Source organism: Cygnus olor, chromosome 18 (assembly GCF_009769625.2).
Source record: "Cygnus olor isolate bCygOlo1 chromosome 18, bCygOlo1.pri.v2, whole genome shotgun sequence".
NCBI classification, from domain to species: domain Eukaryota; kingdom Metazoa; phylum Chordata; class Aves; order Anseriformes; family Anatidae; genus Cygnus; species Cygnus olor.
This window is the reverse complement of record NC_049186.1, coordinates 11,884,441-12,153,858: the sequence shown is the minus strand read 5'-3', so window position 1 is coordinate 12,153,858 and position 269,418 is coordinate 11,884,441. Positions and strand designations below refer to the sequence as shown.

The following is a 269,418-nucleotide window of genomic DNA, read 5'->3' as shown; positions in this document are numbered from 1 at the left end:
ACGAACCACCAGCTGGCAGAGAAATAGCTCTATGATGGGTCTTTTTATTGGCCTTCTTTACCTTTCATTTTCATCTTCAAGACTCCTTCCTGCACCACCTGCAGCTCTTCACAGCCAGCTTATCCCACAGTAGTAAGAGGAAAGTATGCTTTAAAGGTGGTTTTAAGCCCTCTGGATTATAAACTTCTGTGAGGATCAAAACGTAGCTGCGGGTAAGCCACAATGGCCTTTGCCGTGGCTGTTCTGCACTTTGTACACCACATCGGCCGTGCCACTGTGTGATGCTCAGCTCCAGTCCAGGCTTTCACAGCACGTGGCAGGGGACCCACCAGGAGCCCAGCCTTCCTGGCTGCGTGCCTTCCGTGCAGCTGGTACGTCCCCGAGGGAAAGTGCGATCCTTCCCATAAGGTTTCTTTACGTGGCAGTCTGGGAAGGGTATCTGCAATCACGGTGGGATTCTTGAAGATTTAGCACATTGTGTGTCCTCCTGTGAGCAAAAAGCTTGGTAAGAAGTCTGTGTAAGTGAGAGGCCTGTTTAATTTCCAGTGGGAAGACTGTAATTATCGAGCTTTTGCAATATGTTTACTTGTGAAAGCAAATGGCCCCATCAGACAAGAACATGACATATCATGAAGCATAAAATAGCACAGGCCGTAACGAGTAGAAGCTAGTGCTAGATTAACTCTGAGTCTCACCGGACCAAATGAGTCTGAAAATATCTGGTGACATCCAGGATTAAAATGAGCAATAGTCAAATACACAGGGATCCCCAATTTACTAGAAATGTGTGAAATTGTTTTGTACCAGATTTCTCATCTGTGTCATTAAATGTGCTACATCGTCACAAAATGTTCAGTTCTGCCCCTGTGCAGTGCTGCTTCTGCAAAGCTGAGGAGTTTATGAGGGTTTGCTCTTCTCTCTGGCTCTGCAGGCCCTGTCTGTTGGCATCTTCCCATACGTGCTGAAGCTACTTCAAAGTTCAGCTCGTGAGCTGAGACCACTTCTAGTCTTCATCTGGGCCAAAATTCTCGCAGTGGACAGTGTGAGTACTTCCGAATACGGCTGATCTCCGTGTTTTACAGCAGTGTGCCTTTTTCCTGTTTGCTTAATCCAGTTGCTTTACAATTTAGGTTTTCTCTTGAGGCACTCCAAAAGGTTGCTGTATTATCTGAAGACCAGTGTATTTCTCGTTAGATTATCCCACTTGTATGCAAGCTAGCTTCTGAAATCTTGTGAATGTGAAATCTCCATTAAGATACTGACAGGCTGGATGCTTGCCTGCCCACCCCTTCATACCTGCATGAGGTGCAAGCATGCTTGCTCCATATGTGTAAGTGCTGCAACGTCACTTTAACATGTTCCAGCTCCTGCTTCCTTCCTTGGTTCTAGGGTGCTCTAGGTGAAAGCCGTTAGATCTCACTGACTGCATCTTTGCTGGGGAAGATAGCGCTTCTCTTGCTGAAGGAGCTTAAAACGCCCCTTCACTCCTGTTGGTTTTTAACACTCATATGTTCTGTCACGTCTTCGCAGGTGAGAGAACATGCACACTCTCTCTCATCCCCTCACCATCCAGATTTGTTCATTTTAAATTGTTATCAAACTTGTTTTGTTCAAGACCATTCCTGTCAGCTGTCAAAACAGGCTCTGGCTAGTTTTCAGACCCAGATTTTTTCTAAAAATAAAGCAAAACTGATTTTTTTGGTGACTTTAACTTAGGAGTCCTCTTCCAACTCTAATGTGATACTATCTTTGTGCACTGCTGTATTGAACATGGTTGGGGTAGAAGTATTTATCCCCCACAGAAGACAGTTTATTCCTATCACAGGTCCATGGTTCTGGTCTTCTCTACAATATTTTGTCACCTTCAGGTTAAGGTTTAAAAATGAACCCTGTTTTTTTTAAAGGTGGTCTTAACCGGAGCTCTAGCTTTTTGTTGTTGTTAGTGGTGGTTTTTTTTAAATAAATAATTGAGCAGATAAGTAATTATAGATAAAGTTGTATAGTCATATATATGACTAGGATTTGTGGTTGCAGTTAGTTGAGCACTTGAAAATTATTAGGAGTGCTACACACAGTTAATTGTAGGCACAATTATAAGCTGATCTACAAGCAGTTTAGACAGCTTTATAAGTTGGATCTTGCCTATTTTGCTTTTTATTTGTATTATATCTCTTCCATTTCAGTTTGGAGAATAATACTGAATTTGTTGGAATTTTTCCCTACTGCTCATATAGCATTGTCAGGTTTAGTTTTATAAATATATTTTCATTAACATCCTAAGAGGATTTTGGAAAGCAAAGAAAATGAAAACTATTCATCTTAAAGCTACTCTTGAAAAATCTTATTTTGATGCATGCCTCTCCATGGCTCACACTTCAGCCCCAGGTATGTTACAGAGTAGGCTCATGTATAATTTACGTGGGTGTCACACCATCCTTCACTGTCTCTGGTGGCAGAGCCAACCTGAGAGCGCTCTCTTCCCCCCTACCCTCTCCTGCCAGCATCAGTATTGCTCCCTTGCGCTGTTTCATTGCCCTGTTCATTTGGTAGGCCACGCTTTAAAAAACAAAACAGCAAAAATGCTTTTAAGTTCTGTGTTGGGGTTTCCTCCCATTGTTTCAATGCCCTATCTCCCCAGATGAGTGTTATAAGTGAGATGGGAGGAGAGGGCAGCGGCGGCAGGAAAGGGGAACGGACGTCACCGAGGCAGGGGACAGGCAGCTGCTTGAATTGCTGCACCGTAAAGGGAGCAAATACATCCTAGTATCAGAGGCTAAAGGACTGCTGTATTGCTAGTTGGCAAATGAGAAGAAAGCAGTGTCCTTCCCTCCCCTGCTGACACGAGGTTTGGCCACGTACATTTGAAACAAACAGTTGCGAAGATTAACAAAAAATGGTATAATTGTGGGCCTGTTTTGTGTTGTGGCCAAGTTCTCTGACATTGCACAGTCTGCTGCATTTCCCCCAGCCCCCTCTTTTCCAGAAGGTAAACATACCTGCACAGAGCGGTACCTGCACAGAGCGGTACCTGCACGCTGCAGAGCGAGAGGCAGGCTCCCAGGGGCAGCCACCTTGTAAGCCTCACGAGGGGGATGAAAACTCCAGGGGCATGCTCTGGGAGTGTGAAGGAAGGCAGTCGGGAGCTGTTGCTTTCCCTCATCCTGCCGGCAGTATTGAGCTGTTAGGCAGCACGCACGCAGGGGTGAGCAGGAGGCTGCGGGGCCGTGGTTCTCACCCTGCCCCGGGCCGCACTGCCTGGGTCAGCACAGGGTGAGCGGGTGCCACCTCCGTCACCCGGGCAGAAGCCATCGCCCAGCATCAGGGGACGTGTGCGTGTCCAGGCGGTCTGCCAGGTAATCTTCATCCCTGCCATACCTGAGCAGCTCTGTCTCCTTCATCCACCATCCCCCGTCCGTGCACTGTGTTTGGTTTCAGGAGACCGGAGCTGATGAAATTACTTTCATTAGGACTGGAGCTGAGCTGATTGCTCATGCCTCTTTGCCTGGGGTATGAGTGAGAACAAGTTATGTAAGACTCATGAGTGCCCTGGAGAGCAGAACATCCTGCCGAGATAATGCTTCTGTTCTGGATCCTCCCTCTCAGACAGGGAGGCAGAAGGAAGGTGCTCTGGCGTGAGACAGCAGCGCAGCGTGCCCCACGTCCCTTCAGACAGCACCTTTCCTACTCGTGATATGCTGTGAGGAGTTGTACCTCAGCATTAAAAAATTACAGGACAAATTAGCGATGTTATAGCAACATCGCATCTCAGAATGGTTTATGTGGTATGTAGGTGTCCTTTATAAACACGGGGGTATTTAGATTAATCTGCTTTAATTCCATGTATAATCAGATGATTTTTCATAGGATATTCATTGAGGACTTTAGTCATCTCTGCCTGAAGCCTGCTGGAGTATTTCTAGACAGTCCACCTGCAGAGCTGCATAACAAGTGATGGTTCAAAGTTGCCTCCTGTAGGTATCTGGCAGGTATAGGTTGGTGTAGGAGTAGTATTATGTGCTGCCACGTGTAGGTGGCTATAAAACTTGCAAATGCAGTTGAGGTCAAGATTTTGCCACGTGCTACATTGATAACGTTTGGTAAACAACACCATCGAAATTTGAAATACTTGAATTTAAACAGAAAAAATCCTCCCTCTTGTAATTAAGGATTATAATCAGAAATTTAAGCAAGACAAAAAAAAATGCAAACCTATACATAAAACAATGCTGAAACGAAGTAAATATTACTAATATGGGATAGCAAAGAAAAACTTCGTAACACCTGAAATAATTGTCCGAAGACAATAGAAAACAAACATTTGTCCTACTTTTTGAAGGAATAGAGTGACACAGATTTTGTAGATGTGACCTTTGGTAGCAGGATTGTGACTACTAAATCATCTCTTATGATTAACACAAATATTCAAGTTAAGTGTTCCATGAAGATGATTTGCTGCCCACGTAGGGCAGTGATCGGGATCCCCACAGCTGTGGCAGTGCTGCTGAATTCCAGGAACTTGTGGGATTTCTAGAGACAAGTTACATAGCACACACGTTGTTTTAGGGAGGAAGAAGAAATCTGTGCTCTGTGGCTTGTTTTGGTCATGTTGTGTTGTTATTCACAAGAATAGCTGCTTATTCTTTGAAGAGGTGTTACTGATGTTGGCTTTCCATATTGTTCAATAGGATCTAAACAGGGAGGATTTGAGTAAGTGCGTTGGCTTTATTAAAGCTGCTTCTCTCCCTCGAGCCTCAGGTGATGGAGCAACAGTGGCAGCACAATAATGTAGTGTAAAGACGGGCATCTTCTCTTTGCTGGTGTCTGTTTGCCTACATTGCAGCTAAGAGATTTTTTTTTCTGAGGAGTTAAAAGCATGCTGAGAATGGAGGGTGGAGGGGGGGAAGCCTATTTTTTGTGTAGCATTACACACAAGTCAGGGAAGCCTCTCGTAGCTGCAGCATGGCATCAATTCATTCCCTCTGCTTATTTGGTCTGCCAAAAACAGCGTCTTTACTCCCTTCAGCAATAAAATATTCTCTTGCATCTCTGTCTTGCCATCCCCTCTCCTTTCAACAGTTAGTTCCCTCCTTCACCTCCTATGCCTGATAAAAAATACATGATTCTGTCTCTGGCATAAAGCATACAATAGAACCACTGTCACAAGGGAAATTGAATGCCAAGTCAGTTTTTACTCCCTTAAATTTTCACTTTAGTAGTATGCATTCTCTCGGTTTGACCCTGATATGTCATACATGAAGCCTGAGCTGGTATGTTAGCACGAAGAGGCACAGGAAGAAGTTCTTGGTGTACGCTGAGCTGTTGAATCAGGGCCATGTGCTTCACTGCTGATGCTGCCCTAGAAAACCTGCATTCTCCTCCCTGCAGGGCTTACCAGGCAGCGGAGTTACTCTGCAGGCTTCGACTGCGTGTAGCAGGAGATCGTGTTATTACGTGCTGCTGTTATACCAATGCAGTACACGCCAGCACTTGACCAAATAATGCAGAGATTAGTCGTGTGTGTGCGATGAGTTGAAATCTTCTTGCCAAAATATAGCCTCACCCAGGTGGGGATTGCACAATATAGGGGATGAATAATTCCTTCGCCATCCCCTTGTAGGTTTACTGGTAATAGCTCAGTGACGTGGGTCACTGTAAAAGAAACACGTGCTAGGTTTATTCAGTGCTGCTGTCTCCGAGAGGTGTCCTGCTTGTAAAGACGGTACTTTAACGTTCACGTAGACACCTCACATCCTGGCTGCAGGGCTGAACTGGAAGGCTGCACCTTCCATAACTGGGCAGGGGGTGAGGTACACGAGAAGGGTGACATGCCGAACTCACCTTGAAGCTTCCCCGGCTCCACAGCCCTGTAGATCAGACTGGGGCCACCCTGGGGGAAGAGGCACCAGGGGGCTTTGGCAGCGTCTGAGTGCTGGGCAGCCAGATGTGCCCACCAAGGCAAGCTGCTTGCTGGGACGGTGCTAGCTGGCCTGAAGCCATAATGTCCTCTGAGAGGCAAGGTCAGGGCCTTTACCCCCGTACCCGGGGACCATTACAGATTTGACCAGGATTTTACACCCCTTATGCAGATATTCAACTGAACAGCTAGAAGAAAGTGAGCAGCAATTAGCAGCAAATCTGATCTGTGGTAAGCTAATTGCCATGGCATGGGAATGGAAGTCAGGTGGAGTAGATCAGAAGCTTTTGGAAGACCTTGTCCTACAGAATTCTTATTTTGCTATATGTAAAAAAACAAACAAACAAACGAACAAACAACCCCTACTTTTAATCAGATTCCTCCTTGGTTTTGTCTTTGATGTCTCTCAGACACTGGTAGAGGTATAATGTGGGGCAGAGATGTCAAATTTAACTGTTCCTCAGTAGGAGGTCATACTTTTGGTTACTGTTTCTGTCACTTAGGTGGCTGGCACAAGGTTCCTTGCTGTAGTTACCGCTCTTCCCTGCTGTCCCTTCTGAGGGGCGGTTTAGCTCGTGGCCCTGATGGAGGGGGTGCTCTTTCCTTTGCTTCTCACATGAAAACTAGACTTGAGAAAAATGGTTAAGACATGAAATATGCATACATCATTGGAAGAAAAAATACTTTTATGTCAGTGTACTCATTGTTTTTTTTTTTCCCTTGTCTCTGTCTCATTTTTCAGTCATGCCAAGCTGACCTTGTGAAGGACAACGGTCACAAGTATTTCCTTTCAGTTTTGGCAGATCCTTATATGCCAGTAAGGACAAGTCATCTTTATTCAGACTCTTCTAGCATTTGCTTAGCTTGTCGGGGCTTATATGTTGCTGTTCTGATGCAGCTGGTGCTCAGGTAGGGCTGCCTCCCACCTCCAGCTACGGTGAGACCTGCTGCTCTACTGCAGTCGGAGCTGAGCTGTGGAGTCAGTGACCGGGGAATTAAAAATGCTAGTGCCAAGTTGCATGATGGAGACAGCCAAACCAAACGAGGATTTGCAAACTTGTGTAAAGTTATTTAAGCCCAGATTACTCAGGGGTGAAGATGGGAGCTGTGGGCTTCTGGGGGCTGGGTGCAGAGGCAGTCCAATTTCACTGTAACTTTCATAATTCACTCTGCAGAAGTTTTTTTGTGTGGTTTCCTGTAATGAATATTTGTATGCCTCCTCCAGAACAATACACGGAGGTTGGTTGGGAGGATCATATTAGCAGCCTGAGGATACAAGTTTATCAAGTGTCTGAGGTGTATGACAGGGCTGGATGACAAGAAAATTCCAGTTCTCTCTCCTCTTTAATGAGATCGTTCTGAGTGCAGTTTCTATCGCATGTTTCAGAAAGCATTGAATATAGTTGTTCTCTGACCTGTTTTCTAGATAACAATTAGTTGTATATTGTTTTAAGGCTGAACACAGGACAATGACTGCTTTTATTCTGGCTGTAATTGTTAACAACTACAACACAGGACAGGTGAGTCCCAACATCCTTTTTCCTTTCATTGTCTCTCCTATTTGTTCTCTGCATTGTGCCTTTCCTTTGATAAAAATGTCCCGGCTTGCATTAATGCACAACCTTGAACAGGAGAACTGAAATAGAAGATTGCTTTACATTATTTTTTGGTGGAATAAAAGAAAAATTAACCTGGAGGTGTGACAAACACATTATGGACGCGGCACCTGGAAGCAGAGGTTAAGGACACAAGTCACTGAGCAACCACCCCTCCAGGCAGTACACTGACATGCTGTTAAAGAAATAGTGCCTGGTTCCTGTCGAGTGGAAACTTGATGGCTGTGATAAAGTTCTTGGGAAGAGTGTATGGAATGAGCCATAAACCTTAGGGCTCTGACAGCTGCAAGGAGTATTTCCAAAGAGGAAAAAACAAGCTTTAAATAATACAGAAAGTGTTTCTAATGCTGAACTATTTAGCTAGCTATAACAGCGTGTAGTTGACCTTCCCTTCATGCTCCTTCCAAATGGTATTTTGGAACAAAATCAGTATATGACCAAAGAATAATTATTTTCTCTTGCTTTCCTGTCTATTTCAGAAATAATCTTCTTTGTTGATGATGCGATGGGAAGATGTCAACCAAAATAAATTGCATTGATTTGTGTTTTAGGAAGCCTGCCTTCAAGGAAACCTGATTGCTATTTGCCTGGAACAGTTAAATGATCCACATCCTCTTCTGCGTCAATGGGTAGCCATTTGTTTAGGACGTATTTGGCAGAACTTTGACTCAGCCAGGTGGTGTGGTGTGAGAGACAGCGCTCATGAAAAGCTCTACAGTCTCCTCTCTGATCCAATCCCAGAGGTAAAAATCCAACTTTTTAAATAAACACCAGCCAAAGTGTCAGGATTCTGAAAGCAGGCTGCAGAAGTACTCATAAAACCAGGGCCTTCAAGAGCTTCATGATTTTGTCTGGTTCAAAGAAAGATCTTATCTCACTGTTTCTTCAAGATGGTTCAAATCAGACAAGCCCTGTCAGAGAAGCAGCTAAAGAAATGCAGGGGCTGTTCCTACATCCCAAAAGTCTCGAAATCTTGGAGCTGGCGATAGGAGACACCACCTTTTTTCGCTTCTTGGCATATCAGAGGCGTTTTAAAAATGTGGTCCCAAAGTTCACTGTGTGTTTCAAAAAACCCTCTAATCTTTTTTATCTGAGTATGAAAACTGTTCTCCTCCCGGTTTGTGTGAAAGTACATCTTTAATTTAATGTGTTTTACCCTTGTGGCCAACTCTCCAAGAGAGAAGAGATTCTTGTGCAGAGCATGACTGTGATTGACAGAGCCTGTCAGACCCCAGTGAAATTACATTGCGTGTGGGAGAAGTAAGCCTGGAGATAAACGCCATTGCTGACTTGCAGTGATTAAAGATTGGATTCCCTTTTACATTCAGTCTTTCTGTCCTGTATCCTCTATCTCCTTTCTCTTGCCTAATCTTTCCCCCATTTTATAAATCATATTTATTCGGTGATCAGGTTTACCTGTCTTTACAACACATCTGCAGCTCTGTTTGGGGAGCTAGAGTGATCATTTCTGCTTTGTGAAGCACATTCTGCACTCACTGATTATGCTGTATCCCCACTGTTTTCAGTCTGCCAAGGCAAGCTGTAAGTTTACCAAGCCATCTGATCCCTCTGTTCTTTGTGTGCTCTGGCAAAATTTGCCCAGATTTGAGCTGCTATCTTTTCTCTTTTCCCTTTTCCCATTTTCTGCTACCTTTTTGTATGCCCTTATCTGAAGACTGTAGTTCAGCATTGTTATTAAAGAGATCCACATGCCAACAGTAACTCCCAGTGTACTTTATTCCTATTAATTAATATTCTGTGCAGTGTCACCTGGAAAAATCACCCAGGGGAAGGTCACCGAGTATTCTGGGAAATTAAATGTACTCCTTCATCTGTGAATACTTAAAACTCAGTGCTTTGATGAACCTGTTTTGGTTCCTAGTCTCTGTGGGCGTCCGTTTAACCCTCACTATTTACCTGACACAGTAGCCTCGGTTTCCAGAGATGCCATTCATGAGGATAAAACATCCCAATGGTAAGCTCCAGGCTGGAACCAAGAGAAAAATAATAATGAATGTTTGCGTCTCGCAGGTTCGCTGTGCTGCAGTCTTTGCACTGGGAACGTTTGTGGGCAACTCAGCTGAGCGGACCGACCACTCCACCACCATCGATCACAACGTGGCTATGATGTTGGCCCAGCTCATCAACGACGGGAGCCCCATGGTTAGAAAGGTAGGGAAGGGGCTGGCGGTGCAGGAGTTTGGTGGATTTGTGCTGATGAGCTCTGCACCATGCTGAATCAGAGTGCATTATTGAATAGACTTTTTAATGAATCAGACTCATTTGGAAGCATCTGGTTCGTTGTGAAGGCTTTTAACTTTGGTTCCTGCTGAGAAGCAACACGCACGCTGACCACACTGGTCGGGCAGCCTGCTCCGCGCAGGATGGCCGTGTGCAGGAGCACGCTGGGATGCTGGTTCATCTGCTTGCCCTTTTTCAGTGCATCATGTACTATGATGTTTCATTTACTATGCAATGTAAGGAGTCCACTGAAAGGAACAATATAACCAGTGCGTATTAAGTCATAGTGTCCAGTAGTTGACAAGATCATCATTCAGATCAAGGTTCTGCTTTTTAACAGTGGACCTCTGATTTAGATCATTTATTCCATTAAGCAAATGTCTAACACAGCAGTAACAATCTCAGTTTTGTGGGCATTTTTATTTCCTGGGTGTGCATTTTTGTGTGGTGGTGTTTGTTTGTTCTTTGAATTTAAAGGGAATGCAATAATGGAGATAGGAAGGAGAGGAGTTACACGGAAGTCATTTTCAGGTGAACAAAACCCTGAGAATTCTGGCTAAGCAACTATTCCGTTAATGCTCTTCTGCTGGTTACTGTTTTGGTTGCAAAATCTTACATTACAGGATCTCAGGTTTTAAGTGAAATTGTAAGCTGTTGCTAGAAACATGGAGTATGTGACAGTCCTGGGGGGCAAGAGAAGGGGGAAGTAAGAGTGCTGTGGAGAGAACGTGAGAGCTTGTAAAAAAGATCTGCTTGCTTTTAGAAACCATAAGGAAGGATGACAGAATGGTTCCAAGTAATACTTCAGGTCCTGGAGAATTATTTTCTGACGCCATTGTAAAACAGTGGTACATTTGATGTTTTAGGTTGTTTTTGATGGGATGTGGTTTGGTGTCCTAATGCTTGCGTTTGCTTAACTGGAACATGAATACCCCGACAAGCTGTCACCAGCATTATGAGGATTCATTTTTGTTGTCTTTTCCAGCATTTATCAGTTTAATTAAAGAGAGAACCGCATGTCACACTATGTGCTCTTTGAGATTCATAAATCTCTATTTTGGAGATTAGTCCCCTGAACAGAGAACAGCAATCAATGCCAGTTCTTCACCTCTCCTGTTTGCTCTTTCCAAACGCATAGCAAATGCTATCCATTGGAGGGCCTGAACTTCACCATCTCTACCCTCCCTACCCCAGTAATTCAAGGTTTCTAAGTTGCACTGATGAGAATGAATTGGCTTGATCCTTTGTGGGTATGCAGCATCGTCCTCACGTTAGCTGCTGATACGGCAGGTCATTGCAAGGCTGGCTGTGGGATTCAGCTTAGGGACAAACAGCAAATAGCAATTGCTATTGGTTGTTTCTACGTTTTCTTATTATTAGTCTGGATGTCCATCCAATAATATCAGTAATAATGACCATATTGTTCTGCCTTTTCCTTTTGTTTGTTATTTCTGATCTATATAACAATGAAACACCTGTTTTCTTCTGCTCTTTCCATAGGAGCTGGTGGTGGCTTTGAGTCACCTGGTGGTTCAGTATGAGAGCAATTTCTGCACCGTTGCCTTGCAGTTCATGGAAGAAGAGAAGAATTACCCTCTCCCTTCTCCAGCTGCCACAGGTTTGTGGTTTTTGTCTTTATGGGCAGGAAACTTGCAGCCTGTTAGTGCTTGAGAATGTTACTTGAGTACTTTGCCCAACACAGTGAAATTATTGCTGGTGGTGATTGGTCAAACAACACCGTTGCTACAAATTTGAATGACATGGTGGGTAGCACTGTAATATATTTATCTTGGAGAAATGTGTCCTCAGCTAAAAGATACCTATAGCTCACTAGAAAGTTGTGGAGACTGAACACCTTGCCAAATTCAAAGAGATTCCCTTCAGATCAAAACTGAAGTATGGTTGGTACACAGGCTTACCAGACTTCTCTCAAATTGTGTGTGAAATTTCAGCTTCATGTTGACCTAATGGGGCTAATAAGAAGCCTTACCACAGAACAACAAACCAGACGTATTCCTTGCTACTTTAAAGCACCAGATGAGAAGCAGTCAAGAGCTTCATGTTTTGTGTCTATGGTCCCAAACTTTTGTTGTGTGTATGGCTTTATATAGGAAATGAAAAGCCCAAGTGAAGTTAATGCTGACTTCATATTTTCCTTATATTAACCTTGGAAATCATCAAAGATAATGGGACTGTTGCAACAGAAGCTTGGAGACGAGCATGTGTTGTCTCTGCAAGGAGTAGTTTAATCTCCACATTGTCTGAATAAATTAAACGTATTAGAAAATGAGCTTCTTCACATTAATCTTTTTTTGCTGCAGGAAATAATCATTATTTATAGTTTATATAGTGCTTTTTCTTATCCAGAAGGATCCCAAAGTACTTTATAAGTAGGATGCACTGGAAGCGTTGCCTCAGTACCATAATGCAGCCACCTCCGCATTGAAATGAAATAGCTGTTCTGAAGTCATGATACTGTCTGTGTATTCAGGAATGAAAATGAAAAAGTTTGGGAAATTTTAATTATCCAGGTCATGGATGAAATACAAGTTGAAACCAGGTCTGAAATTTGGTCGGGAAAACAGGATTTTCATAACCCTTTATAATGAAAACATTTTCCAGAGTTTTAATGAGCAGAAGCAAGCAAATGCCGTCTTCTAAATGGTGCCTGCTGTAGCAGCCTGTCCTAGCACAGTATCTGGGCAGTGGCCCAGCACCGACCTGGAGAGAAGAGTCATCATATCTCTCTGGGTAGTCTTAGGCACTGGCAAGGCTCGGCTCACCTGATTTTATTGGATGTAACAAAGTCACACCCTAAACAATAGAGAAACATGGTCCTTACTGATTATGTTCAGGGAGGAGCCTGTCATACCTCGTTCTGTTTTAATGGGCGATGGCTAAATTCTGTTCGTACTGGTAATACTTGAGTGATTTATTTGCTTGGAATCTGCCAACAGGCTATGATCTCTCTGATTGCGTTTGTAATTGCTAAATTTTGCATCCGCAGAGGGTGGGAGTCTGACACCAGTGCGAGATGGTCCATGTACACCGAGGCTGCGGTCTGTCAGCTCTTACGGAAACATCCGAGCAGTTACCACAGCCAGGAACCTGAACAAGTCCTTGCAGAACCTCAGCCTGAATGAAGAATGTAAGAGAGATTTGAAAATTCTGTCATTTTCCTATACCACTTCTTTTTTCACCCCCATGTGCTACCGTGCAAGCTACCATGTGCAAACCAATATGAACTGAAACTAACATTTTGGCCCAAATTATCTAGCTGACAGCTCCAAGGGCTTAGATGAGGAGCACTCTCCTATTTCTTTTTTTTTTGACTTTTTTTGAAGTGTCTGGTGACTAAAAAGGTGTCTTCTGACTTCCTGACATACGTGGATTTTAACTGAATCATTTATGACCCCTTGGTGCTTACTCTGTATTTAAACATTCAGTTTTTAAAAGGGGACTTCGTGGATTTGCCTACACTTTCACAGAGGGTTGTAGAATTTGCAAATGCTGTTATGCCTGGGTAAAAATTGTTCTCTCCCCAGTTCCTGTTTAAGCATCTGTCCTCTTTTCTTTTGGCAGCGGGAAGTTCTGTTGCATTTTCTCCTGGGAATCTCAGCACCAGCAGCAGTGCTAGCAGCACCTTGGGCAGCCCTGAAAATGAAGAGTATATCCTGTCGTTTGAGACTATTGACAAGATGAGACGAGTCAGCTCTTACTCTTCTCTCAATTCACTGATAGGTGAGTAAAGACTCTCTCATCCTTCGTTCAGCGTCACCTTTCTCTACATGTTTGCACTAGCTTTTGCAGAAGGTTTGGATCTTAACTCCTCCTAGACCTCCAGCAAGACTTCTCGTATCAGTAGAAATGCTATTCTTGTGTCTGGGTAAGCTATATGCAGAGAAGAGTCCCTCCTGCTCAGATGGCACTGGAAGTGAGAGCTGTTGGCTTCAGCTGTGTGCCTCACCGTGACAGGCAGCAATGCTCTTAGGAATTTGAGCACAAAAATGTAGCACATACAGGAATTTTACATCCACTGCAATTTAGTTGGATAATCAAAACAAGCACTCCCCATCCCATGGATGTAGCAGCTGGGCTCTCTGGCAATAACCCCTTCCCCTGGTTATTTTTCATGTAGGTTGTATTTCTGTACAGCACAGCCATTTTATTGTGTTACTCATACAAGGAAACCTTACCTAGCTAATTACCATACACGTTTATGTGTAAATTGTTAAAACAGGACTTAATAAAGAAGAAACCTCAGACTGAATCTCAAAGCCAGAAACTAGTTATTTCACAGAAATTTGCTTTTGTGCAAAGAGTTCCATGGCTGATCCCACTGCCTCCAGGCCCTGTCCATTATTCCCTCCTGGATAGGTAGCTCTAACATCAGTAATTGCACTGAACTTTATAACACTACTCAACAGTCCTTTTTCTCTGGGACATCTGACTCGTTGGGTAATGTACAGACCTCTGCAGAGTGAAGTGCTGTAGCACAGAAGGAAGGGAGATTTTAGTTGCATTTATGCAGTGCACAGCTGATTTGCATGTAATGCTTGATTTGCACTTCTATAGAACAGAGCTGGTATGTTTATATTGAAGTAGTTCATTTTTTTTGTTTGCTTGTTTGTTTTTAGTAACTTTCCCAATCCTGTCTGTTTGCTACAATAGCATTGCTTTAAACTAGCTGTAGGCTGCCATTTTCCAAACAGTCTAAACCGTTTTGGGATGGTAACAGACAATGTACAGAAGAGGGTTAGCTTTTGGAAGAGGCTCCTTCCAGGGAGCAGAGGAGGTGGCATGTAGCAGAGAAACAAATGTTGAGGGAAATCTGTATCTTTTTAGTCTATCAATGTGCCTTGATCGATTCATTTCCTTTTGATTATAGGTAATGAAGTTGGGTCTTCTAAAGCATGACTGGAATGTTAGGAAATTTCTCTTTGTCTTAAGCGAGAGCTTGAGTTTTTCTCATTTCCACTGGTGCAAACTGGTATCTGCTTGATGGCTTGTGCAAGACTCACAAGAGCTTTCAGCACATTTGAAAAAGAATCTAAAGATGAGCTAGAGGTGAGCGAGGGAAACTTAGGAAAACAAAAAGCAGTTCTCCAAAGCCTCCCTCATTCCTATTCAATCGGAAGAGCTCATATCCAGCTGGAAACAGCAGAGCTTACAGAAGTGTTTAAAATTCATAACTCACAGAGAATCCCATTACTTTCAGCATTTGCTTGCTGAAAGCTGGGCTTTTTTCATTTCTACCGAAGAATCACCATCCTTCAGCCTGTTCTCCCCTGGTCCCCAAGGAAAGAGTTTGCAAAATACCATCAGCTCCAGCCACCCTCAGTAGTGCTGTGGCTGCTGTGCAGCTAGCCTGGGCTCACATTAACCCTGTTGTGGGTATTTTTTACTTGTAAGTAGCAGCTGCAGCTGGCCTGTAGCCTTCCAAAAGTGCCCTTCTACCTTGCGGATGAAGTCCTTTCTTCAAGTTTTAGCATGCAATAAATACTGCTATACTACTAGCAAGAATGGGGTAACCGAGAGAGGAGTTGCCTGGGTGATAGACCTGCCTTGACTGTAGAAATGTTTTGCTCTACTCTTTGTCTTCTGGGAGAATTAATGGCGATTTGGCTCTGAGGTAATGACCGTGCCAAGTATTTGAGGCAGGAAGAGCAGTAAAAGGGGTGCATTGGGCACGAGTCGAATCAAACCAAAGCAGAAATCTAGTCTGTAATAATGAAAGGAGAAATTATAAACTACAGTTTAATTCTGTGTTCTGTACACAACATTCTCTAAGTTGATTCACCGATGCTCAGGGCTTTCTTCCCCTCCTGTGATTTTAGGAAGATGGTTCTTTGAAGGGTTATTCCGGATCAGTCTCTCCAGCTTATTGATATTGTGGCGATGTACTTCTTCCCGTAAACCTGAGGAAAACCTCTGGACTCTCTTTTCTGCCACTTTATAAACAACTTCCTAGCTAAGCAGCAAAATGCCGCCTTGTAGTGCCCCCAGAAAATGCAGCATGTACTTCTAGTCTAGGTGTGCTGTTTTCTGGCAGACCGTTCCTTGGCCAAGCAATCCTGAGTAACCAGAAGACATTCATCTCTGGCCCACGTGTCTCTAAGCTGGCAACGGCCAGTTTTCGGGTAGTCAACAAAAACATTAGTTTGGATTGGAAAATAAGCCTTGCTTCTTTTTCCATAAAACAAGTCATTAATCTTTGCCTCCTGAAATTTAAGTTTCGTTTAGTTTTAGCATAGGAAAAGAAAAGGAATTAAGATGAGGGTTTTGCGTACCTTGAGGCTGATTATTCGTATCTAAATTGCATGATTAAAGTCTTTGTCCTATGGAGACCATCACTGGAAAGATTATATTAAGGAATGATCAAAGGGGGAGGAAAAAAGGATCTTGGAGCAATGAAACGCTGGGGAGTAGTTCTCTTTTCCAGCAGGAGAAGCTGGGGATAGAAAATGTTTGCCATGTCACAGGATCTGTTCTGGAGAGCTACCTTAGAGTAACATTTACAGCTGGAGGTTGCTGTAGTGAGGATGAGGAAGGCGAGAGATGTAGGTGGACAGCGAGCCACAGGGAATAAGAGCTCTGGGACAGGTAGAACGTCCTTCTCTATCACTGGGCACCATATTTAAATTCACAGTCATAAAGAGAAGTGATCGGTTAACCAGTGATATTTATAAACAGTAACTCGCATGCTGGCAAAACCCAGGGATCCAAGTGGTTTTGGGAACGGAAGCTCGACGTGGAGGTTTTCCATCAGTTTACACTATTTGCCCTGCATTATGGAACCAGGGTGGTGGAACCTGGTGCAGCGGCCGGGCCAATGCTGCGTAGCTCAGAAAGGCAGAAAGCAGTTTGCCGTGGTATTGCTGAGGCACTGGGGAAACCAGGACGGGGAGAGAAATGTCAGGGTGTGGCAGCAGGCATCAGAGTAGCAGGGTTGGCTTTTTGTCCTTGGTTTTCTTTCTACCCTGATGTGCCACTGTTTGCCCTGGCCTCACTGACATTCTTTGCGGAAAAGGTATGGAGATGTGGCGTGGACTTTCCTGTTTGCTGGGACAGCCCTGGTCCCGGAGAAGTTCCTGCCCTGAGGGAACGTACCTCTTCTTGATGAGCTGCTCCTGGTTTCTGTTAAATCATTAAAAAGCTCACAGTTTGCCATTTGAGTTACCACCAGGGATGGCAAGGTGAGGCATTTAAAGTGTTTTTTGCCAGCACTGTGGATGCCCGGCTCATGTCAGCTAGGGGCTTGGCAAACAAAGGCAATACGTCCCTCCCGCTCCGTGTCACTCCTGCTCTCTCTGAGCCTTCCTCAGGGCCCTGACTTCGCAGGAGATGCTTATTATTCACTGGGAGCAGCTCGCTGAAAACCAAACTCCATTGTAGCAAGGAGTAGCGAGGGAATGGCCAGTCTCAGACTGGCTGCAGTGCTCGGGAACGCTTTTGCATTGCCCCGTGCAAAGAGACCAGCCTGCAGACTGTCAAGTCTGTGCAAGAAATATTAATTTGCCATTCCTCCAGGGAATGAGCTGCTCTTCACATAGTCGAAGTAGAGTTCAGAAAGCCATCAGAATTTCAGATGTTTTTTTCATCTGAGTAGCTCTCGCAGGACCTCCTGTGTCACTCATGGGAAGAGGAGCGGCTTGTGGGATACAGATTTACAAATCGGGTGGGATTAGCACTGATGGGAAGCAGATAGCCGAGTCCTCAGGTACTGTTCAGTGTGAAATACTTCAGCTCTATGTTTTCATTGCATGCCAGTCCCAAACTTGCTTTTCCCTGCAGGCAGAACGTACAGAAAGCAGAGCTGTCTCCGGTCCAAGGCGCGCAGCAGCGCCGGTTCAGCTATTGGTCAGTTTTTGCTGCTGTGCTGGGTGGGGAGCGGACTGCATCTTCTCCGGGAGATCAAGGCTTAAAATCACTGCAGTGATTTTTAAAGGGGATTAGAAAGAGGTCCTGTCAAAACAGAAAGAGTAAATAAAAACATTAGCATTCATTTTTGCATCCCGCGTGGTTCTGGTCTTCATGTACTCGGTGACCAGGCTGCACGACCTCAGCCGGGTCCCTTCCTTGGGGCCATGGCGTGATGCTGGCTCTTAAATTGGACTAGGCGTTATGCATATGCAACCAAAATCAAAGTCATCAGCGAAGAAATGCAATTTATTTTTGACATTCTTTGCTGAGAGAAATCATTCTGTAAATCTATACTGCAAGGTCCATTTAACTGGCTTTGAATCAGTCTGACTAATTACGGAGCTGTCTGCTTAAATTAACACCCCGTCCCCCTTGCTCGGCTCTTTGTTTGCATCTCCTGGCTATTTTTTTCACTTCAGTCCATTATATGAAATCAAGCTGCTGTTCCTCCTGCCGCCTCTGCTGCCTTCCATTATCCCACTGACTCCGGTGCTCAAGTTTTTACAAGGGGCTGTGTCAGATGTGTCACCCGATTGAATCAGTGTAATGAACAGCCCTAACGTAGGGGGGGGTGCAGCAGAAGAAAGGAGCAGTCCTCCGAGCTCCAGCTCTGAGCCTTTGTAGAAATTCCCTCTGTTCTTTTCAAAGGCTGCTGAGCGAATGAGGAATTGCAATGGCGCAGTTCTGTTTTAAATTTGTTTTTCATGATGCTTAGATGTATTAAAAATGTCACTGTTTTTTTTTCTTCGTGACTGCGTCATGAGTGAGCTGGTTATCAGAAGAACTGGAAAAACTGATGGGTACCTTCTTGCTCCCCCTTTCTCCCCCTCTCCTTTTACTGTCTTTGAAGGGCTTTAGAAGAAATCACACCACTCAGATTCCCATTGGTCCTTATGAAACTGCTAGCACTGGACCAAAAGTAGGAGGCAGAGCACCGAACAGACCTCAGATGGCATTACCTGGCTACCGCTTCAGTGGCTGGGACTGTTTTTTTCCTGCCGTAGCTCATAGCACTGCATGTCTCCTGCTGTCTCTCCTTCCCCCACCCCCTTTTCTTTTCCTCGTGGTAGTAGCTTCCAGGAGGAATGTGGCAATTGCAGAAGTGAAACCCAAATGGTCAGAAGCCCAGAAAGGACAGACAAGTGTTGTATCACCATCCCTTAAGTTTGGGAGGCCTGACCCTCTTCTGAGCAGAGACTTACTTTATTGTGTGTTGACATTTTCAAACATGGATAAAGAAATTCTGAAAAAGATGATGACTTTTGCCAGTTGTGACCAAGAGCAAAGCCTGAGGTTGGATCAGCACTGTTCTGAGTCAGTTCTGTTAACCCCCACACACACTGTATTCACGTGTTCCTCAATGCAATACACTGTGAGCTCTGTCCCCTGCTAGCGTAAGCCACGTATGACAGATCAGTGCCCTTTGACTCTGCTGCATCTGGACAGTTGTTATTGCTTTCTGGGATCATCAACTTCATCATTTTTCCTGGGCAGATTTAACATTGTCAAGCCCCGTGTCTTACCTGCACATGAAAGGTTAGGATTAGCTGAAGGAGTCTGTTGTATAGGTAACCCCCAGCAAACGGGCAGCACTGGGGGGTACTGCCATAAATACTTGTCTGTGAGATTTTTGCATGAAACTCTGTAAGTAGATGCCCCTCGGAAAATTCTTTGGATGTCAGCTGAGTAGGAGAACCTTTGCTTTGCAGGCCAAATGAAGGGATGGAGCTAGATTACGTCCTTTGCATTTTGCAGGATGCTTTGTCACCTGTTGGGGAATTTTTCTGACAGAAGAAAGATTCAATTGTCTAATGCAGATAGCCGCATGGAAGTGCAGCATGCAAGCTGCTGAAGTTTGTAACTGCACGCCACTTGCATTCTTCAGCCAAAGATCAAAACTGAATTATGTCTATTTTCTGTCGGTTTCAGTATCAGGTTTAGCAGCTATGCAAGGTGCTTGTTGAACAAGGGCCCTTTCTTTGTAACTTAACATTTTATATTTAGATGCCTACAGAAACATGAAAGGAAATGCAGTAACAGCTTGATCTGTCATTTACCATTGATTGTGACTCATCTGAAATCCCTATTTTAGTTCCCTTTTTGTTAGTGCAACCACTTTAATATTGTCCAAATGGCTCAACTCCCAAAAGAGAGTGTTGCAACTATTAAATGTTATAAGGGTTAGAAGAAAGAATGACAAATTAAAGATTCACCTAAAAGCAGCAAAATGCAATGTTCACAGAATTCTGTCGGTTGTTACAAAAGCTTATTAATTTGATTTGTACTTTGAATCTGTCAGGCCCTTCTGCTGAAATACCAAACTGCAGACATTCTTATTAAATAACAAATTGGCGATTGAGGAATTGATACAAATGTCGATAGAAGAGGCTGAGTTAGACTTGCTGCTTCTCAAAGGTGCAGTTCTTAAAGCTTCATTTTAACATTTAGTAAACTTGTAGGATACACAGAATCCTGAACAGTCAAGCTGAGTATCAATCCTTAAAACAGCAATAAAACTAAGCGTCCGAATATAAGCCAGTAACTGTTTGGGTTTTTTTTTAGCATTTAGTATTTTAGCTCAGGAACTCCATAGACACTATCTGGTCTTCCTTTTGGCCTTTTCAGATTATTTGCCTCAAGGGCATAGAAAACCAGCAGTTCAAGGCCTATTTAGGTAGTCTTTATTTTGCTTTCTCCCACCCTCATTCTACAAACCCTTGCAGAGTTCACAAAGAAAGACAAAATGCCCACGTAGAGTATTTCTGAGATCTTACCTTGATGTTTTCTTAGATGTTATTGTGATGTTCAGAGTTCTAATGAGTTTTCTCACATAAGATGAAAGAGTTTGAGTTGATGGATTGTCATGTGCTCTGGGGCTTTGTTTTTTGTTGTTGTTGTTGTTTTACTATTTTAGGTGTGAGTTTCAACAGTGTTTATACCCAAATTTGGAGAGTACTCCTTCACCTAGCTGCGGACCCCTACCCTGATGTCTCCGACTTGGCTATGAAAGTTCTCAATAGTATTGCCTACAAGGTATGCTCTTCTGCGTGCGTGTCTGTGAGGCTTTTCTCTGTCAGCTCTTTTTATGGCTAGGCAAAGCATAGGTAGACTGAACTAAATAGGTCCATTGGAGGGCTCTGGTAAGTGATCCTAGTTCAGTCTGAATCTATTTCAGAAGGAACTTTTAATGTTTCAAATGGGGGAGGGCCTGGGGTTGTTTTAGGACATAAATTAGGTATGGGCCTTAGACAGTAGGTCTTGTTTAGAAGCCTACTTGTCTAGATCAGTCCCTGGGAGAAACCTTAAATATACTTCATTAAATTATCCGTTTGCAAACTGATTTAGATTATGCAAGTGGGACTGGCCTGCAGACTGAAGCCACAACGGCTCTCCAATCCAGGTGAACTAGTACATGTGAGTCAGCATGCAGACACCCCTGCCACTACTCACCTCTTCAACCCAGGCCTAATCCGCCTAAACCACCATCCTCATCACATTTCATCCTCCAAGGATGACAAGATGTCCCTGGAGGCTGCCATCACTGCTGATTCAGAATTGCCAGCTTGGGGAGCTGTAGCAGCACCCTCACCTTCCACCTGAAACAAGGCACCAGGCCACCCCAGAACATCTTCTCACCAACTGCCTTCCCCTTGTCCGCCCCAGTCGATGGTGTCAGAAAGCTATCTGAACGCAGTCCTCCCCACATGCTTGGATTCCACCTTTCTAGTTGCTCTAGCATCAATACCATGAGCCATTCCAATGCAAGATGACGTCTCTTACTGATGATTTCTAATGAATAATCCTAAATCTTCAGACTTAGGCTTCTAAGCTAAAGTTGCAGTAAGAGATGCCAGCATTGTGCACTGCCATTTTAACGCGTTAGAGACTTCTTGCTTTGAAATCTGATTTTTCTCTGGAGAAAATAGTTACTTATTTAAACTCTTCCATTTGTTTTAATAATACATGTCAGTGAGTTGGTAAAGTCTGTGTTTTGGGATAGAGAATAATTTTGAGAGTGGGGACAATGAGGTCTGGCCTTCCCTGGTGATACAGATGTACAGCAAATTACTGTCAGGCTGGAGATTCCAAACTAAGGTGAATAAGAAAAGGAAAAGTTAAAAGATTTCCATCTCTCTGTTCTAGGTGCATGAAGCTGTTTCAGCATTGTGTTTTGGAAGGCTCTTTGCAAAATAAAGTTAGTCCAACTATGGGATTAAAAGGGTTACAAAGAGGAAATGGATGTGCTTTTCCTGCCTTAAACTGTTTTTTCAGAACTTACTCCCTTGCTCTAATGGAAAGAGGTGTATAAATATTAATAAAGATGCAGTTGTACCCTGCAGGTGTCTTCACTAGCACCACTGTAGTTCTGCTTAGCCATCAGGAATTTTGATCATTGTGTCGTGATGTCCATAGGAATGTTATGACTGGTTTGATAAATTCTGTGTTGATCCTGACATGTCTGGACCTAAATATGTTGGTACAGAAAGGTGTCCAAAAGCTCTGGTGGACGGATATCACACATCTCATGCTGTGCTCCGCAGACAGCTGCTCTCTAAGGCAATGACTTCTCAAATGGTTTTGCAAAATAATAAAAGCATTCCTGTTTATGAAGACTTTTATCTGGAGATGCTTCAGTGAACAAAATTAACTTGTTCTTATTAGCCATATTTGTTCTGTGTTAGCCATAAGGTGCATCAGGAAAGCATCGAAACGTGCAATTTGTCCAGCACTTGGGGCAGATGCATACATGGGGGCTTAACTGCTGCGCACTTGGTGGTGGTGTGCGTTTGCTGTTGCAAGTATTACCTGGCTTAGGTAGCTTCTAAAATGGTTTCTTTTTGTGAAATGTTATTAACAGCCCACCAAAATGGAAGTTAAGGCTTCAGACCGTGGGTTACGATCTGGCCTCTGCTCATTTCGTCATGGACAAAGCTCCCGCTGTGAGCAGTGCTGCCAGGATTCACAGCCTGAAATCTGCCTGTCTCTGCTGCTGTGAGCTCAGATAGATTGTAGGAGTTGTCTGTCATGTAATGCAAATTATTAGCAATTAAATTTGTGTTACTTGTACACTGAAATCTTTGCTTGGTGTTAATGGAGTGTTGGTTAGACATGAATGGAGCAGCCTGAATGCTTGGCCACAGGCCCACTGCCCCTTCTGAGTAAAGCACATGCAAACAATGTGTTTCTATTTTGTTGTTTGCTTTAGTTTTGAATAGAAACTAAAGTTGATTTTCTTAAAATATACATATATATGTTTATATAGAGAGACATACACAGTTTCAGCCTAGGTAAAGAACTTGGATATTTGGGGTTTCATCCTCTTGTTCTAGCTGATAGAAAATTCAGGGAGAGGCTTCAATTCAGAACTTGGGACATCTGAGAGTTTCTTGTATTAACAAAACACTTGCAATTTGTATGGCATTGCCTGTTACTGTTGTTTTTTTTAAGCTGAAAGACCTGAACAAATTAGCCATGGGCTCATACTTCTGAATGGTATCAGAAGTACTCCATCTTCGTGTTTGGTTAACTAAGTATTTAGCCTCAAAATGTTACCAAGCTCTGTGCTTTAAAGCCTTATAACTTTTAAACATATTTTGAACCAGGTAGGTGTCAGTCATGCAACTCAGTTGCCCTGACGGGTGTTCAGACAACACATGGAGAGTGGCGTGTTATGAGAGTGTCAGAAATAAGCATTGCTACACGCTAAGACAGGACCACTACTGTGAGTTTGGTGATTGCAAAAGCTCAGGTTAAGAGTCTGAAGTTGTAAAATAGGTATTTGCAAGGCACTGTGTGAACTAAAACCAGAATTTCTGTTTTCAAATGAGGCAAGTTCTATTCAGTTGAACAGAGCCATGAATATAGATCTTTATGTACAGGAGAACTCCAGTGGTCTTTAAATAGGGCGATGTCTTTCTGAGCAGCTGGTGAGTAGGTTGCACAGACGTGCACGCTTCCTGGATTTGAAATGTGCAGTTTTATTTCATGGGCTCATTAGACATTGCTGGTTCTCATACAGATTGCTGCTGTGTTGTGATTTATATTTATGGTGCAGATTGGAAGGGTACAGCTCTCCTTCCCAGCCTGATCTTTTAAAAAATCAAAACGTGTTTTTTGTCTGTACCAAAGCAAACAAACACAAAGGACCCAGTAAGCAATGTTGGCCTTTTAAGACTTTTTGAAATCAAAATTAATTAAGTAAAGTTTGCTTCCTCCCAGGTTGCTTCATTCAGCTGTTTTTAATGGAAGGCTTGAGGCCGAACTATCCCAGAAGTTACTCCTCCAACATCACGCTTTGGTACAGCCTTTGCTGAGTATGAGCAAGCAATTCTGACGGTGTGCTCTCTCTCCCCCTGCCCCCATCCCCCTTTTTTTCTCTTTTCTTTACCTGGAGTCAATTTGAAAAATTATGGATTATCATTTCCCTTCCTGAAAAGAGATGATTTGACTGGCAGAGGAGCAAATCCCTGGGAAATGGGGAGCTGCAGCCTCAAGCAAAATATGCTGTCATGTCACTGAACTGCAGCCCTCACACGCTGCTCACTGCTTGCAGAAAAGAATATTTTTTCTGTTTTTTTTTTTTCCCAGGAAAAAGGAAGGCTGTCTGCCACATTCATCTCTGTCTACCCCTTCAACAAACTGTCATTAGCTGACCTTGTCCCTCTGCTGTGAAACAAGGTGACCTGACCCATTTTGGGTGACAGAGACTGCAAGAATCTTAAAACCGAGCCTCCTATGACTAATTAAAACTAGTTATGAATAATAATCCGTGACTAGTTGCTAAATTGCTTCTGCTTTCCTCCCGTTCTCATTGTGTGATCTCCAGTGCCAGCCCCGTGGGGTACCAGCTGCTCACTGGAGACCCCGCGGCAGGCCTGACACACCGAGCTGAGTGGCCTTAGGGCCCTCCTCACCCCCATATGGAGAGGAGGAAAATAACACAAAATCAGTCTGTCTTTAGGAGGAGGCTGGCTCAGGGACCAGCCTGGCTAGCCAGAGGTCGTGGCATTTGCCTTATCAGCCACAGCCAGCCAGTGTTTGCCGTGGTGTGGGTGTGCGGTGCTGTGCCAGGCACCCACTGCTGTCCCTGGAGCCAAACAAACCATGGCCAGGAGGGCTCGAATCCTCTTGAAGCCAGGGAGGGGAAAAACTCCTTGGGTCATTGGAGGAAAGAGGTGTAGGGTGTCTCAGAAGGCCTTTTGGCCCCAAAAGGGGCAGGCAGGCTGTGGTCCAGGCACACACGCCTCCCATTTCGCTCTGCAGCACTACGGTGGGTGTGAAGCGCGGAGGAAATGCTGCTGTTCACGCTGGGTGTTGTCCTGCCTTGTAAAGGCATTGACGTGTAGAAGGCCTGTTAGCTGCGTGGCTTCCAGGAGACCTCACATGCAGTTTTTTTCTTTTTGTATGCTCGGTGTTTCAGCAGCTGCTAGTCTTACCTGGCCTGGATTAGCTTCAGCTGGAAGCAAGCCCCGGTGTCGGCACCTCAGAGCCTTGCTCAGCTCTTGTGCTGTGAGACGCGGATTTTCTCTAATGCTTGAAGAGATGATAAAAGTCAGCTTGCCTGTGGGATAGCTGTAATTGTCCCTCCAGGTTTTTTATGCCAGTTTGGGGCTTCCCTTAAGTTATCTCAATATGTAAAAAACATCATGGAAGGCAGGGTGATGTGGAAGAGAAGGAGGGGAATCCACAGCAATGGAAGGTTTCTCCCTTGTCAGAGGGGAGGCTTGTTTGTGCAGCACAAGCAGCGTGCTCGGCCTGGAGAAATGAAAGATGGTGATGGAGCTGTCTGTTCACTCCTTTCTGCCTTTCCCTGACTTGCATTTGAGGCCTTTCCTAGGAGAAAGGACAATAAATTTGTAAGGCTTTTGCAGAAACAGGTCTCTTGTAGCTGGTGGGAGCGTGCCATTTTGCAGGAGCCTGGCTGTATTCTGTAGAGCTCGGAGCAACCCAACCTTGCAAACCCCTTGCCTTCCTTATGAGAGCAGATGGGAGCTGGTGTTCCTGGAAAGGGCATCTTCTGATGACCTCCAGAAAAGCTTGGCTCTTGTTAGGAGAGGTCAGAACGGGTGCTGGGGCTGGCGAATTACTGTTGCGGTAAGAAATGCAGCCCTCCATTGCGAGGGAGGAGAGGAAGCCTTGTTGCTGAAGGAGAGCCCCTGGGCGCAGTGTTTGAAAGTTCTGGTCCAGATCTTGGGCTGTGGCTGATGCGAGGAAGAGGCTGATGTGTTAGTCAGTTATTTCCCCGTAAGCAACAGAAGGATACTTTCTGGTAAGTGTTGTCAGACTAAAAGAGTAGGAAAATCATCTTACGAGTTGGGAACTGTGCAGTGGCTTTTCATATGCATTTTTAAACACCCACAGACACTGACAGAGAGCTTAACTTCATTTAACCCCAGGTGTGCAATTGTATTGCATAATAAATAACTGCAGTTGGTATTTTGTAGTCCTGGCTGTTGACAACTCTGTTGTGTTTTTTCCTCTAGGCAACGGTAAATGCTCGCCCCCAGCGCATCCTCGACACCTCCTCGCTGACGCAGTCTGCCCCTGCCAGCCCCACCAACAAGGGCATGCACATCCACCAAGTGGGGTAAGCTCAAGCAACGCTTTCAAGGGCTTTCGCCACAGTGGGGTTAGGTGCTCCCTGTCCCCGCTTGAGCAGCCATCCCCATTAGCTGCACCAGAGAGAATAAATTCGCAAAGGTCTCGGTAGCTTCTTGTTTTAGTGCTGGTAAGATGTTCAGAAACAAAGGCTCCTCTGGGGAAAGGTGGGGTGTTTCTTCCAGTTATTCTTCTTAGGACAAAGAGTAACAAGCCACACTAATTAGCTGAAGATGAATTGAAAGGGAAATTTAAATGTTGCTGATTTTACTGACACCCTCTGGCCTGACCTGCGAGGTATCCAAATTTCCCATTGAAGTCTGATCTGTTTCTGCATGTTCAGCTGATAAAAGCCAGGGTTATCTGATGATCAACGAGTGATGCCTAAGCTCCAGTGAGATAATGGTACGAGCAATGCTAGGGTTTGAAAATCTGATTGCTTCCCAAAGCATGCTGTCCGAGAGAAAATGCCTGGCTTAAGATCTAGCAGCTTCACAATCAGCGTGTACCAGGAAGATTCATGGTTGTAAAGGAGAGCCCAGAACTGCACGGTGATGTTTTTAATGTCTTGTGATAGTATTATGCAACCGTGCAATAACAGAAATCTTATTTTACATGTAAATTAAAATACTTTCCCTTGGGCTGATGGGACTCCCAATCAGCACATTGAAATAAAATTGCTCATCAGTGTGCCTTGGGTCACACACCGTTACCCATGGCTGCGTGACTGTTGGATCTACAGGTTCCCAGAATTTTGACTTTCTTAGCCTGAATCTGGAGTTGGCTCAGTCAAGATTCACTCTTGGGGGCTATATGTGTTTTGGAGGCGGAGGGGAAGGATTGTGTTTGGTTGGTTTGTGTGCTTTAGTAGAGGAAACACAGCAGGGAAGTATAAATCTTGTAATAAAGAAACAAAGCAAAAAAGTAACCTAATTCACATGCAAGAGTAAAGGCAGTGGAACAGGTAGTGGTAATATAGCTGGTGTTATCCTCTGCCCTCCATGTTCGGTGGGTCAGCATTGTTTCTCCTGTGAGAGACCATTGATTTGCCTTCTGCTTGTAGAAAAGCAGGTTGATTCTCAAAGGTGGGAAACATGTCAGGATTGCAGTTCGCTGAGACGTGCCAGGTTTCAGGAGGATACCTATCAGAGAGGTTCTGAAAATGAGGGCAAGTCTCATGTCCACTGCTATCTAAATCCTTTTACTCTTTTTCCATTTGTAGAGGGTCACCTCCAACCACTAGTACAAGCAGCTCCAGCTTGACAAATGATGTGACAAAACAACCGGTCAGTCGGGACATCACATCCGTAAGACCTGCCAATGTAGGCAACATGGGGGTTCAGTATACTCCCCACTCCCACCAATTCCCCAGAACAAGAAAAATGTTTGACAAAGGACCAGAACAGGTAAAGAGACTTTCCTTTCAGTTCTATTTCCTTGCTCCACTGGGTTTTGTTACACATTCTGTTCTTTGTGTTTTATTTCTGCATATCTTTTCTTCTAGCTTCTAGCTCCTTCTTACACCAGGTTAGCTTCCTCTACCCAGGAAAATAAAAATTGATTATTTTTTTCTTCAGAGTAAATTTTGTTTTATGGCTTTGATAGGGCATTACTCACTTCTGCTGCCACCGAGTAGTGTTTAATCTGAGTTGATTGTTTATTCTTTCATAAACATTTGTCTGCCTGAGTGATAATGCACAGCCAGATCTGTGACCGTCAGATGCTTTTTCTCCAACCTCAGCAAAGCAGGAATAGAGGATGATAAAGGGGAGATTCCTCTTCCTTTACCATACAGATCAGCGTTCCTCTTGAGATACTGGTAGATGCCCTTGCGCCAGAATATTCCCCTTCATTACAGCAGTCCTGACCCCACTCTGTGCTTGGCAGCCCCTCTTCCCTGTGCACAAGGGCAGGTGTAAGCTCAGACTAGCACTAGGAAGACCGAAGCTTATTACAGGTCACTCTGCTGGAAGACAGCTGATCAGCCGAGAGCTGCAGGAACCTCTGGGAGGAACTGCAGTGGCTCCTTTTTCAGCATGCGGGCCAACAGGGGGGTTGCATCCATTTTAGCATTCCAAAGACAGTCATCGGGTACTGGGCATTTTTCCACTTACAGAAGCATGAAGGACTGATGTGCTGCCAAGTAGAGCAGTCCTGTAGCATGCACAAAGGAGTCTGAATGTCACCTTCAGATGACTTCAGATGACTCATCTCAGATGAGTATGGTTGAGTCCAAGCACACTCGTGTGCTTGTGGCCACCACTCAAAGGCAGAGACTGTACTTACCAATGGGCAGTGTTCAGGATTCAGCCATCTGACAGTAGTTGTGTGTTTACCTCTCTCTCAGAGCATTTCCAGGATTTTTCTGGTGCTTGCTCTATGGGAGGAAACTGGAGAAGGCAGCAGGTGTGCTCTGCTGTGTCCTAATGCACAAAGCCTGGTGGAGGGGGGACACTGAGCCTCCGTTTCCCCTTCCTGGAACTGTAGAAGGGAAAGATGCTCCCATCTGAAGTGGTAAGGGGTGTGTATTGCAATCCACAGGCCAAGTGGGCAGCACAGATTTCAAATGATCTGACTACTGAGAAGTAACAGTTCTTTCCTTAAACTGGCATTTCTGCCTTTCTTTAACGAGCAATCTCACAGAAGCTTCTAGAGGCGCAGAGTCAATACTTCTGTGATTACAAGAAAAAACTTGTTGAAGCCTTGGTAGGAACACCCTCAGTTCTAAGGGGTTTGGCAGCAGTAGTCGGGATCATAGCTCTGAAGGAACCTGTGTGAAGGGAGTGATACTTCCATTTTCTTTTTGGATGTCTTATGCTTTATAACAGACATTTAATGCATATACGCCCTTGATCTGAAGCTGGGTCCTGTGGTGCTTCATCCTGAATCATCTTCACCACGCCACGGTTTCTCATGCCATATTCTTGGGAGATCATGAGAAAACTTGTCCCGGGACTTCATTTTTTGCTACGCTAATGCTTCAGCCCTGATTTATGTGGTAGCCTGATTATGTTGTGTGCTGTGCAGATGAGGTAGTTTGTGCATTCTGAACAGTTAATGTAATGACAGTGATCTTAAAGCTACATAGAAAATTTCATATCTTTGGCAATGTGTTTGAGCTTTTTTTTTCTGCCCAGGGATCTGTCAAAGGCAATTGGGATATTATTGTGTATACATTTTGCCCATGTGAGTGGGATGAACATGAGATAACATCCTGTTCTCTTTCTGAACAGACTACTGATGATGCTGATGATACCGTTGGACACAAAAGTTTCATTTCAGCCACAGTGCAGACGGGGTTTTGTGACTGGAGTGCGAAGTATTTTGCTCAGCCAGTCATGAAGGTAATCCTTTCTGGGCATGCTTTCTGAATCGTGGCCCTGCAGATCTGGAAAGCTTGGGGTGCTGGTGTCCTTACTGTAGGCTGCTGGCTTGATCTATTTGCGTTCCTTTTCTCTTCAGTCTGGGGAGGGAAAGGAATGGACTTTGGTGAGCTGCATGGCCAGTCCCTATCAGAGGTAGCAAGAAGAGGTAGTGACAGACAGGACAGCAATATACTACTAGGGAAAGAGCACAGGGCTAAAACCCTACACCTGTGGAATACTTTCAAGAACAAATGTAAAAATGAGGAGAAGTTTTGTTGCAGGTTGCATTACAGAGTTGCTTCATTTTAGACGTTACGCTCATCTTTCTATTGAAAATGGTATTAAGTTAAAAAAAAAAAATTCTCTGATTTTTTGGGTGGTATAAATATTGACTCCTTTACCTTAGAAGGGAGAATATGATAGTCATTGACTGTCTGAGGAAAAACTTTAGAAGCATCATTATTCTTTTTAAAGTTTAAAAAAAATACTATTACAGCCAAGAATGAGGGTGGTAATGACAAATCTCCATTGAGATCTCTTTCGAAGTGAGTGTGTTCTGATAACTCTAAGATGGTTTTATGTGAAGTGAGAGATACACTAAAGCCTTGTTCTAGGAAAAAAAACAAAACAATAAAACAAAACAGAGCTCTTCAGAGATGAGCAAAGATCGTCAATGACTGGAAACAGAAACTTAAATTCCCAGAATCTTTTAGCCAAAGATCAGGTTTCAATCTTAAATATGAAATCAAAACAAGCAGTAAATCTTGCCTTATTATAAGTAAATACAGTGGAACAGACCTGCAGGTACCTTGGGATTCAAGCAGCACAAACTGTAACCAAACTTTCAGCTTAATTTTTTGGAGGTGTTGCAATTTATGTGAAAAATGATGCACAGTCTGTATTAATGCCACTACCCGAGCAACTCAGCAGTGGATGTTTATATGCAGCCACTGATATTTAAATCTTCAGAATATACAAAGAAATTGTACGTTTTATGTGCTGTCTCATCTAAGAATTGCCACTGAGCCATCTGTTACTGCTCCTTCCAGCCTTTGGGTATGTAAATAGTTTGGTGATGAGGTGCGGTAATTGCCCCCAAGTTTGAGGATAGCCGAAAACGATGACATGGCAGCCAGGTTTCTGTGTAGCTTCGATTGCTTTAGAGAAACACCAGAAGGAAAGACTAGATAGTAAAGCCTGATACTTCCTCAGCTGCTACTGAAATTCACTTTCTTCTGATATCATTAGCAGAATAATTCATTAGAAAACACATCTGGCCTGTGGGGCTCGGTCAAGCTTTCCACTAGGGTTTTCTCTCATCAAGATGAGTTTTGGTGTCTTTATTCAAGTCCAGAAAAGAGTACAAGAAAAGGAGGAGGATGTTGTTCCATCTCTTAGTTCTTATTAAAAACATTTGTCTACTTTCTAAGGAAAAAGAGGGGTGTCTTTATTAATACGGTAAATCACGGTTGACAGCCAGTCAAAATGCAGTCTCAATGCGTAGATGGGGAGCTGTGTGTGTAGATTTAGTACTTTGTGTGCATAAAATTGAGAAAATTACTTTGGGGGAGGAAAGAAAACATATGGAGCGTTCCCATACTAGTGCATACAAGCCAGGGAGGGGGAATCACGGCGATGGAAACTGCGGGCTTCCCTGCTCCACAGTGAGCCCCGACCAGCTCCGTGCGTCACCGTGAGAATTCAGATGCCTCAGACTACATCTGCATGCCTGCCACGTGTGCAGCGATCTGTCTCTTCAGCTTTTACTACAGCAGCAGGAGTAGTAGCATATGTGACATGAAAGGGTCTCTTAGTTTGCGTAAGTGTTTTCGGTTGGTAACATTCATTGCCTTGGGTTGTGCGTTCTCAGCACAGGCTGTCCTCAACAACAACGTTTTAGGTAAAGTTTGAGCAAAAGTAAAGCTGTGTTTTCTGATGAAGCAAGGAAGGGAATTGATTTCCCCATTACTTTTGTAAAGCAGCTTTAAGAGGCCAAGTAGAGGTCTTCCTGCTGAAAAACTTGCATGTTACGCTGACTGATAGCGAAATGTGTGCAACTTGGTAATTAGAGTGGGTGGTGTGCGTGCAGGGGACAGGGAAAAGTCCCTCTGCTAGAGCTTCCTTTGTCATTTCTTGATTGCTGCTTATGTAATCAGGCAGGACTGGCCATCCAGTAACTTGTATATTGGCTGAATTTCCATAGAGTGCTCCTTTCCTAGAATCTGTTCCCGCAGCAATAAGGAGCAAATAGCCCTGGCTTGTGGCTGCTGTCTTTGGGGAACTTTAGCCTCATGAAAAAGGCAAAGAGTAAAGTCTACCGAGTACTGATGGAAAAAGATGACATTGATGTTCAATTTCAATGCTTCATTTGGAGATGCTGCCTCCCATCGTAAACAGGGAAAGACAAGATAACTATTCCTGTAATGAATAAACATAAAATGACTGTGAGTGCATCTTAGTCATATTTAATTTATGAATTTAGTTTTGCTTCATAGACCTTGCTCTGAGAATGCTTTCACTGGAAAGATTGAGGGATTAATTTCCAGTGTAAATCACTGGCTGAGTTTCAAGCCATGATACCAATTTTGATTTATTGATTATCTAATCAAATAAATGGAGAAAGAAAATACTGCATTGTAAATTCTCAGTGTGCCAGGAAAAACAAATACCTCCCGCAGCTCCGATTGCTACAGAAGTCGTTCCTCTTCCTAAAAGCCCTTGTGGCAAAAGGCTGTTCTGCTAACCACAGGCGGCCCTGGACCGAGCGGCACAGGAAAGCCTTGTTGCCAGCTGTCAGGAAGCCCTGAGTCAAGGGGAGCGGGAGCCAGCATCTGTTATTTCCAGGACTGGCAGAACATGCAGGCAGGAGCTGGTAAGGAGCCTGGAAGGTGAGAATTACATAAGAAGTCCTTCCTGAAAAATCCCAGCCTTCGCTTCAGCGCTCTTACTGCTCTATGTCTTGGCCATCGTTCAAAGTCCTGCTAGAGAGGCGAGCCTTCCTTGCAATTGCTGCAGTCACGTTAAGCAGGGAAAAGCTGCGTTTACTCCTGAAGCGATCGGCTGAATTTTCCCTGCTCCCCTCCCAACGCTGACTTCCATATTGAGAGGGAGAGACAAAGCGTTAAAAACAAACAAACAAAAACTTTGTTAGCCGTCAGATGACACTGCTTGGTGGGAGGTTTCAGAGTCGTAGTGGGTTTGTGTCTGGGTGGAAGCTCAGAGATGTTGGGAGTCGGTGGCGTGGCGCGATCCTCATGGCAGCGCTGTTTGTGCCTCCCACGTACCTCGGGGAGCTCTGCTTAGAGGAGAGCTGAGCAACAGCCAGAACCAGGCTGTTGTTTGCTAAAATGACTTTCTAATGCTTAAATACAAGGTGGAGGGGAGGGGAGACGAAGACATGAGTAATGAGCCTAAACAGCTAGCTCTTTTGAATAATTTCTGCTTTTCCAGCCAGCAGCAGCTGGGCTGGAGGTCACTGCTCTCCGTTACGCACGCGGCCTGTGCTGCTTTGCCACAACCAGTTCCCCTGTGGCTGTTCTGTGGGGTTCATATTCTCATAGACTGTGGCACAGTCCTGACAAGGTCATGTATGGGAACGGGAGGAAAGAGCTTGCATTTACCTGCATGCTCCAACTCTTCCTGCTCGCTGCAGTGCTGGTCTAAGGGCATGCTAAGGGCCGTCTGCTCTGCTGCTTGCAGGTGTTATGCAGGACACGGCAGGCAAGTCTTTCTGGAACGGAAAGCCCAGTGCTGCCACCAAAACCCCTTCACCAGTTTCCAGCAGCTGCTGTGGCAGACGCTGCCCTAGCGAGGGGTGCGTCTGGGGCCGGGCAGTGCAGCGCTTGCTGCTCTCGGAGCGTGGCCTGGCAGCCCCGGCCTGCACCTCTGCCTTTCTGCGCTGCTGCTCCTGTTACTGGGAGCCCGCAGGCTGTCTCCGTCCCATCAGAGTATTTCACAGCGTGGACATTTGCACTGGGTGTACTTCTGTTTGTGTCTGAGGCTGGTCTTGCCATGTGCAGCCCACTGATGCTGTGGTGCGCAGGCTTAGTGATCCGGGAGCCATGTGCTGGGAGATCCCGTTATTGGAGGAATCGTTATTACTGAAATCAGATGATAAAGACAGCTTTCAGCTCAGTCTCGTCAGAAAAGTTCTTTTTCTCCACCCAGCAGTTTATTTTAGCTGATATTCTTTATCTGCTAGAAAATGGAAGAGTTCCTTGCTCAGCTGCACAGCTGTGTGTTTCTTAGTCCTAAGCTGGGAAAGCTGCTGGGTGCCTCTGGGAAGATTTGCCATTCTGTTCATGCCCTCCTCTTCCTCTGGCCTTTTAGGTCTGCCTTTAATTTATTCCTAGAGAAGCCAGATTTTCATTAAGGTGTAGGTGTAATCTCGCTACTCTCAAATCTCCTTTGATGTATTTTATCTTAGGTTTGTTTATTGCTTTACATTATTGGTCATTTGTCATCGCCTTTCTAATAAATCTCGTATTCTTGAAAAACTGAAATAGCAGTACTTTTTTTTTTTCAGCAGGTACGGTAGGTTTCTTATCTTAAAGAGGCAGCAATTCAGCTCAGTAATAGTTGTTTTCTAAAGCATAGTACATTTTGAAGATAGTACATATAATAGTGGCAGATGATTTAAGTGCTTTCTTGTTCAGGAAAAAAGTGCATGTTTGTGGGGAGGAGGGAAGGAGCAAAAGACTTGGTCTTTTATGTCTCCTTTCTCCAAGATTTACTCCTTTTGGAACAGACATCATCAAAGGAAGCTAGCTCATCTTCTTAATTGATCCAAGGATGTTTCTAGAGCAGTGACATTACTAGTCCTAGATATTTTTTTTAAGCATTAAAAAAAAGACCTGTTATATCTCCTGCAATGGTTTTGGGGATGAAATCATGTGAGTTTATTCCTTTTGATCCTGTACTTTGGCTAAGGACACAAATACCCATGTTCTCAGTGCAGCATCTTGACTTACCTTGCCTGCCAGGGCCCTGGCAGGAGCTGCCGGGGGTGCCGCTGCCTGCAGAATCCAGCCCCAGCTCTTCTGGCTCGAGGACAGATTTTGCAGGAAAGCCGTGTTAGCAGGCAGAAGCCTGGAGCTATGGAGTGTGAATAAATATAATAAAATAGGTCAGAATGGTTGTATACTGCTCAGGGCCTCTATCCAATTTCAGGTGGAAGAGTGTGTGTAATCAAGCCCAGATCACACAGAGGAATCATTTTCTTGCAAACAATTCTGGTATGGGAAACTAAAACAGTTGTCGTTACTAGTAAATGTGATGTTGGTAACTTGAGCATCTCAGGGATTCAACAGTAAAGCAATGCATTTTTTGGCCTGCAGCAGTCTATTAGTAGTGAAAGATTTTAAGATGTGTTCTTAGCTTTCTGTCTGCATCAAAGCTGTGTTCCCTCTTTCATCTCAGGATTGCTATGTGATGCTTTCAGCTGAAAAGTTTTATGCAGAGTAATCTGTATTGCACTGAAATTAGACTTACAACTCCTTCCCTCCCCAAGCAGTGTAATGACTGTGCAGCAGGAGGGGGTTCCTCGCCAACCCACCCTGTGTGCTACGGCAGCAGATGAATGATTTGAATGCGCGTAGCTCTTCAGAAACTCCCTGTCATTCACTGCGGAGAAATGCCTGTGGCTTAAAAACAAAACAAAATATAGGGCAGCAAAAGGAAAGGGGAAGATTTTACAGATGATGGGAAGGTTTAGATCAGAAAGATGCTTAAGTATTTAAAAGCGTAAGATCCCACGAGCTCCTCCACTTACTGCCTGGAGATGCTAAAAATATTTTTTTGGTCTGACATGCATGCATACGAACCTTTATTAAAAGTAATACATGGAGCTTTGATTTACTGTTGTTTTGTTTTGTGAACGTATTGATATACTGAAAGATCCCAGAAGAACATGACTTGGAGAGCCAGATTCGCAAAGAGAGAGAGTGGCGGTTTCTGCGCAACGCTCGGGTCAGGAAGCAAGCCCAGAAGATCATCCAGAAGGGTGAGCTTCCCTCTTTCCCATGCTGCAGGTAGCTTCCTGGGGCTCCTAGCATAATTCCCATTAATAATGCCTTTACAAGGCAGTGGTTGGGCCAGAATTCTTTTAACGTGGGAATTTATTCCGAGTCACCCCGTGAAGTGCCCTCAGGAGCCTGCGGACCTAAACGATTCCTGCCTGGTGCCTCGAGGGGCGCGGGCTGGGCAGCGGCAGCAGCGCGAGCTCCCCGCATCCTCCCTGGAGGGTTCCCAGAGGGCAGAGCCGTTCGGGTGGCTGGTGGTCCTCCCCTGGGACGCCAGCTGAGGCACACGTAGTTGGAAAAGCAATTTTGCTGAATGAAGTGCTGCTCGAGGCTCAGCCTGCTGGGGGAACCTCGTTCTCCGGAGGTTTGCTGGGCTCAGGTCAGCACAATGGACAGCGTAATGTCATGAAACTGCAGCATATCATAAACCAGAATAATAAGGAAATGAAACTGGAGCCCAGCAAATGGCTTGGGGGTTCTTTCTGAGTACAAAAAAGAGGATTGTTTGTGCTTGCCTGAAGAAGTTAAATTTTTTTTCTAGACAGCGTTCACATTTGGTTGCTTGACCTGAGCAACTGCAATGCCAGTATTCATTTTAAAAAATGAAATTCTGAAATAGTAAAAAGAATTAAGGTAGACTTAGAATCCTTTAATGAAAATTAGATTAAATGGATGCATTTTGAAACTAACTAGAACTGAGTAAATGTCTCTTGAGCTTGCAGTTTTGTGTGATGAATTCATGGTGTGCCAAAAATGCAGTTTCAGGGATCCCAAAACTGTTTGTGAATCACAAACTGTTTTGAAGAGAGGAGGGTAAGGTATTTAGCTATCATTTTAATGTCTCGGTGGAAAATATATTTTTCATTTGGAAATTAACCTAGCATCTAAAAGAACTGAAGCAAAAGATTAAATAAATAATTTGCAAGCTAAATCAAAATACTTTAAGTTGAATAAAGTAAGTTTGTTTTGTTTCATTTTTTGAAAAAAAAATTGGGGGGGGGGGCGGGGGTCCAACACAAGCTGGTATTTCTTCGGACTTGGTTGGGCTTGCTCTGTTTGTTCTCTTCAGCGACCAAAATAAAGGATCCCGTGATCTGTCCCCACTGCTTTTAGTTCATACTTTAAGCTAGGTCACAAAACAACGTGGAGGAGGCAGCGCTGTTGGGTACTGGGAGGCCGAGAAGGCTCCTGCAGGAGGAGGGTGGTGGTGGGCCCTGGTGAGGAGCCCCTGGGAGGAGGAGGGGGCTGGTGCGTGGTGCTGGGAGCTGGGGGCTGAGCCTCATCCGTCCCTGGGGAGCTCCCAGGCGCTGAGCCCTGGCTGCCTCCTGTCCCCTCAGGTATTTCCCGGCTGGACGATCAGATCTTCCTCAACAGGAACCCCGGCGTCCCCTCCGTGGTGAAGTTCCACCCCTTCACGCCCTGCATCGCGGTAGCCGACAAAGACAGCATCTGGTGAGAGCTTCTGGAGAGTTCTGCCAGGCCATGGCAGAACGTGTGCGGCCTGTGGTTACGTGGCACGTCCAGTGTGCGTGGGTTATCTCGGGGAGAGTTGTGGTCTGTTGTTCTTTTCCCCGCTCCCTTCCAGGGCCAGCCTTCCCTTTTGGAGGGCAGGGAGACGGGGCCAAAGTCCTGGGGGTCAGTGGTGCAGTCATCAGCGTTGCACCGGGTCCTTTTCTACAGGAGGTGCTGGGCAGGAGGGCTGCACGTGAGTCCTGACAGAGTTATAGCCCTTACCTACAACTGGGCTTTTATTCTATTTCTTTTGCAGAAGGTGGACCTACGTTACTAATAAAATGATGCTGAATACTGAAGGAGGAAAACAAATAGAATTGCTATGCAACGTGTACACTTTTTAGTTTAGCTGCTATGAGTAGATCTCTTCTATAGCTTGCACAGAGAAGCAAGAACTGACCTGGTATTTTTTCTTCCCACAGTTTTTGGGACTGGGAGAAAGGAGAAAAGCTGGACTATTTCCACAACGGGAACCCTCGGTACACCAGAATCACAGCGATGGAGTACCTGAATGGACAGGACTGCTCCTTGCTGCTCACTGCCACAGGTAGGTGATGCATGTTCCCGTGTATCGTGGCAGAATTCAAGTCTGTGTGAGCTGTTCTGGACCTCTTGTTCTCCCCGCTTTGAATGTGGCCCAACTGAGCCCTTCCCCTCCACTGTGGCTTGCCTGTGTGGTCTCAACTGAGGAGGCACTTCCAGGATCAAACATGAAAATTGCTTCTGGCAATACTGAAATATCTGAGCCACTTAAGTAAGTGCCGCAAATGCTCTCAATTAACTGAAAAATCAAACGCTTGCTGAAACCATTTCCCATCACAGCTCTATTTGTTATGACATTTTGAGTCTCTACCTATCACTGCAAAGTCATGGTAAGCTCCTACACAACAGCTCGGGCAATGTGCTTTTAGTTGGTTAAAAGCTGCTGCCCAGGGCTGAAACAGAAATTATGCTGCAATCAACGTATAAGAAATCAGATTTTGTTATTTGTGCTGTTTTAAGTCTAGAGCAGACAGGGCTTATTTTAAGCACTTCTCAAACAGTTCTGAGCTTCTGGGTGAGTCTCTCTAGTCCTTATATCTCACCCAGGGGACAAAGTTCTCTAGAATGCCCCGTTGCATCATGTAAGGTAGCATGAAGAGCTCTTTCCCATTCATTGGTCTGTAAAGCTGTGAGTAAGATACGCTTCTCTCCCAAGGAACCATTCTAAACCTGTCAGTCTAAGTGTTTTCAATAGCTTTTCAGACATCATGCTGAAACGTACAGGTTGGGTATAATTAAGAGAGATGGAAGAGGATTTGAGAGGGCCTTTAGGACATTTTTCTTTCCATGTATTGATTCTTAGCACAAAAGTTTCACAGGTGGGGAACAAATTGAAAAAAAATACATCATGTTCTCGAAAGATTTGCTGCTGATGGGCTGGGCTTTGATTCAGCTTCTTCTGTGGGGTTGTATTTTGTATTTAGGAGGGTATTTTTGTGGAACTTAGTACCAGTAGCAAGGAGGACAGAGAAAAGTCCTAGTTAAAATGTATTGGTCAAAGACATAGAGCAACATCTAATGTCAGGTGTTGTTTGTGGGAAGGAGAAAAGCTCTTCCAGAACAGTTCCCCGTGGAACAATCCTTTAGACTTTACGGATGTAAGATTAAAGAAAAAACAACTCTAATAAAAAGTATTAAATTCAAGTGACACTCTCAATTTTGGAGTTTGTATGACTCCAATTCTGCTTCTCTTCTTCTCTGTATTGTGCACGAGTAATTATGAGGGTGGCATCAGCGATGGCATTGCATTGTGTTCTCTTTTCTGTGCTTCCCAAGATGATGGTGCCATCAGAGTATGGAAGAACTTTGCAGACCTGGAAAAGAACCCAGAGATGGTAACTGCTTGGCAGGGGCTGTCAGACATGCTGCCAACTACACGAGGTAGGTCCCCACTAACATTTCTTGTGGGAGGTGGGGCGGAGGGGGTAAAAACGATTTGTGATGTTAGGGCTTTTTCTAGGGATGGGTAGAGTAAAATGGGTTTCTCAACCTCAGCCACCAGTAACATCCTTGTTTAACAGTCTCTGCCTTTCTGGAATGGCCTTAGGCCAAGTCTTGGTGAGGAATTACTTTTCCAGTTCTCACAAAACGAACCAACAAAACTAAAAGCCCAACACAACAACCTCACATACGTGCTGAAAAACAACCAGAGCAGCCTCTTGCTGGGGAGCAAAAGGGCACAAAGTTCTTGTCCTTCACAAGCTTCACAGCAGCTGTTTTGGCCAAGCGTTCCTCTAGACTGTTCCTAAGGAGAGAGCTGTCTAACAACGGTGGAACTGGGCACTGTCCTGCTCTGCGCTCATGGTGGTAGGAGGTTACTCCTTCCCTGTCGGTGGGATAGTGGCTCACATACTGCCTCTTTCTTTCTGATGGGCTGCTCAGCCTTTGCACAGCTTTGCATGTCGCACCTCTGACTTCATTTAGCTCAATTTTAGCACTTAATCTCCACTGCTCATTGTGGGTCAGGAGGTGGCAAGAGAACATGCAATCTAGATCTGACGCATACGGGACAGCACGGTTAAACATTGACCAGCTTTGGATGTTAGGAAACTTAGAAAAAGGTGTAAAAAGGGGCACTGGTGTCCAGCCATACACAGGATGAAACCAAAAGACTAGTTTAGGTAACCCTGAAGTCTGTTTTCAAAGACGTTAAAGGAGGTGGACGTTTTGTCCTCCTGAGACCTGATAATGTACTGATGCTCTAATGGTGATTCTCTGTCACTTGAATATTTTTAATCAAGGCTACAAGTTTTACTAGGTGCACTGTAGTTCAATCAGTGCTTGTGGGATTGATGCAGGAATTGCTGGGTGAGGTTCTCTGGCTTGTGCTGTGCAGGAGGTCAGATGAGATGACCATCATCATTCATTCTGACCTTAAAATCTGACAGTTCTCATTTTGGAGCCTGCGGGGCTCATCACAGGAGTCTGACACAGCTCTTTTAGCTATTCATTGGATTTTACCAGTGCTGCCTTGTTGAGCTCCTATCTGTTGTGTTTTCCTTAATACCTCATGGTCCATCTCTGGTGTTTTAGCAAAGAGAAACTGTATTTGAGGTAATGTTAGGCTCTGTGCCTCGCTGAAATATGTGCACGAAACTGATTAGAAGCTGCTGGAAGTTAGCAGCATACTGTGAAAATTGCCGTGGTCAAAACCTGCTCTTTGCAGCAATGTCAATAAAAGTAGGACGAAAGCAGTGGTAACGCACAGTGCATTCCTCCTTAGGCAGAGAGGAAAGCAATCAGTAGTCATCTCAGGTTGCCCTTTGTAGCGTTCCGTTGGTGTGTGTTGCTTTCTTGTCAACGTCGGTTTTTGTGAAGGACGTTGGTTAACGTTTGCCATGCCTGGGTTCAGGATCTTGCTTCCTTGGTGCTGGTAATGGACTCACCCAAACAGCCGATGTCCGGGAATTCCCCCCGGCTGCTCTTAGCATATCACCGGCTTCTTGCTGCATCATCACTTGTGGTCAGGGAAGATGCTGACAGCTGTAGACCAAACCTTCAGGCTAATTCCTTTTCCTGCCTTACTTTCTACGTGCACCTTACAAAGGCATAGCATTTGCTGATCTTACCTTACTTTCTACAGGGCTTTAATGTAGAAGAAAGGATTGTACCAGAGCATCAGTGTTTGATGTTGCAAAATAGGTTACCAGCTGAGGCAAGAACTGATTTAGCTGTAAGAGTTGAATGGTTACACTTGCCAAAACAAGTGTGTTGAAACTTTTAAACCTGTTCTCTTTCAAATGTTTTTTGCCCTTTTCTTTCTGGTAAGGTCTTAGGAAGTCTGGGCCCTGTTTTCTTTGCCTTTCACCTTCAGAGCAATAGAATTAGGTTCAGAAGAAGAAAAGGGCAGGGTTTTTTTGTGGAGAGAGAAATAACTGTGCTCACTTCAAAAGAGCTATGTAGATCAAGTCCCCTTGGAAATGAGACGCTCCATTGAACAGTCATCTTTTGCTGCCAAGCCCACAGTTGTGGTCCAGCACTGGCTCATAAAACTGAGGATGCATCTTTGAAGCTGCAGAGCTCAAGAGTTTTACTGGGGTTTGTTTGCTCTCACTATTGATTTCCTTCTCTCTTCTCCCATCCTTTTCTCCCCTGTTACGCTCATTTCTGAATTTAATAATCTTCTCGCAACCTGAATACTGACTTTTCTAGGCGGTTGTCCCTCTTATAAAAGGAGGGAGGGGTATACAAAACCTAAACACATCCTCTGGAAGCTTGAAAAGCGTCACTTGGTTGTCAAAGTAATGGGAAGTGGACAATAACAGACACTAAGGGGCTGCTGGGTATAGGGGAGTGATCCAAAGTGAGGTACAAAACCTAAACTTGCTCTCTTTGGGCCTTGCTTGTGTCACGCAGCTCAAGGTAAGAGAAATGAGCTAATGCAGCGAAGTGAGTGTTAACCCCCGTCTGCACTGCGGGGCTCACCCAGAAGCAGCTTGGCCCCAGTTCATTGCACTTTAGTTGACCTGAGACTCAGGCTCAGGGTGGGGGAGCCTTTAATTAAACATTGTCAAACTGCTGTGCGGGCACACTTTTTATTTCTCTTCTTTTTCCAATATGAGATCTGTTGATTTTGATCTTAGATCTGCACTGACGGTGCACCAAGAAAGTCCCTTAAAATCAGGATGTTTATGGTATCAACTGCTCTAGCAAAAAGCAGCGTTACTTTTTGTCTCACCTGACAAATATGAGAGAGGGGAGGGGAGAGAAAAAGGCAAAACACTTGTTGTTAATCGCCGTAGTGTTTCAAGCCATGATAGATTTTGCAGAGAAGATGTAGGAAAAGGTAAGCATTTTCTAGTGAGCGGTGTAGGAAGAATGTAAATCTGACGTGCTCCAAAGCTGTGATTTCACAGCAGGAAGCTTTTGGAGTTCAGGCAATTCCTATAGAAAGGATGTTGGAAAGCTGCTGTTCTGTGATGGCGGGAGCTTGCAGAGCAGCACGGTAACCCATCGCCCGGCGTCTGCGTGAGAGCTCGGTTCGGGGTTGCTCTGACTTTGTTCTCTCCAGCTGTCTGCTACGACAAGTGGTCACACAAGTGCTTCTGCAGTTTTTTTGTATTGCTTCTTTGTGACAAAGGGAAACGAGGTATGGTCCCCCAGTCAGGATGGCTTTGCCCTTTGAAGCACTGCAGCTCTGGAGTTCGGACAAACAGAGAAGTGTAACCGGCTGCTTCCCAGCTGCCACGGCCTGCCTCTCAGCTGGGCCCTCCCCAGTTCCCTGCGTGCTGCTTGCTGAGCCGGCGTTGTTTTCCCTTGTGTGGTTCAGCAAGGCGAGCCAGAGCCTCACTCCGTGGGTGCCCAGGAGGGCCGGACACCTCCTCGGGGTCTCTTCCCGAACGCCCGGGCTCCTGTGCTCGGGCTTTCCAGGGCCACCCCAAGCCACCTCCCATTCCCTGCGGGCTGCAGTGTTCTCTTACTGCCTGGGAGCTGACAGTGGATAGGAACTAACCTGTGTCCGTGGCTCGCTTCCCACATAAGGGCCGTTTAAATGGAGCTCTTGTAATGTGTGTGTGCCCTGGGTGCTGAAGGAGGTGAAGGAGAGGGTGAAGGAGCCGCAGTACAGCCGCACGAGCCGCCTGCGGCCAGGCCCTTCGTGGCAGCCACTTGGTGTGTGGTGTGTGGTTCGATTTGTGCAGATGCCATGAGCTATTTGGATTTCTGTCTGTCACTTCCTGATACATTTCACTTCAGAACAGGGACCAGATCATACAAAGGAGTCTCCTTGTTCGAGAAGAAATGTCAAATCTGTGCTGTTGTCAGGCAGCCAGAGCACTCACTGCACACACGACAAGCGCCGCTGTTGATGGCTCCCAGGAAATGCTGTGACTGAACTAATGCCTGCTCTCTGGATGGAGGCATGTGCTGCTCTTGGTGCTTCTGCTTCTCTTTTATGTCCTTTCCTTTGATTTGAGTTGCTTTTTCTAATCCTTTTTTAAGATTTATTTTTGCTCTGGCTGACCAACTTACCCTTAGCGTCAACCCCTTAATCCCTGTCTTCTCACAGGTCTGGCCCGAAGGGTTTCAATCTATCTTGACAGAAGTAAACAGGGAGGTGAGTGCTTTCTTTCCTGTTACCTATGACCAGTTGGGGTGGGAAGGAGCTCCTCGTCTGACGTCTGGTTGGTTGACTGTTGTTTTTTTTGGCATTGTTTTTGAATGATTGCTGGGTCCTTGTGGTTCCTGGAAAGCTTTGCTGCTTCTCCCTCTCCCACTCCTTGCCTTGTGTATGTGTCTGTAACAGCCGCGAGCAGTGCAGGGAGGGTGCCGGTGCTCTCTAGGGAAGCTTAGCCAGCCACCGACGAAAAGGACAAAGATTCGTGTCATTCTTGGAGCTTTCTGCAGTGAGAGGAAGTATGGGTGGATTTCTGGGATGCAGAGATCTCTATTTCTAGGAAGATCTCAAAGCATCCCTGGAAAAAGGAGTTTGACAGGTTCCACATGTGAGCGGCCGTTAAGCTAATGTGGTGCCGGGGTTTATTTGTAATGCACTTTTGCTATAAATATCGTCTGAAAAAGAGAAGCTTTTCAAGAATCTTTTACGAATCTTACCCAGGAGGCTTAGAAGAGTGGTCTTAGTCTTTTGGCAAGAATATGCCCAATAAATTGTACAAGTTCTGTTCTTTCATGTGGAAGAAAGGTAAATGAACTCCCCAGCCTCTGGCTTGTAGAAGCCAGGGCTGCACAGAGCCTGCATCGTTGTGGAGCCTGCCCCCTCCTCTGCTGCCGAGGTCTTTGGGGGAAACAGATGGCTGATGTGTCAGGGCATCTTTGTGTGCCTGCACCTCCAGGGATGTGAATGTTGACGTAGCCTTCCCGGGCTGTTCATCAGTCATTAATATTTGCTGACTGATAAGAGCTGAGTGTGTCTGTAGTGATGAATAGAGCAAAGGTGACTGCGGTGCTGTGCAGTTCGAAGGTCTTCAGCTTGAGGTCTTTGCAGATCTCTTACTGTTTGGAGCCTAGGATAGAAATTAGCAAAGCTAATGCGTTGCTTTCAGCATTCTGGCTCTGTATTTCACTCAAAAATCCACTGGCCAATGGAAAGGCTAAAATTACCTCGAGTTGGCTGCGGGGAATTCCCCACTCGGTAAAGCAGGCGTCTGAGCAGCTTAAGGAAACACCAGCCACTCCTTCGTGAGATCAATGCTGCTAATGCCAAGCAAGTGCACTCTGTCCCAAGCACACAAATAACTGTGAATCAATATAAAACGGTCATTAGCATTTTCTGACCAGGCGTTTTCCTAGTGAATATTCAGCAAAAGGATTCCTTCTCCCTCACCAAGGAAATCTTAAAAACATAGGAGATTAGCCATTTGCTTGGCAGCAGAATAAATCAGCTGTATTCAGTTAAAATGTACTCATTTTGTCACTAAAGTACCAAAAATCAGCTCTCACTGCCTAGCCTTCTGTGGGTATTTTGCTGAATGAAAGATAAGGATCTGCCTCTCCGTTCATGCATCGCTGGATGCCAGGTGAGGCAGGAGTCACCGGGCGCTGCTGTACCGCAGCTCAGCGGTGCGCTGCAGGAAGACCAAGGGCTTAATAATGGTCCAGGTCATACCGGGCCACTCCGTGCAAGTCAGCACAGAAATCCCTAAAGTTCACGTGAGCACAGAGCGAAGCCCGCAGCTGGCAAGTACAGCGTCCCGAAGCAGCTGAGCCGGCAGGAGTCTTGGGGTGTCTTAGTGTGACCCTCTGCCCGGGCTGCTTCACCTCCTGTTCCAGCGGAGCTCCCTCGGGGTGTCTCAGCACGCCGCTAACCAAATGTGCAGTACGAAGGAGGAGGTGGTGTTAACAAGAGGGTGTACATCTGACCTGTGCGCACTTCTATCCGTCGCTGCCTCGTGGGGGTTTTTAGTTCTGATGTGTAAACAGCCGTAATCTGTCCTACCTCAAGAAAATTTCTACTTATGCCAAGCAGGGAAGGATAAGCACATAGTTGCCAGTTCCCTGCTTCCTTCCTGCTCCCCTGGGGTTTCTGATACAAAACGAAAGACGTCAAATACCTGCTTCGCAGAAAAACAGGACCTTACCCTCTGGAGGCTCTGCTCTGCTTTGAATAATGCTGACTCTTCTGGCAGTCTGTGAGCAATCCAGATGGGAGAGGCTGGAAAGGCAGCCCGAGCATTCTTAGAAATAAAAGTTAGCCTCCTGGCGGGAGGTGCCACGGGGAGCTGCAGGGCTCCTGAGCCACGTGGGGCAGCCTGTGCCAGAGGAGCCTCAGCAGAGGGAAGGCTCTAACCTGCAAGAGGAGCAGATCAAAATCAAACGGAACTTACGCTGGAGAACAGGAGGGGGAGAGAGAAAGGTAAAGTGAGTCTTCCCACACCTGGGTAGCATGGCTGCTACCATGTCCTTTAGGAATAAGAAGTTCGGGAGAACCTCTTCAGTTCTGGTCAGATATTTTTCCAGAAATAAAATAATTGGAGAAGTTTCAGCTCCAGGGGTTTGTGTTCTTTCAATTGGCTTCCCAGCATCACAGGTACTCTTTCCCCTTGCTGTGCATAGTCCTTGGCAGGAGAAGAGTGACACTTATTGAAAGGATGTTGTAGAAATTAATGAAGAGTGAGGTCACACCACCCTCCCACTGCTTCCTGGAAATTAAAACAGTGATGCGCCTCATTGCTCAACCAGGAGGGCCCGTGATTAAAAAATCATCAGTCAGAATCGGAGATGCTTTTATTCTGTGGTCTGTGTAGGTATTTCTGATCTCGTTGAAATGCCCAGTGCAAGTTGGCCACGTTCCAGTCATGATAAAAATAAGTGCAGACACCCAGAATGCAGCTGCTTTCAGCACCACTGTTATTTGTTGAAATTTATACAAGGAACTATCCCATCGAGACAAATATCTGATGCTCAGGGGGAATTCTGAGGGAACAGCAATAGAAAGTTACAGCTTCAAGAACGGTTATTGATGTGTTGCTATGTATATCATCTCGCATCATGCAGAACTGCAAGTATTTGTGTTAAAAGACTCAACAACAAAAAAATACTGTTTGTTTTTTTTCCTGAATTGTGGAAGATTTGTTGCTTGCTATCTGAGAATGTAACATTCCTTACAGGAAAGTGTTAACCTTAATTAATGATGCATTAAAGGAACTATGTTGTTAGGGTCTTGTCCCTGCAATTCCTCGGCCTCTGGGAGTGCCACAGTCCCACTCCCAGCCTTTATCAGGCAGGTGCGGTGGTGTCACAGCGCTGCCTCTCTTTGCTCCGCTTCTGTAAGTAGGTGGGTGCTTGGAAATAGGGCAGCAGGTAGTACACGAACCTCTGAGGTGGCTCACACAAGGAGCTGAGATTGTGTTTGCGGAATACATTATTACCCTTTTGCCACAGTAAGGCTGGGAGGCATCTTACATGACACCTGCGAGCCAGAACACAGCAGGTGAGCTGCGGTCTCGGTTGGAACATCCTGGGGAAGGACCTCTGTTAATTAAAAAGGAAATGGTAATTAGTAGTAAGTCCCCATTTGCTTCTCATCCCAAAATACTAGGAATTTCACATGTGAACATGAGCCAATGCTGTGTCATTTCCACCACGAAAACATTTGCCCTTACCTAGAAATAGTTCAGCTATTTCTGTTTCGTTTCATACTGCGTGTGTCAGCTTCGAATTTAACATTTCGCGGTCAGGAGAAGCCTTCCCCGTTACACGCTTCCGAACAGCTTAAGGGAGTATACAAAGGCTTTTGTTCTTTCCAGACGTTTAATTCCAGTTTAGCATTTCAGCCGGCTACGTGACGGAGCAGCCTCGGAGGCTCGTGCATCCCCGGGCTGCAGCCGTGGCCCCCGCAGCCGCTGCTCCAGCACGCGCGCGACCTCTGCAGACGGAGCCCAGCAGGTCGGGGGCTGCAGGAGAGCTGCTCCCTTCCCACCCTGAGGAAGCCAGGGGTTCTCCGTGCCTGTGCCTTCATGCAAATATCCTGGTATTTCTGTTGCTTGGGGCAATGTGAGCACCCTGTAAGCTGAGGAGAAGCAAGGATGGTATTTTCTTGAGAGAATAAGGCTGGCAAGAGAAAGAGAAGATTGCTTGTTACAGGATGAGCGAAGTGCTCAGAGAGCACTCGCCTCTCCCAGAGCAGAGGTTAGTGTTACACAGGCTCGGTACGTTTTATAAGGGAGGCAGGAGCTGCGTTGTCTCCATGTCAGACCCCGAGCCGCACCACGCACCGATGTGAAGTTTTGGAGCCAGCACAGTGAGAGCTGCCCTGTGTGAATCGCCCCCCTCCTTTCCTTCCGTCAGTTCCTGTTTCAGGGGTAAACCCTTGTCCTTTCTACCCAGTAATCTCTCATGGGAGCTCTCTGTACTGCTTTTACATAAACTGGCACCACTCTGGGGCTTCCTCCCTCAGTGAAATATTTTCAGTGATTACATTCCCCGCAGATGCACCAAGGGAAGCTTAGACAGCGGCAGCACAAAAGCTGCCACCCCTCGCTCTGAACTCACCGTCTCTGTCCCCCACCACAGGAGGTGCTGGGACCTCAGCAGGTCGGGGGCTGCTGGCACCCATCAGACTGAAGGAAATCGTTGTCTTCAGACCGGGGAATGTAACTAGAAAATTGGGAACTTTAAAACTGCCTAAGAGCACATTGCTTACTTAACTCCATCAGCGATGGTAATGGCGATATCTATCTCAGCCTGCCAGGTTTATCTTGTCGCATGGACCATAAACAAGATGACAAATGAAAACACTTCAGTGATGTTTATCATCTAAATCACTGCCTGCTTGTTTGCCTCAGCTCTCGAGCAGCCCTCTCTGCTGCCAGGCAATCTGAAGTAACAATCAATTTGACTCGCAAGATAAAGATACAAGCGCTCAGCTTAGCTGGGAGTCCTGAATTTCCTTCAGTAAGATGAAAGACTGTCAATAAATGTCAGTAATCTTCTCAATGGTATGCAGCGAGATCAGGAAACGGTTTGAATGTGATGCTAAGGAAGGGGATGGGCAAAACGTTTTATTTGGGTCTGTACAAAACAAGGTCATTTCATCATCTTTGGAAAAAAAGCTCAGTGTTCATGACTTGCTTCTGTTGTTTCCACTTGAAAAGGTGCTTGGTGTGGTAAAAAGTGTACTTATGGTCCTTAACTGGCAAAAAACATGTCGTAGTATGTTTTAGTGTCCTGCTAGGGCTAATTCCTAGGAGTAAATTGTGGCATGATCGTGCTTATCCCTTTTGGACAAGCCAGGTGTGCACTTGTCCTTGGAGTATGTGCAGGGGGGGAATAGAGGAATCCCGCCGAAGGCAACCACGAGAGGCTCAGAGCAGGAGCCCCCAGTCCTACCGCGTTGCAGAGGGCTCTGGCTTGTGTTGTGTGTGGCTGTCGAGCTCTTCCCTCGGCAGCAGAGTCCCAGCTGGGCACGCACAGGACAGCGAGCTGCTGCTTGAGAGGAAACAAGATGCTCCTTCTGCCGAAGGGAGAGCCCTGCCCGAGCAAAGGCAAACAGGCAAAAACTGGAGTTCTCGTCAGGTTCACTCATGTAGTGCTTCTGTTTTTTTTTTTTGTTTCTTTCTTTTTGTTTTTTACGTATGAATAAAAGTCTCCCTGGAAAACTCGTAGATTTGGGGTTGGTCAGCCTTTGCAGTATGAACAGCAACAGATAGCTGGTGTGCAGCTCTCTGCTTCAAGCAAAACGTTTACGTGCTGGGGAGGCAGCACACAGGTGGTACAAAAGTTCTTCTAATTAAATATACAAAAATTGTACCTTGGAGGTTTCCCCCATCAAATCAGGGGTTTCACTGCCAGTTACTTCCCAGGCCCAAATCTCTCTTCTGTTCTGATGGTTGTGTGCTCCGTGCTTAGATGAGGGAGCTCACGCCGTAGCTTTTGGACATTTTATTCCCCCAGCTGGGAAAGGAGGTGAAATACACTTTTCTCTGGAAATTGCCATGCCAGTGAAGTTCATCAGCTCATGCAGTCTACCAGCCTGTCTGCAAGCAGATGCCAATGTCAGGTGTTTGGGGGATAGAAAATCCATCCATGCTGCAAGAGAATTACAAGGGGACTTTTTGGTAAACTTCAACGAGCAATCAGTTTATGCCCTTAAAGATGAGGATCAAAAGCTCTAATAAATGTATTTCAGTCAGTATAATTGCAGAATGTTCCCTCCTTATTTGTCAGTGTAGCAAATTAGTTTTTACTCCTACCAAGCTGTTTAATTGAGTATCTTGCAGCAAGGATGTTGCTATTCCTTGTTTAGAAACATCTCAGCCAGATTTCTATTAGAATGAGGAATCATGGCAATCCAAAGACTCTCACCTCTCACTATGTGCAATGTCACCAGTTCAGTCCTCATTTAGTCTGGTATCCTGTAAGGTGGTGGATAACTTACTCGGACTCCCTTAGAAGACCCCAGCAGCTTCGCAAAGTCCCTGGAGCGCTGTATCCCCCTGCCTGTGGAGGCCATCTGCTCCTAGGCTTGAGCTAGCAAAGAGGTAAAAGACATATTTTGGACTCAAATCCATGACCAGCTGATTTAATCCTATTTGGAGGATGTATGGATGTGTGTGTATGCAATTGTAAATTTTCTCTAATTATGATAGGATCACGGCCTTGTGCTACAGAAACTGGTGTTGTAATTAGCACCTGTGCTGATGCTGAGAGTGATTCGCACACCCTGCCTGTGTTTTCTCCTAGGAGCAGGAATGGTGGTTGACTGGGAACAAGAAACCGGGCTCCTCATGACCTCGGGAGATGTGAGGATAATCCGGATCTGGGACACAGATCGGGAAATGAAAGTGCAGGTAACATTTGCATGCTTGTCCCAGTAACCTTTTCTCTCCCAGAGCATCCCACACACTGAGCTAGCTACCCATGCACTGCCAAAGCGTCTGAGACTTGTCTGTGAAGAGCTGACAGGCCCATGGTTCCGGATCCGCTGCTTTCCTGCTTCAGAGTCATGTTACAAGACAAATAAAAAAGAGCACATGCTTAGTGTCAGGTCTAGAAGCTGCTGCTGTTGCTCTGGATGGTGTGCAGTAATGTCTGGGAAAGGTGAGGCCTCTGAAATCCAGAGACAGTCACCAGGATGCAGACAGGATTTCCTATTAGCATACAGTTGAAATAGCATAAAAATCCTTCAGGAGACGTAGTGGTGAGCTGGCCGGGTGGCAGAGCACTCGGACCATCCCCACGTCTCTGGAAGCACGCAGCACTGACCAAAGCACAGTGCAGCTCTTGCATCTGTGGGCCGAGGGCCTGCTTCCAGGGAGGCCGTGTTCACTCGGCGCTTACGTACCTTCAGGGTCTGCCCCGAGTGCTCAGCAGGCCAGAAACACCAGCACCCCCTGACCACACGCTGCTCAGATGAAGTCAGGGGGATTGTTGCCAGCTTCAGCCAGGCTGACTCAGGCCAGAAATGTGCTCGGTGCTGCATCGCCCAGGTACCGAAGCATGTCCGTGTCTCCGAGCCTGCGGGGGGCTGCAGACCCACGTGCTGGGGTGCTCAGGGGCTTTCGGAACGGGGCACGGCACCTCTGAAATGAGGCAGCACAAACGTGTTGTGTCAGTCAGGCATAAATTTCCATACCATGTAATGGGGAAAACGCAGTGCGAGCGCTCGTGTCAATTGTAACTAAGTAAAAGGTTCTGAGGAATTACAAGGAGAAGCAGCTGGTCCGTGAGAATGAAGTCACCATGCTGGAGCCAAAAAAAGAAGACCAGTTTTCAAAGCTGCTAAAAATTAATTACCCATGCATGAACATTAATTATGACACTTTGACCCTGCAATGCCGGATAATTAAGCCTATGTTGATCTTAATTACATTCACATACTGTTTTTTCTATGTAAATTAGGGAACATCAAAATTCAGGAGGTGAAAATCTTTTAAATGACGAGGATTAATGATTGTATTGAAAGTATCTAAAAACACGTTGTTTCTTTTTTAATTACAAAGATTGGTTGTGTTGAAATTCAAGTGATTGAAACTTCCTGACTCAGTAACACTGGGAAACTGAAATTCAGCACAAAGAGCAGCAGAGCTGTGTAATCCAAGCTAATAAAGGTGCCTTCCCACTCTTTGAACTGCAAAAAAGTGAACCTCTGGAAGCACTTTGGATGTAGCTGAAGAAGCAAGTACTTCATTTTCACTTCTGCTGCTTGTTTCTGCTTCAAAGACATGATCTGCTTTTAGGCAGTTAGAATAGCTGTCTGAAAACAGCCCCTGAAGTTTGGTGCCTCCAGCCAACAGCTTCTTCACTCAGCCAAGACTGTGAATAGCAACTAGGAAAGGTGAATATGCACAGAAGCAAAAATAGGATTGAAGTGTGAAATTAGCTAATGCAGTTCTAACGTGCCTCCTGATTGTCCTCCTACTTTTGCAATATTACTTAGTTTTTACCTATTTCAATTGATTTTTTCTTTATACCCATCATAGACATAATTCCAAATAATTCTTTTGTTTATGGCAAGTAGAAAGGGGGAAAGCAGCAAGCATCAGAATAAGAGTGTGCAACACGTTCCCAGCACAGCTGTCCATGCAAGCTCCAGTCTTCCTTTTCCATGTTTGTTTGTTTGTTTTTAATGCACACAGTGTCTGGCATTTAATGAGATAACCTGAATCTTCCTCTCACGTGGTCCTAATGCAAGGATTGATAAGTGGCACAGCACCGGCTGGCTTTATCTTGCGTAAAAGGTTTTGCGGCACCACGTTGTAGTTGGGCAGCTCGTTGTGTTGTAAGGCTCTGACGTTGTTCAGGAGCACCAGAGCTGTTGCAGCAGCACTCGCTGCCTTGCTGGGAGGGCAGGGAGGTCACACTCAGCCAGTCCTGCTGTCTCCTGCTCAACTTGGCCCATTGCAGCAAACACCGGGGTGCTGCAGAGGTGCAGTGATGATCCTAATGGTGAAAGGAGGAAGAGAGCTAAGTGCTAAAAAAAATAAAAATTAAAACCTTATTAGACCTGGGTTTATTGCATACGAAATATTTCTCTTAAATCAATCATTTGGTCTGTTTTGCATTCTGCTGTTCAGGGTTTTTCTGTAGATTCTTCTACAAGAGACATTTGAATTATTTCCTGAAAGTTGTTTGGGCATTGATTTGATGCACAAAAAGGACTGACATTTCATAGCCTTGTTCCTTCAGCAGATTTTTCGTAGATAGTATTGCCTTATACCATACTGTGCGTCTGGGTTTATATGTGTTTTTATATGGCATTATGAGTTTTTCCTTTCTACAGGTATATTCATCTTACTTGACTTTTCTCCTCCAAATATTTAGCATCCTGCCTGCCATTCCAGTGGCATTCAAAACTTATATCCAAAAAAGATGGTTTATGGAGTAATAACTCCTCTGGCCATTTACTTTAACTAATTAGATATTTTTAGTAGAGAATAATATGAACTTTTCCTTCACAAAACAGACCTTGCCTTGGTTTTGGTTTATAAACCAGAACCAATAGCTGGTTCTGCTGGAATTCTTTCTCTGGGCTCTTTGGGACAAGCTGTGGGCTGCGTGGCTCTAATACAGGACAGCAGCAGCGACCGTCATCCTCAGGGCCACCACTCCTTCGCTTCTGGTCATGTCCAGAGAGCCTGGAGAAAAGCTTTGCACCAGCGCAGATCAGGGTTTAACACTGGTTTAGTTTTGGACTGATGTACAGAATGGTGCATGGAAGAGGAGGAGGGCACAGGGAGTGTCTGGCTCCTTGACTCTAGCACGTTTTCTTTGGGGTTGCAGACTTGAAGACACACCATGGTCTCAACTGGGCTTTTGTGTGCTTTCTCCTTAGGACATCCCCACCGGAGCGGACAGCTGTGTGACCAGCCTTTCGTGTGATTCTCATCGTTCGCTAATCGTGGCAGGGCTGGGTGATGGCTCCATCCGCGTGTTTGACAGGAGGATGGCTCTGAGTGAATGGTAACTTCCCGGGTTCGGTGGGATCCTCGCATTTCCTCCACCTTCCCTTCACAACGTTTCTCCTCTCTGCTTGTTCCCCAGCCGTGTCATGACCTACCGAGAGCACACAGCCTGGGTGGTGAAGGCATACCTGCAGAAACATCCTGAAGGCAACATAATGAGTGTCAGGTAAAAGAGCTTTTACTCTTTGAGCTGTGTTCTCTTAAACACAGCTTGCTTTTCTGTTTGAAATCCACCTCTGGTATTTCAGAAGGTAAGAGCGTAAAGCTTTTTAGGTTGACATTTGCTTCAGTAATTAACTCCTGCTCAAACGTGGTAGAGGGAAGGCAAAAAAAATGTGAAGCTTTCCTTGGAAGCCTGTTGGTTAGGTTTGAGAGTAAACAAGAAGGTATCTGTGCTGAAATCACTATCACGAGGCATGTGAGGGAGGAATCAAGTGAACCAGAAACCTAAGCTAGATATAGCATATCTTATGGTTGTTCTTCTTGATTGCCAGCATCTTTGTGGGGTCATTTGAGATAGAACACGAGAGGGAAGGAGGTTTATGTTGCATCTGTTGGGCATATTGCTGTGCAGGATTACTTTGTTGTTTAGCAATTTTCTACACATAAATCCATTTCTGCTGCCTGGTAAATACTGCATAGAGAGCAGCATATACTTATTTGGCCATTAATTAACAGCAGAATATAATTTCTTGTCACAAAACCTCTGTTTGCACACAGAGAGGCCCTTTTTCTTGATTACAAAACGAAAACAAAACAGTTTTCTAGGGTGCAGAACATTCCTGGCGTGGGGGATGGGCCGGCAAAAAATTATTAAGATTTTCAGAAAGGGGCTTAAGTGATGCCGCTGACAGATTTGTCAAGCTCACATATTAGAGTTTTTAATCTTCCTTTCTGTAATCTCTTTCAACAATCCCAGGGGTCAGGCTTGTATACTTGGCCAGCCTGTATCTGAAGGCTCATTTTTTCCCTCTCCTCAGTGCCCTCATGAACAAATGATGCTTTGTCTCAAGATTGAAAAAGTATGAGAAAATGTTATACCTCAAAAGGCAGGTCTGGTCCCATCCCAAAGGAACTCTGTTTAAGACAAACCACACCACTCTCAGTTTATCCCGGTTCACTGGCCTTCAGTTGACAGCAAGGTTCAAAAAAAACCCAACAAATGTTACGATGTAAGAGGGCCTGGCATAACTATTTCCTAAAAAAGAACTTCAAGGCATTGTATTGCTTGTGGAGTAATTCTCTGAATCGTAGAGAAACTTTTCATCCAGACCAGGGATGGGAGTTTGCAAGACAGGCTGGGTGACTCAGACCCGGGTTCTGCGTCTCTCTGTCGTTCAGCAGTGGTTCACCACGCGATGTTTCGCTCAGCCTCTCTGATCTATGTGCTTGTGCCGCCACAGCATTTTCCTACTCTCCAGCAGTTCACTAGTGACTTCCCCCAAAACACTCGTGGAATAATGGGAGAATCTGGACCTGGCAAATGTATGGTAGGCTTGTTTCCTAGTTACTGGCAAGCTCTACAACGACAGCACACAGTTACGTAGGACATTAGGGCAATGTCTTTCCCCATGTCTCGTTTGGAAGCTACATCTAATTAATCAGCAGTCCTGCTTCTGTCAGGCTGACAGCATTGTCTGAAAAGGTCCTTAAACACCTGAATATCCTGGTTTAGTAGTTAGCTGTTGTTGACTTGTTCATGACTGTTATTGTTCACTTGGGTTGTGCTTTCTTAAAACCACGTTCTCATAAGTAGTCCCCTCATCACAGAATTTTGTTTCCATTTTAAAGCTCTTACATGGTCTTCCGATATATTCTGAACCATTTTCAATCGTATTGAGGTTCAAAGCTTTAAATGAATTTACTGTATATTTGATCTCTCTCAAATAATATTTCTATCCAGTCTTTAGGAATGAAATAAACCCGAAGTTTAATTTGTCTGGGATTTAATTATGTGACAGCTGGAGTTGCAGCTTCTTATAATGATATAAGTAACCCTGTATAACAGCCTTTTGATCACTATTAGATATTCCAGAGGTGAAGAAACTGAAGGCAATGTGCTTCTTAATGCTTTCAGATGTTCTTAACTCTGTAGTGTGACAACTCTGTAGTTGTATATGGTCATCTTGTCATACTACTTGGAGGGAAGAAACGCTTTAAAAGTTGTGGTGCCAAAAGCCTTATTTCTGCTGCCAGTAGAATAAGGTCAGATGAGTTGACGCTGACTTGAGTTTCCATAAGATTTCTGTGGGTCTTTCCCTACACCAGTCTCTTCTAAGAAGCACGGAAGAGCGGATGTATCATAGCAAAATCTTCAGCCCTCTGTTCCAGGGCTATAGGGGAAGATGCATCCTCTTCACTTCCAACAGATGTGATTCTACTGATGTATTTCAGAGAGATCTCTTAACAACAACGAATCATTTGTGTTTGAAAAGTGCTTTATCTACTAAGTGCACTATCTTGTCACTGCCGTTATTGCTTTCCCCCCTGTCTTTTCCCTGATAAAGTCATTAATAGGATTGACATATCGCCCGAGTGTTAAGCAACATTTGTTATGCCTGGTCCACAGAGTACTTTGGACAGCAAGAACATGCGTCTGTGTCCAGGCATTTGGCATAATAGATCGTACCAGCAGATCCCATCTGGTTACAGTTCTCTAACACAATTTTCTACTGTGAAAAGGAGAAGGAATTTGGTTCTGACATGTAGCTTAGTGTATTGGGTATGACATAACAGTAAAGGCACTTGCACTCAGTGATGGGCTGTAAGTGATAAAAGTACTAATGGATCGCTCCTGAGGGCAGAGGCAGGCTGTTTGCACAGCTCTTAATGCTTTGTGGATGGTACCAAATAAAAGCGACATCAGTGGAAATTCAGCTGCGCTGATAGAGAAGGCAAGGGTGCGTGTCTTCTCTATCCTAATTTTCTGATGCAGGTGGTCAGCTCGCAGACAGGCATATGGCTCAGTTCCCTGGGCTTTAGGATCTGGTCCGGGTACAGCCTGACATTGTGAAACTCCTGTGTTGGCAGTGTAAACGGAGATGTGCGGTTCTTCGACCCCCGGATGCCAGAGTCCATGAAGGTCCTTCAGATAGTCAAAGGGCTGACGGCTCTTGACATTCACCCACAAGCCAACCTCTTTGCGTGGTAAGTTCCAGTTTCACCTCCTGCATCTCTGGAGTGGAAAGAGAGGACAAATTGTCTCTGCAGACATCATTCGTGTTTTTTTGTTGTCGTTTTAACCTCACCATAAAAAATGCAGTTTCGTTCCCATGTTTGCAGTTCAGGTATTTTATCCCCGCCATGCCTTAGTGCATCCCACTGCCAGCAGAGTGATGGCATGCTGTCCCTCACTCCCATGTCAGATCCCTGTATAAATTCAGCACGTGTGTGTTTGGGCACGGAGCAGGGGACCAGCACCCGGTCCGCAGCCATGTGTCCTGGAGGTTGCAGGGGGATCTGCTTCCAGTGAGCGCGTACATCAGCTTTTCATGTTTTCTCTCTCGGTCACACAGTGTAACAGGGGGCTGTGGTTCAAGCCTTTCTGCAAATCTCTCTGTACTGAGGTTGCCATGGTTCAGCTGAAGTCGATCTCACTGCTTATAAGAGTTCCTTGCACACTAGCCTGATGAGCTCAGGTCTCCCCAGCTGAAAAAGGGGCTGTGGGCAATAACACCGGTGTTACCACAACACTGTCAATGACATCATGTTCTCTTAATTCCTTTCCAGTGGCTCAATGAATCAGTTCACTGCAATCTACAATGGAAATGGCGAGCTGATCAACAATATCAAATACTACGATGGTTTTATGGGACAAAGAGTTGGAGCTATCAGCTGCCTGGCTTTCCATCCTCACTGGGTCTGTATTCTCTTTTTGGCCTTTGGAATTTGCATTTCTTAGTTAAAGCTGGTGTTGGATGAGGGAAGGGCACAGAGACTCCCCCAGCACAGAGAGGTGCTGTCCCAGCTTAGTTTTCTGAAGGCCCTTTGAGCCTCCCTTCCAGCCTGGGTCCTTCATTGCTCGTCCTCCAGCCTGTTCCAGGTGCCTACGCTGCAGGTGCCACCAGTGCTGCTCATTTCTGATGTGCAGCTAAGACCAGAACACGACTCCCAGCTGCTGAGCCCTTTTTACCTGTGGGTCAGCTTGGTATACTGTTCCCATCACTCTGGGTCTGCCGCCTCGTGTAGCTCTGTCTCTTGCCACAGAAATCCTCCAAGGTGAATTTGCCTGGAGCTGAGTGGAGAGGTGCAGTCTCTCACTTCCAGCGTGCCAAATGTTGTGTGCTTATTTATTCCGTGCCTCTGTTCTTGTAGACAGTAGGCTCACCCTTGTGTCTCTGGGGCTGCTTTTACACTGTAGCTTATGTAAGGCTGTAGGAAGACCTAATGCTGTGCAGTAGAAAAACTGTCAAAAAAAAAAAAAAAGAGATCTGCAAAACTTAAAGGCATAAGCTGATAAAGTCTAGAATAAAACAGAGTAAAAGGGAAATTTCTGAATATAGCTGAGGTGGCTCTGCAGTCAGTTGTTAGAGAAGCTGTTTGCTACTTAATTAGGAGGCAGGTGCCCATCTGCATTACGGACTGCTGCTCACACAGAGAAGAGAATAAGAGAAAGGAGATTGAAAGACCGATTGAAAACCAATGTGAATGGGTAGGAAAAACAGGAGGAGAAGGCATTTAGGGAGAGAGTTGTATTAGAAACCTGCCAATCAGAACACAAATACTTCATATGTGATGGGAAACAGCAGTGGGAATGATAAAGGGCCTGGAGGAGAGGAGGGAAGAGCTATGCCACCTTCTGATGTGGTATTAGCGGGGCAGGCAGAAGGAAAGCTGTTTTTCTGCAAAGGTCACATATGTTTTACATCCTGAGGGTAATGGGGTTTAAAGGAGAACTTATCTCCTCTTTGGTGTTGAAAAGTCACTTTGCAGAAAGCTCAGCGGTGATTTTGCTGTCCTCCAGTTTGGGGGACGAAGGTGGAAGTGGCTGATGATTTGAAATGTTTTGTTCTTTAAATAAGTGAGCACACAAAGCCCTATCCAGCCCGGGTCTCCATGGCCGGAATCGTGCCTGGGCCTCTCAGGAGAGGGAACGTTAATTTTCAGTCCAGGCAACTGTTCCTAACTAGCAGATTTGCAGTCGTTTGGAAAAATTATGCTAGGTGTTGGCAACTAACAGTCACCATCATTTTTTCTGCTGGCTGAAATGGGCACAGAGCTCGCTGCGACAGTGTAGGTCCTGGCAAAATGTCATCAGAGCTGCGTTGGCAGATGCACTTAAGAGTTTTCCGGCATCTGGGTGTTACTGCTGAAAATGTCACCCGTTACCATTTTCCCTGCGATGTGCCTCTCATTACTGCGTAACACCTGTATGTTTATCCCTGATTTGCTCTTTCCACAGCCTCATCTGGCAGTCGGAAGCAATGACTACTACATCTCGGTGTACTCAGTGGAGAAGCGGATCAGATAACGGCTCATGGCAGCGTCACCAGAGAAGGGAGTCCCAGCGGGCAGGGCCGTGTCTCACCTATAATGTACATAGTGAAATTATCGACTTGAATGTTTAGTGTTGGCTGCTGCTGCAACCCGTAACTTGAACTTTTTTTTTCCTGACTTAGCTACTGATGATTTTGACAAGGGGAAGAGAGACAATCTCCTATTTTTTTTTCAGCTGTATCCTCTAAAAGCTACAGAAAAGGAACATTTTATTTTTGTTTCCAGTGGTTGGCTTCTCTGTTAGGTACACGGCTCCTGAGCTCTGGACTGGATGAGGCAGTACCCTTGAAAAGGGCTTTTTGTTTTAGTCTTTGTTTCCATGTTTTGCTGGAGCGTAGGTTGCTTAGAGGTCTGAAGTCAGGACTCGCCTACAGCTCTGTGCGTCCGAGCTGACCACGGGACCCCTCCAGCTGCTGCCTACCCCGTGCCAAACAGCAACTCCTCTGGCAGGGCAGCGAGACCCAAGCTGCCCACCTGCAGAACCGTGCGCCTGCTCCTGCGCTGCCTGAACATGGGCAGGGGAGGCAGGGACGTGTCTCCTCCGCGTGAACCTTATCCTCTCTGCAGTTTCCCCTCCAGTGGAAGTAGAGACAGAGGACGACTTGGTGGCAAGGGAAGGCAGGGATCCTGAGGAAAGTGGCTTGAGGAGGTGACGGGAGCAGAGCGGGATGCCACCATACCATAAGGGTGCACATAGAGGGAAGAGGGAAGAAAGAGCGCGAGCATCTCTGTCATCCCAGCAAGTCGCTGAAGTAACCACTTTCCACCCAAGCACATGGTGCTGGTGCAGGCGGGGGTGTCTCTGTCACTGTTACTTCTGCAGTCGCTGTCCTGCCCACAGTGAACTCTGCAAACGTGTTTGATAACCTGGAAACTGCCCAGCCGGCAGGGGAGGCTGCGGGTTCAAGCCACAGGCTTTCATCTCGCTCCAACGTGCTAATATTCAGCAAGGTGATGGACATGAGTATTTGTGCACTTTGTGGCTGTGTGTCTGCAGCTACACACACTGTGTACGTGGCTGTGGCTTGTCTGTGTGTCCCTGCAAGGACTGGGTGTGTAACCAGCCACACGTGATCTGAGCACAAGAGAATCACTAAAGAGAGGGAAGACAGCAGGTCGTCCTGCTTAGAGCAAAACACCTTTATCCCAGCTACCCAGGGGAAAGGCAGTTCCATTGTCTGCACCTTCCGAGTCTGTATAATGAATGTTTCTGTCCCTTGAAGTCCATGATGTGTCTGGAGGTCACTGTGGGGAAGAGGTAGGCAAAGCCAAAGGGCAGGTTTCTTTCAAGTGCTGCTGTGGTGCAATTTAAGCTGCCCAAGAACAGAACTTGCGCTTGTGCAAAAATCACTGCATTGACAAAGGTAGGCTTCCTAAATCCAAAAGTCCCCGTTTTTTCTTCTGGCCAATGTACTGGGTCTGCAGGCTCCCAGCAAACTGTGCCAGCAACGAGGCTAACGGTGGTGGACATACTAATGAGGGAAGGGCTGAGAAATGTTCTCATACTGTGCGGATGGTGGCTTTACCTTTGCCACGGCACCTGCAGAGTGGATCTGACCCACCACCGCTCCTTATGTACCAGATAATCCAGTTCCCTGCACGTTGAGGCAGCTGGGCCATGCAGGGTTAGAGGAATTGGCCCAGTTGCTATTCCAGCGTTGCTGCAGGGAAGCTGAATATGAAATGCTGTATGCACATCTGGATATTCATTTGGTGAGGTTCCATGAACGGTGGAGGCAGAGAGAAGCCAAAAGCTGGGCACTGCGTCCTTACCCTTCAGCACCGCTGCTGTTCCCCTGTAGCAGGGAGGCAGAGGGCCACCAGGATGATGGATCAAAGGCTTTAAACTTAAGGAAATACTACCTAGAAGTCCACTTTTGAGTTATCAAAAGTTAATTATGGTCTAACAGAGCTGTTGCCTCTTCCTGACCCACTGAGCTGCTCCTGTGCTGCTCCAGCCTGTCCCAGCGGTACGCGCCCCCAGCCTCCGACCACCCTGCGCGCCCCGCACCGCCGGGGCCAGCAGTGGGCTTCTGGCAGGCGTGGGGGCAGTTTGGGATCTACACATAACCGATTAACATACACAGCTTAAAAAACAAACGATAGATTTTTAACTTGTATCAGTGTATTTGTCAAAGGAACAAGAAATACCTGGCAAGATGGGGAGGTGCACAGTGGGAAGCTGCTGCTCCTCACCAGCGTTCCCGGGTGCCCCACCAGCCTGTGCAGCCAGGAGATGGGTTTTTAACTAACTGGGCCTGTTTAGCTTTCATCTAAGCGCGTGTGTGTGGGCTGAATTTTCACAGGTCTGATGCAGAGATTCAATCATGAAGTTTAACCAAGGATCTGGAGAGCATCCTACCTAAAAGTTCACTTATCTCTATTTATTTTACAAAAACAAAAAAATATTAAAAAAAAAAAAAACAAAACACAATTGTAATGTGAGAGTAAAGCAATTACAAACAAATAAATGGTTAATAAAAAATAAATGCAGAAATACTTCACAGTCTGAGGATCACTTTCTGGGGCGGAGGTGGGGAGGGGGCAGTGCTGCAGGGTAAGAGGCAGGGAGAGCTGCGTCCAGCAGCCACGTTATGTTTTTAGGTGGCACACTGTGTGATTTGGGGCTGTTTGCACACAAAGAGACCGCTTACACATCAAGATCCTGGGCAAAAGAGATTTGCACAAGCCCGGGTCACTGCTTATGAGCCGCTAGGGATTTGCCGGTGTAAATCCCTCTCCCTGCAGCTGGGGCTGGTGCTGATGGGGGAGCAGGCGGGCAGCATTAGGAGACTTCGGGGGGGGCTTTGCTCCTTGCGTTTGAGGGATGCTCACGTTGTTGCCTCTGGCTGCTGCTCTGGGTTCACAGCAGCATGGAAGTGAGAGCCAGTTCCTACAGGCCTCCAGAGGTGAAAATTTACTTGGGAATGACGGGTGGTGCAGAAGAAGCCAATGGATGATTTGGGGGGAAAACGCAGCGGTGAAAAAGGGGCGTTTTCTGCTGTGTTGTCTCACAAATCCCAGTGGTCTAAGTGAGCTCTGATCACTTCAGGGAGCGCCGTATCGCAGGCGCCACGCGACCAAAACCCGCTGCGGCTGGCGCGGCAGAGGCAGCGCGACACGAGGGGGCTGCACAGCACCAGGCCCCGAGCTGTGCACGCCCTGGGGGCTCCGACATGCAGGGGCCTTGGGATCAGACGTGGTGCCTCAGGGTCGCACCAGTGGATCTGCGAGGCTCCGGCACGTGGGGAGGGCGCTGCCTGCTCTGGGACGGAGATGGCCACGGCCGCCGCCTGCGGGACCACCAGCACTTTTCCTGCCCGGCTGCTGGAAGTGAAACACGAAGGAAAACCAGCCCCGTGTCCTGCCCACACCCAGCACCCAGGGCCAGAGCCCTTCCCGTGCAGACACATCCCAGGTGTGGGGACATGGGAGCGTGGGGACACGGCAGCACCTCCCTGTGTGGGAGAACAGGGAAGGGGCCCCCTTTGTCCCCACCCCAGGACCCCCCCACTCTCCCCACAGCTACCCCTGCCCCAGCACGTCTCCCATCACGCCCCCAATGACTTTATTGCCCCATCCTCTGCCCTATACCCCCCATTCCTTTAGTCCCCATCCCGTACACCCCCGTTCCCCACCGCTCCCACACCCCCTACAGCCACCATCCCCTATACACCACATCCTCCATAGCCCCCTTTCCCTACAGACCCCCCAGTGCTGTCCCAACCCCTACAGCCTCCCCCATCCCTCACCCTCCCCTTTACCCCCACCATCCCCTGAATGCTTTGTCCCATAAACCCCCCATAAACGGGGTAACCCTTCTCCTATAACCCCCTATCCCCTATAGCCACTAACCCTATACCTCCACCCCTATAGCCACTAACCCCTACACCCCCACCCCCTATGGCCGCCAACCCCTATACCCCACCCTCTATAACCCCCTTCCTCTTCTATAACCCCCCCTTCTACTCTCCATCCCCTATACCCCGCCACCCCCTACCCCCCCCTCCCCAACACCCCCTATTTCCTACAAGCCCCGTACCCCGGTGCCCTGTAACCCCCCACCCCCCCCCCCCATCCCCTACAGCCCCCCCTCACACCCCCAGCCCCTTCCACACCCCAAAAAACCCTCTCCCGGCTCCCTTCCGCGCCCCGCTACCGCCCCCCCGCGGCCTCCTCGCCCCGCTCTCGCCTTCCGCGGGGCCGGGCCCTGCGCGGCCGCCGTCGGGGGGCGGAGGCCGGGGGGAGGCCGGGCCGGGCCGCCCGGGGCCGGGCCGGGCCGGGGCCGAACGGCGGCGGCGGCGGCGGGGCCATGGGGAACCTGTTCGGGAGGAAGCGGCGCAGCCGCGTCACGGAGCAGGACAAGGCCGTGCTGGTAACGGGGGGGGGGCGGTGAGGGGCGGTGGGGCCCGGTGGGGCCCGGTGAGGCGGCGCTGGCTGCCCCGGTTGCCCCGGTTGCCCCGGGCCCGGCCGTGACGGCGGTCCCGCTGTGTCCCTGCAGCAGCTGAAGCAGCAGCGCGACAAGCTGAGGCAGTACCAGAAGCGGATCAGCCTCAACCTGGAGCGGGAGCGAGCGCTGGCCCGGCAGCTGCTGAAGGAGGGCAAGAAAGAGTGAGTGGGGCGGCCCCGAGCCCCCGCGGGCCCCGGCCCCTGCTGGCGGGGGGGTCCCCTGAGGCTTCTTTTCCATCCGTCCTCTGCCCTTTGTGGCCGGGCTCGGGTCTGGGTGGCTGCACGATAAACCCCCTAGCACGATAAACCCCCTGTCCCCACCAAATACACCTGCATTTCCAGGTGCTAGGTAGCCAATTTATGCTTGATTAATTGGCTCACCCTTATTGTTCGCAGGAGCAGCTCAGAGTTCACGTTTAATTTACAATTTTGTTTCTCCTATTTTGGAAAAAACACAAAACGAGAACTGTTTAAACGAGTACCGTCGCCTAAAGCGACCTCTCTAGGCTCATCTGCTTTCTTCTGTGCTGAGTTGTCCTGCTCTTCTTTTCCCCCAGAAAAGCCCTGCTCTTGCTGAAGAAGAAGCGCTACCAAGAGCAGCTTCTGGACAGAACGGATAACCAGATCAGCAACTTGGAGCGGATGGTAAGCGCGAGGTGGGCCTGTCCCTGCGGGCAGCCCGCTGCGTGCGGGGTGAGCGCCGTCCTGGGGCGGGGGTAACTGCCTTGTAGCTGCCACGTCCTGCTGGGGGCAGAGTCCTCTGCCCAAAGCGCAGCTCTCTGAGATCAGCCTCGTGCCACGGCTCTTCTCTAAAGAATCAATGTGAGCTTGGTTTGAGTCTGTATTGCAGGCTCCGTGTTAAATACAAGTTTGGTAAGTTAGTAAAACTTTAGTCGCAGTGCGGGCAGCTGTAGTAGAAACTTCCTCTGGTTTGTCTTGGTGCCTTGGTTTTAGGAACAGATGAATTTGTTCTGGCGTGGTCAGTGAAATTACTGCCTCAGCTTAGATGGTCAGCTGGAGAACCAGAAAAAGGCCTGCTGGATATACTTTTGCGCCTGCCTGTGTTAAAAGTTTTTCTGTGCATGTTTCGTGCTGCTGGTGTAATTTAGGCTTCTGTTGGGACTCTTGACCTTCTTCACCTTGCGTTTCTCTGGGAATCTTGGGAGTTTGTACCTGGGCTGTGACAGCCAGTGATGCTTCCCCCTCTCCTTCCTGTTTTAGGTCCAGGATATCGAGTTCACCCAGATCGAAATGAAGGTCATCGAGGGTCTGAAAATAGGCAACGAATGTCTGAACAAGATGCACCAGGTATGTGTGAGCGGCTCAGCTGAGCGTCCTCTTGCCTCGGACTAGGCAGGGCCCTGGGTGTTTGCAGCTGTCTCCCTGCAGGCCTCACTTACGCACGAATTTTGTCTCTTCAGGTTATGTCAATAGAAGAAGTGGAAAGAATAATAGGTGAAACCCAAGATGCTGTGGAGTACCAGAGGGTATGTACTGTGTGCCCGAACAGTTGTGAGCAGAGGCAGCCTGCCACGCAGAATTCCTCTGGCGTGCAGTATGTTCCCAGCCTTATTTAACAGGCAATCAGGCTGGGAATTGAATCTTAGTCGCCTGCAGAAAAATTACGTTTGTTAGTTTTCTGAGTACCCCTTCAGCCTGTGTTTATGTTGATTTCCCACATCCATGTATCCTGCTGTAAGCCACAGAGTTGCTTCTGTGCATTGTTGTTGACTACAATATGTCTCTTCCTCACTTTTATAGCAAATAGATGAGCTACTGGCTGGCAGCCTGACTGAGGAAGATGAAGATGCCATTCTAGAAGAATTAAACACTATTACTCAGGTAGGATTAATCTGATATTCTTATAATTATTTGCAGCGTGTGTTTCCAGGAAGCTGTTTGCAATAGGGGAACGTGTCTTTTTACCACTCGTGACAGCTTTTCTTCTGCTACAGATCAGTTATACCTGTTTGTGCCTAATTCCTGTGTCAGCAAAGATTAAGCTAATTGCTCCATACACGGGGGTCATTTAAAATGGGATGACTTTAAGGGTTGTACTTTTATTTGCGAACTGTTACAGTCAGCTGATCTCTGTTCTTACTGGAGAGCTATTCCACTTCAGTAGATGAAGATCTTGAAAGTCCTGGGTCATGCCCAGATAAACAGAAAGCAGTGTACGTTATCACTCCCACCCATCTCTGTGCTGCCTGTGGCTCCAAACCTGGCTTGGTTTGGCTTCACTTACTGGGCAGTGCTGAAACCCATAACCCTTCCCGCAGTTCTGGGGGCAGATGTCCGTTTGTCTGTGAAGTCTCTTTTATTACTGTTCTGTTCCCAAACAGTCTTGGCACAAAACTGTGGTGCAGGGGTCTGGGACTGCTGCCTGGCACGTGGGGTGTGTGTCATGTGTTGTCTTTAATGTCTTGCAGGAACAGCTGGAGCTTCCAGAAGTTCCTTCTGAGCCACTCCCGGAAGAGATCGCAGGTATGCTTTCTTTTCGGTTCTGTGCAATACTTGGAGACCCTCTCCTTACTGTAAGTGCCTCTGACAAACCCCTTTTTGCTGAACCTTTACCTTAAGAGGCCTCAAGGCCCTAGTCCCTTTCTGTTAGTCAGCGTCTAGTCATTCCTCTGGAAGAGTTCCCCCTTGTGTGACTTGCACCTGCCGTTCCCAAGTCACGCTCTGGACCTGCTGGTAGGCTGCCAGCTGCGGTGTGTCACGTTGCGAAGCTCTGTGAGGGATTCTTTCCCTGGCCCTCTGCTTGATCCAAAACTCGACTGGTCCCCAGCATGTCAACGCAGCGTGTTGGCATGCAAGGACAATGTTTGGTGACCACAGATAGGAGCATTCACACTGGGCGGGGCGGGGAAAGAAGGAGTAAAAAAGGTTTCAGTGAGACTTGTGATGGTTTGAAGCTCTGTTGACCTTTCTTCAGCTGACCACAGTGGTTTTGAGCTGGCTGGATGAGGGTCGCTGGAGCCCCAGAACTCCAGGCCTGCTGGAGCGTGAGCTCCGCAGAACTGGTGTGATGCCGTGTTCCCTCCTGAGCGACCCAAAGCCTCAGCAGCAGGGGCTGTGCAGCTGGATGTGAAGGAGGGGGAGAGGGCTCCTAAAGCAGAGTGTTACCGGGCGGCTGTCCCTGCTGAAAAGCTGAAGGCAGGGCCTGCACTTGGGGCAGCGAGGTGGGTGAGCAGAAGCTGGTTTTCATCCCGGCCTGTGGAACCCAGGGGCTGTTGTTAAGCTGCTTCCTCTGCATGGAATCTGTCCAGGAGAAATCTGGGGTATGGGAGATGTTTAGTCGTAGTGCTTGTTTAGTAAACACGGATCAGTTTGTCATCTCTGCGTGGTGACCGCAGGACGGCCAAATAAAATACGAGCTGCCCTTGCAGCATGCAGCTGGCTGAGCCTGCTTTAGGTTGGCGTTGGCGGGACAAAGGGGAGACAAAGCTTGCCCGCCCCCTGCCCTCCGAGGAATCGCTGTTCTAGATCTGTTTCTCTGGGCTGGGAGCTAGCTGAAGTTGTGTCAGGTACGTTCTGAAACTGTTTTAATTCTTGAAGTGCTGTGGAAAAGAGGGGCAAACGGGATATGTAGAATTATTTATAATGAACGCTTACAACTCAGTAACTTTCCAGGCACTGTGCAAGCATTTGTTGCTCTTTTGAGAAGTGGAATGAGAGTCTTGGTTCTTCCTCGGGAGATGATTCTGGAGATTACTTGTGTTCTCTGTTTCTGTAACAAGTTTCTTTTTCCTCCACAGAACCAACACCAATCAAGAACAGGCCAAAACCAGAGCTTGTGGCAGCATCCTAACTCCCACTTCTGGGGATTCCCCCATAACTTTCACCCAGGACAGTTTGCCATCCCAGCCCGTGCTGGGAACAAGCAATGCCTTGGCAGCATCCCAGCTGTGCTGGGCGGATTGTGGAGCAGGATTCCCTGCGCAGGGTGGGGAACCTCAGCTGGTTGACTATTGCTCTTGTATCAAGATTATTTTCTAGCGCTTTCTTTTTTTGTAACTTAAATTCTGAACTCACTCAGCTGCGCTGTCTCGGGATTAAATAACAACTCTCAAACTTCCAAAGCCAAATGCTTTCTTAGGTTTGGTTGGTTTGATTTCAGTTGTAAATCTGCCTTTGCTCTGACAGAATCCCCATCAAGCCCTCCCTTGGAGTGCTTGTGGCTGTCTTAGAGCCACCATGCTCGTGAGCCCTCCTGACCTTTCTGGTGTCCGCACACCTCTGTCCCTCTGCTTCTCCTCTTCTGGTTCTGTTTGTGGAAGAGCTGCTGATGTTTCTTGTCCTCACCTAGATCAGGCTGCCTGGGACGAGCAGGGACCCGTAGGGGCCCCGTAGGCAGGGGCTGGGTGCAGGCAGCCCGGGGGAGGCAGCAAAGCCTCCGTGCTGCGGCTGGAAACGGTTCTGGCAGCTCGTGCAAAACCAGCATACGTGAGGGTGCTTCACTGGGGCAAAGCTAGGAGTGATTGCTTGACATTGCCTGCAGCAGCACTCGTTGAGAGGGACACCAACCTCTGTGTGAGGTGAGGAGCTGCTCTCTGGGCATGAGTCAGAGGCAGCTGGTAAGGATTCCCATTCAGATCCCGCTCTGCCTCTGGCAATCCATGGCACCGAATGCAGAAGTGGAGTTAAGAAATCTGCTGAGCCTCTTAAAATTTATAGCAAGGAGCATTCTGCCGACGTTACGAGGCAGAAGTCACCCCGTGTTGGCTCAGCACCTTCATCAGAGTCCGAGTTCACCTTTGCAGTGTTCAGGCGGACTGAGCTCGATTCTGCTGCCCGTTGTCAGCTCCTGGTTGATATTTCCTCGTAGGGCAGGAGACAGGAAAGGTCAGGCTGGGTAGGCGAGAGGCTTGTTCTGCACCAGACGTGAAGTTTGAAGTTCTTTAACTCGACGCTCCGAAGGCTCTGCTCAGTAAGGAGCTAGAGGGGAGGCCGTTTTCTCCTGAGACCTGGTTGTGGAGGACGGTCCGGTGCTCGGCGCGGTGTAGCGGGGCGCTGGGGCTGGCGTGGCTGATGAGCTGCTTGGAGAGCTGCCTGGCCAGCCAGGTGGTGGGCAGATTTAGCCGTTCTTGGAAGCAAGCGTACTTGCCAGCTTGCAGATGCTCTTCAGGACACTGCAGATCTTTATTTATTACGGTCTTGAAGCCACAACCCTCAATCCCTGTTTCTGTGACAGAGCAGAAGGACCCAGAGGGCCCTCTGAGACTTTCGGTGGCTGCCTTTGGGGCTCTGTGACCTGGTGCTAGACAACGCTAACTAATCCCAGAGACTGCTGCCCCCCAGCCTGCAGTGAGGAGTCAGCAGTGGCTGGGGGGTGTTGGATTTTTGTTTGTTGCTGTTCTGTTGCGTTTAAGTCATGCTTTCTGTTTCGTCTCCATTTGTGCTGTTCCAAGGACTGGTGAGGTATCCGCGTCCCCCTGCCAGGGGCAGGATGTGGGGCACAAACCCTCGAGCAGCGTGCACTTTGCAGTTGCCCTATTTTCAATCTCACTGCGCTGCCTCTCTCTTAATTAATGTTGCATAACAAAGCCGCTGCCCCACAAGCTGCAGAGGTGTTTACAAAGCAGTGCAACAGAAAACAAGCAACTTTCTCTGAAACTGGCAGAGGGGGTTTAAAATGATCCCTGTGCTTATGCTGAATGCGCCGGTCACCCCAGCCCGTGTTTGGAACAGCCACGTTACAGCCACCTGCCATTCAGCTTTCACAGCTGAAGCTAAAATAGGGCAGGGCTGTGTCTGTTTTACACTCCTGTGGTGGTTTTTCTGCAGGCAAGGCTCTTGCTGCTCTGTTACCACCCCGGGTGGCTTGCAGTGCCCGCTTTTTCCACCAGAGAGAGCCTTGTCCTCACCAGCGCGGTGGCGCCTGCAGCACTGGTGGGACGTTTTTCTTCCAGCCTCCTTTGGTCCTTTGCTAGCCTGGTGTCTCCTTGTTTAATTTTCCCCTGTTTAATTTGTGACTCATAGGAATGAATGCTGGACTCTTCCAAGAAGAAGGTCTCGAAGGGACCTCTCCCGGGGCACAGCTCTTGCTGCTAGCGCTCTGAGTAAGCCCTGTTACACAGGGTTGGCACACATCGTCGTGGTCTGCGTGCTCCTTTTCTTTCCCACGAACTTCCTGGCGACAAGGGAGGCACGAGCAAACCATCCCCTGGGGAATTATGCCCTGCGCTGATGCTGTGCCGTCAGCCTGTGACTGCAGCCGGGGTGCTGAGCCTCTCTGTGCCCCCTGCCCCGTGGGAGCTGTGTTCGGGCAGTGCTGGAGGGGTTAAGGCTGCTCCCTGCCTCGGTGGGTGCCATAAAGGGGCCGCACGCTGACCTCCCGACAGGGAAGTTGGGAGCAGATCGCCAGCAGCTTCCTCTTCTAATCCCTGTAGCAAACAGATTGCGCTGTGCCTCCTTGGGAGGAAGAGCCAGGAGCGGTGTGTGACCTCCGTGGTGTGCTGTAACAATAAACGATTTCTAATGGTTTCACCGATTCCTCTTCCAGTCTCGTATTTTCAAAGTAAATGTTTTCAGTGAGTAAGAGTTGCCTTCCTCCCTGCTCAACTCCCTGCTCCTGGGAGAGACTTGGGCAGGAAGTTTCCGAACAGGCTCTGTGTGTAAGAGAAAAACAATCCTGTCTGCCTGCCTGTCCCGGGAGCGCGCTTCTCTTGGGTAATGACAGCAGCGGTGCCCTGGCAGACGTGGCACAGGCAAAATAAGGTGAGGTGGAGCTGCATTTCAGAGAAACCGTGCATCGTATTATTGCTGCGGTGGTGAAGCTGCTGCTGTGGTGCTGTGCCTGTCCCCTGCTTGGCGCGGCGGCTCCCCAGGGTCGGTGCACGAGGCCCAAGGCCGTGCACAGCGCTCACAGTGCTCGGCTCCCTGGAGAAGGCAAGAGCACCAGGAAGGGCTCACGGGAGGCAGCAGCACCGGGGTGGATGTTTGAAAGTCAGCCCTCCTGCCCGTGGAAGCTGGGCTGAGTTTTGCTGGGTTCATTCTGGATTCTTTAAGGAACTGCTCAACGGGCCCAAGCTGGGGCTGTCGGAGCTGCCTGGCCCTTTGCTGGCTCCCTGTTATTCCGGGTGCAGGTCTCTTTTGGGGGCTGAGGCCGTGGGATGTCTCTGGGTCTCTCCTGCCCCAACCACCTGGACCCTGTGCTGCTGCTCGGCCCCTCCACCTCCTGCCGGCACAAGGAGGTGCCTGGAGTTGCTGCATCCCTGGGAGTGCAGCTCCGCGGTGTTTAATTATCGCTCCCTATGCCCGCTCAGCTGCGGCAGTGGGGTGGGAGCCGGCACCCGGCCATGCGGGCTGAGCCCAGGGCTGCTCCAGCAGTGCTTTAGCTGCCCAGATGTGCAGCTCCATGAAGGTGTCTTCCCTCGAAGCGCGTCGCTGCGGCAGCCTTGCTGCTGCTAATTAAACCCCACAGGATGCAGGCGGCCCTGCACCGCTGCCTCTGCCAGCCCCACGCAGCGCCTGCTGCCCGGGGGGGCTCAGGCCACCGGGCTGGAGTCACACCAAGCATCCCACCACAGACCCAGCACACGTGAGGGTGAATTTCAATCCCTTTGTATTTATGGGAGGAGGTGATTTGTCTCTTCTCCCGGAGCCGCTGCCGGAGTCCCAGTGGTGTTTCCGCGGCACCAAGGGGTGCCTGATCCCATCCCCGTGGCGTTTAACGGAGCAGGTGGCCATGCGGGACCCCAGCCCCGCACACGAGCCAGCGACATCCCTGGCTCCTCGCGGCCTGGCAGCCTCTCGCCGGCTCGCAGCCGCCCTTCCTCTCCACGCAGCCAGCAGCGACGCCTGCGGAGCCGCGGCAGTTTCTATGCCAACACGGCTGGAGCGCTGCCGGCCGGGGCTGCGCCGGGGGCTGGCGGCTGCGGACCCCACTAACTCAAATGTTTCCTGAAGCACCCGTGGAAACCACGGTGAGGTGAAAACCCGAGCGGCCGCTGCTCCGCGGGCCTTGCTCCTGCCTTCGCTCTGGCTGCTCGTTGACATCGGTGAGCACAGGGAGGCGGCTGGGGATCTGCGCGCACCCTGCACAGCCCCAGGTCTGCGTCCCTGGGGCAGGGGGTGACCCGCAGCAGTGCCCGGGGTCCCCTGGCCATGGCTCTGTGCTCCCACCCTGCTGCTAACACATCTCCTTCATCCTCCACCCTCCTTGGCAGACACCAAGTCGGGAACAGGCGGTTTTGGGGAGAGTTGCGGGGTATTTCTATTTTCCTGCTCCCCTTCGTCATGCCTCACCCCACGAAGTCTCCCTGCAGCCCGATGCTCCCTGTGCCCAGCTCACACAAGGATGGCATGGGGGGGGGGAGGCACGGTGCTCGGAGGCAGCGCTGGCAGCGGCCGGGTCTGCAGGGGCAGCGTGGCAGCCTCAGCCCCTCGGCGTGGTGAGGACCATGGGCACAGCCGCTGGCTCCTTCCTTCTCGCCGGTCACCTTTTTTAAGTGGCCGGGTGTCACGCTGAGTCACCAGCTGGAAGATGGAAAAGCCTTTGGCAGTGAACAAGCCTGGGTTTTGAAAGTTCGACTGTGGGAAAAAAATCAGTGCAATTTCCTAATTGGAGCAGTGGTGGGGACAAAGCAGATTTGTTAGAGAGCTGTGCACCCGAGTGCAGGAATGTGACCTCTGTGAGCTCTGAGCGCTACCCAGGACCTCTCAGTGCACGGCGGTGCTTGGCAGCGGCCAAAATGCTGCCGCAGTGACTGCTCTGATGGAAGGGAGTCGGGATTTCACCCTCTGGGGTCACCAGGCCCACTTCCAGGCTGGTTTCTGGTTTGGGAGGAGCACTGGGAGGTGACGGCTGGCCCCGGGTCACCCTCCTGCTACTTCCCTGCTCTGCGGAGGAATGCGGTTCCTCAGGTCCTCAGGTCGCGGGTGAAGCTGCGGGCACACACCGTACCTTTGTATGGCCATCATGGCAAAGTCACTTATTGTCCCCAGCTGTCAGTTGCCACCCGGCCACCTCCACCCGCGGCATCGGCTGCCAGTGAGCGACCGGTGGGGCTGCGCGGTGGGGCTGGTGCGGGCTGCACCCAGGGCTGCGCTGAGTCACGGCCCGCACGGGCACGGTTAGCAGGGGAAGGAACAAGTGGAGACCAGTCCCAGGGACGTGCCTGTGCCGCCAGGTTGGGAAGCGAGAAGGCTCCTGGCACCGACGGGTCCTTGGGCTGGGAGAGCAGCCCCGGCCCCAGAGGGCTCCGCAGCACGCGGTGACCGGTGACTCCGGCCAAGGCTCCAGGGGAGGCACTGCCCGGTGCAGCAACGTGATGCGAAATCCCATCGTGCCAATTATGCAAATCGCATAAACTATGCCTGCTATTCAGAAGTATCCCCAGAGATCTCCTTAGCGAGCTGTAATTCAGCATTACTCACTCCCGAAACCAGGCGCTGGGGCAAGCCAGGAGCACACGGGGCTGTGCCCGGCTCAGCAGCCTGGCGGTGCCCAGGAGCCGGTGCCCCCAGCCCCCTGCATCCCCTCCTGCCGCCCCCCAGCCCCTCCTAGCAGTCTTTGGGGCTGCTGTGGGACTTTGGTCCATCCACCTCTGGGCCTCGGCAGGCAGCCTGCTGGGATCTGCTGCTGGCCCCGCACCGCTGCCAGCCCGGGTCCCCCCATGCCCTGTCCTGCCTCCCCCGGCCCACCCGGCGCCTCCATCCCCGCCGTCCTCCCAGGCCCCAGCACAGCGCTCTCCTTCTCCGCAGAGCTTTGTTCTCCCACCCACTCCCTGCTTTCTTCCGTCACTCCGGCTCCTCCCTGCGCTTGCTCTCCCCCGGCTCCCGGGCCCCACGGGAGCGGCTCCTCCACGCAGGCTCCCCCGGCTCCTGCTGCCAGCCCGGCACATGTGGCACCGTGCCGGCACCGCACCACGGCACCGGTGCCACGAGAGCCCTCCGCCAGCATGTCCCCTGCCAACCCATGCCTGCATCCCGGGCCACTTCTTTAATTTGCCATCGGTGACCCTGGGGACAGGCACTGATCCTGGCAGCGGTGCCCAGCCAAGCCCCGCCGGCCCAGCACCGTGCCCCACCTCTGCCTGCCCCTGCCCTTCAGGCTAACGTGGGGCGAGTTGTGCCGCTCGCTGCACCTCGCTCCCCTCCCCTGTGAAGTACCAGCGACCTACTTGGTGGCACGGATGGAGTCCTGCTTAGCAAAGTGCTAGACAAGGGCTCGAAAGTGCTGTCACCAGTGTTTTAGCCTCTGTGCTGGATTTCAGTGCCACAGCTTCCACCTAATAAAATAAGAGCCTGAATTGTTCATCCTTTGCTAATCCTCCATAAATGGCTTTACTTGATTTGTGCTTTGGGGGGTTTAACTGGCTGACAGTTGCTGACACACGCAGGGAATCTCCAATTTCATGGCAACTTTTCAGCCCCGACTCTCCAAAACAAAACCCCAAAAAAATCTCGTGTGTGCAGTGCTCCGGCAGCAGCACAGGGGAGGGACGAGGCTGGGAAGGACACGGGGGTGTCTGCTGCCGTGGTGGGACCAGGGGGCACCCAGCTGGGCACCGAGGACAACCATGGGGTACCACAACCACCCCGCCAGCATCCCGACACCATCAGTGCTGCCGTACACTTGTGCAAGACTCCAGGGATGTTTCCATCTGCCGGAGGGCAGTGACTGGCTCCAGGTGGTGGGGAGAGCCCCACGGAGCCCCCACGCTGCTGCTGGAGGGGGACGGGAAAGGCAGCAGGCAGGGAGCGCAGCAGTCTGGAGCTCGACGGCACAGGTCAGGGCTCGGGATGCAGCCGCATGCGGACGGGAACCACGCATCGATCAGAAATACCCAGCCAAAGAGGCTGAGCGGGACGAGACGGCCAAGGGAACAGCACATCCTGCACCGGGGGCTCGGGTGGTTTTGCTCAGACCCATTAGGCCGATTCCCCAAAGTGCCACGTCAGACGCCAGGAAAATCATATTAAAATTGCTTTAGAAACAAATAACTGCTGGCAGAGCGTGGAGAGGATCCACACCAGAATAATGCGCAGCGGCGCATCGGGGCTCTGATGGGGAAGCCATCCGCGTGAGACAAAAAGTCCGGAAATTTCCTGTTAATCTCATTAACAAGCTGACACTTGCAGGTACGCTCCTGCCTTGTGCCACACTGCTCAGAGGGGCTGGAGAAGGAGATTTTCCTTCTGGCTCCTTTCATTTCTGCATGCCGCAAGCGGGGCACTGCTGCTGTCAGACCGACGTGTGGGGAGCAGGGCAGCCCCTCACACCCACGGTCCCAGCCAGGCAAGTCAGCGACAGAGAAGGCTTCCACCACCTCGCCCAGCCAAGGGAGCCCTGCTCCACGCTGCCAGCAACTCCCTCCCTCCGTGCCCCCTCTCCTGCCCCTGCCCACCCGGGGCAGAGACACCGCCAGGGCTGCGGAGCCGGGCAGCGAGAGCCGGGTGTCCTCTTGGTAGCGGCTGGGGACACGTCGTGGCCAGAGGTGCGAGGGATCATCACCTGCCTTCAGGTTTTTTTTCTCCCTCCCATGTGACAGGACACTTTCCTGAGGCCACGAGGACGCGGGAGCTCCACCAGCACCTCGCAGCGTCACCGTCCCCTCCCCGAGCAGCGATGCGGCCCCGCAGCCACCTCCCCTGGAGGGACTCCGGGTTGCACGGACAGGCGTGCGCCTCTCCACCTCACCACGAACCCGGGGGGTGCCGGCTGTAACAGAGCCCGAGGCACCAAGTTTCCATGGGCTAAGTGTGTGGTGCATGAGAGGAACCCCCCCAGGCCCCACTGAGCACCGTCCAACCCCAGTTGTGCCACCGAGCCCCTGCCCTTGGCCACCGCCACCCCAGCGCGGTGCTCGCCCCAGGTGCCGGGGCGCGTGACCCGGCTGGGCGCGCTGGCATGACGCCACGCTGATAATTAGGAAGGAACCTAATGAAACTTCTAAAATAGCACAATTTCCTCCACACACCTGCAGTCGAACTGGGTGGATTACATAAGTTGGTGTTGCCACAGCAACTTCGCTCCACCCAGGGCTGGAGGTGGACGGTGCCGCGTGCGTGGATGCGCCGTCACCCTGGGGAGAGACCGGGAGCAAAGGGGGTTTGGCAACGGGGAGAGCTGGCTCGGCGGCCGGGGCTTGGGTCCGACCTCTGGGGCACGGGAACCCCACTGGTGTCAGAGGTCTCGCGTGGAGGCGAGGTCCCTGCCTCGGGTCCTGCTCCTCCAGCCTGGCCCCCGCTCGGTCCCCGCCTGGCGAAGCAGGAGGCGAGGAGCAGCTGAAGGTGCTGCCTGGATGTAAGCAAACCGAGGGACTCCAACACCATGGTTACCCTGGGCACGCTCCAGCTGCCGCTGCTCCCTGGGGAGTGAATCACGGTAACAAAAAGACAGCTAACAGAAAAAAGGAGAAACCAAAGCAAATGCTAGGGCACGAGGCGCAGGCAGGTTTTTCCTGCCACGAATTCCCAGGGCGCTGGAGGCAGGCGGTCCCGTGGTGGGATCGGCAGAAACACGGCCAGAGGCACCGACGGGGTGCCCGGCAGTGGGTTTGGACACGGGAAAAGCCAGGGGTAAACGGAGTTTGGTAAATCCTTTCCTTAATGTATGAATAAGAAACCAGCAGATGCTTACAGATGAGGATTTGCTTTGGGAGCGAGGGGGGGTGCGAGGCAGAAAGGCTTTCAGTACTCAGATTTCCTGGGGATAGAGATAAAGAGAAGCAGAAGACAGGAAGAAAGCAGAGCAGTTTGGAGGCTGGGAGCAGGCCTAGATGCGCGAGATTCTCTGAGGGTCGTCCCAAAAGGCCTCTTTTATTACGAGAAATTACAAATCCTTTTATCTTCTTCACCAGAAGAACAGCTTGTTTGAATTGCTAGGCTGTCACACTGGAATTAGATGCAAGAACCCCCCACATTCGTGACGTAGCGAAGAACTTACATAACGCAACTAAAAATAAGGTGATGGAGACGCATATGGAGGCACTCTCCTCCTGGCCGCTTGCTCTGAAATCCATCTCCAGCAGCAGAAAGCCAGCAGCGCCTCGGCCACGGGAGCAGCCCCAAAACTCAGGCAGGAGCAGCCTGGAGCACAAAGCAGTCCATGGCAGCCCAGGGCCTGCCACCCGTGGCGATGTCCCACCTGTGGCGATGTCCCACCCGTGGGGATGTCCCACCCATGGCAATGTCCCACCTCCCCTTCTGTCCCCCAGCCCTAGCAACAAAGGGTTAACCGGCCACGCCAGAAAACGAGAAAAGCCTGCACACAGGTCGTAAATTCTTCCCTGTCCCCTGGTGTGGGAAACCTCTGAGAGGCCAAACTGGGAGCCAGACGTGCCCGGGCTGAGCAGCGCCCCTGGGTGCCCCCCGGCTCCTCGCCTGCAGGAGGTGGAGGGGAGGCAGCGCAGGGGCAGGAGCGGAGCTTTGGGGCCGAGGTATTGACTGGCTGGGGCTGCTCCTGCGGCTGCTGCTCGGAATCGATGGAGGAGATGACCGAAAAAGGCACACGAGGCTGTTTAACTACTTCACTGCTCCCCGTGGCTGAGGGGCAGGAGGGGCAGGAGGGAAATGCTTGCTCCGAGGGCCAGGAGAGGCTGCCCATGGCGGTTTGCACCCTGGCACCTTCAGCCCCTGGGTGCTCCTTGCTGGTGTGGCTAGGCATGCAGGGACAGGGACAGGGACAGGGACAGGGACAGGGACAGGGACAAGCCCCTTGATGCTCTGGTTCAAGCACGGACGGGGGACGGCTGCGTGGTGGGGACAGCCGTGAGGATGAGGACGGTGCGGTACTGGCCCGGATGCACAACCACGCTGCTCGCATCCCTCGGGACCCACACAAAATGCACTGCCATCAATCCGAGGGATGGGAGTGGGACAGCTCTACAGCTGGGAGGACTGAGGGGATGCCTGGAGCACCCCAGTGCTGGTGGGGTGAGGAGGGGAGAGCCCGGGGGGCAGCAGGCAGGGGCTGCCTCCCCTGCCCAGGCCAAGCCCTGCTCCAGGTTGTGCACGGACACCGTGGGCCCCGTGCCCGTGACTGCCCGTGGCACTCTCCCGTCCTTTCTGGACGGCATCTGACGTCTTTCCCCATCTAACAGCAACACCGTGCGGCCACCGGCTGCTCCTCACCCGCCCAGCACCGCGCGGGCAGGAGGACGGGGTCAGTGTGGGGGGCAGCGAGGGTGTGTGGCACAGCGGGGACTGCAGGGCATGGCGTGGAGTATTGCAGGGGCACAAGATATAGGATGGAGCATCAGGGGCTGTAGGATGGGGAAGAGCAGGGGCTATAGGACAGGTTATGGGGTGCAGTGGGGGGTATGGATGGGGAATGGGACTAGGGAATGGGGTGGGAAAGGGGTGCGGGGTGGGAATTGGGTATGGGATGGGAGTGGGTTATGGGATGGGAATAGGGAATGGGATGGGAATGGGGTGCAGAATGGGAATGGGGTACGGGACGGGAATGGGGTGCGGGATGGGAATGGGGAATGGGGTTACGGGATGGGAAGAGGGAATGGAATGGGAATGGGGTTACTGGATGGGAATAGGGAATGGGATGGGAATGGGGAATGGGGAATGGGATGGAAATAGGGAATGGGGTACGGGATGGGAATAGGGAATGGGATGGGAATGGGGTACAGAATGAGAATGGGGCATGGAATGGGAACGGGGTGTAGGATAGGAGTGCAGTGGGGCACCATGGCACACGCAGGGGGCAGGCATCAGACGGGGCACAGCACGGTGCTGCCCCCAGCCCCGGCCGCCCCCAGCCCCACGCTCAGCACCCTGCACCCTGCCCGGCCCGGCTCGGCTCAGCCCGGCTCAGCTCCTCCCTGCGGGCGGGCCGGGGCGGGCCGGGGCGGGCGGCGGCGGCCGGGAGCTGATAAAAGCGGCGGCCCCGCTCCGCTGCGTTGCTCCCCGCTCCGCTCCGCACTGCCCGGCCCCGCTCCGCACCGCCCGGCCCCGCTCCGCACCGCCCGGCCCCGCTCCGCTCCGCACCGCCCGCCCATGGTGCTGCCCGGCCCGCCCGGCATGTCCCGCTCCGAGGAGGTGCACCGCCTCACCGAGAATGTCTACAAGGTGAGCCCGGCAACAGGTTTTTTCCCCTCCTTCCCCCCCCCCCCCCTTTCTTTTTCACTTTCCCGTTTTCCTCCCCTCCTCCGCCGGGCGCGGGGGCAGAGCGGGGGCTGCTGCGGGGGCGGCTGGAGGAGGAGGAGAGGAGGAGGAGGAGGAAGAGGAGGATGTGCCGCCGCCGCCGGGGGGGCCGAACCGCCCCCGCTCCCCCCCGCAGCCTGCACGGAGCGCTCCGAGCTCCGCCGGGGGGGGCGCCGCTGCCCGAGCCGCCCCCGGTCCTTCCGCGGCCCCGGGGTGCGTCGAGGTGGGAGCGGGGCCGTGGGGGGGGGCGAGGGGCGGCCCGGGGAGGCAGGGAGCGGCCCCCGGCCCGGGGGGGGCTCGTCCTAACCCCCCTGTCCTAGGTCACCTCGGGCCGGCACGGGCGAGCCCCGCCGGGGCGGTCCCTGGCTTTCCTCGAGCACCTGAAAGCAGTTCGTGTCCTGGAGTTGCTGAGTCTCCCCATCGCCCGATTTGCCCCTTTTTCCCTCTTCCCCCCCCCCCGTCAGTGGCATGAGAAAAATGAAATGTTTTGCGTGCCTTGGTCTCCCCTCGTGAAGGGAGAGCTTTCTGCTCTGCTGGGTGCTGTGGCCGAGCCCAGGTGAACCTTTCTGTCCTGGCGTGCGTGTGGGATGTCATTCATTAAACCGGGAGGCTTGCGTGGTTTTCTCCGTCTTGAGTGGTCAGATCGAGTTCCTTGTGAGCATTAAGTGGGAAAAAAAAACACTGACAGAAAAATTTAGCGTGAAAACCATCGAGGTAGTAAAGTTCTAAAGTCTCCTGTTGGCACCTCGGGCACAGCAGCTGTTCAAGCAGTGCTCATGGCACCCGAACCTGGCGTGGAGCAGGGCTGCGGCTGGAGCTTTCTGCCCAGGCATCGAGCAGCACATGGGATTTGGGTGTCTGTGGGACTCCATTTCACCCTTTAAATGCTGCTGGTCCCCCAGTCCCTGTGCTGTTGTCACACATGGGCAGAGCCCATCACCCTGGGGTGCTGATTTAATGGCCCTGTGCACCCAAAAGCTGCCCCCTCCTGCGCTCTTATCAGCTGGGCTGGGCGGGAGCCGCTGGAGCAGGGCGAGCACCGCGCTGTGCTTTGCACACCCATGGTGTGCTCGGGCTCCAGGGGCAACTGCTCGGAAGGGTTTCAGCTGGTGACTCAGGTGTTGTTTGAGGGGTGTTGTCCTTGGTGATCTGCGGTGATGGCAGCTTTGTGCGGCAGGTAACAATTTCTCCAGGAGTCTGTGCGCGGTGAGCGTGCAGGGTGGCTCTCGGGCGGCTTCAAACCCACCTTGGTGTTCGCCTTGGTTGGAGGGGAGTGCTGAGAAGTTCTGCTCCAAGAACAGCTGCACTTAGCAGCGCTGGTCCCCTGAGAACCCACGGGTGGACATTGGTCGTGCTCTTTGCTTGCCTTCCACCCTCGGCTCCATCGCTCCTGCGCTGTGTGAGCTGCGGGGCTGGGAACTTGGTGAGGAGCTCGCAGCGAGCGGCTGTGCCGCCTGTGTCTGAGCCTGACCTGGCCGAAGGTGGTGTGGGGATGCCCTGGCCCGCTGGGCCCCGAGAGCAGGCAAAGGAACTGTGAAGGTGACAGGCTGCAGTCAGGTCACACCTGCATCTGTTTGAGGGAGCAGCCGGGGTGCGGAGGGTGAGAGCTTGGAGCTGGAGGCTAATCTTGTGGCTTTACCCAACAACATCCAGCTTCTCAGCCCTGGTGACTGAAGGAAGACAGCGATGACTCTATTTGCGTTTTCCTCATCAATGAGGTGCCTTTTCTCTGAAGACGACGGTGCTTTTTGTGGCTTCTGGAGGTGTTGCATGGGGTACGTGCAGGAAGCAGGCGTTTGCCTATTTCTTGGAGGACTTGTGCAGCCTCGTGGAGCGCAGCGCCAGGGCTGGTGGCTCGGGGCAGCGCTGGCTGCGAGCTCCTGGAGCTCTGGAAGCTTGGGAGTCTCCCAGTCCAAAACCAGCCCCCAGTGCTTCATGTCCCCATTGTCGAAGTGGTTTTTGTCCCGTGCTTTTCTGGCCTTTGCTGGAGCCTGAGCACTGCTTGGGGCAAAAGCGGGGCCAGGAGGAGCCAAGCCAGAGGAAGGGGCCAAGGTGGAGGCTGAGTGCTGCCTCCCCTGAACCAGGGCACAGAGTGTGGGTGCAGGTGGGGGCGGCAGCTCTGTGCCTCCCTTCCAGCCTCTGCCATCCTCTCACCAGCTTCCAGCCCCACTGGGGCCGTGCCGCTTCCCCTGCGGTGCCTGGAGCAGCTCTCGCAGTCGCTCCACATGCCCGGCACCCTCTCCCCCAGCACAGGCTTTCCTGAGGCGTTCTGCTTGGGAAGCCCATTGTAATTATTTTCCAGAACCAGTGTTCACCCTCGGAGTGACTGTGCTAATGAGATGGTGGAGGAACTGTCAGCCGCCCCCTTGCCGATGCTGCCACTACAGGCAGCTGCCTACACATGTGTAGTAATTACAGAGGGAGACGGAGGATGCTGGCACCTTCTGCCAATGTAATCCCACCTTCCCCTGGTGCTGATTCACTTGTGTGGACCTTGCTGTAGCAGCACAGCTGCGGGGCTGGCTCCAAGGGCTCTGCAAGCATGGGGCTGGGCAAAGCTCCTCCTGTTGTAGGCTCAGGCTCCGACCACCCTTCCTTGAGCCCGGGCTGCTCCCCGTGCAGCAGCTCCTGAGCCCTGCTTCGTCCTTCACACATCGCACAGAGCCCTCCTTTGCAGGAAGGAGGGACGATTTCTTCTTCCCCCGAAGACAAATCTGTCTCACTTACGACAGATTAGATTACTGCAGTTTACAGGCCAACCTCCATTTCATTTTAAAGCCATTCCTTTGCGTGGAAGATTGCTTTGCAATGGTGTGTGAATAGCTCTGTGCTTGGAGAAAGGTTTGCTTAAAAACACCCCAAACTCAGAGCCTCCTTGTCTCACACAAATGCAGACACAATTTCTGATAGTCGCTTGCTCCACATCAGATGTAATAAATGTTATTGCCACCGTAACAGCCTCTTGCCTCATTATCTCCAGGTCCAGAGGGAAGGGGAGATTCTTGCTCAAGTGAATCAGAAGGGAAATGGTGGGTGGCTTGGTGTGTTTGGCAGCGGAGGGAAAACGCGCCGCGACAGAAGATGAAAGAGCTGGCCCCAGAAGCCAGCCTGTGCCAGCCCCAAATTTCATGTGTTGCGCTCTCGGGCCCTCGGAGCACTGGGTGCTTCCTGCACCCAGGCTCTGGGGCTCCGAAGTGAGCCCTGCAGCACCTGCGTGGGTGCCGTGCTGGTGGCCGGGGAGCGGGCTGTGCCGAGCTCCTGCCCAGCAGTGACTGCAGGAGGGTGCAGGGTGGAGATGGGGATCGGTGCCTCTTAGCGAGCAGGGCCCAGGGCTGTGGTGTTTTCACAGGGACAACCCGCTTCTGCCGAGTTGCACCTCTGTAGGTGGCTTGGCTCTGCGGCGGAGCTGACTTGCAGCTTTGTGCTGATCGGGTGCTTCTGGCGGTGCAGGGGCGGCTCGGCGGCGGTGCGGGGCTGCCCTCGCTGCTCCTTCCCCTCCGTTTGGGCACCGCTCTGCCACGGTGTGGAGAGGGGTTTGTGAGCTCTGCTGCACCCCTCAAAACCGTTGAAACATGCGGGTTACGAAGTGGTATCCAGAAGGTAGCTCACAAGTTGCCCAAGGTACCCCGAATGCTTCCCGTGCTGCTCCCTGGAGCGGTGGCAGCCGCTGGCTTTGCCTTCGGAGGCTTCTTGTGCTGCGCCTGCTCCCAGCTAAGGTTTTGCAGCCCTGCTGCTCACGTTGCAGGGCGTAGGGCAGCTTGCTGCAAACATCCCCCGCGCAGGCACTGGTCTTGCAAAAGCCCTTGGCAGAGCTGAGCCCTTTGGCATGGGGGCTGTGGGAGGAGTGTCCCTGCAGCCCCCAGCTCCCGGTGGCTGTCCTGGCTCACAGCAGAGCCCTGGAGCTGGGGCTGGGTCTGCCCTGTGGTGTTCCTGCTGCTGGGATCCTGTGGGGTGCTCCCAGGGGGTGCCACGAGCCAGCGTGCTGCTGGTGCTCAGCACCCTGCAGGGCTCCAGCTCCCTCCAAGCCTGTACCCAGGCTCCAGCCCAGAAACTTGGGTGCTTTCATCCTCTGACGTGGTGTCTAGGTGAAATTAAGTGGCCTAAAGCTTAAAGAAGGGTCCCTGTTCTTCCCTGAAGTCCCTTGCCCCTGAGCATCATCTCCAGTAAAGGTGGTGCTGAGCCCTGACCATGCTGTGGGGCAGCGGCTTGTGCTTGCCATGCCCTGAAGACCACTGTTGAGCCCTTCCCGCTCGTTCACAGCGAATTTGGGGAGCTCTTGGCACGGTGGCCTTGCCGCTGGCAAGGGAGCGGTGTGGAACGACAGCCATCAGCAGCTCTGGTTGGGAAAGGCTGCTGCTGTGCTGTGTGTTACGGTATCCGAGACCCCAGGGACTCGGGGTGGTGGGGGAATTCCTGGGGCAGAGCAGCGGGGTGTGTTGTAAGGCGCTGAGCATCCCTGCGGCCAGCACGGCCGGCACCGCAGCGCCCAGAGCTGGGGCTCGTCCCACCACCGAGCTCAGGGCATGGCGCGCGGAGGTGGTGGCAGCAGCGGGGTTTGTTTGGACATTAAATATTAACACAGAAATAATGGAAGGCGTTCCTGAAGCGGGGCTGACCCATTTAGAAACAAAACTTCCTCGTAGCTGAGCTGCTGGCACAGGGTGGCTGCGCTGTAAGGAGATGCCCGCGGTGCTGCCCCCCTCGGAGCTCGGCACGGCCGCGGTGTCCCGCAGGGGTGTTGTGGGGTGCCTTGGAGGTGTAGGGTGGGCTTCGGGGGAAATCATGAAGCCTGTTCTTAATTTTTTTAAAAGATTTCAGGGAGGTGGTGTGAAGGTCTGCCTCCTATGCAAGGGAAACTTGATACAACGCGAGCCAGCTCCACTTCCAGCTTGTTCTTGGGGAGCACTCTTAATTAACTTTTAATTGTGGGCTGGTTATTATGGCACTGGAACAGCAGGTGAATCCTTGCTGTAGCACAAAGTGGAGCCCACTCGGAGGGGAGAGAAGTTGAGCTTGCTTTCTGTGGAGTCTTCTCCCCCCTAATTCACACGGCTGTGTCCTGGAGACCTCGTGCTTTGCATTAGTTTTGTTTTTGGCAGCTGAAAAAAGCCATGCCAATCCCACAGAGCTGAGTGGTATTACCCGGGGAATTTAGTGTAGTGGAACAAAGCAAAGCCCTTTCAACCTTTAGCTGCCAGTTTTTTTTTGTCTGTGTTTTTCTAAACTCTGCCCAGGCTGGCATGTGGAAGGCAAACAACTTGGGGGTGGTGCTGATGGAGCAAAATTTGAGGGAGAGTGAGACTTGCTTTCAATACCAGAATTTGTCCAAATACCAGCTTCACTGTAGTGTCTGGCAAACCTGGCTTCACCTTCCTGGCTCACAGAAGCCGCTGCAGGAGCGCACACAGACACACACAGACTGCTCCCTGCCCTCTCTGTGTGCCTGTCCGGGGGCTGCTGGAGCAGCAGTCCCCACAGCAGGCAGCTGCGGTGCTGTGCCGGCTCTCTTGGGCACGAGAAGCGGTTGCTTATTGAGCACAGTCCCTGATGTAAACGTGTTTATCTTCCAGTATTTGTTTCTTCCTGGCAGCTGGTAGCTTTCCAACTTCTCTGTGTTGGGGGATATGGAGGTGTTAGTTCTGGAGTTGGCTTCCTTTCCCACCATGGCAGTGAAAATAAGGGTTGAAAAACTCTATTTTTATCTCTGGAGTGAAGAGTCCTTTATAATGCCCTTATCCTGCGGGGTTATTTATGTTGGAGTCTCTAGGCGACGTCTTAAAGGCATTCACTTTCAGCAAACTTCCTCTTAAGGGTTTCAGGGATTTTATTTGGCCAGCACAAGCCACTTCCCTCCCCTCCCCTTGATTAGCGGGATCCTTTCTGCTGCGCTCTTCCTCTTTATTTGCTGCTTCAAAATGGCTGTGTTAGTCTGTGGCTCTTGTGCCTCGTCCCCCTGCCCGGGGAAGATGTGCTGAATTTTGGGAGGGCATTTCCTCAAATCCGTGCGGCCGTGCCGTGTCCCTGCAGGTCGGGAGAGGAGCTCAGCTGCTTTCGGCCCCGAGCCCTGCTCCCTGGCACTGCCACCTGCACCAGTGCCCTGCTGCTGAGCCCCCGGGCTGCTCCCCGGGGATGGTGCTGGGTCTGCAGAGCCCATTCGGGTGCTGGTTCTCTGAGCTTCGTGCTTTGGGGAAGATTTGTTTACTTGGGCACTGCTGCAAAAACTGGTTTATTTATATACACATGCATGCATACATACATAAACACTTACTGCACTTAACCTAGCAAACTGTTTAAAAAATCCTTTCCCTGCAGAAATTGCCAATTTTCCTTCTGCATGGGCGCTGCTCAGCCTCAGGTGGCTGGGGCCGAGCTCTGCGTGGCGGTGGCACGCCGTGGCTGTGCTGGCAGCGGGGACGCGTCCGACCGAAGCCAAACGTGACGTGGGAAGGACAGAGCAGCCCTCCCCAGTGCTAATTAGCTCCTGTGCAATTGCCTCCTACAATTATGGAAAACAACTCACTACGTGGCTTGTTGCTACAGGTTAATTTTCTCCTCTCAAGCTGAGCGTGTTCGCTGAACGGCTCCGTGCTGCCCCAGAGGAGCCCTCCTGTGCTGTTGGAGGCTGCGTGGCCTGGCCCACAGCTCCAATTAGCCCTGGAGTCCTCATTAGCCTCGTGCTCGCCGCGTCAGATCCCTGCAGGTCGTCTCCTGTCCCTTGCAGGGCTGTGCATCGTGGGCTCTGAGGCTTGGCAGCGTGGCTCGGGGCTGCCCTGGGGCTCTGCCCCCCGTCCCCCAGCTGTTGCTGCGTTATGTGGGGGATTTGGGATCCCCTGCGCCAGCAAACACCAGCACTGAAGCGATGCCCCTTAGTGTGCTTGGCACGGTCTCTGGGCCAGAGTGTCCCACGCAGGTTGCTGCTCACGGAAATTAAATCTGGCTGTTTTGAACCAGGGGAAGGCGACAGCTCGGCCGCCGCAGTCGATCCGTCCTGCACACAGGCACCCGCAGAAGAAAATTAAACCGCCGTACCCTGAAAAGGCCAGGCAGCAGGAACTCGGGATAAAAATGCCTCGGGCAGAAAATGAGCTTTATAGTGTTTGGCCAGCTTCAGATGAGGTGACAGATGCTTAATCAGCTTATTTGACAGAAGTGTCTGTCTGTTGCCTTCCCAGCACAGGGCGCTGCCAGCAGCGGTGCGGGGCAGAGCCCCCGTCCCCTGGGCATCGCCACGTGGGGATGTGTGGGCAGCTGCCCATGGGATGGGGCAGGGATGTGGGGCTGGACCCAGGGTTGCTGCAGGCTGGTCTGGAGGGTGCAGTGAGCACAGAGGCGTTGCTGCCTTTTCCCCAGCCCAGCTGGGAGTCAGAGCTTTGTTCTAGAGAGGCTGTCGGTGCTGGGAGTGAGTCGCTTTGGCAGGAGAGGGTCAGTCGCTGCTGTGACAAACGTACAAAGAGCTGTTCTTGTGTGTGATCAGATTAGTCGTCCTCTGCCTCATGGTTAAATAAGGATCTTAAAGGGAGGGAGGAGGGAAAGCCCAGCAGACTGTTTCTGGTGTGCTGTGTTCTCGTTTCTGCATTTCTGGGCAGCTGGAAAGTGACACCAAGTGCTCGGCCACCGGGGTGCAATTCCTCCCATGGAGCTTTAGCCACAGCTGGCACCAGCTTGCTGGGGATGGTACGCTGCTTGCAGCTGCGTTGGCTTAGCAGTTGCTTTGGATGCTGCCCTCCAGCCCCTCCTGCTTGTCTGTGGTGGACCAGGCTGGTGCTGCTGTGCTGGTCCCAGGAAGGGGCCATCACCAGCAGTCACCTCCCAGAGCGCCGCTTGGCCTGAGGGCTGTTGGCTGCCCTCTCAGCCAGTTATGGTCATTTACGCCACGTTATGGCCACTTTTGCCATATCTGATAATGTTCTGGTCTGGAGCAATTATCTCCTATGTTGTATGAGGCCGTAGGTCCCAGTTGCTCTCTGACCAGCGTGCTGCGGAGCTGCATTGCCGCGCACCGTGGGGTTCAAAACCTGGACGTGGCCCTCCCTGCCAGAGCTGCAGGATGGAGGGAGGGTGCTTGGGCTGTCTGCCCACCCCCTGCTGTGCCTAGGCTCTGCCCCTGGTATCAGTGGTCCCTGCTGGAGCCTGCCTGGGGAAGCTGCTCCAGGGGTGGCTGCGCTCAGCAGACTGCGGCGGTGCCCTCCGTGGGGCTGGGCGAGGGATGGCTTGGGTTGATCCCGGCTGCGTTCAAGAGTTGTCGTGTCAGATTTAGCATTAGGCTACTTCTGTGCGTTGTCCATTCAGTTACCCACAATGGAAATTACCCCAAGTTACCCCACTTGCCCTTCTGGGCCATTAGGGCTGCTGGTTTGGAGCAATGCAGGTAAGACGTGGCTGTGCCGGAGGCTTCAGTGTGCAACCAGCGCGCTCAGGGTGTCGGGAGGATTGTGCTGCGTTACAGGGGGTTTTGCTCTGTTACTGCCTTCATGAGCACGGGGACGGCTGTTCGGCGTGAGCCCTGAGCTGCCCCCAGCTCCTGTCACCTCTGCTAATGTCTGCTGTCCTCTCTTCCAGACAATCATGGAGCAGTTCAATCCCAGCCTCAGGAATTTCATTTCTATGGGGAAGACCTATGAAAAAGCCTTAGCAAGTAAGTGAAACCACACTGCTGATGTAATTATTGCTGAAATGCTGGAGGGTGCAAGCCATGTGCAGGGTCACACATTTTTGAATCGTTAGAATTATTTAAGTTTTGTTTAAGTGTCGCTTAAATATTCACATTGTCCAGAACAATACATTGGAAAAGAAATAAAAAAAAATATTGGTGGCAGCTCTCAACTGGGAATATAGGGTTCCATTGGGAGCCACCAGAGAAGTGTAGATTTAACTGAGCGAACTGTGAATTGATGAAAACCAAAACCCAACTGTTTTGAATTGATGACTTTGGATGCCCAGCTCTGCAGCAGCTCCATGCAGAGCTAGCTTGCTTTGCCTCTGCTCGCTTCAGAAAATTGCACTGCGTGTCTCCTGGATTTTATTTTTTTTAAATTGGTTCGGTGAAGATGCCTTCAAGGGAGGAGGTTGTCATAATCTTAACTCAGTAGAAAAAAAATTGTCTGTTCTTAAAGGGTGGTGCTTGAAACACGACCTCTGGGAAGGATCCATGTGTTCCTGCCTCGTGCCTGGAGCGTGTCTTGTTCCCCGCAGCCAGGCTGGGCTCCTGAATGTTTCCGTGGGGGGTCTCGTGGATGCAGGCCCCCTTGGCATCCCTCCGAGCTGTGCTGCCTCCCTGCCCCTTCCCAGCGGTGTTTTTGGGGCCGAGGGGGGTGAAGTGACTGTGGTGGGGGTCTGTCCTCCTGGGGCACTGTGGGCTGGCACTGCACAGCCCCTAATGATGCTAACGAAGTGGGGCTTGTGCCTTGGGCGTGCTGCTGCTACTTAGTCCCCTGCTCGACCTCCAGGCTGCTGCAGGCACTGGGGAAAAGCAGCCATGGGGGGCAGAGGCTGGCACGGACCTCAGAACCTGACTTTTATCTGTTCTGAAATATTACACTGGTGCATGGTGTAACCACCTGGCTGGCACAGCCTGCTTACAACGTGCTGGGTTTGTCACAGTTTGGAGCTGGGCACACTGTTACTTCAGTGCTTTGTGGAGAACCGGTGTGATCATTCAGCTTCTGTTTTTCTCACGTCCCTGCTCTGGATGTGCTTTGAAGCCAAGATCTTCCCGTAATCTTTAAAACTGTCTCTGGTCATCCTTTATTTGGGATCCTGGAGCTTGTGGGGGCATCTGAAGAAAGCGCACTGATCAGCGAACGATGCTGGAAGAGCTTCGGTGCATGATCCGGTGGCGTTGAGCTGGAGCTGTACAACATGTTCTCGTGATTAGAGGAAACCCCCTGCTTATCTGATTAAAGTGAAGTGTGTAGCTGGAATGTCAACAAACAAGACTGAACTCTAATGAATGTCTGTAATAGTCAATTATTCCACAGTGCTTTTTCTGAGCAGCGCTAAGCAGGCTGATGGTTATGCTGGAATGAAAACCACCTAGGTCTTGCATGTACCTTTTTTTTCTCCTAAATAGCTCTGTAATCTTGCTGCGCTAGCTTTCTTCCTTGGTGTGTTCTTTCTTCGCTAATTTTGCCTGTTTGTTGTCTCGCCCCTCCCCGTGGGGTTAAGCCCTTTGAAGTAAGAGCTTTTTTGTTTTAGTGTCTAGCACCTATTCAGTGCCGTAGAAGTTATAATAGCCATCAAAGAGACTATAACCTGCCTCTTTTTGATGCTCTTAGGTATGACATACGCAGCAAAAGGATACTTTGATGCTCTGGTTAAGATGGGAGAGCTGGCCAGCGAAAGCCAAGGATCCAAGGAACTGGGTAAGTCGCCCGCTCCCGGCTGGATGGAGTCAGTCCAGGGCAGGCTGAAAGCAGCGGAGATGGGACCAGCTCTGTGCTGATGGGGATAAGGAGCTGGGTATGGGGCTGATTCTCCTGATGTAAATGGTGGTTGTGCCTCTATTCGCTGTTAATGTAGCTTAAAAAAAATCCTGCTAATCTTAGTCTCTGGGTTCTGAGATGTCAGCTGCTTGTGGTGCTGGCGGAGGGGAAGTGTTTGCACAGAGATGCTTTGCTGGTGCTTTTGTCTTGGTTCAGAGTGGCCCTGGCTCCCCTAGAAGTCTCTGTGGTCTTCGGTCCTGTGAAAGAGCAGGAGGTGGGGATGCCTGGGGACACGCAGGTTGGGCGTGCTGAAGCAGGGATCCTGGCAGCATCGTGGCACGTGGGAGCTGTGGTCATACCCAGCACCCTGCTGAGCTCAGCAGAACCAGTGCAAGGGCTGCTCGTGCCCTGTCTGCTGTGTCCCAGCGCGGTGCCACCGGTGACCTGCCTGGGCTCGTGTCCGAGCCGTGATGTGCTGAGTCCCGCTGCTCTGTGTCTGTTTTCCCCTTCTTGCATTTGCTCTTTGGGGAGCTGCTGTTCCCAGGGCTCTGCTGCAGCTCATGTTCCTCCTCTGCGGTGCGCAGGGTCCCCCGGGGATGCCATGCTCTGTGCTCCAGGCTCCCTGTGCAGCCCCAGCTGCACTCCCACCTGCCACCTCGCTGGCCAGATGCTGCACAGGTTGTGCTCGTTACTGTCATCTGAGGCAGTCGATTGGCAAGGAGACTGAGCTGAGGTGGCTGTGAAGGCTCCCCGGGGTGCTGAGCAGCCCCCGGCAGGGCTGGTGTTGGGCTCGCGGTGCTGTGCGGTGCCAGAGCCACAGCCGGATCCAGCTCCGTCTCTGCTGCGCACAGCTCATTGGCGTAGTCTGGGTTTTTATGGAGAAGCACGAAGTGTCTATGGAAACCAGTTTTAGCACTCGGATTAAAGCTGCCTATAGCAATCTGTTTCTGCTTAATAAATAAAGCGAGAGCCCTGCCGGCGATGCATGCAGCAGGCGATGCTGAAGGCTGTGCAGACCTCGTTCAAGGGCTTCCTATGCCGCTGCTCGCAAGGCTTTCACTGCCTCTTTGGGGCCGCAAGCCGTGGTGGCTTTGTCATCCTGGAAGTAAAAGTCTGGGGAAGGTTCCCCAGAGCGGTTCAGCCGCGCGGGCGGGAGCTGGGGCCACAAACCCGGCTTCCCCTTTGGAGCAGCTGCAGGCTTTGCTCGCCCTGCCGTGGCTTCTGGTGGCCCTGCTTCCCAGGGGAAAGCAGCCTGAGAGCAGGCTTTGCAAGGGTTCTCCTGGTGTGCGCTTGGTATGTGACCTGGATATTTTGGGGTTGGTTTCAAATGCTCGCGGATGACTGCGCCTCCCATCCGTGGTGTGCAGTGCGGGGGCTCGGTGGTGGAAGGGGATTTCTGGCAGCTTCTGTTAGCCCCGACCTGTAGCCAGTGGCTGCTCCTCGGCCCTCCTGCTGTGGTGATCTTGCTGATATTTATTGTGGCAGCTGCTCCCTGCAGAAGAAAGTGGAGATAAAATTTCTGGCTGTGGTTCCCTGGAGCTGATAAGAGGCAGGGACGCCACCCCATCCCAGTGGGATGTGCGAACGGGCTGAGGAATGCTTCAGCCTGGGCTGTGCTCGCTGCGCCAGCCAGAGGTAGGCAGTTCCTGGGAACACCTTTAGCTTATCAGCCCTCTGCTGTGACTGCTGATAGTGCTGGAAGCGAGCCCTGGGGTCTGGGCTGTTTCATGCCTTACCAAAGGCTGTAGCAAATGGGGCTGTTTGTAATGACCGCTCGCATTCATGCCGTGGGCCTGAGCTGATCCCGTTGTGGGTGGATTTTTTCCCCAAATGGCAGCACAGGGGATGCTGCTCCAAGATGTCCGGCGGTGGCTCCAAGGAGGAGGATCAGGGACTTGTTTCCTCCTTAATACTCTTTTCTGAGCATGGGTATTTTTCTGGTGCCATTTCTGGGACAAAGCATCAACAGAAAGTAAAATACTGCAGATCCTTTCTGAAGGATAATAAAAGGCTGCATCTGTCCCAGATCCTGATGTCTGCCCTGGCTCTGCACCCTCCAAGAGCAGGGTTGGGGCTGACCCTGCCGTGGCCCCTCCAGCCCAGCTCAACGCCGTAGCAGCACGTGTGGCTCCGAGGAGCTTGTTCTTTAAGCTGGGCACTGGAAAATCACCCACTGGTGGTCCCTGCCTCAGCAAATGTGCTGGGTGTCTGGCACAGGGCAGCCCGCTGGCTGGTTCTGCTTGGCGTTTGCTTTATTTAAAAGCAAATTCCTTTGACTGCAGTGATGCAGCACGCTTACCTTGCTGCAAGCTTTCAGCAGCCTCCCCAGCGCCTGCCAGACAGCTGCCTGCAGCTCGGTTCTGTGCTCACCAGCTGCTTAGCGCTTCACATGTTTCATAAATTCCCCACCAGATTTTCGGAACAGTGTGTAGATGGGATAATCTCACGCGGAAACGGGAAACCTAGCAATAATGAAGCACTTGAGTTGTAATCGGCTCTGTGCCCTGGGTTTTTGGGTGCAGGCATCTGGTGGGGCTGTAGTGCTGTCAGCCCCACTGCGGGGTTTGGGACGTTCAGAGTCTGGTTTTCTTCAGAGCTAAGGTGATGTCCTGGCTGGGTACGGCGTGCAGCTTCCCACGGGCCCTGCACAGCAGCAGGCTGCCCCGAACCAGCTGCTCGAGGCAGCTCCGTGCTGGCTGAGCTGTCCTGTGCTGCCCTGGGAAGCGGCGATGCTGGGGGTTCACGTGCTGAGCTGGCCTGGGCTGTGTTTTTTATCTCGGGGCTATCAAATGGGTCAACAAAAAAACAAGCTCCCAACACTTTAGAAAACCATTTGCACTTCGTCTGTGCTGTGCCTCCCTTGTCACCGGATTCAGCAGCACCCATCTGCTCCCTGCTCCATCCTCATGGAGGAGCTCGGGGTGGCCAGGGGGGCTCGTGGTGCTGGCAGGTCCTGGGGCTGGGCTGGGTCCTGGCATTGCTGGAAGCTTGGCAGGGATGGATGGATGGATGGATGGAGCCGCCTGCCTTGATCCAGCTTCTGGTGCTTTGAGGGTTAGACCTGGGCCTGCAGCCCCTCAGAGGGGCTCCTTGTGCTGTTCTTTGTGTTGTCAGAGGCTGAGGAGGCTTTTGGGAAGCTGAGAAGCTGGAGTCAGTTAATGCTGCCTGTCTGATCAGTGGAAACTTGCTCTGGGCTTGATCTGGGAAGCTCCTAAGGAGCCTGAGTCTGCCCCCAAAGTGCTTGGGTGACTTTGGCCCTTGTGCTGCTGCTGCCAGCAGAAGTGCAGCACTGAAGTCACTTGGATGCTGCTCAAAGTGCTTCTTCCAGGGGCTGAACAGCACCTGCAGAGAGCTCCTTAGGCTGGGGGAGGGTTTCGTTTGGGGCTGCTTTTCTCCAAGGTCCCCTTGGATCAGAGACTGAGTGAAGCCCGGCGCCACGAAAGGGGAAGGAATGCAGTAATTAGTTTTCCATTGTTCAGCTGCAGCGAGCCTCCCCTAGATAATGGGCCTCTTGATGCCCGGTTTGCCCGATAAAATCGTATCCCGTGGCACCTCTGTGCTCCAGTCATCTGCTGCAGAGCTGCCCAGTGCCAGTCGAGGAGGACACCAGGCTCCAAGAGTGGTGCATGGCTTACAGACCTGGGGTGCTGGACCTGCCTCTTGCAGGTACCCCGTGCCCCAGGAGGGGCTCTGTGGCCCCAGTGGGGGCAGCCCAGAGGCGCTACTGGTGCGGATGGGAGCAGCCTGGTGGGACGCCCCGGGCTGTCCAGGCACGTCCCAGCTCCTGTTCTCGCTGCGGTGCTGCAGCCTGACCCCAGCTTTCGGTGGCCTTGGCGCAGTGTGGAGGCTTTGTGCTGCGCTCAATCCTCTGGGGAGGTTTATTAATCTGTTAATTGGATTTGCAGCTGTTTCAGGTAGGAGCTTCCTGCAGCAGATACAGATCCCGCAAGTGCCAAAGGTCATCGTAGCAGCAAAGTGTTTAATACGTGAGCCGAAGAGGCTGTGATGTGCTGGAGCAGGCTGGTGGTGGCTGTGGTGCTCGGTGCCTGCTCGTACCCGTGAGAGCAGAGCCCGGGAAACCAGCGCTGCTCTCAGGACATCTCCCCCTGTGATCAGCAGCTTGTGGTGTCCCTGCAAAGTGCCCCTGGGTGGGAGAGCAGTGAGAGTCCCGTGGCATCATCCTTCTGAGGTTGGACTTAATGATGCGCTTCAGCAGGTAACAATTTGGCACTGCCAGAAGGATGGGTGCTCTGGAGCCAGGTGCTCCCACGTGCAATTCTGTTAAAGGTCTCATTTGCCAGAGAAATTGTTCCTGAAATTCAGGACTCTGCCTCCAAGGCTGTTCTTAGCCTTCCCAGGTTGATGCTAGTGCTCCTGGAAAATGGAGCTTGCAGTTTGTGCTCAAGTAAGGGAAGTGCACATCTTTGCCACAGCAGCCTGTGTCTGGTTGAAGCCCATTCCCCCAGAACAGGCATTTCCTGGGGATGTCAGTGACACCTCCTGGGGGGGGGTGCCACCTGCCTGCGCCCCCAGTGCCCAGCCCCACAAGGACAAGGCCCCCTGGCACTGTGCTGTCCTCCCAGAGGTGGGGTGGCCACAAGCCACATCCAGGGGCTGGCCCCTGCAGTCCAGCAGCAGCAGAGCTGTGAGATCGTGAGTTTTAGGCAGGGGCGCATCCTCCTCCATCTGGAGATGGGGATGTGAGGAGCAGCGCGTTGGTGGCACTTCACATCCTGCTTTACTTTCCGAACATCTGGTGGTGCAGGAGAAAACGGAAGAATTGGGCTGGTGTTGGTGAAAGAGGAGACGCTGAGCAGTGGAGCTCAGCAGAAGTGGATCTGTTTGCTGTGCCGGGCTGCTCCCTGCTATGCCCACAGCCTGCCGCCAGCCTGGGGGAGGCCGATCTGCACCCAAGCCATGCACTGGGTGGTTCCATTGCTTGCCCAGACCTGGGTCCTGGAGGTGCTGGGTGCTCGTGGGGGTCCGTGCTCTCCTGTGCCCATGAATTAACCACAGGACAGAGGCAGCAAGGGCTCAGCCAGCGAGGGCCTCCCGCTGGAAATGTGCCCTGCACCTCTCTTGAGTCAGGGTGCCTGGGAAAGCCTTTGCCTCTTTCTTTACCTCATCTCAAAAAAAAAAAAGTCTTAAGCTTTGCCAAGATGGGTTGAAACGCAGGCTGGAAACAGAACTGATCATTATAATGCTGATGAGTTGCTAATATAACATCAACAAATCCTGTGTGATCCTTTCGGGCTGCGATAAATAAATGAAACCTTTTTGAAGAGGAAATAGATGAATCAGTGAGGAGAAGCTGATTGTTTTCCCATACTTGTATCCTTCCCACTGTACATGCACGAATCTTCCTCCACGTTGCCTTGCAATTTAATGTCAGAGCTGATAAAGTCAGGTTCTGGAGCCTTCTTGTCTGAATCAGGGGTTCAGCTGAGAAGTGCTTTTCTCAGTGGCTTAAGGGCTTGTCTGTGGCTTGTGCAGCATCTCATGAGCTTGAATCAAGACACGTTAATATCAGGGAAGAAATAAGATCGTGGAAGTTTTCAGTAGCATGCTCCTGCCATAAATCTGGCTGGATGAGACTTTCATCAGATCTCTGTGAGCAGCTGGAGCTGTTGCCAGGCTGTGCCTTTTGAGGACAGGTTGGGAAGCATCTGCATGACAGCTCGGGTGCCGAACTCTGACTGTGGGAGCCCAGGGAGCCAGCGAGGCTCGCTGCTGGTCCCAGCAGTAACTGGTGGCAGTGGGAAACCCGCCCGGGGAGGTGTGAAACTGGGCGGCACCATGGAGGGAACTGGGGTGGGTTTTGCTCTGCCAGGTTCGTAGCGGGCAGGGCTGCACCCTGAAATGATGCTCTGTTCAGAATGGGCACAGACTGATACCTCCCCTTAAATAACTGTTGGAGCCTTGTCCATGGCACACCTTTGGCTGTATGGTTCAGGAGGCAGCACTCGGACAACTTGCCCTGTTAACTCCTTTAGCTTTTCACATTTAACAAACTAATTCTCCTTTCTGCCTGCTTGGCTATTTCCATCCCAGTGCTGTCGCTCTGCCTGGTCCTCCTTAAAGCAGGGGGGGAAGAGCGGTGGGGCTGGGTCCCTGAACCCCCTGGTTTTGCCCTCCTTTTTGTTCTGGGCTTTTCCTCCCTTTTTGCTCTGTTTGGGAGCCCCTGGAGCGAGAGATCCCGGTGTGGAGCGGTGCTGAGGGGGCCGCGTCCTCCGTGCTCGAGGCGTGAGGAGCGGTGCTCAGCGCTCTTTGCTCTGCCGAGCATCCCTGCTGCGTGCTGCTGGGGCGCTGCCTGGGCAGCTCTGCATTGTTTGGTGCTTTTATTGAAAATGGCCTGCATCGAGCTCGAAGAGGAAGAGACTCCATAGGCTCAGGGCTCAGCCGGCTCCTACTGCTCTGCCTTCTGGCCGGGCAGCTGGCTCCTGCAGGGCTTGCGGTGCCCGATTGCAATCTGAGGGATGTGGAACAACCTGTTTTGCTGTTCCTCGCTGGGTGTGGTGGGGAAGGGCCCACAATAGCCCCTATAGTTCTGCGAGAATGATACTGTGAGTCAGACAGATGTAAATAGCAGCTCCCTTTGCCTCCTCAGCCTTCTCGCCCGTGTGCGTGCTCTGCAGCCGTGGCCGTCCCTGCAGGGAGCTGTGCCCAGCCTGGCACGGGCGAAGCCCTCGCGCTGCCCTCCTGCCACCCCGTTGGGACTTTGCCTGTGACCTTGGGTGAAGCACTTACTTTGGGTTTCTTGACCCGTAGGATGTGTGTTTTGGCACAGAGCTAGCCCGGTGCTCGCGCTCTGTGTAATTCGCAGTGTGACCCACACCATTTCCCTGTCTGCGGCCTGCTGCACGGCCGTAATTACAGTGTTTAAGCTGCAAACAGCCCTTGTGCATGGTGCTGGCAGCTCGTGGCGTGGGAGGGAGCTCCCGGTGTGGCCCCGTGCTGCCGACACCGCCGCGAGCGCCTTGCACCATTGTACCACTGGTGCAGTGCTGCAGATCCTATTCTGAGCCAGGGCTTGAAATATTCAGGCTTCCCAGCCGCGGTGGTATCTCTTAGTCACAGTTTAACTTCTTCCCTGCTGCCAAGCTGCCTTAGTCCAAGTGGTGTCAGGGCGAAGTGTCGGTTCATGCCTCACAAGGTCCGTACCCTTCCTGCAGCGGTGAGGCAGCTCGTGGTGCGAAGGCAGCAGGGTGGCAGAGGTGCTGTGTGTGTGACTTCGCACAGCACCAAAGATAGCTTAAATCCCGCTGCCCTGCGTGGGCTCCTGGCTACGGAGGCTGCCATGGGAAACCTGGGGCTGGTTTCTTCGGGACTGGCTGCCCTGTCTCCTCCTGGGGAGGAACCTCAGAGGAAGCCCTTGTGACTCGAGGCCGGGCAGGCGTCCAGCAGCCTTCCTGCGACGGAGCCTGGGAGCAGCACGGAGCTCGCCTGGAGCTGCTGCAGGCACTGGGCTGGTCCCGCTGCACCTCCAGCAAATTGGGCTGGGGGCTGGATCCGTGTTGCTGCCTGCTCCCCGTGGGGATGTGCCGGTGGGGCGCTGGGTGCCCTCGGTGTCACGCTCAGCACCATGGGTGCTCCTTCCCAACCTACCCGCAGCCCTCGAGGCTTCCCGATGCCTGAGCTGGGAAAACAGCAGCGCTGACCCCAGTGCTTGGGAGCACGCTGGGGTGGACCCGGGGCAGCTCGAAGTGGGGCATGCCGTGCTGCCGTGGCTGGGAACAGCTCTGCCCCTGCCCGGTTTGATGTGGGGTGGGTTTCAGCCTGGGCTGAAACTCCCCGTACTCTCACTGCGATAACAGCCAAAGGGGGTGGTGGAGGAGAAAGTATCAGCAGAGATGGTTATCTGTGTCCTGGGAGGCGTCCCAGACACCTCCCCTGCTGCCGGGAGCCGGCTGCTTTTCCCCAGGTGGGGAGCACAGGGGGCAGAGCCGCAGAGTGCTGGTGCTGCTGCACCTCACTGCTGGGTCTGGTGGCATGCGCGTGATTTCTGAGCAGCCCGGGCCCTGCTCTGGGGGCATTCCTTGCACAGCACTGATGGCCAGAGCCCTCCGCCAGCCCTCACCTGGCCCTTTCTGCTGCCCAACTTGGTCAGCTGGGGCTCTGCTTTGGTCAGATGGGAAGGGAAAAGGAGAGGGCACGGCGTGAGCTTTGGAAATAAGGCCACCGATGCACTGATATACTCTTGGAAAAGGAACCTCGACCCAGCTCCATCATTACGTCATTCTTCTTGCCCTCCTTGTAGTGGGAATTTGTGCACTTCCCATGATTGAGCAGCCGCAGCCCAACCGGAGAGCAATTTCCTGGAGGTCTTGTAGTGGTGACCTTTCGCCCAGGCCTTCCCATTCATGCGTGGAGCTATTCATCGCAGATGTGCGTAATTGCCAGAGCCGCTGCCAGCTCCGCCTCAGCGCTGTGGGCTGCTTTGCTTTGTTCAGCACCTTGCAAAGAGGCCGTAAAAGTTAACTGCCTGCCCGCTGCTGCGCGGATCTCGGTGCTCGGCTCCCCGGCGTGGGAGCGGAGCGGGCTGGTCACCTTGCTCTGTGCATCGCTGCTCCCCGCGGGGCCGAGCAGGGGACGGCTGCTCCGCTTCCTGCCCCGTGCCTGGCTGAGCACCTTCAGCCCTCGGAGATAAATTTTCCACCTTTCAAAGCACGGAGTCCACAGCGAAGGGGCTGGCGCCCGCCCAGGACTCAATGGGCTCGGATTTTAGTGTTTGCAGAGAGTTTTGAGACACGCTGTGTGGGTGCAAAGTACGAATTGCTTCAGCCCCAGGAGCAAAGGAACGCTGGACCAGGCTGTCCCCAGTTACCCAGCACTGTTGACACTGCTGGAGCGCAGCCCGCGTGCCCAAGCACGTGGGGCTCGCTGCTGGGGACAGGGTGACCTGGTGGCAGGCTGGGGCTGGCCCAGTAGGCGCCAGCTGTTTTTGTGCCCCAGAGTCTCATGCTGCTGGTGTGAGAGCTCTGGGTGCTCCTCACCCCCAGCCACTTCTGGGTGGCAGCACCATGGGTCCGAGGCAGGCGCAGCTCTGGCAGATCGCGGCTTTAAACTCTCAAATTGCTCCCTGGAAGCTGCCTGCGAAGCCCCAGCCGCTGTGCTGGGGGTTTGGGCTTCCAAGCTTGGCTTTTACAGACAGCTGACGGCACTTGGCTCTCCCTAAAAGCTGAGAAGGAGCCGCTGCTTTTAGCCGAGCAGTAGCCCTGGCTCCTCTCCTAAAGACGCTCCGTGGGGCCGCCGTCTGGCTCCAGCCACCGCAGGGTTTTGCTGAGGCAGGATGTGGCCCTTCCTGTCCGGGAAAAGCAACGCGGGAGCACAGCTTGATGGTCTTGCATTTGAAAAGAAAAATTAAAGGAAGAGTGAAAGCAGAGCTGGGGTCCCTCTGCCAGGACAGCCCTTCCTCCTGCAGCCCCGGCTGCTCCGTTCCCAGCCTGGGGACGGTGGTGGCAGGGCAGGGACCGGTGCTGGGCTCACAGCCCTGTGCGCTGTAGCCCAGCCACTGGGGCTGAACGGGTCCAGGGGCATCGAGGCAAATGCCCCAGGGTGTAGGTCTGCCTGCAGTGGCTGCAGTGAGCTGGGCTCATAACAGGACTGGATGGTGACCCCGGTGGGGATGGGGAGTTTCGTGTTCTCCTATCTCAGGTCCAGGGGCTGTCAGAGCCGTAGCTGGGGCATGATGACATGTTAGGGCCAGGCTGCTGCATGTCCTCCTTCCTTTTCCCCAGTGCTACAGGAGGCAAACGTTTGTCCAAGTGTCTGAGATGTCTGATCACCTTTGTCTGGAAGGTGGGCACCAGGGGTATCCCGTGCGCTCTTGGAGCCCCACAGTCTGGCTGCAGACCCCTTCCCACCAGTGGGGTGCCCCCAGACCAGGGGTGTCCCCCCTGGTCAGCACCTCAAGCCCCCTCCCATGTCTTGTCTTTCCAGGAGACGTGCTCTTCCAGATGGCAGAAGTCCACCGGCAGATCCAGAACCAGCTGGAGGAGATGGTGAGCACGCGTTGGTGCTGCAGCACGGGGGCTGCTCCTCAGTCTGGGCTGAGCAACCCCCCCCTCCCCCAGCTCCTCCGAGCCCCCAGATCTGATCTCAGCCAGCCCCACGTGGATCTGCTCGTGCACAGAGTTTGCTCATATCAAAGCCAGGCTGCTGGCGTTGCGGCTGAGCAGTGTCCTGCCGGGTCCCTCTGTCCATCCCTCAGTGCCAGCAGCATCCCCTCCAGCCCCAGACCCCTCCTGCTGCATAATGCAGTGGCCGTCACCGCTCTTTATGCACCTCCCTGGGCCCCCTCGATTCCCACTGCAGGGATTTTGGGGAGCGTTCAGCTGCTGCTGGGCTCGGCAGCCCACACAAACAGCCCCTCTGTTCTTTCTCTGCAGCTCAAGTCCTTCCACAACGAGCTCCTGACGCAGCTGGAGCAGAAGGTGGAGCTGGACTCGCGCTACCTGAGCGTAAGTGACCCCGATGGTTTGCTCCTGCTCCTCCCTGCCCTGCACAGGGCACGGCTGTGCCGTGCACAGAGGGGTCCGCAGGCCACCAGACGTGTCACCCACACAGACCGGTGGTTTTTTCCCCCAGTGTTAGGCTGTCACAGCCCTGCTTGTTTTCTCCTTGTCTCCTGGAGGCCAGTGGCTGTGTGCCTGCCCCTGGCTGCAAGCTGGGGCCGGGCAGCAGCACTCCAGCAGCTCAGAGCCTTCTCCTCTCGCACCCAGGCTGCGCTGAAGAAATACCAGACAGAGCAAAGGAGCAAGGGCGACTCGCTCGACAAGTGCCAGGCAGAGCTGAAAAAACTCCGCAAGAAAAGCCAAGGAAGCAAAAACCCCCAGAAGTACTCGGACAAGGAGCTGCAGGTAGGAGCCCGTGCCCCCGTGCCTGTCGCCCCCCTGCAGCCTGGGGCTGCTCCGTGCCGCGTGCCAGCTTTTGGATAATGACAGGAGGAGCAGGCAGGGAGGTGTTGGTGCCTGTGATGGATAATGCAGGTGGTGTTAGAGCAGCAGGGCCAGGGGGGGAGGCAGCCCCCAGCAGGTGCTGTGCAGGGCAGTGCGCTGGTGACTAACCCCGCCGAGTCTGCCACGGCTGGCTCTCTTATTCCTCCCCCCCCCCCCCTGCTTAATGAATGAACCCAAAAAGATCATTAGTTTGTTGTGCCAGATCCATCTTCCTCTGGATGGTGTTTTGCTTAAATATTTTCCGTGCCTTCTGACGGGAGTCCCTTCCCCCAGCCCGCCCGGGTGGCAAGCGCGTGCTGGAGGAGGCTGGCGAGTGAATCACGGCAGCGTGACTGCGGCGTGGGCTGCGTGTACCCCATGCCGCCTGCTGTGGGAGCTCGGGCTGGGCTGGGCTGGGCTGCACTGGGTCCATGGTGGCCCCCGCTGTGGCTCCTGGCAGGGAGCGGGTCGGGACCTAGGTCTCATCGCGGAGCATCCCATGCGCAGCCCGTGCCTGGCTCGTGGTGGGGGGTTGTGGTGCAGGGTCGCTGAGGCACGCGTGGGATGAGTTCAGGTCTCCTGAAGTCTGACCTGTGGTCTGAGTCACCCCTGGAGCGTGTCCAAACAGAGCATATTTTAATGAGAGATTAATGCATCTGTCTGCAAACCTGCCTGGCTCAGTGCTCCTGGTGCTGCTGGGGTTAGGGGCATTCAGTGACTGCAGCCCGACTCGTACCTCGTGGGGTAAAGGGGAAAGGCTAACTCTGAAGTCAAAAATCTCGTACTCCTGTCTGTAAGCAAGGTGTGAGAAGGTGACATTGGGATCAGAACCTGATACTTCAGGTGCAACGGGCTGATAACACGACCAAAGTGATCCATCTCTGCCAAAGGCGATCTAAACGCCGATGGCAATTCACTAGCTGGGGCTGTGCACAGGGTGGCATTTAAGCAATCAGCAGAGAGCTGGGGAAGTGACATTGTTGATTGTACTAAAATTTGGGAAATCAGTCACTCTCCTGGTAGCATGAATCAGGATAATCGCTGAAGGAGAAAAAAAAAACATTTCAACACTCATCCAGGCTCTGAGTGCAGCTCCTGTGCTGAGCTGGAGTGCTCTGAATCGAGCTCCTGCTAATTTGCAGCCTCCCAGCTCCTGTGACTGTACTGAAGCTGCTTGTGTGAGGCATGGTTAATTTGAGCATCTTCAGAAGGTGTTGCTGCAGAGTGACTTAGGTGTCCTGCGTGCTGCAGCGAAGGCTGGCACTTTCTTGAAAGCTGAGCGGTTTAAACCACTTCGGAGTAGTGGTGTCTCTGCAATCTGTTGCTCCAGATCTCCGCAGAGGGAGAGCAGACCCGTTAAGCAGCGAGACGGCTCTCAGCATGGGGACACTCAGAGCATCAGCACCCGGTTTCTGATCCCCTCACCTGAGGGAGCTGCTGGCAGGGATGAGCAGAAGTGCTGCCGGGGCCACCTGGCTCCTGCCTGAGTCCCCAGGGCCGCCGTGTTTCTGCAGGGATCCCCTCCATGTAGGAGAGGACCTGCCCCGGCCATCGGCTGCGTACGGCCGAGAGGGGTGATGGTGATGGCTTGCTCCTGCCATGGAACGGCAGCAGCAGGGCTGTCGTTCTGCTAGCACCACTTCTTTGGGCAAAGAAAAACAGGATCAGGCTTTCATTCTCTTAATCTTTCAGCAGTAAGTATTTAGGAAGTGCTTATCTCTACAAAAAAAAAAAAGCCTTATGAAGAGCTTTAGCTTAAAGAGCCATGAAACTGCTCAACTGCTCCCCCCCCCCCCCCCCCCCCCCCCAAGCTCAGAGATCAAAATAAGTTAATTTGCAGAATTCAGTCGAGAGGGTGGTTCTCCCTCTGTGTGCTGGCTAGGATGCTGCTATGGCTTGCTTCAAACAGAAGAGGAGGAAAGCGTTCAGGGCAGCCTTGATGCTGTTCCTGGGTTTTGGCAGGTGCCAGCTCCGTTGGCTCCTGTCGGTGCGGGTGCTCGGCCGTGCCGCTGATCCAGGGAGCGATGTGCAGGCTGGGCAGGGGCAGGGAAAATGCCATGTGCTGGGGCAGGGAAACCAGGAGGAGCTGGAGCCAGGCGCTTGCAGCAGCTCTGGTACTGGGGGAGCTGCTCGTGTCGCAGCATGGGGTCGTGCTGCATCAAAACTTTTCTCTGGCGTCTTTGCAGCAGGGAGTTGTGTGCAGCTTTGTTTGCCTGGCACAGAACCATCCCCATGGCCAGTGCTAAAACTCAGCCAGGAGGAGCCTTCTCGGAGGCTGCTGAAGACACCTCCTGGGCTCACGGGACGCTGGAGTCAGCTTCAAGACGGCGCCTGGGGAACTGGGCAGAGCCAGCTGGAGCTCTGCTAATGCAGCGCTGAGCATTGCTTTGGCTTGTAGTGGGAGAGGTGCTGCTGGCAGAAACGTCCTGGTAGCTACATAAGTCATCCCATTCAATAAAGCAATAAAATCTTACTCTTCCTTTGAAGACTCATCCACTTAAGATACTGTAGCACTCAGCAGCCAGGAGGCTGGTGCTCTGTCATCGTCTCTGCGCTTCCTGCTGCAGGAAGCAGAATTGTTCCCCTCTGCCTTGCTGCTGCTTGCCGAGTGGCCGTGGTTTGTGCCTCCTGCCAGGGATGTGGTGGGGCCAGCCCCGTGCGGTGGTTCTGGCATCCAGCTCCTGCTGCAAGGTCAGGGCTTTTGGGGCAGGGGGCAGAGGATGGTGCCAGGGCACCAGCCTGGCCCAGGTGCTGCAGCCTGTGCTGAGTTGATTTTAAAAAAAAAAAAAAAGCGTTGGATTGTCTCCCCTCCCTCTTCAAAACAGATTTCCCCCTTTATAAGGCGGAAATAGGCGCTGATGATCAGCAAGTGCTGCATGTTGCTTATTATCCGGAGGACAGAGCTGGGGGTTGCTCGGGGCAGGCAGCGGGGGCTTCTGCGGGGCTGCAGCAAATGTGGTGCTTGGAGAGGGCACGGGGCTTGGCCCCAGGTCCCGCGTCCTGTGGGTGCTGCCTGGTGGAGCTTAATTGATGAGGAAGGGCTTCACAGCATTAAGACGGTTCTGAACTGAAACACCTTGTGGTTTTCGAGGAAGACGACTCATGTAGCTTAAAAGCAGCTCCAAGCACAATTAGGCTGCTGTAGTGATTTTTCAGCCTCCAAAGCTTCAGCCTGTCATGGTCAGGAGATGCTGCGGTTATGGGTTGTTACTGCTGAATGTCGCAATAAAGCCAGGGGTTTATTTCTCATGAATCAGTTCAGAGCTGCTGTTGTACAAGAGGAATGAAAGCTTGGACCGCAGTGAGACAGCCACTGCCTCAGATCTCTTGCCCTAATTATGTAGTTGCTGAGATTTTTTTGACCTGTGTTCAAAACTGGGGGAATAAACCAATTCCATTCACTTCATGTCCCTTATAAAGAAGAACGAAAACAAATATTAAGATTAAACAATCATCAAGGAGCCTAAACTGCGGTAACTCCATTAAATGCTGGTTATGGCTGAGGCATGAAATCGAGGTCACGATGGGTTTAGGGCCTTGATTGAATCAGCACGCCACCAGGGGAGCTACGTTGGTCCAAGCAGCTCATCACCCCCTGGTAGTGCTGTGAGCAATTGGATTGCTTGGTGAGGCTGGTGGAGCAATTGGATTTGTTTTTTTTTTTTTTTTGGGGGGGGGGGGAGCACAGTGCCCAGCATCAGGGTAATATGGGGGGTGCAGAGCTGCCAGGCACGTGGCCAAGCTTAGCTCCTGCCTGCGTCCCTCCTGCTGTCCCCCTGTGCTCCTGTGGGGATGCTGTAAGCGTTAAACACCCCTGTGCCAAATAGCCCAGAGGTTTTTATAAACTTTTGTAATTGGAACCTTGTTCTGATATTCCCACCAGGAGAAGTAATTTTAGCCATAGGTCAAGAAGCACTAACTGACGAGGAGTTTGTGCAAACCAGGTTACGAGGGCTTATGTAAAAGTCAAATAGGGAAGAATTATGTAAAAGCTCTGGCTCCAGATAACCGTCTCCAGCTTTCCACTAGCTTCCAGCCCAATGAGGCTGAGTCCCAACGCAGCGGTTACCCGCATGTGCTCCATACAGCCCAGCAGCTTTACCTCCTGCAGCTCAGGACCTGGTGGGAGAGCTCGTCCCTTGCAGCATTTTGTCATCTACTTTGTCATTCACTCTGTAATTAGCTGGGAACTCGCGTGCTGGCATGTCGTCCCCTTGCGCCGCGTGGCTGTCAGCACTCAGCATCTCGGGAGGCTTGGGGTGCTGGTGTGGTCTCAGCGCCGTGCTCTGGGAGGTGCTGGCCCCTGTGGCCGTGGTGCCACAAGGGCCGTGCCCTGCGGTGCCTTTTCCAGGCTCTGTGGTCTGTGAGTGCTGATGGCAGAGGCAGCACTGGAGGACAAAAGCCTCCATCCCTCCCAGGCCTGGGGCTGGCTCTCTCTGCTGCCCTGGCTGCTGTTGGCACCCCTGCTGCCCAGAGGCTTCCTGAGCTGGTCCTACACATCCTGAAGCAGCTGCTACAAATCCCCTTAACCGAGTGGTTTTCTATATAAATGAAGGCTTAAACCACTTTTTCCCTCTCTGGCTGAGAAGCCTCATGCTGCTTCTGGAAGGCTGATCTCCCAGCCCGATGTGCGGGTTGGGGCCGTGCCCGATGTGCATTTCGGCAGCAGATCCCACACACCAGGGGTCGGTCTGCGGTGTCCCCTGGGCGCGGGGACGTTCGCAGCAGCTGATGAAGCTCTGCATAGCCCGCTGCGGCTCTCGGAGCTCATTCCCTGAACACTTTATGTAACACCACGTGTGCGGCACTGTACAGGAATAGTAGAAGGATGAGGCTGCTGCCCCGCAGAACAGATGTGAGATAGCAAGCGTAACGGGGGAGGACAGCGTGCCTCGGGGAGAGGGACGGGAGGCCAACGGCTGCGGAGCAGGGCGCTTGTTGGCCTCGTGCTCGCAGGACCAGCTGGGCGCGTTTCACCTTGGATAACCGCTGATGCCGTGGCTCTCTGGGCATCTGCTTGCCCAGCGAGCTGGTTCTCATAGGGAGAATGTAGCTTCTCTTGCTTTGGAAGAGGTCTGCGGGCTCATCGGGGCACGTGAGCAGCTGCTTACAGCAGCCGGTGCTGCTGGGAGCCAGCGTGGGGCTCAGTCTGGGATGGGAAGGGCGAGCTTCCCCAGAGAGGGGATTGAGCTGTTTCAGTGATGCCGTGTACCCTTGCATGCTTTTCCAACCCTGTTTTGAGGCAGCAGCTTTGAGCACAGCGTGCTATGCAAGGCCAACCCCTACCTGAGGTGTTGCAGCCTGCAGAGGGGCTGGCACGCGCATCCCATGCTGCAGGGCACGGCTGGAGGCAGGTTTTACCCGGTTCTGCATAAACCCAGGGCAAGGAGCGTAACTCCCGTGCAGGAACCAAATTCTGGAGACAAGGAAACCCTTTTCTTTTCCCTTCCCAGGAGCCGAGGGGGTTAAGCACCCCCAGAGCTGTTCTCAACTTTGACCTCAACTTTGACCCTGTGCTGTGCTAGGGCTTGAGCTGTGCTTCCTTGAGACTGTGACAGCTTAGAAGCTCTTCCTCTGTTAATCAGCCTAACTTCTTTCCTATTTTATCTCGTTACTTTCTAATTATTCTCCCTTGTGGTTCCTTAAATAAATCCCCATTTCTTGTATTTACTTCTTCTGGATATTCCAGCCTGCCTGTATCAGAGCAGCACAGCTTGCAGACTCCTCTCCCTTCCCCTCTTCCCTCAGCGTTTTCTCCCTGCTGCCCTGTACTGCCGTGCTCACCTCACCTCATCCCAGAAAAGAGCCCGATTTTGGGGACAGCATGGGGACACGGTCCCCTCCCTGCTCCGCGTTCGGCTCAGGGCCACTCACTGCCCTGAAAAGTGCCCATAGTGCTTTGACTTTCTGGTCCCTGGGTTTGTTGCCGTGCCCACAGCAGTGAGATGGAGACCTCCTCGGCAGAGCTTGGCTGGCTCCCGCCTGGTTTTGGTCCCTGTTGTCCTCGCAGCGGTTCCCTCGCTCAGCCCATTTCACAGACGTTGGCAGCGCCCGTTCACTGATAAAGATCTGTCATGGTTATTTACACAGTGGTGCTCAGTGCTGTGGCGATTAGCATTGCCCTTGGCTTATATTCATAACTAATTTTCATGTTCTTGCCTTGGATAGAATGGCTTGAACTAATTTTTTCATTATGGCCGTGTTGTTATTAGAGACTTGAGTGAAATTCAGTAACGATGCTGCTGCTTCACCTGCACTAACTGCACTGATTGCAGCGTGTGCTTGAAGAGAACCCAGGTCCTGACATCTGTTAGCAGCCCTTTCATCTTCACACACCTCCAGCTGTCGGGTTTGAGTCTGCTGAGAGGATGCTGTTAGTCCGAGCAGCGGGGCCTCTGCGTGCCCTGGCTTTTCTGCAGCGGCTGTGTCCCTTTGCAGTGTGTGCTCTGCTTTCATGTTTCCTTGTTCCGAACTGCCTGACTGGTGGGGGTAACTCGGAGCAGCTCCTGTGCACGGACCCTCCGTGGCGCTGCTGGCTGGACCCGCGCCCTGCTCCCCCCTCGCTGCCCTGGGCAGCTGGGTGAGCCCCGGGAGCTGGCTCCTGCCACCTCGCTAACTGGGTCAGCAGAGCTGCTGAAGGCGAGGTGGATGCGCTCAGGAGCGGGGGAAGGGGGGGTTATTTGAGGCCTCTCCAACCTAGAAACCCAGAAAAGCTTTCTGGAGCTGCTGGTGCGTGCGCTGGCTCCTGGCACCATGAGCACCGACCAGGCTGGTGCCATCTCAGGTGGCCCGGCCACAGGTGGGGCTTCTCCCCTTTAAGCTGGGATTTTTATTTAGGTGATGCTTAGCATCTGAATTTGAGGCTGGCAGCCTAAATTGAGCTCTGAAACTCCACAGTGGAGAGGTGCGTGCTGGCAGGCACCCGTTGGGAAGTGGTGATGGTGTGGCCATGCTGCAGGAACCTGGGTGTGCACCTCCAGCTTTGAAATGCTTGGCTGGGATGTGGGTCATGGGGTGCCCACAGGGACCCCCGCAGGAACCAGGCTGGGAGGCAGAGGTGTTGCTCCTGCACATGGCAGCAGGTAACCCTAACGAGAGACAGCGCGCTCTCCTTGACGTACAGTAGTGAGAGCGTACGTTGTGCTCTGCACGTTACTTTTTCCCATGCGTCTGGCATAGTTAGCGAGGTTTTTATTTAAATTGCGTTTCAGTGCATTGTTCAAAAGCCCATTTCCATTTGAACAAATCCAAAATGAAAGCTCGCTGGTGAATAAGAGGTGGTGTTCACCATTTTGTAATGTAATAAAGTGTAAAAATCAAGCTCTGCATAAATCAATGGCACATCGTGCTTATTTACATAAAGTATATAAAGCAGTGAGAATCCTAAATTTAGAGCACAGGCTCTCTGCTTGCAAATCAACATGTTCTAACTGGCTGCAGCCATTAAGGCAAGCCTTTCTTTAGCTAAATAATTAAAAGTATACTTGCGAAACAAGATTGAAATCAGGGATGTAAATAAGACTGACTTGCACGGTTAAGTCACAATTAAAACTTGAAAGTTTACCATTGCTGGGAGAAGTTCTGCCCGCCTGGCGTGGCAGTGTGCTGCGCACCCGTCCTGAGCTCCTTGCCTTCTTGATGGCTCATTTAGTGAATTAAACTGGCTCAGTTTAGGCTGGGGGTTTGCTCTCCAGGGAGGGTGCTGTGTGGGGGGGTGCTGGCACTCCAGCTCTGCCGCAAACCCCCTTTGAAGTCCGGGACGTCACTTAATCTCACTGCTTTGTTGAGGTTTGTTCCATTTTGTGCCTGCTAATAAATACCGTAGCTTGCTAAAAATAACTGTTAAACATGAAGAAAGAAGAAAAGCTGCTTTAGGCCCTGAATTTCCAGTTTAATTCCCTTCCCAGGGAAGCTCAGGCTTCCTGCAGCAGGTTTAGCAGTGCCGGGGCTGCTTGGGGCTCTCCTGTGGTGCTGCCCTTACTGGGGGGAGGCGGTGGCAGCAGTGTGTCTCCGTGCTGTGGTGCTGCCCGCTCTGTGTAGGGCAGGACACAGCTCCTTGGTGAGCACGATGCCCCTCGGGGACGCTTGGTGGTTGCTTCTCCTGGGCCACTTCAAGGGCAGCAGCTCCTTGCTGAGGACAAACCAAGGGCAGGGAGTGGGGAGGAAGCGGCTGGTTGAGGGAGATGGGGACATCTCGTGTCCTCTGGTGTGCTGATGGATGTGGCCGTGGAGGGCACCGCGCTGCTCTGAAGCCCTCCCTTGTGCCACGCTTGCACTGCGTGGCTCTGCCCCACGTGCTGCTTTCCAGCTCCCTACAAAAAACCTACACAAACGTGCCCCGTTCCCGCTGGCACAGCCTGTGCGGGCGCAGCCGAGCTGGCAGAAGTCACGTAGGTAGGGCAGGAGCCGTGCCAGCAGAGGAGCCTCCTTCTGCCGCGTCTGCAGCATCTCAGCCTGCTGCTGGCGCGGGGCTCCGGTGTCGTCTGCGTGGCCCCTGGGGGTGGACCAGCATCGAGGAATGGTGCTCAGCAGGCAGGGAGCCCCGTGCTGGTCCCGTATGCCGGGGGTGATGCTGTGCGCTGGGCTGTGCCAGCCTGCGGCGCTGCCCTGGCTTCGCGTGCTTTGCTTGCACAGGCTGTCCCGGGGGGTGCAGGGAGATGGGTGGGGGCTGCGGGAGCTTCTGCTAGCTTGGGATGGGGGGGAAGGCCTGGGGGCAGCCTCGCCGGCCCCCACTGGGGCTCAGGCGCCTGTTTGGTGAGAGGGCGGCTGCATGGGTACAGCTCGTCCTGCCCGCCCGCGCGCTCCCGGCCCCCGTGCTGAGTCAGCGCCTCTGCGTGGGGGGCTCTGATGAGTAAGGGCGGGCTGGGGGGGACGTGCAGACACACGTGTGTGTGTGTGTGTCCTGTGCTGGGGGCCTCCCCCGGGCTGGCCACACCGCTGACCCCGTCCTTGGGATGCTGCGGGTCTCGTCCCCTGCTAACGGGGCTGTGGGCGCTCGCTGGGCGAACGGGAAACCGCAGCCCCCCTCTGTGCTTCTCTGCCCCCTCTAGTACATCGAAGCCATCAGCAACAAGCAAGGGGAGCTGGAAAACTACGTCTCGGATGGGTACAAGACGGCTCTGACGGAGGAGAGGAGACGGTTCTGCTTCCTGGTCGAGAAGCAGTGTGCGGTGGCGAAGAGCGCCATCACCTACCACGCCAAGGTGAGTGAGCAGGGCCCCTGCTACACTCCCTGCGTGCAGCCCCTGTCCATTAGAACAGGGGCAGGGCCATGCCCTGAGAGCCACGGGTGCAGCAGTGCCCTGGGGCTGGGGGAGCAGCGGGCCCGAGGGGGGGGGACGCACGGGTAGTGCCCCCATCCCTCCTCACTTGCACGGAGCTGCCCTTGCTCTGATGGGTGCGTGTCTCCCATGGGCGCTGCCCTGTGTTTTGAGGCAGCTTCAGGCTGTGTGGGGTAGATAGGACCAGAGCTGGAGCCCAGCAGGGTGTCCTGCCACTCTCTGGCTTCTCCTGGGCAGCACCAGCCATGGCCTGACTCCATCTGTGCGGGGAGATCACGCAGATTCAGCCCCCCACGCTCCCCCTCCTGTGCACCTTGTGCCCATCGAGCGCTCGGTCTCTGCGGCTTGAGGGCTTCACCCGGGTGGGGGCTCACCCAGTTGCTCGTGCATCAGCTCTGGGTTTGCAAAAGCAGACGAAATGCAAAGCAGCGGCGTTCCTGCTCCGAGTCAGAGCGGAGCTCGGGGCTGTGGGGCGGCGGGAGGGCTCCCTCCCACCCTCATCATCCCCTTGGCCATAGCAGAGGAGGGAACGGAGCCGAGAGCAGCAGCCCCAGCAGCCCGCCCGCATCCCCTGCACGGGGACTGGGGCCCCGTTCTCTGGGATGCAGCAGCACCGTGCTGGAGCTGAGCCCATACGAGGGCTGGGTGCGCGCGTGGCTCCCGGCAGCCTTGTGCTCCCCTCCTGCTCGCTCCCCGCTGCCGCCCCCCGGCACTCACGGCACCCATCTGTCACCGCCGCGCCTGGCGCAGGGGAGCAATGGGAAGAGATGGGCTTAGTCAGCACTGTCCCCGGCTGCGGTAGGGGCTGAGTCAACCACCAGCGTATGCTAACTGCGGACGAGGTGCAGGAGAAAGAAATCCCCCCTGGGGCAGTTGGGGGCCAGCAGATGCGGTGGCACCGGCACCAGCAGCCCCGCTGTGGCCGCAGCGTGGCCAAGCCCAACGCTTGCTGCAGCAGGGCAGGGAGGGCGGCTGTGCAGGAGGGGCTGTGTGGGTGCAGCGTGGGCACCTGGCCCCACACGTAGGCTTTGCCAGCTGGAAACACCATGCTGCCACCCTGCCTGGGTGCTGCCACCAGCAGCAGGCGACCGGGCAGCAAGGTCCCTGGTGGATGGCAGGGAAACCTTCTGGGGCTTCTGCACTGGCTTCAGGAGCCTGTTGGGATGCATCGGGATCGATCGCGTCTGTGAGAGCAGCCACAAAGCCATGCGGAGCTGTAACGTCCCCCCCCCTGCAGCTCAGCTCTGCTGCGGGTGTGCATGCGGTGTGTTGCGTGGGGGCTGTGCCGTGCATTTGGCTGGGGAGTGACCACAGCGTGGTTTCGGATGTCTGCTCCTGGGGAGTCGTGAGATGGGATGCGCTGTCCTGAGCCATGGTTGTGTTATCTGGGTAAGGACGAGGCCAGCGCTGCCTCTGCCTGGCTGGGAGCAGCGTGCTGGGTGGCCCCGGGTCCTGCAGCAGCACCAGGGGCTGTTGGGGCCGAGCAGCCCTGAGCACGAAGCTCATTTCTGGGGCCTGGGTAACAGCATGGGTGTGATCTCCCCATCTCCATGTGCAGGAAAGGTGTCACGGGCATCTGCTGCCTTGATGTGTCCCTGTGGTTTGTGACGTGAGTGTCCCTGGGCCTCCCGACCCGCAACTTTATTAGATCAGGGTTTTACTGGTGGGGAACGGGGCCATGGGCACAGAGGCACTGTGCCGCAGAGCATCCCTGCAGCCTGGGTGAGCGACGTGCCGGGAGCGGGGCTGGGCTGCGCCGCAGGGACAGAGCGATGGTCGTCACCGCGTGTGCTGCTCTCACTGCTCGTCCCAAGGCAGAGCCTTCGAGCAGCTTTTATTTCCTTGCATGGCCGCTGGCTTCTTGCACAGCCTCGCTCCCTGCAGCTCATCTGTTCTCAAGGTGCCGCACACCGGGGATCTCAGTCAGCTGGGGACCGAGTTACCTTCCCCTTCCCTCTGCATTTTTTTGTGACCAGAGTGATTTTATATTTTTCGGAGCCCGAAAGCAGCAAATCCCTGTGTTTTACCTTGTTTGCGCCATGCGTGGAGGAGCACATCAGTCGTGCTGCCCAGACGTGGCCATTCTCTCATCAGATCCTTCCCTACCAGGGCCGGGTGCTGCCGCGGGTCCCTGCACCCTCACGCCTCGCTCCCTGCACCCTCTCACCTCGCTCTCTCCCTCGCAGGGGAAGGAGATGCTGACGCAGAAGCTCCCCCTGTGGCAGCAGTCGTGCTCCGATCCCAACAAGATCCCGGACCGCGCCATACAGCTGATGCAGCAGATGGCTGCCAGCAGCAATGGCACCATCATGCCCAGCCCTCTGTCTACATCCAAGTCCAACCTCATCATCTCTGACCCCATCCCCGGTGCCAAACCTCTCCCTGTCCCCCCGGAGCTGGCACCTTTTGTCGGAGTAAGTATCTGGGAGGTGGAGGTTGTCCTGCCCTTCCGAGCAAAGCCGGAGGGATGAGCCCAGGCCAGCAGCACCGTGGTCCTCAGCAAGTTGCCTTTGGATGGATGGGCGCAGGCGGGCGCATGGGCTTGGGCAGCCCGGGGTGCACTGCCCGGGACACGGGCAGGCTGGGGTTGGATCTGGAGCAGCATCCCTCCTCCGTGCTGCCCGGGGGTGTCGGGGGGCTGCGGGGGGCCCACGGGCTGGGACCGGAGCTGTGGGGCCGTGCTGAGGCACCCTCGGGAGAAAGGTGCTTGGGGTGACCCTCGCGTGATGGAAACGCCCTTCAGAAGGGGGTCTCCTGCCCGATGTCGGGGTGCGAGCTGAGCAGTAGGGCTCGGGAGGGATTTATTGGGTGTGAGCGGTGAAATGCCGTAGAGGTGACCCTGCTCCTTTCCCCAGCAGTTTGTATCAGGTAGGAAGCTGGAGGCTGAACCCAGCGGGCCCGGGCTCTGGTCTGCCGTCAGCCGCGTTCCCTTGCACTGCGTCCCTGCCCGGGGAGCTGCTGGGGGTGCCCTGCTGATGAAGACATCTCCCGTCTTCCCCCCCCTCCTCTCCTTTCTCCCTAGCGCATGTCGGCACAGGAGGCCTTGCCGGTGGTGAACGGAGCCTCAGGCCCAGACAGTGACGATTACAACCACTGGGCTGAGGTGAAGCCAGCACAGCCCAAATCTTTATCTCCTCCCCAGCCTCAGAAGCAGCTGAGCGACTCTTACTCGAACACGCTTCCAGTTCGCAAAAACGTGCCGCCGAAAAAACAGCTACGCCTCAGGTGAGGCTCCCCCAACCCCAGGGGGGCTGCGGGTCACCCTGATGGGTGGTGGGGTCCCTTCGTTAGCGGTGGGGTGGTGATGAGCAGCGTGCCACTGCTGTGGTGCTCTGCGTCTCTGGACATGGTGCTGGGAGCCAAGCAGAGCCAGGCTCTGGCACAGCTTGCTGGAGAGCAGCGTCTTGGCCCCCGGGTGGGATTTCCAGGAGGAAAACATTGAGGAATGGGGAGGAGGGCAGGCAGGGAAGGCTCCTACAGGGAGGCTGCTCCTTTATGGAGCTGTTGGATGATGCCGAGAACAGCGGCTGGATCCTGAGATGGATCAGAGAGGTGTCAGGGGTGCAAATCAACCACCAAAAGTGTTGTTGGTACTGGGGGCAGGGTAAGGGAGCCAGAGACCTGGCCATGCAGGGCTGTGCCCGGGCACGGTGACGGGTGAAGGACTCGGCGCTTGTTGGTCCTTGTCTCCTGCCAGCCGAAAACAAGACGCTGCCGCGCTCCAGCTCCATGGCCGCAGGGCTCGAGAGGAACGGCAGGACGAGGGTGCAGGCCATTTTCTCTCACGCTGCCGGAGATAACAGCACCCTCCTGAGCTTCAAGGAGGGCGACCTCATCACGCTGCTGGTGCCGGAGGCCAGGGATGGGTGGCACTACGGGGAGAGCGAGAAAACCAAACTGTGAGTACCGCGGCCGCCCCGAACCCCACTGCCCCCGGGGCTGGCTCCAGGAGGGCTCAGCCTTCTCTGACACCTCCGTCGATAAACATCAGGTTGGCTTCATCCCCTGCCTTTGCCTTTCAGGAGGGGCTGGTTTCCTTTCTCCTACACGCGTGTCCTCGACAACGATGGCAGCGAGCGGGTGCACACAAGGTAGGAGCACCGCGTGCCAGCACCGGGCAGGGCTGCGGGGGCTTTGCGGGACGGGGACCCTCTGCTTCTCCCAGCCCTCTCCAGAGCAGGGTGCTGCCTCAGAACAGGGATATTCTGCTTTGCCCTGCACAGGAGGCATGGGGGAGCAAAGGGGAGCAGGGAGGGAAGGGGTCCCCCACGAAGGGCTCTGTGCATCTCGCCCTCATCCGCGGTGCTGCTCGGTGCCACCGGCGGCTTGCTGCCCGAGGTGAATCAGTGGCACGTCTGCCACCGAGTCTGGGCTGCTGCTGATGGCCCCGCTCTGCCCCCCTTCAGCCTGCAGCAAGGGAAGAGCAGCAGCACGGGCAACCTGCTCGACAAAGACGACATCGCCATCCCGCCGCCCGACTACGGCATGTCCTCGCAAGCCTTCCCGTCGCAGAACGTCAACACCTTCAAGCAGAGGCCGTACAGCGTGGCCGTGCCCGCCTTCTCCCAGGTGAGCCCTGACTGCCTGCAGGGCTTTGCCGGTGCTGGGGGGGATTTTTTAAAAATGGGAGGTGCTTGAGCGAGCCCCGGAGCCTTGATCTCTGTTGGAGCGTGCAGCTTCTCGGTCCTACCCATGTTTTTAAAGCAGAAGGAAACGTGTTAAAGCGTGTGCTTGGTGTTAGCGTGGTGTAGAGCGTGTGCCGGTGAATGGGGGGCTCCTCTCCAACAGGCCTGTGTTCGTTGTTTGTAGGACTACCTTATGCCCTATGGTTGTGCAATTAAAGACTATTCCAGTGGCCTCTGCCAACCACCCTCTGCCCACTACAAGCCTTACACTAGGTCGACAGCTGTAAGTCCGCACGTGCGCAAGGTTGCCATTGGGGCTTGCAGGCAGCTTGTGCCTGGCCCCCTCGTGCCTGGCCTGACCCCATCCCCTTCTGAGTCTCTTCTCTGGAGGAGAACAGGATGGGGAAGTGGCAGGAGGGAAGGTGGGGACAGGGAGGATGGGCCATTTTGGCTTGCATGTGCAGAACAGGCAGGACACGAGGGGTGATGGCACAAAACGGCACCGCGAGCCCCTAATGGCCAACACTTGCCAACTCCGTGGGAGCCTTCCACCAGAAACGAGCTGCTCACAGGGAGCTGGAAGCGTTTTCTCCTGGCCATGCTGGCTCAGTTGGTGGCTCCAGGGACACAAGTGCCACTGGCCACAGGTGACAGTCCCGTGGGGACCTGGGGCTCAGGGTTGGGGCAGACCTGGCCAGGGTTTCCCCCGCCAGCAGTGTCCAAACCCAGCGCAGGGCTTCTTGGATAAGGAGTTAGGGACGGTGCGCGTGGTGATGAGGGCAGCATAGTCTGGCCGTCTCTGCAGGGGATGGGACAGAAACACAGCCCCAGTCCATGCCAGTGGAGCCAGGGGAAGCCAGGCCAGGGAAGGGTTTACCGATGGATTTGGGGTTTTGTGTTCAGGATCATTCCCGGGGCAGTGGGAACACGGGCAGCAGAGAGCAGCAGCTCGGGTCCTTCCTGGAAGGCTCCCGTTTGCCACAGGGAGTGGAGCTGCTCGTGGCCAGACCCCCGGGGCATGTCCTCACCTGGAGCGCAGCATCCTCATGGGATTGCCTCCTAGCCCTGTTCCCACATGTCCCGGGGACCACTGCTGCCCTCCGCCCCCCCCCAGACCGCCACTGAGCACCAGCTGAAGGGAAAACGGTCCAAAACCCTGTGCGATTTCTGGTGGGAGTTAATACAGCACAAACACCTTCTTCCACAGAGCATTTCACTGATGTTTCTCAGAGTTTTGCTCCCTTTTCAAGTGTCTCGCATCTCGAAAGTCGCTGGAGCTTTGAGCCAAGGTGGGGCAGGGCAGAGCGAGCCGGGATGCTCGGCTGCTGCTTTCCCTTGTCTCGCTCCAAAGCTCCAAAGAGCGGTGAGACTTCACCCCTGCTGTCTAAATCCCACTTAAGCCATCTCCATCCTCTCCCTTTCATCTTGAAATGCATTGGTCTTGGCCCAAGCATCCCCGGGCGCCGATGCACTTTGGGCTGTTCCCGCGACCCTCCGGCGGCAGCCGAAGGGGCACAGCCCAGCTCTCACCACGCTTCCTCTCCTCCCCGCAGGGTCTCGATGACTACGGGACGAGGTCGGTTAGCAGGTAAGATTCCACCTTCCTGCGGCGTTACCCGAAAATGAGTTGTTGGTGTTGGCTCTGGGCGAAGCTGTGTCCCTGGGGGGAGTCTGCGCCCTGCTGCCCGCCAGCCCTGGGGACAGGCGGTGGCGAGGAGGAGGCTGTGCAAGGATGCAGTGCACATCCTGCTGGGGCACAGCATGACCCAGGGCAGGTCCTGGGGCCAGCCCCAGCCATCCCTGACCTCGGCACCCCATGGGGCTGGTGCTTCTCTGGAGAGCATCACATCTCCGCAGCTGCCTCTCGGGTTTGAACCTGGGAAGCGAGGCTGCAGCCAGCAGCGCTCTTGGGGTTCCCCCGCTCCCTCCTCGGTGCTGGCAGCCCCACGCCATGGGGCCACCTGTCCCTGGCCCGGAGCCATTTGTGGGTAGGGCAGGACGCGCTGTCTTTGGGATAGAAATGGAAACTTTGGGTGGCGAGCGGAGCGGCACCGGCTGGGCTCGGCTGTCGCCCGCGGGGCAGCGTCCCGAGCACTCGGGCAGCCTCCTCTGCTTTGTTCCGCAGCGGCAGCAGCAGTCTGGTATCAACGGTGTGAGGACACCGGGCTTGCAGCGGCACCGTGCTGCTCGGAAGAGCTTTCTGCTTCTTTCTCCCCCTTTTTTTCCCCCCCCGTTTCTCTTTCTCTACTTTCGGATTTTAAACTCTCGCGATCTTCAAGGAAACCATGGTGCTTCTCCACCCCTCCCTGGTGTTCACAGTGCCCTTGTTTCTGAAGCCTTTTCAGAGCAGAAACTGCTGATCGGTCTGTGCTCGCTTTGAAGCAGCCTGGATGCAGTTTACACTTTTAGTGGGACCCAGTTTTTGTACTACTTTGTGAATGTTAGAGATGCACTATCCCTCCTCTGGGGCTTTTTGCACGCCGCGGTGCGCGGGCAGAGCTCCCCGGAACGGAGCCCACATGCATGGCCTCTGGTGTACGTACTGTTACGGGGCAGCCCCGGGGCTGGCCACGAGGTGGGCACGGGTCCCCTTGGCCCCTCGGATCCGCTTCCCCCCAGCCGAGCCGCAAAGGCTGCGTTAGGAGAAGTGGATGGCGCCGAGCCCCCGGCCGTGGGGAACGGCTGGTTCTCCGCTGGGGCGGCCGGCAGCCCCCCGAGGGGTTCCTCCTTGTTGTTTTATAAATATCTATATTTTTTTGTAGCAAGGTATTGTTACCTCACCTTAGTGCGGGGGGCCGGGCAGAGCAGTCCCGGGACGTGCTCGCAGCCCCGCGCGGCTCGGCCGTGTCTGTGTGTCCGTCCCAGGCAGGGCTGGGGCTGCCAGCACCGCCAGCGCCCGTCTGCGCTGCAAAGCTCTACACGCTTTCCTTTTTTCTGATGTGATTTTTAAAACCTCTGACATGCCTGTTTACTAGGACATTGCTGGCAATACACACGGACAAGTTTTTGTTTTATATACCAGACTATGGGCATACCGTACCGAGACCCTCCTGCAGCAATGTCATAATTTTGCTAAAGATTTTTAACCCAGGATATTTCATGCTGAGTGACTGAATGTAGAGGGGGGGAAAAAACCACCCTAGTAAAACTTGTATGGAGACTGTAAAGTGCTGAAACCTTTTTTAAAAGCCAGAGAGAAATGTGCCCTGTACTGAGTTATTGTTTGAATAAAAGTTTTATTTATTGCATTGAGCTGGGCCTCGGTGTCTCTTTCGGCTGCCGTGCCTGTGCGCTGCCCATCACAGCCTGCATTGCCATGCCATTTTTTTTTCCTTCTCCATCCCTTCATGACAAGGGCCCAAACCAGCCCCTCCATGCCACATGCCTGTGCTCAGTTTGCAAGTCCGCCCGGTTTCTGTTTAAACAGCTTTCCTGAATTAAGTCGTTAAAGCTGTTTAACCGCTTGCTCTCTGCTCTCTCTCCTCTGTGCTGCGTCTTGGCTGTCCCCTGAGAGACTCGCTGCGAGCACTGCGCTGCATGCGAGCGGGGCTGCCCCCCGCCTGCTTCCTGCTCCCAGGGGTGCTCCTGGTGGGGCTGCGGGAAGGAAGCAGCCCCCTCCCTTCCTCCCTTCTTCCTGCCGCTGTGCCGCCCGCTCCTCTCCGCAGGTTGGCTCCGGCTGTGGCCATGCGTTTCCTTCCCGTCCTCGCAGGGCGCATGGGGCCGAGGGGCCGTGCCCCATGCGCTGCCGGACTTGCAGCTCTCAATAAATCCCACTTTTCCTCCCACTTTTAAATCCCACTTTTCCTCCTTTTTTTTTTTTCCTCCTTTCTCTGCCCGGAGATGCGTGCGGCGCAGCCGGTGTCCGCCCGGTTCTTCTCATTAACCACCACCGTTTGTTCCCATCAAGGCGGCGGAGCGTGCCGGTGTCCTACAACCTGCCTTCTCTTTCCCTTGCAGCCCCGATGTTGAAGTGGCCAGGTTTTGAGATGCCCCTGCCCGTAGTTAGTAAGTTGATGGTCTCCGTGTGCCCCTCGCTGTGCTGGGCGCTGGGCACCTGGTGCCACCGCGGGGCTGTGCGTGGGGACGCTGCCACCGCTCGGCTTCCTGCGCCCACCCTGCACGCCTACGGTGCCGCTTGTCCCTGTGTCCCTGTCCCGGTGGCGGGAGCCCCCCATCCAACCCCGCTGCCGCTGCACGGCTCCTCGCATCGCCGGGCACTGCTGGTGTCACGCTGCCTCTGCGGGGGCCCCCAGCTTCTCGACACGCTCCTGCTGCTGCCCGTCCTGCTCCCGACCCCGTAACGAATCCCTTTGGTTGTAGGTCGTCGGTGTTCGCTGCCCCAGCGGCACCCTGTCGCCGCATCACCCCTGGATGCTGCTGCGCCGTCCCCGGGGCAGGGCAGGGCCACACGTTGTCACTAATTTGAAGTTTTTTAAGCAGCTTCTTTTTGCTTGTAGATGTTGTTGCCATCCCCAGGCCGGCTCTGGGGACGCAGCTCGGAGCTGCCTTGTTCCAACCCCCCTGGGGTCTGCTTGCGCAGTGCCTGGTCCCTGTGGAGCACAGGGGAGCCAGGCGGCAGCCCCTCGCTGCCCGCTGCAAGCCACGCGATGATTTCCCCGTGGTTCTGAGCCGTGGGCTCCTGGCCAAAGTGCTCTTCTCCGCCAGAACAAAACCAGTTAAATAATAACCCCTGGTGACTCATCAAAGCAACCTTTTCTATCCTTTCAGTCTCGAGAATCTATTTTGGCATCCTAGGGGGAAAAGTGATCTAAGAATCTGCATTAATTAGGTGGGGAAATTAATTACCCTGTTTTTAAGCAAAAGCCATTTATCTTTTGAGGAAAGCAAAAGCATGCTTCAGAAGGTGAGGCATGGCGAGGGGTTTGGGGGCAGTGCTGGGGGTGCACCAGGCCCCTCCTGCCGATGCCGGAGACATTTCCCAAGCTGTGGGCTCTGCTTCAGGAGGAGGCAGCTGATAACCACGGCTGCTCCTAGCATCACCTACCCTACGTTCACGCCTGTCCTGCTAACAGGGTGCCTGCGGCACCAGCTCAGGCATGGAAGGGCTGGGGGAGTGGGTGTGCAGGGCCCCAGGCGGCTGACAGTTCCCTGCTGCAGGCGTGTGCAGGTTTTGCTGTAGCTGATGCGGCTCCTGGAGAGGGGTGGGGGCAGAGGCTGGGGGCTGGCCAACAACGAGGGGCTGCTTGTGCGCAGGAGGGGATGCAGGGGGCCGTGCTGGGCGTGCAGGATGCGTGCTGGGGCCGTGCGCTGTTGCAGATGCTGCGTGTGGCAATCTGCCTGCCAGAGACTCTGCTTCCATAGCCGGCGAGCGTGGGAGGCTGTGGGATGGCACTGGGACAGCCGGGGTGGAACCGGCTCAGGAGCCTCCCCTCTTCCTGCTCTCTGCCCCTTGGAGGTTTTGTTGCTTCTGAGGTTTCCCGGCCAGCTTGGCACGGAACTGCAAGCTCTGCTCTTGCCCGCGGGTCCCAGCACACCTTAGAGCAGACAGGGTGCAGTGAGCCCTACCCAGTGCATGTTGCAGCTGCCTCGGGGCTCCCCTGTACAGGAGGTGCCCGGGGGCTGCAGCAGCTTCTCCTGCTTCTGTGCACCCTGGGCTGAGCACCCCCAGCTCCCTGCACGCGTCCCTGGTTTTTCCCTTTGGAAGAGCCCGGCTTTGTTACTGCTGAAAAGCAAGGTAGGAGAAAATCACGCGTTGACCAACCTCGCCGGCTCGTCGTTTACATCCACCATGTCTTTAACCGTAAGAGGCATGGAAGAGTGCGGGGACATCTCGGCGAGGGGCTGGGCAGTGCAGAGCAGTTCCAGCCTCACCGCTTCAGAAATGCTGCCCGAGGCTGGGCTGGTGGAGGGGAGCGGGGCTGCAGGTGCCCACGGCCGCAGGGGTTGCGCTGGGCTCTGGCTGCAGCCGTCGGGGCCCGCGGCAGCCTCGCCTCCTCAGCCAGAGCTTTTGGGGTCTCGCCAAGGTCATCGCTCGCTGCCCCATCCTCGCAGGCCCCGTTACGTGCACGGTGAGAGCCTCTGCTAAACTCTGCCCTCCTCTCTCCCTGCAGAAACCCCTTTGCCAACGTCCAGCTGAAGCCGACCGTGACGAACGACCGCTCGGCTCCGCTCATCAGCTGAGGCCGGGAGCGCTGCCGCCGTGCCAGGTGGCACACGCCGCCTCCTCATCGCCCGGTGCATGTCTGCCTCCCCAGAACTTCATTTTTAGGCAGAGTTTATTTAATCCTGCTGCTTTGAAAGCCAAAGGCTAAAGCTAGTGCCCTAATTCTCGCCCTTCTCTAGGTCCTTACTCCTCTCGGAGGCAGAGGGTTAAACCGCTGCCCCTGGCCTGACCCCTGCTTGTGCAGAAGGGAGCGCGGCGCTCTCGGCACCTCTCCTGTAGCCAGGTTTGCTTCTAGGATTAGCAGCAGATCGCAAGGATGGGGAGAACGGCCTCAGCTGGCAGCTCCCCAAGGGCTCCCTGCTCTCCGGGGTGCAGCAGCAATGGCAGAAGGGAGATGGGCCCCCCCCCCCGGCCGGGCGGGAGCCCTCAGGCAGGCAGGAGAGCCCCGGTTCCCCACAAGCCAAGGGGGGGGGGCCGAGCCCCACAGCCAGTGCCCGGCCTCCTGCGGGACCTCGGCCGCTGGTGCCAGCGCTGCAGCCTGGGGACGGGGCCGGCCTCTGCTCCTGGAGCTGCTGCAGCGCCACGGCAGTGTGCACAGCGGGGTGTCACGGTACTGCTGTAAGATATAAGCTAGGGAAATACTTGAGGAGGGGCGGGCTCCGTGGATGTGCGCCGTGGGGTGCCTGGGGTGGAAGCGGTGCCCAGGCCACGGGGCACCTGGTGTTTGAAGGAGCGCTCCCCTACAGGCTTGCCCCTTGAGCCCTCTTGCTTCGCTGGTTTCCCTTCCTCTATTCCAAGGTTGCATGAGACCGATATATACACACACATATACTCGCTGAGCTTACTGCTAGGGTGCGCGCCCACGAGCGAGCGCGCTGCACGGCGTTGGCTGCGCAGAGCTGCCGGCAGGATGGGGCACGCTGCCCCGAGCACCTCCCCCCCCCCCGGCCCCCACCCTCCTCGCAGGAGGAGCAGGAGCCGCTGTGGGACCGGGGTGTGCTACCCAAATGGGAATGGGTTTTCTGAGCAGGATCTGCATCTTCGCTGCGCCAGCAGCCGGGTGCCTGCGGCTGGCACCAGCGGGGCACACAGGGCGGTGCCCTGCGGTCCTGCCTCCCGCTCTATTTGCCTTTTTGCACTTTTTAATTGCTAGATCTCAGAGGACCCCTCGGTGGTTGCTTTGACAGTAGGTTTAGCCCAGGTAGCAAAGAGACCCGAATGCCTCGGCCGCTGTCTGTGGGGGTTCCACATTAGGGCTGCTTCCCAGTTAGGCTCGATGGCTGATTGCTGCTGTGCCCCTCCCGTGGTTTGCGGGAGTTCCGTGGTGCAGAGCATCTTCTCCTGGGACCAGCAGGCCCCTGTCTGCTCCCAAGGGCACAGTTCTCTCCTGGCCATGGCACGGTGTCCCCAGCACCCCGCTCACCAGAGCTCACCTCCTGCTTCCTCTGCTGCGCATCCCTGGGGTGGTCACCTCCAGCTCCACGGCTGCCACATCGTGCATGGGAAGCTGCCACCGCCTTGGCCCGAAGTGTGTCCAAACCAATAACACTCCGAAATGCAGTGCCGGGGGCTGTGCAGCGCCTGCTGTCCATGCCCATGCCGCAGGCGGGGGGAGATCAGCCGGGGGCTGGGGGCAGCCGTGCGGTGCCAGCCATCGCCGTGCCTGCTTGGGGGGGGGGTCCCACCAGGAGCTAGGGGGGCTCCAGCCAGTGTGAGGGCCACAGGCAGACGGGGGCAAGGGGAAGGGGCTCCACTGGGGCACGGGGCCACAGGATAGGGCTGTGGGCTTGTGGCCAGGCAGGGGTCAGGCACAGGGTCCACCTCGCCGCTGGCCCCGCGTCGTCCTCTTCCAGCCCCACACCAGGGGCTGCCGCCCCCGGGGCTTCACTGCACCTCCTGGCTTGGTGGCACCTGCAAGATGTAACCTGAAAGAATTTTTTTTATAGAAAAAGTAATTTATGAGCAATAAAATTTATCCCCCCCACACACACCACCGGGTACCCTGTGTTTTCCTTAGCTGGGAGGGCCATCTGTGGTGATGGAGCCCTCCAGTGCCGCGGCTCAGAGCTCTCCCACGCCTCATCGTCCAAATCCAGAGCAGCCCCCGGCCCCACTGCCACCAGCGTGGCCCCTTCCTGCTTGCCGGGGAATGATGCGGGCAGGAAACAGCTTACGATATTTTAAAAACTTTATTATTGGCCCGATGATGTTTGACACACATGCTGGGAGCTGTATGGAAATCAGCACTGATAAAAAATACAGCAGTTATGACCCGTATTGGTAAAATATACAATGTAATAATAGCCTTTCTATTAAAAAAAATATCCTGCACACAGCTCTGTTCTCATGCTGCCCTCCAGAGGCAGCTGCCTTGCATGCCATAGACCAAACCCTGGGCTGGGGGGGGACACGGGAGGGCTGGGGCGGGGGGGGAACAGGGGGCCCGAGCACCCGCGGCCACAAAGCAGAGAGCCCAGCAGAGCCACACTGGGGCATGACTGGGGGCAGGGGGCTAGGGCCGGGTTAGAGCTTAAATAAAGCACTTAAATAAAGCACTAATTGAGCTCAGTAAATTAGAAAGGCTGCGGGAGGTGCAGCAGGGAGGGCACGGGGCAGGCACAGCCTCCCCGGCCTTCGGGGCTGGGGTTGGGGACCCCGCTCATCCCTTGGGGGACAAAGACGTGGCACCGGCAGCAGGCACGAGGTCAGGGTGGGCTGGCGAAGGTGCGAGGGTGGGAAGGGACATGGTGCCCGGTGAGGCTGCCCCTCACCCCGTGGCATTTGCCCCCACGCCGTGCTGGGGAATGGGCTCGTGCTGCAGCACCGAGCCACCCCCCCACCCCCCCCACGCCCCCCCGGGGCCAAAAGCAGCCCCAGCACCAGCCCCATCCCATCCATGGCACCAGCCCCATCCCATGGCACGTAGCCACACGTGTATGTGTTTGTGTGTGTACACGCGTGTGTCCGTGCACGAGTGCACTCACCCCATGCACCCACGGGAGCCAGCCCGGGCTGCAGGACACGGGGGGTGGGGGTGGGGGGGGGGTGGAGGGGGGGTGCCTGGCAGGGGCATTTCTCACCTCAGGGTTTGGTCTATTGGCCCCAAAGGAAACAGCCCTGATTTCAAGGTTTCGCTCAGCTCCGCTTAGTCCCATTTCCTTCTGGAAGCTGGAATTGCACAATTATCCTAAGCCTTAAATGAATTTAAAAAAAAAAAAAAACAAAAAAAAACCCTGAACAAACAAACCACAAGACCCCCCCCACCCCCCCCACCCCCCATCCCTCAATGCCTCCACAAACTCTTTACATCTCTTTGGCAACAATAACTTAAAACCGCGTCAATGTGAGTTCTGTCAACAGCAAGTTTTGTTCGTTTGTTTGTTTGTTTTTAGTATTTTTTTTTTCCTTTTCTTTAAATACAAAAATAGTCGGGTTGGCGCTCCCCCTCCCCAGCTTCTCAGCCCCCTTGGGGGTGGGGGGGGTCCCTCCCTGGGCTGGGGAGCTCCCAGCTCCCGGCTGCTCCCCAGAAGGGCCAGGCAAAACACGAGGGCTGGGAGCTCCCCGGCCCCCTCGAGCTGTGCTGCAGGCCCTGTAACCCCCCCCCCCAGCCACCAAGAGCCAGCGCCAGCCCGGGCAGGGAGGGACGGGGGGTGGGGAGGGGGTGGGGGGGCATCAAGGTGCACGGCACAGGGGGACGTGGGGGACAAACACCGCCTCGGGAGCACATGTGGGCAAGAAGCCAAGGTGGGGGGGGTTCCTCACTGGGGTGGGGGGGGGGGGGGACTCCGCAAATGTTAGCAAGGTCAGGGCACTACCCCTTAAATGCTATAATTTATATATATATATATGTCTATATATATATATATATCTATGTATACACGCGCAGCCATCCGCTCGCGCACGCACGGCCGGCACCCACCGCCTCGCCCCGGGCCGTGCCCGGCTCCGACCAGCAGCAGCACCCAAACTCCTTCCGACCAAATCCCCCTAAAAAAAAACGGAGCTCGGTGCTGGGAGCCCGGGCCAGGCCCCACTCCGGCCGCCCCTTGTCCTCCGTGGTCGCCGGCCGGTGCCGGTGCCAAGGGCGCTAGCAGGTGAGCACCCAGGCTGGCTCACTCCCGGTCACCGTCTTCGCTGCTGCCTGGAAAGGAGCGGAGAGGCGGCGTGAGCAGGGCACCGGGCACGGTGCTCGTAGGGACGAGGTGACCCGGGGGTGACTGGTTCCCGAGGGGACACAGGTCACCGAGTGTCCGGGCTGCAGGGGGTGGCACTGTGGAGAGGCGCCCTGCGGGGCAGCAGGGGGTCCCGGATGCTTGGGGAACCCCCCCCCACCCCCCGCAGGGTGGGCACGCGGCGGGGACTCACCTCCTATGGAGTCCATGTCCGAGTCGGAGACGTGGGTGATGGAGAACCGGGACACCGGGGCAGGCGAGACCGTGAAACGGGAGAACTGGATGGGCAGCACCTGCTTGGGCACCGGCAGCAGTGCGGGGACGGACGGGTCGGGCTCCGCCGGCGTCCCCGACAGCGAGGACATCAGCGACGGCTTCACCGGCATGAGCGGAAAGTCGTCGTCCCACTCGAAGCCACCGCCTGTGACGCAGAGCAAGGGGGCTGGGGCTGAGCCCACCATGGAGGGGGGGGGTCACCCGCCTGGCCCCAAGACCACCCCGCTGCCCCCACCGGCTCCCTTACTCTCTTCTGAGGCGTTGCCGTCCGAGGAGTCGTCGGAGGCGCTCAGCCTGTCCGTGGGGCTGGCGGGGCTCGTGGGGCTGCCGTTGGCCGGGGGCTGTCCTGAAGGCTCGGGGGCATCCGGGAAGCTCTGCTCGCCCAGCTCCCGCGTGGGACTTTCCTGCGAAGCAGGAGATGCTGGTGGCTTGCTGGTGGCGAGCCAGGAGCTCAAAATGCCCCCATGCCGTGCCCACCACCGTGCGCCCTCGCCAGGCCCTGCCCTCACCTGGTCGAAGAGGTAGATGGTGACATCGTCGTAGAAGGACACGGCCTTCTTCTTGCGCTCCAGGTCCTCGCAGAAGGCCTCGGAGAGCAGGCTGGGCATCTTGAGGAGGCTGCGCAGGTTCCTGCTGCTGTGGCTCTCGGCCACCACAATGGGCACGGCCACCGGCTCTTCCTCACTCTCCTCGCTCTGCTCCTGGATGTTGTAGCAACGCAGCTCCTCGTCCGACTCGTCGCTGTCCTCCGTGTCCTCCTCCTCCTCCTCAGGCTCCTCTCGCCGCTCCGAGGTGGCCGGCCGTGGCTCCCGGGCGGACGGGAGCAGGGAGAGCCCCGGGGGGGAGCGCACTGGTGACTCAGCCCCCGATAGCAGCGTGCTGGGACCCCCTGGTGCGTCCCCTCCGGGGGCGATGCCCACCCCGGTGCCCTCTGGGGTCGGCCCCGCTTCCCCCAGCCCTGGCGTGGGGGACACAGTCTGTTTGCCCCCCGCTGCATCCCCCCCCAGTCCGGGGATGCCCTCAGCCACGGGGGTCCCTCTGCCCGACGCTGGCTCCTCGGGGCTCGCTGGCACTGGGGACAAGAAGAAAGTCTTGGGCGGCACAGAGCCTGGAGGGACGCCGCAGACCCCTGGTGTGTCTCCATCGGTGCCCGGCCCCGTGCCAGTGACTCGCGGGTCGGTGCCAGCCTCTTGTGCCGTGGGGCCAGCCGGGGCATCCCCAGCCTCTGCCCCCCTCCAGTCCCCTGCAGAGACCCCCACGTCCGGCGCTTCAGATGCCTCTGCTGTGCCGGGTGCTGCCGGGGGGCTCCCGGGGGCTCCTGGGGGGTGCAGCGGATCCTCGCCCAGCCCGGGGGCTTGTCCCAGGTCCTGTGCGTGGGGCTGGGACCCCTCCTTCTCTGCCTGCGGGGTCTCAGACCCTTCACTGTCCTCGTCGTCCTTGGGGCCACGCTCGGCCTCGGTGTCGTAGTCGGAGAAGTAGGCAGAGTCACGGTACGGGTTCTTCTCAGAGAGGCCGTGCAGCTCGGCGCTGAAGGATGCCGAGAGCCGTGTCTCGGGGGCCGGGACATCACCCTCGCCCCCCGGCAGCCCTGGGGGCGGCTTCCCCAGCTGGCCAAAGGCCTCTGGCTCTCGGGGCTCGTGGGGCTCCTTGAGGACAAACTCGGGGGACTCGTTGTTCTCGGTGTCGTAGCCGCTGTCGAGCGCCTTGGGCTGCCCAGCGGGGGCGAAGGCGGTGGGGCTGAAGACCTCGCAGGAGCTGGCTGTGGAGGGGATGTCCAGGGACTCCAGGGAATCCGGTGTCCCCACCTGCTTTTGCAGGGACTTGAACGCCGGGGCCATGTCCACCCTCTCCATATAGTCCCCGGAGAAGTCAGTGAAGACGCCAGAGGTCAGCTCTGCCGTGTCCTCGTCGCTCCCGTCATCCCCACCGGGGAAGCTGGCGCTGGAGAACGTCTTGTCCGGGGTCCTGTCCGTGTCGCTGGCAGGACACGTGCCGCTGTCAGCAGCGGCCTCCCCGGGCACCAGTGCCTCAACAGCCTCCGGCGTAGGCTGGGCACCATCTACACCGGGCTCCGTAGGGGGCCCGGGGTTTGGGGCAGAGGTGCCAGCCATGGGGGCAGCCTCCCCCAGCCCCAGCACAGGGCTGCGGGCAGGGCTGCTCCCCTCCATTCCCTCGGCCGGGCGGGCATCCTGCGCGCACGGCTGGGCCCTGGCTATGGCTGCCGGGGCTGCGCCGGGGCCCCGTGGCGTGCCGGGGCCACCGGCCAGCGCCGCCGCCTGCGAGCGGCCGGAGGCTGATGAGTCACGGCTCTGCCAGGCCTGGCTCCGTGGGGAGGGCGAGCGGCACGGGGAGGAGCCGCCGGCCGTGCTGAGGGCCTGATCCTGCCGCGGGCGGCGGAAATCGAGGCCCGGCGGGGACCCCCCGAGCTGGGGCTGGCCGCGCGGCACGGTGCCCAGCGGCTTGGCCATCAGCCCGCGGAAGGTGATCATGCGGCGGTAGCACCAGCTGTCACCGGGCTCGCGGGCGGCCGGGCTGCTGCTGCCACCGATGTTGTTGTTGGAGGAGTTGTTGGAGGCCCAGGGCTGCTGCGGGGCCGGGGGGCTGGCACCCTCCGGGAGGGGGGCGCCCGGGGGGCTGTCGTCGCCCAGCTCCAGCGCCACACAGTCCGGCCGGGTTGCGCTCTGCCCCGGGGGCTGCCCGTACCCCCGGGGGCTGTAGGCGCAGTTCACCGAGGGGGAGACGCCCAGCGGGTCGCCGAAGATGCTGTGCTGGAAGCCAGGGACGGGCCAGTCCTTGCCGCCTGGCTCGGTGTGCTCGTCCTCCAGCAGGTACCGCTCGGCACCGTGGCCGGGGGACGCCTCGTAGCCGCGCTGCTCCTGCCCCGGGCAGGCGTAGGGGTAGTACTCGGCGCACTCCCACGAGCCTTCGCCCCCCGGCGCGTGGCCCAGCAGCGGCTCCATGCTGAGGGAGACGGTGGGGCTGCTGTCGGAGTCATAGGTGCTGCCGCCCCGCGTGCCCTGGGGTCTCCAGCAGGACGGGGGCCGCGGGGAGCCCCGCTCGCCCTCGGGGCTGTAGGAGCACATGGCGTAGTCCAGCTCGGCGCTGCCCTCGGCCGGCCCCTCGATGCGGATGTAATACTCGCTGCTGAGCGAGGGGCTGTGGGCGCCCAGGATGGGCACCACGCCGGGCGCCGGCAGGCCGGGGCAGCCGGGCTGCTTGCACTCGTAGCAGGAGGGCGAGACCCCCAGGCTCAGGCGCCCCGCGGACGCGGCCGGGTAGTAGAGGTCGTGGTAGCGGGCGGCGCTGCTGGGGCTCAGGGACCCCAGGGGGGCCTGGAAGTGCTCGGTCTTGGTGTGCTCCCACTTGTACTCGAAGTTGAGGCCGTGGCTGGTCTCCATGACGGTCAGGATGTCGTCCCCGTCCGAGGGGAAGCCGTCGGCCGAGAACTGCTCCAGCAGCGGGAAGGAGGAGAGCTCGGCGCCGTGGTGGCCGCCGCTGGCGCTGCTGTTGGGCTTCATGGAGTTCCAGCGCTTCTCGAACTCCTCCTCGGCCTCCGTCGCGCCTTTGGCGCAGAGGTAGGAGAGCAGCAGGTGCACCTCCTCGGCCGTCGGGCGCTGCTCGGGCTGCAGCCAGCAGAACTGCATCACTTCATACCTGCCGCGGCGAAGAGCGGGGCTCAGCACAGCCGCTCTGCTCCGGCTCCAGCAGCTGCTCGCCGTGCCGGAGCCGTGGCACGGGGTGGACCCCGCCGCAGCCCCCCACCCCTGGGAAATAGGGAGAGGAAGGGGGCAGGATGCGGCCGCAGCCCAGCCCGGGCTCCTCACCAGCGCTCCGACAGCGACAGCTTCAGCTGGGGCTTGGGCAGCTTCAGCTGCTGCTCCTTGATGGCGTAGGCGAGCACTTGCCGGTCGGAGTAGTGGTCGTAGGGCTGGCTGCCCAGCTCAAACAGCTCCCAGATGGTGACGCCCAGCGACCTGCGGGCACGGCGGCATGCTGGGCACACAGGGACCCCCTCCCCAATCCCACCACCATCCAGCAGCCCCACAAACGATGCACCCCGACGTGTCCTGCTTATGTCAGCAGGTGCCGGCTGCCTCCCTCCGCACCTTTAGACGGAGCCGTGCCGGCAGCAGCGCCCCCCACCGTGCCCCCCGCCCTGCTCACCAGACGTTGCTGGCCTTGGTCTGGTCCACGATGAGCAGGTTGCCGTGCACTTCGTCGATGAGCTCGGGGGCGATCCAGCGCAGCGGCACCCACAGCTGGTCGGCCGTCACGAAGTAGTCGTCCTGCCAAGTATGCAGGGTCAGTACGAGAAGAGAACGTCAAACCTACGCGTAAGGGACCATGCCACACCGCCGCGCCAGCTGCCCCGGCCCCCCCCGCCCTGCTCCCCCCCCAGCCCCGCTGTGCCACCCCATAACCTCACCCCGAGCCCCTCGGCACCTGCTCTGCTCCCTCTCCAGCCCCACCGTGCCATTCCTCCAGGCTGGCCACCCCCGCTTTCTGCCTCCTCCCTCTCCTCCTGCTCCCGCCGTCTGCCCGTCCTGAGCCCCTGGCAGACCCCCAGCCTCCTCCCACTGCTCGCCTTCTGCCTCCCAGCCCCAGCCCTGCCATTTCTGCAGCTGCCAAGGGGCACATCCAGCCCAGGCCGGGGCACAGGGCACGTGGTGGGAGCAAAGCCCTGTTCATGCCACGGAGCCTGGGCTGCCTGGGGACAAGCCAACACAGACAGCTCGGTCCTGGGGCGCTGAGCACCGCTCACAGGCTCTGGGGTGGTGGTCTCTGGGGAGGCACCCACCCGCTGCCCCAGCAAAGTGCATGGGCAAGGGGCTGCCCTGGCATGGCAGGGAAGGGTTGGAGAGGTGTGTGTGTGCGTGCGTGTGTGTGTGTGTGTGTGTGTGTGTGTGTGCAGAGCTGCGTGTGCACACAGCAGGTCCCTGAGCCTCCCCCCCCAAGCCGAGCGCTGCCCCCTGCTCACCCAAACCAGCCTTACTTTGTACTTGCAGTGCGAGAGCCCGTAGTCCCCGATCTTGACGGTCAGGTCGGCGGTGAGCAGGCAGTTCCGCAGGGCCAGGTCGCTGCCAAGCAAACCTCGGCGCTGTCACCACCCCCCATGGGGGGGCACAGGGCACCCACCGCCCAGGGGCTGCGGGGCCACCACCCGCGGGCACCCCGGGCAGCACCGCGGCTGGCGGTGGGAGTGGGAACAGGAGCGGGAGCTGGGTGGCTGCGCGGCGGCCAAACGCCGGGCGTGCCGATAACCAGCCACCAAATGCACAGCAGGAATTCCTGCGCAGCGCTCCAGCTGCGCCTCTGTCCATCCATCCGTCCGTCACGCGCTGAGCCAAGCAGAAAGCAGGTTCCCCGAGCAATGCACGCCCGGGCACTGCCTACCCGTGCTGGCACCAGCCCTGGAGGGGGTGCGTGCAGCTGGGGCGCACACCAGGACAGTGCGGGTGCACGGTGGGGAGACCATGAGTGTAGCAGGACCCACCGAGACTGGGATGCCTGCAGGAACCCCCCCCCTCCAGCACAGCCATGCCCCCCTGCAATTCCCCCCCCCCCCCCCAGCCACAGCATCGCTCGCAGGGATGCACCCGAGCAGCCCGGCTCAGGTGGGGTGGCCCCGACGGCAGCGCTCCCCTTCCTCAACAAAATCACTGATGCTGGAGTCTCCGTGTGCAACTCACTCAGCACCAGGATATTGTTGGGCAGGAGGAGCAGAAGTCTGGGGGGACGCTGGCGTCCGGGGGGGGGGCTGCCCAACCCGCACCCCCACCCCAGGCGGCCTACCTGTGGATGTAGTTGTTCCTGTGCAGGTGCAGGACGCCGCAGGCCACCTCGCACGCCATCCTCTGCAGGGTCAGCGGGTCCGGGGCCATGGTGTCGGCCCCCCGGCAGCTCCGCAGGTACCCCTTCAGGTCACCCTGCGGGGCGGTGCCACCGTCACCCCGGTCCCCTCCTGCCCCAAGGTGCTGGCTCTGCTCTCGGCTGGTGCCAGGGCTGAGCCGCGCCAAGCCCGGCAGAGCCGTGCCTCGTGCCTCCCCACCACGATGGCACGCCGTTCGGCAGCTCGAGCGGCCACAGAGGCTAGCCATGGCCCCGCGGCGGCTCCCTGGGGACACGGGGGACTCACCAGCGGGCAGAACTCCATCACCAGCAGGTAGGGGGTGACCTCGGCGCACTGGGCCAGGCACTGCAGCAGGTTGGTGTGCTGGAGGGCCCTGCGAGGGGCAGAGCGAGGGGCACGTCGGCACCGCGGGGGCCTGCCGCCGAGCCAGCCGGAGCTGGGGGTGGCAGCACCGGGGGGGCCCCCCTGGGGCGCGCGCGCTGACGGGAAGGCCCGGGAGCGAGTACCACTGTGTCCCAGCACCCCGGGACACGCCACAAAGGGGCATTTGTTCAGCTCTCACAGGGCACAGGCCAGCTCCGTGCCCCCCTCCCTCCGTGCCCATGACCTCAGCGCAGCCGGGGCTGGACACCAGCAGCTCCCCGCACCCCGCAGCCAGCGAGCCCCAGGACGGAGCCGTGCTGCACGGAGAGCTCGGCCAGGCGCCCAGCGTCTTCTGTGCGACAGCTCTGCTCAGCCAGATGTGACATCGGGGGGACAGCCCGCAGCTTGGGGGGCTCCCCCCCGCCCCCAGCAGCCTGGTGCCACCACGGAGCGACCCCGCACCTACCTGTAGGGCTGCGCTTCCTCCAGGAACTGCATCTGGTCCTGCACGCTGGCGCTGGCCTTCAGCTCCTTCACCACCACCTGGGTGCTGCTGATGCCCGAGTTCACCTCCCCCAGGAACACCTCGGGGCAAGGGGCAGACGCGTCCCGCTCCATCCTCACCAGTAATCCCCAGCCCTCACCCCCACATTTGGTGTCCCAACGGGCACACGCAGCCCCCTGCAGCCCCCGTCCCGGCGTGGCACGAGAGCTGGAGCAGCCCTGCAGGGACTGGATCCTCTACACGCCCTGCCCCAGTGCCCCGGTGTCCTGACATCCCACTGTCCCGACGTCCCACTGTCCTGACGTCCCCATGCCCACACGGCCCCAGCTCTGCCCCCCCCGGCAGCGCTCACCTTTCCAAACCAGCCATGCCCGATCTCCTTCAGGTACAGCAGGCTCTGCCGCCCCAGGTCCGCGGACTTGAGGAGCTGCACTGTAAAGGCGCACATCCAGCTGCCCCTGTGCCCGCACGCCCGTGCGCCCGCGCGCTCAGCCCGCCCCCGTGTACCCGCCGGTGCCGGCCGAGTCCCGGTGCCCGCGCTGTGCCACCCCACGCTGTCCCCGGCTGCTGTCCCCTCAGCACCGGGGGGGGCAGCCCCAGGCACCCCGCAGCCAGGGCGCTCTCCCTGCCGGGCATCCTCTTGGGGTTGTGCTGGCTGGGGGACGTGGGGCACCGGTGTGCCCGGGCACCGTCCCCCACCCCTTCTCCTCCCCAGGGATGGGGAGAGCGGAGAGCAGCCGAGCTGCAGCGCTGGCATTTAGCCCCCCTCCCGGCCCCCTCCCGGTGCAGGTCCTGCCCCCCCAGGCACCCATGCCAAGGGGTGCAGCAATGGGGCCATTGTTGGGCCGGGCTGCGCCGCCCCGCACCGCGCCGGCCCCATCACACTGCTGCCATTCTCCGAGCCGGGGAGCGCCACAATGGGAGCGAGGGGGCTGTGGCACAGCGGCCACCCCCCCCCCCCGGATTCCTCTCCCACTCGCTGCCTTGTTTACGCAGGGCTGGGGCTGGTGGATGGCATGGGACGGGGCACTCCGCGTCCCACTGCACCCCGGTGGGGACGCACGCCGCCCCCCTTGGTGCCAGGCGAGGGTTCAGGGTGCTGGCCAGCAGGGACCCTTGTGCGGAGGGACCTCAGCATCCTGCCCCTGCCCGGGAGCTGCTTTGGCTAAACCCTTAGGCTGCGGTCATCCCTCCCGGACCCTCCCCACCCGTCCCCACAGCACGGTGGTGCAGGGTCAGGGTGCACGGGAGTCCCGGTGCCCACCCCTCGGCTTACCTGAGCGCCCCGGCTGCTTGGCCATGGGCAGCGAGACCTCGGTGAGGGGCAGGATGTAGACCTCGGGGCCATGCTGCGGGGCGGGCGAGCCCTGGGCCGAGAACTCCGTCACGTAGTCGTCCCCCTCGGCGTTCTCAAACTCCTGGGCCGGGGCGGAGGGGGGCGCGCGGGGGGGGGGGGGGGGGACACACACCGAGCAGAGACAACTGACCCCACGGACTCCCCACAGCCTGTCCCGCATCCCCCGCACCCCCTGCACATCACACACCCCCCGTGCACAGAGACCCCAGGAAGGTTCCCCCAACGGCAGGCGCTGCCCCAGGCCCTAACCCCAATACCTGGTGGCGGCACCCATACAGCGCCCGGCTCCCGAAAGCCGCCTTGGCGAGCAGGTAGGCGAGGGTGAGCATCGCCCTGCCCCAGCCCAGCCGCCTCTCATGGTGCTGCCAACGCCGCCGGCAGCGCTGCCCCCCTGGGTGCTGCGCGCCGCAACCCACCGGGCACGGGCAGTGCCCAGCCGCGGCTCGGCGCCCCTATATAGCCGGCACAGGGGCACGAGGGGGCTCATTGTTCCCCTGCGGCACGGAGAGGTGCTCTGGACGGTGTGGGATGGTTACACAACAGCCCGGCGTGTACCCCCCCCCCCCTTGCCTGACCCCCCCCCCCTCCTGCCGCGGGCGCCACAAGCCTCCACAAAAATCCCAGCAATTAGGGAAAACTGTTTCTCGGCACATTCTGTGCCTGTGAGGTCAGGGTGCCTCCCACCCCGGGGGCGTGCGGGTGGGACTGCGGCGGCCCTTAACCATGCCATGGCCTGGCCCCGTGGAGCGGGGAGCCTGGCGGGGTCAGGATACGGCCCGCGGTGATGCTGAGCCCTGCAGCATCCCGGCACTGTGCGGCGCAGGGTCAGGATACGGCCTGCCGTGATGCTGAGCCCGTGGCGATGCACGGGGGCTGAGCTCCCCGGAGCGACACCGTCCTGAGCTGGGGCACATCCTGCACTGGTGCACAGCAGCCTGGCCCCGCGCTGGGGGCTGCACCCCCCCCCGCCCACCCCGGCCCCCCCCGCGCTCACCTTGAAGCCGATGTCTCCCTTCTTGCAGCACAGGCAGGCCAACATGAGGAAGATGAAGGTGAAGAGCCCAGAGAAGGAAACGGCCACGACGGCCAGCGAGGAGGACCAGGAGAGCTCGCTAAGGGGGGTGCCGTCTGCGGGGACAGGGCGGGGGGCACGGGGTCAGGGGAGGGGTCAGGAGATGGACCGGGGGGGGCCAGGGGGGGCCCTGCCCAGCGTGGGGGCTGTGGATGCACCCTGGGGCTGGGGCAGGCAGGGGCACTGCTCGCAGGCTCCCAGCACCGCTGTGCCCCCAGCTCGGGACCCGGACAGGGAGGGGAGCACGGGGGGGGGCCCAGGGCCGAGGCGGGACCCCGCAGGCAGCCTGCACGGAGGGGGACGCGGCAGAGTCCCCATGCGTGGTACCAGCACGGTGGCAATGACACCCCATGCACCGGCTCGGGGGTCCCAGGTCCCCCCCTGCCTTCCCAACCCCCTGCTCCCGCTGACACCGACGGCTCCCCGCACCCTGCCCAGCTCCATCAGGGGGCAAACACCGCTGGGCAAGCCACAGCCCCGGCTCCCCAAGCCCCTCACCAGCCCCAGACCACATCCCACTGGACACAGGGATGCTCCTGGCCGGGCCCCCCACACCTCCCGGCACAGAAACCCCAAATCCTGGCGCCCACCCCGCGGGGCCAGCCCGCACCACGTCCCCTCAGCCGCCAGCCCTCCGTGCCCCCCGCGGGCAGGCCGTGCTGCGGGCTGCAGCTGCCACATTACTATTCTGCCCAGAGCCTCCCGAACAACCGGCGGATTGTGGCAGGAGGAAGCGAAAGGCCTCCAGCAGGGAGCCGCAGCGGCACCGAGCGCCGGCACCGCGCGCCCGCCTGCACCGGGGAGCTGCACCCGGAGCCGCAGGCAGCAGCGCGGTGCCGTCCCCGCAGCACCGAGGGCAGGGAGGGCAGGGATGCGGTGCCATCCAGCCACGCGCTGGACCCCTCCCAGCCCCCGGTCCAGCACCACAGCCACGCTCCAGGCCACCAAGCGCGGTGCTGAGCCGCTCGGAGCTGCTCCCACGCACGCGCCTCGGGGCATCGCCAGCGCCGACCCCAACCCTCCCACCTGCAGCAGCTCCGTGCTGGGCTCAGCACCACGCTGGGCAGGGAGCAGGGCCGGCACTGCCAGCGCAGCTCTATCCCTGCACCGCGTGCCCTTGGGGAGGCACCTGAAGGGCAGGAGGGCTGGGGATGGCCCCGCTCGCCCCGCACAGCCACTCCAGGGCTGCCCCGTGCCCTCGGAGCGCGGCCGGCCCGGAGCTCGCCGAAGTGTCGGTGCTCGCCGAGGAGCCCCAGAGCCATCTTCTGAGGCTCAGCGATGCACAGCCGAAACCTGGGAGGAGCTGGGGGTGGCATTCTCTCTGCTTTCAGCTCGTTTCCATGGTGAACACACTTTGTACAGCGAATGTCACCATTTTCCTTGGATAGTGGGACAGCAAGAGAGAAAATGACTCACCGAGCAGAGCCTTTTGAACGCCGACAGGGGAGCAGAGCGCGGCGACAGAAGCCCTTCCAGCGGGGACCGTCAGCTGAGCCGCCCCAAGGCCGCGGCTCAGGAAATGGAGCTTTTCGGATGAACCAGTTCCCAAAACAAGGCGCAGCGGGGGCTGCCTGGTCCTGCCTCAGTTTCCCCACCTGCACAACTGGCGGCGTGGGAGCCGTGACCGGCCCCGTTCCCTCCCCGGCCTTGGCACCGCGCAGCCCCTGCACCAAGGCTGGGCACCAGCAGCCTGGGGGGCAGAGCTGGGGCTGGGGGGGCAGCACCCTAGGGCCGAACCCCAGCACAGCCCCAGACTGGGGCAGGAGGGGGGTCACCAGCACCCCAGGAGGGCCGGGAGCCCTGCACAGCTCTCTCTGACACCTCCATGAACCCCCCCCCCTCACCGCTCCAGGCCACGGGGGTCCCGCGGGACCCTCCCAGCCGCAGCTCCCCCCACAACAGCCCAGCCTCGCCGCGGGGTCATGCTGAGAGCGGCCAGCTCGGTGCATCCCCAGCCTGTCCGGGAAAGGCAGCGGGAACTGCTGCATCACTGGGGGCCAGCCCCCGAGCGGGGATGCTCCAGCGCTGCCCGCAAGGCAGGCAACGCAGAGCCCCGGCCCCAGGATGAGGGGACAGCAGGGGACAGGGGGGTGGCATCCAGCAGACACCCCAGGGTGGCACCTGCCCCGGCCCCCGTTCAGCTCCGGCAAACGAGGGCAGAACGGCAAGGCACAGACACCGGAGATGCTGAGCGCAGCGGGGCGCAGCGGGGCGCAGCGGGGGCGCAGCTCTGCCCGCGCTGCCGCACCCCGCATCCTGTTGCATCGCCCACCAGCTCAGGACAACCCTCCCCCCACCCCCAAAAAAATAAATAAATCCCTTTCTTAAAAAAGCACCGGGAAAGGCTGCAGCCCCCCCCCCCCCCCCCAGAGCCCCGCAGAGAAGGGCTCAGCCCTTCCCGGCTCCTTTGCTGACTCACGTTCGCCGAGCGCCTGCGGCCGCTCCGCCAGCCATCGCGCGCTGCCGGGATGCTGCCGCCGCCGCCGCTCGCCTCTGCCCGGCGGGAGCGGGCGAGGAGCGGGGCTGACGTGTGCGGAAGGGGAGAGCCCGGGGCTCCCCGCAGGGCTCCGCACCGACAGCCGGGTGGGCAGCAGCGGGGTCCTGCCCTGCGGGGTCCTGCCCCAGCAGCCGCCCGCCCGCCCTTGGCCCCCGCTCCTTCCCTTCCCGCTGGGGCAAACACCCAAGACCCCCCCCCAGCTCCGTCCCCCAGCCCCTTGCTGGAGGTCCCGTTCGAGCCACTTTACCGTGCCTCAGTTTCCCCACCCGGCACCTGCAGCACGGAACAAGGACCCGCTGCCCGCAGGATGGGGCTGCTCGGGGAGAACAACGGGGACACCCATTGCCCCACGGCACTCGGACCCCTTTTGTCACCCCACCGTTGCCCCAGGGACCCTCTCCGGCACCGGTGGCAGCTAGGTGTAAGGGAGTGGGACAAGGAGGGAGCACCCCGGGGGGTTCCTGCCCTCTGGCGTTGCCCCGTCTGTTGCAACGGGGAGCAGGAGCCCATGTGGGAGCGGGCAGGGTGCAGGGCTGGGGGTGGGCAGGGTGCGGGGTGCAGGGCCGGGTGTGGGTTCGAGCAGGGTGCGGGTGCCGGGGCTGGATTTGGGCAGGGTGCTGGGCTGGGTGTGGGTTTGGGCAGGGTGCAAGGTACAGGGCTGGGTGTGGGTCTGAGTAGGGTGTGGGATGCGGGGTGCAGGTGCTGGGGCTGAATTCGGGCAGGGTGCAGGGTGCAGGTGCTGGGGCCGGATTCAGGCAGGGTGCTGGGCTGGGTTCAAACTCGCAGGACCCATCGCCACGTCCAGCTGCTCCCAGCAGCTCTCCCGGCGCAAGCACAACCCTGGTAACATTTTAATCCCCGGCCAGACGAAGGGCCCGGATCTGCGGGCAGCTTCCAGGAAAGCAATTTTACACCTCAAAGGATGAGCGCTCTGCTCACCCGGCTGCATCCAGGCGGCAAGAAGCCGTCCGCTGCCATTTAGCACGCCGACACGAGGCTGCTCCTCGCAGCCCCGCAGGGAAACTGAGGCACCCGGGCGCACGGTCGGACAGGGTCACCCATGGGGAGCTGGGTCCAGCAGCAGCCACGCAGGAGCCCGCGGGCAGGGCTGTGCTCCCCTGGCACCCAAACCTGGGGTGCGAGGGGGCAGCACCCAACACTCACAGCCCCGGAGACCTTCTCCCATCAGTGCCACCCCAGCAGCCTCTCCGGGGTTTACCAGATTTTAATTTTAAATGCGAGGCATGCCTCGATGATCTGCTCTCCGTATGTGTCTTTTAATGCGGGCTCAGTTGACCAGTGCAGAAGGATTTTAAAAGGATTGATTCTTGCCTCTTCATTCTGGTTTTATCGTCTTGGGACGAATTAGCAGTGAAAAATAATTAGATGGAAAATAAAAATTAAAAAAAAAAAAGATCATCCATCATTTTCTAACGTGATGAAATAAAAAATTAGGGCTGTGATAAGTGCAGGCCAAGCTGCAGCATTGTTGTACACACACCGAGCGCGTCAGCTTGATTAGAAATAAAAAAATCAAGTTCCTCCATCAAAGCCTCTCCCGCTGCAGCCCCGCATTTCAAGTGGGTACACGCCAGCCACGGACAACTTTCACCTTCTTCTTCTAAGAAAACAGTAATTAAAAAAAAAACAGGCGAAGCAATATTAATTGATTATTTAAATCACATTCTCTTGCTTTAAATCAGGCCTGAAGGCAATCACTGTAACGCCTCCCACGCCACCGGGGACGCTCTGGCTCCGGCTCCATCACAGCAAACCCGCGGCCGTGGCTGAGGCGAAATCCCAGGGGACGGCGCGCGACGAGGGCTCCTCGCGCCCGCACCATGGGCGGCAAGAGAGAGCTCAGCACCCGCAATGCCCCGAGGGAGGAGAGCGCGGGGGGTGCCCGCTGCCACGATGCCCTGCGCCCAGAGGGTGCTGCGCTGTGCCGCGAGGGCAGCTGTGCTGGTGGTGGGGGTACCGTGGGCACAGCACCACGGGCACAGCACCGTGGGCATGGCACTACGGGCACAGCACCGTGGGCACGGCACTACGGGCACAGCACCACAGGCACAGCACCGTGGGCATGGCACCGTGGGCACAGCACCACGGGCACAGCACCACGGGCACGGCACAAGGAGCAAGGCCAGGACCAGACTCCCAGCAGCCGGCGAAGCAGCCTTTACGTAACGGTGGGAGCGAAGCCGCGTGGAGCGGGGCAGCCTATTTTTATCAGAAATGCTCAGCGACGTTATGAAACAAGAAGCTTCAGCTCCAAAAACGGGCGACAGAGGCGAGCAGGGCTCCTGCAAGAGGCTGAAGCCGAGAGCATCCCCACGTGCCTCTGACCTCTGGCTGGGAGCTGGCACCGGGGGGCCCCGATGGCTCAGGATGCCCCGGGGGCAGGCAGAAAGGCAGGGGCTGGGGGCTGGGGCACACACGGCGGGTCCCTGCCCCCCCTCAGCCGCAGGGAAGGGTCCCGCTGATTTTCAGGGCCGATGCCGTGCGCTGTGCCCGGCCCTGGGGAGCTCCCCTTTGCCTGCCCCAGTTTTGGAGCGCTCGGCTGCGCGACGCCTTCCCCAGCTCCGCCGGCCCCTTTCCACAGGTCTCCAAACAGCTCCGGCTGCAGCGGGCAAGGGGAAGAGACCCCGAGAATTAACGGGATGGGATTTTAGCAAGCCTTCTTGGCGTGACGGAGCCCCAGGTGCTGGGGCTCTACGTCCATCCACCCGCGGGGTGTCGGGGATGCTGCGAGCAGGAGCAGGACGGCCGCTCGGTGCCAACTGGGGGTGCGCAGCCCCCCGCAGCCCTGGCCGCCCCCGGGGTCCCCCTCTCCCTGCACACACCGAGAGCCCGGCCCTGCTGCACCCCACACTCACTGCCTGCCTCTACACTGGAGCTTTCCTTCGCTCCAGCGTTGAAAAAAAAACGCGGCGGCAGCAGGCGGCGAGGGAGGGCACCGGCCACGGCTGGGAGAGGCGAGGGGACGGAAACGGGGCCTCTGGCCCCCGGCGCTCGCTCCCCTCGTCCCTGCCGCAGGCACAGCCACTTGCAGGAAATCCTGAACCTGCTCCTGCTTCCTCCGGCGGCCAAACCCTCGCAGCGCTGCCCAACACAGCCCTGTCCCCTCGACCAGCCCCAGCACCCCCCGAGCCCCCAGCAGAGAGCAGCGGCTCCACCGGCCCCCAGCACCCCGTGCCATCCGTTCGGGCGCCCTTTGGGATGGAGACCCCCCCCTCCAGGCTGCCCCAAGGAGCCCGGCATGCTCAGGCTGGTCCCAGGACCCCCACCTGGCTCCCCGTGGGATTTCTCACCCTGTGGGTGCCGGAGCACTGCGTGGGACCCCAGCCCGACCCAGCGAGCCGGGGGCCAGGCTTGCTGCGCCCCCCGGGTGTTTAACCCCCGCGCTGCTCAGAGACCCAGCTTGGTTCAGAGCTCTGGCGATGGCAAACGCCGTTGGAGCAGTAATTGCCCTACGACAGCCGAGCAGCACGCTCAGACAACGCTTCCTCAGGGCCTTCGGGGAGATTAATGCCCAGAGGAGATTTGTTCTGCTGTCCCCAGGCACGCTGTGTCAGCACGGCTTCCCTCCCCTCCGCGTGAGCCCCAGCACCCTCCGGCCTCCCCGGGGCTGCCCCGTCCAGGAGCTGCTCCAGGCTGCGTCCCGCAGGGTCCCCACGGCTCAGCCTGGCCCCGAAGGGACGGGGCGTTTGTGGGGAAGGGGGAGCCTGAGAGGAGCAGAGACCGCAAGCAGCTGTAGGGCACAGCCGGGACCCCCACCCCACAGCTCCCAGCGCCTTCACAAGCTCGGGCTGGGCTTCCAGAGCCTCATGGGGCAAGGGCAGGCTCAGCTGTGGGCTGAACGTCACGGCTGGGACCTGGGTGCAAGAGGAGCCCGACCTGGCGGGGATTTTCCAGCCCCAGGAATCAGCGAGGGCTCGGAAGGAGCACGGGAAACAAACGAGGCAAAGGCTGGGAAGTGCACGACACCGCTCTGACAGCCCGGCCGCGGGGCAGGACAGGGCACAGCACCAGGCAGGCCCCAGCCAAACGCAGCCCCCCCAGCAGGATGCGGCCCCCCCAGCTGGAGGCAGCCCCCTTGCACCACTGGGGCCGTGCATGCAGGTGCATGGCTCAGCCCCCCCGCACCCCTGCAGCACGGTGCCGGTGCCGGCTCTGCCCCACGTCCCCGGTGCCACCGGGCAGGGTAGGAGCTGCGTTGGCACCTCGCGTTCCCCGGACGGGGAGAGCCGGGCAGGGAGCCCGTGAGTCACCGCCGCGATCGGAGCCCTTTCAACCTCAGCGTATTAATTTCTCCTAATTGGCTTTGACAGGGATCCGTATCGCCATCCAGAATGGAATCACCCGTGAGCGCGGGGCGGGGGAGCAGGGAGGGAGCAGCAAGCCGAGAGAAGGAAGGAGGGGAAAAAAACTGCGGGGGGGGAGAGCAACTGGGCACCCCCGGGGGAGCGGCGCTGCCGGCTGGATCCGTCCTCCCGCAGCGCGGGGCCCAGCTGCCCTGCTGCACTGCGGTGCTGCGCGAACGCCATTTCCAGCGACAGCCCAGCTGCGAGGCTCGGGGAGGGGGGCACGGGGCTCGCTGCCAGCCCCCCCCCACAGCCCCTCACCCTGGCCCTGTGGGACCCCCCTGCCTCCACAGACGGACAGACAGACGGCCCCGTGCCGCTGACACCTTCCACGCACCGGCTCCTGGAGGAGACGTGCAGCCAGGCGGGCGCGCAGCTCCCCACGCTCTGCCGGGCGTTACGCCGCCCCCACAGCAGCCGCCTTCGCCCCACGGCCCAGCTCCCTGCCCCACATCCCCCCGTCGTCCCCAGAGGCACCCACCCTCCTGCCCTCGCCCCCCTGCATCGGGCACGGCCAGGGGGGTTTGGGGCTCCTGGTGCTACTGGGGGCTCAGCCCCTCTGCCGCTGCGCTCCCCCCAGCCCCCTGCCACGCAGGGCTCTTGTGACAATTGGGGCAGGGGGCAGCAGCACGTGCCCATGTTTTGGGGGCTGTGGAGAGCCCCCCTCGCTGCCCTGAGCCCTCGCTGCCCTGACATATGTGGGGTCCAGGAGCAGGACCCCAACCCTGCTCCCCACAGGCTGCACGGCCACGCTTGGAGCGCCTGCTGAATCCGGCCACTGAATCCCCACCAGGATCAGCCACGCAGGCAGCATGCGGCTCCCAGCGGGGTGGGGGGCAGACGGAGCCGTCCCAGGGCTCACAAAGAGCCGGGGCATGGCCGTGGGGCACCAATGGTGCCAGCAGCCCCAGGGGCACGGAGCAGCCTGAGCACAGTCCCAGTGCTGCCCGCAGCGCCCCGCTGCCTCCCAGCACACCAACCGGGGTCTCCCACCAGAGCCCTGCACCCAGCGGTTCCGCTTGCTCTTCCGTTATTAAAAAGTCGTCACTGCGTTGCTCGGAAAGAAAAGGGGAAGAAGAAATATGGGCAGGGGAGGAGAGGATGTTTCTCACGATTTCAAAATGTGCTCCTCGGTCTGAGACGGGGAAGTCCAGGCTGGGAGCCAGGGCACCGGCAGAGCCGGGGGCAGGTGGGGAGCAGGGGGGACATCCTCACGTCACCCCCGGAGCTGCCACAGACTTCACAGCGAGAGGATGGGAGCTTCTTTGGCCTCAGAGCAAACGGGGACGTGGTGGGACACGGCCCGTGAGGACAGGCAGGGGTGCGGCGATGCTCCCGGCCGTGGTGTGGTCACCCTGATGGGAGCCCAGCTCCAGCACCAGCCCTGATCCAGCTCCCTGTTCACCAGGCAAGAGCATCCCCAGGTCTGGCCTGCGGATGGGTGAAGAGAGACGGGAAACCAGCAGGAAGGGGAACCGGGACCCCTCCCTGAGCCCCAAGCACTGGGACAAGAGGGGGAGCATCCGGCCCCCAGAGCAGCACCGGGCACCCGGCACAGCCTGGCAGGGGCGCAGCCAAGCAGCCTCACCGATGGCACAAGCTGAGGACGGAGCAGGGGCTTCAGCAGCACCTCCACCCCCAGGTGACACCACTGTCCCCGCACTGTCCCCACGCCGTCCCTGCTGGTGGCTCGGCCCTCGGGGCCCTGGCCCCTGGCCGCTGTGCCAGGCTCTGCCCCCCAAGCGCTTCCCCCTGCTCCATGCAGGCACCAGCAATCACCAGGGAAATCAGGGCCACCGCGCAGACAGGAGGTGCTGCCAAACATCCAAGACCGACAAGCCCGTGAAGCAGAGAATACATTTTCCCCCCTTTAATTTCTTTCCCTGACGGTAATCGTGGGTGTCAGTTGTAGCAGCAGCAGAGTCCCGGATTCGGGAGCGCGCTCCGCAGCATGGCAATAGGCAGCGATAGAAAACCTTCTTGCAGGAGGATTTTTAAATCAAACGTGCCCTGCAAATCCCCAGGTTGACAGGATTAGCATGGCAAATTGGGCGCTTTGAGAAAACCCGGAGAAAAATTATACCGAAGGACGAGGACAGTAAATACATCTTCATTCCCAGCGCTGCCACATTTTAGATGCAAATAAAGAGGTTTTCTCCCTAACACAAATCAATACCGAGCAGGCTGCGAACCAAGTCTCCACCAGCAGAGACCCGGCTGGGTAAATCCCGGGCTGCTTCACGTTGAAATCCCTCCACAGCCCCAGCCCCTGGCAGCCACCAGACCCCGCTCCCGGCGAGCAGCAGCGGCGCAGCGCAAAGGCGAGGAGGGGACGAGGGACCCGGTGCGGCCGGGTTCTGCATCCTTCTGGATGCGCTGGCATCCAGAGCTGAGCTGTGTCCAGCGAGGGGAGCGCTCGGTCTCCTTTTGCACGAGGACCTTGCTGGAAGCACGAGGGCACGGGTCGTGCCGCCGGCAGGCGCTCGGTGCCGAGCCCTGGCGCCGCTTCCCCGGCTTTGGCGAACAAAGGGACGGTGCCAACGCGCTGGCACCCCACAGAGATGCTCCCCCGCGGGTCACCGCGGATTTTGGGCGCTGCCACCCCGCCGCCTGCTCCCGGGGGTCAGATCCCGCACGTGAGGCTGTCCCCGTGCCCCTCGCGCCTGCAAGCCACGCCGGGAGGGCCGCGAGGCCAGGGCCGGCTGCCCGCGCGTCCCAGCTAACGGGGCACCGCGCCGCAGCAGCCCCGAGCGCACACAAAAGCCAGCCCTGCTCCGCGCCGTGCGGCAGCCCTCCTGCAGACGCAGCGCGAGCGAGGCCGCACCGCGACGCCTTACATAACGGCCCCGCACACCCCCGCACACCCCCGCACCTCACCGGCCTCCGCCGCCCTCCTAGCGCCAGCGGGGGCTCCCGGTGCCCGCCGGGCACCGATCCGGCACGGCGGCGGCTGCGGGCTGAGCCCCGGGCGCCGTCGTCCTCCCTGCGGCGGGCACCGCCACGGCCGGGCGGGCGGTGCTGTCGGGAAGCAGCCCGGTGCCCCCGGAGGCGGAGCGGCCCCGGGGATCCCTCGGTTCGCCCCGGCCCGGGACCGCCACGCCGCCCGGCTGCAGCAGCGCTCGGGGAGCTGCGCCCAGCCGCGCCCCCGCGGAGCACAGCCCCCGCGGCCCGTTTCCATCCGGCACAGCCGGGGGAGGGCACCGGAGTGACATTTGGCGGCGCGGGAGGCGAGGGCGCGCTTCATTCATCGCCGCCCAGCGGGGCCCCGAGCGGCACCCGCCGGGCGGCGGGGACGGGAGGGGGCCGGGGGGGTGCGGGGAGCCGGGTGCCGGTGCGGGGCGCGGGGTGCGGGGTGCGGGGTGCCGGTGCGGGAAGCGTGGTGCTGGGCGCCGGCAAACCGAGCCCGGGGGCTGCGGCGGTGCCGGGGGGGGTCGGACCCACGGTGGGAACGGGGGGTGCGGGCAGGGCGGGGGAGCGGGGGGGACCCCTGCAAGGATGCGGGGGGGGGGGGGGGCGTGAAAGGAGCCGCGGGGAGCCGGGGTTGCTCGGGGGGGGGGGATGCGGAGGGGCTGCAGCGGTGCGGGGCGATGCGGGGCGATGCGGGGCGATGCGGGGCGATGCGGGGCGGTGCGGAGCGGAGCGCGGCTCCCGGTGCCCCGCGAAGGGCGGGCGGCCCCGGGGGAGTCGGGGGGGGGGGCTGCGGCACTCACCGGGATCGAAGTGGGAGCTGAAGGCCAGGCTGGGGCTGAGGAAGGCGGCCGACATGGCAGCGGCGGCGAGGCGGCCCATGGCGCGGCGGCGGCGGCGGCGGCGGGAGCCTCCCGGCCGCCGGCTGCCGCTGGCCCCGCGCTGGGCACGGCGGCGGCTCCTCCTCCATGGCGGCCGCGGCCCCGCGCCCCCTGCCCCGGGGAGGGGCCGCGCCGCCGCCGCCGCCCCCGAGCGGGATTTGGGGGGGAGAGGGGGGGGGGGGGGGGGACGACGGCACCGGGGGCGGCGTGGGGGGGGGCGGCAGGTGGCGGCTTCCCGCAGCCCCCCCCCACGCAGCCCGGTAGGGTCGCGCCTCCGCCGCCCCCGCGTGGCCCGGCCGGAGCCCCCCCCGGGGAGGGAAGCCCCCCAGCAGCCCCCCCCCCCGGGAGGGGAAGCCCCCCCAGAAGCTCTCCCCCCATCGCCGGCGGAGGCAGCGCCCCCCCCCCCCCCCCCCCCGCGGAGCTGTGCCGGTGCTGACCCACCCGGGACGGGACGGGACGGGACGGGGCACGCTGTGGGTCCGCAGCCCCCCCACCCTGTCCCTACACCCCCCCCCATATCCCCCATCTCCACCTCGCCACCCGCAGGACCGGGACCCCAGCCCCACCCCCCCCGCTGGCAGCACGCCCCCCCCCCCCAAGCCAGCCCCCCTGTACTGGGGGCCCCCCTCAATCGGGTGCCCCCCGAGCGCAGCCCGGCCTCGGGCGCTCGACGCCGCAGCCCCTGCACGTGGGGCTGCAGCCCCGAAACGTGCCTGCGCCACAGGCAGGGGGGGGACAGCCGGCGCCATCGCCCCCACCACGGGCAGCTCCCAGCCTGCGGCCCCACAGCCCCCAGGGGGTCCCGGTCACCGGCACCCCCCGGCCAGCAGCCGGCTGCAGGGACCCCCCCCAAGGGACATCCCAATGGGTCCATGCTGGGATGGGCCTGCCCCGGCCCCTGAGCCCCCCACGGGGACCACGGGCTGCGTGCACGGGGCTCTCGCTCCCCCGCTATCGGTTTTAATATTTTAAAGCCAAATTTTTTTGCGTACACAATTAATTTTTTACAAGACTTCAAGCCTGCAAAGAACACCACGCTGCACATGTCACGTTGCCGCAAATAGATACAGGGCTGGAAAAATTACAGACTTCTCGGCGAATAAACATTCTTCCGTCAGCTGGAGCCAGCTCGCTGCGCCCCAGCCTCCGCGCTCGCTGCTCCGGAGCAGCTCTGACCTGATCTGCACGGCGGGGCAGGGGGCAGCTGCCCCCCCCCCCCACTCGCTTTGCTTTCGGTGCCTCCCGGCACCAGCATCCCCGTGACCCCCCCACTGCCCCTGCCCAGCAGCCCCCCCGGGGGCTCTGCTCCCCCCTGGCTCTGTGCAGGCCGTGTCCCCACGCACTGCCTCGGTGCAGCTGGGGGACACCCCCATGTCCCCCATCTGCCCTGCCTGGTCCTCAAAGCAGCTGAGCAACCCCTGTGCTAGCCTTGCATCGTGCCAGGCACCCTTGGGTGACATTTGGGCGCTCTCGAAGCTGCGGTGGCATCTGCACATCCCAGGGGGCCACGTCTGCTCTGGCGCCCCAGGCTGGACCAGCTGCCCCCTCCCTGTGCCGCTGTCCCCCGGGCGTGATGTGGTGGCCCCGCTGTCACTCGCGCCGTGCCAGCTCCGGCTCTGCCGCGCGACCGCAGGAGCCGCGCTGGGCTCGCTGGCCAGAGACGTTGGGTTCGAGGCGCTGGGGCAGCAGGGTGGTGGCAGGAGCTGGACCCGGGGCCGTGCCGACGGTGCCATGGGGCTCCACGAGCGGCTGCTTCCACGGCTGTCCTGCTCCTCGTGCCGCTGAGCTGGCGCCGGCTGAGTCACAGCAAGGCTGAACCGAACCGGGGGCGGGCGCCTGCGCAGGCACTCGCGCTGGGCACCCACCGGGCTGCACCGGGCACCCGGACCCGTCCCCGCCGGCCTTGGTGAGAGGAAGGGGGTGAAGCGACCCAGCCGTGGCGTTCGGTGCCCTGCATCCATCCCCAACGGATGTGTGAGCACGCCACAGCCCCTGGCTGGGGTGGGATGGGATGGGGGGGGGGAAGTGGGGATGGGAAGTGGGGACGGGATGGGGTGGGAAGTGGGGATGGGATGGGAAGTGGGGACGGGATGGGGTGGGAATTGGGGATGGGATGGGATGGGCACAGGATGGTGCACGGGGCCTGCTCAGCCAGGCAGCTCTGCCCCGCGCTCCTCTGCGAGGCTCAGGGCCCCCAGCTCAGCAGTCCCCATGCCCAGGCAGGAGCAGGGCTGAGCCCTTCCCAACCCCAGCACAGGCCTGGGCCCCTCCATGCCCAGCGTCCTGTCCTTCCCCCCCCCCCCTCATTTCCTTGCAGCTTTCTGCCACCACCATGGGGAAGATGCCAAACGGAGGCCAGAAGCCCTGGTAAGGATCCCGCAGGCAACACCCCCGCGGCGCCTGCCCCCTCCGAGCTCCGTGCTTGGGGCTGTGCTGGCAACAGGCACGGGGCAGAGCCCCCCCCAGCCGCCTGAGCAGCGTCCCCCCCGGCCAAGCAGCACGCCCCAATTAGCAGGGGAGATTACCCTGCGTGCATCCTGCCCGCTTGCTCCAGCCCCCCGGCTGATTTGTCTGGGGCCACGGCTAATCCCTTCCCCGGGCAGACACCAGCTTGAGCCGCGATCTCTGCGCGGCGGCTGCCAAAAGCACCCAGCCCTCCTGACCTCCTTCCCCACCGAGCAGCTCGGCTCGTTTGCAGCTAACGAACGGGCTCCACTGATCCCGGCTAATCCACGGCGGGGTTGGGGGGGGGGGGAGGCTCCTTAATTGGGGAGCTTTGGCAGAGCCGGTGACAGCCTCGCTAAGTCTGCCTGGCAGGGACAGGGACGGAGACGGGGACAGGGCTCGTGCCACGCAGCCGGCAGCCCTGGCTCTGCTCCCGGGGACCCCGGGCACAGGGTGGTGGTGGGGGGGGGGGGCATGCAGCAGCGGGGCGCAAGCAGCCATCCGGCGAAAATCTGCATCCCTGGTTATGCAACGCCGCTGGTTTATTCATGCCTGAACCGGGCACTGGCCTAGAAACCAGCCTCCGTGATGCCAGGGAGGGGCAGGGCCGGGCACGGGCTGGGGGCCGAGCCCACCGGGGAGGGCTGCGGGCACGGGGCGGGCACGTGGGGCACCAAGGGGACCGGGCACGGGAGCCCACCTGTGGCCACAAGATGGGGAAGGGGGATGGGGGCTGCCATCCCCACTGAGTGCCGGGCCCGTGGCAGCAAACAGGGCCCGGGGCTCTGCAGGGGATGCTGCAAATCCCTCCCTGGGGCAGAGGCACGGCACAGCCCCCCGGGGGGGCAGGGCTGCGACAGGAGGAACCCCCTGATCCCCAGCCCCAGGCAGCAACGCTGCCCCAGCAGCGGGTGACACTATAAGGACACGATAACAATTCCCCTGTGAGCCCCGTGCACACCGAGCAGCCCCCCACAGAGCCACGGCATGGCCGGATCCTGGCTCAGGCCCGCCAGGTCCTCCTGGGGGGCTTCGCCCTCCCCGGCAGAGTCAGGGGGCGGCTCCGTGCCTGTGCCGGAGGGAAACGGAGGCTGGGTGGGGAGGACCGGGAGCTGCAGAGGTGAGGGGCTCCCGGGGCTGCAGTAGCAGGACCAAGGAGGGGAAACGGGGAGGATGCCCCAAAATTCACCCCGGCAGACCTGGCAAGGCTCATCGCATGCCTTGCTTGGGCCCAGCCCTGCCCCAGGGGCTCCCCCCGGGCTTCTTGGAGCCCGCAGGAGGGCAGAGGATGGTTTCCTCCTCCGGCATCTCAGATTCTCACTCAGGTCCCAGCAGCGCTCCCGGCCCGGCTCACCACGGGCACGGCTCACGGTGGCCGCGGGCGTCACGTCCCCTCCGTGCCGGTGTAGAGGCGCAGGAGCCCGCTGCGCTGGAGCCGCTGCCACAGCTGCATCTCCAGCTTCAGGTCGTGGTTGGCGAAGAACTGCACCTGCCTGTGCCTGCGGTCGAAGTAGTGGTCCGAGTACGCCCGGTAGCCCGGCGTCATGAACCCGAAGGCGCTCACCTGCGAGACACGGCGCTGAGCACCCTGCTGCCCGACCCGGGTGCCCGGCACAGGGATGAGGGACGCCGCGGCTGCTCCAGGGGTGGCACGAGCAGAGACCATGGTGGGGAGGACGCACGGGTGCAAAACGGCCTCGGCAGAGCCACAGGAGGGAGCAGCTGCGGGCACGGCGCTGTGCCACGTGCCCTGTGCCCAGCCCTGAGCCATGGGGCACGGACACCGCAGCGGAGCCGGCACGGGCTGCCCACCTCGTCGCAGGTGTGGATGGCGGCCAGGAGCATCACGGCGCCGGTGGAGGGCCGGTACAGCGGCCAGAGCGGCGTGGCCAAGATGTTAGCACGGAGGAACCTGGGGGGAGCAAGCAGGAGCCGTGCTAAGGGACCCGCACCGCGGCGGCTGCGCCCACCGCCGCGACGTCCTCGCTGCGCGGTGGGAAGGGGGAATCCCCCCGGGGGCTCCTCACCGGTTCCTGAGGTAGCGGATGAAATCCGGGTGGAGCATCCTGAACTTCTCGGCCCGCAGGTCCTGACCGAAGTAATCCTGGGGCCTGCAGGGAGGTGCCGGCGGCTGCTCAGAGGCACAGGGCGGAGGGGACCCGCCTGTCCCCCCCCCGAGCCCCCATGCCCACCACGTCCCCGCTCACCAGGCCCCCTTGTCACGGCCCCTATCCACGCGCTGGCGGGTCAGGGCCGCCCGCAGCAGCAGGTAGTCACGGTCGTGGTCCGGGAGGAAGACGTAGCGCGTCTCCTGTTGCAGGGGACACGGTGAGACCGGCACCGTCCCCGGGCCGGGAGGTGACAAACGGGGCCCTGGCGGTGCCGTGCCCGTGGCTTATCCCCTCCCCGTCCTCGCGCCCCGGTGCGAGCTCCCTCACCGGAGTCTGGGGTGGGTGCTTGAAGCCGTCCGCCGCGTAGCTGCTCAGCGAGTTCATCATGGTGTTGGTGGAGAAGATGTAGAAGGACGTCCTGTTGCCGACGTCCCTCTCGAAGCCCGCCGTGATGGCCCCATTCACCCTGGCGGAGAACGGGGGAGGAGGGCAGGCGCTGGCCCCGCCGCAGCCGGGGCTGGGCCGTGCCCCCGCTCGCCCTCACCTGAAGACGTGGTGGTGGGCGTCGATGGCGGGCCCCATGCGGGACCCGTTGAGGATGCCGCCGTTGCCCACCACGGCGCAGCGCACGCAGGGCGCCGACGCCTGCCGGCTGTCCAAGAGGAGCCCGCTGGCCGATGTGTTGAGGAGGGACAGGGACGCCTTCAGGACTGGGGGCAGCCCAGGGCTGTGAGCGTGGGGAGGGTGCAGCGGGGGGACCCCCGCACCCCGGGGTCCCGCGCCCCCTCCCCACGGCACTGCAGCCCCTGGGACGCAGCCCCGGTGCCCGCGGTGCCCACCCCTTCATGCAGGGCCCCCCCGTGCCCCCCGCAGCCCCGCGCCGCCCGCACCGTCCCAGCTGACGTCCTTCCAGCCGTGAGCCCCCGCGTATCTGCGGAGCCGCCGGTACTCCTCCTCCCGCGCGTGCTGCGCCCACTGCAGCACCGGGACGGTCGCCAGGAAGGCGGCCCCGAACTCGGTGGCCGCGATCCTCTTCCTGATGCTGCTGGGGCACTCCTGAAATCACGGGTGACGAGTCCCTGCCTGTGACGGCGGCTCAGGGTGCCCCACGCCGGGGGGACACGGGTGTCTCCTTGTCCCTGCCCCAGCCCCGCAGCGCCCGGGGCTGCGCCGTACCGAGCTGCGGTAGGTCTCATCCCGCCCGTACGTGTCCCCGAGGCTTGGTGGCAGGCTGGGGACAGGAGTCAGGCGTGGTGACCGTGTCACCAGCTCTGGGGCCTCTGTCGTAGGGGCTCTGGGCGCCTGCAGGTGGGCGGGGGTCCTGTTGGGCGGAGAGAGGTGCCTGGGGGGGACACAGCGTGGCGGACACATGGGTGCCCCATCCCCAGCCCCATTCCTGCCCACGAAAGCACCAACGGAGGAGCCCCGGGCAGGCGCAGGAAGTGCTGCTGAGGCTCTGCCGGTGCCATTGGGTCACCGTGGAGGTGACAATGCCCGGTGGTGGTGCTCAGTGCCCCCTCCCCGGCTGCCCCTGTCTTGCAAAGCAGAAAGCAGGAGCCGGGGTTGGAGCTGGCTGGAGCTGCCCCTGCCGGACAAGGTCCAAGCCAAGGCCGGTAGCTGCGGCCAGGCACTCGCGGAGAGGGCAAACAGAGATGGACTCGGGGTTAATCATTTCCCAGGGCAAAATGGCTCTGGAGAAAAACCACCCAGGCCAGGGGGCAGCCGCACCACCCCCAGCCCAGCGCCACGACCCTCCCAGCCCCACGGTACCTGGAGAGCTCGAGCCCCAGCCTGCGCTGCGCGGCCGGGAGCAGCAGCAGCAGGGCGAGGAGGGCGAGGGCCAGCCCGGCACCGCGGGCAGAGCGCCCCGGGCACGGCGCGAGGGCGGCGCGGCAGCAGCCGAGTGCCGGGGGTCTTCTCATGGTGGCTGCTGGCGGAGAGGGGAGAGGAGAACCCGGCCACGGCGCGCGGGGCTCCGGGCAGTTCCTCACCCCTGGCTTCCTCCAGGTGGCCGCAGGACCTCCGCTCGCACGTTGAAGGACGAAGTGCAGCCGCTGCCCGCGAGGCTGGGCAGGAAACCAGGGGACAGCCCCTCCACCAGCTCCACTCCCAGGTGCCTCTGAGCAGCGGCACCGCCAGCCCCAGCTGCCGAGGCCTCCCGTGTCCCCGCTGCTTTTCCCCAGCACCCAGACCCGCACCGGGCTCCCGGCCCCGCTGCTCGGCCTCGTTGCCTCCCGTGGGCACGGCCTCACCCCAGCCGGTGCTCTGGGGACCGGGGCGCAGCCGTGCTAACGGGGGCAGCGGGGGCACAAGGCACGGCCGCAGGCGGCCCGGGGCGGAAGCTTGCGAAAGGGAGGTGAAGAAAGGAGCGGGGTCAGGAAGCGGGCGTCAGAAAAGCGACAACGGCAAAAGCAGAGGCTGGGCCGGCTCCCCGAGCAGGATGGGGCTGTGCGCTCCTCCTGCACCCTCTGCAGATCAGGTCGGACTCTCAGCCATCAGCAGCCGACACAACGACCGTCCTCCAGACGCAGATGTTGGGTCGGGAGCCGCTCGGTCCTCGGAGGAAGCGGGTGGTGGAGGTGCCCCTGGCCACCGGGGCAGTGCGGGTTTTGCCCCCCCAGCAGCGGCTCTGGCGCAGGTCCCGCTCAGGGCGTGCGGCTGCCTGCTGCTACCAGCGACGCCTTCACTCCCTGACGGGTGTCACCGCAGCGCGGCCACCCGGCATCCGGGCTCCGCTAACACCAGCGGGCAGGCAGCACAGCACCAAAATGGGGGGAGAGGGAAAGGGGCTGCTGCAGGATCGCTCAGCCCACCTGCACATTATGGCCACTTGCCTCACAAAATGGAATATTTTACGGCAGGTGAGGCAGCCTCAGCCGGCAAGCACCAGACCCTTGGGGGCTGGGACCCCCCCCCGCCTTGTGCCCCCCGCCCCAGCTCTCAGCACACTGCGGCCGGGAGCAGGTCAGGATCCACAGAAAGCAGCTGAGCACCTCCACGGCTCCCTGTGTGTACCCCCCAGCCACGCAGCAGGGCCAGGACCCCCCCCACCCCTGGCAGCCCCCCGGGAGGACAGGGTCCCGGCAGCAAGGCTGTGGGGTGTCCCAGCCCACCCGGCCCCACCGGTGTGAGCACCGACCCCGTGGCACAAAGCTCCAGCGGGGCGCAGGGGCTGGCAGGACGGATGAGAAACGCCCCGGGACTCCGAGGACAAAACCTCTGCTGGCCCCGAGCGCCGAGCCCCGGCCTCCTTGGAGAGCAAAGCCTGCACGCAGCCGTCACGCACGCCCTGCCGGGAGGAAACAGATGCCCCGCGCTCGCTCCAGGCGTTTCCCGTTGCTGTCGGGGGGTGCTGAGAGATTTGCAGGTAGCAGGGGCTGTGGGATCACATCCTGCCCCGGCACCACCTCCCCCCATCAGCCCAGCTTCTCTTCCCATCGCACCCCCCCGGTATTTCATTTCAAAAGCAAAAACAAGGTGCAGAGAAGGGAGCTGGGCACAGCCAGACCCACACCCGCGTGCACTCTGTTGCTTGGCCTCCACCCTCCAGCCGTGCCCCAACCCGGCCCGGCCGCAGCCAGCTGGGAACAGCAGAGGTGCTGAGCTCCCAGCCGCACAGAAGGGGCTCCTCTCCCCCAGCCCTGCCTCCGTGGCTCAGCCCCACAGCTCCAACCACGAGGCTCAGGACCCAGGACCACAGACTGCCGCCCACCCACACCGTGAGCGAACGCAGCTCCTGCCCCGCTGCCACCCCACACGGGAGGGACAAACGCATCAGTGAAGAATAAAGAAAAAAAAAAAAAAAAGCCAAGGGTGCCAACAGCACCGAGGCTTCCCTCTGCCCCCCCCCCGGCCACAAATCGAACAGAAACGGCCGTAGAAACCAGCACAGCTTTTACTGGTAAAACATAACAGAAAGCTGAGCGTTGCTGATGCGTAAAAAAATAAAAATAAAAAATAAAATCCTGGGGGTGGGTGCCCGCCGAGCGCCCCGGGCGTTATTTGGCTGCCAGCAGCTGCTGGCGCTGCTGCTCCAGGAGGGCCTCCAGGTGGTCGGCTCTCTGCACCGCCGCCTGCAAGAGCACGCAGGGACGGTGAGCTGTGCCCGGGGAAGAGCTGCAGCCGCAGGGCAGGGGCAGCCCACCGCAGCCCCCCCTCGCTCACCTCGTACTGCTTCCGAAGGCTGCTCACGTTCTCCTCCTTCCTCGCCACGGCCGTCTTCACCCTGAGCGGGAGGACGGAGAGGGGCTGAGCCCGGTTCCAGGCGCCCAGCCCCAGCACCCGGCTTGCCCCGGGCCTCAGGGCGGTGATTTCAGCACAGCTCAAGGCAGCCCGAGGATGCGCAGCCCCTCTCCTCTGCATCCCCCCCAGGAACGCTGCAGCAAGCCCAGAGCAGGGCTTGGGGTGCCAGGGCATCCTACAAATGCCTTCATTCATTTGGGGAGCGTTACGTAGTTTGCATCAAGACCTCTGCAGGAAGAAGGGGACATCAGCCTCACCAGACTTAATTAACAAGGTCACAGGGATGTATATTCCTATTTCTCACACCCGTGGTCGCTGCCTCATGGCCAGACGCTCCCACGGCTCTCAGAGCACCAGACCTTCCCTATTTTGCCAGGCTGTACGCGAGGGACTGAAGGGGAAGGGGAACCCCGCTAGCTGACACCCAAGGCGTGACTCAGAGGGAACGGGAATCGCTCGGCTGGCTCTGGGAAAGCCGCTGAGCTTCATGTGCTGATGCAAAACTCTCCCACCGCAGCTAGAGGCAAATATCTCCGTGCAGGCACCGGCAGCAGGGATGGGTCTGGATGTACCACCAGGGCAGCCGGCACAGCGCTCGGCCCCACGCGGAAAGCGCGCCTGCGGGAGACGATGCCTTCCCAGTGAGATAAAATTCCTCCCCCGCAGGCAGACGGGGAGGGAAGCGAGGAAGCACTGCACTGGCTGCTCGATGCCGAGCCCGGCGCCGGCTCCTGCTGGTGCTGAGCCCCCGCAGCACGGCCCCGCGGTGCCAGAGCCCTGCTGGAGAGGCGAGCGCAGCCCCTGCCCCCTGCGAGCCCGGTGCCTGGGTGCTGTGCAGCCTGCGGCGCTGGGGCGCTCCTGGGGATCATCTGCCTGGCCCCTTCAGAGCAGCGAGCCCGCAGGGCAGGGTGACACCGCACGTGGCACGGGCTGCCCCAGCAGAGCCCGGAGCAGGGGACAGAGAGCGCTGAGTGCTCGGGTGCTCACACACGGAGCTGCGCACCACGGGCCTCTCCAGGCAGGAGCCACACAGCCCGGCGCGCCGGTCCTGCAGGCACACTAAGGGAGCAGCAACCCTGGGGACTGGACGACACCGAGGAGCCCAGCAGGCACCACAAGGAGCAGAGGATTTGTGGTGGCAAAGCAGGCAGCCAGCCGGGGTGAGCGCTGCCTGTTTGGTGCCGGCAGGACGGGAAGCCATGCCCGAGGATGCAGCACTGCAGACAAGCTCCTCGCAACGCACCCTGAACCAGCTCTGCACCCAGCTACGAGCCCACAAAGCCCGGCCAGGCTGCCTCACCTCCTGTGCACCTCCTCCAGCTCTCTGTCCTTCTCCCGCACCACCCTGTCCAGCTCCAGGCGCTGCCGGGCTCGCATCTCCACCATCTCCGCCTTCAGCCTCTTGTTCTCCTCCTCCGTGCCCACCAGCCTGTCGGCGAACTCCTGCCGGATCACGTCCGCCAGGCTGCTCCGCTCCTGGGCCAGCTGGTCCCGCACCTGCGGGGGGCAGAGGGGTGACCCCGGGGTGCTGGAGGCCCAGGATGACACCGGGGCGCCGGAGCAGGAGCCCCGGTTGTGCTCTCCGCTCACCTTCCGTATCTCCTCCACCTCCTGCTCCCTGTGCTTCAGCAGGCCCTGCAGGCGGATGCTCTCCCCCTCCAGCTCAGCCAGCCGCCCCTTCAGCTCGTTGCAGCGCTCCTGCAGCTTCCGCTCTGACCTCTCCAGCTCCTGCAGCTCCACCTCGTACTTGTCCCGGATCCTCTTAATCCTGGAGGAGAGGACAGAGAGCTCAGCCTGGCGCTGCAGCCCCACCGGGAGCATCCCCAGCCCCCTCCAGGCTGCAGCAGCGACCACGACACCGCAGCCGGCGCAGGATCGGCCCCACGGGAGGTGCAGGATGTTTTCTGGCCGTGTTCAGAGTGGTTTCACTGCCACTTTCCAGTCCAGATGTTTGCCTAGGGGAAGGCTGCCCACTGCCACATCGCTCCGACATCCCCAAGGATGCCTCACCAGCTGGGGCGAGCAGGGGCGCACACCCTGCGGCGTGCCAGGGGAGGGAAGGACGTTTGTCCCCGCCAGCTGCTCCGTCCCGGGCTCATGCTGCGGGCATCTGCGAGCTGCAGCGCCCTGCACAACGCCGTGCACGCTCCCCGTGCCCTCGCACACGCAGCAGGCAGCGGCAGGATACACACAGAGGTGGCTCAGGAGGCCACGCAGGCGGTGCCTGGGCAGCACAGCCCCACAACGTGTCTGGAGCTCGTGTGGGAGGCACGAGGCCAAGGGGCAGGAAAGGGAACTGGGAACGAGGACTCAGCGGGCTCACGCCTCCCTCCCCACCTGTTCTCCGCCGCCCTCTCGCACTCCTCCTTGGCGGAGGACATGTCGGCCTCCAGGCGCTGGATCACCAGCTCGATCTCCTTGTCTCTCTCCTTCCTCACCTCCTCCCTCAGCTCCCGCTCCCGGGAGAGCAGCCAGGCTTCCTGGGGACGGCGACAAAGATGCCAAATGCTGCTTCAAGCCCTCTCGGAGCTCAAGGGTAGCACCTTCCGAGGAGAGCAGCCCTTGCCTTACCTCCTTCTTCACGTAGTTTGCCTCCCAGGCCTGCTTCTCCATCTCCAGTCGCTCCTTCAGCGCCTTCACTTCTGCCTGCAGAGAGACAAGAGAACCGCTCGCCTCCGGTGCTGCCTCCAGGGTGCTCAGCAGTGTCAGCAGGCAGTGCCTTGCTCACCCCAGTGGGGTCAGGGGGGAGAGCAGCGACAGACCTGATGCCGCCTCTCCCGCTCCTCCTTCTCCTTCGCGTACTCCTCCTTGAGCGCGGCGGTGACGGCCGAGCTGCTCGCCTCCAGCTGCCTCCGCAGCTCCTCCGCCTCCGCTCTCTGCCTGCCCGTGGACAGAGCGCAGCTCGCAGCGCCCCGAGGGAGCCTCGACGAGGGCAACCAGCCAAGGGCGACCAGCCCCGGGGCTTCCAGGCGTGGGGCTGCCGGTGGTGCTGCTCTCACCTGGCCGCTTGCTGGCTGAGCCTCTCCTTCTCCTCGGCGACCTCCGCGTAGAGCCGGCGCCGCTGCTGCTGCAGCGCCTGCTCCTCCTGCTCCAGCTGCTTCTCACACCTGGGGGCGGGGGGGGACCGGCCTCAGGGAGCTGCCAGGCTCGGAGCACTCCTTCCCTGGTGCTCTGGAGCAGGGCAGCGCAGCGCTGCACGGCTTTCCCTGCGCCCTGCCCCTTCCCACCCCTTGTGCAGCCAAGCTGGGCGCTGCTGCAGCTCAGGAGGACGCCCCTGGCTCAGCGACACCTCGCACGGGGCCGTTGCACGTGGATGTTAATTGCTGCTAACCCGTTAACACCAGGAATCCACCCAAACACTGGTTCTGGCCACCACCCCCGTGCCGTGGCGCACGTACCGCTGCCGGGCCAGCTCCCTCTCCCGCTGGCCCTGCTCCTCCTTCTCGCGCTGCAGCAGGCTCCGCAGCTCCTCGGCCTGCCGGCAGTACTGCCGGGCCGCCCGCTCGTCCGACTGCAGCAGCTCGGCCTCGTGCAGCATCTTCAGATTCCGTATGTCCTGCCTGTGCTTGGCGATCAGCTTCTGGATCTCCGGCTCCAGGCCTGGGGTGGTGGGGAAGGACGGTTAGCACAGCCTCGGGGCTGGCCGGGGGCAAAGCCAGCGGATTTGGGGCCAGCACAGGTGCCCCCGGCCCCAGCCAGCTGGTGGGGAAGCTGCAAGAGTTGACTCGGCAAAGACAGGCTGGTAAGGAAAGGGGAGAGCAGGCGTGCACTGGCTTTGTACCTTTCACGGTGATCTCCTTGATCTTTTTGGTTTTCTCATCGATCCACTTCTCCCGCCGGATTTTCTCTGTTGCGCTCATCAGTTCCTTCAGCTTCTTGATCTCCTGGTTGGAAGCAAACGGGAACACGTCAGAGAGAAGCCAGGGAAGAGATCCCTCGTTAGCCTGGGAGCCCAGCTGCAGAAAAGCAAGGCAGGAGCCGACGACCCCAGGCACACACAGCACGCTGCCCCACCACAGCACCAGTTACACACTCTCCCAGTGCCCCCAGCCCCTTGCAGGATGGGGCTGCTGCTGCCTGCAGACCTCCAGCACGGGGGGAACGCAAAACCCTTGGGAAAGCACTTGCTGGTGTGACTGGGAGAGGGCCTCCCACACAGCCAGGGCAAACCTCCGGGGGTGACATGAATTTACTGTGCCCAGCTCCCCAAAAAACAAGCGGCTGGGGCTCCCCGAGGTGAGACCAAAGTGCCCGGGGCAGAGGCCCCAGGTGAGCCCCCGGGGTTCCAAGTCACCTCCCCGCACCCCGCCGGCCCCGTCCCTCACCAGCTCGTGCTGCTCCTGCATCTGGCTGATCTTCTTGCTGTACTTCTGGTCCACCTGTTTCAGCTCAGCTACCACAGCCTCACACCTCTCGCTCAGCACCTTCTTATCCTCAATGAGCTGGGAAGGGGGAAGGGGAAGGCGTGAGGCAGCCAGGAGGGCGCAGCCGCCTCCAGCCCGGCCCTCGGGCTTCTCGCTGCAGAGGCACCAGCGATGCCTCACCTGGTCGATGAAGGCCAGATGCCGCTGTATGGCCGCCTCGTACTGCTCCCTCTGCAGCCTCAGCTGGTGGCCGAGCTCCTTCTCGGTCTGTTTGACGTGCCGGGCAGTCAGTTCCCTCTGCTGGGCCTTGTGGGTGCAAGAAAGAAACGGCGACATGAAGTGAGAAGTCACACCAGCCCAGCCCACGTACAGGAGATGGAACATGGATCAAAAACGGAAAGTGCTGTTGGGTCAGATCACCCAGAACAGCTAAACCCAAGCCCCTGGTCCCCAAAGCTCCCGCCCCGCTGTCAGCAGGGCCGCCCAAACCCCCAGCGACGGAGGAAGGGAAAGGATTTAGCACAGCTCTGCGCTGAGCACTGGCCAGGCGCCTGCCGAGGTGGTTTTCAAACCACGAGGCAGCGAGGAGAAAGCTGAGAGAAAGCCCAAAACAGAGGGGAAGGACCTCGAGGATCCTTCCCCTGCTAACAGCAACTGAGAGCGCTGCGTGACCCAGCACCCCCTGGCCCTCCAGCTCCCCCGACAGCTCTGGGAGCACCGCAGGACGTGGCCCTGCCGGAGCACGGATGGGAAGCCCAATCTGCACCGCCGTGATCCTGCGCTCCAAAGCCTCTGCTCCAAGGAACGGGTGCTGAGGGCTCTTCTCCTTCGCTCCCTGGCAAGCAGGAGAAGCTGAGCCACCCACCAGCGCGGTCTGCAGCAGGCCGATGGCTCGCTTCTTCTCCTCCACTTCCAGCTTCAGCCTCACGATGGAGCTCGTCACCTCCGTGGCAACAGCCGACGCCTGCTCCAAGTGCGCCAGCTCCTCCTCAGAGAGGAGCCCCTGGGACGTGGGGAAAGAAAAGAAAAAAAAAAAATTAGGAGTAAGAAGAGCTGGAGGCCACCTGGGCCCTAGAGCAGGGGAGAGGTCTCAGCACCCTGGCAGCACAAGGTGCCCAGCGCTCACCTCCCGCTGCGTGGCCGAGGCGGCGGAGCGGGGCCTCTCCTGCTCGGACTTCTCCATCTCGTCCAGGAAGCTGATGATGCTTTGGAGTTTGGCCTCCGAGAGCAGCGCCCCGTCCTCAGGGCCCCCGGGGGAATGGTTCAGCTTCCCGAACTTCTCCAAGTTGTCAGCGGTCAGGGAGTTGGAGCTGGGCTCCTGCCGGGCAGACGGAGCTGCTGAGCAGGGCGGCGAGCCCCAGCGGTGCCCAGGGAGGTGTCGCCTGCTCCTGGTCCCCCCAGTGCACCCCGGTAGGCAGCCTCATCCTCTGTGCTCAGCCCTCACACGGTTTTGCTCCTCCACGGGGATGCCCCAGCTGCACCCAACTCCTCTGCTGCCTCCTCTGGCGTTCCCAGGGGCAGGGAAGCAGCTCCTCAGCCTTTTCTTGCCCTCCACAACCCAGCGAGCCCCGGAAGGAGGCAGCCCGCAGGGGGCCCTGCCTTCACCAGGCTCTCGCTCTGCTCACCCCGTCTATCCAGGCGTATTTGTCCTTCTTGAAGAGCTTCGGGGGGGGCAGCAGCTCTGGCTCTTCCTCCAGCAGCCTGAGGGTGTCCAGCAGCTCGGTGAGGGTGACCTTGGACTGAGCCCTGCTGACGGCCGTCACCACGGTCTCCAGGTCCTCGCCTCCCGTCTCCCTGGAGCTCACATCCTAGAGGAGAGGAAGATGCACCTTGCAGTAAAACAGCTTGCCCAATCTCCAGAAAAACGAACCCAAGCTCCAAAGCCACCCCAGCAGAAAATCTGGTGCCGGGAGCACCTCGAACCGACGCCAGACCCACCTGCGGCTTGTCCTCTGCCCCCTGATCCTGCGAGGGCACGGAGCTGAGCCCTGCAGGGCCGCTTGCTTCTGGCTCTGCAGCTACGGCGTGGAAATTGGCATCTGCAGGGACCAGACTGCTCTCATGTGCTCGCGGCGACCCGCTCCCCGGGGTGAGAGCCGCCCTCCACCACCCTCCTGCCCCCGTCCCACGCCGCTGCAGGCGCGGGGGGGACCCGCAGGGGGACGCACCAGCGTTGTTGGCTTTGAGGCCGCCGCTGGCTGGGCTGCCGTTCCTTGCAGCAGCAGGCTTGGCAGGCTTTTTCTTTGCTACCCTTCTGCTCTCCTTCACCAGCCCAAGCTCCTCTTCTGCCAAGCACTTCACGTCGGGAGCCTTTTGGGCCCTTTTCTGGTGCAGCTCCTGTAGGGTGGAGAAGCCGTCGGTGTGTGCTGAGTGTGTCTGTGCTGCTCCGAGGGCTAAAACAGGCCCCGGACGGCAGCATCGAGGCACGCTCAGCTGCTGCAGGGCTGACCAGGACAACCCTGCTCCGAGAAAGGGGAAGCGCAGGGCCAACAGCTCTGCTCTGCTGCGGCGAGCAGGGGGCCGTGGTGGCCGGGTCCCACCAGCTCTGTGCACACACAAGGGCTGCGCACCGCCCCGGCACAGCGCTGCAGCTCGCAGCTTGAGGGCCAAGCACGATACAGTGGGGGGACACCGCCGCGCCCGGGGCGAGGGGCTGCCTTGGGAGAGTTCTGGGAAATCACTCCAGGGACGCGCACGTTTACGAGGCTGCTGCAGCGTTTCGCCACCCTCCAGCTGTTCGCTGCCGTGCCTCCCGCCAGCACCCCCGCTGAAACATGACTCCATTTGGGCCAAAGAGAAACTGGGGCTCTTAAAAACCCTTTCCACTACATTGCAAGCCAGCAGGCAACTCCCCGTCCTCCACCACAGGCCCAGCCCCTCAGCTTTGCCCCAGGAGCACCCGTCCTGCCACAAGGGGCTGCAGGAGCGTGGCAGGGGCGGTGAGGTGCCTCCTGGAGGCACGGCCCGCGGGCACAGAGGGGCACGCAGCCACCCTGCAGGGGCCTGGGCCCTGTCCCCTCCTGGGACCAGTCCCGTCCCTGGCCGTGCTGAGGAGCTGCAGTTTCCCAGTTCCCAGTCGCCCTTTCCCCGAGAACTAGCTCGAAACCAGCTCTGGAGGAGCTGCCAAGCCTTGGCAGGAGCACAAAGGCAAACTGCTCTGTGGCACCTCCGTCTCCACGGGGAGCACTCCGTTTCCAAGGCTCGCTCAAATTCCTCTTCGTGGAAAGCCCCCAGAGAGGCAGAGCGGCCCTGCCACTGCCTCCCGGAGCCGGGCAGCCAAGTGGCCAGGGGCAGGCACGGCGCCCGGGCCCTGTCCCTACCTGGATGGCAGCACGCCGCGCCAGGCGCGCCTTCTCCTCTCGGATCTTCCTGCGGTCCTCGTCCCTCCGCTCCTGCAAGCCCAGGACGTTCCCCTCCTCCGTCCGCCGCTGCCTTTCCTGCCAGGAAAAAAGGTCAAGGCTGAGCGAGAGCTCCCCGCGCCCACCGCCCATGGCAGAGAAGTGGGGAACGAGGCACCCCAAGCGCCCCCCACCCCGGCTGGCTGCACCCCCGGCCATCCCCTCCCGCAGGTAAAGAGCCGTCGGGAAAGCTCTGCTCGTTTTCTTGGGGCACTAAACGCAACCATCAGTCATCCGGGGCTGAAACCACCAAGGAGACGAGGCTTAAAAATAGAAGCTCACGTGCCAAGAGCTGCGGCGCTCGCTGTTGTTTGGATAAATAATTAAACGCAAAGCACCACAAACAGCTGCGGATGCCACGGCGCTCTCCAAGGAGCCGACCGTCGCGGCTCTGCAGCGAGCCGAGGGAGGGTTTCCCTCCTCTGACCACGAGGGCGTCGGGGACGGGGAGAATTCAGCAGGATTTGTGCCGCTGCTGCCAACTGCCTGCAGCCAGAGGGGAGGGAAGGGACAGGCTGCAGGGCTCCCGGATCCCTCTGGCACCCCAGCAGCGCCGCCCACTGCACTGGGGGACGGGGCCAGGACCCTCCCCACCCCGCTGCGAAGGGCAGAGCCCCCGGCTCCGACAGCTCGGGTCCTGGCTGGCGGGTCTGCGGGCTACGGGAACGAACGGTGCCCGTCAGCAGGACGGGGGCACCCCAAAAGGTTTTGTGCCACAGCCCCGGGGACAAACCTCCCGCCTGGAAGCCAGCAGGCGCCCCAGGGCCGCTGCTCCTGCCTTGTGCCGCTGCGAGTGGCGTCGGTACCAGCGCTGGATGGTCACGGCGGCGAGGTTCACCTGCTGGATGAACCTGCAAAAGGGAGGCAGCGTCAGCCCCACGGCCCCCCGGCCCCCCCCCCCGGCACCACCACACGGCCGCAGCACGGCCACGACGGCACCCCCAGCCTCGCTCCCTGGCTCGGCAAGGCCATTTCGGGGGAGGACTCACTCCTTCGACCGCAACTCGGCAGCGCAGAGCTGAGTCGGGAAAGCCAACACAACCCCTCAGCGGCTGCCTCGGCCCTTTCTGAACCCGGAGCCCCACAGGACACAGCCCAGCCTGCGCTCAGCCCCACGCCCTGCTCCTGCCCCCTTTCCATCAGCCTCCCGCGCTGCCTCACCTCTCTGCCTCCTCCTCGGTCACCTCCTTCCTGCGGGGCAGGCCGCCGTTGTTGTTGCGGGCCGTGATGTTGTTGCTGGAGAAATTCTTCTGGGACTTCACGAAGCTGCTGCTTTCGCCGTCCTCGTTCGCGGTGGCTTTGATGACGTTGCTAGGGCAGAAAATAAAGCCCTGCGGCTCCAGCCTGCCCTGCCCCACGCCTGCACGGCACCCAGGGTGGGCCCAGCACCGACCTGGGGGCAGCGCAGCCCCCGGGCCGGGTCCTCCCCCGCACTTACTTGAGGGAGCTGGGCGCCTGGTTGGAGCTTTTGGGCGCGGGGCCCTTGTCGGCGGTGTAGTTGTTGTGCACCATGGTGGTGACGCAGTTCCCCATCGCGCCCTTGTTGCTCCTTTTTTTTGCAGAGGGGATACAACCCGTCAGGGCCCGCCGGATCCACGGGGACAGCACGTGCCCTGCACCCCCTCTGCGTGGTGGCCGCCCCTTGGCCGCGGTGCCTCGGGCACCCCTCAGGGCAAGGAGCAGGGGAGGCCTGGAAGGCACCCCCGGCCCCGAGCTGGCTCCTTGGGGCTGGTACCAGACAAACAGGCAGGCAGACAGACAGACAGGGCCTGAGCAGACCCAACAGCCCGCTGGTCGCGCTCAAACTCCCGGCCCTGAGGTTGCCACCCCTTATCGCTCCCTTTCCTGGCCTCTCCCAGACCCGAACCAGCCTCCCTCGAACGCCCAGCCGCGCCGGCACGCTGCCATCGGCCCGGCCCCAGCCCCGCCTCTCGTGCCCGGGTATTTTCGGTTGGTTTCCTCCCAGCACCAGCCCTGCGGGCTCCCGGCAGGGGGCGGGGGCTGCCCCCCTACCTGTTGTTGGCGGTGAAGTTGGCCGCCAGCAGCACGGCCGCTTCCTTCTTCCTCATGCCCGCCGGCGGCTCGGCGGCGCAGGAGCCCGATGGGCCCGGGAACGCTCGCGGCTGATCGTCCTGCGTGGGGCCAAATACCAGGGTCAGCCAGCACCGAACCAGCCTCCCCCACGCCCCGTCCCTCCTGCGGAGCCAATTTCTGCCCCGCACCGCAGAGGTTTCTGCCCCGCAGCCCTGCAGCTTTGCCTGCACCGCTGCCTGCCTCCGCCAGAAGCCGGGAGCGTGGAGCTGGTGGCCAAAACCCCTGGGCTAGGGGCAGCAACACACGGCCACGGCAGGCCAGGGGACGTTCACACCACGCCAGCTTGGCTGCAGGCTGAGGATGAGCGGCACCGCTGCGCCCCGGCTCGAGGAGAAACCCCCCGCTCAGCCACCAAAATCCCGGCTCCTCGCGCCAGGAGCCAGCTCCCCCGTGTCCCCACCGAGCCCTGCCCTCACCAGGACGTTCCACGTGGTTTTCTGCTCCGGGGAGGCCGTGCTCGGGGTCGCCGCTTTCTTTCTTCCACCAGAACTGCTCTCGAAGAAGGCCAGGAAGTCTCCCGTCTGCTCCGAGCTGCAGCCCAGGGAAGGCAGAGAGAAGGATGCGTGCGCTGGGGTTAACGTCGAGCTGACAAACGGCGACGAGGCAGCAGGAGCGGGGTTCCCATCCCGCTGGGGGTGCAGCGCCCCAGCAGGCGGCTCTGATCTCGGCAGAGCAGTGGCAGCAGCACAGCAGGGGCCTGATAAAGCCGCGGCACGCCCGGTGCCTCTTGTCCAGCCCCAGGGGAGAAAAGGGGCAGAGAATCGTTACGCGGTCAGGAATCTAGGAACGGTTTGTTACAGAGAGCCTTGCGCTTCTGTAGGACGTGTGGAAACAGAACGGAGTAAGGGCAGCAAGAACTGAAGGTCAGAGCTCAAAGACAGCCTCCAGGAGATCCCTGGAGACAGAAGGAGAAGTTTTATCTCCTAACGCAGCCTGGCGGGTCGACGAGGGGCTGTTCTAAGTGGAGGGTCCTGTCCTCATTTCCCCAAATGCCACCCACATGCCCTCCCCTGCAAAAAAGCCACGCTGTGCCTTTTCGAAGCCCAGCTGTAGCCCCGTGTGTCGGACGAAACTTCCTAATGCCCAGCTCTGGCAGGCCCTGCTGTCCCCGTGGGGCAGGGGAGGGCGCACGGAGCAGGGGGTTCCTCGCGGTCCCATCCCGGCGCGGTGCCGGGGGAGCCGTACCTGCGCCCGCTGCTCGCCCGCGGGGTGACCTGGGTGGTGCTGTTGGACCTCCGGAGGTTGTTGATGGCCCGGGACCCCGCATCCTCCTGCAGGGGAGAAAGCTCAGCTCAGCTCAGCGGAGGTTTCGCAGAGGCAGGGCTGGGACGCCCGGAGCAGGGAACGAGCGCGAGGGAAGCTGCCGAGGCAGCGGGGATTACTCAGCAGAAAGCACAAGGATCCCGTGCTGCTGGAAGCACCTGGGGCTCCCTGCCAATGCCAACACAGTTAAAACCAGCCCTGCCGCGAGACACCGGGACGCCCCAGCGCCCGCCGGCCGCGAGCAGAGGGAGCTCCACGAGGCACGGCGCTGGGAGCGCCCGGCAGGAGACCCCGGGACCCCAGAACTTCCCAGAGGGAAAGCACCGAAGGGAGATGAAGGGCGGGAGAGGCCTGACGCTGCCTGCCCTCGCTGCCTGCCCTCAGGCACGTGGAAGAGCTGAGAAGGAACCCAGCGAGCAGGAGCTTGCAGGGGATGAGGTTTGGGAGCACGGCACCGCAGCGCCCAGGTCCCGCAGCGGCTCTGCTCATCCCGAAGAGAGCAGGGGGCAAGGCAGGGGGGCACGCGAGGCCCCCTGGGACCCCCACCCAGCCCCGGCAGCCCCTCGGGGGCTCAGACACCGGGCAGGAGGGCGCAGGAGCACCCAGGGCTCCCCCCGCAGCACCCACCAGAGCGTTCCTCTTCGGCTTGCCATCGGCGACGACGGAGAGGGAGCGACCGACGTGCTTGGCGGGGGAGGCGCTGCTCGGGCGCCGCACCACGGGCACGGGCAGCCCCGTCAGGCTCAGGTCCACGGCCACGCTGCCACAGCCGGCGCCGCGGCACGAGGAGCTGCTCCGGGCGCTCCTCATCCTGCGCGGGGAGAGGGCAGATGGGTGCCGAGGAGGTGGATCGCAGCACGATCCCAACGCGAGCCCAAAGGGGACCCAAGGGAGGCCCAAAGGGGACCCAAGGGAGACCCAAAGGGGACCCAATGTGGATTGCAGCGCAAACCCAATGTGAACCCAAAGGGGACCCGACGTGGACCCAAAGGGAACCCAACGTGAACCCACCATAGACCCAAAGGGGACCCAGAGGGGTCCCATCGCAAACCCAACTCAAACCCAGCACGGACCCAAAAAGGACCCCAGGGAGACCCAGTACAGACCCAACGTGATCCCAAAGGGGCCCCAACGGGGCCCCAACTCAAACCCAACACAGACCCTTGGTGGATCGCGGTGTGAACCCAGTGCAGCCCCAGAGGAGACCCAAAGGGGACGCAACACGAACCCGCCATGAACCCAAAAGGGTCCCAGAGGGGACCCAATGCGGACCTTAAAGGGGTCCCAAGGGAGACCCAGCGCGGACCCAGCGTGGACCCAAAGGGGCCCCATCGTGAACCCACCGTAGACCCAAAAGAGACCCAGAGGGGACCCAATGCAGACCCCAGAGGGGTCCCAACGGAGACCCAGCGTGGACCCAAAGGGGTCCCAAGGGAAACCCAGCGTGGACCCAGCACGGACCCAAAAGGGGCCCAGAGGGGACCCAACGCGGACCCTAAAGGGGTCCCAAGGGAGACCCAGCGCGAACCCAACTCGAGCCCAGCACGGACCCAAAAAGGACCCGGAGGGCCCCCCCCCGGCCCCAAGGCCCCCCCTCGGCCCCGTCCCTCGGGGCCGCCCCCCCCGCCCCGTGCCCGAGCCCCCACCCCCGCCGCGGGGCCGCCCCTCACCCGGCCGGGCCTCCGCCGCCGCGGCCCCGCACCGCCCCGGGGCCCCGCCCCCCTCTGCCATTGGTGGGCGCCAGGCGGGCGGAGACGGCCCCATTGGCTGAGGAGGCTGCCGATCAGGGGAGGGGCGGGGCTGGTGGAAGCGCTAAGGGGGCGGGGGCGAGAGGGAGGAGGCGTGGCCTGGCGGCCAGGGGGCGTGGTTTGGTGGTCGAGGGGCGTGGTCACACGGCCAGGGGGCGGAGCCTGGGTCCAGGCAGCCGCGGGTTCGAGTCCCCGCACCGCCCGGTGCCCGCCGCCGCCCGGGGGTTACCGGGGGCCGCTTGGCCCCAGCGCGGCCGGGCGGAGAAGCCCAAGGCAGCCCCGGGGCCCCCCAGCCCCTCGCGAAGCTCAGCCCGGTGCCCCAGCCCCACGCCAACGGGGAGCCAAAGCTGCCCGCAGCCCGGCTCCCGGCCCCACGGGACGCACGGTGCCCGGACATCGCTCGCCCCACGGGGCCCAAAAGGGGACAGGAGGGACGTGACCAAATCACTGAGCTCTGGCAGCAGCCCCTGGCACGCCCCCTCTCCCCTCGGCCGCCCGCAGGTCCCTGCCGAAGCCCCGTTTCGCTCGCCCCTGCAGGGCTGCTCCTTTATTTCCCACCCCCCCGGTGCCGGGGGGGGAGCCAAGGCACACGTCCCCCCCAGCAGCCCCCGACAGCGCGGAGGGGCTGCGGGGCTGCCCAGGGCCGGGCGTCACGGCAGCTACACGTTGAGGAAGGAGAAGGCAGAAGGCTCCCGGCCGCCCTCGGCCTCGCTCTGACCGGGACCAGCCCCGTCCTCGGGCTGGGGCAGCGTCCGCGGCTCCGCAGGGGGAGAGAGCGGGGCGAGCACCGTGCCCGGCCGCGCCACCAGCTCCATGCCGGCGAAGAGGGACAGGCTGCGGGTGGGAGCAGCCGCGGCGGACGTGTCCCCAAGCAGTCTGCTCGCTGCCTCCTTCTCGCGCGGGCTGGCTGCTGCCGCGGGGCCGGGCTGCCCCCGGGGCTCCGTTTCCAGCCGGGGCTCTCCCCCGGGGGCCGGAGCAGCAGCGGGGAGCGGGGCGGCGCTCAGGGGCTGGAGGATGCCCTCGCTGGACAGGGGGGGGATGTCCGTCAGCAGGTCTGCAGCGCATGGGGACGAGGCTTCGGCGAGGACGGAGGACGCGTGAGGGCTCTTTGGGGACGAGCGGCCTCTGCACAGAGCCTCGAACTGCCGCAGGATCTGGGAGGAAGAGGCGGGACAGGGCAGTGAGCTCCTGGGGCAGCGGCACAGGGCGGGCAAACAATTCCTGCCCGTCCGCGACACCCAGAACTGCTCCCAAGGGGCTGGCAGCGAGGGGTGCTGCTAGGGACGGGCAGAGCGGTCCCCGGGAGCGCTGCGCGCCGGGAAGGGGCCACGGGGGCGTCCCGGCGGTCACCTTCGTGGCTCGGTTGGCCACAGGGCCCGGGCTGCCTTGGCTGAGCTGCTGCAGGTGCTGCTGCGTCACGGCGAAGATCTGGTCCAGGGCCAGCAGGTCAGAGCACATGAGGGACGAGATGGCGCACATGGACCGCTGCGGGGGGGAGGGGGCTGAGCCGGGCGGGCGCTGAACCCCCCCCCCCCTCCCCGGCGCGACGGAGCGAGCTCCTTCCCCTGCTCCTGCGGCCCCTCGGGGCTGGCGCGAGCGGCACAGGCACACTCACCATGCGGACGCTGTCACTGGGGTCCTGCAGGGCCCGGCTGAGCAGCTCCAGCACCACCTCGCAGTTCAGGAGCCCGCACCTGGCGCGGGGGCGGGGGTCACCCCCTGGGAGCCCCCGGGGAGCGCCCCCAGCCGAGGGAGCAGGGCTCACGCAGCCCCCACAAGCCCCCGGCCCACCACGGCCGCCCGCGCTCGTGGGGAGCACCCGTTTCGGGCACTTACTCCTTGAGGAAGTGCTGCGCCTCCTCCCTGCTCAGGAAGACCCGGGCGCCCTGGGTCAGCGCCGACACCAGGCTCACCTCCCGCAGGCAGTCGCCCAGGCCGTCAGCATCCGCCCTGCACGGGGAGAACGGGACCGTGGCTCGGTGGGGACAGGCCCCAAGGGGAACACAGCCCGGCAGAGCCGGGGTACGGGAAAAGAGGGCACCGCGCAGAGGAAGGAGCCACCCCGGAAGGATTCGGGGGAAGGGGAGCCCCCCCCGCCCCGTTCTCACCTCTCGGCCACGTTTGCCAGGTCCCTGCTGGCCCCGGAGCGGCTGTCGCTGCCCGACTTGCTGTAGGAGTCGGAGGCTCGGCTCAGGTCACCGTTGTCCTGCGAGGAGTCCTGCGAGCTGTGCCCGCTGTCCGCCTCCTCCCAGCCGCCCCCGGCCAGCCCCGGCTGGTGGCTCGCTGCAGAGACGGCAACGGCAAACCGGGGAGTGACGGCTTGGCCCCCCGGGGGGGGGGGGGGGGGGGGGGAGGAGGGGGAACCCAAACCGCCCCGGAACGCGGCGGGGAACCCTGCCGGACCCCCCCAGCAGCCAGCAGCCGCCCTAGCCGAGGTGGAGAGGGACGCACCTCGGGTGCTGCGAGCTGCGGGGGCTGCCGGAGGCCTGGCGGAGGCGGCCGAGCTCCTGGAGGGAGAGGGAGCGGTCACGGGCCGGTAGGCGTCCTCGTGGAGCTCCCTGCAGGGAGGCCGGGGCGCCTCCGGGGACGGGAGCACGGCGTTGGCCACCGCTTCGGCCGCTCGCTGGATGGTGCTGAGCAGGGCTTCACCTGCCGAGGCTGGGGAAGAGCCTTGGGAAGCTGAGAGCCTGCACCCAGGGGTTGGGGTTTCGCAGAGGCAGGCAGGGCAGCGCCCGCACGGGGGGAGAGCGGAGCCCGGCGAGCAGCCAGCGCTTACCGGAGCCGCTCCTCTCACTGCTGAAGCCGAATCCTTGCAAGGAGCTGCAGGGGCTGGGCTTGGAACCCATGCCTGGGGGGGGACAGGGCACGTTCAGAGAGAGCACAGGCACGTCGGGGTCCCCCCCATGGCTGCTCCTCCCCCGGGAGGCGCAGGGGAGCGTCTGGGGCAGCCTGGAGGAGCTGGGACCCAGGGCAGGGCGCTTGGAGAGCGCTCAGGGCAGCCTGTCCCCGCTCCCCTGGGCACGTTTCTCCATCAGCCTGCTCCAGAGCTGGGGAAAATCTGCCCCTGCCGCACCAGCGGGCAGCCCCCGGCCTCACCCCCCGCAGCCCCCTGCCAGAGGGACCCTCAGCTCCCAGCACGGGGGCCGTGGGGGCGGCGGGGCCCTGCGCTTACCCGCGGGAGGCAGGGGACGGGCAGGCGGCGTGGCAGGCGGCGGGAGCGCAGCATCCGAGAAGAGAACGCTGGCCAGATCCTGCCGGGAGAGACGGGGGAAGGGGCGGAGGGGGCTGGGGAGCACCAGAGGTGCCCCGAGGCCCCGAGCGGTGCCCCGGGCACAGCGGGGCCGGGGCCGGCACTCACCTGTGCAGCCGCCCGGACCTTCTGGTTCAAGCTGTTGCCATGGAGGGGGTCTGGGGGCCCAGCGAACGCTGCGAGGCACGAGGTGAGATTTTTGGGAGACGTTCAGCCCCCAGGATGGGGCAGAAGCTCAGGTTCGGGCAGAGCTCGGCCTCCGGAGCAGCCGCAGCGCTGGGCTCTCCGCAGGGCCGGGCTGAGCCTGCCAGCACCCCGCAGAGCCGCTCGCTGCCCTCCTGCCCCCGCCGCCCCGCTCCTCGCCCCGTTACCTGCAGCCTCCCGGATGAAGACGGCGTTCCTCTTCAGCTGCAGGAGGAACTGGGGGGAGCCCTGGGCGCATGTGTGCAGCAGGATCTTCAGCACCTGCCCGCGGGGGGCTGGGGGTGAGGCGGCCGCACCGCAGCCCTCCCGTGGGGCTGGGGCTGCCCCATGGAGCCCTGCGCGGCCCCACAGAGCCCCGCAGAGCCCCGTGCAGTCCCGCGTAGCCCTGCAGAGCCTCGCACAGCCCCACGCAGCCCTACGCAGCCCCGCACAGCCCCATGCAGCCCCATAGAGCCCCGTGCAGCCCCGCAGAGCCCCGTGCAGCCCCGCAGAGCCCAGCGCAGCCCTGCAGAGCCCCAGCGCAGCCCCGCAGAGCCCCATAGAGCCCTGCAAAGCCTCGCACAGCCCCACGCAGCTCTGCACAGCCCCACAGAGCCCCGCAGAGCCCAGCGCAGCCCCATAGAGCCCCGCGCAGCCCTGCAGAGCCCTGCAGAGCCTCGCACGGCCCCCGTGCAGCCCCATAGAGCCCCATGCAGCCCCAGAGAGCCCAGCGCAGCCCCGCAGAGCCCCGCACAGCCCAACGCGGCCCCACACGGCCCCACACGGCCCCGTACCTTCAGCTTGACGTGGCAGGAGTTGCTCTGCAGCCGCTTCAGCAGGTACTCCAGCAGGCACTGGCTGCTGCCGGGCGACTCGCGGGAGATCTCTGGGCCGCGCGTTAGGGATCGTGCTCCGCTCTGCTCCGCCGCCCCCGGCCCCGAGCCCCCCGCTCCCCCCCCGAGTCCCCCCTCCCCCCGGCCCCCCGTTCCCCCCGTTCCCCCCCAGTCCCCCCCGGATACTGGCGATCTCCTCCAGCACGTACCCGGGGCAGGGCCCGTCCTCGTCCGCCGTGCCCCGCAGCAGCACCGGGAGCTTTGGGAGGGGGAAAGGGGGGGGGGGAGTCAGGGCCCGGCTCCGGGAGGTGGCACCGGGACACCCCCCCCCCCCCCCCCGCTGACGTCACGGCCCTCTCTCGCCGTGACGTCACGGGCGGCGGGGTGACGTCACGCCCCGTCGCGGACCCCCTCCCCCCTCCCGGCCCGGCCCCGTACCCGGCTCAGGAAGCACAGCCGGTCCCGCAGCGGCGCCGCCATCACAGCCCCGGTGCAGGCCCTGCCCGGCCCCGGCGCGGCCTCGGGGCTCCGCCCCCCGGAAGGAGCCGCCCGCCAATGAGAGCGCGAGGCGCCGCGGCTCAGCCAGTCAGCAGCGAGGGGGGGCGGGGCTCCGGGCGGAAGCGGCCCCCGAGGTTGACGCCGGCGGCAGCGGGGCGGGGAGGCCGGAAGTAAACAACTGAACCCTCCACCAATCAGAGCCACCCGCTACGGCTGACCAATCCGAGCAAGCCTCGGGGACGACCAATCAGCGTCCCGCTGCCCGCAGCTCTCCACCTATCACGACACCGAGGAGGCGGGCTCCCTCCTTCCCCCAACGCGAGGGCGCGGCGGCGTGACTGACAGCTCGGGCGCCCAATGAGCGCCGCGCCAACATGGCGGCGCCCGGCCCGTGACGGGACGGCGGCGGCGATGTCGGGCCGCGGCGTGTGGCTGCGGGCGAGGGCGCGGCTGCGGCGCTTCCCGGCGCTGCTGGGGGACTGCGGGGAGCAGGTGAGGGCCGGGAGGGGCCCCACAGCCCCCCCGGTACCTCCCGGGCACCCCCCGGTACCTCCCCGGTACCCCCCAGTGCCCCCTCGGCACCCCCCCGGTACCCCCCGCCGCCTCCCCGGTACCCCACAGCCCTCCCCCCCGGTAACCCCCGATACCCCCCGTACCCCCCGGTGTACCCCCGGTACCCTCCGGTACCCCCCCGGCACCCCACAGCCCCCCCCGGTACGCCCCCGGTGTCCCCCCGGTACCCTCCGGTATCCCCCGGCACCCCCCCCCCCCGGTACCCCACAGTCCCCCCCGGTGTCCCCCCCCGTACCCTCCGGTACCCCCCCCCCCGTACCCTACAGCCTCCTCGGCACCCCGCCGGTACCCCCCGGTAACCCCCCCCCCTTTTAACCCCCGTTCTCCTCCTCCCCGTACCCCGCAGGCCGCCGCCTACGGGCGCTGCGTGGCCGCGGCCTCGGCGGGCGGCGGGGAGGTGCGGCGGGACGGCTGCCTGCGGGAGTTCCGGGCGCTGCGGGACTGCTTCGCCCGCGCGGTACGTCCCGGGGGGATACCGGGGCTGATAACGGGGCTGATAACAGGGGGGACACCGGTTGGTGCCGCGCACGGTGACCGGCAGCGTCTCGGTTCTCTCTGCAGGCGGCGGCGGCGGCGAGAACGTAACGGCGGCGAGAGAGGTGACAATCGCGACGTGACGATAGTCACGACACCGACACGACACGACGATAGTCACGACAACGACAAGGCGGGGGGAAGGAGCCCGGGAGCCGGGGCCGGCCGTTCCGGCCGGCCCCGGCTCCCGGGCTCCTTCCCCCCGCCCAAGGCACGCCGATTAATTTAAAAAAATAAAGATTCGGGTAAAAATGCTTCAGCTTCTTTTATTGATGTGCAGCACAGCTCGGCCCCCCCCCCCCCCCCCCCCCCCCACTGCTACGAGCAGGCCCCGGCGGGGTTGGGTTGGGTTCTTCTCCTGCCGGCGCTGAGGAACGTCGGGAGCTTCTTTGGTCCTTCGCGGTCACCCCGGAAACGGCAACGGGTCCCCGGAAACGGCAACGAGTCCCCAGAAACGCCAACGGGTCCCCGAAAGCGCCAACGGGTCCCCGAAAGTGCCAACGAGTCCCCAAAAGCGCCAACGAGTCCTCGAAAACGCCAACGAGTCCCCGAAAATGCCAACGAGTCCCCAAAAGCGCCAATGAGTCCTCGAAAACGCCAACGAGTCCCCGGAAGCGCCAACGAGTCCCCAAAAGCGCCAACAAGTCCCCGAAAACGCCAACGAGTCCCCAAAAGCGCCAACAAGTCCCCGAAAACACCAGCGAGTTCCCAGAAACGCCAACGGGTCCCCAAAAACGCCAACGAGTCCCCGGAAACGGCAACGAGTCCCCAGAAGCGCCAACGGGTCCCCGGAAGCGCCAACGGGTCCCCAGAAACGGCAACGAGTCCCTGACAACGCTGCGGGTAGGGCAGGAGCCTGTCCTCTCCCTGCTGTGGGCTGCCCAGGATGGCGCCGGCGCTCAGCGGGGTGCAAGGAGTTCCCCCTCCAGCTCCTTTTTGCTGCAAAAAGGCTCCTCGGGGCTGCGGGGGGGGGGACGAAGCGCAAACCCGTCCCCACGCTTGCCGGGGTCGTGCTCGGGACGGTGCTCAGGAGGCCGCTGCCTAACCCCAGCCCTGCCAAAATCTGGGCACGGGGTGCCTGCGGCTCAGGGCTCCCCGCCGCGGGGTTTGCGCTTTCGGGCAGCGCGACGGAGAAGCTCGCCGGCACCGTGAGGTCCCGAGGGTTAAGGCTACGACTGTCCCAACCGAGACGCGCGGGGCGGGGAGGGGGGGGGGGGTCCTGGCGGAGAAGCGGGGCTGAACCCGCAGCCGTCGCCCCGCGGCGCTGCCGTTTTAAGCAGGGGTTGAGGAGGATTTCCTTCGAGCAACGGGCACGCGCCCAGGCAGGCGGGGCAGACCCGGCCCCGCTCCCAGAACCGCCGCGACGGTTTCCACGTGGCTGCGAACCCGGCCCCGGCTCCACCAGGTCCCGCCGGGCACGAACTGAACGAGGCTCCGCTCACCAAAGACGCTTTGAGCCACGGCTATAAAAACCACCACAGTGATGAGGTCTGTAGGCTCCGGGCTGGGAAGTTTCAGCCGTTCTAGCGAGAGCTTTGGGATTTTATTTCTTACATTCGCAAGTCAGGATGTAAAAATAAACAACAATGGGATGAATCACTGTCTGGGAGCCCGGGACAAGCCAGGGCTCTGAGAGCAGCTCTTCCTTTCCTTGCTCGTAAAACACGGGGGCAGGGAACTGACACGTAGGGATGCAAAACACGGCACAGAACGAGGCTGGGCAGAACACACGAAACAAACGGCTCCATCGAGTCAGAGAAGAGGTAGGTTTGCTTGAGCCAAGCCCCCCCAGTCTGCCCTTTTTTTTTTTTTTTCTTTTTGCTCCTAAATTAGTCACTTCTTGCAGAAAAATCAAGGCGGGGGGGGGGGGGGGGGGCAGCCTGCAGTCCCCGGGCTGAGCTTTGTAATGCACTTTGGCCAGGAGAAACGAAGCTTGAAAAGAGATGAGAGCGCGAGCGTCCAGAGGGTGGAGAGCGCCAAGCCCGTCGTTATTGCTGGTGCGTGGCCGACCAGCTGAATCCCTGGGAGTAGAGGCAGCACAACAGCAGCAGTTGTGCCCGTTTAAGGCAGCGTTTCTACTGAACTGGGTTCCTAAACCACAGCCCTCTCCTAAACACGCGGGGCTGACAGCTCCCATTTCAGGAGGGACACCGAACACTCGGCTACGCCTGTCCTCGAGGCAGCCTGGCCTGGAGCTGCTCCCGAAGGAAACCTCCCCGAGGCAGAAATCTGCCCCCGCTGCCCCAGAGCGGGGTGGGGGCCGGGTGGGGGGACCCCAGCACACCAGGGAATCCTTTCCAGGCAGGGGAAGCTCGTGGACGAGCCCCTCGGTTCTGAAAGGGGAGCCGCGAGCCGGGGGGAGAAGGCGATTTGAGAGGAAGGAGATGTGAAAAGGGCCCTCGAGAGCCGCCCGGGCAGGGAGCCCGGCTCGGTGGCAGCCCCTGAAAGGCAGCGGGCAGCCTTTGGGCGCTGTCCTCCCTCGGCCGCCATCCCCGCAGCCGCCCGGGGCAGAGCGGTGGCACCCCCGCAGAGCACCGGCGGCTCCGAGGGTCCCGCAACGTGCTGCGGGCTCAGAGGCACCGCTGCCCGCCTCGAGCCTTCCCCGCAGGGCCCCGCCGGCCGCCCCCGCGCCGCTCACACGCTGCCGTCCGCCTCGGCCAGCTGCCTGAGCCGCCGGCTGCGCACCACTTGCTGCGCCCCCTCCGCCACCTGGCTCAGGCGCGTCTCCAGCGCGCTGCGGAGGTCGTTCACTTTCACGTCGGGGAGGGGGTTCAGGCCGATGAAGACCCCCGCCCCCTGCGCCGCCGCCGCCGCCTCCTCCTCCTCCTCCTCCTCCTCCTCGGGGGCAGCAGGGCCCGTCTCCGGCGGCGCAGGTCGAGGTCCGCCTGCAGCTTGAGGTCCCGGTTGGGTTTGAGGTCGTGGTCCTGCCGGTGGTCCCCGTGGGTGGCTGCTCCTCTCTCGGGCTTCTCGGCGGCGTTCTCAGGGCCCGGTTTCTTCTCGGCGTCGTTCAGGAGCCTCCCTTCCGCCTGCCTCTGCTTGCTCCGGAGGCCTCCCTGAGGGTCCTGGGCCGCGTCCGCCGCGTTCTCCCCAGGATCTTCCTCCTTCCCCTGCCCTTTGCTAGCCACGTGCCCCTGCGAGGCCTGCTGCTGCCTGCCGGCCCCCTCGGCCCCCTCGCTGTCTGCAGCTCTCTGCTGCTCCCGTCGGTGCCGCTCACTCCCTGCCACGTTCAGTTTGCTCGAGGAGTCCAGCGCAACTGCCAGGTCTTTGGGCTCCACCTGACTCAGAGCTTTGGCTTTCAGGTCTACTCCCGAGTCTCTTTCCAGGCTCTTTCCTACTACTCTCTGAACTTTGGCAGCCCCCAGCTGTTCTCTTTGGATGGGAGCTGTGGCCGCTTCCACAGCTTTCAGGGAATTCTTCTCGTGGACGTCTCTTCCAGCTTTGGCTTCGTGACCTCCTCCTAAATCCTCCGCCAAGGGCTTCTTTTCTAGGTGGTTTCTGGCTGCCGGCGCATCTTGGGCATCCCTGCGGTGGGGATCCCAGTTCTCCCCGGCGTTTTTAACAGCTCTGTCGTTCTCCTGTTGCAGCACCTTCCGCTCCTTGGGAGGAACCCCAGGAACCTCGCGCCTGTGCCCAGCCTCTTCCAGCCTTCCTGCCGTGCCCCTGCGCTGCTCGGCTGACTCCGCAGGCTGCCTGCCCAGCCCCGGCACGGGGGGCTCCGGGGGCTCCTTACCCGGTGCCTTCGCGGCAGCTTCTTGTTTAGCTCCCGGGCTCTCTTCCTCCTTGCTCTTGGAGAGAGGCGCGGCGGGCTCCTGTTGCATTTCTGCTGCGGAAGAAAAAGCGACAATGAAACCTTTTCCTCACAACGAGCGATGGGTTCCCTTCTCCTGCCACCACGTTCTGCACAAGGGGACAGGGGAAGAGGTCACCAACAGCAGCCAGGGGAGAAAACCAGGAGAGACGTGGAGAGGAGCGCTGTTAACCCCACACAGCAGCGCAGGGGCTCCCCGCCTCGGAGCCCGGGGTCAGCCACAGTCAGGAAGGGTTTTGCAGAGCGGATTCCGCTGCGTGCCGAAGGGCCTCGGATCTCTCCCAGCCTGATTTTAGAGCTGCTCTGAGCGGTGACCACTGCTCGCGCTCCTCCGTGTTCTCCTTACCTTGCTTTGGCTTCTCCTCTCCTCCCTCCTCCTGCCTTTGCTGGTGGATCTCCTTGTGCTGCTCTTCAATTACAGCCAGCAGCTTTGCCTGCTGGTCAAGTAGCTGCTTCTGCTGCACTTGCTGTTCTTTGATCACCTGCAGCAGCACAGCGTGATCGAGCAGTTTCGCCTGCCCAGCATCTAGGAAAAAAAAAAAAAAAAGGATGAAAAAAAATAATCCATGACCCCAAATCCTCGCTAATCATCTCTGAGCGCTCGAGGGGCTGCGGTGGCTTTCCTCAGCAGGAAAGTCCTGCCCTGCAAACGCTGCCAGTTCTGCAGGAGAGTTCTCCCAGCTGCCATCGCGATAACCGCTCGGGGAGCAGGGGCACAGAGGAGTGGGCTTGGGGGGTGTTTGTGCATGAAAGGAGGAGTCTGCTTGGCCTGAGCTGGGAGGGGAGCGGGCTGGCAGCAGTCGAGGGCGCCTCAGGGACCCCCGCGCTGCAGCGCCGCGGCTCTCCATCAGGCTTCTCGAGCACGTCATCGCTTCGAACGCGCTGCAGAGGCTTCGTCCCAGCAGAGCTGAGCCAGGATGGGGCACAGAAAGCAAATGGAGGCAATCGAGGGGCTGACTGAAGGCGCAGCGAGCACTGCCTGCACCTCCTGCTGCAGCACCACGACTCCACGTGCCAGGTATCGCGGAAATCCCTGCCCGTCGCAGGCAGGGAGGCCCCGCGGGGCGGGTTGTGCAGAGCAGACGGGGGCGTTTCAGGCCAAGCAGAAGTGACTCAGGCTGATTCACTTGCTGCAAGCCCCACGTCACGCAGAAAGTATGAGCCCCGGGTCCGCACGGAAACGTTGCTGCCTTCTCTCCTGCCGGACAGAAGAGTCGGACGTATCCCAGCTGAGGGAAGGGGCCGCTGTCACTCGCCTCCCACACCAACAGCTCGAGGTGCCTCGAGACTATTGTGCCCCAAAGGAAATCATGTCCAAACTAAGAGCCTGTAAAATGCCATTTAAATTAAAACGGGATGCTGCGTGTCAACCCCTTCCCGGCACACGCTGCCTCCCCCGTCCCACTAATAACCACAGAGAAGTATTTCCAGTCCCCATTACGGTGCTGTTAGCCAAGGGCCTCTGGAATTCCCCTCTCGCCACACTGCAGAAAGCTGGGTGAGGAGGGGGAATTCGGGCCTTTCCGAGAGCAATTGACTTCTCAAGATCTGTTTATTTTTCGCACTTTGCTCAGGATAAACAATGAAAACAGAAGGCACTTCTCTATCTTGTTTTCCAGGCCCGCGGGTCCCAGCTCAGCATGGGAATGTTTGGGCCGGGCGCGCAGCGAAGGTTTCAGCCAAATCAAAGAATTTCACAGCACGGGTTTCAGCCAAATCAAAGAATTTCTCACCGAGAGCTTCGCAAACGTGTGTGAGTGTGTGTGTGTGCATGCGCGCGTGACACACCTCTTCCACGCAAACAAAAGGCTGCGCTCACTCCCAGCTCTTCCTTTGATCTCGGGCTGGATTTGAACAGGCGCTCTTCATAAAAAACATCCTCAACAATTACCCAAGGGAAGCGCTCGGGTCCACACCGCCCCGGGCAGCTGCAGCCACGGCTCCGAGGAGCAGCCCCAAGGCAGCTGCTCGCAGGGAGCACCCGTGGCCGGAGCCTTCCCACCCTATGCAACCTCTCGGCCTCCCCGTAGGAAGCTCAGCTCTGAGCGAGGAGCAGAACAAGCCCAAGGCACCTTTTGGTGATGTCCTCATGGGAGAGCTCCCCGGCACGTCCCCCATGCAGAGATGGGAGCCCCCCAGAGACTCAGCCCCCCTAATCCTTCTTGAAACGTGCAGAGTCCTCACAGCCCGCACCTGCTACAAGCTTTTTGCGCTCAGCTTTTTCAGCTCCGTCGCAATGCAAAAAGGCAAGAAATGAGTTAAAAGCCAGGACGTGGCCACCAAACAAGGAGGGCAGCAGGCACCCCACGAGCACAGCCTGCTGGCTGCAATGCCCATGGACGTCCCATCAGGTCCGGAGCAGAGCACACCAGGGCATCACACGAAGGCAATCGCACGGCCCAGGGACGGTGCCGTGAGCCACCCTGGCTCCAAACCCCCCTGGCACTGCAAGGACAGGGTCACGGCAGCGTGCCAGCCAGCCAGGAGCAGCAGCAGCGCCCCGAGGACGGGGCAGGCCGGGTTCCCAATCCCCGGCTGTGCCCAAGTCTCCCCGTGCCAACGGCCCCGGGGCTGCAGGGCGATGCCCACGCACCTTCCCCTGCCGCCGGGCCCCGTGTTTTGCAGAACCCAAACGGTTTGAGGCTGGCCGTGCTCCGGTTGAGTCAGCACCGCTGGCACTCGAGCAGGAAGCCGGGGCTGGCCTCCAGTGGCTCACGTCCCGGAGCCGGCATCGCCTTGCCAGGGACCTCTCCAGGAGCGTGCCAGCCTCCGCCGGAGGCTTTAGCCCACTGCAGACAGGCACCGATCGCTGCGCCGCCGCGGTGACGACGGCCCAAAGCTACGTGCTCCCGAGAGCCAGGACGGGCAGCGCTGGCACGTCCCTCCCGCAGAGGAATCCGGTGCTCACAGCCCAGGTCCCAGGTCCCGGGGCCGAGCACTCACCCTCCAGCTTGCTCTCCGCGTTCTCGGGTTGCTTCTCCTCCGCGTTCCTGCTCTCCCTCGGCTCCGGCTGCTGGGGCTGGGCCGGAGCCGCTCGGTCCGGGAGGGGCAGCTCCGGCTTCTCACCTGCAGGAGAACAGAACAGGCCCCGGCGCTCAGCAAGGGGGCTCCAGCAGAGGTTCTCTGCAACGACTCCACGCCGTGCCGGCCCTGCCCTGCCCTGCCCGAGCAGCGCCGTTTATATTCAACCCGACGGCTGCAAAGGGAAGTAATAAAAGATAAATAAATAAATTAACCATCTTATAGAGCGGTGGCAGAGAGCCAGCGCTAACTACCTCGGCCAATTAAAATGCAAGAGGGGTTCTGAGCAGCTTTTAGACGGGCACTTAGCAATGTGTTACCTGTCAAGATCTCCCGGCTCCGTGTCCCCAGTGAGCTCGGAGACGCACGGGAACAGCACGGCACCTGACATTTAGTAGGCTAGCAAACAGCTGTTTGACAGACATCGCGGTAGCTGTCAAAGCCACCAGATTCCTCCCTTTCCCCAGCAGCTGCTGGAGGGGCCGTGCACGCTCACAGGCTCATCTCGTGCAATGGAAAGGAAACGCTGGGACGCAGGTAGGAGTAACCGCCTCGCCCAGTCACGGGGGGCAGATTACAGGACGAGAGGAATCCGTTCGGATGAGCCACCGCGGCGGGAGCTTACCGGGCTCGGCTTCCTCCTCTGCAGCCTTCGCGGCCTCCTCCGCTTTCCTGGGAGGCTGCAGCTTTGCTTTCTCCCCAGCCTCAGCTTTCTTCTCACCGTCCGGCAGGGCAGCCTGCGCCTTGGCGCCCAGCGCTTGTTTGTCCGGCTGCTGCTCCTTGTAGGGCGGCCTGCCACCCCGCTGCACCTTCGCCTCCAGGCCGCGCTTCGGATTCTTCGCTGGCTCGTCAGTCCCTGCCCGCGGTCGGTTCTCGGCCACCGCTTCCTTCCCTTGTTTCGGGCCAAGCGCCTCTTCCTGGGGATTCGGCTCGGCCGGCTCCTGCAGCGCGTTGGCTTGGGCTCCCCCGAGCGCGAGCTTGCTCTCGTCGGACTCCTCCCGCTCCCGTCCCGTGTCCACCAGCACCTCGTCGCGCGGCACGGGCGGCTCGTGGCGGTGCGCTTCCCCCACGGGCAGGGCGATCCCTAGGGCAGAGGTCGGGCAGGGTTAGGGCGGGGGGGGCTCGGTACCGGGGGGAGAAAATAACAGCCAGCAGGCTCCCAGCACACGCAGCCGTGCCCGGTGCCTGCCGCCCTTCTGCTTCCTCGCCGAGAGGCTGCGCTCCTAACGAGCCCCGAGGGCACCAAACGCTAAATCGCCTTCAGCCCACGAGGCAGCCAGCTGAGATCGGGACCTTTACCTCACCGAAGCGCTCTAACACACGCCTCCCAACCCCAAAGCTGACGCCCCTGCCCCAAATTCCTCCTTACCTTGGTCGGGCCGGTCGAGCTGCACCTTCTCCTCCGGCTTCCCTCTCTCCTCGTCTCTCTTGGGTACCTCCATGGGCACCTTGATCTGCGGCTGCTCCATCTCTTCCTTCTCGTCCAGCAGCTTCGGTTTATCGCGGTCATCCTCCGCCTCCTCGGCTGCGGGGTTCTGCTCTGTGGACGGACGGTTCATCGCGCCAGGTTACGCACGGCTGCACCGCCGGGACCGAGGCGAGCCGTGCCCGCTGCAACCCCCTTTCACCAGCACGAGCCCGCAGCCACTTCTCTCCCGGCGTCGGCACCGAGGGGCTGGGGGCTTTGCCCTGCCCCGAGGGGCTGGGGGCTTTGTTCCGCTCGCCGTTTGCTCTCCCGGCAGCCGTTTGCCAAAGCCACGAGCGCGGAGCCGCTGCCGCTGCGAGCCCGTGCCGCCAGATGGTAGCATCCGCCCGGCCGCCCGCCGCGGGGCACGAGAGCACAGGGAGCACCCCGGGTTTGGGGGGGGGGGGGGGGAACCCAGCAGGAGCCCCCAGCGCCCACCGGCACCGCAGAGCAGCTCCGCGCCTTTTTTTTTTTATTATTAATTTTATTTGATTTCCCCCCCCCTTTTTTTTTTTTTTTCCCCAAGAGCGTTCCCGCAGCCCTCCCGACGACGCGAGGAGCAGGAGGGAGGGGAGCTGCGCGACCCCGGGGAAGGCGGCACGCTGCCAGGGGCGCAATGAAGCAGCCATCGGGACGCGGTCCCGAGGGACACGGGGCTCTCGTCACCCCTCCCCAGAGGGATGGGGGGCTCCTGGGACACGGGGCCCAGCACCGGAGCGGCCCCGTGGGAGCCCCTGGGGTCCGAGCGGGCCCTGCTGGCCCCCAGACCTGCGCCGTGCGAGCGCGGGGCTCGCTGTCCCCTAGAAGAGCAGCAGAGGAGGAAACGTAATTGTTTCCCAGCACTGAAGTTGCACTGCACTTTTTTTTTTTTCCATCCAACAAACAGAAGAAAAAAATTCGTCTTCTGTAAGAAAAAATTCCCAACTCTCCCCCCGTTTGCCCTCCCCCCCCCGTGATTTCCTTTGGGGAATTAATTCTATAAACATCTTTCAGTTTTCTCCTCCCCCTCCGCGGGGCTGGTGCGATTTATGACGAGATGAACTCATGGGAAAGAGGAGATTGCCACAACTTCAGCTGCGTGGGCCTTGCCCAAGTTGGGAAAAGAAAAAAAAAAAAAAAATAGGAACAAATCGTGGCCCAGAGGGAGCCGTGCCAGGAACACCCCGGGCTCCTTGGCCCCGAGCTCGGCCCCGGGTGCGAAGGGCCGCGCGCCGGCGCTGGCTGGCGGTCAGCACCTCCCTGCCCCGGCGCTGCTGGTGGGAGGGGGGGGAAAAAAAAAAAAAAAAAAGGCCTCGGGTTTTCTGCGGAACCCCAGCCTGGTGCTCAGGGGTCTCTCCCCTCTCCGTCGAGGGACTGCCCGGAGTTCAGCAAGCCAGGGCAGGCCGCTCCTCCTTCCAGGAAAAGAAAGCGACCGCGGGAAGCGGTGCCCGCTGCTGGCCGGGGGCCCTGGGAAGCAGGACGCGGGGCCGGGAAGGGAGGCGCTGGGCGCTGCTCCCGCGGATGTTCCCGGCGCGGTGCTGGCCCCGCAGCACGGCGTTACGTACCCGAGAGGAGGGAAGCTGCCGTTACGTGGTTCACGGAGCGGGGAGAGCGGGGAAATCGCCTCGCGTCTGCCACCAGCGCGCTGCAGCGCGGAGCTGCTCTCGCGGCGCCGGAGTCAGGAGCAGAGGCAGCCATGAAGCAGGAGGGCGGTCAAGGGGAAAAAAAAAAAATAAGGGGGGGGGGGGAAAACAGGAGAGGAAGGTTTCCGCGCAAACGGAGGAGTTGGAGCCGGAGCGAGCCCCGCGTCGGGCACAGGGCGAGCGCGGGTGCGCGGCGCTGCGGCAGGTGACGGTGCCAGCGCCGCCGGGGGAGGCCCCGTGGCCGCGAGGAGCGCCAGCCGTAAATCACGGGCGGGCTTTCACGGCCCGGCAAACAATGGGAGGAGAGGCGAAACCCAAACAGCGACGAAAACAAAAAGTCTCCACGCCATAATAAGACAAAGTTGCCTCGAAGCCGTCATTTGCTCAGCGGGAGACAAAATTAAGTTCATCATCGGGGCGTGAATTAACGACCTCTCGCGCTGCATGGAAACCTAGAAGGGGCCGTATGCGGTTTGCAGAGAACAATTTTGCTCAGGATGTGTAATAATCACTCTGACTGTCTCGTCGCCCTCCAGGTCCCTTTGGAGCGCGTTACAGTAATGCTGCGCCTCTTAATGTTTTATGAGCGGCGCTGGACTTTACAGGCAGGGGCTGAGAGGCTGTAAAAGCTTCTTGGCTTACAACAACAAAACCCCGGCGCTCGCCCCGCCGAGGGCTCGCCGCTCCCGGGGCTCCGCTCGCCTTCAGGCGGGGGGCGGCGGGGGGAGCCGAGGCTTGCTGCAGCTGATTTGCGCGCGCGTGTGCGCGCCTCTGTGTTGTGGTTTGCCAGCAGCCTCTCCAGGCTGCAATAAAATTTCACGATCAGCAACCTAAAAGCTTCCCCTTCCCCCTCGCTCCCGGGTCGGGTAGCAGCAGCAGCAGCGGTCCCAGGAAGGCTTTAAGTCCCCTCCCCGCGGGGCTCTCGCGGCGCTCTGTCCACCGCAGCGGTGCCCGCGCCACGAATCCCTGCGGCCACGCATCGAGGCCACGCTTCAACCACTTGAGCCCACCGAAACGGAGCGACCCCATCTTGCAAGGCGTACGGGAGGGGCGCCCCGTTACAGAAAGCGAGGGGAAGGGACGGGGGCACACCACACCCCCCAAAACCCCCGGGGAAGGCCGGGCTGCCCCACGCGGCCCCCGGGGACACGGAGAGAGCCCCCCCGCCCGAGCGGCGCCTCCAGGAGCTCCCCCCCGGCGGCCGCAACGGTTCCAGATTTCACAAGGTTATCGAATGGCATCCCTGAAATTAGTTCACAGTTGTCTCCTGACGCACCAGCAGTAAAAACGAACCCAAATTACCAGAGGCTGCCGCTTCCCTTTTCTGTGTCACAGGCGCTATTAAAAGCTGGCTCGCACAGAGCACCGGGGAGAGCTGCGGCAGCGCCAAGCTGTTCCTGCGGCGATCGGCAACCGTGCAGAGCCCGCGGCTCGCACGCGTCCGGGACTGCTCCGGCACCCAGCGCGGCCCTTGATAAATAGAAAAATAACCCACGGGCACGCCGCCCGCAGCCGAGAGGGTCTCTTCTCGGGGTCAACACGTGCCCGGTGGCTTCGTGCCCACGGAGCAGCTGAATGGGGACCCCGGCGTCACCTGCGCCCGGGGGACCCCGCGGCCACGGCACGAGGGCTTCCCGCGGCGGCGGGCGCTCTTGCATAACGGCGTGAATCAGGTCTTTGTTAGCCGGGATTGCACAACGCCAGGGAAGGGAAAGGAACCAGCAACCAGCGCGTAAGGAGCTGAAAAATATTACAAAATCTTAATCCGCCCCGTGAGACCCTCTAGGGTGCTTTCAAATACGGAGAGAAATTGCCTAATTAGCCTTTTTTTTTTTTTTTTTTTTTTTTAAATGGATAATTGCCTTCATGAGCTTTCACAGGCAGCTTAGCAACCTTTTAACGTGCGCGCGGCGTGGAGCAGCCGAAGGGTTCTGAAAGGGGTTTTATACCTTTCCCGAGGAGCTGCTGACAGTAAACCTCAAGCAATACAGGCTGGGGCTGCACCGGGCGCTTGGGTGTCGTTAGGAAAAAACACGACTCGGAGCTCGCTGGTCAATCCGTGCGCACATAAAAGGGCAACGTTCTAATATTCACAATCCCCGGGCCCACGGGGCAGGGCTTTAATGAAAAGTCTGCACAGTTCTGCCCCGCGCACCACCAAAGAGGCCAATAAACGCCGAGCGCACGCCGCTGAGCGCTGCAGGGGAGAGGGCTCAGCACCGCCTGGGGCCGCCCTGGCCGGGCTGAGCCGTGCACCCCCTGCGCCCCCACCCCTGCCCCGTGCCAGCCGCAGGACCAGACCCGGGCTGCCCACGAGCACAGGATGCAGCTGCCGCAGCGTTTATCCAGGCCGCGGGCTCGTAGCTCCGCAGAACTCTCCGGGGGGAGCAGCAGCACGAAGAAGGGCGTCATGTAGTGCCCCTCACTGCTAGCCAGGCCCACAGCCCAGGGGGGCGCAGGGAGGCTCAGCTCCAAGGAGCAGCACGCAGCATCCCCCCGGCACCGCTTCTCCTCCCGTCCTCCTCCTCCGGCACCACGGGGACACCCCGGGGGCGAAGCTGAGCCTCCACGGGGAGCCCAGCCCCGGGGCTTGGCCCAGGGGAGCTTTGGGAAGCGAGGGGGCCCCAGATGGATCCCTCCCGGGTAGGGGTATTCGGTCCAGCAGCGAGCACCCCGCGGTGAGGACGCTGATGAGCTCCAGGGGCGCGCAGCGGGTACAGCACGGCAGCCCCCGAGCCAAAAGCCTCCTGCGCTGCCGCCCCAGCTCACGCGGAGAAGAAGTGGAGAAGAGATGCAGCAAAACTCCAGCGGACACCGCCGTCTGTGGGCCTTTTCTTTTTATTTTTTTTATTTTCCCAGCCACGAGCACACGTGGCGTTAGCGGCTCCTCCCGAAACGAGCAGCTGTTCTTTGGCCATTACCGCTCCCAAATTAACCAAGACGGAAGAATTCAATCGCAGCCCCCCTCCCGGCCCTGCTGAGCGCGCACGATTAAGGGATTGAGAGCAGCTTCTGCTCGGAGCTCGCGGGCGCCCCGGCGCCTGGGAAGGCACACGCCTTGTGGGGTGAGCTGCTAGCGGGAAGGCAGGAGAAAAAAAACCTCACCGCTGGCAGGGCCGGCGCGGCCCCGAGTGAATGTTATCGGCGGCAGCACCGGTGTCGAGGAGACACTCGGAGCTGCTCGGCAGGAACACGGCCAACAAGCAGGAGGGAGGACGGATAATCTCCAGGAGAGACAGCCCTCCTCTCGCTTCCGCTCTCAATCTCCGCGAGGATATTTCAAGGCCCCCGAAGAACAAAAAAGCACGAGGAGAACCAAAGCAAAATAAACTAAAGGAACAGGACGCAGCCGAGGGGGGAGCGCGGGGTCAGGCGACACCTGCTAGCGATGGCCTTGCGAGGCGAGCCTGCAGCTGGGGGAGGGAGGGAGCGGCCGTAATTCCATCAACGGCCGCAGTAAACAAATAATAAATAACGTGAACCGGTAAACAAAGCCGAGGCATAATCACAGGCTTTGTCAGAGCTCAAACCGAATCCAAATTTATATCCTCGCCACCAAAAAAAAAAAAAAAGAAAGGGCAGTGCCCGTAAATTTACATACCTCTGAGCGTGATGAATGGGGGTTGCTGGAACCGTGGGCAACGCGCTGGCAGCAGAGCTGGGAGCTGCCCTGTTTGGCCACTCAGCCCTCGCACAGGTGGCCACTGCCGAGCTGTCCCCGGGCTCACTGCCCCTATGGGGAGGGGACATCCGTGCCCTGTCCCCAGCCCCGCGCCCTGCCTTTCCTCCCCCTCCCCTTCCCCAAAGAACAACCCCAAAGGGTCCCAGCGGAGCTCCCGCAAGGCGTTTCCAGGAGGCACAGCCTCTCCCAGGAGAAATCTCCAGGATGCTGCGAAGGTCTGCCTGGAAATCACCCTGCACCCACCACACTTTAAAAAGAAAACAATTTAATAAGCGGAGCTGGAAGCAGGGCTGGGGACACGACTCGAGCAGACACGTACCTGGGATTTTGACAGGGTCCTGGTCCATTCTGCTCTCCTCTCTTTCCAGGTGCTCCAAGCCCACCGCTTCTGTCTTCACAGGGGCGTCCTCGGTCGCAGACAAGGTGGTGTACGTGCTAATAACCAGCATTCCCAGGCCGATCCACAGGATGATCTGCACGGATCAGAGCTTGGGTTAGCACAGCAAAACAAACGGGACCGCTCCGCACGGCGTTTTTCATGCAAAGTGTCCCCGAACAATTCAGAGCCCGGTGCAATCACACGTGTCAATAAGACGGGAGAGAAGGGTAAGAGGCAAATAAGTTGTGTTTGGATGCAGAGACGCAAAGTGAGAGCTTCAGACGCTGGAAGCTGCAGAAAAGACAACTCCTGTATCAGAAGGAAGCGGACAGGCCGCAGGAATAGAAAAACGCACGTAGGGCACAGGAGTCCAGCTGCAGGGCCTCGTTGCCTGCTGCTTCCAGCAGCTACGTTGGAGCACCACGAAATCTGGCCCGGCTGAGAGCAGAAGTGCCCAACCTGCGTGCAGGCTAGGAAGGTTTCCAGTAAACCATTTAAAATGTCCTATTTTTGAGTAAGACCTCCGCACACAAGCCCTGGCGGCTAACGCCCCAGGAATATGGTGAAGGCGAGGAGGAAGCCGATAAGAAGCAAATCACCGGGTCCCAAAAGGCTGGGACCAAACGGGGGAAACGCAGTAAGGCGGAACCTGGGTCCTGTGCGGGGAAGGGCTCCAAGAATTTCTCTGACTCGAAAAGGAGACTCCGAACATCACCAACGAGGAAATTCCTACAGCTAACGTTATTATCTAGCGACTTGGCCAGCAGAGAAACAGCTCCCTCCCCTAGGAGCCGGGGTCTCCCCACAAATCCATTTCACCAAGGCGCACAGCAGGCCACGGGAGCAGCAGGAAAAAGCGTATGCAAAGCAAAACGCCTCTGCAACGCTGGAACTTTGCAGCAAGTTGTGCTTATTATGCGGCAATGCTCCGCACACGCCTTTTTTTTTTTTTTTTTAAAATGTAAATCCTGTTGTCTGAAGTGCTGGGGACCCGGCTCATTTCTGCCGCTCTGCCCAGCAGCGAAATTCCAAGACAAGACTGCAAACCTGCACAAACCGCATCATTTCGCTTGCCCCTCACGGCCGCTGCGGGTTCCCCACCTCCAGCTCCCGCCCCAGCCCCGGCTGCGTGCTGGCCGCAGGCTCCCCGGGGCGAGGACGCCGCTTTTTCCACCGCACACCTGACCAGCACAACTTGCTTCACCAGGCAACCGTGTCAAAGCCTCCACCTGCCGAGGAATCCTGCCTCCTGGGTGCCGACCCCTGCTCTGTCCTGCAGGAGCCAGGCAAGCTGCCCGGCCCTTCGCAGAGCACAGGGAAATCCCGCTCCTGCTGCCCCGTCCGCAGCTCACCAGGGGATCGTGAGAGTCCCGCAGGATTCATCCTGTGCCTCGCTCCCCCAGAATCCTCACCCTGCAGCACAATTAACAACAGGCGCAACAAAAGGAGGCGGCTCGGCGTGAGAAAAAACCAGCAGCAGCCGCTGGGGACCGTTAACACGACCGGGAGCCGCCGTGGGCTACCGGAGGGAGGCAGAAGGTGGAAAATAAAGATGGGGGGGGGGGGGGGCAGCAACTGAAAGGCAAAGTCCAAGCAGGGACACCCCCGAGGGAAGGACGGGGCTGGTGCTTTGCTCCCCTCGTCGCTGTGCTGCCCAGGAGTGGGGGTCAGAGCCCCGGGAGCCCGCGGCCCCCCCGCCACGGAGACGCCTTCGGAAGGAAGGGGCCGGCAGGACACGGAGCAGCTCTGGACTGGGGACCGGCAGCACGGTCAGGGAGCAGAGGGCAGATCTTAGAGACTCTGGAAAGGAAACAGAAGCGCAGCCTGCTGCCTGCCTCGCCGCGCGGCCGCACAAAGAGCAGACATCCTGCCAGCCTAACCCCGGGCGGCGCAGTCACCAGGTCCCTGCCCTCGGCGCGGGGCTCCTCCGCTTCCTCCCCCTGCACGGCCCGCAGAAAGGCGTTTGGTGGCTGCGCCGGCCCCTTCCAGAAACAACAGCAGAGAGGAAGAGCGTTTCCACAAAGGGGATCTATTCTGGTGCCACAGGAACCGGGAGCGATGTGGGAGAAAAGGGAACCGTAGGAAACGGCTGAGAACACCAAATGTTCCCAAAGGGGGGTTGTCGTTTCTCGTCTTAGTAGGGAGCCAGGGGCTCGAATGCCTTGGACTCAAACCCCTCTGATTGTTTAACATTTGGAGTTCATCTGCGAGCTTCCCAGGGCGCTGGGTACGGGCGCACGTGGCAGTGGAAGCCAGGCTGGGCTGCCCGTGGAGCTGCAGCCGTCCTGCAGCCGTCCCGCGCCTCCAGCCTGCCTCCGTGCTCAGCCGCCCCGGGAGCAGCCCAGGAGCTGCAGGAGGAGGTCCGTGCTTTGGACCAGGTCCACAGAGATGCTCGTGGCACACAAAACCAGGCCGTTTGTACTCCGGGGGACCCTAGGGGAAACCTCTGGCAATCTGGGGACCAAGAGCTGCGAGGCCTCGGTGGCCCCGGGAGCTGGACACCGCAGATGAACCACCCAAAGCAGCCGGAGCGGAGAACCGGGAGCAAGAGGGGGCAGCACTGCAGGGCTGCTGTGAGCCGTGTCCGGCCCCATGGGAAGAATCCGACCCCCACGTGTGAGAAGGGGACCTGCCGAGAGCACAGAGCCCTCTCCACGAGGGCTCCTTAACGGGCAGGTCAGCACAGCAGGAGTCCCCCGAGAGCAGCGCTCCGAGCCCGGCCGGGAGCTCACAGGAGGAAGTTGACGCGTCCGTTTCCTCTGCTGGTTGCTTTCCCTCGGCCGTCCTTCCTCCCAGAAGACGGCTCGAACTTTGTACAGCAGTGTCATTAACCAAACCCTCTAACCACGCCTGAGCCACCGGCGGGACGCAACAAGTGCATTCGTCTCCCCTGGGCTGCTCCGGGCACCGAGGGGCAGCGTAAGCGCGAAGGAATGCAGAGCCCCGGGTCCCTCGTAGAGGGAAGGTGCTCAGGGCGCTGGGCTCAGGGTGCTGGACGGACCCGGAGGACCCACAGCGAGGGGAGGCTCGGGGCACCCTTCCCACCTGCACTTCCCGACCCCGAGCAGCCTCCCTGTGGCTCCTCTGCCCCGAGCAGGACAACAGCAGCGCCGGGCTCCCGCGGAGGGGCCTCCCGGACACGCTTGTGTCAGCACCAGAAGCCAGCACCTTCCTGCCGGGAGCCGAGCGCTGTTTGCAGACCTCACAGCACGACCTTCCGCAGGGCTCTGCCAAACCTCGCCCGGCCCCGGGGGGCAACAGGATCCGGAGCTGGAGCTGCACCTTTAGGGAAGGCGCAGGGAGGGGATGCTCCTCCCCAGCCCTGCCGCCTGGCTTTCAGCTTTTAACCTCCCCGAGTTGCCCTAACGCGTGCCTTGGAAAGACAGCGTGCCACCCCCGGGCCAGCCGCAGCCCCCAGCCCCAGCCTGACCAGCGGCTGTGCTAACTAACAACTCTAATTAACAACTCGCTGGCAGAAGCCCGGGCTCTTTGCTGGCCAGCAAAGATCTGGGACTGCCCCCAACCCTGCCCCTGGAGCCCTCTGCACTGCTGTGGGCGCAGCTCCCGTCCCGTAGCCCGAGCTCCATCCACCCAGCTCCGAAACAAAACCGCGCGGAACAGAGGCGGCCCCATAAAGGCAGCGCTGGGAGAGCCCAGGTAACTCAGGCAAGCAACAGAGCTGGATTTGAGGAGGCCTGCTGCTTTGGGAGAGAGCTCAGGGTGACGGAGGCAGGAGGGGAACACGCACGTGCGTTGTTTAGGCAGGGAGGGACGGCCAGGCCCAGGGCTGGCTCCTTCTCCCCCCGACTGCCACTCCTCACAGGAGCAGACTTTGCTGGAGCGGGGCGCCTGATCAAAGGAAGCAGGAATGAAGGGGGAGAGCAAAGACAGAGCTCCAGGGAAAGAATAAATGAGTCTCCGCAGAAGACCTCGGGGAAGGAGGAGAGGGTGGGCCCCGCGCTCAGCTCCCGGAGAGGAGGCAGGGAGGTGCCGAGCAGCCTCGCGCAGCTCTGAGGACAGGTGTGCCCTCGCAGCAGCGCTTCGGAGCATCGGTCAAAGCAAGTATGCAAACCTGACAGGCCATGGATCATTCGGGAGAAGGCTGGACAGCTTGCTACCAGCCCCTTGAAATGCCAGGGTAACCTGGGGGCTGATGCTTTCGATAAGCCCTTAGTCCTTTGTGGGATTTCTGCGGGACAAACACCCCCGGCAGCCTCGGGAGCAGCATTTCGGGTCACAAACTGTGAGCGCCCCGGTGCTCAACCCCTGACAGTTGCCTCTGGGCAGCAGAGCTCAGCACACCCTAAGTGCAGTTTCAAGGCCCTGCAGAGAAACGCTCTTGCTCGGCCGGAACAGAAAGCAATTCCTGAAAGTGCTCTTTGTTTCCCTGAAAAACCCAGGCTGGCATTCAGGCTCCTGCCTGGGGTTTCAGTCGAAGAAGTTAGGACCGAAGTGTCAGAATTCCGAGTGAAAGCTGGAAAGTTGGACTGTTTCCTTGTGTCAGAGAAAGCGTGGGGAAAGAAAAAAAAAAATACGCCCTGCTTAAAAACTTCATGGACGTTTGCAAAGCCACAAGTCATTAAACGCAGAAAAAGGCATTAGTTCTGTAGGACCCACAAAAATGTCCTGCTCTCCCCCTGCTGACTCTGCAGTTTGCTGAAAACCTTATTCCCAGACCAGCACTGTCGTGACTGGTAATGCTGGAGCAGTGGCCTGCTAAAAGGCAGCAGGATTAAGTTATTGTTAGAAAAAAACAAAACATGCTAATTTCAACCCCATAAAAGCACGCTATTTGCAGAAGCAGAAAGATCAAGCCCAGCAAAGAGCCGCTTTGTTCCAGTCCCCGAGGAGGCCAATTCAAACGGGAGCAGGAGGAAAACCTGAACTCCTAAACAGCCTCTGAGCGACCCCGATTTCTTCAAAATCGATTCCTGGAGCAACACCTCTACGTGTGTGTTCCTTTTTATTATTATTTTGGTTGAAACCAGAAAGCTGAGGGTCAGCAGCAAGAACCGCATCGCTGGGAAACCTTGTTTATTTTACCCAGCCCGGGCAGGTTGAGACGTAAGGCCCGGGAGGGTTTTATAGGCTGCCTGGATTTCCCAGTCTGTGGCTACAGACCCTGAAGCCCACCAGAAGGCGGACTGGAAGCGGCATTTTACGCACCGAATGAATGCTTCGCTTGCTGCTGGAGGGACAAAAAGAGCCGGTGTTCCAGGCCGTGCGCTGAGCCAGCCCCTCTGCTGCTGTCTGCGTGCCCGCGAGCGGTGCTGTGCAGGGCAGCCGACCACAACAGCTCCCACCTGCAGCGGGGAGGCTGCAGGGGGGTGCTGGAGGAGGTGCTGAGCATTCCCCCTCCTGCAGCCCAACTAACTACGCTCCCAGGCTCTGCAGAGGGCTTAGGGGGATGTCAAGCAGCATCACCACTGACCTGTGAACAAAGCGCATTCTTGTGGATCTTCTTGTAGATGAGAGCCGGGCAGATGAAGCAAATGAGGCTTCCCATCGTAGCACCTGTCAGGCCCAGGACTGTTTCCACTGGCAAAGAAGAACGAGAGAAGTCAGCAGAGCCCTCCTCCTCCAGGAGCACGGCACAGCAGCACCGGGCGGCTGCCTGAGCCCCCGCAGGCTGCAGCACGAGCCCAGCAATCCCGCCCAGCAGGCCTTGCCCCCGGCTCCTCACTCACCGTTGGGGATCATGATGCCTCCGATCATGGTTCCAAACACAACGGCCAGCGTCAGGGCTTTAAAGCGGAGCGGGGGCATGTAGCCCCCCGCAGCGAAGGTGCCGTCTTTCTGCTGGAAGAGAAACATTGGGAGGGGGAGAGAACGAAGTGAGCCCCCCCTGCACACCCGCAGGGCTCCAGGGCAGCTCTGCCAGGGGGGACGAGGGGGGCACGGGGGACCGAACAGGGGCAGTTTCATCAGCTCAGCGCTGTGCTCTCTGCGGGGTGGGGGGCGGTAAGACGTGGCTGAGCAGTTTTAATATGCAACTGCGCTGGAACCTTCAGAACAAGACTGATGGGAGGCAAGGAGCCAAATCTGCTGTTTCCATCCTGCCCCAAATGTGAACCGTACAGCTGTATCCGAATCCCTCTGCCAGTGCTGCTGCTGCTCGGCCTCTGCGAGCGGCCCCAAGGCCAAGGGCATGAGAAAGAGGCGCAGCTGGGAAGGCAGGGGGGAGGACGGGCACGGGGGAAGAGCTCCGGCTTCGCTACCCCACGGCATCCCTAACGCCTCCGGGAGCGGGGCTATTCCCAGCACGGTGCAGCGCATGGGGCGGCTCCTCCGATGTGACGGGAGCTGCCCCGGCCGGGCTGCAGGGCGCTGCGGGGGAGCTGCTGGGGCTGGAGGGCTTCCAGACGCCCCCCGTTTCCCGTCCCGTCCCACACTCCCCGAGCAGGAGGCGTGGAAGGAAAGCGCAGGATGCCACGAACCCGCGGGCTCTAGGGAACCGGCAGGTCCCCGCGCTCCCGGCCGCAGGGGTGGGAGACAAAAGCGAAGTGACACGTCGGGGACCCGGGGGAGAAGCCAGGCTTCCCGAGAGCTGCGCTCCTCCACGCCTGCTGGCTTTCGCCAGCAGTCTTCCCTCATCCTCAGACCCTCCCGACGTGAGAAAAGAGCCGGGGGCTTCTCACAGGCAGAAGTGGCAGGATTTAGAGCTATAAATTGCTCGAGTTTTATTTCCTGCCCTAAGAGGTTTCTATTTATGCAGATACACAAAGGCCTCAGAACATTCCCACAATCTCTTACTGTTATTTACTGAATACCATCGGCATGCTTAGTGCTGTACAATACACAGAGGAGAACACGCTACTGCCACAAGGGACTTACAGTCTAAATCAGACAGACCAACTATAGTCACAAAGGCTGTCTGAAGATCTGACCCTGGGAAAGGTGAACGTGTGGGAGAGGGGCGCGCTCCACCGCACGGTTCTGCACCACATCGGCACCAAACAGCCCGCGAGGCACCGGCGGAAGGGGACATCTGAGCCCGGAGAGGAGAAGGCTGCTCAGGGAGCTATTGACAGAGGTGGAAAGATGAGAATAATAATAATAAAAGAGCAGAAATGAGCAGGCACGCAGAGAAGAAATGAGGCTGGGCTCTGAGGCCAGGAACAGAAGCTTGAGCTAAATGCAAAGCAAGATCGAGTTGGCCAGCAAAAGGATGCCAGCTGGAGCAGCAGGAAATAAGGAGGCTCCTCTGTTTCCAAAAGCACATTTCTCCCTCTTTGTGAGGGGGAGAACCACTCAGCTCCGAACTGTGCAACACTTCTACGTGAGAGCTGAAATCGCCAGCGGAGCAGGGCAGCAGCCGCCACGTGAGCTGGGGCGCAGCAGAGCAGTAGCAGGCTTCAGGCTCGCAACCCTGGCGCTTCTGCCCACGAAATTCCTCTGCAGGGAGGAAAAGAACCTCGGAGTGCCACGGATTAACCGTTCTGCAGAGCGGGATTTAGAGACCGCCACGGGCCTCCTGCTGCACAAATACCACAGGCCAGGCACTTAGGATTTCACCGTGATTGAGGGTTTGTCCCCCGGGATAGCGAGCGCCCCTCACGACTCAGAAATACGTGGCTGTGAGTGGAGCCTCACAGATCCAAGGCGGCAGCCAGCAGCGGAAGGCAAATAGCCACAGTAGCCCTCCAAAAAGCAAGTTTCAAAGGCGCACACCAAGGCAGAGAGCTGCTCCTGGCCGCACAAGAGGATCTTACCTGCTGCTCAAAGAGAAGGGTGTTCAGCGCCTGTCTGCACGGGAGAATCATCATCGGAAACCCCACGGCTACCGACATCATGAATCCCACGCGAATCATCTCCGTCACAAGGTTGGAAGGGAAGTTCATTAGGACGTTCCCAGCAATGGCTTCAGTGTAACTCACGTAGCCAAAGAACCCCACCTGTCCAGCAGGAGGGGAGGTGAGCAGAGGGGGGTTTGACTCCAAAGCACATTCACACCCGCTCGATATAAAGGGGGGGGGGGTCGGCGACCTCCCGGGAGCTAGGAGCAGCCGGGGAGGGAGCGTGGGGCCAAGGAGGGAGCGTGGGGCCACCTCCTCGGGCACCCTTCCAGGGCCCCGGCTGCAACGCTCCCCAACGCTGAGGCAGGTGGTTAAAGAACAGCGGGCCCTCCCTAAAAGCAGAGGCGAGTTTCTCACCAAGCACAGGGGCTTTTCGTGGAGAGCGCTGCAGCGAGGGAAAGCTGTCACGGCCCCTGACGTGGGGCAGCGACGCGGTGCCTGCTGCCAGCCCCTCTCCGACAAAGGACGGGCCGCGAGGATTTCCTGCAGCGGGCTACCTCGCGGGGGAGGCTGCTCTCAGGAATTACTAACTCGGTTTTACGAAGCGGTGCTTTACGGAGCACAGCCTCCTCCGCATCTTTCCCACCGCAACAGGCTGAAAGAAGCTCTCCTAAACTCAGGGCCGCCTTCAGGCTGTGCCCTGGAAGGCAGGCAGCGGGCTGATGCGCACGGAGGAGCTGCGTCCCCACTGTCTCCACCCAAGGAAGCGTGCCGGGCTGAGAACGGGGGCTTTCCAAACGCCTCCTGCACCGTTCCCTGCACCATCTCCCATTTCACTTTGCTTTCAGCAAACGTGAAATATCTTTCAGAATAAATCCAGCTAAGCAGAAACCGGCCCCAGCTGCAGATAAACCACGGTCCCTGCTGCCCCTCTGGAGCACGGCTTCTGGCAAGGAAAGAGAAGGGGAAGTTTCTTACCGTAATGTAAAAGGTGGTGACCACGTTTAGGGAAGAAGCAAATATGGAGCTCATGATTTTAACAGACGGCTCATCCAAGCTATCATAGGTAGGCAAGACCTGACTGTAGAAAAGGGCAAGTTACTTGAGGAAACTTTCTACAGAGAGAGAAAAAACGAACTCGAGCACGTTCCCTGCCTCAGCCCAGCAGCAAAGCCTCCCTGACACCTTCCCCCTATGGAGCATAAACACTCGCTGCTATTCCACAATTTATACTGCCAATGCCAAGAGATTTCGGAACACTCATAACTTTAAGTGTTGCAAAAATATTCCTGCTCTCCCCACCCCACCACGTGGAGCTAAACGTGTGATGTAAACATTTTGGTTCAAAAGTGTTGCAAAATGAATGACCATTTGTTCCACTGAAACACCAGTGGCACCAGGCCAGGCAGCGCACTGCGATTATTGTTCTTGGAGCTGGCTGTGCTGATAATTAAAGCAACGCCGTGTTTCCAGAGTAAAAGCAGGAAGAAGGTTAGAGCATCACACTGTCTAAAAGAAAAGTTAAACAAACAAAGCTAAATGCAGCGCCTGTCACGTTTCAGCGCTGCTGCTAGGGCTCGGTTCATAGAAAGCTGGGAGCGCCAATTACACGGATTTGGGGTATTGACAGACTTGGAAAGCATGTGGAATGCACTTTGTGACATCAGGTGCGTATTTTAGCAACTCATTAAGCTCTTGTTACTCGAATTCAAGGGGCTCCATCCTGGCTTCGTGTTCCCCCAAGTCACTCTCGGGAGGAGGGGGGAGCATCCGGCTAGAGGGGAAGGGGCATCCCCAGCTCCAGTGGGCAAAAAGCCATTAACCGAGAGCCTGTCGAGCCGAGGCCAAACGGAAAAATCCTTAACCCTTAATCCCTTAACTTCAAAGGGCTCTGCACAAAGGGAGCTGAGCAGCAGCTTGAGGAAGCGATGAGACGCAGCCGGGCTCGCGGTGCAGCCACCGGCGGGGACCGAAGCTTCCCGGGGAGCCGCGCGGTTTCGGCTCCTTCCCGGTCTGGTGCTCAGCGACCTCAGCTGGGTCACCTGCCTGCAGACGTTTGGTTTTCTTAGTTTGGAGAAACTGCACGGGGTCCCTCGAGGCCCGGCAGCAGGCCATGGGGCCCTCCTGACCGCCAAAGCCTCTCCAGGCAAAGCAAGAGGAGAGGGAGCACGAAGCAGGCAGCGCGTGCTGGTGCGCCCAGGGTTTGCTTTTAAGCAGAAGGAGAGCGCTGGAGGCAGCGAAGCATCGGGGCCTCTCGCCTGATGAGCACGCCACACGTTATCTGTTCTAACAGCAGCACCTCAAAGAGGGTGCGAGCAGATATCCTCTCCTCCTGAGCAAGGGCAGGCAAGCCAGCAGAAGCACCAAGACCTGACTCGGAGAAGACGGCCTTGCTTTGGAGAGGGCCGGAGCCGCCTTGCTGTCCTTACCCCGGTGTCGTGGCCGCCTTGCAGCTCTCCCTGAACACAGCGCTACCTCTGCCTGCAGGGAGCTGATGCTCACAGGGGCAACGAACCCCCCGACTTGCGTTACTCCTGTGAATTCAGCACTCGGCGGGCTCAGCGACTCGCCCAAGGTCACGCAGGGAGGCTGCAGCAGAGGGGAGCCCCGAGTCCTCGCGCTCCCTGTTCTCAGCCCCACAGCACATTTCCGTGCTGCACAACTGCAGAGGAGCGACCTACTTTGCAAGTTCAGCCCCAACAGGATCGCCTTTAAAGAGCAAAAGGCATCAAACCCTCAAGCAAATCGCCAGTTTCTCAAGGTTTATTCTTCCTTACTGGATGCTGCATTTACGTGCTGGAGGAAAGGGATTTTTGTTTTAAGTTAGAATTATTTATTTTTTAAAAGGTGACTCAGAAGTTAGCAAAATTAAGCCTTGAGAATAACATGCTTATAGAGTGCCTGGGCTGGGGACAGGTTATTGCCCTGATGCTTGGACAAAACACACAGCCTTAGGTTTGGCTTGCCACGCAAGAGCTGTGATGGAGTCTGTACTTAGGTACGTGCACACTGGCCCAGAGCAAATGATTTCCCCGTGTTCCCAACTCTCGGCAAAACCGTGCTGGGTGCCGTGTGGCTACCACAAGAAAAAATTTGGAATTTAAAAATTCTAAGATGTTAACAAGGTAAAGCCGTAAAAGAATACAACTCCCTTCGCCGGTTGTAATGGAGACATTAAACAGCAAGACTGGAGCGTGCTCGGGTAGGAACCAAGCTGCCAAGAGAGCCGATAAGTGGAAAATGATGATTTGGATCCTGCGTGTGGGTGTAAACACAGCAGTCTGAACAAATTTTATCTGTCACATTCATTTACTGCTGGCATGCTACCCATTTGCTGGAACTACAGGGGGGAAAGCCCAACTCTGCCAGCCTTCCAAATGAGGATGGTCTTTTCCGTGTCCACATTCGGATTTACACTTCTATTTAAAGTCTGTTACTATTCTGGCCAAGCACGTATTGCTCACTTGCCATTTTGGTGCAGAAGGTAACGCTGTTAGAAGCATGAAAATAGCCTGCTCTGCCATCAGGGCCTCCCGTGTGCCAGAGGAAACCCTCACTGAGAGCAGGTAACTGCAAACACGCAAACAGCTATCCCAAGTCAGTGACCCTGAGATCTGCTGAGTGTTCTCAAAGATCCAGGGGAGCAGAGAGCAGCCACAAGCGCACGCTGCCCCGCACGGGGCCCTGTGGCCATCAGGAGCCGCGCAGCCCCGCCGCCTTCCCTGGTGCTAAGTCATTTCCTCCAAGAAACGGGGGAAATTCACCACTCACGTGGCTGCACCAGGAGCAACGTGCATTACTGAGGACCCGTGCGTTGCACTGAGGATCCGTTTGGCCCAAATGTTCTTACGTTGCCTAAGCACAGTAACTCCCACGTGAAATCCAACTCCCTCCCCCACCTAGGGAACAAAAGGGTCACAACCGAATGAGATGCTGTACTTCAGTGGGCTGTAAAATATTTTGACTAAAATAAAAAAGGAAACCAGATGGCATCTATCCCTCACGACCCCCTGCCCTCACAAAGACGCATCACACACCACAGCTGCCAGAAGGGAAGGGCAGGTACTTACGACTGGCAGGCAAAAGACATGCCGAAGATGGGGATGCAGCGGAAGATGCCCTCCCAGCGAGTGTAGCTAACTCGCTGCAGCCACTGCCCGCTGAAGAGGCCGTGCTTGAAGGACGACAGCACGACCTGCAGCCGAGAGAAAGAGAAGGGGTTAAGGAAAGAAAAGGGGTTAAGCTCCAGCCCCAGACTGGCAGAAAACGCCAGTGCTGGGATAAAAGGCAGCGCGTGGCAGCTCGGGGAGAACAGCTCGCGCTGCCTACCGTGGCCTGAGCTCTGTCAGACAAATTCCGCAGCCCCCTGCCCCACCCACCCACTTGAATAACGCTCACGGCAGCCTCAGTAGGCCCCTTGCCACCACGGATCCTGGGTGTATTGTACAAGATATATGGCAATGCCCCCGTTTCATGCCATCAGACATGACTGCACGCACCCGGGTGGGACGATTTCCACTGACACACCTAACTGTGAGAGTTATTGTTCCCAGCATTTCTTCTGCACTTTTTTTTTTTTTTTAATAAAAAAAACAAAACAGTTTTTTAAATCCAAACGAGAAGCAACATTTGCCTTGGAGATCCTGTACAACAGAGAGCGACAAAAGTTCCTTAAAAAGGACCCCACCTGCCCAGTGCTACTCCAGAACCACTTAACACCACCGGTTTACTGAAGACAAGGATAAATTTCATGGAAAAAGGGGAGTGAGGCACCCAGTTGAGGCCAGGGGAGCTCTTTGGCCATTGACAGGGAAGCTGGCAGGCATTGCGTTGCACAGGAAACAGAAGGTAAATATGTCTGAATGCCTGTTTATAATATCGCCTGAATGGGGGTTTTCTAATCCCCAGAGATTATGTTTTAGTGCAGCCAAGTCTCATGAAATGTTGTGGTTTTCTTAAAGGCACAGCTTCTGGAACACAGTAGTTTTGTACAACACTCATTTACAGTTTCCAGACTCGTTACAGAGGCAAACTCAGAAGTGTGACACAGCCCAACCCACTAAAAAAAAAAACACACAAGGAATTTCCACTCCTTCCTATTTATTTCTTTTGTTTCAGCTCTTCCAGGACTGAAATTTGGGGCAGATCGGGCTGAGGCTCCAAGATCAAGCTGCAAGAGCACCCACGGAGTGCAAACTGAAGTCATTACAAGGCACGTAAAGTCCCCACCTCTCAGTAAATGCTGCTGCATAACGAAGCTTGGCCAAGCCAAACAGAGCGAGCTTTGGATAACCCTCCACTTACTCTACTTGATCTAAATGGTCAAGAATCCATTTATCTCAGTAAAGGAGAATGCTTCTAGAAAAATCCATGAACGGATACACGCCCATGTACCAGGGCTGAGAGTTTACGAAGCTTTCAGTGCACAAGAAACAGAAGTGGTGGTGTTTAACAAAGTCACAACCCTCAGCTGCAAAAAGCTTGAAGGACGTGCGTTTGTTCCTAACGGGAACTGTCCTCCCGCGACAGATTACAAGCGCTGAGATTTCAAGGCAAAACACTAACATTCGATAAAAGCCCTCCTGCTTCCAGGCGCTTCCCCCCCCCACATCTCCCATCCTCCCATTTAAACTTCAGAGCCCTAAATTACGCGATACCAACAGGAGAACAAAGCACAGTTCAGTTTGGTCACCGCAATCCGTGGGGTTTGTAAGCACACAGACCTGCCGGCCAGCTCCTGCTCGGTGTGTTCCTGCCCTCACGAGCCCAAGTGACGCAGCCCGGTCGTTACGCCGGGCGCTCTCAGCGCTATTTATCAGGAAGGACACGTTAAACTTGAGCCCTGCACCTGCAGGCTGCCCCAGCAGGGTTCGACCGGGAACATCTGCGGTAGCCCGCTGGGAAAACAGCATTCCCAGCACCGATACCCACCACGAACATGAACACGGTGTAGAAGATGAGCGCCATGGCGCTGAACGACTGGATGGAGGCCATCATGTTCCTCTGCAGGCTCAGGGGAAGCACAATGCACAAGGAGACGGCGAAGAGCAGGACTATGCGGAAGCTGCCAGACACCTGGAAAGGGACCAGCGGGAAGAACTGAAGCACGCTCGAAATACCCCACCGCGGCAGCAAAGTAACTCCCGCCCGTGATTCTGCAGGGATTTAAAGATCTGATGCTGAGCGCCTGCCATGTCCACAGCCAGGTCTGTGATGAGCTCGCGCAGTCACTGGGTGACACTGTTGCTCCACACCGTGCGTGACAGGTCCACCCCGAAGTGGAAATACGGGGAGGGGGGAGCTTTAAATGCTAATCCAGCGCAAGCCATTTGAGCATTTTCGTGCAATTAAATAAAAACTGAACTTACTCGGGAACTAGGAGATTGAAGTCTTGAAAATTCTGATCCAGAAAATTAATCAAAACCTCACATTGGTATTTACTATAGCAGAACACTCTGAAACGCTCGGAAATATTTAATACCTAATTTGGCTGCAGCCACAACGCATCTTTTTAACTTCACAGTCCCTTAATCAGAGCTTAGCAGCAGCAGGCGGAGCAGATAACGGCCCCGCCAAAGCCCCCTCCACAGCCCCGCTCCTCTCCCCCACACGGCCCTTACGCCGGCCCCGGGGGCTGCTCGAGCCTCCAGCACCAACACCGGGGCTGCCACAGGGCAGATTTCATCTCCGAGAGGAGGCAGGTGCTCCGTGGCTTTGGCCACTGAAACACCGAGGGAAAAGGGCAAAAATTCCTCTTGAAGCAGGGGGCTGCGAAGGGGTGAGCTCAGACGGAGGAACTGGCTGTCACTGCCTGGTAGGGGCAAGAATTAGGGCAGGAGGAGTTATCTCCTTCAGGAATCTGCCTCAGAATTAAGAGGGAGCAATACTAAAAGGATTCATTTTGTTGGCAGTGCCTTACTGGGGGGTTTGCACATCTGACTGCCATACGCCTGAGCTTCCAGGACCTCACAGAGCAAAACGGTCGGACTTGATGATCTTAAGAGGTCTTTTCCAACCTCCATGATCCTACGGAAACGCTCTGCTCACAAGGAGTGCCGTTACAGCCTGCCAGGAGATGACCCCACAGCAGCCCGTGGCCTGCTGAGCGCGCACGGCTCGGTGCGAGGGAGCCGGGCCCGCCGCCCGCACAGGAGAGGCAGCGCAGCGAGGGTTTATTTACCTGGAATCCGAGCAGCCGAGCAAAGAAGTTGGACCCCAAGTCACCAATGACAACATAGAAAGCAATGCAAGTTCCCAGCATCAGCCCGATCATGCTGCAAAACAACAGGACAGAGGTTAGGAGGCTGAAGCAGGAGCCCTGGAGCGCAGCTCTGGCACAGGCGAGGTCTCAGGGGCCTCGCTCTGCCCCCAACCACGACAGCCGCACGTGGCTCAAGACCCTCCCGCGCTCTCCCAAGAAGCTTCCAGAGGATTTACAGGGAAACAGCAAACAGAGAACCTTTAAAGTGCCTTAAAATCCATGCAGCCAGTTGCTCGCTTGTCTTCAGTGGGGAAGCAACCTCAGTGTGCCTTGCTCTGAAGCACGTCCACGCCCTAACTCAACCCAACTTTCTGGCATGTAAATGGAGATAACCCCCAAATTTTGCTGAACCCACCCTGAAAACACGTTTGGCAACCAGCAGTGCAGCAGGTTCTCCATCCACAGGGACGCGGGGGGCCGTGTGCTGGCTCTCACGGCCGCACGAGCGGTGTGTGCATCAGGGGGAGCCCTGCGGCTGCCGGAGCGGAGGGAGCACCACGCTTTACCCTCGGGTTTGTGAGGGGCAGGCCACCCGCTGCTGGCATCCCCAGCGAAATAAACCCAACTCCATCCACCTACACGACATCCCTGGGGCAATTACAGCAACCGCCTGCGTGGACAAGCAACATTTGAGAAAGATTCTGCGTATTTTTAGTGCTCTGCAGCAGGGATCAGAGAAAGAGAGGGCACCAGAGCCTGGCCAGAGCGCAAGATGCCTCCACCAGAGAAACTCCTCTGGAAAAAGCAGCACGGTAACAACATCCCATCGCCTAACGGGGCTGCTGAACAACACCTGAGAAGGATTTCCTGCTGCGAGGGATTTCCTGGGGTCGTCTGGGGCCGATTTTTTGTCGGGGTCATCCGGGGGGCCCCTACCGCAGGGCACTTCCCAGCGCCTGGGGCCCCGCGGGGCAAGGCGGCACCGCTGCGAGGAGCGGGCGGCTCCGGGAAGCTAGAGGGAGGATCCGAGGTACCAAACCCTCCTGCTAGCTCAGGGCAATCTTGGCAAGGATCTCACCCCTGGAAATCAGCCACGAGCGACGTGCCCGTGATTCCCCAGCCCGCGGCAGAGCAGGGGAGGAGCTCACGAGCTCAGGAGCGGCTGCAACGCGCTGAGGACGAAGCACACGGGCTGTGCTCGGGCACCTCGCTTACTTTCTTGTCCAAGTTCTAGCTGCCAAGGAGGACTTCTGGGAGCAGGGGAGGCAGCGGCACGGGAAACGAGCGCAGCAAGGCCACAGGAGGCTAGGGAGTGTTCTTCAGGAAAGAAAGCCGAGCCATTCAAACTTTAAGTAGCAGATTACCTTGTTTCCACCAACATTTTTCCTGCTTTTCCATAGGCGTGAAATGCTGGCATAAGAGGAAGAAAAAAAAAGTTGCAGTTAATGCAGGGAAGGTCCAGAACACGGCACACATCAGTCAGAAATTCAGCAATGACAGTGACAGAGGGCAGCAACCCGCCAGGGTTGGGTTTTGGGGCTAGTTTCCCTTGCCCACCCTCCCATTTTCCTTCTCAGACATGCCCTCCACAAATTGAAAACCACATCAGACGGGGAAAAAAGACGAGGGGAAGACAGAAAGCAGGTTATTTTTCCTTTTTTTTTTTTCCTTCCCCATTCTATTTTTAAAAAAAGGAGCGCGAAGCAGCAGTCACACATGGCAACCATTAAAGGAAAGTCAGCGCGGCAGAGAAAATGCGCACGTCGAAGATGCTGTGTGGCGAGAAGCGACTGCGGTGCAAAATTTCAATCAAACTCCCCGTTTTATTTTTATCTTCCCACTCTAACCGAGCCGCCTGACGCTGCTGGATGGGAGAGCTGATTCGGTGCCCAGAACGTTCAACCCCACGCCCAGAATACCCGGCGCTCGCAGCCCACACCAAAGGGCTGCTGCCAACCCTTCGCTCCCCCTCCCGTACTGGGGTTGTAGCAGAAAACGATCCCTGCTCTTCAAGCCATTGTTTTTTTTCTTAAAAAGAAAAAGCCAAGAAACCTCCGCACGTATTTTTAGATCTATCTCACTGGGTAGAATGGGAATTGAGGCCTCCGGTTCCAACCGGAGACCGCACTGCCCGCCCGTGTCACTGCAGAGGCCCAGCTCGAGACCCCCCGGGTTCCCCTTTGTCTCCCCCAAGGTGCAGAGCGGATTCCCAGCGCCCGCCAGAACGCAACTTCATTCGCTCCTGGAAGCGCCCCCTGTTATTTTAAACATTAACTTACAATCGATGGTTTCTCCGGACTCGGCTCGAGTTTAAAATTCAGGAGACGACATGTTCTCCCGCAGGAGGAAAAAAAAATAAAAATAAAAAAAATAGGCTCAGCAGGAGGGCCGCGGCAGAAAAACAAAGCGGAGCCGCCACGAGGGGCGGCGCTGGAAATAGCCGACGGCGCGAGGCGAGGCGGGGTGGCACGGCCACCGCCGGGCACGAGGAGCAGCCTCCGGCTCCCATCGCCTCCGGGAGCTCGCAGCGACAGCGACCAGCTCCGCGGGGCCGGCGTGAGGGAGAGGAACCAGCAGGAGATAAATCGTCCTCCCCGGGGGCTGGTGCAGATTCCAGAGCGCCTGCTGCTGCGGCACCGATCCCCGGGGCTCCTTTCTCACGGCTCACAAACTCAGGTACCTCCGGGCAACAACCACGGCTGCTGGCCACAGCCCGGGCTCGCTGCTGGGAGCAACCAACCTGCCTCCTCTCCTCGGCGCTCTGACGAGGGCAGGCCTTCAGCCGTTAGGTCAGGCGTCCCCGTTTGGGGACAAGGGGAAAACTGGGCCCTTTATCTTCCCAGGGAGGACGGAGACGGCGGCTATAAAACATGTTCACAGAATCACAGAATCGTCCAGGTTGGAAGAGACCTCCAAGATCACCCAGTCCAACCTCTGACCTAACACTACCGAGTCCTCCACTAAACCAGACCACTGAGCTCTACATCTAAACGTCCCTTAAAGACCTCCGGGGTGGTGACTCGACCGCTTCCCTGGGCAGCCCATCCCAATGCCTAACAGCCCTCTCCATAAAGAAGTTCTTCCTAATATCCAACCTAAACCTCCCCTGGCGCACCTTTAGCCCATTCCCCCTCGTCCTGTCACCAGGCACGTGGGAGGACAGACCAACCCCACCTCGCCACGGCCTCCTTTAAGGTACCTACAGGGAGCGATAAGGTCGCCCCCGAGCCTCCTCTTCTCCGGGCTGAAGGTGTTGTAAGGTCACGCATCTTCGGGATGGGATCTCTGTGCCTGACAAGCTGGGCAGAGCCGAACCCGCTCGGTAATCAGAGAAACCCTTTTTTTAATTGTGGTCACTGCAACGAGCAACCCGCATTTGGGCACTTGTTGCTGCAGGGAGCCGCCCGAGCTGCTTCTCCTTCCCCCAGCCGGCCCAGCGCAGCAGCGATGCGGGCTGAGGATGCCCGGGCTCGGCACCAGCCCGGTACGAGCCCGGCTCTTTTGTGGCCGTACCCCGGCTCTCAGCGCTCCTCCGGAAGGGCCTGAGTGCCTCAAGTTCATTTGCAAAAACTTCTCCTCCATCCCTCGGCGCTGCCAAAGCCTCCCACGGAACCAGCCGCGGGGGCTGCCAGGATCTCTCGCAGCTGTACCGGGGGCGCGGGCGGGCGGTGACAAAGGCTGCCTGTGTGGAGCCGCCCGGCCTCGGCGCATTAGGATGCGGCGCAGGAGCGCTGCCTTTTCCTCCCGGCACCATCCTTCCCCCCCTGCGGCACCTCTCCCAGCGCGCGGGCGGGGAGGAGAGGCTTCTTTCAGCGCGCCAGGAGGTGCCAGGAAGCTTGGAAGCGTCGCCGGCCTCCGTGTACCCGAGCCCCTTGGCTCTGAAAGCGCCGAGGATCCCTTCTTCTTCTGGGAGAGGCTCCAAGGCGCAGGGCACTCGCTGTGCTCGGGCGAGGGGAAGCGGCACACAAAGGCTGGCCGCACGGAGGCGGCGCGGGCGGTTGGGCCCAGCCGGGTGCTACCTGAGGGCTCCTCGCTGGCTGGGCTTTCCCTCCGCGACCACGGCACGGCCTTGGAGGCCACGGCAGTTTTTAATCTGTTTGGTTGCCAGCGGATAAAGCCTGGCAGAAGCCAAGCACGTCGGGCACCCCGAGCGTGGAAGAAACGCAGCTGTCAGCACCCCGAGCCACGCAGCTCGTTAACTCTTTCCCCATCGGCAGCGCCACCCAGCTCTCTACTCCCCCCCCCCAAAAAAAAAAAAAAAACGCAAGAGAAACCGAGTAAAAGAACGTTTTCCCCGCGGTTTTACACCGGCCGAGAGGGCTCCAACCCAACCGCCCCCTCCTGCCCCCCGCGTCAAGGCAGAGAGGTCACAACCAGAGGCCGGCGCTGGCGCCAGCGCAGAGGAGCCGAGGCAGAGGGCTGGCGGGCGCTGCCAACCCCCCCCCACGAACCCCGCAGACGTTTCTATTTCCTCGGCTGCTTGGAAGCTCGCACGGTTCCCCCCCCCCCCCCCCCACTCCCGGCTCCCCCTGCTCTGCCACAAACGCTCCCAGCGCAGACCCGGGCGGCCGCAGCTCCGTGCCAGGCGCGCTGCTGGCAGGACCCGATGTCCTCGGCAGCGCGCTGGGTGGGGGAGCTCGTGGCTTTTGTGCCGAGACCGAAAAATTTACAGCGTGCACCCGCTGCGCCAGCTCCCGAAAAACTTGGGTTTTGATCAGTCAGCGCCGCGTCCCCCCCCGCCCCGCCGAGTCAAAACAATTCGGCGCCCGTTAACTTCGCTGCCAGGAGCGGAATTAAACCCTCGTATTCCCCCGGGGGACAGAGGCCGAGGGAGGAACAAAACACGGATTGGAAAACTACCCCGGGAACCCGTTTGGCGTGCCAACGGCATCAGGCCGAAAGAGGCAAACGAAGGGGTCAAAGTAAAACCACAGCTTAAAAAAAAAAAAAAAATTGAAATGAAATAAATAAGTAAGTAGAACTCAAGCCCTAAAGCTGCCAGCTCTCACCGAGGCCGGGGTAGGTCCTGCGCTTGCTGAGGTTGGCCGATTTCACCAGGAACATGCAGGACTGGTGAGTCATCCACGAGCAGAAAACCAACAGCAAGGCTCCCAGGACGATGCCGCACTGAAAGGGAAGGGGGTGGAGGGGGAAACAAGCAGAGATGGAAAAAGTCAGCGACGACTTCAGGCAGACCCCAGCCACCTTCAGACCCCCACCCCCTCGGACGCCTCCGGCCCCGCTCCCGCCTGCCCGGGGGCTCCCCTCGGCCAGCCCCGGGCTCCGTTTGCCTTCCTGCAGCCCGAGGGCGACGGGGCCGCCTGCTCCCCTGCTCCCGGGGCGCCCGAGGCCGGGCTGGGGAGCTCGGCAGGGCACGGCTCCCCCCCAGGTCCTCCCGGTGACCCCCAGAGGTCCGTGAGACCTCCCGGTGCTCCGCGGGTCTCACGGGTCCCTGCAAAGCACCGGGGTCCCTGCGGGTCCCGGGGCCCGGCCTCTGCCCCGCGGTTACTCGTCGCCCCCCCTCGCACCGTGGGCACGGCGCCCGGCCCGGTGCCAAGCCGCTCACCCCCGCCGTGCCCGCCTGCAGCTCAACGGGGGGCACCGGGGGGGGGGGGGGGTGGTTCCGTTACCCACCGGTTTTTAACGGACGGCTCAAGACAGGGCCAGGCCCACCACCGGCTGCCCACGGGCTGGGTCAGTCCCGGTGCGGCTCCGCCGTCCCCCCCCCCCCCCCTCCCGCGGGGTTCACCCGGCACCTGCAGGCCCGGCCCGGGGCCTCCCCCAGCGCTACCACCGGGGGCAGGGCCCGACCCCTCCCCGCCGCCCGGTATCGGCAGCCCGGCGGGCGGCTCACCGACCTGGCGGAAGCAGAAGGGCACGGTGAGCACGCTGACGCCCACGATGCTGTTCACCACGTTCATGATCAGGCCCCAGTTGGAGCCCGGCGCCGCCGCCGCCGCCGCCATGGCCCGCACCGGGACACTCCCCCCCCGCCCCGTCCGGTAGGGCCCGGTACCGGAGCTGCCGCCCCCGCAGGACCCCGCGCTGCCCCTCCCCTCCCCGCCCCCCCGCAGGTCCCGGCCCTTCCCGGCCCCGCCGCCCGCCCTCAGCCGCCCGCCATGGCGGCAGCGCCCCCGCCCCGCCCCACCGCCGGCACCGGCCACAGCGGCACTTCCGCCTTCCGCTGCTCCGCTGGCGCTTCCGGCGGCGCTCTAGCCGCCTCGGAGGACCGAGCACGCTGCCCCTGGGAGGACGGGAGGGGGGGCGAGCCCCCCCCCCGGGCCAAGGGCCCGATCCTGGGCGTGCTGGGGGCTGTGTGGGGCCGTCCCGGGGCTGCCCGTGCCCCTGCCCCCCCCCCCCCGCCCCAAAATGCAGAAGTTAATGCAGGGGCTGGGGGGAAAAGGGGGGGCGCGACCCCCCCCCCGTCTGTGGGACCCCAAAGGGCACCGGGACGGGACGGGACGGGACCCCCGCAGCCCCTACAGAGCCCCAGGCGGAGGGCAGGGGGCTGGGGACCACCCCCCCCCCCCCATCAGGCCCCAACCTGGGGCAAAGCTCCACCAGCGTCACCCCAAGGGATGGGGGGGACAGAAAGGGGGGGCCCTGCCCCGGGCTGGCACCCGAGGGCCTCGCACAGGGGGTTAAATGCGCGCACACGCATGCACACGAGCGTTCACGCATGCGCGTGTGTGCACACGCATGCACACGCACGCAAGTGCACGCAGCTGCACACGCATGCACATGCATGCACACACCCAAGTGTGCACACCTGCACACGTGCGTGCACACCCATGCGCACACACACACAAATACGTGTGCACACCCCCCATGCGCGCACACACACACACACACACACCCCTGCACACCCATGCAGCAACACCCCAAGCGCTGCCTTTGCCCGGCCCTTGCCCTCCTCGTGTGCTCGTGCACACACACGTGTGCACACCTGGGCGTGCACCCACCCGGCCTGCGCCCGTGCGCCCCATGCGCACGGCAGGGCTGGCGCTCAGGCCCGGGCCAACGCTCCCCACCGAGGGCAGCCCCGCGGCCGGGACCCCCGAACCCCCCCCCCCCCCCCCGCCCGGGGGTTCTCAGGGGCTCGCAGGGGCTGGGGGCACACCCGGAGCCCCCCCCCAAAGCCCCCGCGCCCCAGGGTGGGCCCTCGGAGAGGGGGAAAACCGAAGGGACGACCCCGCAGCGGGCTGCCTCGCGCCCGCGGGAGCGGTGGCAGGTCAGAGCGGCGCGAGCCAACGTTCCCATGGAACCGAACGCGCGGCGCTCGTATAATTTGCAGCAATTGCAATGGGTAACCGCAAGAATTTGCTCTACAAAAGGTTCGCGGGGAGGTGGAGCGCGCCTGCCTAATTCCCTCCAGGTGCTACCGGGGCTGGAGCCTCAGCGCGCCGGCTGCGTTTCGGTGCCTGCTGCCGCCTGAGGCAGCGCCGGGTCCTGGGCAGGGCTTCTGGGGGGGTTGGCAGGGCTTTTTTGGGGGTTGTCGCTGTCCCTGCTGCCAGCGGGGTCCTGGGGCTGCGCCAGGGCAGGGGCCAGCAGTGTCGCGGGGCTGGGGATCCGTGGGGCTGGGACACCGTGGGGCTGGGGCACCGTGGGGCTGGGCGCAGGGAGGCCCGGTGTCCCCGCAGCTCCGCGCCGTCCCCAAAGCATCGGCTCAGCCCCTCCGGCTCAGCCCCTCGGGGCCAGGAACACCCACGGGAGACGCGGGGCCAGCGAAGGTCCCAGCAGCACCGTGGGGTTGCCCCTCCCCACGTCGCCAGCACCCTGCTCTGGTTTAAGGCTGCCAGGCGGGAGGGGACCCGATGGGACGGGTCCCCTGTGGGATGCTCTCCCTGCAGTGCTGGGGGCTCGGCTTGGGGTCACGGGGGGGCTGCAGCACCCAGACGCGGGACGTGGGGCCTGGATGTGGGATGTGGGATCTGCGTATGAGGTGTGGTACAGGGAAATGGGACGTGGGACCCGGACATGGGACGTGGGACCGGGATGTGGGACCCGCATAGGGGATGTGGTACGGGGATGTGGTACAGGGATGTGGGACGTGCTACAGGGACATGGGACGTGTTACAGGGACATGGGACATGGGACCTGGATGTGGAATGTGGGACCTGCATACGGGATGTGGTACAGGAACGCGGGACATGATACAAGGGTGTGCGACATGCTACAGGGACATGGGATGTGTGACCTGAATATGGGACGTGGTACGGGGACATGGGATGAGGGACCTGGACGTGGGACCCCCGCTTCCCAAACCGTCTCCACCCCTCTGGGAGCAGAAGCGCCGCCGTGGCCCCGGCTCTGGGGGATTCCCGTCCCCCCCTGTCCCCAGGCGTGGGGCTGGCACCAGGCATCCCCCACCCGAGCGGGCACAGCGCCCACCGGGGGGCACAGCACCCACTGGGGGGGCACAGCCCCCCCCCCCGGGCACCCGCGGCAGCCGCCCGCCTGCCTGGGAAGGGGAGCTCACCTTGTTCCTGCGCCGAGGAGACATCTGCAGCGAGTTAGAGGGGAAATCATGTTTATCCAATTAGTTTTACACGGCCCCTAACTCAACACTGGCAGAAAAAAGGGCTCAGGTGGCTCCTCCGCGTGCCGAACGGCCGCCGGCAGCCACGAGCACGGCGAGCGCCGAACGCCGGCCGCCTGCGAGCCCCCGCGCTGCGGGACGGGGACGGGGACCCCGCGGGGACCCCAACCCATCCCAGCGATGCCCCACCCGTGTCACTGTTGTCCCTGTCACTGGTGTCCCCGTCCCCCCTGTCCCCATCCCCAGGTGGGACCCGCGGGGCACCGGGACGTCCTGGTGGGCCCTGGGGGGGGCGTTGGGAGGCTCAGCTCCGTCCCCACGCTGTGCCCATCCCTGGGGTGCTGGGCGGGCTGAGCCCCTGGCCCTGGGGGCTTTTTGGGGGGGGCTCAGGGCGCTGACGGCCCTGGATGCTTCCATCTCTCCTGCCCCTTTCCCTGTTTCTCTTTTCTCCCCGATTTTTTTCCCCTCTTTTCTCCTTGATTTTTGCTTTGCAAAGCAACCCCTCTTGAGGCGATTTTTAAAGCCCAGCTGAGGAACAGAACTCCATTTTCCCTCCTAGCAAAAGGGGCAGGGCAGAGGGCACGGCCACTCCGGCACCGCTCGCTCACCACCCCGGGGCGCAGCGGCTCGGCCGCGGGGTGCAGGATGTGGCCCCGGCTGCTCACCCAGGCCTCACCCGACCCCCGGCCCCCAGGACGACGTGCTTCCAGTCGCCGCGTCCCCGACCCCGCTGGGATCCCACCGCCTGCAGCCGCTCACCTGCAACCCATCAGCGCCCGGCTACCGAACGGCGGGGGCCGGCGGGGGCCACCGGCAGCCCCCGGAGCTGCTCCTCCCCTGCGTCATTGCATGCTCTGGTGGGGGGACGAGGGCAACCACCCCAAAATCTACAGGGGCTCGATATGGTGCTGTGCAGCAAGCAGAAAAGGGCTGCGGAGATGAAATAAAGCAGACAAATATGGAATAAAAGGGAGCGAAGCCGAGGGGGCCGCTGTGCAGGGGGCTCGGCGGGGCCGCCCCGTGAAGGGCAATTACTGCCGGCCCAAAGGTCTCCGATATATTTATTGCTCGCAATAACCGCCCGATATTGCAGTGGCTGCCGCGTGCTGCTGCTCCTTCCTCCTTTGCCGCTTTTTATTTATTTGTCCTGCCCCAAGCAGCACCTGCCCCATCCTCTCCCCATCCCCTCCTGCAGCCTTTGTGCCCAGCCGGGGACAGAAAGCACCGAAGCCGTTTGTCACCGCACTGGGAGCAGGGCTGGGGATGCCCCCAACACGGGGACAGGGACAGGGGGGTGGCACTGGGGACCCCCAGCCTCACGCTGCCTCCCCAGGGGCTGGCACCGTGGGCACGGCTCCGAGCAGCAGGAGGGAGGCCCGGGGAGAGCCTGGGAGCTGAGCCCACGGCTCCGTCCCCGGGGGGGATCTGCCGGGCCCCTGCAGCCCCCATCCCTCCCACCAGGAGAATAATCAGGTCCCAGGGGGCTGCCGGCAGCTGCAATTACCGTCATTAGTAAAGGCGGCTCAGGGCAGCTCGGGATCTCGCTCTGGTTTTGTGAGAGGACAAAAATCCCCGGGAGGTCCCGAGCTGCTGGCGGGGCCGGGGCAGAGCCTTTGTCCTGCGCTGCTCAGCGCGGGGCGCGCGCGGCCCCGTGCACACGCGTGTGTTTGTATGTGCACACGCGTGCTTGTGCCAAGAGGCAGATCTGATGTTGTAGTCGGTGATGTTGCCCCAGGAATACGGCTCCTGTCGCCTTTCCCCGGTGCGATGCGGGGGCAGCAGCTCCCCACGGCTGCCCTGGTCCCCGTCCTCGTGGCTGGCGCTGGCCTGGGCATGAAGTCCCCCGGTGCTGGTCTTGGTCCCCTCGCTGGCAGCTCTGGGTCCAGCTCTCGCCTCCCCCAGCCCAGCTCCCTTTGCAGCAGCTCCTCCAGGGGGTTCCTGCCCTCCGGGGCCAGATCCTGCCCTGTCTCCCAGCCCAGGCACCTTCTGCAGGACGAGGAGCAGAACGCGGGGCATGGACGGGGTGGGGATCCCAGTGCAGGGTCCTGGGGGTCCTCAATGGTGCGGGACTGGGAGCCCCTTCCCAGGCCGCTGGGTTTTGCTGCGGCGGGGGAGCAGCAGCGCGGGGCCCATCGGTGCCCGCAGCCCGGGGGCAGGGCACACGCGGGGACACCCTGGTCCTGTCCCCAGCACCACGGAGCAGCCAGGGCCGCCTGCTCCACGCGACCGCGTCCACCCCGAAGACAGATGCTTGGCAGAGCCCGGGAAGAAGACGGCAAGTATTTAAAAACATAAATTAAAACAAATTGCGTTTTTATATTGCAAATAAGGGCAGTTTTATCGGTTTTATTGCATAACAACCATTAATGAAGTGCAGTTTCAGGCACCTTAATTGCTCGGAGACTAAAGTTCAATCCATATCTCCGGCGCGGGCTGGAAGACGCCGTGTGTCATGCGAGTACCTGGCAGCTTGGAAATGTAAATAAATTTATGGGCACCATTAGGAAAACAGAGGAGAGGGACCCCATTTATCCAGGCTATTTATCCGGGAGGGAAGCGGCGTGAGTCCAACAGCGCGAACCGGCCGGGGGAGGGGGCAGCGAGGCTGCAGCATCCCCATGGGGTCACCCTGATGTCCCCCCGGTGTCACCCCAACATCCCCCCAGCGTCATCCCGACGTCCGCCCAGCGTCACCCCGATGTCCCCGCCGGCGGGACCCCACCAGGACCGGGGCAAGCGAAGGCTGCGGGGAGCTTGGGCGCCGGCGGGCTCCGGTGCGTGGGGGCCGCGCTCCGTGGGGGCGGCAGCACCGGGAGGCTGCGGGCCGGGGCTGGGGAAGGGAAACCCCGGCTCCGGGCCGAGCCCCGCGCGTGGGGCCCCGCCTGCTGCACGCGTGGGTCTGAGCGCTGCCCACGACCACCCACACGCGTCCGTGCGAGACCCGCGGGCAACCTTGGGGCACCCCCGCGGCAGCGATCGGGGGGCGAGCACGCGCGTGGGGCGACGGGGCGCGCACCCAGCGTGAGCGCGGACACGCTCGCTCCCGTGCAGCGCGCGCACGACCCCCTGCCACGCGACCCCGCCCCGCACGAGGCGCAGCGCCCACGGGACCCGCTCCCCCCCGTAACCCTCCCTCCCCCCCACGGGACCCCAACTCCACGCGGGACCCCCCCCCCTCCCACGCGCGCCCCCACCTGCCTGCGGCGCGCCGCGGGCCCCGCCGGGCCCCGCCCCCCGAAGCGCGCGCCGCGCTGAGCCCGCCCCCGCCCCGCGCGCATGAATGGGCGCGCGCCGCCCCGCCCCGCCCCGCTCCTTTTAAGGCATGCGGCGCGGCGCGGGGGGGCGGGGCTTACCCCAGCCCTGGCCCCGCCCGCCCCCGCCGCGGCCCCGCCAATGAGGGCGGCGCGCCGAGCCCCCGCGGGCGCCGGCCTTTGTTTGTGCGGGGCGCCGGGGCCAATGGGAGCGCGGGAGGGGGCAGCGCGGGCCAATGGGCGCGCGGGGGGAGGGGCGGCGCGGGGCGGCCGGGGATGCCCCGGCCCGGCCACGTGCGCGCGGCGCCGCCACCGCGGGGCAGGGCCGGGGGCGGCGGCGGGGAGCGGGGCCGGGGCGGGGCCGCCGCCCTCGGGTCCCCGTGTGTCCCGTCCCCCCCCCTCCCGGGGTCCTGCCCGGGTCAGGCCGCCCCCGGGCTCTGCTCGTACCGGGGACGGGGCCGGCACCGGGGCCGCGCCGCGCTCCGGTAACGGCCCCGCCGAGCACCCCCCGGGACCGGGCGAGGGTCCCCCCCGGGGTTCCCGGTGCACGCTGGGGTTACCCGGGGGCTGCCGGCCCCGAGCACCGCGGGGCTGCTCGCAGAGAGCCCCCCCCCGGTACCGGCAGGTCGCCGCCGCCCGCCCCCTCGCTGGCGGCTCCCGGCTGCCCCCGGGGCGGCGGGGTCACGGCGGGGGCTTCCCCCCCCCGCGGCCCCAACCGGAGCCCTGCGGCCCGCTCCCGGGAGCCGCGCGGGCAGCGGAGCAGGGGCAGCCCCGGGGGGGCGGCGGGGAAGCACCGGTGCGTTCCCCCTGGCCGGGAGCGAGAACAAAGGAGGCGGCTCCGCGGGGGGGGAGCCGCTCCCGGGGGCGCCGTGCCCCGGCCCCGGTGTGCGCGGGGCTGGGAAAGGGCCCGGGTGCGCCCCCCTTACGGGCCTGGCCCGTGCCATACAGAGAAGTCTCCCGGTAACGCCTTTGGTCACCGGAGCCGTTACCACAGCGGGACCCGCACCTCCAAACGGGACGTTACCGGGATGCTCCGAGACATTTCCAGCGGGATTTTCGCATCGCAGCAGCGACTGCATGAGGACACCCGGTTATTACCACGTCCGGTAAAACAGGACGCTTAATAGGAGGAAAGTCTCTTCCTTTTTTTCTGGGACCACGGAGCAGCCCGCCCTCCGCTCCCCGCCGGCTGCCGGCACCTCCCGGGCAGCAACGGGGCTGGGCCGGGCCCCCGGTGGGGACAGGGGACACCCGGCCTGGTCTCCTGCCATGACCACGGGGCAGCTCCGGCCCCAGCGGGTGCCCCCTGTCCTCCCGTCCTCCTCCCCACCGCGGTGCTGGGGGACACCCGCACGCCCCAGACCCGCAGCTCTCGCGGTGCTGCTGCCGCGCCGCCACCGTGGTGTCCCCGTGACCCCTGCCAGCAGCAGCGCCACCGACTGTGACGCCCTCGGGTGCCGCTTGTGCAGAGCGGCGTGAGCGCACGGAGGAGTCTGCGGGGCCACCGGGAGCCCGCGGGGGCTGCTCTGGGCGGGGGGCTTGGTGACAAGGTCCCTCCAGCGGCAGCGTCCCCAGGCCGGTAGCGGAAACGTCCCCGTGCCCGGGGCACGGCGGGGCCGCTCACCTGGGATGGGGCCAGAGCCAGGCAGGGCGCGGCGGGCACCGTGCCCGCAGGCTGGCAATGCCGTGGGTGTCGTCACCGGTGGTGTAGGTCAGGCACCCACGGGATTACGGCGCGGCAGGGGCACCCCTCGGGCACGGGGCCGGTCCCATGGCACCAGCCCGGCAGCGCGGAGCTGCTCACAGCCTCCACGTCTGCAAAGCTGCCCCTTGGTCGCACAGAGCTGCAAAGCCCTGGGCTGCTGAGGGGGTTCCAGCCGGGAAAAAAAAAAAAACTCCAGAAAAACAAAACAAAAAGCAAAACACAAATAAAAAAACGAAAAACAAAAACAAAAGACAACACCTTTTTTTTTTTTTTTTTTTTTTTAAAAAAACGAACACCAAACACCCAAAGCAGGCGCCTGCTCCTGGCCGAACGCATGGCTCGAGCCAGGCAGGCAGCACGGCCGCAGGCTGCCGTGCCGGGAGAAGGGCACGGGGCCGGGGCGGCTGCCAGAGGAGCCACGAGGCCGCACCGAGGCCGCACCGGGGCCCCGGGGCCAGCGCAGGCGCTGCAGCTCCCTGGCTGCCCCCGATGTCTGTCCCCGGGGTGCCCCTGCCGCACAGCCCCACGCAGCACCCTTGGGTGCTCGGGGTGGCTCCGCGTGGCCACGGCCACGCACACCATGGGGGAGCAGCCTGGGCCCTGCACCCCCCCCGGCCGTGCTGAGCCCCCCCGGGACGCACAGCACCCCGTGCTGCGGGTGGGACTGAGGACAAAGGAGCTGGGTCCCGGTGCATCCCGTTCTGTCCCGTTCCGTGCCGGTGCTGAGCCCCCAGCCCCACGCTTTCCCCACCCGGAGCTGGGTGAGTGCGGGCCGGGGGGGTCGCCCCGGGGCTGCCGCCTTTGTTCCCGCGGGGCAGGGAGCGCGGGGCCGCCCGGCCCGGTTCGGCTCGGCCCCAACAAAGGGCAGCCCCACCGGGCCCCCTCCCGCCGCCCTTTGTCTCCGGTGCCCGCGGGGCCACCCCGGGTGCGGACAAAGGCGGGGGTGAGGAAGGGGGGTCCCAGGCCCCGAGCAGTGCAGGGGGCACCGGGAGGGATGCGCGGGGCTGGTGCCCATTATTAAAACCCCTTTAATTTACCGGGCCGGGTTTGTTTCATTGCTGACCTCGCCGGTACGCGAGCACAGGGGCTGCTCGGCGGCACGTCCCCGCGTCACCCACCTTGGTGCGGGGAGCCCCCCGCCGCCGCTGGGAGCCCGGCCAGCGCGTTTGGGATTTTTTTCTTCATTTTTAATTTTTTCCCAGCCGATAAATCGGTGGTAACTCACCGCACGGCGAGGGGCGGCCGGGACAATGGGACGGCCCCGAACAACCGCGCTGCTCGCGGGCACCCGGTGCTCCGGTACCCGGCCCCGGCGCTGCTCCCGGTGGCCGTGCCCGGTGCTGTCCGTGCCGTTCCTCCCGGCCGGGCCCTTCCCAGGCGGGGACGATCCCGGTGGTGGCGGCAGCTCAGCGCGGGGCCGGCAGGATGAGGCCCGGCCCCGTCCTGCAGCATCCTGCGGGGCTCCGGCAGCGGCACTGCGGGGCAGAAACAGCCGAGAAGGAAACAAAAATCTGCTTTTTGTGGTTTGGGTTTTTTTTCCTTTTTTTTTTTTTTCTTTTTTTAATGGGATAACAGCGTGTAGGGAAGAGAAAGGACACCAAGACCCTGCCCGGGGGGGTCCCAGCGCGTCCCCCCGCCCGGCTGGAGGAGCGAGCCCGGGGCTCCCCGCACCGGGAGGCTGCCGGGGCCGCGTGCGCTGCTCGTGCCCGTGCCCGTGCCCGTTCCCCCGGCGGGTTTCGCACCTGCGGCCCCGGTGCGTGGCCCCGCGGCATCGCCCCGTGCCCCGTCTGCGGGTCCCCGTGTCCGGGGGTCCCCGTTACGGTGCCGGTGCCCGGGTCCCGGCCGTGCCTCGCTCCGTCCCGACGCGATCTCCGCCCGGTCGCCCCGAGCCGCGGCATCCCGGCGCTCTCCCGGTGCCTCCCGGCGCTCTCAGCCGGCTCCGTCCCATTACTCTCAGCAGCAGCCCCGAACCCCACCGAGCCCCAGCCGCGGCCCCACCGCCGCGCACCGGCCCCGCCGCCTACCCGAGCGCTCCGCAACGCTCCCTCCGCCGCCCAACCCGGCGGTAAGGACCCGGCCCCGGCCCCGGCCCCGGCCCCGGTACCCCCGGCAGCTCCCCCCCGCCCTCCCCCGGCCACCCCCCGCCCCCCCGCAGACCTGCGGCTCCCGGCGCGGCCCCTGCCCGCTCCCCGCTCCCGCCGCCTTTGATCTCCCCGCGCCGCTCCCGGGGCCGCGGGGTCCGCCCGGGAGCGGGGTGGGGAGGGGAAGGGTGTGAGGGGGGGGGGGGGGAGTGGAGTGGGGATGGGGATGGGGGGGGGGGGGGGGCCTGGAAACCGCCGCCGCCTCCTTCCCCTTTCATGGCGCGGCCGCGGGGGGCCTTGAAACGGCGCGGCCAGTGAGCGCGGCGGGCGGGCGGCGCGGTGCGGGCTGGCGCGCGGCCAATCGGCGCCTTGTTTACACTGCGTGATTGGCAGCGGGCTGGCGGGCGGCCAGCCAATCAGCGGCCACCCCGCCGGCGCGGGGAGCGCGGGGTGGGGTGGTGGTGGGGCAGAGCGCGCGCGGGCGCGCCAGTCCCCGCGCCGGCGCGCGCGCGCGCGTCCGAGCGGGGAAGGGAGGGGGCGGTGGAGTGGAGGGGGGGAGGGGAAAACGGCGGGGTTAACCCTTGGAGTGCCGGGGCGGGGGAGCAGAAAGGGAGAGGGGACGGGAGGGAGGTGGGCACGGGTGGGGGCGGGGGGGTAAGGGGGGGGTTTAGGGGGGGTCGTGGGGGTGAGGGGGGGGCCTCACCCCGCGCGGCCTTGGGGTGGGCTGGGGAGCCCCTGGGGGCGGGGAGAGCAATGCGGGGGGGGGGCTGGGGGGTGTTGGAGGGGGTTGGGGGGGGTTGAGGGGGACTCCCCGGCCCCCCCCGGGGGCGCCGTGCACAGCGCGGGGGGCGGCAGGAGGGGAGGGGGGGTGCGGGGGGGCTGGGGGGGGGGCGGTGTTTCGCAGCGCCGCGGGTGGGGGCGCTGCAGCGGGGGGGGGGGGGGGGTCGCACCGCACCTCTGCTGCAACGCAGCCCCCCCGCCGCGCCGCACGGCGCACGCGCGGGAGCGGACGGAGCGGGGAGGGGAGGGGAGGGCGAGGAGGCGGGCAAGCGCGCGCGCGCCGGCCGGGAGGACGAGCGCGCCGGCGCGCCCCCTGGCGCGCGCGCGCGCGCGCGCGCGCCCCGGCGCGCGGCCCCCCATTCATCCGCCGGGGCTTGAATTCGGCGCCGCCGGGCCGCGTCGCAACCCCCGCCGCGCCCTGATTGGCAGGCGGCTGGCGCCCCGCCAGCCTATTGGGAGGCGGCGCTGCCGGCGCGGCGGGGGCGGGGGCGGAGAGGAGGGAGGGAGGGAGGGGGAGGCCGGCGGGGCGCGAGCGCCGCGCGGCGGCCAATCAGGGGGCGCGCGCGCGGCACGCGCTTATTAGCATGCGGGGCGCGTCGCGCGGCGGAGTGCGCGGCGGGCGGGGAGGCGCGGCGGGGCCCCCGCTCCCTTTCTGCAGGCGCAGCCGGTGCATGGGCAGTGCGCGGGGACCGGCGGAGCTCCGCCGCCGCCGCCGCCGCCGTGCGCACCCCGCCGGGGCCGCCCCGCGCCGCTCTCGCCGTGCCCTCGTCGCGCGGAACGCCCCTCCGGTGAGTGCCGTGCAGTTGGGTCGCGGAGCGGTTTTTTGTTTGCGCTGCCGGGGGGTGGTGGTTGGAGGGGGGGGGGGGGGGGGGGGAGCGGGTTTTATCTGATTTGATTTGATTTGATTTTTTTTATTTTTTTTTTTTTGCGCTTCTCGGCGCTTATTTTTTGTCTCTTCGCATTTAAAAAAAATGCGATTTTTTTCGTGTTTATTTTTTTTTCAATTTTATAATTTTTCTATTTTTTTTTTTTTTTTTAATTTTAACAACAACAACAAAAAAACCACCAAAAAACCAAAAACACAAAATAAAAAAAATACAAACAAACAAACCTCTGCCGCCCGGGGGCTGCGCGCTCGCTCCTCTCTCCGGTGCTCCGGCCGGGGGCCGCCCGCGGACAATGCCGCCCGGAGCCCCGCAGCGCTCCCGCAGCACGGCGCCGGCCCGGCTCGGCGGCACCGGGAGGGGCCGCGGGGCCCCGGCCGCGCTCCTCGCTCCGCTCCCCTTTGTTCGCCGCGGCCCGGCCCCGGCCCCGGCCCCGGCCCCGGAGAAGGCGGCGGCGGCGGCGGGCACCCCGCGCCGGATCGGGCCCCGCCGGTCCCGGCGCTGCCGAGAACAATGCCCCGGCGGGCCCGGCGCACCGGGCGGCCTCCGCCGCCGCTTTGTGCGGCCTCTCCGGCGGCCGGGAGAACGGGGCCCGGGCGGCGGCGGCGGCTGCCGGGGGAAGGAAGGAGGCGGCGGGGGGAGGACGGGAAACGGAGCCCCGGCGGCGGGGAAGGAGGCGGAGGGCGGCCGGGGCCCGAGCACCGGGGGGCCGTGCCCGGGACGCGGAGGGCGGCCGGGCCGTGCAACGGGGGGAGCCGGAGCCGCGCGCCGGGACAGCGGCGATGCCGGCGGCCGCGCACCGGGAGCCGCGGGGAGAACGGGGGCCGGGCGCCGGGGATTGCGGCGGGGAAGCGGGCGGCCGGGCACCGGGAGCGGCAGGAAAACGGGAGAAAGGAGGGGGTTGGCGGCCGGGCACCGGGGATAGCGGGGCCGGGGCACCGGGAGCGGCGGCGGCGGCGGCGGAACCGCGGCGCCGAGCGGGGAAACGGGAGCGGAACGGAGGGGAGCGAGCACCGGGAGGAGCGGGCGCCGCGGGCCCGGGGAAGCTGGGGGCACGGTGCGTGGGGAAACCGGGGGACCGTGCACCGGGGGTGATGCAAAAAAAACCAAACAAATAAATAAAAAAGGGGGGGAGGACCCGGTGCTGGGGGACCGGGGGGTTACCGGGGGTGCCGCGGGGCCTGGCCGCGCTCTCACGCTCTGCTTTTCTCTCCCGTGCTCCAGGAGCGGAGGATGAGCCGGCAGCCCCGGCCCCGAGCGCGGCCCGCCGCCCGGCCCGGCCCGCCGCGGCGCTGAGGATCGCCGAGCAGCCGCCGGGTCCCCCCCGGGCGGGCTCCTGCCCCCGGCCCCCGGCATGGACGGCCGCGACTTCGCGCCCCCGCCGCGGCTGCTGGCGGAGCGGGGCGGCCTCGGGCACCGGCACGGCGCGGGGCGCGTCTCGGGCTCGGCGCACAGCACCGTGCAGCCCCCCGGCCACTTCCAGCCCGCCAAGTTCTTCCCCGCGCCCATCTCCATGGCCACGCACTCAGGTCAGCGGCACGGGCTGGGGGGGGGGGGTGCTGGGGGGTGCATCCTGCATGGGGGGGGCTCCGGGTGGAGGCATTGGGGTCACTCGCACGGCGGCGTCTCCCGGGGACCCCCCCCCCCCCGCTTCCCCCGTGCCAGCGCTGCTCCCCACCGGGCCGAGGCAGCGCGATCAGGGTGAACAACGGCGCCGTTATGCGCAGCAAAAAAATAAATAAAATGAAATAAAATAAAACCCGGTCCTGCACCCGCGTCTCGGGGGGAGGACGGCTTCGCAGCTCCCACCTTCCCGTTACCGGCTGCAGCCCGTGCCCGGTACCGGAGCCGGGCTCGGTGCATCCTCGGTGCGGCCCCGCCGGCTGCCGCGGCTTTGTGTGCGGTGCTGAGCGCTCGGCCGCGGCCGTGCGGGGCTGCAGGGGGGGCTGCAAAGCAGGGGGGGGTCCCAGCGGGGTGCGTGGAGCGGGGTTGGGTTCGGAGGCACGGAGCTGGGGCTGGATCCGGCGCTCAGCCGGTGCCGCCCGGGGCCTCCCGCTCCCCGCCGGCGTTTTTCTCTCCGTCGCACGGCGGCAGCGCCTTGATGAGCTGTGAATACTAATAAAATTATATCTGCTTTAATGGGATTACAATTAGTGCATGGATTAGGGCGGGGGGCACGGCCGGGCCGCGACGGGTGCGAGGGCGGGGGGGGGCGGCTCGGGTTCCTGCGAGGAGATGGAAAACGGGGGGCACGGGGGTGCCGGGAGGCAGTGCAGGATTGGGCCCGAGGCCGGGGCGGTTTCGCTTTGTGCCGGCAGCCCCGGGCTGGGTCCCCCCCCCCTGGCTGCCGTTAACCGGGAGGGGCTCCCCAGCGGGGACGGGGCCGCACGGGTTCCCGCAGCTCGGCGGCCCCTTGCGCCCGCCGCCGGGGTCTGGGCGACACATGGGAGCCCGAAAGCAAAGGAGGCTGTTAAAATAACATGGATCGGGCTAAAAATACCCCTGCAGAAACTCGCCTTTTTTTTTTAAAAAAAAAAAAAAAAAGAAAAGGAGAAGCCAAACCCAACAACAGAAAGAGCTAAAAATATTCCGGGCTTTGGCAGGGCCGCCGCAGCCGGAGACGTTCCCGGCGACCGCGCTCGGAGGCACCCGCGCCTACGGGGACGGTGCTTGGGCAAACCCGAACGGGGCCAGGACCCGGCGGCCGCGCCACGGGGCCGGGAGCCGTGCGGCGGTAATTACCGCCGATGATTGATAATTTTGATAATTACCCCGCCCAGCACCGGGAGCCAGCCCGTGGTTCGCCGGGCGGCGGCGGGGCCGTACAGCACGCGGCCGCCCCGGGGCACGGCGCCGGCTCGGGGGGGGGGGGGGGCCCCCGGTCCCGCTCCCCAAATGGCTCCCGGCCGGACTACACCTCCCAGGAGCCTTTGCTGAGCGCTCGGGGCTTGGAAGTAGCCCTGAGAAAAGGGAGATAAAAAATGTTTAGCTTTATTTTATTAAAGCCATAATTCAGGGCTGCGCAGTTATTACAAACAAATGCTTCGGTTTGCATCTGTTTTTGGCACTGGGACCATGCAAATGACGGCGCGAGACGGCGCTGGGGGCCCGAGCGCGGAGGAGCCGCGGCCCTGCCCGGCGCCGGGGGGCTCGGGGGGGCCCTGCCCCGCTGCCGGGGGGGGGTCGGGGGACGGGGCCCCCCTGCCCGGTGCCGCGCTCCAGGGGTGCCGCAGGGCAGGGAGCGGGGTCCCCGGCGTGCCTGCGGTGCCCCCCGTGCCGCAGCGGGGGGGGTTTGCCGAGCCTGGGGGGCGACCGGAGGGTGGGAAACTCGGCCAAACAGGTTCTGCCGACTGCCGGCTTTACCCAGGGCCTCCATTTCTGCCCTTCTGACGTTTTTATGGAGTAAAATACAGCCGAGAGCGCGCTGGGCTGTTTGTCACCGCGCCGAGCCCTCGGCGCGCTGCGATGGCTCGCGGCACCGGGGGGGCTCGCACCGGCACGGCGCTGCGCCGGGAGCCCCGGGGTGCTGCCGGTGCTGCTCCTGCTCTGCGGCACGGTGTCGGTGTGCGGCACGGTGCCGGCGTGCGGCCCGGCCGTGGCACGGTGCCGGCGTGCTGCCCGGTGCCGGTGCGCGGCACGGTGCCACGGTGCAGCCCGGAGGCTGCTCCCCGCTGGCGGCCGCTCTCGGCGCGCAGCCGGGCTGGGCTCCCCGCAGCTGTCCTCCCCCGGTGGATTAAATTCCAGGCCGAGCGCTGCATTTTTTCACCCCGGCGTTGCTGGGGCAGGGACGGGCCATAAAACAGGTGGGGCCTCGGGGGGCTCCCGCTCGGCCTCGTGGCCTCCATCCCCGGGCTGGGGGGGGGAACGCGGCGCTCCCCATCCAGCCCCGGCGCTGGCGCCGCTGCACCTCGGCCGCCGGCTCGCTGCTCGCGCAGGATTTAATCCGGGCGAGGGGCTGGGAGGCGGCGGCGGCACGGCCGCGGTGCTCGGGCTCCTCCGCGGCTCGCCGGCCTCCCTGCAACACGCTCCGAGTTTTTATTAAAAAATAAAAAAGGGGAAAAAAAAAAGTAGGTGTCAAAGTTAAAACAGATTTTGAGATTAACTTGTCTACTCCTTATTAGTGACACTTCTGCTGCAGATTACTGGGGGAGGGGGGAGGCGGGAGGTAAACGCACATGTGTCAGGGAGAAAAAAAGCAGAATACTGAGAAACCCAAATCTTGTGGAATTACAGCTGAGTGGTTTCATCTGTTCATTAGTTATTATTTGGAGCCGCGCAGAGCCGCGGCTGTGCGCGTGTGCCGGGGGAGGCAGATAGCCGCAGCACCGCCGCTCGATGCCGCGATCGCCCCAAAGCGGGGGCGGGCGCCCAGCCCCTTCCCTCCTTTGTCCTCCTGAGCTCGGGGCTGCGACCACCGGCCGTGGGTTGGGGGTCCCGGAGGGGCTGGGGGCGGGCGGCCCCCGGGAGGGACACGTGGGCAGCGATGCCTCCGGGCTCCACGGAGCTGCGGGGGCAAAGCACTGGTGTGCGTGGGGGTCTCGGGGCTGACCCCACCAGGAGGGGCTGAAGGGGGGACGGTGGTAAATGGGTTCATGTGGGTGCCCCCCCCGGTTCCTCCTTTGCTTCCCCGGCTCCTCAGCCCCGTGCCTGGCCCAGGAGCTGCCCCCGTGCAGCCGCTTCATCTCCCCGCGCAGGGCCGGGCGCTGATGGCAGCGCTACGCGACAGCCGAGCTGGTAATTATAGCAGAAAATAAAAATAGCAGGATTTGGCTATTCGGTGACTTTGCAAAGATTCACACGGGCTTTGAACTGCGGCCCCTCCCTCCCGCCCGCGATAGCGGGTAAATAAACACTCACCCAATAATCTCATTCTTGGAGTTCTTCTTTATCCGCTCCGTAAAACGAAACAGATGGGCACAGCGCTGCGCGCGCCTCCCTGCCCGGCCCCGCCGCGCGGCCGCACCGGCAGCGCCCGACCCCAACGGGGTCCCCGTGCTGGGCATTGGGGTGTCCTGGTGCTGGGGGGGAGCCTGGGGGGGCACAGCACCGCAGCCCCTCGGGGTTCGCTCCCTTCCCCTCCCGCTGGGTGCACGGGGACCCCCCGTGTGTGCATGGGGTGAAGGCTGAAGGCGCTTTGAGGCTGCGGAGCTTTGCACGGGGCTGGGTGGGAGACGGGGACCCCGTGGGGCTGCGGGGTGAGGGACGGGGACCCCTGGGCCCTTCCTGGCTGCTCCTCGGCCCCGTCCTGTGCAGGGCCGGCGGCTGCTCCCAAAATGGCCTCTGGGCTGTGCAAGCTGCCTGTGGCGGGGGTGCACAGCCCGCGGCGGCCGTGCAAGCAGCAAGCGCGGAGCGGCGTGCGCGGAGCGGCGTGCACCGGCTGCTGGCCGTGCAAGAGCCCCCAGCAGTCGTGCAAGGGGTGCGTGCGGAGCCGCGTGCGTCGGGCGTGCAAGGGGCACGCGCCGAGCTGCCAGCACCGGCCACGCGAGCGGTGTGGGTGCGCTGCCCTTGCAAGCGGCGTGCAGCAGCCGTGTGAGCCGCGTGCACCCAGCAGCGTGTTGCACACGCGGCCCCGCTGCGGCGCGCAGCCCCGGCGAGCGAGCACGCGGCGCGCAGCCCCTGCTCCGCTCCAGCCTCCCCTTCCCTCCGTCAAAAGCCGACAGATTGCAAGTGGCACTTAGCACGGAGAGCCGAGCTTGTGATTACCCATCGGATAACATTTTAATTGTACTTCTGGCACTCTGTCAAGCTAATTTGAACTGCATTTCAATATTACAGCATTTATTTAGTGCCATAACAATATGGATTAATCTTAAATTATAACACCGAGGAAATTATATTACACTTATTTCCTATTTGCCCAATATTTAAAGGGGCCACGTTGGGTTAAAAAGCGCAACGAGGCGTGCGGGGCCGGGGCCGGGAGGGAGCTGGGGGGGGCCCAGCAGCCCCAGCGCCTCCCCCGAGGGGGTTCCCGGGGCCGGGGGCCGCATCCTGCACCGTGCCTGGGAGGAGCAGGGACCGGAGGTGGCACGTCCAGGGGAGCAGCTGGCGGACGCGGGGCGGGGGGGGGAGGTTATTAACGACCACGGATGTCGTTATTGTGCTGGGCCGAGGATGTGGTCGCGCCCAGGGCTGGGGGTCCCCGGGCAGGGCTGGGGGTCCGGGGCTCTGCTGCGTCCTCGGCCCCGTGTGCCGCCGTGCGCCCCGCGTGCCACCGGCCGCTGCCGGCCCGCGGTGCCAGGAGGGTCCCCGCCAGCTCCGGCGGCTCCGCGTGCGGCCTCGGCCCCGCTAGGAATGTTCCAGCCCCGAAATAGCCGAGGCAGTAACTCTACCCAGCGCCCCGCGCACGTCCCGGCCGCCCGCCTCCCCCCTGCGCGGCCGCCCCTCCCGGGACAGCCCTGGGGACGGCCGTGGTGACGTGGGGACCCGTGCCTGGCCTGGGCCGCGTGCCCGGGCTGCAGCGGGGACCGCAGCATCGCTGGGGGGCCATCGCCCCTCTTCCCAACCCCAGCCACCGGCTGCTCCGTGTCCCTGTCGTGCGTCCCCGGGGTCGGGGGGAGGCTGGAGCAGGGTGCTTAAAAAGGAGCCCCCAGATCGCGGGGTGGCCCAGGGAGGGGGCACGGCAGGGGTTGGGAGCAGCGGGGCCGTGGGGCGCGGGAAGAGCCGGGGCCTTCCCGGAGAGGGAGGGAGGGAGGCAGGGAGGGAGGCAGGGAGGATGCTGCGTGGGAGCGGGGCCGGGGACCCCCTCCCTTTCCCGGCAGCGCTGCCTTGGTCGGGTGCCCGTGGCCCCGCGCCCCGCTCCGGGCGGGCGCCCAGAACGCGGCTCGGCCCGAGCAGATGTGGCCGGAGCGCTCCCGCGGCCCCGCTCGCCGCCGGGGGAAACTTTCCGTCTTCCCAGCACATTCCCATCTGCGCCGGGCCCGGCGCGGGGGCGAAGAACGGCCCTGGGGGGGGCTCACGCCCTGCTCTGCCCCGTGGCCCCCCCGGGTCCCTCCGGTGCCCGTCACTGCGGTCATCGCTGAGACCTGGCGGGCTCGGCGCTGCCGTGACCCCGGTGGGTTTGGGGCCGGTGCTGCCCTGGCAAAAAGCCCCCGAGCTCCCCCCTGACCCCCCCATCCCGCCCCGGGCTTCCCGGCCCCCGCGGTTTGGCAGGGGATCAGAACAAAACGCAGCTCGCTTCGCTTTTAACCCCTTCCTCCGGCCGTGCGCCTCCTTCCCAGCCCCGTTTGGGGGAGTCCCGGGGTGCTGCGAGTGCCCACATCCACCCGCACGGCCCCGCCGCCTCCTGTGCCTCAGTTTCCCTGTCCAGGCCAGCTCGGCTCGGGGGGGAGCAGGACACGAGTGGCTGTGGGGTGGCCGGGCCGGCACGGTGCCCGCGTGGCCGTGCGGGAGCTCCCAGCACAGGCGCGAGCGACGACCGGCGGCAGAACCCCGCGGTCCCCAAAACACGGCTGCAGTCGATCCCCTCCGTGCTGGCTCCCAGCGGGGGGATTTTCTGCCCGGCCGGGCCGGTGCCGGAGCCGGGAGCGGTGCCCAGCGGGGCTGAGTCACGGCGCTGGCCCCCGGGTGCAAGGAGCAGGGCCAGGGAGTTCCCAGGCGGGCGCTGCCGAGGGGCTGCGGGGGGCAGGATGGGACCCATGGCACTGCGCCCTCCCTGGTGCCGTTCCTCCGTCGCCGCGTGCTCGGGGGCGAGCTGAGCTCTGCGCGGCCTCAGGACCCCCCCCCCCCCCCCCCCAAGTCCTCGCCTGCTGGGGGGGGCCGCCTGCATCCCACAGCCCCCGCGGTGGGGAGAGCCGGGGCCGTGGGAAGGGGGCGCGGAGCCGAGCTGGGGCCGGAGCGTGCGAGCGGCCGGGGCGAGCGTGCGTGCGGGCGTGCGAGCAGGGTGGGAACGGCGCGGGGGCCAGCGCGCGCCTGGGGACCCGGCCGTGCCAGGGGGCGTGAGTCAGCGGCTGGGACGGGACGTGGAGGGGGGAGAGGAGAGCGCGCGAGCGAGCGGCGCGGGGCCCGGCCGCTGCCACGGGGCCGTGCGCGCGCGGGTTTTCGTACAGCCCGTCGCACAGCTTCCAGAAAAGGCTCCTTCTGGAAACCTCGGCTTCCTGCCGAGCTCACGCCGCCCGGCCCCGTTCCCGGCTCCGCGGGGCGCCCCGTGCCGTGCCGGGATCCCCCTTGCTCCGTCCTCCCGGCCGGTGCCCGGGGGCGATGCCGCGTCCCGTCCCGCGCATGGTGCCGGTTCCCAGGGCCGCGGGCAGGGTGCGGCCGTGCCCCCAACCCACGCGGTCCCGGCCCGGGTTCGGCCCCCGGCCGGCCAGCGCAGGAAGGAGCGAGCTGCCTGAAACCACATCCCCGACACTCATCCCAGAGGCATCCCGGCGGGATTAGCCGGGGAGCGTGGGCCGGCTTAGAGAGCAAAGCATCACTTCCTGCCCCGGCCGGGCGGCCGGCCAGCCCTGGGCTCCGCTGTGCCATGCCGAGCCGTGCCGAGCCGTGCCGAGCCGTGCCGTGCCGTGCCGCGGAGGGGCCAGGAGGCCGCGGTCCCCGCCAGCCCACGTCGGCAAACACATGCAGGCGGGGAGCGAGGCCAAGCGCAGAGGGGCGGCCGCGCTCCCCCCCCGGCTCCCGCCCGGCCGCTGGCTACCGGCTGCGATGTTTCCACCATGATCTCACGGCTCGGCCCGCCCGGCCCTGCGGGGTGGGGGCGTCCCCGGCGGGGAGCTCCGTGGCCCCCCCCCATGTGCAGGGGCGGGCCGGGCGGGGGCTGCCCCCCTGCCCTTTTTGTCGTGCGCCCTCCCTTGTGCTGTTCTCCTCCGTGCACACGCGTGCACGCACGCACGTTTGTGCACATGTGTGCGCGGCACCCCCTGGCGCGCTCGCCTCCGCAGGGCGTTGCTCCGGGAAGCCGCTGCCCCGGTCGCAGACGGCTGTCCCCATGTCCCCAGCCTCCTGCCACCGCCCCTGGGCACTGGCAGGGCTCCGGCTGCTGCAGCTGGCAGCTGCCCCTGCTGGGAGCGGGATGGCCCGGCGTGCCCCGGCCGCCTGGCGTGGCACAGCATGGCACGGCACGGCACGGGCCCTGGGGGCAGCCGGTGTCCTGCAGCCGCTCAGAGCCAGGGGCAGAGCAGCAGTGGGGGGAGGCGCACGCGTGTGCAAAGCCTGCCATGTGCTGGCACACGCGTGTCCCTGGGATGTGCACGTGGGGTCAGGGCAGGACACAGGTGCTCCCTCCCCGCGCGTCTCTGCTGCTGCTCGCGCGCTCCAGCGTGTGTGCAGGTGGGGCTTGGGGGGGGGGGGGGGGGGGCACGAGGGGCGCGATCACATGAGGTGTGCGTGTACTCGAGTGTGCGCGTGCCAGCGGTGTGCGCGCGCAAGCCATGTGTGTGCACAAGCAGTGTGCGCGCACAAAGGATGCGTGCGCACATTCGGCGTGTGCGAAGGGATGCGCGTGCTCAGGAAGCACGGGCACACCTAGCACGTGTGCACAAGGGATGTCGTGCTGGGCACGGCCCTCCTGCAGGTGTCCGTGCACAAGCGTGCAAGCGCACGGCGAGCGAGCGTGCCGGTGCGGCGGGGGTGGGAGCGTGTGTGTGGTGGGGGCCGGGGGCTCCCCCCTGACTCTCTCCTCTCGCCCCGCAGCAGGGAGCGGACTGATGGGGAGCGCGCCCGCCTCGTCCTTCATGGGGAGCTTCCTGAGCAGCAGCCTGGGCTCGGGGGCCCCCAGCCACCCCTCGGGCCCCGCCGCGTCCCCCCCGGAGCCGGCTTTCCGCGGGCCTCACTCCGGCACCTCCCAGATCTGGTTCTCGCACTCCCACGAAGGTGAGTGGGCGCCGGGGAAGGGCCGGGAAGGAGCCCCCCCCCCCCGGGGGTGGGCCGGGTGTCGCGGACACCCCCACGGCATCGGGGTGGCCGGGCTGCGGGGGGGGGGATGGCCGCGGCACGCGGGTGGTCGCAGCGGGCAGGCAGCACGTGGCAAGCTTCGGGGTGGCGGCGGGGCGGGCAGCACGTCCCGTGGACACCCCCCCATCCCCAGCACGGGGGGGGGGGGCATCCGCGAGGACAAGGCTCAGCCCGCTGCAAAAAGGGATGTTGGGGGGGGGGGGGGGGGGGCCTGTGCAGGGCTGCAGCCCCCGTGCCGGCTCATGCTGCAGGGTGCGGGGTGTCCCCGGGATGCCCTGTTAACCAGACCACCGCTTCCCCATCGCGCCGGGCTGTGGCAGGAGGGGGGGGGGGGGGGGGGGGGGGGCAGCCCCGGCAGTGCCCCCCGCGGCACGCCGCCGCCGTCCCCGTCCCCACCTGAGCGGGGGCCGACAGAGTTAAGGAGCGGGGCGGTGGTGTTGGCGCGGGGCCCTGGCAGCCGGCCCAGCTGGTAGTTTGACCGGCTGCCAGTTGGCTCCCGGCGTGCCGGGGCCTGCGCGCCGCGCTGGGGGGGGGGGGGGAGATGGGGGGGGGGGGGGGGGGGGGGGGGGGGACACGGGGACAGGCGGGGGGGAACGGGCAGCGCACGCGGCTCCGGCAGCGCAGCGCTCGCTGCTGACGGACGGCTCGCGCGGGTGGGGAGCCCTGCGAGCGCTGTGCCGAGCCCCCCCCGCACCCCCTCGCCGTTCATGGGGGTGCACCGGGGGGGGGGGGGGGGGGCTCACGGCCCCGGCGTGGCGAGAGGAGGGCAGATATTGCGTGGCCAGGAGGCGCGTGGCGCACGCAACGCGTGTGCGCGGTGTGATGGGGCGAGCAAGCCACCCGGCCCCGGCCCCCTGACCGCCATGCGCCCCCCCCCCCCCAGCCCCGGGGTACCCCCGCTTCTCCGGGAGCCTGGCGTCCACCTTCCTGCCCATGAGCCACCTGGATCATCACGGGAACAGCAACGTCCTCTACAGCCAGCACCGCTTCTACGAGAGCCAGAAAGGCAGGTACCAGGGCCGGCACCGCGCCGGGTGCCCACGGTGGGGGGGGGGGGACACGTCCCCGGCGTGCATGGGGGGGGCAGAGAGGAGGCTGCCGGGCACGGCGGTGCTGCCGGGGGGCTCGGTGCCCGTTCCCGGTGCCCGTCCCCTGCGGTGGGTCCCCGCCACGAGGGGCTGGCGATGGAGCAGGTGCCGGGTCCCCGGGGATGGAGCGGGGTCGCGGGCACCCGGCCCAGCCGCCGCCGCTGTTGCTTCTCACAATATTGTGGCGGGCGCTTAATAGGGAACATTGTTTGGGTGGGAAATGGAGCTAATTAGGCCGTGCCTTCCCCCGCGCTCCTCCCCTCATTAGCGGGGAGCTGGCGCTTGGCACGGACGCGGCCCCGGGCGCCTCGAACGCGCCTTTGTTCGGCGCGGGGCCCCGGGGGGGGGGGTGGGGGGGGGGGTGCTGGGTTTGCTGGGGGGGGGGTCTGACCCGCTCGCCCTCCCCTCCAGATAACTTCTACCTGCGCAACCTGCCCGCCCAGCCCGCCCTGCTCTCCGCCGGCCACGGCTTCCCCGGCATCGCCCGCGCCGCCCCCGGGCCCCCCGCCGGCTCCTGCAGCCGGGAGCGCGATGCCGGGCCCCTGCCCAAGACCCCCAAGGACTACGACCGCTTCCTGGCGGCCAAGGAGAAGGCGAGCAAGGCGGACGGCAAGGAGCGGCCGCCGGAGGACGACGCCAAGGAGAGGCACCGGGCGGTGCTGCCGGTGCCGCCCGAGGGGCACTGCAAGGAGGGGCTCCCCCCCCGGGCGGCGGGCGACGGCCGCCCCAAGCACCTCGCCTCCTGCCTGCTGGGCGCCAAGGGGCTGGAGGGCGAAGGCGGCCGCGCCGCGCTGCCCAGCTGTGCCGGCAGCGCCCTGCCCCGCGCCGGCCGCTGCGCCAAGGAGCCGTGCCGCGGCGAGAGGGAGCCGGGAGCCCCCGAGGCTCCGCCGCCCTACGGCGAGTGCCTGGAGCGGCGGCAGATGCTGCACCACGCCGTCTCCTACGCCGTGCCCACCGGGCCGGCCCCGCTCGGTGCCGCCGCCGCCGCCGCCGCCGGCTCCTTCCCCTGCCTGCAGCTGCACGCCGGCCCCGACGTGCTGTGCCCGCTGCCGGACAAAGCCGGGAGGGAGCTGAAGCTGAGCGGGGCCACGTTCGTGCCTTCGGTGGGACACCTGGCGGACAAGAGCCGCTCCTTCCAGGTGGCGGCCGAGAGCTGCGGGCTGGAGCGCGCCGAGGGCAAGGAGCGGCACGGCGAGGTGGGCGCCGAGCCCCCGGCCGCCTACGGCACCTCCTTCCACCACCACGCCAAGGCGGAGGGCAAGGCGGAGCGGCGGCTCGAGTGGGGCGGCCCCGGCGCCCGGCTGAAGGGGCTGGAGTACCTGGGGGGCGGCGGGGCGGCCGAGGGGCCCCCCTTCGCCGGCCTCGGCCCCCCGCCCAAGGGCGGCCTGGAGAAGGGCTATTTCGAGGTGCCGCCGGCCCCGGACTGCTCCCGCGCCCCGCACGCCGACCCGCTGGGCGCCAAGGTGGGCCCGTCCTGCTGCACTTTAGAGAAGGGCCCCAAGGAGCCCCCCGGGCAGACCCCGCAGAAGGTGGCGCGGATCCGGCACCAGCAGCACGGCGGCCCCGAGGCGGAGGCGGCCGGCGGCGGCCCCGAGGGCAAGCGGAAGGCCCTGGAGCTGAACTCCCTGGGCTACAACGGGCCCCCCCTGCCCCCCTGGGGCGTGCAGGGCCAGGGCCCCCCCATGGCCATGGCGGAGGAGAGGAAGGGCTCCTACCTGGACCCCTTCAGCACGAGTCTGCAGCAGGCTGCGTTGATGACTCAGGGCTCGGTGCTGAGCCAGGACATGCCGACCCCCCCGGACGAGGTCTCGGCCATGAAGAACCTTCTCAAGTACAGCAACCAAGCACTTATCGTGGGCCAGAAGGCTCCCTTCGTGGGGCTGGGCGGCATCAAGGGCAGCTGCGCCCACCAGGACGCCAAATTCCCCCCGGGCAAGGGGCAGCCGGAGCTGGAGCGGCCGGATTGCGCCCGCAGCCGGGAGCACGAGCTGGGCCACGGCGAGGGCGAGGTGCGGCAGCCCCCCGTGGGCATCGCCGTGGCCGTGGCGCGGCAGAAGGACACGCTCAGCCGCCCCGAGCCCTCCTACGGCAGCGGCTCCGGCCGGCAGGGCCGGGCGGCCGCCGGCATCAAAGGTAGGGGCCGGGGGGCGGCGGGGGGCGGCGGGGGGCCCGGGGTGCCGGCGGTGCCGCGCTCACCGCGCCGTCCTCTCGCCCCGCGCAGCCGGCACGGCGCGGCCCATGCACGTCATCGACCTGGAGGCAGAGGAGGAGCGGGGCCGGCTCTGCGAGGAGCGCCTGGGGCTGCCGGGGCGAGAGCTCCTTCTCCAGTAAGTGCCGTGGGGGGGGGGGGGGCGGGGGGGGACACACACGCATGGGGGCCCCGTCCCCGTGCCGCCAGCTTGGGCAGGTGGCGGTGCCGTGCGTCGCGGTGCCCCACGCCGCCCCTCTCTCCGCAGGGACAACAAGGAGCTGGTGGAGTTCGCGCGGATGCACCCCTCGGGGGGGTGCCCCGGGGACCTCACCCCCCACCTGATGATCGCGGGGGGCTCGTCGCTGCCGGCGGGCCAGCTCGGGGGGGACCCGGCCGCCCACGCGCACCCGGCGCACACGCACTGGCTGCCCCGCACCCGCAGCCCCTCCATCTGGATGGGGGGACACTCCTACGGTCGGTGCCGGCGGCGGGGGGGGGGGCTGCGGGAGCAGGGGGGGCTGCCCCCCCTCCTCTCCCCGCCCCGGCGCTGACGGCCCCCCCCCCCCCCCCCCTCTTGGCCCCCCCCCCCAGCAGGCATCGGCCACCCCGCGCTGCACCAGAACCTGCCGCCCGCCTTCCCCGCCTCCATGCCCAGCACCATGCAGCCCGTCTTCCCCCTCTCCCAGGAGCCCCCCGCCCAGCTCGTCATCCTGCCCACCGAGCCCCCCGCCCACGGCACCCCCCACACGCTGGGTGAGGCTGGGGGGGGGGGGGGGGGGGGCGGGGGCTGGCTGGAGGGCACCCACGGCTTGTTGTGCTGTTGGGGTGGGAAATGGGGGTCCCTACAGGTGGTGCTGAGGGGGTAGGGGGAGGTGGGGGGGTCCCTACAGGGGATGCTGAGGGGGTGGAGGGGGAAATGGGGGCCTGGGGGTGCTGCTGGAGCGCAGGGGTGGGAGATGGGGGGCTTCCTGCAGATGATGCTGACGGGGTGCGGGGGGAGATGGGGTCCTGGGGTTGCTGGGGCACAGGGATGTGAGATGGGGGGGGGGGGGTCCCTACAGGTGATGCTGAGGGTGCAGGGGTGGGAGATGGGGAGTCCCTTTGGGTGCTGCCGGGCTGCAGGGGTGGGAAATGGGATCCTGGGGGTGCAGGGCTGGGGGACCACTGCTTGGATCTGCGGGGTGACCCCACCACGGGTCCCCCGCTGACCCCCCCCCCCGCCCCCCGCTGCCGACAGCCGACGTGATGGACCAGGCGTCGCTGTGGCCCCCCATGTACCCGGGCCGGGGTCCCGGCGCCCACCTGCAGCACACGGGGCAGCTGCCCGTGTACTCGCGCTCGCAGTTCCTGCGGCAGCAGGAGCTCTACGCCCTGCAGCAGCAGCGGGCGGCACAGGCCCTCGAGATCCAGCGGCAGGCGCACGTCCAGGTGCCCGCGGGGCTGGGGGCGGGTGGGGGGGCAGGACGTGGGGCTGGGATGGAGGGTGGGGGGGCCGTGGGGCTGGGCTGGGGCTGTGGCGCCAGATGATGCTGGGTGGGATGCGGGGCGGTGGGATATGGGGCTGGATGCGGGGCTGGATGCAGGGCTGGGGGATGTGGGGCAGTGGGATGGGGGGAAGTGGGATGTGGGGCTGGATGTGGGGCAGGGGGACGCGGGGCAGTGGGATGCGGGGTAGTGGGATGCGGGGCTGGATTTGGGGCTGGATGGGGGGCAGGGGGATGCGGGGCTGGATGCGGGGCAGGGGCCGTGCTGTGGTGCTGACGTGTGCCAACCCCGTGTCCCCCCCCCACAGCGCAAGCCGGAGGAGCAGCCCCTGGAGCTGGAGGACGTGTGTCCCGAGAAGCCCCTCAAGCCCTCCCACAAAGCAGTTGCCTTAAACCCCCCGGCCAAGGGCATGTCCTCGGCGGCCCCTGGGCCCCCCAAGCTGTCCCCTTGCTGCCACTCCCCGGCCCTGCGGCACCCGGCCAAGTGCCCCGTGGCGCTCCCCGCGGCCCCCTGCACTTTACCCGTCTGCCCCGCCGCCAGCTCCGCCGTGGCCCCTCGCTCCCCGGCCGACAGCCCCGTCCCCGTCCAGAGCAAGGGCAGCGACGGCGAGGACAAGCGCGGGGAGGGACAGCCGCCCCGCGACTACCCCAAGTCCCTGGAGCCAGGTAGGGTGGCGGCGGCGAGGAGGAGGAGGAGGAGGGTGGCTGTGGGGTGCCGGGGTCTCCCCGCTGAGCGTCACCCCCCCTTCCCCGCAGACCTGCCCCCGGGCTACAGCTACCCCGCGGCCAACATGGGCTTCTCGGAGGCGCACTCGGCCGAGCCGGCCGACCCCGACACGATGCACGCGGGCTCCCCGCCGGCCGAGCCCGAGCAGTCGCGGACCTTCAGCCCCACCGAGGATGTGCTGAGGGAGCCCGGCCCCGTGCGGGAGCCGCCGGCCGGGGGGGCTGCAGCCGAGGGTCCCGGCGCCTTGCTGCACCGCCACCACCTCCTCCTCGCCCCGGGGCCGGCCCCGGCCGCGGTGGCCACCGAGGAGCCTTTCGGGGTGCGCCGGGAGGCGGCTCCGGCAGTGCTGGAGCAGAGCTCGGTGGAGCAGCAGCGCCCGGTGCCCGCGGTGGGCTCCTCACCGCTGGTCCCCCCTGGCGGCGAGGAGGAGGAGGAGGAGGAAGAGGAGGAGGAGGAGGGCAACAGCGAAGGCTCAGGGCCGGAGGGCAGCTGCGACGAGGAGGAGGGCGATGGCTCCAGCCACGCGCCCAGCGGGCGGCAGGGCTGCCCGGGCGGGCTGGAGGCGCTCATCGCCGCCGGCATCGACCTGGGGGAGCTGCCGGCGCTGGGGTCCCCCGAGGAGCCCCCCCCGGCCCCCCCCTCGCCCGCCCCCTGCGCCGTGGGGCTGCCCGGCATCGCGCTGCTCAGCGAGCTGGCCGACCTGGAGCTCCGCCGGCGCCGCTGCGACCTGGCCCTGGAAGGTGAGCAACCCCCGCGCCCCCCGCCCCGCGGTGCCTCCCGTCCCCTGCCTGTGCGCCCCGGTGCTCCCTGCCCCGTTGTCACACCCCTTGGTGCCCTCGGGGGCGTGCAGCGCGTGCAACACAGAGGTCGTGCATTGTGCATGCAGCAGAGGGGCTGCACAATGTGTGCAGGGGCTGGGCTGGGCAGAGCACGTGTTGTGCAGCGGGGGGGGGGGCTGTGTGCGCGCTTGCAGTGCGCGTTTGCAGTGCAGGGCTGCGTGCATGCCGGCAGCACAGGGCTCTGTGCGTGTTCACAGCATGGGCCCGCGTGCATGTTTGCACTGCAAGGGGCTGTGCGCATTTCTAGTGGATATTTACAGTGCGGGGTCGTGTGCGTGCTTCCACTGCAGCGCTGCGTGCACATTTGCACCACATCTTTGCACGCAGGGCTGGGTGCACGTATGCGCCGCACACTTGCAGTGCAGGACTGTGCGCGTTTGCGCCGGATATTTGCAGTGCAGAGCTGCGTGCGTGTTTGTGACATGTGCAATGCAGGGCTGCGTTCATGTGCTTGACATACGTGCAATGCAGAACTGCATGCGTGGTTGCGATGTACAGGTGCAATGCAGAGCTGTGCACGTTGCTGATGTACAGGTGCATTGCAGGGCTGTGCATGGCTGCGATGTACAGGTGCAATGCAGAGCTGTGCGTGTTGGTGATGTACAGGTGCAATGCCGGGCTGTGCACGTTTGCACCCTATATTTGCAGCGCAGGGCTTGCACGCACGCGTGCACTGTACGTCTGCAGCGCGGGGCTGTGTGCGTTTGCACCACGGTGCCCGGCTGCAGGGCCCTGCTCGCAGCCCAGGGCCGTCTCCGGGGCTCTGCTCCAGCGCTGGCTCCAGGCAGGCGCCGGGATTCCCTCCCGGCTCGGCTTCCCCAGGGAATCCCGGGGGCCCCGGCAGGGAAGGCCCTGGCGCCTCCCCAGCGCTGTCGCGGGCGGGCGCAGGGCCCCGCGTGCTCGCTGCTGCCGCCGGCCGAGTCCCGCTGCGTGTGGCGGTGCCGTGCGGGGGCCGTCGGGCCCCGTTCCCCGGTGGGGAGCCGGCTCCCCCCGCCGCAGCCCCCGCGGATGGGGCGGCAGGATGGGGCGCGTCACCGCGTCCCTCCCCGCCCCGGCCTTGGCTCTGCGCCCCGATGAGTTCATCGCTGGCCGCCGCGGCCCCGCGGCACCCTGGGGACACCGGGCGTGCCGTGCACGCAGCACCCTGCGTGCTGTCCCTGCGCCCCACGGGCACCCTGTGCGTGCTGCCCCATCTCGTGCAGCACCCCATGCACGACCCCACTGACCCCTTTTTGCCCCGCATGGCCCCGGGGTGCCCAGCCCCACCCAGGGGTGCTGCTCACAAGTGCACGTGCAGGGCTATGGCACAGAAGTGCCGGGGCTCAGGGGTGGCACGGGGGGGTCCTGGCGCGTCCCCGCTGACCTCCGGTCTCGGCAGGGGAGGACGAGGACCTGCTGGCCTTCAACCTGCAGAACCTGGCCACGGTGGCGGCCGCTTGGTCGCTGGTGGAGGCGGCCAGCCGGGAGGGCAGCCCGCCGGCGCTCAGCCCCCTGCCCACCTCGCCACCGCCCCGCGCCCGCGTGCCCCGCCGCAAGTACACCTGGACGCCCAAAACCAAGGCCGTGAGTAGTCCCCTCGCCCCGTGCCGCCGTGGCCAGCGGGGTCGAGCCGTGCCCGGTGCGAGCGGCCCGTCCCCGTCCCCCAGGTGTGCCCCCTGAAGGCGGCCATCGAGCAGCTCAACACGCAGGAGGTGGAGGTGCGGATGCGGCTGGCCGAGCTGCAGCGGCGCTACAAGGAGAAGCAGCGCGAGCTGGTGAAGCTGCAGAGGCGGCACGACCACGAGTACGTCCCCGTCCTGCTGGGGGGAAAGCAGCCGGGCTGTGTGTGGGGGGGGGGGCTGCGGGTCGGGTCGGTGGTGGCGGTGGTAAGGGGGGGGTGGTGTCAGCGGTGCGCTGAGTTTGGGGCCGTGCTCAGCCCTCGGTCTCAGGCTGCCCCCGGTCTTGCCGCGGCTGCAGGCGCGACGAGAGCTCGCGGAGCCCGGCGCGGCGCGGGCCGGGGCGGCCGAGGAAGCGCAAGCACTCCAGCACGCTGGGCAGGGCCGAGAGCCGCAAGGTCAAGTGAGTGACCGGGGGCGCGCGCCCGCCCGTCCCCGTGCCGGGGGGGGGGAGGTGGTTTAGGGGTGGCGGGGCCGTCCCGGCCGCTCCCCGGCGCTGCGGCGGCGGCTGCAGGGGCTCCGTCCCGGGGCCGCCCACCCCCCCCCGCCCGGCCGCGGGTGCAGCGTTGCATAAAAGCCTCTTTATCCGCGCTGTATAAAGTCATTGGTCACGCTGCAGTGGTGTTCATTGCTGCTGGCGCTTTATTATTATCCATTAGCCGCCCGGCGCAGTCGTTTTCACACTCACGGGCCCTGTATAATTGTCCTTCTCTGCTACAAATTGCCTCTCCCGACAGGCCCATTTGCATAAATCCTCCGAGCTAGTCCAAACACGATTGGAGTGTGTGTGCGCGCGCGGCATCAGGCCCGATGATTTGGTAATAATAGTTAAATCTGCACTAAATGGTTCCTTCAATTAAGACAGAGAGAAAAAAAAAAAAATTTAATCTCTAGGTTTTATGTCACAAAACATTAGTGAGCGAGTGAAGGTTACAGGGAAAAAAAAGAGGGGAGCCGGGGGGGGGGAGTGGGGGGGGGGGCGGCCGGCGGCGGGCGGGAGCAGCCCCGCGCCGTGCCCACGCCGCGCTCCCCGCAGGGCGGTGAAGAGCAGCCTGTCCCTGCTGTGCGCCGGGCTGCGCGCCGAGCCCCAGCCCAAGAAGAAGCGGAGCAAGCTGGCCCAGGAGGCGTACGGAGGCATCAAGGGCCCCCCCCCGGTGAGTGCTGCCCCCCCGGGTGGCTGGGCGCTGGTGGGGGGGCCGGCTCCTGGCCGAGCCTCCCCGTGCCCCCCAGGACAAGGTGCGGTGCAAGAAGAGCGGCTCGCAGAGCAAGCTGTCCTGCAAGGTGGCCCACAAGGTGTCGCAGCTGAAGCAGAAGGTGAAGAGCAAGGGGCTGCCCGCCGGCATCAGCCCCTTCCGACGGAAAGACCCCAACCCCGGGGGCCGCATCCAGAAGAAGCTGTCCCGCGCCAAGAGCTCCAAGGGCGGCGCCGCCAAGTACCAGCCGCAGGACCCCGACCCCCGCGAGCTGCCCAGCTTCAAAGGCAAGGCCGGCACGGGGCTGGGGGCTGCGGTGTGCTGGGGGGGGGGGGGGGGGGGGGCGGGGGGCAGGATAGTGTGCGGGGGGGGCTGCGGCAACAGGGGGCTGCAGCCATGGGAGGATGCTGCAGTGGGGGGGGGGGGCTGCAATGGGGGTTGCAGCGTGGGGGGCTGCAGCAACGGGGAGGTGCTGCAGGGGGGCTGCGCAAACAGCTCAGGAGCAGCTTGTGCCTGGGGGGCCCCCGGGGACACTCAGCTGTGTCCCCCCCGACTCTCACAGACGGGCACGACGAGGACTCGGACAGCGAGGACGGTGACGACGAGCCGGGCTTGGCCCTGCTGCCCTCGGTGCCCGTGGCCGTGCTGGGACCCTCGCCGTCCTCCGTGGTGAAGATGGAGGCCAACGAGAAGGCGAAGAAGAAGAAGGAAAGGCAGGGGCTGCTCGGTAAGGGGCTCCCCGTGAGGGAGGAGCCGGGGGGGGGGGGGGCTGCCCCGGCACAAACGCGGGGCCCCCTCCGTGTGCCCACGGGGCTCTGAGCCCCCGTCCCCCCCCCCCCACAGGTCCCTGCCGCCTTGGCAGCCCCGAGGGCGAGGTGAAGATCAAGCGGCGGCCGGTGAAGCCGGGAGCCGGCAAGCTGGAGAAGGTGCCGGCGCGGAGGAAGGCGGGCACCTGCGAGGACGGCGGCAAGAAGAAGCTGAAGGCGAAGCCCAAGGAGAGCCTCAGGGCGCCGGCCCCGAGCGGCCCCAGCGCCCCGGCCCCCACCAACAGCCTCTTCGGGGGCGCCGACCCCCGGCACTTCGGGGCGCGGGACGACGGCGCCCGCCTGGCCAGCGAGCGGCTCAAGAAGGCGACGCGCAAGAGCAAGGTGCTGCAGTCGGCCCTGAGGGTGAGTACGGGCTGGGGGGGACTGGGGGGGCCGTGGGGTGTGGGGGTTCGGGGTGATGGAGGGGTTGGGGACGCCAAAGGGACCCTGGGGTGCAGGGGATGGGTGCGGGGCTTGCAGAGGCTGCGGGTGCTGGTGAGGTTTGGGGGTTGCTGATGGGACCAGGGGGCTTGGGGATGTTGTAGGACTGGGGGGGGGCCGGGGGATGAGCCCCCAAAAATGGGTCCGAGCCCCCTCTCCCCGCACCGCAGCGGAAGAACGGGGCTCTCTCGCTGGCCCTCTCGCCCCGGAGCGCCAAGACCATCCTGAGCAAGGGCAAGAAACTGGCCAAGGTGAAGAGCAAAGTGGCCACCAAGCAGGTGAGCGGCCGAGCCCCCCCCCGGCGTGTCCCCCCTCCCACCGGGACCTCCCCACCCTGAGCTGCCTGTCCCGCAGTGCAAGGGCCGGGCGGTCAGCAAGCTGCTGGAGAGCTTCACGGTGGAGGACGACTTCGACTTCGACGACAACAGCAGCTTCTCGGAGGAGGAGGAGGATGGGGGGGGCTGCGCGGGCGGGCGCCGCTCCCCCCTGCCCCACACCTGCGCCATCCAGAAGGAGGACCTGCGGGACGGGCTGCACATCCTCATCCCCAAGGAGGACAGCCTGCTCTACGCCGGCAGCGTCCGCACCATCCAGCCCCCCGACATGTGAGCGGGGCCGGGGGGCACGGGGCGGGGGGTGCTGGGGGGCACGGGGCAGGTGCTGAGCTCCTCCTGTCCCTGCAGTTACAGCATCATCATCGAGGGCGAGCGGGGGAACCGGCAGCGCATCTACTCGCAGGAGCAGCTGCTGCAGGAGGCGGTGAGCGGGTGGCGGGGATGGGATGGGGTGGGACGGGATGGGATGGGGACATGGATAGGGACGGGATGGGATGTAAGGGGATGTGATGGGATGGGACAGGACAGGATGGGCTGGGATGGGACGGGATGGGGACATGGACAGGGACAGGATGGGATGGGACAGGATGGGATTGGGACGTGGATAGGGACGGGATGGGACGGGACAGGACGGGATGGGGATGTGGACAGGGACAGGGACAGGAAGCAGAGTAGAGTATAGAGTAGGGTAGAGTAGGGTAGGGTAGAGTAGAGTAGGGTAGGGTAGAGTAGAGTAGGGTAGGGTAGAGTAGGGTAGAATAGAGTAGGGTAGGGTAGAGTAGAGTAGAGTAGGGTAGGGTAGGGTAGAGTAGAATAGAGTAGAGTAGAATAGAGTAGAGTAGAGTAGAGTAGAGTAGAGTAGAGTAATTCAGTTGGAAGGCACCTTCAAAGTTCATCTTGTCCAACTGCTGATGTTTTCAGGTGCAACGAAAAGTTAAAGGGATGGGGGTGGGGACAAGGATGGGGACAGGGATAGGGAAAAGGATGGGGATGGGGATAGGGGCGGGGATGGGGATAGGGGCAAGGATGGGGACGGGCATGTGGACAAAGATGGGGACAGGGATGGGGACAAGGACAGGGACGGGGCCCAGCACGGCGCTTCTCCGCAGGTGCTGGACGTGCGGCCGCAGTCGAGGCGCAGCCTGCCGCCCGGCACCCGCGTCTGCGCCTACTGGAGCCAGAAGTCGCGGTGCCTCTACCCGGGGAACGTGGTGCGAGGTGAGGGGCGGCGGGGGCGGCGGCGGGGGGGCGGCGGGCTCCCGGCCCTGCCCCAGCCCCACGCCCTGCCCGTGCCGCAGGCTCCTCCAGCGACGAGGAGGAGGACGACCCCGAGGCGGTGATGGTGGAGTTCGACGACGGGGACACGGGGCACATCGCCGTGTCCAACATCCGCCTGCTGCCGCCCGACTTCAAGATCCAGTGTGAGTGGGGCGGGGATGGGGGCGGCGGGGGGGCCGGGGGCCGTGGGGATGGTGCTGACCCCCCGGCTCTGCCCGCAGGCACGGAGCCGTCCCCGGCGCTTCTGGTCTCCAGCTCGTGCCGGCGGACAAAGCGGTCGTGCGGCGACGTGCCCCCGCCCGGTGAGCTGCCCCCCAGCCTCTGCCCGGACCGGCACGACGGCCCCGAGACCCCCAAGAACTCAGGCAAGAAGGCGGCCGGCAAGGAGAAAAGTGGTACGTGGGGGGGGGGGGGGGGGGGGGGGGGGGCACCAGTCACCTGGCGGCAGGACGCTGCCCCGAGGGAGGCGGCACCGGCAGGGATGGCGTGAGGGGTGGGGGGACACGGGGAGAGACCCAGGGAAGGATGTGGGGAAGGATGCGGGGAAGGATTTGGAGAGGGACGTAAGGAAGAATGCGGGGAAGGATGCGGGGAAGGACGCAGGGAAGGGTGCAGGGAAGGATGGAAGGAAGGATGTGGGGAAGGATGCGGGGAACGATGCGGGGAAGGATGCAGGCACGGGGCTGGACAGCGTGGTGCCAGAGCTGGTAGGATGCAGGGAGAGGGCACAGAGGAAGGGTGCAGGGATGCAGGAACAGGAGGCAGGGATGTGGGCAAGGAGAGGGGCTGCAGGGAGGCAGGCGTGGGGAGGAGATGCAGGGAGGGCAGGAGGCAGGGATGCGGGCAGGGAGAGGGATGCAGGGAGGATGCAGGGACACGGGCACGGGGAGGGGATGGAGGGAAACAGAGGGAAGCCGGGATGAGGGCGGGCAGCAGGGAAGCAGCGGGGTCAGCAGCGTGCTCCTGGGCTCCGCCGGTCCCCCCCCCGGCCCCCCCTGACCCCCGTCTCCCCCCCAGGCAAAGCCGCGGAGGTGCTGTCGGGCGGGAAGGCGCCGGTGCTGAGCGACCCGTTCGTGGGGCGGCGCGGCGGGCCGCTGCTCAGCTGGTCGGCGGTGGCGCAGACGAAGCGGAAGGCGGCGAGCAAGGGGACGGCCGTGCTGCAGAACCTCTTCCAGGTCAACGGCAGCGCCAAGAAGCTGCGGGCCAAAGAGGCGCTCTTCCCCGTGCACCACCACGTCGCCGCGCCCGTCTTCGGCAACGGCTTCGGGGCCGACTCCTTCAGCCGCATCGCCAGCTCCTACGCGTCCTTCGGGGCCGGGGCTGGGCTGGTGCTGCCGGCTGCCCAGAAACTCCTGCGCTCCAAGAAGGCCGAGCGGCTGGAGGCAGAAGTGGGCAAAGGCGGCCGGAGAAAGGCAGGCAGTGAGTACCTGGTCAAGCTGGACCACGAAGGGGTGACGTCCCCCAAGAACAAGAACTGCAAGGCCCTGCTGCTGGGTGAGAAGGACTTTGGGGCCAAGCTGGAGCGGCCCCTGGCCAGCCACGGCTATGCCCACGCGGCCCTGGCGGGCAAGGATAGGAAGGGGCGGGCGCCCGTGCACCAGCTGCCCATGGGGCTGGCGCTGCGGAAGTACTCGGGCCAGGCCGAGTTCACCCTGAACTGCGACAGCGACTGCCACAGCTCCTACTCGGACATGGACGAGGACGAGGAGGCGGGCGGGCTGGGCGCCGACGTGCCCTCGCGCTTTATGACCCGCCTCTCGGTTTCCTCCTCTTCCTCGGGCTCTTCCACCTCCTCCAGCTCCGGCTCCATCTCCACGTCCAGCCTCTGCTCCTCCGACAACGAGGACTCCTCCTACAGCTCCGAGGACGAGGACTCCACGCTGCTGCTCCAGACCTGCCTCTCGCACCCGGTGCCGGCGCTGCTGGCGCAGCCGGAGGCCCTGCGCTCCAAGAGCAGCGCGCCGCAGCGCTGCTTCCTCACCAAGGCCGCCGCCGCCGGCCCCAAGGCCAAGCTCAAGCGCAAGGAGGCCCTCAGCTTCTCCAAAGCCAAAGAGTTCTCCCGGAGGCAGCGCCTGCCCTCGGTGGAAAACCGGCCAAAGATCTCCGCCTTCCTGCCCGCGCGCCAGCTCTGGCGGTGGTCCGGGAACCCCACGCAGGTACCTGCAAGGCCGGGGGGACCTGGCAGGAGGCAGGGGGCGTGGGGCAGGATCTGGGGAGTATGGGGTGTGAGGCGGGATCCGTGGGTGCAGGGCAGGGTGCATGGAGCAGGGTGCATGGAGTATAGGGTAGGACCTGAGGCAGAACCCATGGGTGCAGGGCAGGGTGCGTGGGGCATGGTACATGATGCATGGGGCAGGATCCATGGGTGCAGGGTGTGTAGAGCATGGGGTAGGATATGAAGGATGGATGCAGGGCATGGTACATGATGCATGGGGCAGGATCCATGGGTGCAGGGTGTGTAGAGCATGGGGTAGGATATGAAGGATGGATGCAGGGCATGGTACATGATGCATGGGGCAGGATCCATGGGTGCAGGGTGTGTAGAGCATGGGGTAGGATATGAAGGATGGATGCAGGGCATGGTGCATGGTGCATGGGGCAGGATCCGTGGGCGCAGGGTGCATGGAGTATGGGGTGGGATATGAGGCAGAACCCATGGGTGCAAGGCAGGGTGCATGGGGCATGGGGCAGGATCCGTGGGCGCAGGGTGCAGGGCGTGAAGGATGGATGCAGGGCAGGGTGCATGGCGCACGGTGCAGGTAGCAGGACACGCAGGTTGGGTGCTCGCACCCACGTAGGGTGCAGGGTTTCACGGAGCAAGGTGTGCCTGAGCCACAGTCCCTCGGGTGCACGGGGCAGGGTGCCCCAGGGTGCCGTGTGCTTGGCACGGGGCACGGGGCCGGGGTCCCCGCGCCGCCCCTGACCCACCTCTCCCTCCCCGCAGCGGCGGGGCATGAAGGGGAAGGCGCGGAAGCTGTTCTACAAGGCCATCGTGCGGGGCAAGGAGACGCTGCGCATCGGGGACTGCGCCGTCTTCCTCTCGGCCGGGCGGCCCAACCTGCCCTACATCGGGCGCATCGAGAGCATGTGGGAGTCGTGGGGCAGCAACATGGTGGTGAAGGTGAAGTGGTTCTACCACCCCGAGGAGACCAAGCTGGGCAAGCGCCAGAGCGACGGCAAGGTGAGGGACGGGACGGGGCGGGACGGGGATGGGATGGGATGGGATGGGGATGGGGACGGGGATGGAAACAGGGTTGGGGATGGGGAATGGGATGGGGAATGGGGATGGGGAATGGGATGGGACGGGATGGGGATGGGATGGGATGGGATGGGTTGGGATGGGATGGGATGGGATGGGGATGGGATGGGATGGGGATGGGGACAGGGACGGGGACGGGGATGGAAGTGGGGATGGGGATGGGGATGGGGATGGGGTTGGGGATGGAAACGGGGACGGGGATGGGGTTGGGGATGTAGACGGGGGTGGGGATGGGGATAGGAACAGGGAGGGGAACCGGAACAGGAATGAGAACGGGCTGGGTGTGGGGATGGGGATGGGGACAGGGCCATGCGTTGACGCCGTGCCACCCCCCCCCCCGCCGCAGAACGCGCTGTACCAGTCGTGCCACGAGGACGAGAACGACGTGCAGACCATCTCCCACAAGTGCCAGGTGGTGGGCCGGGAGCACTACGAGCAGATGACGCGCAGCAGGAAGTACCAGGACCGCCAGGACCTCTACTACCTGGCGGGCACCTACGACCCCACCACGGGCCGGCTGGTGACCGCCGACGGGGTGCCCATCCTCTGCTGACCCACGGGGACGGGGACGGGGACGGGCAGCCCCCCCGCGCGCCCCCCCCCGCCGTGGGACCCCCTTCCCGGCCATTATGCAAAGCCCGGGGCCGCGGCGGTAGGCGGCCGGGGTGGGGGGGGCGCGCGGGGCGCGGGGGGTGGGGGGGAGGCCCCCCGTACAAGCCATACTTTCCCTAGTACCTCTGACTGTTTGCCAGCAGGTAAAGCAGAAATCAGGTGTGTTGTTCTATTTATTTTGCGTGTAAATATTGTATTTCTTCCGGGAAGTTTTACGGAAAACAGGCGATCCACCAACAGCGACGAGGACAAAAAAAAAAAAAAAAAATTTAAATAATAATAATATGGGGGGGGTCGGGGTGGGGGGGTGTCGGGGTGGGGGGGGGGGTGGGGGGGGGGGGGCGCGTTTCCGTTTCATGCACTGTTTCCCCCAGCCTGGCTGGGACGAGGACAGCGGGGAGCTCTGTACAGAGGGGGCCGCGGCGGGCAGGGCGGGGGGCTCGGGGGGGGGGGGGGCTCGGGGGGGGGGTGTCCCAAATCTGCCACCCCGTCCCCCCCCCGTCCCCCCCTCCCCGTCCCGGTGCAATAGCGGGGGGGTCGGGGTGGCGGCGGACGCTGGCCCGTCCCGCCGAGCCCTGCCCGCCGCGGCCCCGCTGCCCCGCGCTGTAAATGTGTACAGGCGGGGTGGGGGGGGCTTTTCCAGTGTAAACACTAAAAAAAAAAAAAAAAAAAAAAAAAAAAAAAAGGAAAAAAAATAAATAAACCACACACACACACACACGCAGACGCGGAGCAAACATTAAAAAAAAAAAAAAACTGACAAAAAAAGAAAAAAAATGGAAAAAAAAAGGATTAAAAACACAAAGGTTTTATGAACAGCAAACTCTATGTAAAGGCCTTTTAGTATGGAACTTTTTTTATCGACCCCTTGGCTTATGAATAAATAAATAATAAATAAATAATAAATAAATGAATATATGGAACCCCCCCCCCGCCTGCCCCTCCCTGCCCAGCTCCAAGGGTGCCCCCCCCCCAGGGTGGGGGCACCTGGGGGTGATGGGGCACCAGGGGAGATATGGGGGCACCCAAAGGGGGAGCTGGGGGGGATGGGGGCAGCCAAAGAGGGGGGCTGGGGGCACCCAGGTGGGCATGGGGGCACCTAAAGGGGGGGGATGGGGGGAGGATAGGGACACACATAGGGGGTATGGGGCACCCAGAAGGGGGGAGGGGTATGGGGCTACCCGGAGGGGGGGGGGGGATGAGGGCACCCAATGGAGGGGGGGATGGGGAGATGGGGCCCCCCAGAGGGGGATGGGTGCATTCAAAGGGAGGGGATGGGGGAGGATGAGGGCCCCCGGGGGGGATGGGGGCACCCAAAGGGGGAGATAGGGGGGGATGGGGGCAGCCAAAGAGGGCGGCTGGGGGCACCCAGGTGGGCATGGGGGCACCTAAAGGGGGGGGATGGGGGGACGGGGGCACCCGTAGGGGGTATGGGGGGGGGATAGGGGCTCCGGGGGGGGATGGGGGCACCCAAAGGTGGGGCTGGGGGCACCCAGAGGGGGGGGCTGGGGGAGGCAGGAGCCCTGCAGGGGGGCAGGATGGGGGTTGCGGGGCGCGGAGGGACCCAGTCAGGCCCCCCCCAGCCCCGCCCCGCCCCCCCTGGCGGGGGGGGGGGGGGGGGGAGGGGCGGGCGGGGGAGGGGCGGCGGGGGGCGCAGGGAGCCGGGCCCGCAGCGCTCCCCGCCCCACGTGGGGGCAGACGGGCAGGCAGCGCCCTCACGCCATTGGCCGCGCCTCAGCCAACCAGAGGCGGGTCGGGACGCAGAGCCCGGCGCTCATTGGCTGGCGGGGAGCCCTTTTGTTCTCGCCACCCGGGCGCGGTTAACCCCTGCGCTGCCGGCAGAAAATGGGCAATGAATGGGGGGGCAATGAATGGGCGCGGGGGGGGATGGGGGCGCGGGGGGGGGGGGCTCAACGCGGAGGGGGGGGGCCTGCAGGGGGGGAAGGGGGACACCGGGCGGTGCGGGGGGAGTGGGGGGGCACGAGGGGGGCGCACAAAGGGGGATGGGTGGGTAAATGGGGGGGGGGGCTGCATGCGGGGGGGGGGACAGGGGGGCAAGGGGCTTGCGAGGGGGGCGGGGGGGGCGCAAGGGGGGGGCCGGGGGGGGCACGGGGGTCTTTTTGGGGGGGGGGTCTTGGGGGGGGTTGACCCGGGGCTAGGGGGGGGCAGCGGGGGTCGGGGTCGTCCCGGCGGGGTCGGGGCGGGGGGGGGGGGAGGGCGCCGAGCTGGGGCCGAGCCAAGCCGCGGTGCGGCGGAGCGGCGCTGCCCCCTCGCGGCCGCCCGGGGGCGGGGGGGGGGGGGGGGGGGCGGACAGACGGACGGACAGAGGGGACGGACAGGCGGACGGGCAGCTGGGGAGGGGGCTGGCGGCAGGGGTGGGGAGGGGCGGGACAAAAGGCCGGGGGGGGTAAGGGGAGGGGGGGGCTGGCCGCAGGAACAGGCGGACGGACAGACGGACAGCTGGGCGCAGGGAAGGCGGGACGGACGGACGGACGGACGGACGGAGGGGTGGGCGGACAGGTGGCTGCCGGGGGGGGGGGGGCGGACGGACAGACGGCCGGGCAGATGGACAGACGGAGGTCTGGGCGGCCGGGGGGGGCAGCTGGACGGACAGACGGCTGCGGGGAAGGCCGGACAGATGGACGGGCAGAACGGCTGCGAGGAGACGGGTGGACGGACAGATGGACACGGGGGGGGGGGCGGACAAACGGGCAGCTCGAGGGGTGCGGGAACAGCGGGGCTGGACGGACGGACAGCCCGCCCTGTGCCCGGCCGGGGGCAGGGGCACTGCCTGACACCGGGCAGCCTAATTAACTGCTTAATTAGCAGGGAATGGAACGGGGGCAGAGCTCAGCAGGAGCCCCTGGGAGCCCCCAGCAGCAAACCCCCACCGTTGGGGGGGGGGGGTTGGGACAGGAACGATCTTGGCAGCAGTTGACCCCCCCCAACCTAGGCAGCCACCCCCCACCCCATTTTAACAGCCCCCCCTTAGAAGCTCCCCCCACCCCCCAACTTTTTTTTTTTTTTAAATCAACCCCCCCTTGAAGCCCCCCCATCACACCACTCGCACACCCGTGGAGGGGGGGGGGGGGGAGTTTACTGCAGCGCTTTTTTTGTTGTTTATTTTCCTTACACAATGACGTGTCGTCGGGCGTTACAATTTCTCAACTTTCGGATGACTTACAAATTTTGGTTTCCTACTGTCACGTGAGAGAGAACATTAAGGCAACGTACAAAAAATCTTACATAAATTAAACAATGCATAAATTTACAGGTGTAAATGCAAAGTTTCAGCAACTCAAAGTTGAGTAACTTCAGCCCCGTGATGGTTACTGGGAGACAGGGGGGAGGAGGAGGAGGATGCGGACTGGTTCGTAAGGCTCGGATGCGATATGTTTCCCAACCTTGCTAGAACGGCAGCAACAGAAGTGAATTCTTGGATGGACTCCTACCAGCCTCTACACGAAATCTGGAATACTCCGCACTGGGTGGACCGGAAGCCTGGCTCCGAATACCCTGTACACATCTGTCCGCCCGCGGTGCCGCTGTCAGTATCGCGGGAGCCGCGCGAGGCTCCCTCCGAGGCGTCCGTCGCAGCCCCGCTGTCACGCGAGCGCGGCGCCCGGCCCCAGGCTCGAGCAGATCTGTACAGGGTATTATTTCGCTAAGGTGGACACCGAGGGAACAGAGAACTTGGCTACAAGGTCAAATCAAGTGGCAGCTCGGCCAGCCAGTGCCGACACTGGTCTAACATCAGGTACAGACTTTCCAAGGGCAAGTTTCTTTTGAAAGAAGGCTTATTCCAGTTTTATGAGGCTAGCATGAGGTGTATAGATTTGCCTGGGCAAACATATACTAGTGAGACGACTCATGCAGCAGATGCGGCGCACCTGCTAGCAGTCCATTTAGAAGCATTTACGGTGGACAATGGATGGGCCGGACTCGTCGTATTCCTGCTTGCTGATCCACATCTGCTGGAAGGTCGATAGCGAGGCCAGGATGGAGCCGCCGATCCAGACCGAGTACTTGCGCTCCGGCGGGGCGATGATCTGCAGGGGGAGAGCTGTCAGAGCCGCCCGGCCTTCCCCCGCTCCTCCCACCCAGCCCGGAGCTCCCCCTGCCGCGGGAGGGACAGGGGCACATCTTCCTTACCTTGATCTTCATCGTGCTGGGCGCCAGGGCTGTGATCTCCTTCTGCATCCTGTCGGCGATGCCGGGGTACATGGTGGTGCCGCCGGACAGCACCGTGTTGGCGTACAGGTCCTTCCTGATATCCACGTCACACTTCATGATGGAGTTGAAGGTGGTCTCGTGGATGCCGCACGACTCCATGCCTAGGGAGGAGGAGGAGGCGGGGGCAGGTCAGCACCCACGCAGCACAGCACCCACGCAGCACATCACGGCCACACCAACCCCCCGCCTCCCCCCGGCACGCAGCCAGAGCACGACGAGTCCCCGCCGCGGCAGCACGGTGTCTGCGGGGCTGCTCCGGCCCCTACCTACCCAGGAAGGATGGCTGGAAGAGGGCTTCTGGACACCTGAACCGCTCGTTGCCGATGGTGATCACCTGCCCGTCAGGCAGCTCGTAGCTCTTCTCCAGGGAGGAGGAAGAGGCAGCGGTGGCCATCTCCTGCTCGAAGTCCAGGGCGACGTAGCACAGCTTCTCCTTGATGTCACGGACGATTTCCCTCTCAGCCGTGGTGGTGAAGCTGTAGCCTCTCTCTGTCAGGATCTTCATGAGGTAGTCTGTCAGGTCGCGGCCAGCCAAGTCCAGGCGCAGGATGGCGTGGGGCAGAGCGTAGCCCTCGTAGATGGGCACGGTGTGGGTGACACCGTCCCCGGAGTCCATAACAATACCGGTGGTACGGCCGGAGGCGTACAGCGACAGCACGGCCTGGATGGCCACGTACATGGCCGGGGTGTTGAAGGTCTCAAACATGATCTGAGAGGCAGGGAGAGAAGAGATCTCGGATTAATGCCAGGTTAAGGAGCCAGGCCAGTCACACCCGTGTTAGAACACACATGCTGACATGCAAAAAAAAACTGGTGCGTGAAGGAAAAAGCAAGGAAAGCAGGCAGAAAACACAAACGAAAGAAACCTGAGGCGTCAAGGAAGAAATGCCAGGAGTACAGAACCCTGAAAATGGTGGGAGAAAAAAAAAGAAGAAATAAACTCAGGTTTAAGATGCCAGAATAACAGAAAAAGGGCCTGCGGAGGTGAGGAGTGGCTGGGGGGGCGGGCGGGGTTGGGCTACCTGCGTCATCTTCTCGCGGTTGGCCTTGGGGTTGAGGGGCGCCTCGGTGAGCAGCACCGGGTGCTCCTCGGGGGCCACGCGCAGCTCGTTGTAGAAGGTGTGGTGCCAGATCTTCTCCATGTCGTCCCAGTTGGTGACGATGCCGTGCTCGATGGGGTACTTGAGGGTCAGGATGCCGCGCTTGCTCTGCGCCTCGTCGCCCACGTAGCTGTCCTTCTGCCCCATGCCCACCATCACGCCCTGCGGGGAGACAACAACGCCCGGTCAGCGCCCGGTGACCCCCCCCCAACGACCCCCCGGGACCCCCCCCCCCACGACCTCCCCCCCAATCCCGGTACCCACCGCCCCCCCCCCCAACCGCCTACCTGGTGCCGGGGGCGGCCGACGATGGACGGGAACACGGCGCGGGGGGCGTCGTCCCCGGCGAAGCCGGCCTTGCACATGCCGGAGCCGTTGTCGATGACGAGCGCGGCGATCTCCTCTTCCATGGCGGGGGCTGCGGGCACGGCGCGCCGTTAACACCGGGACCGGCACCCCCCCGCCCTCCGCGTTCGAATCTCCCGCGCCGTGACGTCACCCTCCCCCCCGCAGCCAATCAGCGCCGCGCCCCTCTGCCCCCCCCCCCCCCCAGCCCAACGGCGGGCTCCGCTGGGCGAGACCATTCCCACACCCGGGGGGGGGGGGGGGGGGGTCCCACTGCCCCCCCTCCCCCTCCCCCTCCCGGTTTCTTCCCCCCCCCGCAATGTCCCACAGCGGATGAGCCCCGCGGGGGTGGGCACCGAGGCCCAGCAGCTACCGGGGCCCGGTCCGGGCCGTACCTGTGGGATGCTGCTGGCGGAGCTGGGGAGCGCGGTGCCGCCTGGTCCGCTGCCGCCGGCCGAGTGAGACCGCCCGGCTGCCAGCCCCGCGCTTTTATACCCAGGGGGCGGAGGCCCCGCCCCCCCGGCCGAGAACATCGCCATATATGGAGATCTTTCCGAAACACGCGCTCCCATTGGCTGGCGCCCGCCCGGCCACGTGGGGCGCCTGGCGGGGCTGCCCCCGCCCCGCGGCACCCCGGAACCTGCATGGGGCATAACGGAGGTTGGGGGGGAGGGGGGGGGCGGCGGCGACCCCGGCCCGGCCGCGGCGACCCCGGCGGCTCCGGGCAGGGGGGGTGCGGCCGGGACCGGGACCGGGGGGGCCGCGGCGGTGCCGGGCCCCGGGGCTGCTCCGGCAGAGCTGGGGGCAATGGGCACCGCCGGGGGTCGGCCCGGGGGGGGGTACCCCTGCGGGACACCCCCTGGGGGGGGCATCCCCAGACCATGGGGGTACCCTATGGAGACACTCACACCCTATAGGGACACCCGCACCCCATGGGGACACCCTATGTGGACACCCTGTGGGGGCACCCACAACATATAGGGACACACACACCCCGTGGGGACACCTTATAGAGGCACCCACACCCCATATGGACACTCTATGGGGATGCCCTGTGGGGGCACCCGCACCCTATAGGGACACCCTATAGGGGACACCCACACCCTATGGGAACACCCACACCCTATAGGCACCCCCTATGGGGACACCCTGTGGGGGCACTGACAGTCTGTGTGGACACCTTCTTAGGACACCTACACCCCATAGCGACATCCTATAGGGACACTTACACCTTATAGGGACACCTTGTAGGGACACCCCCACCCTATAGCGACAACCTATAGCGACATCCTATAGGGACACCCACAACCTATAGGGGCACCCACGCCCTGTAGGGACGCCCTATGGGGACACACTGTGGGGGCACTGACACTCTATGGGGACACCCTATAGGGACACCCACACCCTATAGGGACACCCTATAGGGACACCCACACCCCGTAGGGACACCCTACAGCCCCACCCCACGTACCCCGCAGCCGGCCCCGCTTGCCCACCCGCCCTGGCCAGGCCGTGCCGTGCCGTGCCATGCCCCCCCCCCGTGTCCGGCACTGTCACACCCCAAGGCCCGGCGCAGCTCCTGCCCCCCCCCCGTCACCGCCACCTGGGGACGGTGCCACCCCCGGGCAGCCCCCTCGGGCCGTGCCCGAGCCCCCCGCACGTTGCCGGGGGTGCCGCGGGCTGGGCACCGCTGGGGACCAGGGCCTGCCCCACGCAGGGCAGCGTGCTGAGCCCCAGGGATGGCGCTGAGCCCCAGGGACCGTGCCAAACCCTACAGACCATACCGGGCCCCACGGATGGTGCTGAGCCCCCCGGACCACGCCAAGCCCCAAGGACCAGGCCGGAGCGTTGCCCCCAGCCCCTCCGTGCGGGCAGAGCGGCGCCAGCGGTGCCGGTGCCGGTGCTCAGCACCTTTCCCGGGGCTTCCCAGCACCGCTCGGTGCCGGGCGGCTCCGGCACCTTCCCCGGGCCCTGCCGGAGCTGTAGGGGGGAGGACGGGGACAGGTCGCCGCGGGCAGCCCACGGACGGGGCCCGACGGTACGGGCGGCGCGGCCGGAGCGCCGTGCTGGGTGCTGGGGCGCGGAGCGGTGCCGGCACCTTGGGGACCCCCAGAGGGATGGGGTTTAGGGTGCTTGGGGGGGGTGGGGGTCGTGTCCGCAAAGCCGGCAGCAGGGACGGCGGGACGGCGTCCCCGGGGGGCTGCGGGGCCTGGGGCTGGGGGTCTCGTGTCTCGGTCATCGGGGTGTCGGGGCTGGGGAGGCAGGCGGTGGGCGCGCAGGGGGCTCGGTGGGGCAGGGGGCCCGGGGGTGCCGGGGCAGGAAGCGAGGGCTCGCGGGCTCCTGGGCTCCGGGAAGGCAGCGACCGCGCCCGGCACCGCGCCCCGCGGCCGTGGGGCTGGCGGCACCCACGGGGCACCCAAGGGGCACCCAAGGGTGCTGCCTCCTGCCCAAAGAAGGAGCTGCTGCCGGGCACCCGGGGCGGAACCGGGGGCGGGGGGGGGGGGGGAGGGGGGGGCCGTGCCCGGTGTCCCCGGCCCGCGGCGGGCGGGGCGCGGCAGGTACCGGCGGCGCCGGGACGCAGCGCGGGGGGGGGGGGGGGGGGGGGGGGGGGGGGGGGGGGGGGGGCGCGGCCGCGCCCCGCACCGAAACCGCCCCCGCGGGGATCTTCGCCGGGGAGGGGGGGGCAGAGGGAGGAGGAGGAGGAGGAGGAGGAGGAGGAGGAGGAAGGCGTTGTGCGCGCTGTGCGCCTTCCTCCTCCTCCTCCTCCTCCTCCTCCTCCCTTTCCCCCCCCCCCGCCCCGGGCGAAGGTCCCCGCGGTGGTGATGCGGTGCCCCCCCCCCCCCGCCCCCCCCAAGCCTGTGCGCCAGGCTCTGTTGCCGTGGTGACAGCGACAGCCCCCCCCCCGCGTTGTCACGGTGACGGCGGGGTGCTGCGCAAGATGTCGCCCCCCCCCCCCCCCATCCGCAGCCCCCATCCCCGGGGTGCCCGTGGGGCAGGACCCCCCCCCCCCATGGGCGCAATATTTGGGGGGGTTGGGGGGGGGCACCCGTGTGTGCAAACGCAGCTCCCGGCTCCTGCACCAGGCACTCGCGGGGAGCCAGCAGCACCCTGGGGTGCCCCCCCCCGAGCCCCCACTGCCCCCATCCCCGCAGGACCCTGACCCACTTCCCCCCCCCCCCCCCCCCAGCCCGAAAGCCAACCCGTCTCCGTTTCGGTGGGGGTCAGTTACAGCGCGCCGGGCAGCTCGGGTAACGTAACGCAGCGGCTGGGGGCCGCCAGCCTGCCCCCCCCCCCCCCCCCCCCCCCCCCCGCACCCTGCCATGAAAAAGTCATGAGGCAAACAATCCCCGGGACCTATTTTCGGGAACAATAACTCGCCGCCGCGCTGACACCGGAGCCGGGGGGGAAGGAGGCCGCGGCAGCGCGGTGCTGGTGCGCAGCCGACAGCGGGTGCTGGGGACCGAGCGTCCCATCCCGAAGGGTGCTGAGCCCGTCCCCAGGTCCCTTTGGTGGCAGCGGGCTGGGGGCTCCCCACGCCCTGTCCCCTCCTGTCCCCCTCCCCCCCCCCCCCCAAGGCAGCCCACGGACCCCCGGCACCGGAGGGCCCCGCACCCCGCGTGCTGCAGGGGGTCCCCACGCGCCCCCCCAGCCCCGTCCCGTCGCAACCACGGGGCTGCGTGACCCCACAGCCGCGGGAGGGATTTGGGGCCACAGGACAGATGGAGGCCAAGGGCCCCAAAGCAGGATAAAAGGTTTAAACTAATCAAAATGCCTGGCTAATTGTAAGGCGCTTAGGGGCTGGCTGGGAGGCGGCGCGGCTGGAGGTGACCCGCTGCTGAATCAGAGAGCCCGGTAACCTTAGCCCGCGGGGAACGGATCCGCCGGCCCGCGCCCGGATCGGGTTCCCACCCAAGTTTTCCACCCGCAGCGGGACACCGGGGCCGTGGTGCTGGAGGGCGGCGTGGCCGCGCACCCCAGGAACCGGCCGGGGGCTGCTGGGGCGCCCGCTCCCTTGGGCTCGAAGCGAAAGCCCCGCTCTAGGTTACCCCGGCCTCGGCGCCCGCTGCAATCTGGCCGGGCTTTGTAATCCTACCTGCGCCTAATTCAACGGGCCGCGGCCCCCGGCCCACCCCCGGACCCCCCCGCTGTGCCGCGCCGCGCCGAGCCGCGCCGTGCCGAGCCGCGGGGCCAGTGCGGCAGCGGCAGCCGGCAGCGCAGACGTCCCCGCCGCGACGCCCGGGGAGCCCCCGGCAGCCCCCTTGGGGCCGCCCCCCCCCCCCCCAGCCGCCGGCGGAAGATGCCAACGAATGGGATCCACCAGGTCCTGAAGATCCAGTTTGGGCTGATCAACTGCGAGAGCCGGTACCTGACGGCGGAGAGCTTCGGCTACAAGGTGAACGCCTCGGCGCCCAGCCTGAAGCGCAAGCAGATCTGGACGCTGGAGCAGGACGAAGCCGACGGCTCTGTCGTCTTCCTCAAGAGCCACCTGGGCCGGTACCTGGGGGCCGACAAGGACGGCAAGGTGCGCTGCGAGGCCGAGCAGCCGGGCCGCGATGAGCGCTTCAGCATCGTCACGCAGTCGGACGGGCGCTGGGCGCTGCAGTCGGAGCCGCACCGGCGCTTCTTCGGGGGCCGGGAGGACCGGCTGTCCTGCTTCGCGCCCAGCGTCACCGAGGGCGAGCTCTGGACCGTGCACCTGGCCATGCACCCCCAGGCCAACCTGCTGAGCGTCAGCCGCCGCCGCTACGCCCACCTCAGCGCCCACGAGGACGAGATCGCCGCCGACAGCAACCTGCCCTGGGGGGTGGACGCCCTCATCACCCTCTGCTTCCAGGACAAGAAGTACAGCCTGCGCACCGCCGACGAGCGCTACCTGCGCTGCGACGGCACCCTGGTGCCCGAGCCCGGCGCCCGCACCGGCTACACCCTCGAGTTCAAGGCGGGCAAGCTGGCCTTCAAGGACTGCGACGGCAAGTACCTGGCGCCCACGGGGCCCACCGGCACCCTCAAGTCCGGCCGCAGCTCCAAGCCGGGCAAAGACGAACTCTTCGACCTGGAGGAGAGCCACCCCCAGGTGGTTTTCACGGCGGCCAACGGCAGATTCGTCTCCATCCGGCAGGGTAAGCGCCGCCCCGGCCTCGGCACGGTGGGGTAGGGTCCCCCCGCCCTGGGATCGGCTCAGCCAAAAGCACCCCCGGCCCTGCAGGGACACCCCTGCTGCGGGAGGAGACCCTACAAAAACATCCCCATGGTGCTGCCCCTGTCTGGGGGCTGCCCCACAGCAGCTGGTGGGGGTCCGGCTGCTCCCACCCCGGGGACACGACGGACCTGCGGCTGTTGAGGGGTGCGGGGCCCTGCCCGGGGGGGACGCCGTGCCCATCGGGGCTGGGTGGGCTCAGCGGTGGTGCTGTGCAGGGCTCGGTGTGCACACGCATGTGCAGGGCTCTGTGCGGTGTGCCGCAGGTGTGTGCGTGTTACACGCAGCTCATGCGTGTGCAATGCTGAGTGCCCGTGTGCTCAGGCGTGCACGGCTCTGCACAGCCCAAACGTGCGTGCACGTACCCGGCTCTGCAGCCCATGCGTGTGCTCAGGGCTCTTTGCATGCGTGAAGGTGTGCAAACTAATGTTTGCGTGTGCGCAGCTCTGCAGCATGGCATGCGTGCAGGGCCGAGCTCAGCACCGTGTGCGGGGGGGGGGGCTCTGCGCAGTGCGGGGGGGCTCTGCACAGCACTTCGGGGGCGCACCCACACCCCACGATGAGGCGCTGCCCCGAGCTGCTGCGGGTGCCCATCCCTGGAGGTGCCCAGGGCCAGGCTGAGGGGGCTTGGGGCAGCCCGACGCAGTGGGATGGGGTCAGCTTTCAGCTCCCTCCCACCCCAAACCCCTCTGTGATGGATTTGCGCTCACAGCCCCGTGCGTGCCCCCTGCAGTCCCCGAGCAGACCTGGGACACCGGGGACGTGGGATGGGACCGGGGCCTCCGGCACCCGCGGGGGTCCCCAGGGGTGGCCGTGCTGTGGCCCTGGCTGCCCCCTGTCCCCGCGGCACCGGGAGCGCCTGCCCCCGTGCCAAGCGGCTTAGGGCCGGGTGACGGCGGCGGGGGGCTATAAATAGGGGCCGTGCGCCGCGGCGCTAACCGGATGGACGCGGCCTCAAATCAGATTAACCAGCCCAATTAGCGCGATTGTTTGCAGAGGGATTTACCCTGGGAGGGGCGGGGGGAACGCACCCGGGGATCATCCACGCACGTGGCCACCATTTGGGGAGGTGGAGGGGGGGGTCCCGGCCCCGCACCGAGAGCTGCCCCCACCCGCAGGCGTCAACGTCTCGGCGAACCAGGACGAGGAGCTGCACCACGAGACCTTCCAGCTCCAGATCGACCGCGACACCAACAAGTGCAGCCTGCACACCAACGCCGGCAGCTACTGGACCCTGGTGGCCCATGGGGGCATCCAGGCCGTGGCCACCGAAGTGTGAGTGGGGGCCGGGGGGGGGGGGGAAGGCATGCGGGGGGGGGGGGTGTCGGGCCCACCCTCGCTGACGCTCTCGCCCCGCCGCCAGCGGTGCCAACACCATGTTCGACATCGAGTGGCGCGGGCGGCGCGTGGCCCTGCGCGCCAGCAACGGCCGCTACGTCTGCACCAAGAGGAACGGGCAGCTGGCGGCCGTCAGCGACGCCGTGGGTGAGTGCCGGCTTTTTTGGGGGGGGGGGGGGGGGCCCGGTGGGGCTGGGGGGCCCCCACCCCGCTGACGCCAGCTCCGCGCAGGGGAGGACGAGGAGTTCACCCTGAAGCTGATCAACCGGCCCATGCTGGTGCTGCGGGGCGAGCACGGCTTCGTCTGCTACCACCGCGGCTCCAACCTGCTCGACTCCAACCGCTCCGTCTACGACGTCTTCCACGTCGGCTTCAGCGACGGCGCCTACCAGATCCGAGGTGGGTGGCGGGTCAGGGTGGGCAAGGGGCCGCCGCGGGCTCAGCCGGGCCCCGGTGACGGCCCCGGGGCTCTCCGCAGGCCAGGGGGGCAAGTTCTGGTACGTGGCGAGCAGCGGGGCGGTCTGCAGCGACGGGGACCTCTCCGAGGATTTCTTCTTCGAGTTCCGGGAGCGCGGGCGCGTGGCCATCAAAGGGAAGAACGGGCGGTACCTGCGCGGGGACCCGGCCGGCACCCTGCGGGCCGACAGCGAGTCGGTGCTGCGGGCCACGCTCTGGGAGTACTGAGCCACCGGGCGCTGGGGACGGGGCGGCCGGGGCACTGGCACCGCCGTGGCCCCGAGCCCGCCCTGCTCCTGGGACCGGGGTGGCCAGGGAGACCCAGGCAGGCGGAGGATGGTGGCAGAGCCGGCGGTGGCATCGTCCACGGCAGCCGTGTCCCCGACCCCCCCCTCTACTCGTGGCATTAAAGTGCGTCTGGATTGCACCGGGGCCAGGCCTCTTCCTTCGCCGCCTGCGGCAAGGGCGCAGCGGGTCCGGGATCCTGCCTCCGCCCCGTCCCAGTGACCCTGTAACTGGGGGAGCGCTGCCCTGTGGGAGCCCCAGTGCCCCCAAAGGGCTGATCCTGCCCCGGCTGCAGGGCACGGGGACCTGGGGTTGCTGCAGGGGGAGCCGCTGGCGGTGTACGGGGACGCCACACGGGCAGCTGGGGACAGTGGCCGAGCAGACCCGCACCACTGGGAGCGGTGCTCGGGGTGCCGAGGGGCTGCAGGGCTCTGCAGAGCTGCCCCCCCCCCCCCCCCCCCCCGAGTGCTCCCAGGGACGTGGGTGCTGCGGGGCGCACAGGAGGAGGGGGCCGCAGCCCCGAAGCGGGCAGCGTGGTGGCGAGGAGGGGTGGGGGGGGGGAAGGGGGTGGTCCGGCGGTGGCAGCCCCCCCACCCCAGAAGAGCTGGGGGGGGGGGAAGATGGAAAGGAACAGAGACGGGCAACTCGCTGAGCGGCACGATCGTTTTCATGGCAGACGACAGATTTACAGACACCGGGGCAGCGCGGGGAAGGCCTGGGCCAAAACACGCTGCACCACCGCAGAGAGACGAGATCATTTATAGAAACGACGGGGGAGCGGAAACACCGCCCCCCCCCTCCCCCTCCCCCTCCCCTGCCCAGCAGAAAACGGGGGCTCCCCCGGGACGGGCGCTCGCCGGGCACCCTGGCGCAGCACCCTGTTTGTCCTTGCTCCCGAAAGGCAAAGGCGCCGCGGGTGGGGGGTGGGGGGGTGGGGGGGGCACAGCCCACAGCCGGCGCAGCCGCCGGGAGAGCGCTAAAACTACCACGGCTAGAACGACCCCACAAGAGACAGCACCGGCCCCGGGGGTGGGGGGGGTGGGGGTTTGGAGGGGAGGGGAGGGGGCGGCAGGGCCGGGCCGGGCCAGCCCAGAAGCCCCCGCTCTGCCGCCGGGCGGCCCCGACCCCTGGGGGGGGTGGGTGGGTGGGGGGAGCCACGCCGCAGCCCCGCGCCCTCGGCGCTGCCCGCGACACGACCACGAAACGCGCGCACACACAAACCGCCCGCGCACCGCCCTGCCTGGCCGTCCCACCGGGGGCTGCTGCTTCTCCCCCCCCACCGGGGGCTGCTGCTTCTCCCCCCCCCCCAAAACACACACTTTGGGGGCTCCCCTCCTGTCCCCGGGGGGGGGGGGGGGGGGGGGGGGGGGGCGGGGGAAGTCCGGGGGTGCTCTGGGTGCCCCGCTGCTCACAGGAGAACGAGGCTGGGGTTGCGCAGCTGCCTGTAGACGTGCAGGAGCTTCTCCGCCGTCACCGCGCCCTCCTCGCCGAGGGGCAGCCGGGCGCGCAGGGACTGCGCCTCCTTCAGCAGCATCTGCGGGGGGAAGAAGGAGGTGTGTGTGGGGGGGGGGGGGGCGTGCAAAGCCGCTGGGGGGGGGGGGGGGCTGCGGCGCAGGGAGGCGAACGAGGCGTCGCGGGCTCACGGCTCACCTCGTGGTTGGCCTGGATCTGGCGCAGGTACTGCATGCGGAGGTCGGGGGGTCCCGAGCCCTGCGCCGCCTGCTCCAGCACCAGCGCCTGCGGGGAGCGGGGTTCTGCTTGGGGGGGGGGGGGCGGCTCCGGGTGCAAACAGCCCTGGGCAGGAGGGAGCTTCCCCCCCCCCGAGCCGTGGCACTGCCCTGCTCTGCCCGGGCCCCGTGTGGCACTTGCCGGCACCGGAGCAGCAGCAGGGCCGCGCTGAACCTAACGGAGCCCATAACGGGGGCATGGGGCATGACCCCGCAGGTGCCACCCGGGGATTCACGGCACCAACCCCACGGCTTGGGAAAGGAACGGGGTCCACGACGGTGCCGATCCTCAGCCCTGCGCGACACCGGGCCACGCCGAGCCCGTCTGCCACACGGTGGTGCCAGAGAAACCGTCCCCAGGCACCCAGCTGAGCCCCGAGGGTTCGGCCCCGGGGCATTGGCGTGCGTGGGGACCCGGGGCCGTGTCCGGCGGGGGCCTGGGGGCACGTGGGGAGCGGCACGGCCCCGCAGCTGCGTACCTGGATGCGCCGGATGATGGCGTGGTGCATCCTGCACATGTCGGCCAGCGACGGGCTCTCCATGAAGATCTCCACCGCCTGGATGGGGCCCGCCGGGCTCAGGTCGTTCATGGCCACCTGGGGGAGAAGCAAATCCTCGCTGGGCACAGCAGTGCCAGGGGAGGGGGCGGCCCCAGGACCCCACAGGCAACAGGGCTGGGACAGCGACACCAGGCTGGGCCCCAAGCAGCAGCTGCCATTCCTCCTGTCCCTGCTCTCTGCACGCCCCTCTGTTGCTCTCCAGACCCGTGCAAGCAAACGCAGCAGCAGCCGGAGATGCTGCCAGCCCTGCTGAGCGCATCAGAGACCTTGCTCAGCCCCTCCGAGGGGTGCTCGCCCGGCTCCGGTGCCCGCTGGGTCCCAGCTGAGCCCTCGGGTGCTCCCTCAGCCCTGCTGGGACCGGCGCTGGATGCGGGCTTGAGGGTGACCCGACGCCCGTTCCCCGACGGGACGCGGGCTGCCGCCCCAGCAGATTTAACCCGGCAGGCTTAGCCCAAGCAGAATTAATGCTGTCGCTGATCACGCTGGCAATATTAGTGCTCTCGAGTGTGAATCAGCCTGAGCCAGGTCACTGCCGGCACGCACGGGCCCCTCGCCAGAGGGCTGTCCGGCCGCAGCGGAGGGCTGGGTAGCAGTCAGTGCTTTTCCTTTACACTTTGACGCAGATTTTTGCATTAGAGGGGGGGAAAACTTGCAGCAGGTCAGATTTATGCCCAGAATCCGTGCTCTCCCCCTCGCTTTGCAGGCGCAGCACAGCACAGCAGCCCAAAGGAGCCTCGGGGAAGGGTTGGGAAGAGGGGGAGCAGCAGCACAGCCCTTCCAGCCCGGCGCACAGCGCACCCACGTGCCCGGCCCCACGGGATGACGGCCAGGCCAGGCATCACCCCGCTCCCCCGCGGGAGCCAGGGGCTGTGGGACGGGGCCCGGGGCGTTTCTCTGCAGGGCTAACCCCGTCCTTGCCTCTCGCACAAGCAGCTGCACCTCGCCTCCGTCCGGAGCCGCGCCGCGCACCGACGCCACCTCCCCACTGCTCAGCGCCTCGGCCCCGGCGTTCTCAGCCAGCAGCCAGCGCAGCGTGGCACAGCTCAGCGGGACATCTGGGGACAAGAGGAGAGAAAGCGGAGCTTGTTACGCCTCTGCTCGCCCTCCCTCGGGCGCTCAGCAGCCGGGCTGAGGCCGGGGCGCCGCAGGCAGCGCGGAGCGGGGAGCGGCGCGTGCCTGGTGCGGCCCGCGCCTGCAGCTGCTGCCACAGCGGGGGGCTTGGGGACGTTTCCCCCACCCTGCCAAGCTCGGCCATGCAGCTGCCACCACGGCCACGTGCCAGCCTGGGAGCTGCCACGTGCTCCCACGCCCAGGGAAGGGGCTGGGGACAGCCCCAGCTCCACGGAGCTGACGTTGCCATCCTGGAAAGCGAGCGCACCTCGCCGAGGGCCTGCCCGGCACCAACCCCGGCAGCTCCCTGCAGGCAGCACCCACCTGAGCTGGAGGTTTTCAGCGCGGCTTTCAGCAGCTCCGAGGACACCCTGATGGAGGCCGCCGAGGGCGGCAGGCTCCCCTCTGCCGCGGCTTTCGGCTCGCCGGGCTCAGTCTGCTCCCCGGAGGCTTTCAGGAAGGTCTCCACGGGGTCTGGGGGCGCGGGGAGCGCAGCCGCTGGGGGGGAGGCGTCTGGCCCGGCGGGGCTGCTCTCGAAACGCAGGCACTGGAGCATGTCAATGGTGCATTCGCTGAGGGGCAGGCAGATCCCCTCTCTGTCCGGGGACAGGATGGGCGAGTCGTCGGGGAGGAGGTCGTCCAGGGCCTCGGAGGAGTCGGAGCCGCTGCCCAGGATGTCCCGCAAACTGTAGTAGAGGGCACAGGAGATGGTCAGAGGCAGGTCCAGCTTGGCGTCCGCGGCAGAGCCGAGGGGCAGCGTCAGCTCCCTCTTGTTCCCCGGGAGGAGCTGGTCGATGGGGAAGGTGAAGGTGGTGGCTGAATCCGCGGACTCCTCCTCTAAGGCACAGGGGCTGGCCAGGAGCTGAACGCACAGGGTCCAGCCCTGCTCCAGGCTGTACTCGCTGCAGTTCTCCAGCAGGCAGGAGATGGTTACGGTATCTCGGAGCAGGAGGCAGCTCCAGTTGGCAGTGACAGTGCAAGCAATGGGCTTCTGGCCTTCTTGGCTGGACAGCAAAGCCGCGCTCACGTTCATCACCTGGTTCAGGCTGGCCAGAGCTCGGTTCTTCTGGTCCACCGCCTTCTTCAGGAAGGAAACTCTGCAAGGACAAAGTGCCAGGGCTGAGACGGCGAGAGGGACGGAGGCTGGGACACCGGGTCGGCAAAACGAGGCGAGCAAGGCCGGGACAAACACCCACACCAGCCCAGCAGACCCTGACGTGGGGCTGTGGCCGGCGAGACCCCAAGAACAGCCCCCGGGCCGCGGCTCCCTGCAACGGGAAGCGTCAGGGCAGCGCGCGGTGGGCGACAGATCTCGCCCGGAGCTTCGGGAATCCCCCTGCGAGGAGAGGGGGGGGCCTCGTCTGCGCCTCCTCCCCGCTCACAGACGGCCGCAGAGGTCTGAGGCACGCGGCTGCCCTGCCTGCGGCTGCGGACTTGGCAGGGCCCGCGGGGTGTCTGGGCGCGCTGGCGCCCTGCCTCTCCCACCTTCTGGCGCCGAGGCCGTAAGCACCAGCCCGCCCGCGGCGGCGCGGAGCTGCCTGCGCCGAGAGCAACGAGGGCAGCAGGCAGGGCTCTGGCCAACTGTTCTCGCTCTACCAAGGCTGGGGGCTTCCCAGCCGGCCTCCTGCAGAAACCGCCCGGGGAAAAGGTAAATGTTGGAGCTGCTTCCGCAGGGGACTTCGTGAGCAACCCTAGAGCCAGGAGCTGAAGCACAAAAACCCAGCGGGGCGCCCAGAGAGGGGCTCAGGAAGCGTCAGCGGGAGGGCACAGCACCGAGCGGCCCTGCCCTGTACCTCTCCGAGGTGTTGCCTATCCCGGACAGCAGCTCCTTGATCCTCCGGCCGATTTCGGCGGGCGTCAGCTCCACGTCGGCGTCCTCGGGGCTGCACAAGTCGCAGGTCATGAGGCGGCCTTTGGCAGACAGGGCCAGCAGCTCCGATTCCCCTGCGGGACAGAGGCGGGCACGGGTCAGGGGCCGAGGGGGCAGGAGGAGGCCGGAAAGGCAGCAGCGGGTTCCCCACAGGCTGGCAGGACGCGACCCGCCACCGCCTGCCCCAGGGGGCAACTGAGAGCCCCCTCTGCACACCAGATAGCAAGGGGAAATGCCACCACAGCCCCTCCTCGTGAGGGTGCAGCCCCAGCCCCTTGCTGCCGAGGGGTGGGGGAGAAGCGGGAGCAGCCGCCCACGGGTGGGCGCGACGGAGAGGGGACGGGGACCCCAAGAGTGCCCAAAAAACACGTGGCTCCAGGGGCAGGGGTTCGTTCTCTCCTGCCTGCCCCGTCCCCACCGCGCTGCCCGGGGCCCAGCCGTGCTTCCCAGCGCCACCCCAAGCGCTCGCCAAAGCAGCTGCAGGAGGCGCCGGGCGCTCGGGGCTGGCGCTTCCATACAGGTTCCTGGTGGCAGAGCCATGCAGCTCCGCGAGATGCCTGGAAAATCCTCGCTCGCTCGCCTGTCCTGGCCCTGCTCGCTCCTCGTGCTGCCCGAGGGACTCGCCGTGCTCGGAGGCGGAGGCCAAGGCGAGCACCGCGCTTTGCTCCGTGCCCAGGCTGCGGTCAGGCACCGTGCACTGCCCGCACCCCGGGGTGGCAGCACAGAAGCCATGGGGCCAAGGAGGAGCAGTGCAGGCAGGCTCTGAGCAGCTGCGCCTGCAGCCCCTTTGGGTCTCCCCACGTTCCCCTCTGCGCAGGGACCCAACGGGGACAGCCGGGGCCCCGCAGAACCCTGCACGGGCTGGCAGCCTCCTGCAGCCCCACGGCGGCGCGGAGCCTCGCACGAGAGGAACCACGACCAGGCGGGGAGCAGAGGCCGCTCCGAGCACACCTCGCGTTCAGCCCAGCAGAAACAACTTCCAAAAACCAGGGGAGTCAACAAGAACGGGCGGAGGACGGAGCCCGACCTGGCCCGCGACGAGGGGTGACGGGCAGGCGGAGCGGGCAGCTACCCGGCCCCGTCCCACCCCGAGACCCGGCGCGCTCCCCGCTGCCGGCAGTACCTTCTGACGCCCGAGATGACAAGGAAAGGGCCACGACGCTACAGATACTTAAACTGGCCGGAGACAGGACGGGAGGCAGGACGCCGGCGGGGCTCTCGGCGTCCTCGGGGTCAGAGGACTCGCCGACCCAGTCCAGGTCGACGGCGGAGATGTCCGAGTGCGTGCTGTAATACATGCGGCTGCCGCTGCCGCAGGCGGCGCAGAGGATGGGCCCGCGCAAGGAGTACTCCCTGAGCTCCGGCACCGTCGCCTCCTGGCGCTGGTCCGCCTTGACGGCCACCATCTTGCCGTAGTGGCCCACGGCCACCACGCAGTCACAGCCGGTGGCGCCGAAGAGCGGCTCGTCCTCGGCCTCCTCCTCCTCCTCCTCCTCTTCCTCCGCCGCCCTCCGCTCCGTTCTCAAGGCGCCGATGAAGACGATGGGCTCCTCCAAATGGTGGAGGATCTTCACCGGGGGGTCTCGGCTCGAAACGTCATGGCAGCCGTCGGCAGCCGGCGAGGAGCTGAGGGCTTTGAGCGGCACCGAGCAGAGCTGTCCGTCCGGGAAGCCGCAGAGGATCATCGGCGACTCCAGCATGGCCGCGTCGATCCCGAAGAGCAAGCTGAAGAGGGGCTCTTCCAGCACAAAGCCCCCCGAGCACCACGGCCCCTCCCCGGAGCCCGCCGTGCCCGGGGAGGAGGCGCAGCAGAGGACGGGCAGGAAGCGCGACGGCGGGCCGTCCCCCTGGGCTGCGGGCGGGGGGCCGGGGCAGAAGCCCACCTCGCTGACCTGCCGGTACGGGGGGCTCTCCTCCTGCTCGGGGCGCGGCAGCTCGTGCAGCTTCATCCACCACTTGCCGTGGGCCTGGGACAGGGTGATGACGAAGGTGTTGAGCAGCGTGAACATGCAGAGGCTGGAGTCCGGGAAGATGCAGGCGTCCGAGTCGACGGGGAAGACGCCGGAAGGGCAGTCGCTTTCTTGGCCGTCGCCGTCCGTCTGCTCCGTTAACCTTCGAGCGAGCAGGCAGAGGCGCTCAGCCAAGGCGCGGGGCGAAGCCAGCGCCGCTCTTGGCCGCCTCTCGCCCTGGCCCTTGGAACGAGCTCCCCGCAGCGAGGCTTTTAGCGTCTGCCCCGACAGCAGAGGCCTGGAGGGGAGCCAAGGGGGCACAGCTAAAACAGCTCCAAACCGTGCCCGGGGGGCTCGTGGCCGCCCCGTGGTGCCCGCCTCACCTGCTCTGCTGCTCCAGGGCCACGCAGTAGATCCCGCTGTGGGCGCAGAGGATGTAGAGCTGCCTGGGCTGGGGCAGCAGCTCCACGTGCCACACCTGGTCGGGGCACCTGTACACGGCCTGCGGGGAGAAGTGAAGGTGAAGGTCACCTCCTGCAGCACCCGGCTGGGGCGCAGCAGAGGGACGCGGCAGGATGGGGCCCCCACGTGCCCACGGGGGGGTGGCGAGGGAGCCGCGGTGCCCACCCGGCCGGGTGCCCTGCTCGTGGGCCGTGTTTCCTCCTGAGCAGCCCCAAATTGCAAATTAAAGCAGGGATCCCCTGCGAACACCGATCACAGGCAGGAAATTTCCAGGAAAAATCGCCCGCCACCAGGCAGCACGGCCAGGGGGCTGCACGCAGGGGCAGGGCATTGCCCGCTCTCCCCGAGGGGAAGGGGGAGGAATAATAGAAATTTAGAGCCTGTATGCGATCTACTTTCCGGGGAAGGAGCACGGTGTAGGAGGCAAACCCCGATCTTACCGCGACGGCTTTCTTAGAACCGATAATAAGAACAAATTAAAAAAAAGCAGCCGCGTATAACTCAACACGCCGACCGCTGTTAGTCACAGCGGAGACAACAGCCGAGCGCTTCGGGGATGGGAAACGAAAGAGACGTCGCTTCGCCCGAGGAAGAAGAAGAAGAAGAAGAAAGCGCCTCCCGCTTAATTAAACGTTTGTTGCGCAGGACCAGGGAGAGCGCAGACGGCAGCACCCCCGTACCCCCGGAAGGGCCTCGGGGCTGGGTAAGGAGGGCCGAGGGGCTCCAGAAATTCGTTTGCCCCCCCTCAAAAACAGGGTCTAGGGTGGAGGAGCCCCGGTGGGGGTCCCTGGGGGGGGGGGGGGTGTGGGGCAGAACCGGGGTCCCCGCAGCCGTGCCGGGGCACGGGGAGCCTCCTGGCCCCGGGGGCAGCCTCACCTTGAGCACCTTCCCCTCCTGGTCGTAGACGTAGACGAACTCGGTGCCGTTGGAGAGGTAGATCTCGTTCTCGTGGCACAGCACGCGGGGCTTGCCCGCCACCAGCCCCCCCACCGGGCAGCAGAAGCCGGCCAGGTAATCCACCCGGTGGCACACGTGCGCCATGGTGCTGCGAGCGACCGCGGCCGGCCTGGGGCGCGCGGGGACGGCGCTCAGGGGGGGGCTGGCGGGGATGCGCCCCCCCCCCCCCCCCAAGGGACACAGCGCCCCCGAGCCCCATCCCCCATGGCCCCCCCAGCCGAAAATCCCCCCAAGCTCCCCCAGTCGCAGCACGGCCCCTCCCGGATCCAAAGACCCCCATGGCAGTTCCATCTCCCCCCCCCCATCCTCACCCCCCAGACCCAAATTCCCCCAACACCAGCCCCAGCCCCCCTGCCCCAACCCCCCCCAGCTCCCCCCCCATCGCAGCACGGCCCCCCCAGCCCCAAATCCCCCCTACGCCAGCCTCATCTCCCCCCCATCCTCACCCCGCAGCCCCCAGCCCCAAATCCCCCCAGTCTCAGCCCCCCTCAGCCCCAAATCCCCCCAGCCCCCCCCATAGCAGCACAGCCCCCCCAGCCCCAAATCCCCCCTACAGCAGCCCCATCTCCCCCCCCATCCTGACCTTGCAGCCCCAGCCCCCCCATCACAGCATGCCCCCCCAGCCCCAAATCCCCCCATGCCAGTCCCATCTCCCCCCCCATCTTCACCTTGCAGCCCCCAGCCCCAAATTCCCCCAGTCTCAGCCCCCCCTGCCCCAAACCCCCCCAGACCCCCCACCCCATCACAGCACGGCCCCCCCCAACCCCAAATACCCCCTTGCCATCCCCATCTCCCCCCCCCATCCTCACCTTGCAGCCCCCAGCCCCAAATCCCCCTAGGACCAGCCCCAGCACCCCCAGCCCCAACCCCCCCCACCCCATCTCCCCCTGCCCCCCCCACCCTCCAGCCCCCAACCCCAAATCCCCCCAGACCCCCCCATCACAGCACGCCTCCCCCGACCCCAAATCCCCCCAGTCTCAGCCCCCCCAGCCCCAAATCCCCCCAGCCCCCCCCAATCACAACACCCCCCATCAGCCCCCCCCATCCCCAAATACACCCCCCCCCCCCTCACCCCCCCCGGCCCCAAACCCCATCCCCAAACACCCCCCCCATCGCCCCCCATCCCCAAATCCCCCCCATCAGCCCCCCCCATCCCCATCACCCCCCATCCCCAAACCCCCCCCCCCAGCCCCAACCCCCCCCCATCACCCCTCCCGTCCCCCCCCGCCCCCCACCTCGGCCCCCCCCCGCCCCCCGGCGCCTCCCGGCGGGGCTGCGGGTACCGGGCGGGGGGCGCGGGCGGCTCCGCTTTACGGCTGCGCGGCGCCCGCCGCAATGGGCGGGGAGTTTGCGACAGCGGCCGTAAAGCGACGATGGGCGGGATCCCCCCCCCCCCGGGGGGGGGGTCACCGGAGGGGGGGGGGGGGGGGGGTCCGGTACCGGGGGGCCGGGGGCAGGCGCAGGGAGCCGGGACGCGGGGCTGGAGGCAGCGGCTTTATTGAAGGGGGGGCGGCCTGAGAGCCCCCCCCCCCACCCCGAACAGGGAACCGGAGCCCCCCCGCTGCCCCCCACCCACCCAACCGGGGGTCGGTGGCCCTCCCCAGCGTCCTCCCCCCCGGTGTCCCCCCCCCCCCCCCAGCATCCCGGTGCCCCCACCCGGTGTCCCCCCCCCAGCACCCTGGGGACACCCCGGTGTCCCCCCCCACAATCGGCCCCCCCCCCCCCCCCCAGCGTCCCGGTGACCCCCCCACGTGTCCGACCCAGCACCCCGGGGGCACCCCAGTGTCCCCCTGTGCCCCCCCCCAATACCCCGGTTCCCCCCCCCCAGCACCTCGGTGCCCCCCCCATGCGTCCCACCCAGCACCCCGGGGGCACCCCAGTGCCTCCCGGTGCCACCCCCAGTACCCCCCCCCCCCCCCAGCACCCCAGTCCCCCCCCGTCCCCCCCCCAGCACCCTGGGGACACCCCGGCGTCCCCCAACGCCCCACTGACACCCCCCCCCTCCCCCCCTCAACCGAGCCCGGGGGCCCCCCCGGTCCCCCCCCCCCCCAGCGCTATTTGGGGGCTGGCTGCACCCCCCTTCGCCTCGGGGGACCCCCGGTGCCCGGCGCGCGCCCGCGGCCGAGCTGCTCCACGAAGGCCTCCACCTCGGCGAAGCGCCCCGAGAGCCGCCCCAGCTGCTCCTTCAGGGCGCTGAACTCCTGGTAGAGCCCGTCCAGCGCCCCCGACAGCGAGCGGATCCTGCGGGGGGACGGGACAGGACACACTCACACACACACGCACGCGGGCTGAGGGACCCCCGCCGTGCGTGTGTGTGTGTGTCCCCCCCCCCAACCCCCCGGGCCGTGTCCCGCTGCCCCTCACCGGCCGTAGTCGGGCAGCACGGTGTGGTGGTCGACCAGCAGCAGGTTGCGCAGCTGCGAGGTGATGGCGAACCTCCAGTTGTCCAGGATCACCGTCAGGTTGGCGCAGCCCTTGGGGCCCGGCGCCCTCGCGGCTGCGGGGAGGGCACGAGGGGGGCTGGCTGGGGCTGGACACCCCCCCCCCCCCCACACACACACACAGCCGGCCCCGAAAGCCCCTGGGGGTCGGGGAAGGCCGTGCTCGGACCCCGGCCCAAACCTCGGTGGGGGTCCCCCGGGGGGTTGCCGTCGGCTCGCTCGTCCCACGCCGCCGGCCGCCGCTTCAGCTTGGCGGCGCAGCCCAGAGCCGCGAGGAGCAGGAGGGGGAGAAGTCGCGACATGGCGCTGTGTCGGGACGGGGCCGTGAGGAGGGCCCCGATGGGGGCAGCCAGGGACGAGCGGCCCCGTGGCCATCCTACAGCCCCGCGGGGGCCCAGCCCCGCTGCGGCTCCTGGTCCGGGATGTCCCTGCCAGCCCCAAACCCACGGGGACAGGGCGGCGGCGTCCCCACGGGGAACTGTCCCAGGGCACGCGGGACCGTGGCAGCCCCGCAATCCCCCTGCCCCGAGCTGGGCCTCGCGGCTCCCCCGTCCCCTGAGCGGCGGAGAGGCGCCAGCCCCGCTCCCGCTGCCAGCACCGCGTCCCCAACACCCCCACACCGGGGACACCCAGGCCGGGGTGGAGGTGTCGCGCCCCGAGAGCCGGGCTCGGCACGTGGGACCCGCAGCTCGAGGGGCTGCCCTGCCTCCTACCTGCGCCCCGTCCCCGCCGGCGGACGAGGCGGCCGCTCGGCTCCGCGGGCTCTGGCTCGGCGCGGCTCCGGCCTCCCCCTTTTTTTTAAACCGCGGGGCTGGCGCGGGGCCCGGCCGCACGCGGCTCGGCGCTGATTGCAAACAGCCGGCCCCGGCCCAGGGCAGCGTGCGGCCGGCCCCGAGCCACGGCACGCTGGCGGACCCGCAGGAGGCACGGCGCTGGCTCTACGTTTCAGGTGCTTTTTTATTCAACGTTAACTCGCCGACCCCGCCTTCCGGGTCGTTCAGTCCAGGCACCGCACACCGCTGCACACCCCCAACACCGAGAAACCCAGGGGAAAAGCAAACCGCCGCCGCGGCCCCACGGCAGGGACGGGGCTGGTGGCCGCTCAGCGCGGCGGGACCGAGCCTTGGGCAGCCACGGCGGAGCCCGCAGGCAGCAGCGAGGGGCTGGGGAGGCCTCCGGGGGTCCCCACCACGCCGCCCACCCGTCCCACTGCCCCGTGCCCAGGTGGAGAAGGCGGGGGTGACGCTGTCCGGGGACAGGATGGGGGCTTCGTGCCTCCCTCCGTGAGGTGGCCCGGGAACTGAGCCGAGGCCCCAAATCCCAGAGGGGCCCTGCGAGAGGCGGGGGGAGCCAGGCCCACAGGGCACTGCCAGCACCCGCCTGCCCCGTCCCGGCCCCCCAGCAGCCCCCAGCCGGGGGCTAAAGGGAGAGCGAGCAGCAAGAGGCCCCCCCCCGAGCACGCCGCCAGGGGAGGATGCGCTCAAACGCCGGGGCTGGGGCAGGAGCCAGCTGCAGGGAAGGCTCCGCTCCCCTGCCGAGTAGGAGCAGGCAGAAACCCAAATTACACGGCCCCCCCAGTACGGCTTCGCCCCCCAGGAGGGGACGAGCTCCCCTGGGGGCTCACCGCACGGCCGTTGGTGGCGTGGGGGGAGGGGGGGGGAAAGCGCCCGTCCTGCCGCCCCCGGGAGGATCCCGGCAGCCGAAGCAGCTCCGCAGCGCACGGAGGTGCCGCGGGGGCGATGCCAAGCGGCGAGCTGGCACGTGCCCGCCCCTCGCCCGGTGCCAGGGGGCCGCATCCTGCTGCGGGCGCGGTGCCAGCGCGGGGCCCAGCCCGGCGGAGCTGCTCTCGCAGGCACACGCTGGCCCCGCGCGGGCCCTTAGCAAAAAGCTGGCGGGAGGGGGCCGGGAAGGCTGCCCGGGAGCCCAAGGCTGGCAGCAGCGAGCCGCAGGGGAAGGGGAGCAAAGCTGGGGGGCAGGGAGGTGCCACCACCCCCCCTGTCGCCTCCGCAGCCTGGGGGACACCTCGGGCAGGGGAGCGGGGGCCCTGGAGCGGCCCCGAGCCCCCAGCGCTCACCAGGAGCAGGCGAACGCTGCGCGCTGGGGACACTGGAGAGCGCGGCCCCGT

General features: G+C 60.8%; 13 protein-coding genes and 1 long non-coding RNA gene across 35 annotated transcripts in view; 7 read left to right on the top strand and 7 right to left on the bottom strand.

Annotated features, from left to right (window-relative positions):
- The window catches only part of RPTOR (regulatory associated protein of MTOR complex 1), a 147,903-nt gene extending 86,817 nt beyond the window's left edge, over nt 1-61,086 (top strand). Inside the window, exons 13-35 of one of the 3 annotated variants that reach the window (XM_040530186.1) lie at nt 932-1,042; nt 6,657-6,731; nt 7,369-7,434; nt 8,082-8,273; nt 9,562-9,702; nt 11,272-11,389; nt 12,779-12,919; nt 13,354-13,512; nt 20,609-20,727; nt 26,178-26,281; nt 27,515-27,692; nt 29,520-29,636; nt 35,553-35,658; nt 37,015-37,129; nt 37,612-37,736; nt 39,008-39,112; nt 43,239-43,286; nt 49,871-49,977; nt 52,962-53,089; nt 53,171-53,257; nt 56,122-56,238; nt 56,821-56,950; nt 58,493-61,086. In XM_040530186.1, coding sequence (XP_040386120.1) covers nt 932-1,042; nt 6,657-6,731; nt 7,369-7,434; nt 8,082-8,273; nt 9,562-9,702; nt 11,272-11,389; nt 12,779-12,919; nt 13,354-13,512; nt 20,609-20,727; nt 26,178-26,281; nt 27,515-27,692; nt 29,520-29,636; nt 35,553-35,658; nt 37,015-37,129; nt 37,612-37,736; nt 39,008-39,112; nt 43,239-43,286; nt 49,871-49,977; nt 52,962-53,089; nt 53,171-53,257; nt 56,122-56,238; nt 56,821-56,950; nt 58,493-58,561 — 2,658 coding nt within the window. In that variant the 3' untranslated portion in view covers nt 58,562-61,086. Of the gene's footprint in view, nt 1-931; nt 1,043-6,656; nt 6,732-7,368; nt 7,435-8,081; nt 8,274-9,561; nt 9,703-11,271; nt 11,390-12,778; nt 12,920-13,353; nt 13,513-20,608; nt 20,728-26,177; nt 26,282-27,514; nt 27,699-29,519; nt 29,637-35,552; nt 35,659-37,014; nt 37,130-37,611; nt 37,737-39,007; nt 39,113-43,238; nt 43,287-49,870; nt 49,978-52,961; nt 53,090-53,170; nt 53,258-56,121; nt 56,239-56,820; nt 56,951-58,492 lie in introns of all 3 variants that reach the window. The other 2 variants (XM_040530185.1, XM_040530187.1) reach the window with 2 other exon arrangements.
- A 1,726-nt stretch (nt 61,087-62,812) lies between these two features.
- Nucleotides 62,813-69,529, top strand: CHMP6 (charged multivesicular body protein 6). Its single transcript, XM_040530495.1, has 8 exons — nt 62,813-62,962; nt 63,089-63,198; nt 63,594-63,681; nt 64,258-64,344; nt 64,458-64,523; nt 64,798-64,878; nt 65,466-65,520; nt 66,795-69,529. Exons 1-8 carry the CDS (start codon nt 62,900-62,902, stop codon nt 66,845-66,847), a joined length of 603 nt encoding a protein of 200 aa, XP_040386429.1. The 5' UTR covers nt 62,813-62,899; the 3' UTR covers nt 66,848-69,529.
- Nucleotides 69,530-77,905: 8,376 nt separating this feature from the next.
- Nucleotides 77,906-121,520, top strand: BAIAP2 (BAR/IMD domain containing adaptor protein 2). The gene is given in 15 exon segments (XM_040530180.1): nt 77,906-78,066; nt 86,701-86,776; nt 88,416-88,502; nt 98,502-98,563; nt 98,951-99,022; nt 99,284-99,421; nt 108,550-108,702; nt 110,967-111,194; nt 111,803-111,985; nt 111,987-112,005; nt 112,478-112,679; nt 112,803-112,871; nt 113,187-113,349; nt 114,959-114,993; nt 119,477-121,520. Coding segments are annotated over 15 exon segments (1,629 nt in total). The 5' UTR covers nt 77,906-77,994; the 3' UTR covers nt 119,547-121,520.
- On the bottom strand, nt 121,352-143,832 carry AATK (apoptosis associated tyrosine kinase). 9 transcript variants are annotated; one of them, XR_005813525.1, is made up of 16 exons: nt 143,697-143,832; nt 133,048-133,181; nt 131,973-132,114; nt 131,049-131,128; nt 130,658-130,776; nt 130,114-130,201; nt 129,771-129,904; nt 128,971-129,055; nt 128,142-128,281; nt 127,802-127,951; nt 124,487-127,631; nt 124,225-124,381; nt 123,895-124,122; nt 123,449-123,670; nt 122,610-122,697; nt 121,352-121,454 (listed from the first exon to the last, which is right to left on the bottom strand). XR_005813525.1 is itself a non-coding variant. In XM_040530172.1 (14 exons), exons 1-14 carry the CDS (start codon nt 143,773-143,775, stop codon nt 123,642-123,644), a joined length of 4,710 nt encoding a protein of 1,569 aa, XP_040386106.1. In that variant the 5' UTR covers nt 143,776-143,832; the 3' UTR covers nt 122,915-123,641. The 9 variants fall into 9 exon arrangements, 7 of the variants coding, with proteins under 7 accessions (XP_040386106.1, XP_040386107.1, XP_040386113.1 ...); XR_005813524.1 differs by lacking the exon at nt 121,352-121,454 and having other exon boundaries at nt 122,434-122,697; XM_040530172.1 differs by lacking the exons at nt 121,352-121,454; nt 122,610-122,697 and having other exon boundaries at nt 122,915-123,670.
- A 2,911-nt stretch (nt 143,833-146,743) lies between these two features.
- LOC121056939 (alpha-N-acetylgalactosaminide alpha-2,6-sialyltransferase 2-like) lies at nt 146,744-151,066 on the bottom strand. The gene is made up of 9 exons (XM_040530483.1): nt 150,101-151,066; nt 149,507-149,651; nt 149,221-149,386; nt 148,875-149,040; nt 148,658-148,796; nt 148,427-148,530; nt 148,247-148,330; nt 148,032-148,131; nt 146,744-147,783 (listed from the first exon to the last, which is right to left on the bottom strand). The coding sequence occupies exons 1-9, from the start codon at nt 150,250-150,252 to the stop codon at nt 147,604-147,606; spliced, it is 1,236 nt and encodes a 411-aa protein (XP_040386417.1). The 5' UTR covers nt 150,253-151,066; the 3' UTR covers nt 146,744-147,603.
- A 1,143-nt stretch (nt 151,067-152,209) lies between these two features.
- Nucleotides 152,210-165,405, bottom strand: CEP131 (centrosomal protein 131). 2 transcript variants are annotated; one of them, XM_040530482.1, is made up of 26 exons: nt 165,362-165,405; nt 164,319-164,502; nt 163,614-163,699; nt 162,845-162,959; nt 162,348-162,466; nt 161,773-161,883; nt 161,496-161,645; nt 161,068-161,185; nt 160,257-160,373; nt 159,105-159,273; nt 158,875-158,975; nt 158,562-158,744; nt 158,063-158,254; nt 157,802-157,939; nt 157,117-157,242; nt 156,898-157,014; nt 156,354-156,456; nt 155,971-156,172; nt 155,572-155,679; nt 155,335-155,452; nt 155,144-155,218; nt 154,910-155,052; nt 154,163-154,340; nt 153,873-154,069; nt 152,495-152,555; nt 152,210-152,403 (listed from the first exon to the last, which is right to left on the bottom strand). In XM_040530482.1, the coding sequence occupies exons 2-26, from the start codon at nt 164,499-164,501 to the stop codon at nt 152,329-152,331; spliced, it is 3,285 nt and encodes a 1,094-aa protein (XP_040386416.1). In that variant the 5' UTR covers nt 164,502; nt 165,362-165,405; the 3' UTR covers nt 152,210-152,328. The 2 variants fall into 2 exon arrangements, with proteins under 2 accessions (XP_040386416.1, XP_040386415.1); XM_040530481.1 differs by lacking the exon at nt 165,362-165,405 and adding an exon at nt 164,920-165,038.
- Nucleotides 165,406-165,958: 553 nt separating this feature from the next.
- On the bottom strand, nt 165,959-170,260 carry TEPSIN (TEPSIN adaptor related protein complex 4 accessory protein). Of its 2 annotated transcripts, XM_040530162.1 has the most exons (13): nt 170,144-170,260; nt 169,892-169,964; nt 169,667-169,758; nt 169,061-169,154; nt 168,798-168,865; nt 168,612-168,690; nt 168,216-168,287; nt 167,891-168,097; nt 167,548-167,722; nt 167,276-167,389; nt 167,055-167,133; nt 166,790-166,924; nt 165,959-166,593 (listed from the first exon to the last, which is right to left on the bottom strand). In XM_040530162.1, exons 1-13 carry the CDS (start codon nt 170,183-170,185, stop codon nt 166,099-166,101), a joined length of 1,725 nt encoding a protein of 574 aa, XP_040386096.1. In that variant the 5' UTR covers nt 170,186-170,260; the 3' UTR covers nt 165,959-166,098. The 2 variants fall into 2 exon arrangements, with proteins under 2 accessions (XP_040386096.1, XP_040386095.1); XM_040530161.1 differs by having other exon boundaries at nt 169,061-169,758; nt 170,144-170,188.
- NDUFAF8 (NADH:ubiquinone oxidoreductase complex assembly factor 8) lies at nt 170,150-172,060 on the top strand. 2 transcript variants are annotated; one of them, XM_040530163.1, is made up of 4 exons: nt 170,150-170,695; nt 171,123-171,233; nt 171,338-171,433; nt 171,511-172,060. In XM_040530163.1, the coding sequence occupies exons 1-3, from the start codon at nt 170,561-170,563 to the stop codon at nt 171,359-171,361; spliced, it is 270 nt and encodes an 89-aa protein (XP_040386097.1). In that variant the 5' UTR covers nt 170,150-170,560; the 3' UTR covers nt 171,362-171,433; nt 171,511-172,060. The 2 variants fall into 2 exon arrangements, with proteins under 2 accessions (XP_040386097.1, XP_040386098.1); XM_040530164.1 differs by having other exon boundaries at nt 170,287-170,695; nt 171,123-171,230; nt 171,341-171,433.
- A 734-nt stretch (nt 172,061-172,794) lies between these two features.
- On the bottom strand, nt 172,795-206,272 carry SLC38A10 (solute carrier family 38 member 10). The gene is given in 17 exon segments (XM_040530160.1): nt 172,795-174,151; nt 174,154-175,133; nt 175,465-175,644; nt 178,062-178,184; nt 178,765-179,223; nt 179,509-179,679; nt 185,228-185,381; nt 190,719-190,825; nt 190,975-191,086; nt 193,000-193,182; nt 194,002-194,104; nt 197,094-197,218; nt 198,955-199,098; nt 200,204-200,297; nt 201,589-201,634; nt 205,234-205,351; nt 206,083-206,272. Coding segments are annotated over 17 exon segments (3,414 nt in total). The 5' UTR covers nt 206,191-206,272; the 3' UTR covers nt 172,795-173,944.
- LOC121056820 lies at nt 175,644-177,617 on the top strand. Its single transcript, XR_005813518.1, has 2 exons — nt 175,644-176,136; nt 176,738-177,617. It is a non-coding gene; the product is annotated as an uncharacterized LOC121056820 (long non-coding RNA).
- Nucleotides 206,273-218,793: 12,521 nt separating the features above from the next.
- Nucleotides 218,794-243,548, top strand: BAHCC1 (BAH domain and coiled-coil containing 1). Of its 4 annotated transcripts, none has more exons than XM_040530426.1 (26): nt 218,794-218,993; nt 227,098-227,274; nt 228,239-228,361; nt 228,855-230,576; nt 230,665-230,770; nt 230,900-231,108; nt 231,229-231,387; nt 231,872-232,062; nt 232,427-232,784; nt 232,875-233,585; nt 235,063-235,247; nt 235,331-235,467; nt 235,641-235,742; nt 236,376-236,493; nt 236,570-236,819; nt 237,095-237,259; nt 237,376-237,701; nt 237,950-238,057; nt 238,134-238,384; nt 238,463-238,538; nt 239,224-239,332; nt 239,413-239,535; nt 239,614-239,787; nt 240,410-241,548; nt 242,337-242,573; nt 242,998-243,548. In XM_040530426.1, the coding sequence occupies exons 1-26, from the start codon at nt 218,819-218,821 to the stop codon at nt 243,202-243,204; spliced, it is 7,638 nt and encodes a 2,545-aa protein (XP_040386360.1). In that variant the 5' UTR covers nt 218,794-218,818; the 3' UTR covers nt 243,205-243,548. The 4 variants fall into 4 exon arrangements, with proteins under 4 accessions (XP_040386360.1, XP_040386362.1, XP_040386359.1 ...); XM_040530428.1 differs by having other exon boundaries at nt 227,095-227,274; nt 236,621-236,819; XM_040530425.1 differs by having other exon boundaries at nt 227,095-227,274.
- A 2,832-nt stretch (nt 243,549-246,380) lies between these two features.
- Nucleotides 246,381-249,519, bottom strand: ACTG1 (actin gamma 1). The gene is made up of 6 exons (XM_040530479.1): nt 249,337-249,519; nt 248,884-249,014; nt 248,519-248,758; nt 247,767-248,205; nt 247,416-247,597; nt 246,381-247,312 (listed from the first exon to the last, which is right to left on the bottom strand). Exons 2-6 carry the CDS (start codon nt 249,004-249,006, stop codon nt 247,169-247,171), a joined length of 1,128 nt encoding a protein of 375 aa, XP_040386413.1. The 5' UTR covers nt 249,007-249,014; nt 249,337-249,519; the 3' UTR covers nt 246,381-247,168.
- Nucleotides 249,520-252,117: 2,598 nt separating this feature from the next.
- On the top strand, nt 252,118-256,359 carry FSCN2 (fascin actin-bundling protein 2, retinal). The gene is made up of 5 exons (XM_040530477.1): nt 252,118-254,061; nt 255,257-255,413; nt 255,502-255,623; nt 255,708-255,875; nt 255,955-256,359. The coding sequence occupies exons 1-5, from the start codon at nt 253,239-253,241 to the stop codon at nt 256,158-256,160; spliced, it is 1,476 nt and encodes a 491-aa protein (XP_040386411.1). The 5' UTR covers nt 252,118-253,238; the 3' UTR covers nt 256,161-256,359.
- A 507-nt stretch (nt 256,360-256,866) lies between these two features.
- FAAP100 (FA core complex associated protein 100) lies at nt 256,867-266,285 on the bottom strand. Of its 6 annotated transcripts, none has more exons than XM_040530468.1 (10): nt 266,136-266,285; nt 264,772-264,961; nt 263,817-263,935; nt 262,608-263,596; nt 261,408-261,558; nt 259,939-260,711; nt 258,424-258,540; nt 257,868-257,954; nt 257,519-257,751; nt 256,867-257,485 (listed from the first exon to the last, which is right to left on the bottom strand). In XM_040530468.1, exons 2-10 carry the CDS (start codon nt 264,934-264,936, stop codon nt 256,976-256,978), a joined length of 3,144 nt encoding a protein of 1,047 aa, XP_040386402.1. In that variant the 5' UTR covers nt 264,937-264,961; nt 266,136-266,285; the 3' UTR covers nt 256,867-256,975. The 6 variants fall into 6 exon arrangements, with proteins under 6 accessions (XP_040386402.1, XP_040386401.1, XP_040386403.1 ...); XM_040530467.1 differs by having other exon boundaries at nt 266,088-266,257; XM_040530470.1 differs by lacking the exon at nt 256,867-257,485 and adding an exon at nt 259,423-259,559 and having other exon boundaries at nt 257,530-257,751; nt 266,088-266,256.
- Between the last annotated feature and the right edge of the window lie 3,133 nt (nt 266,286-269,418).

What these genes read in the sequence shown, in the direction of transcription:
- AATK (XM_040530172.1), bottom strand. Translation starts at nt 143,775, where the DNA reads ATGGGCCGCCTCGCCGCCGCTGCCATGTCGGCCGCCTTCCTCAGCCCC. An exon ending in GAGGAAGCGCAGCCCTACAG is followed by an intron (nt 130,202 to 130,657) that starts GTAGGTGCGGGG and finishes TGCCCCTCGCAG; the next exon opens with GGCCCTCCAGCACACCAACC. An exon ending in ACCAAGGCCAGCAACGTCTG is followed by an intron (nt 127,952 to 128,141) that starts GTGAGCAGGGCG and finishes CCGTGCCCGCAG; the next exon opens with GTCGCTGGGCGTCACCATCT.
- ACTG1 (XM_040530479.1), bottom strand. Translation starts at nt 249,006, where the DNA reads ATGGAAGAGGAGATCGCCGCGCTCGTCATCGACAACGGCTCCGGCATG. An exon ending in TCGGCCGCCCCCGGCACCAG is followed by an intron (nt 248,759 to 248,883) that starts GTAGGCGGTTGG and finishes GTCTCCCCGCAG; the next exon opens with GGCGTGATGGTGGGCATGGG. An exon ending in ACCGCGAGAAGATGACGCAG is followed by an intron (nt 248,206 to 248,518) that starts GTAGCCCAACCC and finishes CCTGCCTCTCAG; the next exon opens with ATCATGTTTGAGACCTTCAA.
- TEPSIN (XM_040530161.1), bottom strand. Translation starts at nt 169,574, where the DNA reads ATGGGGCTGCACGGGGGCCGTGCGAGGCTCTGCAGGGCTCTGCAGGGC. An exon ending in CCGTCCCCTGCCTCCCGCGG is followed by an intron (nt 168,288 to 168,611) that starts GTAAGCGCAGGG and finishes GTCCCCCCCCAG; the next exon opens with GCATGGGTTCCAAGCCCAGC. An exon ending in CCAGTGACAGCGTCCGCATG is followed by an intron (nt 166,925 to 167,054) that starts GTGAGTGTGCCT and finishes TCCCCCCCGCAG; the next exon opens with CGGTCCATGTGCGCCATCTC.
- CEP131 (XM_040530481.1), bottom strand. Translation starts at nt 165,023, where the DNA reads ATGGGGCCCCTTTGGGTCCACGCTGGGTCCGCGCTGGGTCTCCCTTGG. An exon ending in AACTTCACCGCCAACAACAG is followed by an intron (nt 161,884 to 162,347) that starts GTAGGGGGGCAG and finishes TGCAAAAAAAAG; the next exon opens with GAGCAACAAGGGCGCGATGG. An exon ending in TGCAGGAGCAGCACGAGCTG is followed by an intron (nt 156,457 to 156,897) that starts GTGAGGGACGGG and finishes GCTTCCAACCAG; the next exon opens with GAGATCAAGAAGCTGAAGGA.
- FAAP100 (XM_040530468.1), bottom strand. Translation starts at nt 264,936, where the DNA reads ATGGCGCACGTGTGCCACCGGGTGGATTACCTGGCCGGCTTCTGCTGC. An exon ending in ATAGGCAACACCTCGGAGAG is followed by an intron (nt 260,712 to 261,407) that starts GTACAGGGCAGG and finishes TTGTCCTTGCAG; the next exon opens with AGTTTCCTTCCTGAAGAAGG. An exon ending in GCTGAAAACCTCCAGCTCAG is followed by an intron (nt 258,541 to 259,938) that starts GTGGGTGCTGCC and finishes CTTCTCCCCCAG; the next exon opens with GTGGCCATGAACGACCTGAG.
- CHMP6 (XM_040530495.1), top strand. Translation starts at nt 62,900, where the DNA reads ATGGGGAACCTGTTCGGGAGGAAGCGGCGCAGCCGCGTCACGGAGCAG. An exon ending in CTGAAGGAGGGCAAGAAAGA is followed by an intron (nt 63,199 to 63,593) that starts GTGAGTGGGGCG and finishes CTTTTCCCCCAG; the next exon opens with AAAAGCCCTGCTCTTGCTGA. An exon ending in TCAGCAACTTGGAGCGGATG is followed by an intron (nt 63,682 to 64,257) that starts GTAAGCGCGAGG and finishes TTCCTGTTTTAG; the next exon opens with GTCCAGGATATCGAGTTCAC.
- FSCN2 (XM_040530477.1), top strand. Translation starts at nt 253,239, where the DNA reads ATGCCAACGAATGGGATCCACCAGGTCCTGAAGATCCAGTTTGGGCTG. An exon ending in GGCCGTCAGCGACGCCGTGG is followed by an intron (nt 255,624 to 255,707) that starts GTGAGTGCCGGC and finishes AGCTCCGCGCAG; the next exon opens with GGGAGGACGAGGAGTTCACC. An exon ending in CGGCGCCTACCAGATCCGAG is followed by an intron (nt 255,876 to 255,954) that starts GTGGGTGGCGGG and finishes GGCTCTCCGCAG; the next exon opens with GCCAGGGGGGCAAGTTCTGG.
- LOC121056939 (XM_040530483.1), bottom strand. Translation starts at nt 150,252, where the DNA reads ATGAGAAGACCCCCGGCACTCGGCTGCTGCCGCGCCGCCCTCGCGCCG. An exon ending in GCCCACCACCACGTCTTCAG is followed by an intron (nt 148,797 to 148,874) that starts GTGAGGGCGAGC and finishes GTTCTCCGCCAG; the next exon opens with GGTGAATGGGGCCATCACGG. An exon ending in CCATCCACACCTGCGACGAG is followed by an intron (nt 147,784 to 148,031) that starts GTGGGCAGCCCG and finishes CGTGTCTCGCAG; the next exon opens with GTGAGCGCCTTCGGGTTCAT.
- BAHCC1 (XM_040530425.1), top strand. Translation starts at nt 218,819, where the DNA reads ATGGACGGCCGCGACTTCGCGCCCCCGCCGCGGCTGCTGGCGGAGCGG. An exon ending in GGCGGCCGCCGGCATCAAAG is followed by an intron (nt 230,577 to 230,664) that starts GTAGGGGCCGGG and finishes CGCCCCGCGCAG; the next exon opens with CCGGCACGGCGCGGCCCATG. An exon ending in GGAAAGGCAGGGGCTGCTCG is followed by an intron (nt 237,260 to 237,375) that starts GTAAGGGGCTCC and finishes CCCCCCCCACAG; the next exon opens with GTCCCTGCCGCCTTGGCAGC.
- NDUFAF8 (XM_040530163.1), top strand. Translation starts at nt 170,561, where the DNA reads ATGAGCGCCGCGCCAACATGGCGGCGCCCGGCCCGTGACGGGACGGCG. An exon ending in TGGGGGACTGCGGGGAGCAG is followed by an intron (nt 170,696 to 171,122) that starts GTGAGGGCCGGG and finishes CGTACCCCGCAG; the next exon opens with GCCGCCGCCTACGGGCGCTG. An exon ending in GGGACTGCTTCGCCCGCGCG is followed by an intron (nt 171,234 to 171,337) that starts GTACGTCCCGGG and finishes TTCTCTCTGCAG; the next exon opens with GCGGCGGCGGCGGCGAGAAC.